Source organism: Onychomys torridus, chromosome 19 (genome assembly GCF_903995425.1).
Source record: "Onychomys torridus chromosome 19, mOncTor1.1, whole genome shotgun sequence".
Taxonomy (NCBI): Eukaryota; Metazoa; Chordata; class Mammalia; order Rodentia; family Cricetidae; genus Onychomys; species Onychomys torridus.
In genome coordinates, this window is record NC_050461.1 from 11,524,926 (window position 1) to 11,813,283 (window position 288,358).

General features: G+C 45.8%; 1 protein-coding gene and 1 pseudogene across 4 annotated transcripts; one reads left to right on the top strand and one right to left on the bottom strand.

The window, feature by feature from the left end:
- Positions 1-22,686: 22,686 nt before the first annotated feature.
- Positions 22,687-218,250, bottom strand: Fyn (FYN proto-oncogene, Src family tyrosine kinase). 4 transcript variants are annotated; one of them, XM_036168603.1, is made up of 14 exons: positions 217,816-218,249; positions 191,172-191,211; positions 131,461-131,527; positions 74,149-74,406; positions 70,302-70,398; positions 63,309-63,407; positions 60,631-60,734; positions 59,565-59,714; positions 56,330-56,485; positions 53,797-53,976; positions 52,058-52,134; positions 51,807-51,960; positions 34,870-35,001; positions 22,687-24,271 (listed from the first exon to the last, which is right to left on the bottom strand). In XM_036168603.1, the coding sequence occupies exons 4-14, from the start codon at positions 74,393-74,395 to the stop codon at positions 24,063-24,065; spliced, it is 1,605 nt and encodes a 534-aa protein (XP_036024496.1). In that variant the 5' UTR covers positions 74,396-74,406; positions 131,461-131,527; positions 191,172-191,211; positions 217,816-218,249; the 3' UTR covers positions 22,687-24,062. The 4 variants fall into 4 exon arrangements, with proteins under 4 accessions (XP_036024496.1, XP_036024494.1, XP_036024497.1 ...); XM_036168601.1 differs by lacking the exon at positions 56,330-56,485 and adding an exon at positions 56,851-57,015 and having other exon boundaries at positions 217,816-218,247; XM_036168604.1 differs by lacking the exon at positions 131,461-131,527 and having other exon boundaries at positions 217,816-218,250.
- Positions 74,767-163,373, top strand: LOC118570668 (annotated as a pseudogene).
- Positions 218,251-288,358: the final 70,108 nt, after the last annotated feature.

Sequence of the window (288,358 nt, forward strand, 5' to 3'; positions counted from 1 at the left end):
GGACTCCAGAGGAGCATTAGGGGGTGGTGGCTTTGCATGTGGGAAGCCTGAGTCATAACCCACAGTAGAGACACTCAGAAGAGCTGCTCATCCCATACTCCACATGGCTAAATCGTGGCTAAGGAGTAAGACCTCAAGAAAGCTGGGATTTTCGTGGCCGAAGCTAATGTTCTACTAGGAAAATGAAGAACTTGAGGATAATTTCATTCTCAAACTTAACAGAGAAATTGGGTCCATAATTTCCATCACTTGAAGAAGCTGAGTCATACAGTCTCATTTGTTGTATGTCTCATAGTGGGATTTCACGGGGCATGGCCCCTTGGCCACTTTACTGTAATATTTGGATGTTAAGTGTTCCTCTATAGGTTGATGCTAAAGACCTGGTCCCCTGTGGGTGATGCTATGGAGAGGCAATATGGTCATGAGATGCTGGCTAATCTCATTGGAGGATTAAGCTAACTCCGAGTCTATAGCTGAATGAGCTGTTGGGAGGAGGAGCCTATTTGGGAAGTGAGTCACTGAGAGACGGTTTTGAAGCATGTGCCTTGGCCCTGGACCTTCTTCTCTTGCTTCCTGGCCACTGTGAGGTGAGTCCTGCCTCACCACAGTCCACCCAGAAACAATGGAGCCAGCTGACCACAGACTCAACTTGAAGCCACAGTCACAGCATTCCTCTGTGGAGTTGTTTTTAGTGGGTATTTTATATTTTATTTATTTGTCATTATTATCTGTTGTGGGTGGAGAGGCACATGGGTGCCATGGTGTATATGTGGTAGGGCAGTCAGGGAACAGCTTCGTGGAATTGGCTCCCGCCTTCCACCTTTACGTGGGTTCCCAGGATGACTCAGGCCTTTGCAGCAGGCTCCTTTCTCACTGTATTAGTTACAGTAACTAGTGCTGTGATGAAACATTGGGACCAAAATCAACTTGGGGAGTGTGGTGGTTTGAATAGGAATGGCCCCATAAACTCATGTATTTGAATGCTTTGTCTATAGCGAGTGGCACTATTAGGAGGTGTGGCCTTGTTGGAGGAAGTGTGTGCTGTGGAAGCCAGCTCTGAAGTCTCATATATGCTCAAGCCACGCCCAGTGGGACAGTTCACTTCCTGATGCTCGTGGGTTAAGATGGAGAACTCTTAGCTCCTTCTCCAGCACCACGTCTGCCTGCATGCTACCATGAAGATAAGGAACTAAACCTCTGAAACTGTAAACTAGCCCCAATTAAATGTTTTCCTTTATAAGAGTTGCCATGGTCATGGTGTCTCTTCACAGCAATAGAAACCCTGGCTAAGACAGGGAGGAAAGGGTTGATTTGGCTTATATATCCTGAATCACGGTCACTGAGGAAAGTCAAACCCAAGTCTGAAGGCTGATGCAGAAGCCATGGAGGAATGCTGCATGGCTTGCTCAGCCTGCTTTCTTATAGAACCCAGGACCACCAGACCAAGCTCTCCCCACCCAAAATGTGCTGAGCCCTCCCACCTCAACCACTAATTAAGAAAATGCCCTACAGACTTGCCTGCAGCCTGATTGCATGGAGGCATTTTGTCAACTGAGGCTCCTCTCAGATGATTCTAGCTCATGTCAAGTTGACATAAAACTACCCAGCACATCCACTGAATCGTCTTGATGGCCTTATCAGGTATTTTTAATACAGTACAAAAATCTAACTCATACATCCATGGAACAAATTCTCCATGAGGCTTGACATCAGGGTGTCTTGTCTTTTTCCTCCTTTCTGGGAGTTGGTCCTCATCACAGATAGGCTGGAAGTGGGGACACACAACTGGCTAACGTAAGCCTGAGCAGGTTCAGCTGCCCTGTGGAGAAGAGCCTCAGAGTCTGTCGGCTCTCTTCCCATCTCGTTCTCTCCTTATTCCTGGTTGTTTCCTTTTCCAAGTGTTTAGGAAACTGTATTTCCTCCATTTTTAAAATGCATACATCTACATTAAATATGCATCGAATACATCTACACATTTCCCTTCAGACAAACCTCCCACTATGGGCTCTTTTTGGATATGGATGGATGGAAAAGGAAATGCATTAGCATGTGGACTTCCTTCCAATCTGTAAAATCTAGCAAGGTACCCTTCCTAGTCCTCGGATTTCAGATTTTTATGGCCACCAGGCTTTGTACAGGAGACCAGGAAATCTCTCTAATAAGACCTCAGCTTGGGAGCCTATGGGCCCCCCCAACCTTTGTGAGGTGATGCTTTTGGAGAGGTCCTCAGACTGTGTGACACAGTGGCGTCAGCAGAGATCTCCTAAGCTCTGCACCCTGTTAGCCAACACCCTACAAGTAAATCACGTTTAGCAGCGGCACAGCACAGCATAAAGTTTATGGGGGATGCACATAAATTTGGGTCTGGAAAGAGCAGAGTTTCCTGTGATGACAGGCAGCTAGGCTGGCGTGCTTTTACACCCTGCACCCCAGTTATGGGGCTGGGAATGACATTGGCTGGAGGCCTCAGTAGCAGGGAGCAGAGTGAGTGTCTGCAGGGAGAGAGGGCACACTGGCACCTGGCACCTGAATCCAAATTCCCAAGCTGCTTTTTATGTTGTGGAGTTCACTTGATACACTGGAGGCAGCTCCCTCTAAACCCAGGTGGAGTTTTCTTTCTGGAGGTTTTGGTGAACTCCAGAGAAGGGGAGGGGGAAGAGAAAGGAAGAGAACATACTTTTATTCTCTTGCCTTCTATAGAGTTCGGCTTTAAGATTTTTGTTTGGGACCAAGGGCCTCTAAAAGAATGCACTCAATCTGGACATGTTTGGGGGTTTAATACTGACACTAATATGGCCCTGTCCCTTGCCTCATGATCTGGGTTTTCAGTTTGTCACTGTGACATTTGTGAATGCAAGGAACCATGGAGTCGACAGGGCTGAGGGCTTCTCATAAGGGCCCAACCCTAGGCTTGCTGGTGGCACCTGCGAGTCCCTCCAAAGTGTTGTAAAGCATTACTCCCCAGGAAAGCGGAGGCTGGACTTGGAAGCGTGAAGGCGAGGCTGGGGTGTTGGACTGGAGGCTGGAATGTCATACCAAAGAGAGAGAAAATGATCCATCCAGAGCCAGTGCTGCTCCCACCCCACCCCCCGCCCCGGAAGTCAGTAAAAAAGAGGCAGACCGAGGGTCTGGAACCAGAGGCACACAGAAAGCGAACTGTGATCTGCAACCCAAGGTGGCTGTTTGGACTCCTCAGTCTGAAGAGAGCAGAGGTGGCAGGGTGCGTCCAGGAGTGACTGATGACCCAGAAAGGTTTGCACAAAAGCTGAGCCTTCTGAGAGGAGACGACGTAGGTGGAAGGGACCGTGGCGGGGCGCTATTGGTCCTTGTGGGGCGCTGTTGGTCCGTGTGGGGCGCTATTGGTCCGTGTGGGGCTTCTGGCCTCCCACCTTCTGAGCTGTGTAATCTGAGCAAGTTTTCTGAGCTGTGATGTGCGGGTGACAGGTGCCACTGTTTGGAACAGGACCTGGATGAAAAAGTGACTTGGTAGGACATCTCTTTCCTGCCCCACACTGTTTCTTGGACCCAGAGTCTACAGGCAGACACAGATGGCCTGGCATGGGAAAAATATCTACAGGCTCCATATCTCCCTGGGTCCCGCTCCATCACCCAGACAGTGTGGTCTGGTGGGAAGACCGATGAGCAGAGAGTCAGCAGACCCAGCTTTTCACCTCAACTCTGTTGCAGGGATACGGGGCACACCCAATCTTCCTGGCTCTCGATTTTAAGACTGACAGACACGACACTCTCATTTCCTATGTCATACATGTTCTGTACTCAGTGAGTCGGCTCAGAAGTACCTTCTGATAGGGGATATGTTCATATCCATTTTATAGGTGGGGAAATTGAGGAAGAGATGTTCCACACAATTTTATAGGCATTTCCTCATGATCAAATGAACACTCCCAAGAGAAGTATACTCTACAAAGAAAGTTGAGAATAAAATAAAGCTTATTTTAACACTGCACTTTTTTGTTTTATTTTGAGACAGGGTCCCTCTATACATCGCCCAGGCTGTCTCAGAACTCACTATATAGACCAAGCTGGCTTTGAATGCACAGAGATTCATCTGCTTCTACCTCCTTACCACTGGGATTAAAGGCGTTCACAATGACAAATAGCTTTGACACTGTACATTTAGGCCTCTGTAAAGTCTCTTAAATGAGTACTCTCTCTCTCTCTCTCAATTACTTTTTTTAAAATTGAGGACAGCTTACTGAATGCTGAATTGTATTCCATTCTTAAACATAGATAAATGGGCTTTTAAATATGTGTGTGTACATAAATGCACATGCACTATGTATATTTGAGGGACTGAGATGGTCAAAAGAGGGTGTTGACCCCACAGAGCTCCAGTTACAGGAATTATGAGCCACTCAGCATGGGTACTAGGAACTAAACTCAGCATTTCTGGAAGAGCAGCAAGTACCCTTAACTGCTGAACTGTCTCTCCAGGGCAGGCCTATGTTTTCTAATTGTTGATGATTTATCAGCTCTTGATTATTTGGTTTGAATAGCAATAACCTGAGTAACACTTTAATTACTTTCGAATGGTTAAGTGTGGCTACCATATGATCCAGTATTTCTATTCCCCACACGAAGAGAATTAAAAATCTACACCTACACAAATACTCGGAACAGACTATTCATCACAATAGTGCTAAAGAAAACAACCCAAATGTCCACCAGCTGATGAATGAATAAATAAAAAATGGAGTGTCTTAGTTAGGGTTTCTATTGCTGTGAAGAGATACCATGACTACAGCAACTCTTACAAAGGAAAACATTTAATTGGGGCAGGCTTATAGTTTCAGAGGTTTAGTCCATTTCAATTCCCAGCACCCACATGGTGGCTCACAACCATCTGTAATGAGACCTGGCACCCCTCTTCTGTGAACATAATAAATAAATAAATAAATAAATAAATAAATAAATATTTAAAAAAATAAAGTTGCCTTGGGGTCAGAGCAAGCCATAGCAGAAGCTGGGCAGTGGTGGTGCACACCTTTAATCCCAGCACTTGGGAGGCAGAGCTAGGCAGGATCTCTGTGTGTTCAAGGATACAGCCAGTATGGTGACACACGCCTTTAATCTCAATACCAACCATAGAAAACCTGGAGGTCTGTACAGACAGGAAGTGATGAGGAGGTCATGTGGTTGGGTTTACAACCCATAAGAAGACAGAACAGAAAGTCTATAAAAAGGAGAAAAACAAAGGAAGTAGCTCTCTTGCAGAGAGGAAAGACAGAGCAGCAGTGAAGGGTAAGGTTTTCAACTCTCAGCTATTGCTCAGACCTCTTGGCTTTTAACTCTGCAATTGGCTCTGTGTTTCTTATTTAACAAGACGGTTACATCTACACTTCAGTATTGTCAACAATTCACCACATAAAAATTTCTTTGGCTGAATTTCCTGCAGTAAATAATTATGCTGGAAACCTTGATCCTATTCAACTAAAAATGTTCCTACCTGTATTCATGCTTTGGAGTTCAATGTAAAGTTCAAAAATGGAAATAGGTAAATGTATTGGAAAATGCTACAAATCTATTTAGGATTGTACTCTTTAAAAATGGAAACTTTTAGGGTTGGGGATTTAGCTCAGTGGTTTGGTCCTCAGCTCCACAATAAATAAATAAATAAATAAATAAATAAATAAATAAATAAATAAATTTAAAATAAATAAATAAAAATGGAAACTTTTAAAGAATTACAGTAATTAACTTCATTTTCTAGCTTTGGGGGGAAAAAGACTTGGGAAGTAAATAAAGCTCAACCACAATAAACAGGGAAAGGTGGGACCCACAGCTGAAAAGAGCCTCACGGGACAGCGGCTTGATTCTGTGTGTGTTTCACGGGGAAATGGGAGCTGGTTCAGATTTGCCGTTAGTAAGTTCTTGTCAGAGCAGACTCTGGCTCTTGGCTCTAGTCTCTTCTAAGCTACGGTGGCTCATCGTCACTGTCCACTTGACTGGGTTGAGAATCACCATGGAAACGCCTATCTGAGTATGTCTATGAGTATGTCTTTCCAGAGAGGGTTAGCTGGGGAGGGAAGATCCACTCTGAATAATGGGAAGCACTCTGTGTGGGCTGGAGTGCCGGGCTAGAGAAAAAGGAGAAAGCCAGCTGAGCACTGCCAATTGTGGCTTTCTGCTTCCCCACTGCAGACGACCAGCTAGCTGTTCTTGATTGTGCTCCAAGGCTTCTCCCCGATGATGGGCACATCCCTCCTCAAAATGTGAGACAGATAAACTCTTTCTCCATTAAGTTGCTTTTGGCCCAGTATCTTGTCAGAACAATTAGAAGACATAAGTCAGATGCTAAAAATGAATAAAACCACTTTGGTGACATTCAAATCAATGTGACAATGGGGAGTCAGAAAATTTCCCCAGTGTCACTTAAGGAATGCATCAAACCCAACTGCTTCTGGGTCCAAAGCCTGATCTGTAACTGTGGCCGTAGATGGTATCGAAAGACTTGGTCTTCCTTCTATGCCCCTTTGTCATAACTTTGTAGAGCCCACACTCCAGGAGTGGGTGTACTTGTGACCCCACTGATATGTACTTGGCCACGTGACTTGTGACTTGTACTTTCTTATTGGGACCCACCAGCCTGCAAATAGTGACATACAGACTTTATTGTGAAAGCTTGGCCTCTAGCTTAGATGTTTTCCCAACTAGTTGTTATAACTGAATTAACCTGCTTTTATTAATCTATGTTTTGCCACGTGGCTTGGTTTCCTCTCCTCTGTACCGTATGTTGGACTTGCTCAGTTGTCATCTCCCTCCTGCCTGGCCCTGCAGTCCCGCAGCCACCTTTAAAATAATCGCTCAGAGGTTTAATTAATTACGAACTGTATGATCTATGGCAGGCTTCTTGCTAGCTAGCTCCTTTATCTTAAATTAACTCATTTTTATTAATCTATGTATCACCATGTGTTCTGTGGCTTTACCTGAGTCCCTTTACATGTTGTTCCTTGGACAGTGGTTTGGTGTCTCTCCACACTCTCTTTTCTCCTTTCACTTTCTCTCTTGGATTGGATTCCCGCCCAGCTCCATCCTGCCCTGCCATAGGCCAATGCAGCCTTATTTATTAGCCAATGGGAGTAACACATATTCACAGGATACAGAAAGACATCCCACAGCACTTCCCCTTTTCTGTCTAATCAAAAGGGAAGGCTTTAACTTTAACATAGTAAAATCACACATAATAAAACAGTTATCAAGGAAGAATTACAGTTCTAATATCTAGTCTATTTATATTCGGCAAAATTAGAAAATATTCTACCATCTATCCTATTTTTGTGAGTCTAAAGTTTTATATCTAATTTATCTTTTATCATGACTAAAGAAAGCTATAATTATAACTATCTATTCTTTAACTCCATCAAAGACCCCAGAAGGATATAATATTACCTGAGTAAACAGGAAGTACATTGCAAGCAACTTCGATAATTCTAGAAATGACAGAGACAGCTGGCTGCCTGGACAGTCATCCAAAGTTCCTCTGCAATGTTGGGGCATCCATCTTTAGCCTATAGAACTAGAGTCTCTCAGTTGCTTCTCTCTGTGTCCTGTAGAATGTCTGGCAGTCTCCTCTGCAAAGCAGGAACCTGAAGGACCATTTTACCTTGTTTGGGCAAAATTCAGTGGTCATTTTCCTATGGTTCCTGTATGTCTAGTTTATATAATATATTATCAATCAGCCCAGGCAAGAGCAGTTTCTTGCCCAAATGGCTATTTTTGTCATCAAGAAAGCAAACTCCATAAGGATTTCCTTTGATGCCTATCATCCTCTTTGAAGTAATCGGTGCTATAAGGAGCAGACGTGTTTCATTGTCCAGAAAAGTCTAAGTTCTTAAAACATTTTAAATACCATAGTCTGTAGATCTTTGAAGTGTTTGAAGACTACCTACCTAATTGAAATGTATCTATGTATACCTAGAAAACTTAACTAACATGACCATAAATTAGATTATCATAGATGACTAATTATTAATCTGTATTTCTTAATTATACATTAAAATTTTAAATGAGTTGCATAAACATAATCCCTTAAACAAGAGTAAACATATATACAGTATAACAAAATTAACTTTAAATCTGTATCAATAAACTAAAATCCATAGCAATGTAAAACATTTCAAATAAGTTGTTACTCTTTAAAAGTAGATTCAATAATCTACTTCAAGGTCATAGCTAGAACAGCTACCCACTGCACATCTTCACAGTGTACATAAAGATTACCCTACAATAGTCAATGGTAGGGATGCAATTAGATCTGGAAATCCTGGAAAAGTATGAGAGGCTTGGCTTGATAGAGGCCCTTTGGTGATATCTTTACATGTATGAATTCCTTTACATGTATGAAGCCTCTGCCCTCTTCCTGGGCTCCAGGACAAGGGGATGCAGTCATATCTGGGTTTGACCTGAAGCTTGTAGCCAAGACCTAGGAAGGCAAACTGGAACTCTGAGCATGCAAAGCAGTCCAGTTGATGGTTCAGCTGCAGCCCCATGATGGAAAAGGACATACCTACAATTTGAAGCCATTGAGGTTTGGAATCTTTCCTGTAAGCATAATGTTACTGTGGCAACAACTAATTAATGCAACTGCTGTTCTATACTCTCAAAGTATAGTCCCTGGACATTTGCATCCGAATCATCTAGATGCTCATTAAAAATTAAGGAGAAGGAGGAGAAGGAGAAAGAGGAGAAGGAGGAGGAGGAGGAGGAGGAGGAGGAGGAGGAGGAGGAGGAGGCGGTGGCAGCCGCGGCTCAGTGAGTAACAGTGTTTGCTGCACAAACATGATGACCTGTGTTTGATCCCTAGCACCCATGTTACAGAAAGGTCAGGGGTGGTAGTGAGTGCCTGTAACCTCAGCACTGGGGACACGGTGGAGGCTCCTGAGGGCTCCCGGCCTGCCAGTCTAGCTGAGTCAGTGAGCTCCAGGTTCAGTGGTAAACTCTTTGTCAAACATCAAGAGCAGAGAATTGAGGGAGCCCACCAGCATTGATCTCTGGCCTCTACACAGTCACACACGTATGTGCGCCCACAAACACACATCCACACAAAATGAAGACTCCAGGAAGAGGCTTACAAGCACTGACCAAGCAGTTTGGTTAGACAACTCTGCATGAAACATGACATTTAAGAATGCGCTGAAGTAGAACAGTGTGGTGGCATCTGCCACCCCAGCACCGAGGAGGCCGAGACAAGGAGAGTGGAAATTCGAGCCCACGTGGGCTGTATAGCAAGACCTTCTCTCAAAAACCATGTCTGCTGAATTGCCACAGAAGCAATTCTAGCTGCAGATCTTTCGAAATCTTGTTGCTCTTCATTAAAACACACGAAGATATAAATTGGCTCTAACACGGAAAATATGGAAATCCAACTATAAACAGAAGCCTGGTTAAATGAGGGGTGAAGTCTCTGCTCCACGGGATTCTGAGTCGTTCAGTTATGAAGGTGCAAACAGGCAGACGGGCAAGTTCTCCGGGAAGCGTTGTTTGCTAAAGAGTTGCGCTGATATTGGAAGCAGCCCTATCTGCAAATTCACAAGGGTCACAGAGACACCAACACAATGGATTGGTGTCTTCAGGCGAGACAGTGCTGGGAGAGGAGGTGTTACCTTATCTGTAGTGTTTACTGTTTCCATGCCACAAATTTGGGGTGCAAAGAAACATTTTGAGTCTTTAAAAATGTAGAATTTTTTGCGGGGGTGGGGCGGGGGAGTAGAGGGGCTTACCCCTTGAATCAGAAGAGCCCATGAATCTACATCTAACTAAAGGCTGCCCTGATTGATGATAACCTGCGTGTGTCAGGTTAGATGGCATGATGGGCTTACCCCTGTGAACAGGGACAGAGGACCTCTCTGCCCGGGGTTGTTTGTCTTAGGGTTGCTATTGCTGTGATAAGCACTTGGGCAAAGAAAGGATTTCTTTGGCTTACATATCCTGAATCATTGCCCATTGCGGGAAGCCAAGGCAGGAACTCAAACTGGGCTGGAACCTGGAGGGAGGAGCTGATGCAGAGGCCACAGAGGAGCAATGTTTACTAACTTGCTCCTCAAGGCTTGCTCAGCCTGCTTTCTTATACAACCCAAGCACCGCCAGCTTGGGGTGTCCCCATCCACAGTTGCTTCCCCAGATCAAAGCTACGGGCAGAAGCCTTACAGGCTCGGCCAATGAGGCCAGGCAGGTAGGACCTAGACCACAAGTGTGTGTCATGGAATCTCCTGCTGCCACAAGTTTTCAGTAGGAGGGAGGTGAGCGGGCAAAGGTAAGCACACTGCTACAGACTTAGGTTTGTGCTCCTGGGTCCATATGCTGAGCTCTTAACTTCCAGGATGACAGCATTAGAAGGTGTGGGTGTTGGGAGATGATTGTTAGGGTTTGTGCAGTGGGCTGATGTGATCTCCCTTCTCTCAGCCATGTGAGAACATAGCAAGAGGATGACCTTAGGGCTGGAGAGACAGCTCAGCAGTCAAGGGCACTGGCTTCTCTCCCAGGTTTAATTCCTAGCACCCACATGGCAGTTTGTGTCTGTGACTCCAGTCCCAGGGAATCCAATGGCCTCTTTTTGTCTCCACAGAAACGAGGTACATAGGTAGTGCACAGACATGCAGGCAAAATGCCCTTCATAGCCTTGCTCATTGGAATGCTTGGTCCTCAGTGGGTACCCCTGTCTGGGGAAGCTGAGGAGATGTGGCGGTGTTGGAGGAGATGTTTCACTGGGGGAGGGCTTTGAGGTTTAAAACACAGCATGATTCCCAGTTTGCTCTCTCTGTTTCCTGCTTGCTGTTGGGGATCTGCGTCTCAGTTGTTCCTGCCACCATGTTTGCCATCTGCTGCCATGCTTCTCTGCCTCGATGGACCCTCCTCCCTCCAGAGCCATGAGCCCAAACCAATTCTTCACTCTGTGAGTTGCCTTGGTCATGGTGCCTTATCACAGCAATAGAGAAGTGCTGATATGACCACAAACATGAAATAAAAAATGGAAAATGGAAGATGGCTGTCTACAGACCATCTTGGTGGCAGGGACCCACAGACATCAAATCTGTTGATGCCTGGATCTTGGGTTTCCCAGCGTGTGGAACTGTGAGAAACAACCATTCTGCTGTTTATAAGCCACTCCGCCTATGGTATTTCTGTTGTAGCAGCCAGAACAGACTAAGACATGTGTTCAGAGATAAGCTTCTGGCCTCCTGTCCAAAGAGGCCTGACTGAGTAGGTCTAGGGAAGGCCCAGGCCAGTCTTCATAAGGACTTACTTAGGTCGTGCCAAGGCAGGCCTAGATCTGTAGTTGGAGGTTGGCTTGCTTGCTCTCTCTTCAGAAAACTTGGGATGGGAACAGGGATCAGTGCAAGAAAGTATAATTAATTTCAGCCATGGGGAGTCTCTCCCTCTTTGAGAGGGCTTGGAACAAGTTCTTGATGTATCGATGACCTATGACCCCAAGCACAGAGCGCAGAGGAAAGGGGAGGTATGAGAGCAAGGTGGGGGATGTGGGTGGGGACTGGACACTGGGACATTTGGGCATTGAGTAGTTACTAAGCTGAGGGTATCTGGGGTTGGGTGAACCCCAGGCCCGAGGCCCCAGACCAATTGCCAGGCCCACATCTGTAGTCAAGATTGCCATGGGAAACTGTTACACGCTGGCACATGCAGCTAACATTTCAGCGCTGTCTGCCTGAGGAAGCTGCCAGCTGTTCTTGACCCGGAGCCATAGAATCTTGCATTTGAGTGACCATGTATCTGAATAACACACACACACACACACACACACACACACACACACACACACACACACACCACACTCTCCTGATAAGTCTGAAGCCAGGGTACCTCTTGGTTCAGCTAAGGGTGGAGCTACAGGCTCCCCATCAACGTGTAAGTCTCTTGCATGGGATGCTCCAGCTGTCCTTGTCCAGTTTAGTGCTTTAGTTGGAGACCACAGCAATCCTAACACAGTCAAGGGGTGATAGCGTTTATACCCGGTGAAAAGTTCCAGAAAGTCTAACATTAAGCACCAAATCCAATGTTGTGGTTCCAATCAATTCAGGAAACAAAATATAATAAAAAAAAAATCTTCAATTTATTTGCATCTCTCAGACTCAGAACTTCTAGCCAAGAATGTGCCCCTTTGATTTTTCATTCCTTTAATGTGAAGCATTCCCTAAATGCATTTCCATTTTAGAAAAAAAAAAAAAGCCTTATGCTGGCATCATACTTTGTATTGAAGGAACTCAGATGGCAATTGAGGATTCCGGTCCTTGGACTGAGTTCAGTGTAGTATCTGAGGGTCTGAAGTGTGCCAAGTCCCTACTCTCAGTGAACTTGAGGCCAGAAGGAAAACTCTAGGACATGGACTGATACCCACAGCAGGTGGTGCAGTGCTGCATGCCACCGGATGACCAGCAGCCAGGCACAAGATGCTGTTAGAAGGCAGCCACTGCTTGATGCTAGGGTCCTGAGGATTCAAGAAGAGGGCAGAGCAGAGCATGTCTGGAGGTGTGGGTCATTTTATGAAGCCAGAAGACAGGGTAGGATGATGGGACAGAGAGAGTGGGGCCAGCTGTTGTGAGTGGACTCCCTTGAATTAGCCACATGAGATGATTCAGAGAATCCCAGGTAAAGAGTGTTCAAGGTGTCGGGCGGTGGTGGTGCACACCTTTAATATCAGCACTAGGGAGGCAGAGCCAGGCGGATCTCTGTGAGTGTGAGGCCAGCCTGGGCTACTAAGTGAGTTCCAGGAAAAGTGCAAAGCTACACAGAGAAACCCTGGCTGACTCCCACTGAGACTGTAGGCACACTGCGAGAGTCCCAGGACTACTCTCTGGTGGATCTCTCCAGCCACTGTTTCTTTCTCCAGATTGTGTACTTGGCTTCTTCGGTGGGGCCATCTCTGTCCCCAACTCCATTGCCAAGTGTCCACCCAGTCTCTTAGTTTTGGTTCCAGCTTAAGGGAGCGGCTACAATGGCCAATAGCTAAAGGCTGGCTTCCCTGTGGATGGATTCCACCCCACCCATCAACTCTTGTATAGGGCTGAGTGTCACATGGTAAAACATGACTGGGCATACCCTGCTGCCGGGTGGGGGTGGGGCAGGCACAGGGGTCCTTCCGGTCAGAGGGAACGATGAGATGAAAGCTGTAATTTTAGAAGATTATTCTCTTGGACGAAAGGTGAGGTTGGAAACGCAGGACAAGCTGCCAACGTGTGTGAAACTTCTGTCCGGTGCCGAGTACTTGTCTGGGCGCCGTTTGCAGATCCTTTTTATTTAACCTTTTAAACTAAATGTGTCTCGCTGTACCTTGCTCTTGTTCACTCCCCTCTATTTAACTTTCTCACTCCTCTTCCTCTTCCTGATCCCCCCCCCCCACAACACACAAACTATCCTGTCTCTGCCCTTAAGTCCGACACTACGACGTCTTCGTTTCCTCAGAAGCCCATTTTACCATACGAGGTCCCATAGCTTGCCCAGAGCCACACAGCTAGTTGGTGACAGCTGTGCTTTGCATCCCACATCTGTACTGATCTGAAGCCCTCACTTTCCATGTAGCAAGACGTGAGAGGATCCAGCTCCCTGTGTGGGTCTGCAGGCACCTCACTAGTCAGCCATCCGTCCGTGAGTCCGTCCTTCCGGTCCTCCTTTGGGGCTTCTCTCCCTGTTAACAGCACTGCCGTCTGCTCAGTCACGTGAACCCCAATCTCTCTCAATCTGTCTCCTTGTCAGGACATCAGGGGTCATAATAACAATGACTCATAAAGGAGGCAGAGACAGGCAGGTCCGCGTTTGGGGTTTACAGATTGAACTGCAGGGGCCGCACAGAAAAACGCTGTCTTGACGAATAGAATCAAACCAAACCACAACAAAAGACTAATGATGATGATGATGATGATGATGATGATGGCGGTATGTCCCCAAGATGGTGAGAATGAGCCCAGAGGATGCTCATGAAATGCTTAGCCCTGAACTCGGCATTTGACCCACTCGCTGCTTTACAGAATCTGCACGGAGAACAATTCCCGCAGATGGGAGCCACAGGAGTGACTGGGAACTTGCTTAAAGATGGAGCGGGCAAACGCTATCTAAAGTATTTTCAGAGTTTTGGGTTAATCAGTGCTCAACATTGCCAGTGCTGGGGGAAGCCAGCTTTGGACAGAACAGAACCTAATGGGTGTGGCTGTGTCTAGAAACTTTACACACCAAAGAAAGCAAGCCAACAGGCCCCCGAGGGTGTGTTTGCTGGTTCCTGCTCTGTGTCCCCCGTGAGGGCAGGTGCACATCTGTTTTCTCTTGGGTTTTTCTCAGCCTTGAGAAACCTTGGTTGGCACATGTGTAGACACTCTCTACATACTGCAAGAAGGGCTACAGCTGAGGGTGTTTGTCTAGTGTGTGGGGGCCCTAGGTTCACTCCCCATCACAGGAAGGAAACAAAAATAAAGAATGACCCCAGCGAGAGAAAGCCAGCAAGAAAAGACAGACAGAAAGGGGACACAATTGTGGGGCTCACTTGGGGATGCTGATAGGGGTCAGCACAGGAGGCACGTTTTTAAGTGAAGAGAGATGTCATGTAACAACTTACAGACTTGTTGGAAGGGCTGGAAGAGGGCACCAAGCGAACCACTCTGCTAGCGGACCTGTGGCCTCTTGCACAAACCAGGAAGATGAGACACAAAAAGTGATTTGAGCTTGTTGGAGCTGTAGCTACAGACCTGTGACTGCAAAACAAGGCCAGAGCGTAGCCAGGAAGCCAGGAATGGCAGGGGCTACCACCACCACCTTTGAGTGCCTGTTGGACCGTGGAGTCTAGCCAATGGCACCTCACCAACTGAATCGTGACACCCATGAAGCTGGAGATGAGACATCACTGGCTGCATGACCTTGCTTCCTAGGACATAAGTACAGGCTGCAGGGACCTGGCATATACCTCCCTTAAGCCTTCCAAACCTTCACAAGTACAACTGATTGTTACAATCTAATTCCCCGTTGTGGTCCAAATGGTAAGGAAGTCTGGGAGATGCGGTTTTTCGTTTTCCTAGACACAGCATTGCGGGTGGGAGGGTGGGTTTCTGAGAGAGCTGTGACAGCCTCCATGATCTGGTGATGGGCTACTAAAAACAGCTCCAAATCTCATGACTAGAATCCTCAGCCATCTCTTTTTGTTTAGAAACTTTGAAGCTAGGCCTTGGTGGGAGCAGCTTGTGTCTGCTTTGCCATGAGTCAGCTGGGATGTCTGAACACGGGCTCCGCTGTGTGAGCCAGCCCACGGGCCACCTGGGAGCCCAAGGCCTCACCCACAGTCCCAGCTGGGTTCTTGATCAGCAGCTAGTGACAGCAGCTAGTGAGCTATTGTTAAGAGATCCCCAGCTGCTGCTCTGGGGAGCAGAGGCCAGTGGTCCCCATGAGCCTCTCTAACTGCAGATCTCTGAGCAAAATACACAACTTGCTTCTATTTCTGCCATGAAGTTTTGGGGGGCAATTTGTTATGTAGCCAAAGATTACCAGAAAGTGGGGGCTATGCTGAATGGGAAGTGGATGGGACGATCAGTGAGAAGCAGCAGAGACAGAGGGGGGGGATGGTGACTCTGGGTGAGCACTGTCCCTGCCCTGGGGCCCTCATGGTCAGGCTTGCCAGCTCCCAGACTTGGATGGCTTTGTCTGCTCAACACTGGAGTCTAAGCTCTGGCTAAGTCCTGGAAGTCTGTCCTTGTGACGGCCACTGCTACCTGTCTCTTGCAGAAACTGTCTCTCCACCCTTTCTGATCGTGGCTGGAAGGCTTCCATGTTAAAGTTCCAAACAGGCAAGGTTCACCTACAGAGGCTATGATTTCTGGGCAGGGTCTCAGGACAGCTCTGGTGATCTCACACTGCAGGGCTGCCACACTGAGTTGTGCGGGTTTGTACCACACAATTTGAGGGGGTGGCATTCACATCTGAGTCATTATCCTTTTGCATATTTATTGTAGCAATTTCCTGGCAGATGGCAGCAAAGCATGCTGAGGTAGGGTCGGCTTTTCTATTTGCATAAAGCTGATTGATAGCGAGTGGCAGGGGATGCAGGTAGAAAGCTAGCGTCTGATAAATCATAGGCCGGTGGCAGGGCTGGGGGCTGGGGGAAAGATGGGGAGACCTGGAGTCACGGAGTACAGAGAAGACAAGGCAAATCTCACACAGGACACCTCCTTGGGACAGTCCAGCAGCCACAGGTTTGCCTTAAAGGGTAGAGACCTAAGGGTCTAGCTAGGCACGGTAGCACCGGCACCAAATGCTAGCAGTTGGAAGGCTGAGGCAGGAAGACCTTGAGGTCAGCCTGGGATGCATAGTGAGAATCTTTCTTTAAAAAGAAAAAAAAAATCTGCCTTTAATAAATTAATAGGGACCCTATGAAGGGAGATGCGACCAGGCAAACAAAGGATGAGGTGAAAATGGTGTGATTCTAATGGGAAGCAGCGGAAGGGTGTGGGGGATGGGAAGAGGAGGCAAGGCGTCAATGGAAGCTGACTGGCATGGCTGTGTTCTGCTGAAGGGCAGGCAGGGTATGTATGCTACAGCCACCAATGCTACACTGCTTTGGAAAAATCTGTATTAGTCGTAAGCAAATATCATAATTCAGAGCAACAGTGTGGCTTCCGACTGTCGAAGTGGATTACAGGACCCTTTTTTTTTTTTTTAAATTTCAAATGAATGGTAGACGGAGAAACCTTTATGGTTGGAACAACGCTCTCCATTTTGCATTTGCTTTCGAACACAGAATCTCAGCCAAGCATGGCGTTTTGTTTCATCTACGTATCTTCCAAGGTCCCCCTTGGCTGCAGGCATGCTGCTTTTGTTCTTGGCTTGCCGTTTTAAGTACAGCTCTGCTCCATTTCCATCCTCCCCCTGCTATTCAAAACACAGGGACTGTTTGAATCAGAGCAGACCAAACGGATAGAAGGAAGCATTGCTTTCCTGCCCTCCAACACGGGGAGGTCACGGTTTAGCGGGAGCAAAGACTATGATTAATGTCTTGCATTTTCGCTTAGAGACCTCCAGAAATGGACAAACAAATATTTTCTGATACTCGCAGGTAAGAGGGAGAGGTGAAGTGGCTCAGGAAGGTTTTTGCTGATTGCACTGTTTCCTCCTCCACTTCCTAATTGTCTCAGAGCGGTGCTTTGCCCAGCGCCCCTGGAGCTGGCTGCCCATGTTTTAAAATGAAGTAGTCTATCAAAGTAGGGAAATCAGTGGATACTATGTAAAGGATGCTCGCCAATTACCATTCAGTTCACCAGTCCTCTCTCGATCATTCTGTTGTGCACACTGTAATACGGCTAATTTACCAGAAAGCATTGTTATTCATTCCCTAACTCTCTAGGCAACTGCTGTCACGTGCTGACCATTTCCTCACTCACTCTCTGGAAATTGACAGACCCTCGGTTCCATTTAGGGTGGCTGGGGTTCCAGTGCCCCGTCTCCAGGGGCTTGGCTCCCTTCTGACATCCTCCAGTGCTCAACCCTCGGGGGGTGTCTGAAAAAAAAGAAACGAAAAGGATTCACATGCTTGCATTTAGTTTGGGACAGGCTTGTGTGAATCCGTTTGTAAACACATGCAAAAAAAAAAAGAAAAAAAAAAAAAAGAAAGAAATCTCTTGTGCTGTCCCCACAGCACTGCATGTGTGCTTTTCATTAAAAGTACTATCCGAATAGCACCCATTTCATTCTTTCCTGCTTCCAATTAGCTACCCACTGATTATCACATAGTAAGCACCAGATAATTAACTAAAAGAAAAATACCCAGAACAAAACGACCACAACACCTTGTGATCTCGAGGGGTACCTTTCATGAGTTTTCACACTGTGTTACGATGCAGCAAGTGAACCGGCGTGGCTAGCCAGGAAAGAATAACAGACACACAGACAGGAGAGCTCTCGCCGTTAGTTCAAGCTCTTTGCTAACAATTCTTGGATTCTTGTACTCTCTATTCCCAGCCGCCCACACTCCAGCAGGAACTCTGGAATCAACATCCTGTCCGGAACCTTATTCTTGGAGCTGGAGAGATGGATCAGTGGGTAAAGTGCTTGATATGCATTCATGAGGAATTTGAATTTGGATCTCTGGAACCCGTGTAAATGGGAGGCAGAAGCACACATGGGTAACTAAATTCTTAGGACAAGGTGGGAAGCAGACAGGTGACTGGAACTCTCAGGCCAGCTGGCTCAGCGTCCATAGTTGTGAACAAGAGATCCCATCTCAAACAAGATGGCCGGTAAAAAGGACTAACGCCCAAGGTTGTCCTCTGACCTCCACATGCATGCTGTGGCACGCAGTTGCACACACTAAACACACACACACACACACACACACACACACACATCACCAACCAACCAATGAATCTACCAAAAAACAGATGCCCAAAGCGCCTTACCCTCTGTCCTTGAATGGTGTCACTTACCACCCTTCTGTCTAGAAAGTCGGGGGGCTGGGGGGCGGGGAGAGGAGAGAGGAGAGAGAGAGAGAGAGAGAGAGAGAGAGAGAGAGAGAGAGAGAGAGAGAGAGAGTTTTTGTATTTTCTTTGGACTCATTTACCAAGCAGCTTCTGTGTTCAAAGCATGGGAGTCAGGTGTCCCTTGAAAGGCAGGAAGTGTCCCTGCACTGCAATACCTAAGCTACCTCTGCCTAGCGCGTTGGCAGTTCCTCCTGCAGACCACCAGCAGAGCTGACACTTCTTTTCCACTAAGTCCTGGGCTTCCCACCTACAGATTGGCTGCAGCTAGTCCTTTGGGCCTCCGCCTCCACTGGGCTGTGAAGGTTCATTGTGTGTCTTTGAGTTTTGGAGTACACACCGTCAAGCTCATAATGAGCACACACCGCACGTTGAAGCGAGGCGTGATAACCAGTCCTCATGTGCACTCACCATCATCTTCGCCTCCATCACCTTTCTCCAAAGAGCCATGACCCAGCTTAGGCCTCTTCTCCATCCCTCCTGTTCCTACCCCCAGCATCCTGGCCAAGGAGGCCTATCTGATCTCTACATCCAGGAGGCTCTGGGTGGCCTTGCCTTTCCATCATTAGACTCTCTCTTGCCTTTTCTCCCATTCAGTCAGGAGGCTGCTCTTGGCTGAGTGAGAAGGGAGTCAGAAAAGCCTCACGGGGTGGGGTTGGGGGTAGGGGGGTGAGGAATGGTACCTTTCCCAGCTTCAGTCTCCACACAAAAGTAAGGCACCACTGCGAACAGTGTTTCTCACCTAGGCCAGAAGCAGCTTGGTATTGAGAGCTGCAATAGTGATACTGCAAGTCACTGGGGACACCGAACACCTGGATGGTTTGGAGAAACACCCATGTGAGAACAAAGATGGTTATCTTAGGAAATGGAATATCAAGTTTTCATAAAAGTATCAAATTCAAATAGGACCTCCTTTGAGCACACTGTAGACTCCACCTTGCTTGGTGACTTTTTACGCTCAGCTAGTATGCTTTAAGAAATCTGAGTTTCTACCCATGAGTGTTGGGGCAAGACCTTGGGGGAAGGTGTGGGATCACTGGTTGTGTTTGGTTTAGGCTGCGGGTGGAGCCTTCCCAGTTATCCTGAAGACCGATGACCGCACGTTGTACTGGGCAGGGCTGGTGCTGAGGCGGCATGCTGCAGCTCCCTCGTCCTCAGCAGGCTCTCAGATAAGAATGGCAAAACATCAGCCCACTGACTGGTGGCTGCTGTGCACCTAACCATCCACCTGTGCATCAGCTCCACATCTGCCAGAAGCCCATCATTGTTCAAGATGAAGAAGAGTGAAATCAAAATACCGCACAGTTTCCGGTCTTGACGAGTGTTCAGCCTGCCCTGGAAAGGGCAATGGAAGAAGAACGTGCTACCACGCACACTGGCGGTATGAAGCACAAGATGACATGCATTCTGAGTGCTTCAGAGAGGAGCACGTTGTTCTGGCTGTGGGAGAGCAGTCATTTGTCCAGCATTGCATTCTCACAGGGCCGTTCCTACAAAATCACAAACCACTTCTTTATATTTCAACCTCTAGATGTGTGTGTGTGTGTGTGTGTGTGTGTGTGTGTGTGTGTGTGTGTGTGTGTGCGGTGTTAGAAAATGAACTCAGGGCCTCAGGCTTGCAAGGCAAATGATCTACCACTTATATGCTCCCGCTTTTAATTTAAAATAAGGGTATATTGGTCCCTGTGTCATCCCCATGGGATCCTGGGTATTTTGCATTATTGGGTAAAGATGAGGAATGGATTGGGTGGTTGTTATGAAACTTCTCTGAATATTGACACACACACAAATTATGAAGGTTCATTTGATATTTAAAAGATACCACAGTCATTATCTTTCATTGTGTTTTATGGAGTTAGAATCGACATTTGAGAATTTAACAACAACAACAAAATAGAGATACTGATGCTGCTTGAGCTGTGTCCCCTCCCCTCTCCCAGTCCAGGATCAAAGCCGATCTCCTTCCTCCCTCTTGTCTTCCCTCTAGAAAAGAGATTTTTTTGACATTAGCCTAACTGAATCTCAGTGTAACATACAGTGGAAAGCAAGCCAGCAAAAGCCTATTAAAATATCTTTCAGAACAAATTGACCAAACACCACTGTACTCAAATATAGCCTGTTAGGAAATGCCTGCCCTGTGCGCTGTCTTGCTGTCATGGCCAACGATAGAGACCTTGTCTCTACTGCAGGAAGCTATGGTACCATCCTCCTTGGCACGCTGCAGAAAACCTTACCTTCCCGTCAAAGAACCATTCTGATTAATATGGCAGGCACTGTTACACCCCCCTGGGAAATTGCAGATAACAATAGTGTGGCTCTGGTGCTATTAGAAAAACCCTTCACCCCTGAGATGTAGCCACAGAAGGATTCCTATCTGTTTCCCGGTGAGTAAATACCCCACAGCCGCCTGGAAGTCTTGAGTTATGTGGAGGTTTTAAGGATTCGTGGTTACCCTTGCCTTTTCCCATGGAAACACCTGTTCCCACCATGTCAGGGCCTTGAAAGTCCATGGATGCTCTGACTTGTGGGACCCGGCATCTCCCAGGGTCCTGTCGGGTACCTCAACTCTGCAGTCTGAGTTTGTGGTGCAGAGTCAATGGCGTGAGGAGGAACCCTTTGATCAACATTTACTCCTGAGCTATGAAAATGGACTTGTATTTGATATTTTGGAAGTGAAAATTATTTACTGGGAAAGCATCCTATGGAGATGAGCAATCCCAGTTGGTGGCTCTCCTAGAGAGCAAGTACTTACATCCTTATTCTGGGTTACTAAAAAAAAAAAACAAAAAAACCAAAACCAAAACCAAAACCAAAACAAACAAAAAAACAATAAAAAATTCCCCAAACCCCCCAATTTTTTTCACCTCCTTCACAGAAAAGTGATATTTTTCTTTTGTAATAAGAGAACTTTCTGGTGGGCACCTGACCCCAACTTCTATCACTTGTGACTCCCTAGAGGTGACCTTGGGACAATCAATTCAGGACTCCCTAGAGGTGACCTTGGGACAATCAATTCAGGACTCCCTAGAGGTGACCTTGGGACAATCAGGACTCCCTAGAGGGCTAGCTCTCAAAAGCACATCGGACACTTGGGGAAACCTGGACCCTTTTCTGATTTCTTCCTGATTGCATTTCTTCTACTCTTCAAGGCTACATACACATTCTGGAATGCCCCAGGTTTCTGCTCTCCTAAGTGTGTCCTTGAGTTGACCTATGTCCTTAATTTTCCTTTATATCCAAGAATCCACAGTGAACTCACTTGATGAAATAAAAAGCAAATATGTCTTTTCCTCAAAAAACAATTTCTGTTTAAAATGGTTTCTTTTTTGGATTTTTCAATAAGTCAAAACAAAAATCCTCCAGAGAATATTTGCAAATTACCTAACATGAAGAAAGGATTGAAAATAGTTATCTTAAAAAAAAAAATCTAGAACCTGTTAATGAGTAGTCCAATGTGATAAAAACTGTACCTAGTAAGTCTTTGAAATCCTGTCAAGGGTATTCATATCCAAAATAATAAAGTTTTGATTTTAAAATATTTTACATTTTCCCGAAAATGCTAAGAAGCCTTTTTTAAAGGTTAAGTGGTATTTCAGTAACAATAAAACCCCTTTCTTTCCTTTATGTGGCTCCATTTGACACCAGTGACCTTGGTGTCTTAAGAAGTTAAGGCTGCAAGGAGCTACAGGGTATCTGTGCCTCCTCTCCAGAGGGGCCTGTAGGTGAGGCAGCGGTTGCTCAAGGTTCTGCAGGGAAAGATGGTAGATCCAGGCCTGGATGGTTACCAGCCCACCCACCACCCTTTCCACACACCGCCTTGTTTCCCGATTGGCAACTTCATTATAAAAGTAGAGGGATCCTACTTGAGACATGAAATGTATTTATGTCTCAAGGTCAAGAAACACTATTGTATCCTCTCCTCTACAAATGAGACACAGTAAATTCCTTTTAGAGATGGTCAGAAAAACTTCAGCGCTCAGGTATGCTCCATTTTTGCTATAACAATCCTCTGAATTAGCCAGACATTTGCTTTGCCTTTTGGTGGGGAGGATCTCCAGATGTTCTGAGTGTTTCTGTCATTTGGAAATCACTGCACAATGGCCAAATTCACCAGGTGATTCTTCACCATCTGGTGAGGGACAGACGTGTCACAGAACGCCTAGGGCACCTCCTGTGATACACAAATGAAGCAATTTTTTTTTTGTTTCAAATGTAAAATGCTCTCTTTTTAATTACTAAATTAAGAAAGTTAAACAATTTAAAAATGTAAACTCACAAATAAATCATTAACAAAAAAGGAATTAAGACTTCAGAGTTGCTATTCAGTATTAAAAAACTCAATAGAAATAGGAATTGATTTGTTGTTGTTAAACATATGTAATTCAAGGTTGGTACAAACAGCAACTAAAACTGTAATACTTTTTGTGCACCCCCATGAAATGCAAAGTAGTGCATAGTTATTTACTGGAGTACTCTTGACATGGAGAGTCATCTTTAGCAGTACAGGACATTAAACACTTATTTTACAATGGGACATGTGCAACCCCCCCCACCCTGCCTTCCCCATAATTTTAGTTGCATGAGAAAGTTTAGTAGGTTGCCGTGACTACAATGCTATATGGGTTTTAGACCATTTAAATGTGGTTACAAGATTTATTAAATAAAAGAACATTTGAAACACTTCAGCATTCGTATTTATACAGGAAGTCTGTGTGGTCTCCGTCCGTCTTCCAGCTCTCAGGGTAGGACTGGCTGGCTGCTTAAAGGCGCTCGCCGCCGCTCCCTTGCTGGAGCAAAGACTGCTACTAAAATGTGGGAACTCAGCTGGGGCCTGAAAAGCTACAAGAACAACAGTCTAAGGTAGGATTAGGAACCAAAAAAGTGCAATCCAAACGAAGGGGGGAAAGTCATGCTTTGTAGAAGTCAAAAATGAGGCCACCAGCTTTCAGCATGATACCAGTGCTTAGATGCAGGTCTCTGCAGTAATCCTCACTCTGGGTCCTGTAACTATGTGGCCTTCTAGGGCCACAGTCTCCATGGTAGCACCCACATGGTGTATGTACAGGAACATATGTTTATATATGTATTCATATGTATAAAAAAGAAAAAAAACAAACATCTGTCCTGATCGTTTTTTTGTTAAAACATGAAAAAAAATTTTATTGTTTTAGACAAAGAGGCCACTTTTGGAAAATAATACTTTTTTTAGTTGAATCAGGTGAAGACAGAGTTAAAATCACATAGGATTTGCATTTTTCTTTTTTAAAAAAGGAAAGCACTGGGAGTGTTGGCACGGGAGCGACTATTTACACTGAACAGAGGTCGGCCTTGACATCACATCGACACAATGCATTTCCAAAGTCTGAGAAATAACACGCTTCTGTCTTGGATGCTTCACAGAGGAGGTTCGGATTGGGGGACAAGTGTCATTAATGAGGGCCATGGAAGTTCGTCAGCTTCAGAGTCACATGCAATCTGATCCTGGACGGTTCTCGCTGCTCAGGGGCAGCTGGCTACGGAACTGGAAGCTAATGGGGAGGGTGGGAGGCCTCTGGGAGGAGGTCTCTGAAGAGCAGGCTCTCACAGGTTTTCACCGGGCTGGTACTGGGGCTCTGTGGCCGTAAAGTAATCCTCCAGGAAGCCCTGCAAGTACTCGAAAGTGGGGCGCTCTTCCGGATCCTTCTTCCAGCAGTGGATCATGAGCTCGTGCAGGGAGATGGGGCAGTCCTGTGGGCAGGGCATCCTGTAACCTCTCTCCACCTGCTCCAGCACCTCTCGGTTGTTCATGCCTACGAAGACAAGGACAGTGAGAGTGGGCACACCTGGGCTCCAGGCCCCGACCACCACGTGTAAGGATGCCCTCAGCCCTCTCTGAGGGGAACTACGCCTTTAATCGGCTCTCATGTGGTGCAGAAAGAAGGGAACAAAGGAATGAAGAACTAACTCACAGACGCAAAAACCCAGACAGTGAATCTCAAAGCGCTGCAAGTGAAGGAAGCCAGACACCAAAGGCAACACTCGAGATGGCTTCATTTACAGAAGACCCTAGAAAGGCAAGCCTGCCTGACAGAAAGCAGATCAGAGTTGCTGGGGGGCAGGAGGCTCCGGTGAAAGGTCAGGGGGAGCTGAGTGAGAGAAGTGGTGTGTCAAATGCCCAGGCTTTTCCTGTAAGGGCAACAGCAAATATTTCCGTCTGGGTGGACTAACGCAAGCTTTGTTTCCCTCATGCCACTGAAAGGGTAAAATAAAACCAGGCTGGGCGCTGGGCTTGGCCCATGCGCTGCAGCCTGTGACCCCAGTGCAGCAGGCAGATACTGATGTGGAAGTCAAAACTCATGGAAGTATATTTTTAAATTAAAATTTGTTAGGTGTAAATTATAGCTCAGTTGAACAGATAAAAATATAGGAGTGGTGGAAATGACTCCGTAGTTCAGAGGGTGCCCAGCTCTTGCAGAGAACCCGAGCTCAGTGCCCAGCATGCACACTGGGCAGCGCACAGTTGCCTGGAATTGCAGCTCCTGAGGGTCTGACACCCACGGCCCCTGCAGATACCTGCACTTCCATGCATGTATCCCCACACAGACAATTCAAAAGAAACCCCTACATGAATAAACGCACACACAAATACCCCATGGTATTTATATGAGTAAGCAGTCTTTTATTTGCGGGACATACAAGATCCATTTGTGACCTTTCTAGTTCTCACCATGCCTGAGCACGGTGTCTGAGCCTGGCCCTCATACCAGCAGGGCTGGGCACCATCTGATCTGGCCTGCTGACCCCCACAGGACTGAGGCTTGGGAACTTTTGACAGGGAGGCAGGGTGTCTCCTGGGCCTTTGTTTATGGATGACCTCAGACAGGCCATCTATCATCAGAGACCTTCCTGGCCCTCCACAGGAGCTGCCTTAGACTGAATTAGATGCTCAGATTGAATATCGTGGGAGGCTGAGCAGAGCCTGCCATGTGCCGGCCTTCTCGACAGCACAGGAAATACACACAGTGTGACCCCGCCCCCCCCCATATCATGTTCTCCTCTCTCTGTGCCAGGACCCGTGAGCCTGTCATCTGGAATCTTCCCTCACTTCTAACTGTTACTTTACAGTAATAACAATCTGCTGTCATCTACAGCATGAAACTCAGGGCTGTCACTAGCAGGGAAGCCACACATATGCAATGCAGCCCTCTTTAATTCTGGGGACAGAGGTGAGCACCTGGTCAGAACCCGTTGCTTGGCCAGAGGTACTGGGTGCTGTTCCCCTCAGTGGGGACCCCTCACTTTTGGGTTCGTAGGTGATTCTTAGCTGTACTCTTGGGAAGCTGGGCCTAGCCAAGTCTCCTTGCTGACACCTACTTCAAGTCACTTGTTTGTTCAAAGCCCTGTAGGATGCTTATTCTTTGACTTAGAATTTCCAGAGGTGATAACGTCTGTACACTCTTCTGGCTGGGTTGAAGCAGACCTTCAATGTCACCAACAACCTCACTCAGGTCAGGCCACTCCTTGCCTTGGAGAGGTCAGAGCCCAGTGTGGGACTGCCTTTTTTCTACTGGGTGTTGCCTGCAGCTAATGAGCTCAACTCCTCCCACTGCTGAAGAGCTGGGACTTAGGGTGGGGAGCTGGAGGCAAGGGAGGCGCACCCTTTCCCGAGGTGCTCCAGACTGACAGGGTAAGGGGCAGAGGCCAGTATCTCTTCAGTCACAGCTCCAAACTCCAATAAGCTCAAGAAATCAGAAAGCTATTGAAAGTCACTTGGTGGCATCACAAATGGGAACTGGGCCCAAAGTCTCTCTGAGGGGACGAGGTCAGGTCCTTGCTTCTGCCTGTGCTCGACCCGAGTCCCCTCCCATGTTACGTAACACACTTCTATGCTGCACTGACTTAAAAATGTTTGATGCAAGTGTGATGCAGGGGTTTGGCTAAGAAGCTTGGGCCCAAGTGACAGCCACCTCAGGAAGAGAGGGTGCCTCACACAGGGACTGGCATTCTCTGGAGCTATTCTTCACTGTACAATTCAGTAGCCAAAACTCTTAGTTAGTTTCAGTGTTTCTGGAACCACACAGCCTGAGTCTGCAGGAGTCTCCCTTGTTCTGACTCCGGCCAAGAGCCCCTAGGAACTGGAGGAAAGATCTCAAGAGGCCTGCAGCTCAGAGGTGTGACAGGCTTCTATGGAGAAGCTCCCACGTCCTAAATACATCTCAAGGCTTTAACCTGATACCAAGTGCCCAGAACAGCACCACAGATTTCAATTAACCACTTCCCCATGACTGTGGATCTTACGTCAGTAATGTTTTATTTCATTAAAAACCAAACTCCTCAACTGGAAATATTTCCTTTCTTTAAACTTTTAATTCAGTCTCTGCCAATGGAAAGTTTAACTGGCAATTTGGTCAATCCTATTTTTCCAGTGCTCTGCCCAAGACTTGGACACAACAGATGTGACAACCTGAATTGGCATGCCACATTTGCTGGGGTGGCTTCCTTCCTGGGTAGCTGTAGCCACGGGACAGAGCCATACTTCAGTCTATGTAGGAGGATGACGGGGCCAGACCTGAAGGCCGCACTGTCAGCTTTGACGCACATTCTTAGCTTATTACCTCCCTTTCCTGCAGTGCCCTGCCCCTGCTGTCATCCCATCCCCCCTCTTCTCCCTCTTCATGTGTTCTCTCTCCAGACCTCTCAGAATACGGGGAGTATATGAACAGTTCTATGCACTGAGGGAAACAGAAACATGCCATCGACAGCTTTGCTGGAAAAGTTGGCTATTAGACACTGCAATTAGCTGAGAGCGACAAGGGGCCAGGGCTGGGGCTGGCTCCTGTCCCATCAGCCAGAGGCCAGGACACACGTGGGCTGTCCTGCAGCCCTGGTACTTCCTCAACAAACCTTCCACACAGTCAGGATGTTCCCACCCAGCAAGGGTTCAGCTGGTTTTCATTTCATAAACAGTACCTCAATTAAATGCATCATGGTAATATTTTAAAAACTACCCACTACCCAGTGTGGTCTCAACTCTTTCTGTGCTCCCAAAGCTCAGGAGAACAGCATGCCTCCGCTCTTTCGCTGGAGAGAGGCCACTCACAGGTGACCTTGAGTCACAGGTCTCCACAACCTGCCGGTCCAAGGTCTCCCTTCCAATCTTTGATTTTCAAACATGGTCCTGGCTATAGAACCTCGAGTCCTGCCCCAACACTGTCTCTGGGACCCTCTGGCTGCATGGACTCTTTCCCTTCCTGGCATTATGACTGCATTATTCTCTGAGTCATTTTGCTGGCTTCCTTCTCAAATATAAGAGGTCAGGTTTCCCGCTCTTCCTTTCAAATTCTGACTGTGCAGTTGCCAACATGGATTCTCGTCCGCACATACATTGTCCTATGCCTGATCCTTCTGGCCCTTGCTCTCCTTTTCTTGTAAGCATCAGTGTTCTTTGAGTGGCACATGAACTCAGGAGACCCTCCCCACTTTTCTTTTCGGTTCTGGAGGGAGGGAATAAAAACGGCTTTCATTGGCAGAGCACTGAACTTGATGTCATTTCTTGACTTTCTACATCCCTTGGCAGGGGACCTGATTTCAGCCTCAGTGTCTCCTTTTGTCAATCAAACACCTTAACCATTACCTTGCTGTCAGCTGCTTGGTACAAAGTCTTATAAAAGAAGTATTAATGTTTTACTGCTTCCCATTTGTGCGGCTTCCCAAGGGACCTCCGAGGGACCATATCTGTAGTCAGTGGGTTTGTTTTCTATTCACACTGACACATGGACTTCACCATGGCTGTGCGAATCTGGATTTTTGCGCTGTGTAAATAAATGTTATAACAATGGAAATGGTACTCAGGTTACCTGATAGGTTTCTTTTGCAAACTGAGCTTTTGTGTGTGAATGAGGCCTTCTGTCGAGGTCCTCTGCTTCTCTGCATAAGCTCTAAAAACCCCAGCTGCCTGCTCACTGTTGAGAGCGGTCACAAGGTGCTGAGGGAAGGGCATCAGAGTTAACGGCGCCTGCTCAGCACGAGCGTGCACTGCGCCATCCCATGCACTTGTGATGTCAGATTATCAAGTGTTTTCTCATCTTTCAGGAACAACCAGGAGGCTCTGAGACAGGCGCTGTGGGTCAGAGTCCAAATCTGGGGCAGAGGGATGCTGACAAAGATTAGAGGTGGAAATAAAGGACTGACTTGGAAGAGACTCGACAACCACTGGTTTGTTTACTGGGGTCCATCTTGCCCATCACCTGGGGCAGCTGTTCTTCCTAAACCCACTGTCTTAGTAACACTGGAAATGATGGCTGGGGTGCTACAACATGCAAAGGTTATTTGAAGTTGATGATGCAGTATTATGCTTTGGGGGCTTTTCTTTTTCTTTTTGGAGACAAGGTCTTGCTATGTGGCCCAGGCTGACTTCAAACTAACAGTAATCCTCCTGCCCAGTCTCCGAAGTGCTGGAATTACAAGGCCTCAGCCACCACACCTGGCTTTTGATAACACAGTGTTATAGCTAACTTGTCTGTCCTCTGAAGAGGGAAGTTTAAAGGAGGTGAAGGTGCCTCAAGGGAAGGCAGAACCTGTGCAGCTAAGACTGCATGGCAGCAAGGCGCTGGGCTCGACACGCGCTGGGCTCGACACGCACTGAGCAGAACGGCCCTTCCGGGGTCCCCTGGCTTCACAGACATCCTCTTATCCTCCCTCTTCCCCTTATCAGCCACACTGGCCAAGAGAAACCTTGCAGGGGAGGGGGCAGCATTCTAGGTGGGTCTCCCTCTCTGAACTGGAGGGCTTTGGCCCTGGGGAGCACAGGCAGGTGGCCCTGGGCCCACAGGCAGGCAGAGGACCTGGCACGTTCGGCTACAGCTTGGCCTTTGTTTCTCATCCCCCTTCTACCTGGAAAATTCAAACTTTCCTAGTTCACAGAGAATCTGCCTCTTTCGGCAGCTTGAACATGAGACTCCGTCTGTGCAGTGAGGGTCATGGGTGCGGGGCAGGGGGCTTTGTCCTTTCCAGAAGGCGCTAGCGGTTATATGGCCGGCCAGCCTCCCTTAGCTCTCCCAGTCATTATCAAGCGACTAGATACGCTCAAGAAAGCCAAGCAGCTGGCACCTGCTGGATGATCTGAGGCGCTTCAAACACGTGGGCAAACGATTTGCTTCAGAGAACATTCTTGCTCTGCCAGGTCCTGCCAGCTCACAGGCAGGTGTTCAGTTAAGGGCCATGGCAGGGCACAGCCATGACATTCTGCCTATCAGGTTGCTAGAATATGGTATTTGAACACAGGGTCAACTTCCCAGAACTCTGGGGACAGATGCTACCTTGTAGCTAGGAAAATTCCCATCGTGTCAGCAGCCACGTGTGAAGACAACCAAACAGGGTTAAAAAGGCTTTGCGGGCTGTGGACCAACTTCAAAGGTGTCTGAAAAACCCGTAAGTTCTTCTTCTTAATTCTCCCTTGCCATATTCATCCATTCCTTACATGGAGTCTACTGTGGGCAGACACTGCAGGGAACTGTAGACAGTGATGTCCCATTCCCCTCAAGGAAGGCAGAGCTACTGGGAACTGCAGATAGATGGGCTTCAAAAGAAACATTCCGGACATGTTGATGCACACCTTTAATCCCAACACTGGGGGTTGGGAGTGGGCAGCGGCAGGCAGGGAGGCCTCTGTGAGTCTGAGGTCAGCTTAGTCTACATCGCTAGTTCTAGCCACCACAGTGAGACCCTGTCACACACCAAGATTTCTTGTGTGTCCAGGCGAGAATGTGAAGGGAGGGCCAGCCAGGGATCCTGCCACCCTTCCCCTCAATACCACTCACTTCACATGAATTAACAGGAGCAGCTTACGCCTACAAAACACCCGACACCCCAGGCTCAGGGGACACTGTGGAAGAGGGGGTGGGAAGAGAGTTAAGAGCCAGGGCTCAAGGAGTTCTGTGAGACTGTCTCCTAGTGACAGACACCAGAAGCTATACCCGTCAAGTCTCACCAACATGACTGCCCAGACATGAACTGAACAAGGAGAACACCAACGGACACGTAAGCTACAGGGGAAACGCACACAGGGCCTCAACCCCACACAAAGAACTACGGGCAACTGAAGAAAGCTGGGAACGAGAGAGATGCCCTCCCCGGGGAAGAGCACACTGACTGGTGGTCTAGTACAGAATGGTCAGTTCTGAAAACAATACAAATAATACCGTATGGACTCAACAGGTTACCTTTAGGAATATATATGTATATACAAATACATATGTGCAAGCAAAGACAACTGGTTAAAAAAAAAAGAAGAAGAAGAAGCAGCCGCCATAGCTTTGAAGGAGTGGGGAGGGTAAGTGAGGGTTTGGAGGGCGGAAACCCAAAGGAGAATTGCTGGTGACTATTTTACGTTCTCAAAATTAAACAACAGCAACAAAAAGAGAAAAAGCGTGCTTGCTTACAACCCTGCAAGGCCCTATCTGTCATCACGCAACACCTCCTGCTCCCTGGCCCCCCTGCACGGGTGCACAGTCCCCCAGACACCACCTGGCCCAGGTTCGGCTCCCATCAGTTGTACTCAGAGGGCATCTCCCAGTGACTCTTGTACTTCTGCTATTCCCTAGCTCTGCTCCTTTTCTTCCCACTCAATACTACCAGCCAAGTATGAATGTATTTCCTTAGTCTTTATTGTCTATCTTCTTCAAGAAAAATGTTCCTGGGGAAAGGAGTTTTCCCATTGTTTCACTGCTATAATCTTGGGTCTGGAACACATACCAGGCCTTCAATAATTATCTGTGGACCGAATGAAGGCAAGGCTGATAAGGCACTGTGCAAGAGGCAGCCTTCCGGAGTTATCTGGAGGGCAAGGGGAAACGGGGCATCTTTACCCAGGAGCAGAGTGAGATAACACATCTGTTTTCAGGGATAACATTTCTGCTGGGGACAAGGACGGAACGGTGGTGGTGAGGGAGGAAGGGAGGACCAAGGGCAGGAGGTTCTATTAGGAGCTCACTGCCCAGTGGCAGTGAAGGCAGAGGGGGAGGAATTTGAGAAGGGTTCTGGAGGTGGATGCCGGCTGAAATGCAAAGCCATGATTTTACGCATCAAGCCCAGGAGGCAGCTTTGGCGTCAGCCTTACCATTTCTCACGTCCAACAACCCGCCAGCATAGAGGCGGCTCTAAGCTGGAAGCAAAGAAAGGCTTAAACCCTGCACGCAGAAAGCAAGCTGGGTAATGAGGGTGCAACTGCTCGGCCGCAGCAGCGATGCAGCAAACAGAGCCATGCTGTGTGACAGTGTCCCTGGTTGTTCTGCGTCTTGGAAGCAGCCCTCCTTACCTGACCACCTCCCTCCAGTCTCAAGACATTTCAACATTCCTCTCCCGGTTTCAAGGCCCTTGCTCAGTACCTGTCTTCCCTTCCTTTGTCTCCCGTCAGCTCAGTGAATGCTACCTTACCTGCTCACTGAGCCCACACTCACTGCTAATCTGCCCTCCATTTGGTCACGCCTCTCACGTTCTCCGAGGCTTGCTCTCGACTGACTTCCATGCTGGGCAGAAATATCTGAGCAGCTTTTGCAAAACCCATTTATAAATCATTCCCTCGCTCACTTGGCTGTCACTTACAAGCCAGAGCACCTTTCCTATGTGACATGGTGACAAAGGACCATTCTCAGGTATGAAAGAACTCAGCAAAGTTTACCACCACCTACCTTTCTTGAGAAGAGAATTATTTGAAATTACGTTCTAGGCAACTGAGAAATCACCGTGTCAAAGTGCAGAATGGAAGTGTCTGACAAGCAGGGACTGGGACTCTGCCCTGGGCTCCTCTCGGCAGGAGAGTTGAATCGAGGTGACCCCCTCAGTACGTACGTAGGCGCTGACTGGCTGGGACACACCAACAACAGGGTGACATCTGCACAATGCTTAATGAGACTGTCTGTGCCCTGAAACTCTCCCCTTTGTTAGGATAATAATCCCGTAATTGCAATCCCTCTGCAGAACTTGCCCCTCCAGAAGAGTTTCTGTCACATTCAGAAGTCCAATTAAATGCGATTATAGCTGAGTTAAAACAATAAAATCAAGCAGTGTCTGTGGCGACCAGAGCAGGGCTGGGGGGGGGGGGCCTGTGGTGGAGGCAGCTCATGTCACCCCTCCCCGGCCCATCAAGTCAACCTGCCGGGCTCACCGTCTCCCCACGGCAGGCTCCGCCCCTTCCCAGGAGCGTCACTTCACCTCCCACAAGTTCTTCTCAGACCCTCCCTCCAGCTCCTCAAACTTGGCCAGTCTTCGCTGCTTTCCCAGATGCCAGGCAGCACTCAGCTTCCTCCCCGTGAGCAAGCCCCTTCCTCCCTCCCCTGGCTTACTTGCCTTCTCCTCCCCCGAGGCCCCCGCAGACAGGAAGCCTTCGGCAGACCATCATCTGCTGACAGGCATGAATCCACAGTTCTCACTTCAAACTCCTTTGCCCTTTTCACATCCCTCTCAATGAAGGGACTGTTTCTGTCCCTGCTTCGGCCACACAATGAGGACGAAGGTCGGGGACACGCACAGCAGGTATACTTAAGTACTCTACCCTCCATAGATACGCACAAATGAGGCTGACGGGTTCCTGATCTGAAGTCCACTCTCCCTGACCAAAGGCTCCATGCGGGGTGGGGTGGGGTGGGGGGGGACTCCATTTGTCTGTGGCTCACTGCTCCTCTCCCTCCAGTGTGAGCAGTACGGCTCTGGGACAGGAGCCGGTCAGCGCCACCTAAGAGCTGAACGGCTTGTTCTGTCCCATTTCCCCAGGGAGCAGACACCAGCACAGGTCACACTGAATGATGCCCAGTGAACGAATCTAATCTAACTTGAATTTTCTTTGTGCTAAAGCCCGACCTGACAAAAACCTGCCTCCAAAGACACCTGCCTTCCTCTTCTGAGGCCCCCACCTCCACCTCTTTGTCTTGGCTTTGGTGTGTGACCCAGGAAACAAAAAGCAGCTTTGTATTCTGGGAAGGAAAGGCTTCACAGAAATGCAAAACAACATTAACCTTTTCCCGTGATTGCTTTTAACACACCGGGTGTCTATAAACCTGGGGAGATCAGGAAGAAATTCGTTCAAAATGTAGACAATAATAAATTTTTTAAAAAAGTGCCTTCTCATCTTTAAAATCTGGCGATGGCATATTTTCCTCCTTGAGAAGCAATTCAAAAGCACCCATGCTGGGCCCCGCCCCCTCCTGGGCAGCCCTTTCTTCTCTGCTGGTTGGCTATTCCCAGAGTGTCTGCCCACTTGTGCATGCTGGTGGCAGCAGCCGAAGCAGCAGCATCAATAAAACAGACTTACACTCACACCTACAAACGCTGGTGCTGGGACTTCAGAGGCCGGGACTTGGTTAATGCCAGCCTTGCTCTCTTAGAGGTCTTGAGGCCGCACTAGCCTAGACAGGGAGGCTCTTTATAAACACTGCTCTGTTCTCTGACGATGACCAGAAACAATCAGACAAAATGAACAAAGGGATTACAAATTAATCGGCTCTCGCTGGCTCCTCTGACTGCAGAGATATGATTACAAGCCCAGGATTTGCAAGAGACCTACATTCCTCATTAATCTCTACTCTCTTTCCACCACTGTGGGCTTTTTCCTTCCCTTTTTTATTTTTTTTTAGCTCCCTTTATAAGGCAGGGAACGACGAGAGTGAGGCAGCCAGCTATGCTCTTCCTTTGCTCAGCAGTAACGAAAAAATATGTCCTTAACATTTCAAAAAGCAGATCGCCCCTGTACTGTACCCAGTAAAGCGTAGAGGTGAAATGGCACCAATGTCCTCTCTGTCTCCATCTGGCTAAGTTAATGAATTTAAGCATGGATAACCTTAGCCCACGGCTTCTTCAGAGAGGAAGCATATGATAACCCAGAACAAATGCAGGCTCCACGAGACTCCAGTGCCTTGATAATACACTCCCTTTTGGGTAATGTATTTGGCCATTCAGCAACAGGCAGAGACTGTCTAAATGGCATTGTGCGAGCCTCTGCCCTGGGGCCATCTGGAGTTGGAGCCTCAGAAAGAACAGGTTCTGGCACCTTCCAGCCAGGCTTGCTCTCCAGTGTGATCAAAAAGCAGCAGGAACTTTTCTCCTCCTCTTTCCAGACATACCTACAAACTCCATTTGGGCACAGGCTCAGCCAGTGACATTTCTGCTCCAGGAGGTGACACCTACTGAGACAGGACAAATTCCATGACCTGTGGGACCTGGGCCATTTATACCTCCGCTTAGCACATGAAGTGTGGTGTGCAAGTCATGGCAATTCTTGATTCTGTATTCTTCTGGCTAAACACCTTGGTAGAAGGTTGAGCACAGGGCTTAGAAAGGCAACCAGACAGGATTTCTATAAAATGAAGTCGAGGGGAACCCATCAGATACCCATTTGCCAGGTCTGTGCTCTTACCTGGGTATGGCACTCTTCCTTTGGTGACCAGCTCTGTGAGTAAGATTCCAAAAGACCAGACGTCAGACTTGATTGTGAACCTTCCATAAAGAGCCGCTTCAGGGGCTGTCCACTTAATGGGGAACTTGGCACCTGCAGAATGAGCACCTGGTTATTTATGAGGTGGAGAGCCTGCGCTGGGGTGGGATGAGGAAGCACTGGAGTCATCTTCATCATCTTCAGGGGACAGGGTGAGAGAGGAGGACAGGAAGGTGGTGGGAAAGGAATTCCCGGGGCTGAGATGATGTATGCTCTAGGCCTGGCTTCTGTGACTTTAAGCAAATCATGTTCATTCTCCCTTCAAAGGGTTAGACTTCAAAACCCTTAATATCCCAGTAAAGAGGGGAGCTGGCTTCTTGAGATGGATCCATGATTGTAATGAATGATAAGGGATTGGTCTGGCATATGGTTCTTGACTTGTGATTTAGGAAACTGGTGTGTGTGTGTGTGTGTGTGTGTGTGTGTGTGTGTGTGTGTGATTAAATAAGAACGGCCCCCATAGGCTCATATATTGAATGTTTAGTCATCATGGAGGGGCACTACTTAGAAGGATATTTGGAGGTGTGGCCTTATTGACAGAAGTGTGTTACTGGGGAATTAGCTGAGGTTTCAGAAGCACAAGCCTGTGGCTCTCTTCCTGCTGCCTGTGGGTCTGAATATAGAGCTCTCAGCTCCTTCTCCAGCACCATGTCTACCTGCACGCCACCATGGTCCTTGCCATGACAATGGACTAACCTCTGAAATCATAAACCAGCCCCAATTAAATACTTTCCTTTATAAGCGATGCCATGGTCAAGGTGTCTCTCACAGCAACAGAACACTAACTGTATGTATGTCCTTGAATAATGCTATATTTTAATAAAACTTACAGGATTACATCATCATGCTTTTTTCCTGTGTCCTCTGGTATCTAAAATCACAGATTGGCTTTATGAGGTGCCACAAAACTAGGAAAGTCCCAGTTTCTCCTGGGGCCGAGGAGAAAGGATGTAGCCTGCACGTTTCACTGAAATGGACCATGTTTCCTAAGTTCCCAATACCCTCCGTAGAGAAACGATCCTGTCTGTGGCTGATCCCTCTCCTCCCTCTCCTCCTTCTCTCCACAGCAGCCATCTTCATCCCTGCACAGTTCTTTAATCCATACTATGATCACCCTCCTTCCTTCCTTCCTTTCTCCTGCCAGCCAGAGAGGGTTGAACCGAAATGGTTGTGATGACAACTTATGAACCTGACTTCTCAGGACCAAGGGGCAAACATGCCAAAGGCAGCAGATTACGTCTTTGAGATGTCTCTGAGCAGAGGAGAATGCCCTGTTCTCCACATCTAAAGGGAAGGTGAGGCCACCCTGCTCATCATGTTGCTAGGAGTATGTGGACAGGTTAAGATGGGGCCAGCAGCCTATGTTTTTATGTTAGGATCAGTAACTATAAAGCAGTCCTGGACATTTAACAGACGAAAGGAAAAATACAAAGATTTTATATTAGTTATACAAACAATGATATGCTTAAGGTATACTAATTATGCTTAGGAGCTCCTAGAAAGCATACAAACGCTGATTAGAATCAGAATTTTTCACAGTATCATCTATGGAAAGTCACTGTGCAAAAGTGGCAAATGATTAAAATCTTTAAATTATGGAGGTTTTTTATAGATAGACATGATAAATTACAGCAATTACACTTTTGTTTTAAATACAGTCCATGATTACAACTTTAGCAAATACACCCTGGCATTTCCAACAGTGTACGTAGTTTTCTTCTCCATCCCCTTTATGCCAGTGTGAAATCAAATGAAGAAAATCCTACGCTTTCCCTCTGTGGCATCTCACATTAACAGTGGAGCAGGTAAGCAATTCTAGTTCTGTCTGCTCTTGCACACTATGCTTAAAGTCTATTTGTTTCTATCTTCTCTTAAGAGCTGGCAATTGCCTGCATGATCTGGGATTCTCTGAGCAGTCATTTTGTTTTCAAGTTTCTGTCCCAGCTTCCCTCAAACAGCTTTGTCTTTGGGCATTCTGTCCATGCAGCTTGGACTCCAAGCCACTGGGATTAGTGTGACAGGCTTTCCTCAGTGACAAGAGCAGACTACCCTGGACCAAACATCAGCTGGAGTTCTCTTATTTCAAAGAAAATAAATAAAGGCATATTAAATTCATCCTTATTCAGACCATCTCCAAAGCCAATCGGCTTTGAAACCTGACCCTGTCTAAAGTATGACAGAACCATTTTTCTTTGGTGTACAGGAAACTCCTGCACCATAAATGACAGGAAATGAGTCCTGAGTCTCCCTTGGACTCATGTGACACTGGTCTGTGTGCAGGGTCCTGGGAGCACACCATGCACCATTTGGGTAGAGTCCTTTTGGTCTGCCTTCCTTGAGACAGTCTTGTGTAGCTGGGAATGCCGTGACCTTCTACTCCTGGTCCTCCTTGCCTCTACTGCCCAAGTGCTGGGATTAGAGATGTTTGCCAACACATGTGGCTTTCATTTGGATTTTCTGAGAGGAGATTTTTATGATTTCAGGCTTTAAAAAGTAAATCTATCACTGAGCTGCACTAGTCTGTTTTATTATTTTCTCGTTTTATAGGAAAAGTAAAGATACTAATATGTAAACTTTACATAAAAGAACAAAGCCTATATAATCTAATGGGTCTTTGACAGGAGGTCATCTGTAGGCATGTACTTTGATGGATTAGCAGGGGCTTAAATACATTTATTTTGCATTATTTCTCTGTACGACATGCAATATTTTCCACACCAAGCAACAGGTATTTAGATTGGTAAAAAAAAATAAAGAATGGTTTTGTCCAAATTCTTAGCAGCTACCTTCAACAGAAACTTAAAAAGATTTATTTTATTTGTGTGCATCTGTACTGCCTATGTGCCGGTGCCCTCTGTGGCCAGAGAAGAGCATGGTCTCACTGGGAGCTTGAGTTACAGGAAGCTGTAAAGCAACCCGACATGGATGCTGGAACTGAACTCAGGTTGAACCATCTCTCCAGCCCCAACAGAAATTTCGTTTGTTTTTTTTGTTTTTTCAGACAGGGTTTCTTTGTGTAGCCCTGGCTCTCCTGGAAGTCACAATGTAGTTCAGGTTAGTCCTGAACTCAAGAGATCTTCCTGCCTCTGCCTCCATGTGGTGGGATTAAAGGCATGCGCCACCATACCTGTTTTGTTCTCTCCCCCAGAAATTTCTTTAAAGAGAATATTTTCTTTTCCAAGGAAGACGAAGGTTAGACTCTCCAGCACTGACAAGCTAGTACTGAAGAGAACTATTCAGAGCTCACTTTCCTACTCCTTCATTACTTCCAGGTCCCCCTGTCTGGGCTTCCTGCCTCCGAGGGTGCAAAGCACTGAAGTGTGGTTTTGAAAGAGGAGTGTCAGGCGGTTGTTTTTGCCTGGTGTCTTTGCACATGGCTGTGCAGGACGCTTGGTGTAAAACCCAAGTCTCAGACAGGTCTGCCCGAGGTCATCGGGTACCACCACCTACACAATCCCTCTGGGTGCAGTAAATGCTTAACTAGGGTCAAGTCAGAGAGCTTAAGAGACTTGAAAGGAGGCAACTCCCAGATAGAGTCCACTGCCACCCTGTGGTGGCTGAGCCCTGCCTCTCTGCTCTTGCCCACAGAGGCTCCACCTCATCAGTAACCCTTGGACAGGTTCGCAGCCCCATGCTGCCACAGCAACCTGGTTTTGGAGTTGTCATGGCTTGAATTGTGATGAATATATGGGCTGTCACACGTGTCACCTCTTGATAGAGTGCTGCCCCTGAGGGTTGGACATGTTGTCTGGATGACTACCTCCAGCTCAGAGCCTGGGATGTCTGGTACACAGGAGAGTCTTGAGAGAACCAACTGGATGACAGAGAAGCTGGTCGGTAGATTAGGCTTTCAGAGCTCCCCTTCATGCTGACTGGCCACGGTTTCTTATGGGCAACTGATCTGGTCTCGTCCCTCTGGGGCATCTCCCTCTGTTCTCGGTGACAGCACCAGGGTTCTGTTTGTCATCATCTGGATAGCTGCTTAAAGGGCTAACAACTGCTAACTACAACAGAAAAGTCAATGTCACAACCAACAAAACTTACAAGTGCTTACAACATCTGTCTTTTAATCCCAAAGACAGAGCACTCAGAGACCCTGTGTAGAGGGAGCCCCAGCTCTGCTTTGATAGGAACATGGAGTCAGTTCATGGGGCTGTGACAGGCAGTGGTTTTATTAGCAGAAGACCTGGGAGCAAGAGGACTTGGAGTAGTCACAACAAGGCAATGTGGGCAGCAGTCATTTCCAGTGCCAGGAGCTCTGGTCCTTTTCACCTGAAGCAGGGTTAATAATCACCTATGCTTCAAGAGAAAGGAAAGTGTGGGCTCTATTCAGTTCTCCAAGTTGTCCATAAGAACAACAACCACCCCACCTCATCACTGCACTATTTTACGACATGTGGGATTGTAAGAAACTCCTGAAGTAGGCAGAAAATGTCACCAAATGACTGAGTTATAAGCTAATTCTCAATTCTTACTTTTCAGTTCTAAGATACAAACAGAACCCCCTTGGTTTGGTTTTGCTTGTTTTTACTATCCACTTTCTGGGGGTTGGTCTCTATGTTGCCAGGCTTCAGGGCAGAAAACTTACAGATTAGCTGGGACTTTTCCCGTCTTGGTAGTTCTGATCTAATCCATCAACTTGCTTTTGAGCCTAGCATCCTGCTTTGCTCTTTGACATGTCTCTCAAAATCACCCTTTCCTGCTTAAGCCAGAGCCAGACTCCAGTCATGTCCTCTGCTAAGCCCTCCTGCCCTGGTCCCTAGCCTCAGCTGGGTGCCCTTCCAATTAATCCTTTAAAACTACAGCTTCCTGTCTGGCCTTCTTCGACCACATAGGAGGGTCCCTCCTGAATTAAATCAAAACCTGCCATCTGGTTTCCAGGGATCCACATATCCATTCAACGCTGGTTCTTCCCATTGCAAACACAGTTAATCTAGTTCAGTTTGCTTTTCCTTCTTGTAACAGGTACCCCACACCTGGCACAATTATATTCCCTTCTGTTGTATTAGCTTGTTTGAAATGCCATCTTTCCTTCCACTTGCCCAGCGACAACATTCTCTCTCTCCCCTCCCTGAAGTCTTCTGGGATGAGCCTGATCAGAAGCAATAATTTAATGTTGGGCAATATGAGCCCCTTGAATTACTGAACGGATAATGGGTATTGCTAAGGGTGTCACATGTCTAACACATGAGTTACATGTGTAAACAACATTTCCACTCTTCAGTGTGCTGAGAGAACAACAAGTTGAGCTGAAGAACAAGTGTAAGGGATGGAAATGAGATCTGGATGAAAGGAGACTGGTTCCAGAATCTGAGCACTTAGACACTGTGTAGCACTCTGTCCGGGGTGTGTGTGTGTGTGTGTGTGTGTGTAGCTCAGAATCTGGGCACTTAGACACTGTGAGGCCCTCTGTCAGGTGTGTATGGCTCTTAGCACAACACAGGCCCTCCAACGTTGGGGTACTCTACACTTACACTGTTCCACAGTACTGTCACCAAATCTGTTAAAACCACAGCTGCTCAAAGATGCGGTAACAGAAAAAAGGTCAACCTGAGCAGTGATTCATCCGACACCCAATGGCCAAAGACGTTATCTTCTTTGATAGACTTTTCACGACTAAACACGGAGAAAATACTGACACTGTAACTACAGCTTTGCTCTGTTGATTCATGTTGGGAATGAACTCATTCTCACAATACTCTTAGCATACCTGATTCTGTGCACCCAGTTTTAAGAGAAAGCCAGATAACTGGCCAGACAGACATCAGGATGGCCCATCCCAACTCCAGGTCACAGTCTGGTTCAAGGAATCGCTACGTGCCTGGTGGCCGGCCAGGAAGCCTGCCTTCCACTCTGCCTCAGACAGAAGTGGTTCTTGACTTGGTGGCTTCGTGTACATCAGGGTGGTGACAGTGGCGTTTCAAATGCTCACACAAACACTGCAGATACCTTTTGTCCTGAATCTGCCTTCTATAGGAAGTGGAAGGAAGGAAGAGCCAGGAAACCAAGAATGCTCTGCAGTGATGGTCGATGGGGGGTGGTGGTGGTGGAGCTGGACTGAGTACGAGATGGTCCCCCAGAAATAAGCTTCAATAGATATGAACGAAACTGTTAAAGATTCAATTTAATGGAGGAAGAAAAAAAAAAAAAAGCAGTTCCAGAGTCCGGCAGATCTGGGCTCTCAGGCTTTAGAGTCCAAGTCAGTTTCTTGTCCATAACTTGGGATGGCAGCATGTATGTATAAAGCAGAGTGTCTGGAGCCTGGTGACATTAAGAGTCAAGAGAACACTACTCCTGTGTCTGCATGGATGTGCAAGGCACTGAGGTGCACTAACAAAGGCCCCCAGCACCATCGACCCTCAAACGTCAAACGAGGGGAGAAGATGAAGAGAATCCGCCGACTCATTCATCAACCACGGAGAATTTCCTGAGTGTCCACTAGCCGCAGCACAGTGTGAGGCACTCTGAGCTCGTCGGGAGTGGGGTACCTCCTGCAGGAGTTTTCTAGGCTGCTGAAGGCATAGAGGGATAAAATGTGGTATTGGCTTGAAGAAGAAGACCAGGAGATGTAGGAAATGAAGAAATGAATTGGGAATGAGAATGGCAGGGAGAGGAGGCGACAGAGAAGGATGCAGTGCGACCTGAGACTTTCGCTGAGAGAGAAAGGACCGTGGCAGAGGCCAACGCAAGCCTGAGGGGGCCACCACACTTCACTAGCTCTTAGTGGCTCACTGGCTGTTTCTGGTGCCAATTCCACTGCACTCTCTCAGAAAGAGTATCTCCTCCAGCTAAAGAACTGGGCCAGCAGAGGAATTCAGCCAGTGCAGAGCAAAGGATGCCAGATCGACCCCACAGAACATGGTCTGCGCCCTAACAGGGCTTCCAAGAGGGAGGAGCGTCGGCTTCATTGACAGATCCTGCTTTTCTAAACCAGGGAGCCACTCAAAGCCTCTCCAATGATGGAGCCTCAAACTCTGCAAATAATTATACACAACATTAAGTGACATGTAGTACTCTGACTGTAAAGTCACTCTGGGGAACAAAAGAAATCACAAAGCATGCCAGTCACAGGAAGCTGACTACTCAGCGGAGGGCAGGGAGAGGAGGCCAGGACAGCCAGCCCGTGTGAGGACCTCAAGCAAAGCTGACCCTACCTGGAACTCTGTGGTGAGTCAAACGCAGCAGTCATTTCAAACCTGGGGAAGTTTGGCAGAGGAAAACTTGTAATTCTCATACCAGGCCAAACAATGACGTTCAAATTTCCCAAATGCCTCTGAAGTAATAAACAGAGTGTTTCCAGTTACCCTGGTAACATATTCTGCTAAGATGTCCACTTTAAGTTTATAAGCGTTTAGCACCATGTTTTTAGGATAAATAGAAATGAAAATCCAGAGCACCATGGACTGGGATATTATTATAATATTATTCCCTTTGAAATTTCAGCATGCCAGTGGGTAGGGAATCTGACAAGGTGACAGGATTAAGGAAGAGTATTTTATCACCAGGGATGTTGGTAGAGGAGGGAGGAGAGAAACCAGGAGAGCCAGGGGCCGGAGTGGCCTGAACATACTGCAAAGCTATGGGCTGATCAACTAGGCACAGATCCAAGGGCTGGTTGGGCTAAATCCACAGAAGAAATGTTTAGGCTGAAAGGGTGAGCAAGCTCCCTGGGGAGCTGAACAGGGAGCATGGGTGGAGAGGGGTCTTGGCAGGCCCATCACTGGGTTTAGAATGTAGCAGAACATAGATCAGATCTAACCACCCTCAGAGGGGCCTGGGCCACACCAGGCCACACTGGGCTAGACAGTGTGAGCAGCACTAGTTTGGAGATGCAGCCTGGGACAGGCTCAGAATGCTGGGGCTCAGTTGTGAGTCTAGAAAGAAGCCCAGGAAGAGGAGATATACAGAAGACGAGCCCAACTTCAGGCTGCTTTTTAAACTGCCCCCTGCTTGACGTCTGGCAGTGTCTATGCCATTGGGACCCAAGGGAGACCAGCTTGTTGGGCCTGGCACCCTCCTTCAGTTAGGAGAAAAGGGCTTGTAGCTGCAGGCAGTTCGAATGTGCCCTGCCTGTCCCTGGTTATCCAGATGATACAAATAAGGTTCCTTCTGCCAGCAGAGCACAACAAGGAAGCCAAAAGACATTTCTGATGTTTGATGGCAGTCTGCAGTTCCTATGTACACACTTTAAAATCACAGAGGGTGACCATCTGCTTTCTTACTGATGATTACCAAGAAACGTGGGCTGTGCAGACTGGCTCCTGACCACTCATCAACAACTGCCAGGCAGTTCGGCCCACACAGCACGAGGGCGAGGGAGATGCCCTTGTGAGCACAAAGCAGGACTACCTGTGGGCTGGGCAGAGAGAGAGATGTGCCCAGAGAGCCGGCACTGGTGATCTGTGCTGGCAACAGGCCCATCTGCATCCTCTGTGCCAACTCAGAGAGCTGTCCAAGGATGTAAGTGGCAGAAATCAGTTCTCCCCCATGCTGCAAGCCTGTTGAATCTTAAAAGGGACTGGGGAGGAAAGGAGGATTCAAAGTCCCCTGCCTTTCGTTTCATCTGCCTTTCAACACAGCCTTGCTAAGAGGGACCGAGGCTCCCAACAGTTCGGCTCCATTTCCCAGCATCTGACCTGCTCCCCTGACTACTAATCTGGGTTGAAGCTTCAGCAGATAAACAAAGCAGACCCTCCCAGGAAGAGCAGTACAGGAAGCCTGGAGACTCAGGAGGCAGAATACCAATGAAGGCAGCCTGGGCCTGCTGACAGGGGTGCACCCAGCTCAGGCTGGGAAAGCTTCATGGAGGCAGCTTGGCTCAGTTCTGCTCCTCAGGATCAGCACATGGCCTCTGGCAGCTCTGGGGATGATAAACTGCCCACGCAGGCCTGGGGGTGGTGTGGTCTGGTCATTTCACTGCATCTTTTCAGGGCTCTGCTGGAGGCCAAGCGAGTTTACTGCCTAGTATTGAAACAATGGCTTGCACGGGGAAGAGGTTTGCTTTTTAAGAGATGGTCCACTTCTCTAGCAAGGAAAGAATTAGATTAAATTCAACAATTACCAGGGCTCCATCCCTCCCACCCTCTTTCTCTGCTGATATTTGCTGTTCAGGTCACAGCACACAGTGTGGGAATGGGGATGCTGCTGTTGACAGACAACAAGGAACTCATCCGCTGAAGGAATGGAGCACAGGGAGGACATCTCATGGTGAGATCTGCCTTGATCTGCCACTGGATTACAGGGGTCTCTCAAGCAGCTGATTAATAATTCTGCAGGAGCCCTTGAGCTGGAAAGCGGGAGCGCTGGGTCTAATAATCCCCAGTCACTGTAACAAAGGAAGGACAGGAACTGAATTCACAGTTCTGCATTGTGAAACTGGAAATGGAAAAGAAACAGGGACCCAGTCCTTCCTGGCTGTGTTTGTCAACCCCGCTGCCTGCTTGTTTGTGCTAAATGGCTACTGTGCTTTTTGAATCCAAAATCTGATTATATTTAATTAGCACAGGCATCTGGGATTTCTAATACACAAAGAGTTATTAAAGTAACAAATCTTTCTAAAATATGTTCTCCAAGAAAGAATGTGTTAATTTATGCAGAAACAATTCTTAACGTGAAATAAGGAACATGAAAACTGTAACAATTATGAATTCTTTGTAGTCTAATTTATATGTGAATTTTACTCCAGACAATAATCTATTCAATTTAAATTCTCAATACTGGGAGTATTTGAACAGACACATTTTTCTTCTCCTACTTAATTCACAAACCAATAGTCTTACCCAAAGTTCTAAACGGCCCTGTTTTGTTCATATAGTCCACAGACTCAAAGATTACACTGTCTTGACATCTGCTTCCTAGGTGATCCTCTGGTTACTGTTTTAGGACAAATTAATGAACTAACCACACCCACGGAGAAATCCCATGTTCCTGTTCTCCACCATAATTCCAATGTGGGAGGAGCCCTGGCAGGAGGCAGTATGGGTTGTGTGTGCCACCCGTGAGTGGATGTGTGGTTGTGCTGAGTGTGGCCATTCGCATCTACAGGGCCAACTGTGTTACCACTGTCGCTAATGCACACTAATGCAACAGGTCCTTCGTGGTGAGGGCTTCACGTCCATTTCCAGACAGGGCTGACAACTCTACCTGTTTCCAGAAGAGGATGGGCTTAAGGTAACTCGAGCCGATCGGCAGTGATGCAATGCCAGCATTCACACTACCATAGTGCGACTTCACAGGTCATGCTCTTAGCCTTCTTTTGGAGCACAGCAGGGAATATAAAGAAAGAAGGAAAGGTCTGGGGAAAGAGAAGCGCTACAGGGAAGGAGAAGTAGGATACCAGACAGCTCTGGCTTTCCACAGCCACCGGAGGGGACTCACAGGAGGCAGGGCCTCAGAGAGCCTAAGATCTGGACGAAGGTAGAGTTAGCATCTGAGCACAGGCCCATCCAGCTCGGCAGCTCCCGGGAGTCCCCCAAGACAAGCTCACAGTGTGCAGCCAACACTGCCAGAACAAACAACCCTTTCTGGGGTTCTTGCAGCAATTACAGTACTTGATTTCCTGGAAGACCTGTGCGCACCACTTAGAAGGCAGACAAGTATGTCTAACGTGGGGGAGGAGAGGGGCAGACCACAGCTATTTCCACGGCTACACACGAACATTGACACTTAATATGTGCTCTGTGCTCATGGGGGCTATACTCCTGTTTTCAGGCCAGTGTCCCCATAGAGGAGCAGCAAGATCTGTTTTAGTGGTGTCCAGAAGAACTGCTAGCCAGGGTCCATGAATGTAAGCAGCCATGTGCACATGTGCTGATGTGTAAAGCTGCTGAGCACGTCCACCTGATGTCAGTGGCACGTTTTTGTAATAAAATAAAAATAAAAAACACACATGCCTGCAGCTTGGGGCCATGCATGGTTCATTTCCCTCCCTCTCTCCCTCCTTCCCTCCTTTTCTTTCTTGGAGACAGTCTCTCTACATAGCCCTGGCTGTCCTGGAATTCACTATGTAGACCAGCCTGGCCTCAAACTCAAGAGTTCTGCCTGCCTCTATTTTCCTAGTGCTGGAATTAAAGGTATGCACCACCACAACCAACCATGGATAATTCCTAACAGGAGCAAAGAATAAAGGTCTATACAAGACATTGGAATGGCAGAGGCTAGCTGACTTGCAGGTGAGTTCAGGACAGAGGGTCCTATGGGACACGTGGATAGAACCAGAATGTTGGTTGTCCAGATAAAATAGACTGGCCTAGGCTAAAAATGATGACACACACACACACACACACACACACACTCTCTCTCTCTCTCTCTCTCTCTCTCTCTCTCTCTCTCTCTCTCTCTCCAATCTATCCATCTATCCATCCATCCATCCATCCATCTATCCATCCATCCATCCATCTATCTATCTGTCTCTCTTCCATCTCTCCCTCCCTCCTCCCCCCCCCTCTCTCCTCTGTGTTTGTGTGTGTGTAAAACATGTCTTAAAAAGTTAAGGTCATAAAAATAATTCTTTGTATTTTACCACCCTCAAAGCATTGTTATATACTGCTACTTAATTCTCATACTACTCCTGTGAGGTAGTTACTATTATTATCTACTTTACAGAGGATAAAAAGGAGGCTCAAAAGGTAGCTGGTTTGCTTGAGGGTACCCTGTGGTTGATATTTTGTGCACCCCAATAAACTTATCTGGGTGTCAGAGAACAGAATAGCCACTATATTAAACATAGAAGTTAGACAGTGGTAGCATATGCCTTTAATCCTAGCATTCCAGAGGCAGAGATCCATCTGGATCTCTGTGAGTTCAAGGCCACACTGGGAACTGAGCCATGCATGGTGGCACAAGTCTTTCATTCCAGGACTTGAGATCTCATGTCTTTGCTTGAGAAAGACACATGCCTTTAATCCTAGGAAGTGATGGCAGGAAGCAGAAAGGTATATAAGGCATGAAGATCAGGAACTAGGGGCTTTTAGGCTTTTTAAGCTTTTAGGTTTTTGGGCAGCAGTTTAGCTGAGATCCATTAGGGCGAGGACTCAAGAGGCTTTCAGTCTGAGGAAACAAGATCAGCTGAGGAACTGGCGAGGAGAGGTTGGCTGTGGCTTGTTCTGTTTCTCTGATCTTTCAGTGTTCACCCCAGTATCTGGTTCCGTGTTTTTTATTTAATAAGACCAATTAGAAATTCGTGTTATGGTTCCCTGCTTATCAGTGACAGAGGTGGTTTAATCCTTGGGGTCCTGGCTTCTAACCCAGGTAAGTGACATGACTGCATCTGGCTTTTAAGTCTGTGTTACCACTCCATGAGGCCATTGCCAATCTAGGCCTGCCCATGACCAGCCCTTCCAACAGTGCAGGAGATAGGGGTGTGTTTTCCACCCAGAAGCCTCATCTGTAATGGTCCCAGGTGGAGTTAGCCGCACTGTTCCTCAGCACGGTGATGGTCAGCTGTGGTGTGTGTGCTCAGTGGAGTATCGGTCTGCTGTGAGAAGCTAAGAACTGTCACAGGAAGCAAGAGTGTCATGGCAGAATGATGGGACAGGAGGCAGACCCACCAGTGTGCCATGGCAGATGATACTATTCCTAGAAGTGGTAGGTTACTGAAGAAAGGAATCTGGGGTCACACTCATGGACTTCCCTTACGGGCAGAATGAATTTGTAGCGGTAGTTAGAGAAAACAGCCCTCTCTGGGGAGGGGGGAATGAAACAGTCTTCACAGGTCTGTCTTCCTCTGTGACGTGGTTTCAGGACTACCTACACATAGAAAAATATTCTCAGCTACATACCAGATTCGTCCATTTTACTGGATGAATGTAAATTGTAAAAAAAAAAGAAAATGTGTTGGACAGACCTGACTGTGCTGGGTTCAAGTCGACATTGGCCAGTCCTCGGCCACTTGGGAGCTCAGGAAGAAAGACAGAGTCTGTGGAGAATTCTACCCGTTCTCATTTTCTGTGAGAAAATGATGGCCCGGGGACTGGGACAGGGGAGACAGAGGTGTCTCACTGCCCTGGGCCCAGGAGGGGGCTGTGGTAACTTCTGGAAGGATCAAGGGAACAGGAATAGGGAGGTGCCTGTCAGCAGAGCCCAGGGGAAGGTGGAGGTGACGGGGGAGGATGAGAGCTGGAGCATGCGGCTGTGGCTCAGGTGAGGCGTCCCGGCTGGTCTCTCTGGGTTTAGATGCACCAGCATGGATACTTCACATGCAGCCAACCCAACTCAGGCTCATCCTCCCTCTCAGAAGTTAAGAGCTAGACACTCTCTCATTGCCGCTACTGCCAGCTCCACCCTCACCATTGCCCACACCGCCTCTGGGAACGGTCTTGGTGGCTCTCCCTTTCTCCTGCACAGTGACTGGTCTTTCCAGGGCTGCCCTACCCATCTGCTTGTTCTCCAGCATTCTCGTCCAGTGTCAGGCGACACAAGAACGGCGGTGACCGCGGCCAGTTCCCACAAGCTGGGGCTGCGTTAAACAATGTGAGAGCACACTGAGCAGGAAGATGCATCTTCATTTGAAGATAAGCAAGCGCCCATGGAAGAAGAAGACAGCTCGCCTGGGGCCCCAGGTCAGTGGGTGGTACTGCTGGGCTTCACTGCCTGACTCTGATGTTCCCGTGGTCCTCCTCACGTTAGCCCTTATGAGCCCTGAGGCTTCCTCCATCTTTCCCCTCTCCTTCCTTTCTTGCTCTTTTGCGCAGGCCAGTCTCAAATCCTGGGCTGAAGAGACCTTCCCTTCTCAGCCCCAGGGGCAGCTGAGGCTACACAGGTACAGGCCTTGGCTTTGGCCTGGGTGTCTTCATAACAACTTTCAGCCAAGTCCCTTTTATAAACAAGGCATTCAGATACCTGCCATGGATTCTTTAAGAAAATCCAGATGGACAGAATTTAGTGCTGAGCTTATGACTAAACAGGAACTGGATCTAATTGTGAGATGTCCAGGTAATTACGAGGAATCCCAAATGTTTCTAGTTGCTTCTAGAATGCTGTCAGTTGAGGATTACCTTCCTAGGCGCTGGTCTTGAACCTCCCTTTGCCAGCAGGTTTCTGCTCCCAAGCCAGGGTAGGGAGGGTGAGTGTGGGGCTTCCAGGAGGCAACAGCACAGGAGAGCCCTGTAACAGAGCTCCACACTGCAGTGACGCCTGTGCCCTGCGCTGTCCCACCTTGTTGCCTGGTGTGTCTGTGTGTAGTGACAGACATTTCAGAGCACCCTGAGACGGGGAACTCACAACTGTTTTGCAAACAATCATTCCCGGTCCTAAAATAGCTACATTTGGCACATGTTTCAGAACACTGCCTCCCACAATCAAGATGCGGCACGGCTGTGGCCTGCGGGTGACATAAAACCCGACTTGCAAATATTATCAGGCACATGGACCAGCTGTCTAGAGGAGCTGATTAATCCCCGGCAGGAACGTCGGCATGCAGCACACATGCCATCTGCAGAATACATTGGCAAATACACGCCGGACCTTTCTATCTAGTGGAGAGGCCAGGGCGGGGCCGACCCAGTGGAGGAATTGTAGGAACAGCTGGGCTATCCAAGGCTGGAAAATGAAACTCTCTCTAGTCCCCTGACACGTGTGAGTTTAAGAGGTTGCCCCTGCAGGCTTTTTCCATAAAATCAAGGGGAAATAGGACTTATGACTAATTCTCTCCATTTTTACACTCTGTCTCTGATTCACTGTCTCAATGAGAGACACGGGCACAGCTCAAGAGCATGCCTGTACTGTTTTGAAATCCTGGTCTTTCACTGGCGAGCTTCGGGGACTTCGTACAAAGGACTGCTAACTTTCTGAGTCTACTTCCTGCCTCTTGAAAGTCAGGCAGTTCCGGCTCCACAAATGCCCTGGCCTCTCCTTGTTCTCTGCTTCAAGACGGTGTCTCCTTCCACAGTCCAGTTCATCTAATTCTTACTTATCCCATCCCAGAGTTTGGTTTGGTAAAGGAGAGAAAGAAACAATGTTCTAAGAGGGAAGGATTGGGGAATAAAGTCAAGGAAATGTTGAACAAAGGATTAAGGCTGGTCCCTGGAAAGGAGCTCAGACGGTGACCGGGATGTGACGGGAGATGCAGGGCCGAAAGGCAGTCCCGAGAGGGATGTAGGAAGGAAGGTGGCATGGCCAGTCTGAGGGTCCTGGACAGGTTCCAGAGCAGAAGCTCACATGAGAGGTGCCAGTCACTTAAGGCCACTGTTTTAGGTACCCTAATGAATGATAGCCAGGCCCTTCCAACAGTACCTCTGTTAGCATCTGCTGGCTCCCTGCCTTGCCACCTTCTCATTTATGGATGGATCAAGGGTGTTAACTACAGACTCTGCAGAGTCCAAAGTCTGGTTAAAAGTGAGAAAACAGTCTTGTAGTGCCCCCTCTGCCACCGAGATTTTCTCTCACACAGAATGAAGTTCCTGGGTTCTACTGGGACCATCTGCTAAGTCAAATATTCAGATTATCAACCTTGACCTGCTCTTCCTTAGGGCCAGGGCTCTGCTCACATTCCCTCAGACCCTCTTGGCATACTGTGTCACCAAAGTCATGTCTGCATTGTGTTCCCCAGCTCTGGGTGTGTGTATGTGTCCATGCCCCTCCCCACATGATCCCTAGGGAGGCTTGCTGTGTGGGCATAGGCTCCAGGACAAGCAATGCCACTCGTTGGAGAAATTCAAGTAGCTGAGCTGCTTGCCCAACATGAAATGGAGCATTTGGACAGTATCTGTAAGCAGGCAGGAGCTGGTTTGACATTTTCCCTTATCACTCATCATACTTCCGTTCTGAGTCAAATGAAAGAAGGAAAGAACTGGCATTAAAAACAAAAAGGAGAGAGAACTAGGAAAAGAAGCTTCTAGAAATGAGTGAAATGGCTATTATTCATTCCGAAATTGTAGAAAGCACCATCCTGCAATATATTCCAGTTACTGCTCAGCCTGGCTCAGGTGACCAGGCTTTGGTTAATATCACCAATGAAACCTACCCTCTGCTGAGTTTGCAGCATTAAAAGGCAGAAAGCCCTCTACAGTTGTTAGTTCCTCACTCTGTTCCACACCCGGACATGTGAACAACCAGGAAGGCAGAAAACACCCTCGGGAATTCCTTCCTGACATCTGGAGTGCTACTAACTCACATACAGTCACCCCAGTGGGCTGGCTTCTGGTTTGGTATGTGCTTTACATAAAGACTGTCTAGGAAGTTTTGCAAGGATTGGGTAGAGGCAAAGAAAGAAAGAAGGGCTTTCCAAGGAACTGCCACCATCCAGTTCCTCCAGACCACCTCTTTTCCCTTCACTGCTTTGCTCTCAACTCGAGGCTTTGTCAAGGCTTCGGTCTGAGGCTGGCCTGGTCGGGGGCCCTGGAAGGCAGCTGCAGAGAGAGGTCAGGATCAGCCTCCTTGTGCCTCTGTGGGCCCTCTACTAGAAGGCACCTTCACTCTGGTGCTACCCACTCCTGTTACCTTCCAAACCTTGGCTGTCCTGATATTAGCTCTGAGGCACTGTACTGTGCTCAGTGTTCTGAGTCCCTGCTTGTTCCTTTGTAAAAGACTGTTATTAAAGTCTTTCCTTAAGAGTGTCACCTGCTTTCTGCTGGGCCATGACTGATTGGGAACGAGCTATAACTTGGTTTCCCAGAGCATTCTTTTTCCAAAAGCAGAGCACTGTGGACCTTGATACTTCCAGAAAGGCAAGTGGACCATGGGGGTAGACACCCGCTCACCAAACCAGTCCTGCACCCGTTTACTGGGCTCCCTACCCCCACCAGAGAACTGTCATACTCTTGCCAGCTCAGAGGAAAAAAAGGGGCAGCTGGAAGAAATCGAGTAAGGAGGAAGGCTGTGCAAAGCAAGGATGCAGTCAGGAGCCTGTCAGGGGATCCCACCTTGTCTCGCTGTGTACTCATTGTCTTCAATCAACCGTGCCAACCCGAAGTCAGCAATCTTGCAAATTAGTCCATTCCCCACTAGAATGTTTGCTGATCGCAGATCTCTGTGGATATAATTCATCCGCTCAATGTAAGCCATTCCTGCAGCAACCTGTGGGAACCGAGGGGAGGGCACAGCCGTTACACCACAACCCCTCATGTGCCCATGTCAATACAGCCATACCTGATCAAGGTACCCCATGGCTTACCTGGGCTGCCATGTCGACAAGATTTGGCAATTTCAGAGCTCTCCCTTCACCATCTTTTAAGAAATCAAGCAAACTTCCTATGAATGAAGCATAAAACAGTATTAGTTTACTCGGAAAGGCCAAAATTCCTTGTGGGCTGTATTTGATTTCCTTACTGTCAGTAAAGGGTAGTTGAATGGGACAGTACCATTGAAAGAAAAAGAAAGGTTTGTATAAAAAGCAGAGAAACAATTCCAGGTTTTAAGAAGCAAGTTTTAGCGTCTGGAAATAAATAGCAATTATTCTGTTTCTCAGGACAAAGAGTTTGGTAAAACTAGAAGAAATGAACTTCATCTCCTTTTCTGTCACGAGGAGGAAAGGGTATGTCAGGAACCGAACCATGGTCTCACACACACACACACACACACACACACACACACACACATACCCCGTCACCCCTGCAGAGGGGAGTGAGCACTGAGGACATGGTACTGCCGGAAGTGCACATCCTCAGGCTCCAGCCCAGGCTCCGTCGACTGCATCAGAGACTCTGGAGTCAGACCCAGACACCCCTGTTTCCAGAGGTCCTCAAGGTGACTCTAGTACTGGAGAGTTTTAGAATCACTGACTTATTTTCAGGTTTGAAGCTGTGAATGCAGCGTCTGAAGAATGTGGGGCAGAGAGCTTCTTAATTAGATCCCAACAGCCAAGCCTCTGCCTCAGACATCTGAGACAAACAGGCAGAGCCACGCTTGGAAGCTACATGAGGAGGCCCAGAACTGACACCAAGGCGGAGATAATCAGTTGCAGGAGCTGGGGGCACATGATGGCCGTCAGTGGGTTTGTTTTTTTTAAATGCTTTAATCACAAAGCTATTTACAAAATAACCCTGGATCCAAAGGGCAAACAATCTGCCAGGAAAAAATTCCAATTATATTTTAAAAGAGAGTACAGAGAAAAGAAAAATTACACTAGTGTCTTCTAAAGTACAATGCACGGCCTTTTAAGGCTGCTTCTTGTTTGCCTCATTTATTTTTCCAAAACAAAGTGCTCTCTGGCTTCATCCCCAACAATGCTGGTTTGATTATAATGATGTACACATGCACACGTGTGCGCCAATCCATGAATGTTCAGGGAGGGGAGGGAGGGAATAACTGCATGTTGTTTCTTCACCTGACATTTGAAAAGAAAACTGGGGAGAAAGATGTTGATCTGAAGCCCGAATTAACCCACCAATTGTTTGCCATTGATTATTTAGCCCTAAAAAGGGAAATGTAACAGAAGCCACTGATTGAAAATGGCAGCAGGTTTTATAGCCCTCTACATTAGCTCTGATATAAAATGGGTGGGTTTTTTGTTTTTTTTTTTTTTTCAAGACAGGGTTTCTCCGTGTAGTTTTGGTGCCTGTCTTGGATCTCAATCTATAGACCAGGCTGGCCTCGAACTCACAGAGATCCACCTGGCTCTGCTTCCCGAGTGCTAGGATTAAAGGCGTGTACCACCACAGCCCAGCTTAAAATGGATGTTTTAATTATGCAAGGAACACTCCTGATGTGCAACAGGCAAAACTACTTCTCAAGAATCTGGGGGGCAAACTCAATGTCCCTCCTTTTCTAAGTGTTATCCTGAGTGAGCACAGCTGGCATTTCCTGATGGGAATCCCTGACCCATGTAGAAACTGGGGGCTAAATAACAGTCCCTGCAACCTGCAGCCAGCATGAGGAAGAGGAGGAGGAGGAGGAAGGAGAACACTGTCCAACCTTTGTTCATGTACTCCGTGACGATGTAAATGGGTTCCTCAGATACAACGGCGTAGAGCTGCACCAGTTTATCATGCTTCAGCTTCTTCATGATCTGTGCCTCCTCCAGGAAGGACTCCGGAGACATTGTGCCTGGCTTAAGAGTCTTTATGGCTACTTTTGTGTTTCCATTCCAGGTACCTACAAACATCCCACAAGACTAAGTCAACCCAAAGATACTCTTTTCATGAGAAAAATAATTTTGACTAGCAACTATGTACACAAAATCAGACTTTAAGTTTTAAAAAATCTTAAATGGTTCTTATGAGCAAAGACAATTAATTGCAAAGGACTCAGTCATGTATTTCAACAGGAAAAATGAGTTTACTCATAGTTGTTTAATAATTCACTAATTATTGAATCAATTTCTCTTTGCTATACATCAGTTTTTATTATGGCTCATCCATTTAACTGTGAATTTACACCAAAAAGCTCTGGGCTCTTGAAGTGATGAGAGTCTAGGATTTAAGAATTGGCCTGGGTATCCAATAGCTATCCCCTCAGATAACAGGAAAAGCCTGGAAGAAATTAGATGAAGTTCCATCTTAGAGGGTGTGCCCTCATAAAAATATGGCCACACACCGAGGATGCTTGGAAATGGGTTCTAGGCTTTCAACCATCTGCATGGGATGAGTTACCTGACTGAGTCCTTCAGCAGCCATGCTAAATGTGCCCAGAAGCACAGGCGAGGAGCACACCGTCTCCTTGCCCACACTTCCCCAAGCAAGGTAAATTCCTCAGGCTTCTGGAGAGTCAGCCACAAGAACAATGGCTTCTAGCAGGTGGACTGCCAAACCAAAGACCAGCAAGGAAAGAAGGGAAGTATTTAAATGCTGTGTTTAAATACTTCTTTAAAAATTTAGCTGACCCAAAGGTGAGGCCGGTCTAGTTATCAGTTAGTTCATCTGTAAAATACAGAAATGGCCTAGCTTTTCATTCTCTTTTGGTTCTCAAATAAAAAGACAAAATTCTGGCTTATTCCATTTTTAACTGATGACTTTGAAGGACAATTTTATAAAGGGAAAATAAAAATCTGCTAAGTTCGGACTATATTGCTTACAACTTGAAAGAGAATACAGGTTCAAACCAAGATTGACTCACGTGTAACCTGATTTCAGATCTAAGGAGCCTGTATATTGAAGCATTTATTATTCTGTTAAACATACAATCACAACACGTATCCTATGGGGGGGAAAAACCTATGAAACAACTAGTGGCTTAACAAGTTTTATTATCTCAGAAAATATCTGCCACTCAGTGTAAATGGGAACTCTGTCAACTTTTAAGAGGCCTCCGTGATTTAACTGTTAACATTTTCCAATTTAAGCCCAGTGCGCTCTTCCTCTCTTAGTTCAGGTAACTGTCTAGGCTTCTATCCCAACTCTTCCATTCTATGGGAGACAACACTTTAGTGCTCTGTAATGGTGGTTTAAAGTTGATAGTTCCAAAAGTTGGAAGATAAAATTTCTTATAGCGTCTGTCCAATTCTTCCTGATTGTGTGATCTGATGAAATTCCTTAGGACTTACAACTTCAATTATAGGTTGGATAGATGATGAAGAACAAGTTATATAAGCAGATTTTATAATACTTGAGATAACGTCAGACAGGGATGGGCACATTAATGTGGATTCACTATTATAACATGCATAGTAGCTGACATACATACATGCATGTCTGTGTACTTCTATTGTCCATTTGGGCATCTGTTTATGTGTCTGCATGGTATCTGCTCTGTGTGTCTGCATGGTACCTGCTCTGCTTCAAACACTTTGATTACGTTAACTCTTACTGTGGATTATACCTGGAGACCACACATACCTGTTTATAATATCCTTTTAGACTCTAAGGAAGGGAGGCCCCAATACTTTGTTATTATTTTATGGACAGATGTTTTTGGGAGGGATCTAAGTTTGTGGTCTGTAAGCAAAGTTGCATCTCACCCAGAAGATTATAAATGCCATCTCAAGGGTCCAGTGCAGTCGGCATTACTGACAAGCACAAGAAGAACGGTGTGCATGGATCTAAGATCTACAAGGAAGTTTAAACATGTCTGATATAATCCTCAAAATAGTCCAGTGCAGCAGCTATGACTCTGGTTTAACAGATGAGGTACTGAGGCTCGGAGGTGTTAAACAGGCTCATATTTATACTTAATCATCTAGCAAGGGTTTAGACCCAGGCTTGGCATGCAAAAGGCCCATGACCTTTCTCTAGCTGCCCACACACAGCATCTTACCGTCCCATTCCACAGGAAGAGAAAGCACCACATTCACAGTGTGGCTTCCTATCTGCAGGTGTTTAACGAACCACATGAAATAGGACAGATGAACACAGCAAGGTGCCACCACATTCTGCAAACCCGGGCGTGACGCCCATCTAGTTACACAGGTTAAGGGTCTTTGTCCCAATGGTCACATATGCATTTCTGTTCAATACTGTCCTTTTCATTGGCTTTGAGATGCAGCCAAAACAGAATGTGCCCTCTGCCTTACCAAGCCACACTTCAGCGAAACACCCCTGCCCCAGCTTCTTCTCCAGAAACAAGGAATGACGTGCAACTTCCCAAGCATCTTTAGCCAATCCAGAAGTTTGTGGGGTACAACTCGATGAAATCACAGTTAAGTTAAAACACAAACCATCAGCTTTCTCTACAGGAAAGGGAATTAATAAAGAAAACAGTCCTTATAATCCAGAATCATGCATGCACTAGGAAAGATGGAAGGTGACGCCCTGAGGGCAGCATTCAGCCAGTATCTGCAGCTGGCAATGCAGGGTAAGACACTGCAGGTTGGAATGTTCCTTCCACCAGCTACAGTGCAACCTGAGCCATCGGCCACTCTCGCTCTTTTCGATCTTTTTGAGAGATTCCAATTTTTTAAAAATAAAAATTGAGTAATTCAAACAGTCTGTCTTCCCGATCATAAAAACTATCTTTATTTTCACCTTCCATCTTTGATGTTTGGGATTTCCCAAACGAGGAAGCTAATAAAAGAGTAATTGAGTCTCAGCATACCCATCCATACTTCCCCAAACTGCCCATTTCCCAGTCTCTTGATCAACTGCAGGGATTCTCGAGGGATTTCCCAGACATCTTTGGTTTTGACAGACAGATCGGTAAGCCTTGGCATCCCTTTGTGACAGGGAACTACGAGGCGGCAGCAGAGACCTGCGGCTCTCTCTGAAGGAGCAGGGCAGCGGTGAGGGAGAGAAGAGCAGAACATGTAACAACAGTAGCACAGGCCACAGGAGATTTGACAAACACAAGCAAACATATTCGCTGGAGGCGGATGAGGGCATTTCAGACGTGGGTTTTGCAGTTCCCCTGGCGTGCTCCGTATACACAGGTGCAGATTGCTTTGGCTCCTGTGCACATTAGTCTAATGGACCAGCACACATATGCTGGAATTCTGAAAATAACCTTGCTAATTTCAAAAAGTGCATACATAAAAATAAAACATGTGACTGTCCTTTTCCCGTCTGATATCTAGATGGCCTAGGGGTTGAATCTCCCTGGTACAAATGTGTTTAAAATGTGACTTTGGCCTAGGAGCCTTCCACAGAACTCTGGTCTGCTGGGCTTCAGGAGCACACCGGGCAGCAGGCAAAGCATGTCACACGTTCTTCAGGGACTGCTTTGTCCTTCTGGTTCTGGTCTACCGGCCTGTGTACCTGCACTGCTTTTATGGGCAATTTTCCACTCAAAACAAATAAACATGAAAACACAACCTTTAAACAGCTTCCTGCGGATAATTAGGAGTCTGGATTCAAATGCAGAGTGGAAATTAACATTCACAGAAACTTAAGGACATGAAGGACAGGGAAATGGGGCTACTGCTCCGGTTACCAGGAGGTCAGGTTTTCCTCCTCCCTTTTAGAAAAGAATATACTCTGAGAATCTAGCACAGGTAAGGGGAGGTGGACTAAATGTCAACAGAGGACAAGCCCCAGGGACAGAGGCAAGCCACACAGAGCCTGGGCTGTCGGGCGGGCAGAGCCCTCCATGTCCCTGGAAGCGCCTCAGATGCACAGCACAAGCTTGGGCTGCCTCTTTTCTGGGGACCCCTAGCTTCTTAGTCACTTTTCGTTTTGATGGGATCTAGTTCTGAGATGTTCAGGCAGCAAATTATTTATGTGTCAGTGTTTCAAAGGCATTCTACGTGCAAGAGAGAAAGAGGAAAGAGGAAAAGCCAATCTAAAAACAAATCTAGCTCAAGATAGACTTTTTTCCCTGAGATTAAAAAACGTCTATTGTTCTTCATATCCGCTCTCTCCTTCCAGCTTTATGATGTTATTAAGGTGCCCTTTCCAGTACACTATTTTCAAATGATCCAAACCCTGGGGAACCTGCTGATGTTTGCCTGTAATGAAATATATTGCAGCATTTGAAAGATCCTTATAACACGCAGGCGTTTTGTGTATATCTCTGAAGCTCAGGGAGATTTTCTGCTCCATTTCTCTCAATATTTCATTAGAATCCATGTAGAGTCAGAGAGCTAATGCCTGAATCATTGGCTACTCAGGTACTGTTAATTTTTTCAATTGCTCATTAATGGCCAGGATCAATATAGCACAAATATTTTTCAATGTGGGGTAAAAAAGCTGGGTGTGGCTCCTGTCTGTAATCCCAGAATTCAGGAGGCTGACCCAGGAGGACTGCTGTAACTCCAAAAGGTCACCTTGGGCCACACAATGAGCACTGGGATACCTAGGGCTACAAGTGAGACCTTATCTCAAAGGAAAACAGCGAGGGGTGGGGTTGATGTGCACACGCACTGTACAGTGGGACACACCTGTTAACCAAGGAAAGCAAGCAGAGCACATTAAACAACTGCACATGAAGCTACATACTTAGATAAAATGCACACACATATACATATATCCAATAATTAAATTGCCAAGAACAAAAGAATGCTATCAGTTGGTGTGATGACAGCCTAATCTTCGTTTAATGTCATCACAACAACTGGGTGTGGTGGCACACACCATTAATCTCAGCAGTCAGGAGACAGAGGCAGGTGGATCTCTGAGTTTGAGGCCACCAGGCCTATATAGTGAGACCCTGCCTCACAGAAGAAAACAGAAGGTCACAATAGCGGTAATAGAACTGTGGCCATATACATAAGCCTGGGTAGGAAGCATCCTGTGGAAGAGTGAACACAGATTTACTTCTGCTGACAAATGGTCATGAAATGCAGGGATGTGTGTGCACGCCCACTTCAGGGCGAGCGTCAAGGGATGTTTCATGTGAGCCTGCCCAGGGACAATCCTTTCTCCCTTTCCTTTGACATTTCGGTATCACAGGAGGGCAAAAGGAAAAGAACTTGCAAGGATTTTTATTATGAAAATAAAAACAGGGGCTGGGGATGTAGCTCAGTGGTAGTGTGCTTGCCTAGCAAGCGCAAGGCCCTGGGTTCGGTCCTCAGCTCTGGCAAAAAAAAAAAAAAAAAAAAAAAAGGCAAAATAAAAAACAACAACAACTTTTAAGCTTTAAACTACCGCTTTCTACTTGGGGGAACTTGTGAAAAACCCACGAGGAGAGAAATGTTATCTGTGGCAGAACAGCAACAGAGCCACTAGTTCAGGTGTGATGTCAGGGCGCGCACAGGAAACAGCTCCACTTAGGGACTCCAGGGCCATCTGAAATCTCCTCCCCTTCCCTCCCGGCTCTGGGCCCGCCCACTCCTTCCATTTCCCAGCCAGCACTGAGGTGGTTAGAATTAAGGTTACCTGAGTAATGCCGTACAAGCTGCTGAAGCGTCTCAAACTGGGCCCGTGTCGTGATGTAGTACCCGCCACTGTCAAGTTTGCGGATTTTATAGTGTTTGACATGGTCTCCTTTCATATCGTCCCAATCACGGATGGAAAGTGAGTAGGCACCTGGTGACAGGCAAAGCATTAGCGGCGTCAATCACCCGGGATCGCCAGTCCGTCTCGTGGGCCTCATTTACTTGACCATTCTAGTAATTATCAAAAGGACACACATACATGCATGCACACACATGCTTACACACATACATACGTGCACACGCACACATATGAGAGAGAGGGGGGGAGGGGGTGTACAGACACACACACCATCTCTATTCAGTCACAGGACAAAGACAACCCTCCTGGCTGTCCTGCCAATGTCAGAAGATGTCAGCAACAAAATGACTCTACTCCTGGAACTAAAACTTCCCAGCCATCTTTCTAGTTTCCTTTCAGTTTCTTGTGTTGTCTAACACAGCCCAGACCAAATCACACTGGGCGAGGGGAAGAGCAGTATGGGGACTCGCCGTGAACTTGTCTCCTGTCTCACTTCCCATGGGGTAGGTACCTGAGAGGCGGGGATGGTTGGGGGGTGGGAGGCAGAGAGGGTGAGGACAGGGATGACAGAGAAACAGAAGGAAATGAAGCGCTGCCCCTCTGAAAGGAAGCTCCAGAACTCTGCTGGCCGACACTTCACAGGGACAGGTTACAGTGTATGGTACATGGAGCCAGAGGCCACCATTCCCTGCCCCATTGACCGACCTCCTCCTGTGGGCTCTGATGAGTTATTAACAGAGGGAAGAGGGGAAGGAAAACCACCTCCCTGCAGAGACACTGGCACTCTAGCAAGACCCGAATCTGAGGCAGGGATGCTGTGTGCCAGCCAGGCTCCAGGGTCACTTCTGGAGCCGTCTGCAGTTCCGGGGAACTTCAGCAGGAGGGGCTGTGCCAGCTAAGACCCCTGTGCACTACAGCGAAGCCCTCCGGCCTCAAGACTAATCCGTAGACTTACTGACAAGGCAGCTGCGTCGTCTGGGGATCTTACCTTTGGTGGTTTCGCTCTCGCGGATAAGAAAGGTACCTCTTGGGTTTCCAAAGGACAGGAGCTGCCGCTCAGCATCTTTCCGGCCAAGTTTTCCAAAGTACCACCTGTGAGGGAGATGGAGGAAAGGAAATAAGGCCACCTGTCACTGAGCAAAGCAGCTTTTCCTCCACTAACTCCTTCTCCCCTAATGTTGTCCCCACAGCCCCCAACTCTTTTTCCAGCTTCCTTCAGTGCTTTTTCAGTCTATCCCTGATCCCAGCCTCTCTCCATCTCTTTCATTCTTAAAACAACCAAACACCCGATTTGAACCGTGGGTTGTTTTCCTTCCCTCTGGGACGACAGGAATGCACACGTGTGAAAAGTGCCACCTGCATGCACAGAAAGAGAACCTGCCACCTTGTTTGAAATGCCACCTGCAGGAGATGCTTCCGCAGCTCAGCTATGAGACCCTTGATTTCTGAGCGTAATTACAACTCCTGGGAAATACCAAGACGCAGCCCTGCTAGAGAGACAGCTCATTCATCAAGCATTATTTTTTAAAAAGCAGCTCACTCAGGATGGAGAAAGAAGAAAGGTGGGTAACATTCCCATTCAAGCTCTACTTATGAGGATTCTCAAGAAAGGCAGGCAGTTCTAGCCCTGATCTGAGACGCCCATTGTCCTTGAAAGGCGGGCTTGGTTGTCTCCTCCTGCCCGCGGGTGTGAGGGCTCAGATTCTCAACAAGCATTTACCCAGCACCTGGCCTGCGAGCTGCAGCCCGGCCTCTCTTCTACACAGCTGTAGGAACAGCTTACTGCACAATTGAGATCTGTGCACAGCCAATGAGCATGTCCGGAAAAATGAGTCGGTGGGGTAGACATTTTACCATTCCCTTGAAACAAACTGATGGCTCTTTTGTGCTGTGGTAGGAAGCCTCAAGTCACCTCAGGATCTATCTTTATGTGTCTTTTGTCTCCTCACCTGTACTGCCGAGCCCTAACCAGAGGCGGGCAATTGGTTCACATTTCACTACTGTGTTAGAGATGAGTAGTTAAGTGTACCAAGGGCCCAGGGAAGAGTTTGGGAGCATTCCACTAGCATCTGTGTATAGGAACAAATTTTAGGATGTTTAACTATGAAAGCATGTAGCTTTAAAAATGAAGTTTCAGTCCATCACACCTGAATGTAGCTAATAAGTTCACCATTGGCCCTCCTGTGAGGGAAAGAATTTAACTGAAGAAAATCCCACCATTCCAGCTGTCTGGTGACTTGAGAGGTGCCAACATTTTCCACAATCCCGGTCTAGCCATAGTTGGTGTGAAGGACTTGACATCCATTATCTGTGAGAAATGTCTTTCTCGATTATGTACCGATAACTCAATTAAGATGCTCTGTAAAATAGTGGCGAAGGGGGCTTGGAGAACACGGAGGATACCTAACTAAGCGGTGCTTTAACATAATGCTAATAATTGCATACATAAAAACTATAGGCTTTATTAGAAAAAGCTACCCTAATTTAAAAAACCTAAATATCAAAAACCCTTATCATTATAAATATGACTTAAATACGTAGCCAATGGGTTTCCAGTTAAATCAAAGTAATATTATTCCATAATGAGTTTTAAATTCTGAAAAGACATTGGAGATATTTACAAATCTGTCCTAAAATAAAAATTCAGTATAAATACGTGTATTTACTGATAATGAAACATAATAAGGAGGGGAGGGGAGAAGAAACAGCTCAAAACCACTGGGTGCTGGAGAAGCGGAAACCGATCTCCTTAGTACGTCAATACAAAGGAATTGGAGGAGACACTGATGGGACCGGGGATTGGCTGGGCTGACCAGTCTAATCCTCCTCCTGGGCCTCAACAAATCCACAGCAGAATTAAACATGAGAGCTGCAGGTTGGGCACACCTGACTTTCTCTCCCTTTCTGGTGGGCCAGGTCCCAGGGCTGGGGTCAAGTTCCTGAGTTTGGGACATCACTGCCCTCTCCTCTTGCTGGCATCCTACAAATGTCTCTGGGAGGAGAAGGAACAGCGATCAGTCACCGATCCTTTGAGAAGCCTGGAGTCTCAGCACTTTTCCTAAACTGCCTCCAGTGGGAGAGTGGGCCGAGTTACTGCTGATCAGTGTCCGTCAGCCCTGAGAACCACTGAGACCTCAAAGGAAAAACATCAGCTGAAACCCACAGCTGCAATATTTTCCAAGCTGTGGGACTTGCTGTATGTGAAATACTTTTACCCGGGGCCAAGAGGTATGTCTTGTCAGGACTCTCAATATTTCTGATTACCGGGGAGAAGGCTCCTAGTGTAATCTTTAGTGATTATTTGCCTCCTCAGTGCCCAGGGAGCAGACTGCAGGTGCACCGGGGGCTCTCAATAACACAAGCTGCGGTTGGCATCTCACCACGTTAGTTTTTAATCTAGAGCAAGTTATTGGTTTTTCATTTAGGGTACTCATATAAGTTTCTAAATAAGAAAATGGACAGGCTTAAAGGAAAAGATGAGGCTAACACAGTGTATTCCAGAGACCTGACAGAAATCAGAGGAACACAGCAGCATTATATTCTCTCAACCCTTAATCACTGGTAAATTTCTTCTCTCTCCTGTGCCATGTCACTGGCACTTTATTGTGACAATTAGCTTTTCAAAGCAGGTAGTTAGAGACAACAACAACAACAACAGCAACATACTCTTCTGCCTGGATAGAGTCTACTGGAGCCACATAATTGCTCGGAATGTAACCAGTTTCCCCCGTTGTCAAGGAGCGGGCTTCCCACCAGTCTCCTTCCCTGCAAAGGAAGAAGAGGAGAGACGTGACTGCATCATCCATCGGTCGGCACTCTGCAGTCAGACTCACGCAGCAATCCACCCTTCCGTTGTACAGTTCTGCAGTCTTGCTCCCCTTCTGCAAACTAACAGAGGCCAGAAGAAGGCCAAATGGCTTACAACCCAGACCACCCTGAACTGAAGCCAGGGCTGCCTCTTGCCTTCTGGAGAAATTATGCAGCTGAACCGGTAATGCTCTCTAGTGTCATGAGGCTCCAGGTTCAAACCGAGCAGACGGCAGAAGCAAGACTAGAAGTTCAAGGTCATCCTCGAGGTCAGAGATCCTAAGATAAACACTTCCTCATGTAGGGCTCCAGGGAGCATGCACTTGCAAGAAAAGTGATTTTCCGGGTAGGAGGTGAACTTGGATGAGGTGTGTGTGGGAGTACACACAGCAGCCTCCGCTTACTTTGGGAAATGTGCAGACTATTTGGGGGAGGGAAGCCTGTTTGGAGGTGCAGTGAGTGATGCTTAGTGTACCCATCTTGCTTGCTCTTTGGAAAGTGGGAAGACATGCTTTCTGCAGGTAGAATGATCAAGGACATCGCGAGACAGGCTTTCCTCGGACACTTCAACTGGGGTTATTCTATCAACACTCCTAACTTTAGCCTGCCTGAATCTGCTGAAGGTGGGCCAGTGCACAGCTGGACGGCAGGAGCAGGAAAACTCTGAGGCAGGGCAGCCAAGTGCTCAGAGAGTGTGAGGTGGGGTTGCGTGGGGTGAGGGTGAGTGGGGGAGCATGGGTGGGAGGCACTTTCAACACTCAGTTTAAAGTCACTGTACATAAAACAGGCGTTTACATGCTTGGGTTCATGCAGGGTTTTGTGCAATGAAGAGCAAGGATGGAGTGTGAGCTTCCTCCCATTAACAACGGGTGGGCGGAAGGTGAGATGTGTGGACTGTGACTCTCCACCAAAGAGGTCAGGAGTGGGTGGGAGGGCAGGGTTGCCCTCCTGCACATCAGGCCTTTCAGTCTGCGACGATTACAGATGCATCACCTCCTTGCCTTCCTTTAGTCCTTGGAAATAACAAGAGAAACCACAGGTCTTTAGTTTAAAAAAAAAAAAATCACCCTTTGGCTGGGCTCTGAGGATGCTCTCAGCCAAGGAAGAAATCCAGCGTAGGGCTAGGGGAGCATTCTCTCCAACCTGCCTCCTATTCAGCTGGAGTCTTTTCAGGTTCCCTACGATGACACTTCTGCGCAGGGGTCCCAAGGAGCAGTGAGTCAGGCGGGGTTTTGGACAGTCACAGGAAAAAATGGTGACTGGTCCAAGTGGGTGTGGCTATGGGATGACAGACTTGTGCGCAAGAGACCAAAGTACTAGTAAGGTGTGTTCTTCAAAGATTTGCCTTTTTACTATTATGTGCAGGCACGAGTGTGTCGGTACGCAGCTCTAAGTGTATGTGAGTGGAGTGCCCTTGGAGGCCAGAGGTCTCTGACTCCTGGAGCTACCGATGGTTGTGAGCTGATGTGGGTGCTGGATACCAAAACTGGGTTTTCTGGAAGAACAGCACGTGCTCTTGAACGCCTGAGCCATTTTCTAGTTCTAAAGGTTTAAAAACACTTGTTCCTTGGCTGGGCGGGGTGGAGCACACATTCAGTCCCAGCACCTGGAAAGCGGAGGCAGGCGGAAGGCGGATCTCAGTGAGTTCCAGGCCAGCCATGCTACGGAGTGAGAGCCTGTCTTGAACACATGTATTCTTCAGTGTCTTAGTGTTTCCTTTTAATCCTATTAAACAAACAGATCAACCACAAGAGGGATATTGTAATTCTACCCAGAAAGCCCTTTAATTACAGCTCGATCGTGCCCACATTCTTTGACATATTTATACAGATCAAAGATTTTACATAGATAAAAATACCCGAAGAATGTAAGAGCTATGCCATTTTCCAAGCACATGGAAGTCTATGCCAGCTACAATCTGTACTCATGTCCCTCTGTCTTGTAGGTCAACTCACGACTTGGTACCAGGGGTGCTCTGTGGCAGACTGCTTGCCAAGTTTGTCCTGGTTCAGAACCCCAGCACCACAGGAGGGAAAAAAAAGTAACAATTTTTTTCAAGACAGGGTTTCTCTGTAGCTTTGGAGCCTGTCCTGGACTAGCTCTGTAGCCCAGGCTGGCCTCGAACTCACAGAGATCCACCTGCCTCTGCCTCCCGAGTGCTGGGATTAAAGGTGTGCACCCGGCAAAAAGGTAACATTTTAAGTTGGCCTTGCTCCCATTTCTAGCCCCACGGGAGTATACATAGTTGTAAGTCTAGCATCTAAAGGTATATGTGGAAGTTATGCTAACCATTCATTATGTGTGTTTAAGAGAAAGGCTTTGGAAACACTACCTCCATTTTAATAGTGATGATCGTTACTGCTCTGAACCTCCACTAGATGGAGACATTTCATCATTAAAAAAATCACCCACTGGCTCCTTACTGCAACCCCAACCTGGGAAATGCTCCAAAATGGCGAGGAAAAATCAAGTGCTTGGAACACAGCTTACTTTCTAACGCACAAAACCCGTTATCAACTTAGTTATAATTGAGTTAAGTTAAGGGAAAGAAAGGCTAGCATCAATTTTAGGTGATGTCAGCATCAATGGGGTCAGAAAGCCAATACATCTTGCTGCAAATTGGGACAAGCCCAGTTTTATTCGGTGATTCGGCATTAATGAAGCAAGTTCCAATTTAAGTTAGCATTACTTGCTGTTTGGTGTAGGCACCTAAATAGTTTATCACACATTAGAATCCAACAGTCAGCCATTAATACCACAGAGTTTGTACTTATTCACAAGAAAGATACCGTCCCCTGGACTTCTGTTTTTGGGCCAGCCAGGGTCATTTTTCCCTTCTCTATCCTCCGAGCAACACACAGGGACAAAGACTCAACGCATTATGAGGTAAATGTCACATCTTTAGACAGTTCCCTCACACTTCACTCTCACTGGGGCTTGAGGAGGAGAAAGACTCAAAACATCTACCAGAGGTTACTAGGCAAACAAATAAATCTGTTTCATAGACTGTAGCACCAGTTCACCGACAAATACCTTCTGCACATGGTGCTGATCTGGAGTGGGATCTCTAATATGCCCCTTCCACTCTTGACTTGATCTGCTGTAGTTAATCATTATTAGTAAATCTGCACCCAAGAGCGTGGTGTGTGTGTGTGTGCGCGTGTGTGTGTGCGCGTGTGTAATGCATGCATGTTCACATACACATGCCAGTGTGTGTGTGCGTGTCTACAGAGGCCTGAGGTTGATGCTGGTGTCTTCCTCAATTGCTCTCCGCCTCTCACTGACTCTGAAGCTGGCTGATTCAGCTGGACACTGGCCAGTGATCCTCCTGCCTGTCTGCATCCCCAGCATTCAGCTTTCTGTGTGGGCACTAGCAGCTGGACTAGGTTCCGGGCCTCACCTGCTGGGCCATCTTCCCAGCCTATAAAGCTGTACTTCTCTAAACTGTTCTTACAGCAGCTTTTGTATTAGTTCACACTTGGTGAGATACTGTCTTACTGTTTTGAATCAAACTCACAATTTAACCCCTGACACTGGTTGAGAATGACTTCCAAGTTTTTATTTTTTATTTTTTATACAATAGCCTCTGTTTCTCCATTCCTGTCTCTAGTCCTTAAAGTCCCTCACAGGACTGTGGCTCTAGGTGCTGGGATCCAGATATCTTGGATCCCAGATGGAGGCAGGAAGTGGCTTTGCCAAGAGCAGCCAGCCACGGAGTGCTAGATTCTCCCTGTGTTTAGCCAACTGTCCTTCTCACTTGGAGAGAGCCTCTCTGTAACAACTCTGATCACATCTGAATAATCAAAAAAAAAAATTTTTTTTTCCTGATTGTGACAGAAAAGAACTTTCAGTGGGTTCTGGGCAATGATTTCATCTGTGTAAAATAATGATTGCATTTTAAGGACTTGCTGTTTCGAGATGTTAAATCACTAGTTACAAAGTGTGAAAACGGAATTAAACAGGTGAACTTAAATACAGTGAGGAGGAGCTCAGGCCTGTGAAGCCCTGAGACAGAACTCTGAGAACTACCCTGCAACCTGCGGCACTGGGCATGGCCTTCGAGCACTGCCCTCCCTGTACACGCTACGGTGGGTGAGGGCCTCTATGGGGCGGGTCAGCAGGACAGACAAGAGGGGCGGCGGCAGCTGCTCCCAGGAGAACAGAGCCCCACCCTCTCCTGTCAGTGTGCAGAGCCAGGGCTGGGCGGCGGGGGAGGGAGGGCCCCTGTGCCATCTGCTCTCGGTGGTGTTTTGTTTTTCCTCTCTGGTTTCCCTTCCCTGTTATTACCCCTGACTCCAGATACCATTGTGTGGTACAAACCTTACTTTTCTTTTCCATAGCCATGAAAAGGGGCACTTAAATGGCATGGAGCATGAGGAATTCCACTCTTAAAGGGAAAGCCCCTTTGCAATGTTCTCTTCTGTGAGAACAGGGTCAGAGGGCTACAGGACTCTGTAAACATTGAAATAAAAATACGGAGTGGGATAGACTGTATCCTCCCCTTAACCATTTCTCTAAAATTCACTTTGTTGACACTGTAGGTCCGTTCTGTAACAGAGGAAGATGCCCATGCCCTGCAACCCGAATAGAGACGCCGTCACCAGGCGTGTGCTCAGGGGGCCACAGCCGCACATGCCTCTCTCTACCTCTTCTACTTCTTACTCCCGAGGCCTACAGAGTCTCAAATTGCTAGTCCATCTTTGCCATCTGAAGAATATTGTACAACTGGGGAGGTCGATACAAACCCAGTCAACAGACTCTGACAAGAAGCATTCATCTGGGAATCAAACTAACAATAAGCGATCACTAACGGGAAGAGATCAAAGCCGAATTCCCTCTCCGGCTCTCCAGCCAACGTGCTAACTCTTTTCCTGGCAGATACTTCAGCTATGGTGGACGGCAGCAGCCGGGCTTTTCCGAGGTCCCATCAGACACTGCACTCGGAATTCTGAACCTTCCAATTCACCCTGGCTTTGCCACCTGCCAGGACTGTGCCCTGGGCTCCCTAACCTGTGCCCTCCTGCTCTCAGATGTCACCTAATGGCTGCAACACATCCTCCAACAGCTGCTGTGAAGAATCAATGACAGCAATTGTACCAGCACATGGTCAGCACCCAGGAGCTTTCAATAACCGGCAGCTGTTTACTATGACATTCCTGTGTCTGCAGGAGGCAGATGTGGGGAAGGCAATGCTCTCCACTTGGGGGCTGGTTGCACAGCCACGCTTAGTTTATGAGAATACAGTAAACTTGATGTTTGTGAAAAACTGTGGTAAGATACATATAGCATAAATGTATCAATTTTTATACTTTTCCGTGTGAGTTTGCAAGGTAGTAAGTTAGCAATTACACCGTTATACAAGCATCACCAGGCCTGATTCTATGCACATTTCTGCATGTATTTCAGTAAATTAAAAAAACAGCACACACAGGTACACTTCTGTTGGTGATGACAGTGCTCCTAATTTTAAATGTCCCCGGTGTTATGTAGACAGTGTCTCTGGAGGTATTAGGGTTTACTGGTAAAAGTTGGTATGTTCTCAGTGTGCAGGGCTGAGAGCCAGGGGTGCCCCCAGGAAGGAGACAGTCCGCAGGTTAGAGGGAGTCCTCTGTTGCCACACCCCTCCTCTTTCCTGGGGTGTTACCTCTTACCTCCCTCCCTATGCTCATCTTTTTAGAGGAAGCTGCAGAGTCAAGTTCCAAATCCTTCAACTACCACGAAATCCAGCCAGAGGAGAGGCAGTCAGACTTGGTAGCATGAGCAAGCTCCCTGATGTGCCAGGTCCCAGTGGCCATCTCTTCCAATGACTGGGGAGCACCTATCAAGACCCTTGAGGGGCTGAGGCCTGGCACTGCCATTTTCTTGGGAGTCTGGATTTCCCTGTAGTTCCCCCATCCATACGCACTGCCTAGATCTAAGAGAGGGAGTGTTTTAGAACCTAAAGTTGATCGACAGCTGCTTGTCCTCTGCAGGTAATAAGGTGGGGCGCAAAAAGGAGGTCACCTTTACCCCAAGTTTGCCTGCTCTCTGTTGACAGCTCTTCCTCGTGGTCACATTTGTAACACTCACTTTGTAGCCACTGTCATGTGGATGAAATGCTTCTGCTTTCTCCTTACAGTGCACGGACACTCAGGGAACCTTCTCCACAGGCTTCACGGTTGGGAAAAGGAGAGGACCCTGTTGCTAGCCCGACGTGTGAGGCCTCTGCCCATGCTCACAGCTGAAATGTGGAGATCATCTCATGGTAGAGAGCATGTGATCTGGGCAGCCAAGGGGTGGTGGTGTGTGTGTGTGTGTGTGTGTGTGTGTGTGTGTGTGTGTGTGTGTGTAGGGGGTTGGCTGGCTCTTTTAAGGTTTTTTCCTAAAATGCAAAAACAGGACCCTGGGGCTGGAGAGATGCTTGGTGGCTAGGAGTGCATGTATCCCATCATCCCTGTCACAAGCTCATGACCTAGTGCTGTGGGGGTGGCTAGAGACTAGAGGATTGCTGGGCCTTGCTGGCTGCTAGCCACGCTGAAGACCAGGAGATTCAGGTTCAAGGACAGACCTGCCTCAAAGTTCCTCTGACCTTGATGCACACACTTGCACACCCCCCTCACACAACAGCACACACACACACACACACACACAATTAGGAGATTCTAAAACAGACTATGTATGTTCTCTGCTGTAAAAAGTCCTTGAGCACAGTACCACGGAATACTTCCCTTTTTTTTCTTTCCAACCAATTCACTCAGGCTGTATCGCTAAACGTTCTTTCCTTATCTTCAGATAGGAAATGTGTTCGCCACAAGAACCTCTTCCCAAACCAAAAGGCAGTGTGCTCCTCCACCTCCCCGACCCCAGACTTACGAGCTGTTCAATATCTGGAACTTTTCTCCTTTGTGAAAGCTGAGGTCGTCTTCTGTCCGCGCTTCATAGTCGTAAAGAGCCACGAACAGGGTCACTCCTGCCAAGATGAGGAAGGACGTCGTCACTCATAACGCCAACAACCGCATCTTTGCTACAGTCTCATCCCTAGAAATCTACCGCTGATGAACACGAGGTATTGTATTTAATATGGGACACCATGGCTAGTTATACCAGGGTCTTTGTAGAGGGACATCATGACAAAAACCTGGAACGGAGGAAGCCTCACTGTGCAACTCTGGGTGAGCACTGGGGAAGAGGTAGGGTTTGACTGACACGGGTCTGCAGCACATACTGCCACCCATGGTCCGCCACCCATGGTCCCTGGAAGCATGTGTTAAGGCCTGGGTATTTTATCATTCAACTCCAGTACACAAACCAGTGAGTGGAACAGGAAACTTCCTCTGTGGCCTGGGGAGACTTAGAGACACCTCTGTAATGTCACCCCAAGCGGAAGGTGCACTGCCCTTGGTGTCTGCAGCTGTGGCAATGGTTGTCAGCTTTGAGGTCCCACTGCCAACGCTTTCTCCTGCCTTGAGTTCACCTGTCCTCACGGTCTCCTCACTCCTCCTCAGATCCATCCCAGTGCTCTCACCTGCTGACCCCCAGGAAAGGAACCTTGCCCTCATTCCAGAAGTTCACCACCAGAGTCTGTGGGTTTAGCTCAGTGGTAGAGCGCTTGCCTAGCAAGTGCGCAGGGCCCTGGGTTTGATCCTCAGCTCAAAACAAACAGAAGTTCACCACCAAGAGTGAAACACACCAGACAAACGCACGCCCAGTGTCCCACTAGGTCCGGGGGCTTGCTCCATCTGGCAGGCAGAATCTAGGACAGTGCTCCTGACCCCTGCCTTGGTTCTCACACCTGTGTGCAACCTCCCTGTCTTATGAACACAATGACTTGATTCAAATTAATACAGGATATGACAGTGACAGGCTATCCCTAGTGTGACACACCTTTCAGAAGACAGACTACCTTGCAGACTCTGATTAAGAAGGGCGCCATGCTGGCAAGGCACTCGTGACGACAAACTGGCTGGATCCTGCCCAGAGCACATGAGCCAGGAGCAGTTCATTTTCAGTTACACTGTGTAGTCTACACACCCGGACTACAGACTGTGTATGCTGAGGTGGTGGACCAGGCTGTCACTCCCAGATGCAGACCCACAGAAACACGGTCGATAAACATGAGCTCATAAATGCATCATGTTCGGGCTGCGAGGTTCAGTGGCAGTCACACAGGAGGTGATAGCTGAGGGAAGTGTTTAATTTCTCTGTAATCAGGCTTCTCAGTTTGGTTTGCACACACCTCAAAGCGTCCGCCATGACGGTTTCAGAGTGCCCCACTGCTGAGGAGAAGCCATCTTTTCACCTGTCTTGGGGCATGTCCTGACCACGGAGCAGGGCTCACTTGGCACTGTCTTCCTTTGCAAGGTTTCTTTGACAGGGTGGGGGGTCTGGCAGGTGTCTCAATGGTCATGCCTACTCTTACTTCCTATTTCAGGGACAGATGCCTCTCCTTCTATAGTGTAAAAAGAGAACCAAGCCAGCTCTGTGTGGAAGGCAGCCACACCAAGCCAGACCTTCCAACCCTCTTACTCGATCACTGAGGCGGAGGGGGAAGAAAGGATGCTGCAGAGATGTGGACGCTGCTCGTGGCCTCTGGGGACTGAAGATGATCTGCCAGAAAGTGGGACGCACAACACGACCAAACCACTCAGAAAGCACATCTGCCAACATCCTAGGGTTTTGCTTTTTTAAATTTATTGTTATATGTATACACTTTTGCCTGTGTATACACACGCATGTGCACCATATGTGTGTCAGAGGCTGTGGGGCCGGAAGAGAACCTGGATCCCTTTGAACTGGAGTTATAAGTGGCTGATTGATGGAGGTGCTGGAACAGAACCTGGGCCTTCTATAAGAGCAGGAAGGGTTCTTAACCCCTCAGCCACCTCGCCAGCTCCAGGGTACTGCATTTGAAACTTCAAATTTTATAAGGAGTCAGATGACCTCTTCCACTAAGATTATCCTGACTGCGGTATAAACCCACAGGTTTGACAAGGAGCCCATGCTGGTGACCTTAGTGAATGAGACATGCATAGACTTCAGAATGAACAGGGATGATGATTCTGTTTGCTGAATTAAGAGTTAGGGCTTCAAAACACTCAATACTCTCACAGCAGAACTGTGTGTGTGTGTGTGTGTGTGTGTGTGTGTGTGTGTGTGTGTCTGTATGTGTGCACAGTATACTTTCAGATTTCCCTTTTCTTCTGTATCTTCTAAGGACAAAGGGCCTGTATGCTTCCTTCTCAGGCCCCTGGAGGACAGGAGGGTTGGCGAGGGTCTCATATTCAGCTGGATCTAAGGGTAAGATAGTGTCAGGGATGAGCACAGGTGTTTGCTCTGTGGGGCAGAGACTGGCACAGCACTTTGGGAAGAGACTGTGCCCTCTCCCAAGTCCCCTGCCATGTGTTGCACACAGAGAGAGAGCCTAACAGTGTCAGGAGCATCAGCTCTCCAGGTAAAAAAACAGTCACCATGACGTGTCATAGATGACGAGAGGCATCTGTCCCCAGAAGAGCTGGGAGAGCCTTCATTCTTTTAAACTTCTGTAATGAACAGTTTTGGAACAAATAATGGCAAATATCTGGTTACCATGGTTCACGCAATGGGAGAGGATTTGGAAGACAAAAGATGCATGAGACAATTTACAAGAAGTGAAGAAAACATGTGAGAATGTATGCCAGATATGCTATAAAGCTACATCAGCAAACAGACCCGGCAGTGAAACCTAGCCTTGGGGCATAAAGCAAAGGGAAAGTGGGGGAGGAAGGGGGAAAGAGAGAGAGAGACTATGAAAATGGTCTTGGCATACAAAACTCAACTTTAAAACACATAGCTGGGTGCGACATTTCATGGCTGTAATCCCAACACTCACCAAGACAGGGAGGTTGTGAATAGTTTGAGGACAGCCTGAGCTACAAAGTGGTAGCTTGTCTCCGAAATCACACACAAAACAACACAACATACACACACCGAATATGACAGAGGAAAATAGATGTATGGAAAACTGAGGGTTTATCAGGTTGAACTACTGAGAACTTGACGTAACTGGCGAAAACACGCTGCCAATAACCACACTGGCTAAAGAGTAGAAAGCAGAGGGAGAGAAGGTACCCTGGAAATGAGGGAGGGGTGCCTCAACCTGGAGATGGAGGTCACCCAGAGCCAGGCCTGAGGCCTGAGGTGCAGAAGACCCAGGGTAGGACTCGGGTCGCCATGCTTTAAAGGGGCCATGGTAGGGACTCAGGGTGGCCATGGGTGGTGGGGGGACGCTTGGCTTCCAGGGCCCAGGAGGACACTGCAGTGCACTAACCCGTGCAGAATTCTCAGAGCAGAAACAAGAGGCCTCTTGTGCCCCAAAGCCAGGCATGCTGATCTTGAGTATTCAACTCGGGCCTTCTGTTTTGAATGGAAGGTGATGGATACAGTGGACAGAGACTTCTCTGTTAGAGCTTGAGTCAAAGTGTGCCATATGGAGCACAGGTAGGGAGCAGAGCCAAGGGGCCGGCCAGGTGGCTCACTGGGTAAAGGAATTTGCTGCCGGAGCCCTACAATCCAAGTGTGATTCCTAGAACCCGTGGTGAGAGGAGAGAACCAACTCCTCCGACGGCCACACACGTGTGTTGTGGAACACCTCTGCAGCAGCTAAAAAGGAGCTCGGCCGCCGTCCCCTGGGCGGCTGTGCCCTCGTCCCCTCAGCTCTCCCGACTGACTGGCAGCAGCTTACCTGTCCCTCCTCTCGTACGGAGGGTCCCCGAGTGAGAGGAGGAGTTCACACCCCCGAAGACGGTGAGTCCCTGGCCCCCAGCCGCGTGGAAGTTGTTGTAGTTGGGGATGGAGGTCACGCCGAAGCTGGGATAGTGCTGCGGGGTGGGGTCTGTGCCATAGCGGTACCCGGAGCTCTGGTTCAGGCTGCCGTCCCTCTCCTCCGTCAGTTTCGCTGCTTCTTTATCCTTGCATTGCACACAGCCCATTATCCAGATTCCTGACGGGAGAGAAGGGAGGCGCGTGAAGGCGCGTGCTTCCTGGCTGCTTGACCGGCGAGAGGGGGAATTTACCAGGCTAACAGGCAGTGGCAAGGGGCTAGTGTTGGGAGGCACCTCAGTTCTCCGAACCTGGCACACTGTTCCTCGTGTGCTCTGGATGACGGCATGATCACAGAGACCAATGCTCACCAGGTGCAGTTCCCCTCAGACGAGGCCTGTGCCCTGTGAACTCCACGTCACCACATGCCTGCCTACAGGCAGCCCACCAGCTCCTCATGCTGCTCTATAGTCACCTCAAAAATAACGTGTGGGCAACAAAGTGTGTTTCCCAACCCTAGAGCAAGACCTTTCAATCCAGCATGGGCAATCGATCAGAGGAGGATGCCAGGTGAGCTGGAAAAGGCCAGACACAGCCTATTCACCAGATGGGACCTACTCTTCAGTCACCAGTGACGGTCAGTACTAAAACTAAGAAGTAGTTACCAGTGAAGAGGAAACGGGGCAGAGCTAAAGGGGCTGCCACGATGGCCTCCGGAAACAAGCATCCAGGAAGTGCTTGGCATTTCAAATCCTTAAGAAGAGCACTGCTGTATCCCACAGGTAGTGGTGGATGAAGAGGTGAGCGGCTGCCCTCCTCCCTCCACCCTCCTCACCTCGGCCTCCCAGGGCTCCTCAGCTGGGTAAACCTCCAAAGACCCAGGTGCTCCTATGGGACCCCGAGAGGCACCCTCATGGCTCCTCCACTTTACCTCAGTCTTCCTGCTTCAGCTCTTACCGTCCTGCTTGGGATGTGGCCTTGACCACACCTGCACCTTCTCCTGGACCTGTCCAGGTGAGTCAGCCCTTCTCAGACCCCCCTTTCCACAAGCCGCAGAACCTTTCTTAAGGGTCCACTGGATTCTACGCTGTCCCTCTGCTTGGGACCCATTGTGACACATTAGAAGATGGCCTGCCTGCTTGTCCCACTGCCCTGTGGACTGAAGCCCGTTTTCTCACAGATACATTGCCAACGCCCAGAACATAGTAGTTGCCTGCATAAGTAACAAGTGCCTGCGTGAAAACCCTGTACCTTGTGTTCTCTCGGTACTAAACCAACCTTCTCTCAGTGACTTTTTTCAGCAGTAGGTCCTGTGTTTTCTTTCCTTCCTTCCTTTTGTTTTTTCTTTCTTGAGGCAGGGTCTCACTACACAGCTCTGGCTGTCTTGGAACTCACTGCGTACACCAGGCTGGCCTTGAACTCACAGAGATCTGCCTGCGTCTGCCTCCTGAGTGCTGGTCTTAAAGGCGTGCGCCACCACCACCACCACCACACACCCACCCCTGTCTGAATTTTCTAACGTCCTAACATGTATGTGAGAAGTGAGGATAACTCAGAAATACAAGGGAATGTAGCAGATGTCACCACTTTGGACTGTAAGTGGACAGGAGGCAGGCAGAACTTGCAGCGGGTGTCCCTGCCAGAACTCGGAAAAGTAGCTTTGGGGACTAGAGTCAAATAAGAAACACGTGACATCATGTCTAATAACACATACTCACTGGGGAGGGCAGGAAGAAATCTGAGACCATGAAGGACAATTCATACCAATGTGGGAGCTGTCATGGGGTGAGGAGATACCCAGTGGCAGTTCATTCCCATGCACCGAAATCTCCTAGAGCAGAGCACGGAAGTGCATTAGACATTCCAAAGCTCTCCCATTCTACACTTCAGCAAATGCTTCGTGAGTTGACTAGAGTTCTTGAGAATAGGAATGTTTATCAGGCAGCCGCCTACTACTTGAGTTGAGATCACCAAATCTGGAGCCCATTTCCTCATAAATCATTCAAGTTAATTTATAGCATACTGTGTCCAAGAGGCTCTCTAACTTACGGTCAATGAGTGATTTTAACAAGTTTCCAACAGGAAATGTGAACTATCTCCAAGGCATTACTGAGGGCATTTCATCACTGCTGATGTTGCTCCATCTGACTGATAAATATTTCGCTCACTTTATATTAACTCTTCCGTGGTAGGAAGTTGCTCTGAGAGTCAGCAAGGGCCAGACAGAAAATACTTCTCCAAGTGCTGTTTTTCTTCGGGGTTCCACTGACTTGCTTAAGCAGAGGTCGTGAGCCTAGACTCCCAGGGTCACATTCACATCTACCACCCCTGTCCACCAAGAGACACACAGGCAATGTCTGGAGATGCCTTCAGTCACTGACACTCAGGGAAAGGGCGCTTGTGCATCTGGTGGGGTTTATGCCAGGGTTGCTGCCAAATATCCTATGATGCACAGAATAGCCTCCTGCAACAAGCAATTCCCTGGCTCCAATGTTACTGGCATTATCCTGGAGAAAACCTAAAATCAACAAGAGTTTTCATTCCAAACCATCTTTCTAAAGCAAAAAAGCAACCCCCATTAGAGTCCTTGCAAAAAACAGGACATCACATCCCACCAAAGAAAAGATAACCTCTAAGGCCCCTAAAATGAGTCCTGCAGTGTAATACAGGACCAATTTCATTAGTTTTATTTAACAGTAGAGGGAAAGGCATAACTCCTTGAACCCCTTGAAATCAGGGATTGGTTGCTAGTCCTCTGCTTCAAAGGTGTGTGTGTCTCAAGTGCATGGAACAGAACTGAGCACATGGCAGCAAGCTACAGATGTCATGTGAATAAATTAAAACCATCATGATTATTTCAGAGAAAACAGTCTTTTATGGAACGAGTATACTGAGTGATCTGACATTCGGAGTTCACTAATGCTTCTGCACAGATCTTGCTTGCTCTTTTCTCTTACTGACGGACAGATAGGAAGAATCAGAAGTAAAGACATAAATAGCGTCACGAACAAACAGAAATGATGCAGGCTCTAGACACTAAGAGTCACTCCTAGTGAAAGTACGTGTGAGAGAGCCTGTGGTCTTCTTGCCCCAGTTGGGTCCAGCAGTCTAAGTGTTTGATGAAGAGTTGGAAGACACTATATGGACTGCACTCTGTGTTTCAGGCTCCCTGCCAGGAGGCAACCTTCCAGGCAACTGGGCTCACAGAAGAGTCTCCCTCTTCGGTTTTGTGCTGTGGTTTTTATGTCCACCAACATGGTCTGTACTTACCATCCCACTTGCTTTTGATTTGTGTGTCACTGCAAAACATTGTTAAGACCACTCAGAGAACACTGGGGTCCTGGAGTTCTGATTAGTAAGATGCCACGTCATGTACCACCATGGCTCTAGTCCACGTTTTGTGTCTAAGAAGAGCTGGCAGAGGAGCATTTTGACCCAATCCTGTGTGAATGGTCAGATGTCCAGATTCTAGCCACGAAGACCCTGCTTTTCAGTTGGTTTGAAAGCAGAAAGGTCCTATTTCTAGTATGCATATAGCAGAAAGACCCAGTTTACTAAAATGTATGTGTATTTTTGCACCTCTTTTCAAATGTGTCAGCAGCATTACACAACTCAGGAGGAGCTGCCAGAAACACTGAAGTGTGGCCACACCCATGAGCACAGCACATATGACCACTTTATACTGTTATGTCATGGTGGGGCCTCAAATCCTTCACACAATTCTGTGATTGAAAGTGACCTACAGTATTGGGGTCTCAATTACCATAGGTGGAATGTATCTGCCCAAGGTGGGCATGGGTGAGTACACATTCTCTCCTACGGATTCCAGTCTGTGGACACATAAACACACACAATGTTTCTATTGCCTCAGCTGTCAACCTAAGAGCAATATCCACGATCATATTTCAGGCTCTACTTTAAGAAGACTTCAGGTTCATGCTGAGCTGGGTAACAAAGACAGGCAATGCTGGCGCTGTCTCTGTGACATAGGGACAGCCAGTGAGTAGCTGTCATTCCTGGGGAGTAGGCTGTTACCTTGGAGCCAGCTCAGGTGGGTGTGGGGAAGTAATAGCCCAAGCTTAGCTCCCCATCCTATCCCTCATCCCCTCCCATCCCCGACCCCACCGGGAGAGCTTGGAGGGCAGCCCAGGCCTTGGGGAAAAGTACTCTGACGTGACTTGCTTCCTGGTTCAGTCTTGAGATATCCCTTCAACTCTGGTATCCTCCTTTCCTGGGCAAATCCCGTGATGGAGGATAAGACCAGGATGGGAACTGGGCCAACTGCACACAAGCAACGAGAGTTTGGAGCAGAGATGCAGGTCAACTGTAGCTTCACACACTTGGCCATGGGCAAAGGCAGAAGCAGACAGCTTCCTGAGCAAACCCCTCTTAATGGCCAGCAAGAGACGGAGAACAGCAAACATGTGGTGACCTAAGGGTAGGAGGCTCATGGCAGATGGCTTTTGATGCTTGTAAAATCACAAACACCCACAGGTTTGACCTAAGGTAGTTTATTACATTCTCAACCCCTTGAGAAGTCCGGCCAGCTGATTTTGAGTATTCCCTGATTGAGATTCACTGAACAGCATGCTGGGAGCAGTGGGTGTTGGGTTACAGAAACTGCCATCCCAGTTTCCTGGTTCAGGAGCACCTTTCAACTCTGTGCAATGGGGCATTCCTCCTTTGAAGGACACATGGCCAGATGACCCTGACAGCATATGGGTGAGAGCAGGGAAGTTCTGTCTTTTGGGTACAGCCAGAAGGCTCCTAGGAATTGGGAGGCTGGAGAAAAAGCAGGACCATCTTGGTGGCTCCTGGTTACATAAGCGCTCCTGGAGGTCCCAAGGCAAAAAAAAAAGATCCAGCTGGGTTTGCATTGTGCAATTGTAAGATCTTGGGGGCTGAGCCACATAGGCCTTGGTCCTGGGCCCACTCAGCCTCAGCATAGCAGAGGGCTCTGCCCACTTGGAAAAATCTACTTGCTGCCAGCTGGAGGGAATAAGTGAGAATGTGTGCCTTGCTAAGGTTGTGCTATGGTAGGCAGAATTCTGAGCTACCTCCCAAGATTCCTGCCCCTGAGGAATACTCCCTGTACAACCCCTGGGATGTGTGAATGAGACAGGCACTCCTGTGACAGGCGGTGTGACTTGGCAGAACTGACTTTAAAAAAAGACATTATCCGGATGAGCTGACATCATCCAGTAAGCCCTGGAAGATGATGGCTCTTCCTGGACATGCAAAGCTGAAGTGTGAGAAGCTGAGGATCTTCTCAACTGCAGACCTTTTTTCTTTCTTTCTTTCTTTTTTTAAGATTTATTTATTTATTATGTATACAGTATTCTGTTTGCATATATGCCTGCAGGCCAGAAGAGGGTGCCAGATCTCATTACAGATGGTTGTGAGCCACCTTGTGGGTGCTGGGAATTGAACTCAGGACCCCTGGAAGAACAGTCAGCGTTCTTAACCTCTGAGCCATCTCTCCAGGCCCTCAACTGCAGTTCTTAACACTGGGCCAGACTTGTGGGGACCTCCAGGGCTGAGGAGTGCTCATGAGTGGGAGAAGCAGGGAACTGGGATGCCAGTCCCACAGCCAAGCAACTGAGCTTGATCAAGAGCCTGCTTGAGTCAGGAAATGGACTTCTCCCTAGCAAGGTCTCAGGATGACAGCCCCGCCAACACCTGACTTCAACCTTGCTGAACAGAGACCCCAGTCATGCTGTGTGCCAGCTTATGGCCTACAGAATGGTGAGCCAATAAACAGATGCTGTCTGAAGCTTATAGGAGGTGAATGCATATTTACGGGATTGGGCACTGTAGAGATGAAGGCTCCACATCCTAGCACTCACAGCCTGCAGAAGTTAGTACTCACTGGATGCCAGGCGCTGCACTGCAGTGGAAATTCTCCTAACTCCCCAATCGTGGGCTGCCATTTTCCTGTACTTCACAAGGGAAGAGCAGAGAGGCTAGGGGAGGTGTCCACAGCTGAGTTCGGTGGGGATGAGCAGTGAAAACAGGTAACTCTGTAACAAGGCTGCGTCCTGTACCAGGAGCCCTGGCAAGTCCACACACAGGTGTGGTCGGGGGCATGGAGGAAAAATGTTACAGAGAAGGACTCTCACTGACAGCACCTCCAGGGGCAGAGAGAGCAGAGTCCCTGTTTTAGGCATGGTGCCTCTGTCTCCCATCCACACACCACACTGTGAACAGTCGATTCTATGGAGGTGCTGGGACCACAGTATGTAGAGTGAGTCACCTCTTCCTTGGTATGGTTTGGCATCTTAATAACTGTTTGAGCCAACAACACTAAAGCAGCCCTCAATTTCCCGATCTTCCCTAGTTGTGGCAAGGGTATTTATACATACCACGAGGGAGGCAGCATTGGTTTCCTTGGTACACAAACGATCTCTCCTGTTGCATTTAAGGCATGATTCACTTTACAGGCAAATTAGCTCATAAACTGAAATATCCATATAATCCACCCGCCTCCCAACCAAACACAATAAATATCTACTCATGATAGAATCCTGTGAAGGAGAGCCCCCACCAAACACACATTCCAAAAGACTGCAGTTTCTTTGGTGTGAAGATCATGCAACCGTGGGAATGTGCACAGTGCAGATCCTAGCCACATGTAGTGGCCAGCAAACTGCAGCTACTACATTTCAAATCAAAGCTCTTCTTCACAAACACTAAGAGTCAGGCTATTGGATCATTGATGAGTGCTCAATGCAAATGCTCAGGGGGAGGAGGACAGATCATGTTCCACCCTACACAGCAAGGGGATGAAAGGAATCATTCACAAAACACCGTGGCACCTTAGGAAAGAGCCACACCCCTGGCACCTGGGATCTTCTGTGGCTTCCCATTTCTAATATTGCTTGTTCAGATAAGCCCCAGGCTGAGAAACTACAATGTCTGGACATTGTTCCTCCTGGACACCCTCCCACTTGCGGGGCCTGGAGCTTTGGAAGCACTTAGTGGAATGGGAGTCTGAAGCATGAGCACCTGAGGGTGAGTGAGCATCAACACTGCTGTCACCCAGCCAGACACTGGATAGGGTTCCAAACCTGACCGAATGAAATTTTAACACCCAACCATGGAAGGGCTCCAAAGAGAGGAGAGACACTTCTTGTGCCCAGTTTGCCCTGGATCTCTGAGTTGACAGCACCGTGAAACTGCTGTTACAAACAAGGGTGTTTTAGCTCTGTCTCTATGAAGAACTGAAGTGGGAACAGGCTACCTCAGTTCTTCCAGACCACTGAACAGTTCCTTTGGTTAATACTTTTACATTTTTTTGTGATGTAGTTAAAAAAAAAACAACATAAAATCTACCTCCTTAAAGTATGGCCCAGTGGGCTTGTAAGGGTATTTATGAAGGAACCATCACTGCCATTTAATTTAATTCCAGAACATTTTCTTCATCCCCCAAGAAACCCCTGTGCACTAAAGCAGTCACCTGCCCAACCCTATCTTCCCTGACAACCACTAAGCTACCTGGGGTTTCTATGGATTTGCCTATTTTGGATATTTTGCATGGATTTAATCACACACAATACATGACCTTGATGACTTTCTCTTTTTCATTAGTCATAGTACTTTCAAGATTCATTCATAATGTAATATGTATTAAAGTATCATTCTTTTTTATCACTAAAATATGTCAATGTATGACTATATCACATGGTGCTCAGCTATCCAGCAATTATGGACATCTTAGCTACTTCCTCTTTTGAATAATTCTGTTATGAACATTTATGGACAAGTTTATTTTGTAGATATATATTTTAAAATGGATTTATATAGATAAGACAAACCAATTAGGTGAGAAATGCAGAAAAACCATTGGCAACACATACCCACACCCACAAATACACTCAGCCACCCACATCCACACACCTCTGAAATTTAGGGGAAAATACCACTTTCCACAGTAATCAGAGAAAAAGTTTAGTGAGATATCATCTTTCAAAATTCACAGATTGATAGTGACAGACAGACGGTTCCTTGAAATGAGTGTGCTCTTGCACTGCTGTGGAGACTGGGAATTAATATAGAAAATTTCGATGGACCAAACTGGTGATGTTAACCAGGGGTCTTAAACACAGGCTTGCCTTTTGGCCTGTGAGTTTATGCTAAGAGATATTTTATGAGATGCTGGTTATCATTTGGGAGGTTAGGAAATAGAATTGTTTAACGAGAGGGTGGTGAATATGCGAGATATGTCCATGAGAGAATGCTAAGCAGAGAAGAAAACAGAAGTGATCAGAACTGTAAAGCAGGGCACTGTATCGAAGAGGCCTGTGCCATTCCAGCTATGAAATGGATGTCTGGAAAGCACTTGGGGGGGGGGGGGGGGGACCAGGCTAAAATCACTGCAGGTGGTGCTGTCACGGCAAACTGTGCTTTCTTAGTTTCTGATTTTATTCCTCAGATTGTCTACACTGAGACTGTACTGTGAGACTGCACCATTTTGAAAATAAAACTAAGTTGCCTTTATTCTTCCATAGGAAACAGCCCTTTTGTTTCAGTTCCCAAATGAATTTGTACGTCAGTTGAAATGATCATGTTAATGAAGTATGAAACTGGAGAGGGGAAGGCGCAGCTAACTCACAGCACATTAAGAAGCAACTTCTGGAAGGCACGAGAGCTAACAGTCAAGAAGGTGAATGCGCTCCCTAGCCCTCAGTGGGCAGCGAGGGGCTGCGTAGAGCAGGGGTGAGAACACACACAGCCGCAGAAACCGAACTAAGGCACGGCAAGCAGAACCACTTCAAGTCACACTTGTGGACTGACTCTGTGAGTAACACAGGCAGGCCTGGGCAGACCAAGTCGGAACCAAGAGCTGGGGGACAGGAGCAGTCCTATACCCGTGGAGAATCAACTAGGATTGAGAGTCCTTAAGCAGGCCTTAACTGAGGGCTTTGGATGAGGGGCTGAGCTGTGCTGAGCTGGGCCGTGGCCAGCCCTAGGAAGAGGAGGACCGCCAACCCAACAGGACGCGGGTCTCTGCATGCTGGCTGTTGGTGGAGGCAGAGGACTGGTTCAATTGCTGGTTTTCACCATTTCCTGCTGGCATACTCAGCTTTGACTTTTGAGACATCGTCCTTGAATCCTGGTAGAGTACAGCACAGTGAGTAACCGTGGCTTATGCAACGTGACACTCTTCTCCCTGATGCTCTCCGGCCAAGCGTGTTTCCACCTTCTTTGCCCATGCTCTGTGGAAACAACCACAGGAAAACAAAAACAAAACCATGGGCTTCTATTCACAAACCAGCACAGCCAAACAGGAGAGCCAGTGTCGCATCTGGGCCTCTGGCAAAGCCTGGCTCTCTGGCCTCATCTGTTTTAGGGACTGCTGTAGCGGGGCTGGCCCAGGGCCAGGGGTCACCATGTCACCTGGCCTAGACACAGCAAACACATCAGCACAAAGCGGCTGTCTGAGCAGGCAGCGTCAACATCCTCTCTCTGGGAGGAGACTAAAAGTCCAGGAGGTTCCCTCAGGCAGAACAAAAACCCGCTCAGCAGATCTTTCCAGTCGTCATGGAGGTTCCTCGCCAGAAGATTCTGCATGAGCCTTTGAGAAAACAGTGGATTCCTTTTCTTCTCTTGCATTCAGTAGCTCTAGTCAAGGCCTGATTCTTAAAGAAGCAGGTGGAGGTGGCTGGGACGGCTCAGTGAGTAAAGACAGCTGCTGCGAAGCTCACAGATCTGAGTTTGATTCTCGCTGGAGGTCAGAACTGGCTGCTCCCAAGTTGTCTGACCTCCACATGCATGCCACGGCTTGTGTGGAACCTTTCCCCAGGCACACGCTTATCGGGCAGGGGATGTGATTTCCACGCCGCCCCTTTGCTCTGAGACTTGGTTATGGAAACAGAGCCCCAGCAGAACACACCGGCCTCCCACTTGGAGGTGAACACAGATGCCATCTGCACTGCAAGTCTGGGACTGAGACGGGCATCTCCTTTGAAGTATGACATGGAGCCCCGTGTCTCACAGCCACTGGGACTGCATGTTGGCACTTTCTTCAAGCTGCAAGGAACACAGGAGCACAGCAGTGACAGCCTCTGCAGCCCGGGCGGTGATTTAGAATTTCAAAGCTCTGCGGCAGCTACTTTGGTATGAATGCTGATAAGCCAGGCAGTGGGGAAACACACTCTGCTCAAATTCCGGGCTTCTCTGGAGAACTAAGAGCAAACAGCAGCAACAAAGGAAGCAGAGAGGTGGACTCCAGCCAGCCTCCTCCCACCTCTTCATGGTGCAGTCTGCAAGGGAAGTAGGCTGTTCTCTGCCTTCCTTGACTTTCCTCCCTGCTGGGGAGCCTGAGAGGTCTGCACTGATGGAGTGTCAGGGACCAGAGGGAATTATAGGAGGGGATAAGAACAGGGAGCCACCTGCAGGCAGGGGCAGGTTCCCAGCAGCCCTTAGAAAGCAGCCTCTAATGTGGAGCAAGGGGAACTCTCCTCCACTGCAAGAGGAGAATGCAGTGGGAATGCAAGCTTGTACAGCCACTTTGGAAATCAATATGGCGCTTCCTTAGAAAATTGGGAATCCATCTCCCCCAAGACACAGCTGTAGCACTCTTGGGCATATACCCAAGGAATGCTCAACCATACCACAAGGGCATTTGCTCAGCTATGTTCATATCAGCATTGTTTGTAATAGCCAGAACCTGGAAACAACCTAGATGCCCTTCAACTGAAGAATGGATAAAGAAAATATGGTACATATACACAATGGAGTACTACTCAGCAGAGAAAAACAATGACATCATGAGGTTTGCAGGCAAATGGATGGATCTAGAAAAAAATCATCCTGAGTGAGGTAACCCAGACTCAGAAGGACAAATATGGTATGAACTCACTCATAGGAGGATACTAGATGTAAAACAAAGATGACTAGACTGCTACACAACTCCAGGGAGGCTACCTAGAAAACGGGACCCTAGGAAAGACCCAAGGATCACCCAATGACAGAGAAATGGGTGAGATCTACATGAACAACCTGGATGACCGTGGGAGTAATTAAGGGCAAGATTTGAGGGAAAGAAAGCTTAGGGGAGCAGGAGATCCCAGCTGGATCATGATAAATGAAGACCACATGAGAACAGGAATAGGCAGAGTGCTGGAGAGGTCCCCAGAAATCCACAATGATATATCCTCTGTGGACTGCTGGCAATGGTCGAGAGAAAGCCTGATCTGACCTAGTCTGGTGATCAGATGACTAAACACCCTAACAGTCGTCTTGGAACTCTCATCCAATAACTGATGGAAGTGGATGCAGAGATCCTCAGCCAGGCCCCAGGTGGAGCTCCAGGTGTCTAACTGTCGAGAAAGAGGAGGGACTGCAAGAGCGTGAATTGTTGAATCCAAGATTGCAAAAAGCACAGGGACAAATAGCCAATCAAAAGAAAGCACATGAATTATGAACCAAAGTCTGTGGAGCCCCCAGCTGGATCAGGCCCTCTGGATAAGTGAGACAATTGAATAGCTTGATCTGTTTGGGAGACACCCAGTCTGTGGGACCAGGACCTGTCCTTAGTGCATGAGCTGGCTGTTTGGAACCTAGGGCTTACACAGGGACACTTTGCTCAGCCTGGAAGGAAGGGGCTGGACCTGCCTGTACTGAATCCACCAGGTTTAAACGAATCCCCAGGGGAGTCTTGGCCCTGGAGAAGATGGGAATGGAAGGGAGGGGATGGGGGGAAGGTAAGGGTGGGGGCGGGAGGGGGGAGGACAGGGGAACCCATGGCTGATGTATAAAATTAAAACACATAATAATAATAAAAAAAAAAAAAAAAAAAAAAGAAAACAGCCTCTAGGGTGACAAACTGACCCCTCTGTGAGGAAGGAACTGATGCTACCTCAGCTAACCCACTTGATGACACACTTGAATTCTGACAGAATCCTGTCAGTTAAAATATTTTTTAAATTAATTGATTATAAACACATGGTAAGGTAATCCAACAACGACTTTACTTGACGTGTGAATTATTATTAATATCATCAGTATTGTTTTGCATAATAATTAGGAGCTTGGAGAATTCTGGTATCAGATAGGGTTGTCCAAGACCTGAAAGAATACAATTTTGGGCAAGCATGGTGGTGCACATCTTTAATCCCAGCACTCCAAAGGCAGAGGCAGGTGGACCTCTGGGAATCTGGAGGTCAGTCTGGTCTACAGAGCAAGTTCCAGGACAGCCAGAGCTACATAACAGAGAAACCCTGTCTTAAAAAAACAAAAGACAAAAACATTTTTTTAAAACCCCAGAAAGAATAGTTTTGGCAATCCTGAGGCCCAAATCCATCTCTGGTAATGAGTGAGTCCCAGATGAGGCAGAAAGGTCAATGGCCACACAACTGAGGGCCAAACGTTCAGGTTCCTTCTTCTGGCCAATTCATGTCACTTCATCTGGTGGGCTCCCTGTAAGTGGCTGTGACAAACCCAGGTTCTTTATCTCTAGGTAGGATGTGTTTTCCCTCTCCCTTCCTGCGGCACAGGAGTATGTGGTACTGGGAAATCAGCTTGAACAGACAGAAGACACCAACCTGCTAAGGAATAGCTCACTATCAAGACAGCAAGAACCTTGAATGGCCTTATTCGCTCTAAGTCACTAGCTCTAACCTTCAAGCGAGGGCAGCATGAACATCATGTGTGGGTCCCTGTATTTAAGGGGTGGACAGGGGGTGTGTATGGGATAAGATCTTCCTGTTATAACAGGCAGCCTGTGTTTGGACATAAGGGAACAAGGACGAAGTGAATGTCATACATGGAAATCAACCTGGAACTGTTGGGCACATGGCCCTGTCCCTCTACCACTGGCCACCAAGCTCCTTTGCCTAAGAGAACAACAGTGAGTTATAACAACACCTAACTGAGAGGACAAAGCTTCTTAGCGTTAACATAGTCTCCTTGAGTCCTGGGAGTGACCATGCCCAGGGTGGGTTTCAGGTAAGAAGCACTGGGCTCACAGAACTCAGGCACTTGCCTAGATTACCTAGTGTAAAGCTTGGAGCTGAGTCCACCATTACTGCACCATATCCTCTACGTTCTACCCCGCACTGTCTCGGAACTGCATATGCTGCATTTAGATATTTCCAAGGGACAGGTAGGTTGCTCTCCAAGTGTCTATGACACCTCAGTTCTTAATATCAGGCTCTTGTTTGGCAGAAGGGACGGAAGTAGTGCCATTAGCCAGTATCAAGGATGCTGAGTGACTGTGTGGCCCGGAGTATGTCCTTTTAATACCCTGGAGCCTACTTTCCTCACTGATGAGCAATGGGGCTTCTTCACTAGAAGCTTGCTTGGGTTTGTGCTGATGCTGACATTCCTGAAGAAGCCAGAGCCTCTCTTCACAGATTCCAGCAGAACACAGAGCCAACAGACTTGTATGGTCCACCTATGTCCCTAGGCTGAAACTCTGGCTCCTGAGGACTCATGCAGTGACCTGGTCAAAGGGTCAACTCTGGCTGTAAGTGCTCAGTACCCTGCTGAGCTCACTGTGTCCTGCAGTTTTTTACCTTACCACTGCACTAGGCTTAAGGAGTCCTTTCTAACTGCAGTTTCAAAAGACTTCATGTGCCCTTGTTGACAGTATGAAGAACAGCTTCTGATCGAGCTCAGTGGCTTCAGCACCTACCTCCTCCCTTGCCTTAGGGAGGCTCTGTCCACCGACTCAGGGGGTACAGCTGTTCTGAGCTCAGATGAGGAAGTAAGAAAACAGTAACAAGAATAAAGGAACTTCCTCCGTTGCATCTCTCAAACAAAAGACACCCAGAAATCACCATAGTAACAAATCACCAGTTCTCCAGGGCTTCACTTCTCTTGGCTGTTGTCCTTCTGCCCACAGCCTTGTGTCTGTGTTCATCTCTGCTCTCAGCCTTTGTTCAGTGAACACATTCGGATCCTGCTCTGTGACAGGCACTGTGCTGCAGGTGAGCACAGTCTCCGCCCTCAAGGAGCTTACAAACACCGAAGAGGGAGACAGACAAGCACATGGAAGGCCAGGACAGCCACACCGAAGGCCTCACGTCAGAAAGTGATTTCAAAGGTGACTGGCCACCAGCTCAGAGAGGAAGGGGCGCCGCCGGAAGTGAGGAAAACACACCAGAGTACACAAACAGCACAATCCCCTCCCGGAGCTAGAAGTGGCCCTATGGCTGGGTTTACTGTTCTTATTTATAGCGCGCTCAGACGTGCCAGGCCAGCCTCACTGGGCCTCTGCTCAAGAGAAGTTAAATGGAATTGAAGCAGGCACATTCGAAAGTGGAGATGCAGCAGAGGCAAGATCGTATGTGCTGACTGTACCAAGTGCCTGTAGCTCTGCTCTGAGCAACACGTGAATTACCTCCTTTCATCTATCAACAGCCTTGCGAGCTGAATATCAGTAGCCTCACTACTAGATATCAATGGCACTATTTTACAGATGGGGAAGTCAGTGGAAGGAGGTCAAGTTACCTGTGTCAGGCTTCACAGCTAGTTTGAGCTGGATTTTAACCAAGACTTGGCCAAACCTAAGACCACCTTCTTCACCATGGCTAATAAGCCAGAACATCTGTACATTACCCAGGATTTCGTGGGAGGTAAAGTGGGTCATGACAGACACGTATTGAAACTGAGGAGAGAAGACAGCCCAGAGGAGCCAGTCAAGAGGTCAAGAGTGGGGGGACTGTGTGTAGGCGGTGAATAGAGATTCGGCTAAGTGAGATGTGACTTCCTAAGCTGGACAAATGACTCCATCCATTCTAGCCACCCATCTATGCATAATTCATACCTCATAAATCACACAATGACAGCAAAGCGGTAGCTTCTGTTATATGTGAGAATGAAGATCTGAAACCATGGATGCCTGCAGAGGTGACTTACTACCGGCTAATGTAAGCTCCATTACTGGAGGTCCCCACACGAAAAGAGCCCTGTGATCTTTTGGGGCTGTTAGAAGTGGGAGATGGAAGCTTTCTGTGCAGCTGTGTAGGTGGTAGCTTAAACGTGGTGAGGATGGATTATTGCAGATACACATCTGCAATGCAGGGCACCAGAAAGAGAAACCATCACCCACTACAAATGCATGCACCAGCTGGTATCCAACAGCAGATTGGTATCTGGGGTTAGAAGTCTAGGGTCCACCTCCCTTCTCTATCTGCTGAGACCCTGCTCTGCCGGGTCAAACTTGAACATCATTATCACAGTGCACAGAGGCAGTTACTTGTCTGTTCTGCATGAAACGCGCAGCTCAGTTTCAGCTACAATAGGCGACTGTGCTCACACACAGGGTCGGGGGTCAGAGGATGGGACTCGCTCCCCAACAGCAGGAATCATTACTTGTGGCTCAGGGAAGCAGTGCTGTGTCCCAGCATGAAACAAGTTGGTCTGTTCTTGGGAATACGCCTTCCAAGACTCCAGGTGATGGGGACCAGAGTGTGGCTCTGTGTTCTGCTCCAGTTCTGGCTCAGTACCGCTCAGAGGGATGGCGCCAACAGCGATGGTGTGCACTTGAACAAGTCAGGCAACATTTCTGAAACACTTCTCCCTGACAGACTGCAGACTCTCAGACCAGGTGGGGAACAGTGTCCCACGTACAACAGCCTGGCTCCTGGTATCTCCTATCCCCAGGCTCGTCTTGCACATGGATGCCATTCCCCAGATGCACACCCCTCTAAACGCCTTCCTTCTCTCAAGCTCTGCATTTTCTCCACAGGGTCTACTCCAAAACAACGATGTTGCTAAGAACAGTGGATCTTTATAACTCTTGGGACAGCCGCATCACACCGCACCACGCTTCTTCCTGCTTCTCATTCATTTTTTTCTTAATTGCCAGATATTGCAACTGCTTTTCCATGGCAGGCTTACTGGTTACCTGCCTTCTGTTCTTTGCTATTTCTTTTGTGCTTCAAACATTTAACTCTTCAAGTTAAAACAGCAGCCTCAAATTTCTCCTCTTTGTTTTGACTGGTTCTTCTGGACAAAACAAATACATACAAATTTTATCTTCCTTTTGTGGTACCAGAGGTTTTGGCATTCCTGTCAAAGCCAGGTGACAAAGCTACCACCTGCGTTTCTTTCTTTCTGAATTAAAGCTCCATTATAAAAATAACAGGAAAAAAATCTCACCTGACATTCAACCTAAACAAAACATCTCACTTGATGTTGAACCTAAGCAAAACGCAGCACCTGCCACAAACTCTCATCCTTCACTTCAGTGCTGTAATCTCAACTTAAAGAGGCCATGCTATTGGCAGGTTCAGTCTGCTGGTAAGTGGAAAGTGCTAGAAGATGTGGGGTAAGGAAGTTCATGCACAGCGTTGGCAGCATGTAAACTATCATAGCTCTGGAAAAGTGACTTCACATCTACTGCAGATGAAGTCGGCCTTTTTGACAGCCACTACTCCTAGGAACAGACCTAGGTCAGGAATGTGAGGAGTCGTCCTTTCCCGTGGCCCACAAGTACGGCCCCCAGAAAGCTCACTGAAATAGAGCTAAGGAGCTGGACAGCACTTCCTCCTCAGTGCCTGGCTGCTGGGAAGGCTGAGTTTGGTGTTCTTGTACTCAAGTCCCACCTGCACAGGGGGTGGGGGGGTGGAGGTAGGGGTGGGGAGAGAGGAGGTTAGGGTACAGTGTGGACACATTCTCAAACAGGACTGAAGTGTCCATGAAGGCTGGGTCCCCTTCAGCAGACACTTCCCCATGTCCAGACAAATGACATAATGGTAGCCTGTGCAAGGGTGACGTCCTGCCCCCACTGCTTTGCCTCTTCTTGTTCAGGTTAACTGTGTGACAGTGACTCCTTAGCACCCTTGCCCCCATTCATTTTCCCTGCCAAGAACAGCCTCCATCTCTAAGAGAACAAGTCGAGGAGCCCATGGGTTGGCCAGGCAGCCCCCTTGTTAATGTCCATCCCCAGGCAGCATTCTATTTTAGAACTGAAATATCCTCATTGCAGAGAGTCTACCACCCCAGGGCTATTGTTCTTTTCGGTTTAAATATATCTCCAAGGTGTCAAAAGCTGTACAAGTTCCACTGGGCACTGAAATCCGTCCTGTCACTCAGCACCTGTGACATGCGGGGGGTGGAGACAGTTTGTTCAAACTGTTAAGTGAGGGCAGATTCTGGCAAGACGCCTGTGTGGGGGAGATGCTGGGGCCTGTAAGAGAAACTGAGGTGAGGAGGTGGTGGAAATGTAAATGGGTCCGGGCTGGTTTCAGGGAGGACAGGGTGCATTTCCACAGGCCTGGTCCCTGCCCCACGGTCGGTCCCGCACTCTCCTCCCATGGGGGAGCTGTCTGACTGACTGCCCAGTGTGTAGTTCCAAGAGGCCCCTGTCTGGCACTTCATTATTTGAGGCTGCAGGTAGGAGAGGGATGTGGGTGAAATTTCCATTCCACTCCTTCAGTTTTAAGACAGGATTACCTCCACACTTCCTTTTTAATTCTCCAGGTTTTTGGAGGTTTTAATTCTCCATGACTGAGAGGAAGGTTTCTAGTTCAGGAAGACAGCAAAAGCAACCCTGGTTCTTCACTGTAAGATGGGCATCACACCAACTCCAAGGCTTGCGAGAGGCCACTGGTGCCTGGCTATCTCTGATGTGAAAGGACAGGAGAGGAATGGCTGCACCACGTGGCAGAGCAAGCTTGGACTCCCGGCTACTTGGTAGACTGAGGCAGGAGGAGACCAGTGTACGGTCTGCCTGAGCTGCAGAGACTGAGTTCAAATCCGGCTGGACAACTTGGTGAGATCGTGTTCAAAACCAACCACAAGAAAACCAAAAGGGAAAGGGCTGAAGTCAGCTCACTGGCAGAGCTTGTCCAGCCGTGGCGAGGCCCTCAGTACTGGGCGTGGGTGCAACTTCAGGCAGCTCCAAGTTAACAGCCACTGAGGGCATTGTCTAGTCACACAGAGAGTAGCTGCTTAGTGGAGCCCAGCAGACGTGTGTGTGTGTGTGTGTGTGTGTGTGTGTGTGTGTGTGTGTGTGTAGTCACACTGGAGCCAAGTGTCCTCTTGTTGGCAGAATGAGCCTGTCTGTCTGTCCTGGAGACCAATGAAGCCAGCCTTCCTGGCCACCTGGAGATAGGTAGACATCTACTGCAGACATCCAGCTACCTCCTAAATTGAATGGAATGAACTACTTCAGTTGACAACAGCATGGGTTGTTGTGATAAAAAACTCAAAAAAGAAATTAAGAAGGGGGTTACTGTATTTCTGCCTAACACATTTGATCTCAATTCAGCAAAGAACCTACTCTCTTAGGTATGGAATTACTATCATGGGACTACTGTCCTACAAGGACACCTCCACCCCTTTTAAAACAGCATCTCCCTGTATAGCCCAGGTTGGCCAGGAACCCCTGGCCACTTTGTCTCTGCCTCCTAACCTCTGAGACCACAGACATGAGCCATCACATCTTGCTAAGACTTACTCTGCTGTGTTTCTGAGACAGAGTCTCACTGCGAGGCCTTGAACTTGTGGCAATTTTCTTGCCTCTGCTTCCACCACTGAGCCAGGCTAATCATTTCTGATGTATTACTTGGGAGGTGGCGGTGGAGGACTGATTAACTTTCAGTATAACTCTTGTGTTAAAAAATCTCGTTTGCACCATATCATCAAAGGGTCAGTTTCAAGACTCACCAAAAAGAAAGTATCAAAACACACATAGAATAGCCCATGGTGAACAATGCCTTGGGGAAGTAGAGAGGCCCCAGGAAAAAGGGCAAAGGGCCGTTTACCTCAGGTGCATTTGGTTCCCTGGATTGTTCCTGGATGTGATTTCATGTCTCCTGTGACAAACATTTACATTCAATTTATGAGACATGTTTGTTCTTACTGGATGTCAGATCACAGCTATAGAACCCAATCTGGTCAGTGTGTCCTGAATCTGGATATGGTCTCTGCCTTGTTTTCCTGCTTTCCCAGGTATAATCTATAGTATATGCCAGGCAATGGTGTTTAAATGATCTGTCCTGAGGAAGCTCTGGGAAGCTGCTCTGGGAATAGTTAGTATGTGTTTACTGGCGTTTATTTACATGGTTTTCTGAACTCCAACAACCTTCCTTGGCTCATTGCTTTCTTCATTACATTTGTGTATAAAAGGCCACTGACACTGAAGTCCCCCATTCTCTCTGGTCCTCAGATCCCGGGTCCAGCAGACAAGATCTGCACAGGTCAGCTGAAAAGTCAGCAGAAGGTACTAGGTGAGTGGCATTTCTGCATCAGTGTTCAAGCACAGACTTTCCTTTCTGATGACTGACAGCAGAGAAAGGCAAATGGATGGAAGGATCCCCACTCTTCTTAAAGCCACCAACAGCATTCTGAGAACCCTGGCATGTTGGGCCTGGGGTGATGTTCAGTCAGGAACTCAAGGAGAATTCTTCAGGGATGGCTCTTGTGATCCTTGAAGGGTCCTCAGCCTCTCCTCTCCCCCCAGTGCTGTTCCCAGCAAGGCTGGGCTGTCTGACTCTATCTTGACCTTTCTATCTTTGCTCAATGACCCATAGAGCAGCTGTGCTGCGGAACCCTGTCAGTCCCTTGACGCTGTGGACACACCACTGACTCAGACATCCAAACAAGACCACTTCTTCCATCTTTGCTGAGATGGAGGGACTGTAGGAAGCCAGATTACACTGGACAACCCAGAGGAGAGTGGCTCTGCAACTTTCTGCATTCAGAGTTTGGACTGTGGCTTCTTCTGCAATACAAGTTCTTGCTAACCATCAACCTACTGAAATATGTGCCAAGCACTCGTTCGCTGTAGAGAGGCTCTAGAATTACTGATGGAACGGGAAAGGGACAGAGGAACAACTCCGTTCATTGATAAGTCAGTGGAGAATCTGTAGTGGTGACCCTGGTTGTGTGATATGTTGGGCTGCCCAGCCAGCACCCAGCAAAAGCGTGAGGACCTATGCATTTGAGGTGCCTGTGTTACGATGGTACAAGCTCTGTGCCTGCGAGATATGGCTCCCAAGAAATAGCTCCTGTTTTTCCCTCAACTATGTGCTGAAAAACATCTTGAAGACTGATGGCTTCTAGGTGGAAACCAAGAACTAGATGGGGCTGATTTGGAGAAGGGAACCAAAATTGAGAACTGAAGACCCATTTGGGCACTCGTTTTGAGTATGGCTGATTTCTTTTGTTTGTTAAAATAGCTCCAACTATATATAACTTCCAGTCCTCAAGTTTATCTGAGAACTGAAGAATCTGAATAGTGGCGGGGTGGTGGTGGTGGTCACTGTTGGGGCAAAAGGATTAGGCTAGTGACGTCCTCAAGCTTCACTGTTCAGAGGGGACACATGGATACATGTTCCCTCAGAACAAGGCAGCTAGACCAGGGAAGACACACGGCATGGCCATCATGAGACCAGTGAAGAGGAAGGCATGCAGGACAACAGCCCTAAGACATACATGTTAGTGACAAACATGTATCCTTATTATCTGTGTTTATCTGTGTTCAACACTTACTTGAGAATGAAGAGGATAATGGACATATATGATGATAATATGAAACTAACAACCAAGGTAATGGTACTAGGAATAAGAGAAACAAAATAAACAATTACTTCTTGGATCTCCAGAGAGGGCCTTGCTTGGCTCACTCCGGGCTCAGCCTGGGGAAGTCATCAGCTAAAGGTGTTAAGATATTGGAAAACAGCCAGTAAAACAATTACAGATGAAATGAACAAGAGAGTCAGGAAAAAGTCTCCAAATGTGTGCTATTCTTGGCCCAGGACTCCCCGGTTAGACATTACCTATGAAGAAAAATGTGTATAAAAAGCCAACAACACTCACTTCAGTGCGATCCATGATCATGAAAAATGGGACATGATCTGGGCACTCACCCACAGGAGATTAACAACACGTATCAAACAGATTCCTATGCAGCTATTAAATGACGCTGTGATGGAATGGGGGGATGTTCATGCTATGGGAAAGGGAAATAATACAAACATTACAAAACAGCAGTGTCACTGTGGAGACATTCTCCTCCTCGCCCTCTAACCCATCCTCTACCAATAGTCAGGAGAAGGTTTTAAACTTACTCTCAGCGCTAAAATGTTTCCCTCCTGTATTAGAAACATTGAAAGTGTTCCAGCAATTCTGTTCTGGCTCCCACCTAGGTCTCCCGCCTCCTCCTCTCCAGACACACTGCGTGCCTTTCTGTTCTTTGAACACACACTCCTTGAACTCAGTCTGTCAGTGCAAGCCTGACTGTGTGCCGTCAGCACTCTAAACTATTTCTGGCGTAGAGCACTCAGTGGATGGACGCTGTAATCTCAGTGTGACATCACATGTATGCAGATTAATAAGTGGATATACCTTCACAGAAAAGGGAGAGGAAACCAGGCAAGACATGCATGCCTGTCCTCCCACCCAGCTCCAGGGAAGTGAAGACATAAGACCCCTTGGAGCTTACCGGCCAGACAAAGTAGCTGTATCAGGGGGCTGGAAATACAGCTCAGTGACAGAACACCTGCCGAGCATGTGTGACAGGCCTCAGGTTCAATTCCCAGTAAAACAGATACACACACAGAATGAATGAATGGATGGATGAATGAATGAATGATAGGAACACACACAAATGTGAGTGCATGCCCCTACACACACACACACACACACACACACACACACACACACACACATACACACACACGGGGATGAATGAATGAATGACAGTAACACATACAAAGTGAGTGCATGCCCCTCCACATACACACACAAAGCATGGGTACAGTATTGGAGACACTTAAATTCTGGATATTTCCAAGTTTCTTCTGTTGTTATGCATTCATTTTCTGCAACAATACAAAAGATTTTTTTATGTGTATGTATGTGTGCAGGTGCCCTCAGCGTCCAGGAGAGGGCGTCAGAACCCCTGGAGTGGAAATGATGCATGGTTATAAGCTATCTGATACGGGTGCTGAGAATTCAACTTGGGCCCTCTGCAAGAGGAGCAATGCTCTTAACCACCGAGCCATCAATCCAGCTCCCATTAATGCTTTCTTTTGAGGTAACACAAGTTAAGGTTTTCCTTCATTTACTTTTCAGTGTGCTCATGCTAAGAAAATGTTATCACAGCTGGCTTAAGACTAGACAGAATCAATACAGAAGATCTTAGAAGCTGTTTGGTTTCATGCCCTTCTTCTTTGGGGAGGGGGGTTGAGGTTCAGCACAGGAGAGAGAAAAGGAAAGGAAAGAAAGAGAAGAGAACAAGATAAGATAAGAGAAAAAAGAAAAGAAAAGAAAAGAAAAGAAAAGCCTACTGGCTTCTGTAGCTGAACAAGCAAGAAACTCATCCAGTGGGACTTCCCCTACACTAGCGGTTCTCAAACCTCACGCTAGAGTGCCAATGGCCTGGACGAGCTGTGAGAACACGCTGCCTGGGCCCTGTTCAGACTTCTGACTGTACCAGGCAGAGGAAGAGCCTGAAGGCTGCATTCTGACAAAGGTGCCGAGGATGTGGCTGCTACAGCTGAGGCTGCACTTTGCACCCTCTGGACTGTGTCACACTGCCTCTCCAGGCTGCCTTCAACGTGTCTGGGTAGTGATTTAAACAACAGCTCCAGTCCAGAATCCACAGGAAACCCTCTGTCCTCTCCTAGAAGTCTCTCCTGCAGGAAGGCCGACATTACTCCAGACATTGCATTTGGAGGATCTACATTTTATATCAGTTTAATCCGTTCTACTACAAAACAACAATACAACCAACAGGACAGTTGATACCCCATACCCCGGGGAGATTAGGGAATACAGAGGAGATAACGGGATTAGTTAAAGCCAGAGCTACATGACCCTGAAGTCCATGCTTATTCTCCAACTTTCATATTGAAATCTGTCACTAGTGGCATTCAGAGTGCTGAATCAATGCCCCAATGTAGAAACAAACATTCCCCAAAAATTTTAGTATGATATCTATAGTGGTTTGAATAAAAATGGCCTCCATAGGCTCAAAGGAGGAGCACCATTAGGAGGTGTGGCCTTGTTGAGTAGGTGTGGCTTAGCTGGAGGAGGTGTGTCACTAGGGGAGGGGTCTGATGTCTAAGAAGCTCAAGGCTGGCCAGTGTGCACTGTTCCTTCCTGCTTTCTTTGATCCAGATGTAGAACTCTCAGGTGCCTCTCCAGCACCAGGTCTGCCTGCACGCCACCCTGTTTCCCAACATGGGGACAACGGACTAAACCTCTGAACTGTAATCTAGTCCCGATGAAATGTTTTCCTTTATAAGAGTTGCTGTGGTCATGATGTCTCTTCACAGCAACAGAAACCTCAGGCAGTGGCATACAGGCTGGTGTGTTGGCACAGGCCTGTAAATCTCAGTTGCTGGAGAGGCAGAGGGAAGACCGGGTTATAGGAGTGTGGATGGTGCTTTGGCAATGTGAGAATAAAAAATATTTTCCCCCAATAACTTGCATCCCAGCATGAAGATGATGTGAGGCAATAGCTGGTTTATTACAGCAAGTCTTCTTCTGTGAGGCAAGTGGTGGGAGGCAGACCTTATCAGAGATCTCAGCCTGTGGCACAGAAAGAATTCACACAAAGCCTGTGGGGGAAGAAGATCTCAACAGGCCCTGGCACCGAGCATGACTACCCACACTCTGAGAAAGCTTGGACTGAAAGGCTAAAGCCAAGCACAAAACGAGAATGTAGTGCTGGGGAATGGCTCAGCTGGTAATGGACCTACTGCACTGAGGCCTGAGCTCAGATCCCCAGCACCCACAGAAAAGCCAGCCACGGTGGTGTGCTGCCTGGGAGTCCAGGGCTGAAGAAGCAGAGGAAGGAGAACCCTGAGCCTTACTGAACAGCTGGTCATTCTAGCACTTGGTGAGTTCCACCCATGACTGTCTCCAAAACCAAGGGGGAGCCACAGAGGAAGGACCCGAGTCTACCTCTGGCTACCACATCTGTGTGTACACACATACATCTGTACCTACACACCTGTGCACACAAGCATGAACTCATGCCCATGCATGTGCACATGTACAACACACACACACACACACACACACACACACACACACGCACACGCACGCACACACACGCACACGCAATAGGAATGCATCATTTTCTATCTTAGGCAAAAGTAAACTAGAAACCAGTGACTGCTTTTCCACTCACTAAAGAAATGAAGGAGACAAGAGGTCTAGGTGACAAAGTCTCCATACCTACAAATAACCATATAATCGATGTGTTACAATTTGTCCTCCAACACATGACCCCAAGTCTGACAAAGTCCTGAGATCATAAAGAGCCATGCCGATACTCTCTAGCATTATACTTTTGACTGGAATTCAAAATTGAGACCAGGGTTAAATATTAGCGGGTTATTCGAGGAATAACAAAAATAGTGTCAGTCTCCCTGTATTTCTTTCCTTTGTGATTTGTGTTCTTCTAGATTTCTGAAACAGCTGCATGAACAGGTTTAAAGGTTTTACTGTCTGAGTAGACCATCAGAGGAACAAGGCTTCATACGAGATCACTCACAGCTCACATGCTCAGTTTCCTGTGCCCTCTGCAAAAGGCCTTTGTGTCTCCTTTCCAGGAAGTACATTTTCTAACTGTGACAGTTTGCCCAGAAAGATAGCAGAGGGACCCTAGAAGGAAAGGAGGAATGAGCAGAGTGAGTGGGAAATGGAGAGGACCCTCAGATGGGTCCTGAAAGCTCTGAAGATGAGACTCCAATGGCGCGTTTGCAGACACACAACTGTGAATATGTCTGGGCTTTGACTGCCTGTAGTCTCCTTGGCACACAGCACAGTGAGTCCATGTGGCAAGCAAAATCCAGCCCCTTACTGCTAGGGGTGCTCTCTCCCAGGATGATGTGTATTGTTGTATTTATTATAGAGAACTGGGTGCTCATGAGATGTCAGAAATTAAATGCACCTCTCCAGTCAGCTCTGCACCGCCTGTATAACGTGGACTCCAGGCTGGATTGTTCACCACGGAGCAGGACCAAGTCCTCTGCTCCTGGCCTGGCTCCTGAGGCGCTAGAGAAGAGCCCTCTTGTCCTCCCCAGAGGCACAGTGCTGTTGCAGCTGAAAACACAACTCTGGCAGCCCGGCATCCTACTGTTAATCATTTGCTTTAACATATTCAGCTGAGCCAGCAGAAATATCCATCTTGTCCTACCAGCCTCAACTTTGGGGACAAAGCTCTCATCTGCATTAGTGCCCACACCTGCATCCTTGGGGGAGTTTATGAAAAGACATTCTCTAAGCACTATGTGAACTGACAGTTACTTATTTCCTAAGTTCAAATACATTTCTGCACTGGATGGCCTCTCTGCTGCTTACAGATTCCAGGGCCCTTGGCCTGGGGTCGTTTATGCAGAAAACAAAAGAATAGCTCCTTGGCAGATGACACTCTTCAGGCCTCAGGGAAGGCACTCAGCTGGAAAGATCTGTTTTCCTTGGAGTTCGGAAGTGCTTTTTCAGCAACTATTTGATCTTTCCTGGGAACTCACCCTTTGCATCACTTTCCCAGGCTGGTGGGAACACAGGGGCTCCTGCCTGTCCTGCTAGCCTGATGTGGAAGCTGGAAAAGCACCCTGCTTTTACCTCCCCACAGTCTTCTCATTTTGATAGGGACAAATGACCTAAATTGGCATATGAGAAAGGTGTTGAGAAAATGCCCCCATTTTCAGTGTTAGGGGAATGTTTCTGTCTTCCTCTGAGAACTGGGTAGGAGTTTCCTCACAAGAGGGCAAGGCGGAAAGCACAGGTCAGGGGAGTATCTTCAGGGTGCTGTCACCATCTGGGGAAAGAAAGCAAGGAGAGCAGGACTGGAATCCCATAAAAACTCCCAGAAAGTCATCTCTGCTAGACCAGCCTGGTCCTCGCTGCCTGGAAGGCTACTGCTGCTCCAGCACTGACTGATGAAGTGAATGGATGGATGGGCCCATTCACCCACTGCTCATGAGACAACACTGTGTATCCAAATCCTGTGCAGGGTACAGAGATGTGAAGCCTGTCCCCATTACTGAAGTGGGTTAGTGTAAGAGACAGTGTCCACACAGACAGACAGGAACTTCTCTGCTCATCACCTAGACAGTGGTGTTCAGGGAGCTTAGGTACGCTGAGTCAAGCTCTACAGATTCTGTGTGGCTGAGAATCCTCCCAAGGGTCCACTGCCATTGTAAGTTTGGTATACAGCTTGGTGGTGCTGGAAGGTGGCGGAATCTTTTGGATGTGGGCCTAGTGGGGAATCCTTCTTACTAAAAATGTGCCCTTCAGAGATAATCTACTGGGATTTTGTGTGTGTGTGTGGGGGGGGGCTTTCTCCAGAGAGCTACCGTAAAAGCCAGAGTTGCCTCATCCAGTCCTTTCTGCTCCAGGTTGGAGAAGCAGCCATCACTCTGCTCTCGCACATAGTCAGAGGCTGCTACCTTTCAGGTCTGTGCTCTGCCATTTGAACTGTCAAGTTCGGGCACTGTGAACTAAACAAACCACTTCTCACTTAAGTGGCCCCCTCAGGTATTTCGTTATGAGGATGTAGAGCAGATTAATACAGCAGCCGGGTTGGGCCTGTAGAGAGGACTGGTGAGCGAGTAACATGCTTCCTGGGAACAAATTCAGGGCCGATCCCAGGAACAGTAGGGTTATTTGGTAAAGGGCAGGGCCTAATGTGAAAGAGCGAGCAGGCCATGGAGGTTTCTAGGCAGCAGCCACACAGTGGATCAGTATTTTTAAAAGATTAAAACTGCAGGCAGAGAGCATCTGAGGAGCAGGCAAGGGAGAAAGGTTTAGAATGAAAGGTAATATCTGTATTTCCAAATACTTCCTGGCTTGAGTGTTCTCTTTTGTACTCCAAATGCACACATGTCCCAAGTTTAAGGGACTTGCTGCCATGCCCAGTCACTTCAGTTCCATCCCTGGGACCCAAGTGTTGGAAAGAGAAAACCGACTCCTGCAAGGTATGTCTCGCTCCACCTGACACTGCTGCACACGCACAGAAAATGTGAAAACTATCAATAAACCATTTGGGAAGCGAATATACATTGTCCCTTAACACAGTCCCAGAGAGTTGTTTCCCTCACGGTACTCACGAGGCATCGACTTTTCACACAATTCTCGGAAAGCCTCCTGTCAACAGGAAACACTGCTTCTCACATAGGAGGGACCCTGGGCTGTCTTGAAGTATCTCATAAACGAAGAGAATTTCCACTAATCAGGGGAGGTGAACAGGCGGGTGGATTTCTGGCTTCCTTTCATGAGTTAGTCCCAGCCTCCCCCTCTGCGGTCTGTTACCCCTCCTCCTCCTCAGCTAGCTTCAGTGTTTTCCTCCTTCTCTTCTCCCTTGTCCTCTTCCAAGTTGAGGTACAATTTAGATACAGTGCAACATACAGATGTCGGTTTGCTGTTCAGGTGGCTACAGACACGGACAGAATGTACTATGTAGCAGCCCTCCACCAGGACAGAACACTGTAGCCACTCTAGAAAGATTACTTAGTAGCCAATCCCACTGCACCCCAGATTCGTTTTTCTCTGGTCCAGATTTTCATCTAAATGTAACCACACAGTGTGTATTCTTTGTGTCTATTGACTTTATTCAGCACATTCCTGACATAGTCTGTTATTCCTGAGTACTGGGGTAGTTTCCATCATTGCATAGTATTTATATTCATTATAGTTAACTTGTTGCTGAGGGCTATTCTATAATATGAACCCACCATTGTTTGGCAGGTTTTTAATAGTCTCCCCTACACTCTAAATTAGACTCACAGCAAAGCAAAAGGTAAAAGGTAATATGTACGTGAGTTCCAGAGAAGCCACTGACTGTTTTCTATTCTACACTAAACCTCATCTTCTGAACCCTTTAACGGCCATGGAAGCTAAAACTCAAGCAAATCAGGACAAACAGGATGGACAACTCCCTTTGACTTAGTGCTCTGGGATCACAGGGTCAGATGGAAAATGGTCTTTAAAGAAAGAAGCCGACTTGCTGAGGATGTGGGTACCTGGGATCAGACAAATAATTTAGGTAACTAAAATGCTTTTTAAAGAATTAAAATGTGAGGCTTGGGAAACAGATGGCCCAGTGATTTAGAGCACTTGTTGCTCTTCCAGAAGCGCCAGGTTCAGTTCCAGCACCCACACAGTAGATCATAAACCTCTGTAACTCCAGTTCCAGGGCATCTTATACCCTCTTCTGACCTCCACAGGCACCAGGCCTGCACATGGTGCAGACATACATGCAGGCAGAACACTCATACACATAAAATAAAAATTTCCAACTGGGCCCACAAAGGCTTTCCCAGGGTTTGAGATTCCCTCCATACTGTCAATCTTTCTTATCTAAGTGACAGTGTGGGAAGTAGACTAAGACAGTCCAGCCGAGACAGGAAATGATTAAAAAGTACTAAAGAACATGGAGGTTTCCTGTAAGAGAACCACACTCATGCCATAACCACTTGAAAACTTCATGTGTGTTCAACCAAGAGATGAGTATACATGGCAGTATCAAGAAAGCCAAGGAGCTCTAGCCAAGAAGGGCTCCCGGAAGAGCATGGCCAAGAGGCAACGTCAGAGGGGAGGCAGCAGCTGATAGCGAAGTCTTAATCTAAAGATGCTTTCTTTACTTCGTTTAAAGAATCAGCACATATGATGCCAGAGACACCCCAAAGCTCACTGTCTTTGGCACCACTGCCAGGATTCACCAGGAAAGGTTGATAAGGATGTGTTCTGATGACTCAGAATGTTTTATGTGGGTCAGCTCGACCCTCTGACGGTGCCCACTGCTTGTCCTGTAAAATGAGCAATCACATTAACTCCCACATGCCCACCACCCTCGGGAATGATGGCATTTCACTGTGCCATGCTGAAGACACACACACACACACACACACACACACACACACACACACACACTGCTGAGCTGAGCCCACTTTGATTCCAAGAACCATGTGGATAATGTCCTCGAGGAACACCTGGTAGGTCCTTTCACTTCTCAGACTAGATGCACTGTTAGCTCTCTATTGTTCTCAAGTAATTTAATATTTGTTGAGCATCAATTATGGGCCAGACACTGTGCTCCTAAGTCCCATTCTCATAAGTCTCTGAAGTAGCACTATTATAATCCCAGTTCCAAAGATGAGCAAAATAAACAGGCTGGGCTTCGGTTTTCATTACTCTTCTCCACATTGCCTTCCTCAGCCAGATCAAGGAGGCGGCCAGGAGACGGGAAGACTGCTCGTGAACAAACAGAACGCACAATGACTTCCCTCTTTGATCTTCTTCCTTATACATTTGAACCTGACGTTCTGTAATTAGGTCAAAGTGAGAGATGCCACTGTGGAGAGCTACCGTTAAAGCGGAACAATTATTTCTTAGACGATTGCTAATTAGACTGACTTGGGATACAGTCTCTGGAATGTATAATCATCCTGATGGCGGTCTCAGTGTAAGGAATCTCGTAAATGGAAGCCATCTGAACACTACCCACAGGAAGCAGCTGCAGCTGCCCAGGAAACGTCTGACAGAAAATGCAGAATTTCATGGACTCATATATCAGATAGTAACCCATCTGAGCAAGAACAGGGCTGTGTTTCCAGGTGGCACTCTCATTTTATAGCAGGCACATTTGGCTTTCCTGTCCTAGCTTTCAGGAGACAACTGTGGCATATTAAGAATAAAAATTCAAAGAAGCATGAACTAGTACTTAGAGACATTTATGTTTTAAAGGATAAGGGCCTGTCTGGGTGTTTAGCTTGGGCTTGATCGGCTGCACAGACTCACACTGTCTCATATGGCAAGTGAGCATTAACCACGTCTGGAGGATACAACTTGAGCTGGGATGTGAGTGTGAGGCACATAAGCAGACCCTAAAAGCTTAATATGAAAAAGCAATACAAAATAGTTTTGTTATCAATAAAATTTAAAATGTGGTTATTTACAGAAATGATGCTTTAAATGTGTAGACTTAAGTAAAACCACATCAACATCACTGCCATCTGTTTCTTTCTGCTTTTCTAATATGGCCACTGGGGAATTTAAAACTAGCCCCTTGGTCTGACAAAGGTTAATCTTCACTGTCAGTTTGACTGAATTTACAGTTACACTGAAAACACCTTTCGGTGTGTCAGTGAAGGTGTTTCCAGAAAGGAAAGTTTAAAGGAAGAGGGGAGACCCACCCTGAGTGTGGGTGGGTGTCATCCTCCCCGTGGGCGGGGTCCTTAAGAGAAGAGAACGGAGCAAGTGAGCTGCGCATCTGCATTCTGCAGTCTGTTTGCTAAGTGTAATCTTAACAGCTGCATCACACTCCTGCCACTGTGCCTCCCCCGCCAGGACGGACTGCGCCGGCAAACTGTGAGCCTGAAGAAGCCCTTCCTTCCCTAAGCTGCTTCTTCGGGTATTCTGCCACAGCAATGAGAAAAGCCATGAATCGGGCCATTTGCGTTTGTGCCCTGACCTCGGGACAGCAACTGGTATAGAGACTCCAGGACAGGAGAGGTCAGCCTAAGCTGCAGGTCTGACGCCATTAGCTAGAGAGCGGGGGACACAAGACTGCAGAGTAGGCCAAGCCACCCTCTGCTCTGTCCTGACCTGACCTGCCGGTGGCCTTGGCTAAGCCACTTGCCATTTCCAGTGTTCAACCTTTACAACAGCTGATCCAAATATGGTTGAGAAGTTCTTCGAGAGATGGTATTTTTAGTCTCTGGCAATTCCTAAAAGCTAGTAACTCCGAGGTGAACATGAATTAAACATCCCACACATACGCATCTCCTATTCACTCAGGTTTTGTAGCACCAAATGTTGTCAGCTTCTCTCTCTGGGTGCCTTTGAGGCTTCCTGGAGTAACAGCTACAAATGACAATAATGACCATGTTTCTGGTCCAGACAGGGTAAAGCAAGGGAGATGCTGTTTGCTCTAGGACCAGAGTCTCTGATGGCAATATTACAGGAGCATGGAGAAGTTTAAGAGTTCTTTAGTGACCAGACAGAACACTGCTGAACCATACTACTCTCTGAACGATGCTACTCTCCACAGGAGGGGATAAAGCAGTTGTCTTTAGCCTGGGCTCTTTCCCACTTCTCTTCAACTTAAAAAACATTTCCTATCTGTGGGAAATCATTCCACAGCTTTTGGGTAAACTACATAGATGATGATGATTCTTTTTTTTTTTTTTTTTTAAAAAAAAAAACACGGTACCAGTCTCTTTACCTTTTTTTTTCTGGAAAAGGTTAAAAAAATAAATTTAGATAACTTAAATACTAATTAGGGTAAAGATTCCAGCAGAATACCAGATAAATAGCATCCATGCCCTGTAAGTAGTCTACAAAAACACATATTTGAATCTACTTGTGGAAACAAATGTGGAATTAAGACAATGCCATAATAAATAAGCCACAAGATGGAAAGAAATCTCTAGAAACTCCAAACACTGTCCCATGGAAGAAATCTAATCCGTATCTCCATTTCTGTAGAATCTTCCAGTATACCCAGTGCATTTGACACGGTACCTTCTGACCAGGCAGAAGTGTGCTCACGCTTGCTAAGCCCCTGCATTTCCCTGGTGAGAAAGCCTTCGCCTTATTCCTTGGTCCCCTGCTCTTCCCAATGCTTCCTGCAGCTGGGGCAGCAACTGGACACTGCTCAGCTTGGCCTGTGCTGAAAATAACTAAAGAAATAGCTGCTGAGAAGAGAAATGTGGGGGATGCAGGCTCTTCTGTTTTCTTCTCTTGGGTCTTCGTGTAGTTCACCTATGTATCACGCCAGGGCACCTTATGTTAGTATTAACTGTGAAGTTAATAATTTGGCAATTTTGACTGACCTGCTGAAACAAATAGCAACCCATGTTTTCACCCTTCTGTAACTTCTGGGGAACTTATTTCAGAAAGCAAGAAAGAGGTTCAAGCAGGATAAACCACCACCTTCATTTATTGGGCTCACGGTGACAGACTGCTGGCCAACTCATGACTTACAGGGAGTGTCTGTAGGTTTATTGTGCACGACCATAGTTCTATTTGAAATAGAAAAAACAACCCTACATTTCTTTCTAGCTGCCATTATCTGCGGAACCACATTTGACAAAACACTGAGAGAACAGTTCTGTCTGCTTCCTAAGAGTGCCATGGAGTTTCATTCCTCTACTTTTTCTTCTTCTGCCTCGCTCTCCACTATTTCACCATCTGGGCGGCCCGGGGCCAGGGCACAGGATGTGTGGAAACTATAAGGCTTATTAATCTGCCTGGTTTTCAGGGAATTCTTTCAGCATCTTTGTGTAGCAACAGGAAGGATGCGGCTCCCTTTCAGATTCAAATGAGGCAAGTGGGCCCTAGGGACAGCATCATGCATAAATCATTCTGCAGCCAGAGCCCCAGAACCACTCTCTCAGGTGGGGTGATCATTTCATCCTAGGGCTTAGTCCCTATTTTAAACATCAGATTTCTGGGTCCTATCGGTTTAAAATAACAACCATAAACGAACAAAAATTGTAGGTATGGCCCAACTAGAAGGTATTACTCTTTAAAGAAAATTTTGATTTTTGGTGTTGAAAAGATAAGTATTTCCAACATCAAGAAATGTGTTAAATTATGTGGCACAATCTTTAAGAAATAACAAAGACACTCTTCAAGTTATTTCTGAAATTTGAATAGTGTTAATAGGAAAGCCCACGGTACCTTCTGCCCAAATCTATGTTAATAAGCACACAAAACCAAGGAGCGATACATTTATGTGGTGAACAAGAACAACAAAAATACCTAAATTATCTTTAAAAAAAAAATCTACCAACCACAAAAAAAAAAATCTAAAAACACCAAAGCAAAACCATGGAAGAAACTCAGGAGTGGTGTTAGTCAAATTTTTAAAACAAAATTGAGGACCAATTTTATTATTAATTGTGGCGAGCTCCTCGACCAGCGAGGAAGAACGACCACCATTCGAGGATTCTTCTCAGGTCACACTTTATTGGAGCGCCTCTTCATTGAGGGAGAGCAGGAGGTGAGGGGCCCCAAGACCCAAAAGGCAGCTGCTTATATAGGGAACCAAGTGAACGGGTCAATCTGTGATTGGATCCCACCAGAATGCAAGCACAGGGAGCCACGGGATAGGCTGAGGACATAAGGCCAAATTAGCATATACGCGCATGCGCAAACCTCGAGGCGCGCAGCCCAGCAAGCACAGCCAAATATGGAGTTGTTTACAGCAAAGCTGTCAGGAAGTCGGCGCCATCTTAGAATGGTGGCTCCCCACAATTAATTTGGTTAGTGGAAATTTGTGATATTAGCAAGTTATCTGTCCTGTCTTGGGTCACTCCTGTTTCTCTATCCACTCTCCCATAACTAACATCCTATCTCCTCCGCATCCATCCATGCATCCATCCAATGCAGCCTGTCTACTACTGGTGAGCCAAAAAGATGAATGAACAGTCATCCTGCCCCAGAGCAGCATTTGATAAAAGAAACACACACATAATATACATAAAACACGGTCACTTGGAAGCTGTAAGAGGAGTTTAAAGAAGGAAGAAATATCTCCCAGTGAAGAGGCAAGGTTGCTTCTCGGAGGAACACTTGGTTTACTGCTGAGGAACAAGAATTCTCTATCTAGAAGTAGGCGGGGACACTCCTGGCCACAGGCATCAGGGGACTTGGAAGACAGGAAGAAGTGACGAGTCCACTAGGGGGCGTAGGGTTTGAAGAACAGGCCACTGCTGCTGGATTTGGAGCTCCGCAGACCCCTACAGGATGGGTCAGCATGGACAGCACCGGGACAGGGACACAGCTAGAAAGAAGCTTTGGCAGTTCAAGTCAGTCTTGATTTAGGAAGGGAGGGTGTGAGTATAATAGAAAGACAGACTGGCAGTTGGTGGGATGGACATGGATGGGGGCACTTGGTGGTTTCTAATATTCTAGTTGATACACTCTGATTTTGATAATTTATTAGCAAGGGAAACTCAAAAAGTGTGTTAAAATAATTTCGTGCAAAATTCAGTCCTATTTCTGTACTCTAAATCTCAGTAATAATTGATTTTATAAGGAAAAAAATCTTATGGAAAAAGTCTCAAGGTATGACATACTGGTGAAAAGCTATGTTTGGGAAATCTTGCTTTAATGTCCCTCATGCAGTTTCTGGGTTTTTGTTTTGTTTTGGTTTTGGTTTTTGTTTTGGTCTGTCCATCCCACCCCACCCTACCCCCCACCCCCTGAGCTGAGGACTGAACCCAGGGCCTTGCGCTTGCTAGGCAAGCACTCTACCACTGAGCTAAATCCCCAACCCCAGTTTCTAGGGTTTTTGTTTGTTATTATTGTTGTTTTTTCAAGACAGGGTTTCTCTGTGTAGCTTTGGAGCCTTTCCTGGAACTCACTCTATAGCCCAGGCTGGCCTCGAACTCACAGAGATCCGCCTGGCTCTGCCTCCCAAGTGCTGGGATTAAAGGTGTGCGCCACCACCGCCCAGCCTGACAGGGACCTTAAATATGGATCTTCATAAACTTCAGCGTCAGGAACGGCCTCTCATGTCACACTTGATACATGACAGATGGCCTGGGTGAGGGAAGAAGTGAGTCACCAGACTTAGAAAGCTGAAGGGTCCCTCCACCTACAATGGAGCACTTAGGGCTTGAAATGGGGCCCTCAGCTCTTCAGTAACTTTGTCAATCTCTTAGTTGGAGACATGGAAAACTCGCTTGGGAAAGCATTCAGATGAACAGACTTGGAGAGACGGGATGTCATAAGTGGTGACACTGACAGGCTGGAGTACTGAGTGACAACTGGGTGTAGCGAGAGAAAAGATGAGAGCCTGAACAACAAGACATGACCAAGCATAGGATGGGGACGTGGGGTTGACAGCAGCAAGGGTGAGAACGATGTTGGGGGGATTCGCTGAAAGTAATTTCAGTTTGAGTCAGCTGTGTAACTCAGCTGCGTAAGAGCTGCAGTTAGTGAAATACAGCATCGACTCCAGCTTCACCACATTGGGGTTCCAGAAACAATGAGAAAAGTGGGTGTTTCTGATATGAACAAATTGGGTGATGTTACTTAACGTAGTAGCCACACTTGACCAAACAGAGGTTTGCCGGTCAACACTGTGCCCACCTGTAGCCTCCAGTGAGCTAGTGAGGCTGACAGGATGGACAAGTAGTACCCCGCCAAACTAGAAGCCGCATGTGGCATTCTTAGCAAGTCTGAACTCTTATTCTTTAAAGTGAAATAATGCAATTCTAGGCATCAAGCAAGAGACTGACCTGTCCAGGGAACAGCACAGTCCTTCTGCTCCTGCTCAGATACACTGCCTCGCTATATGAAGACACTGGGTTTGCATTCTTGACAGCTGGAGAAGAGCCTAAGGGTGGAGTAGTGTGACCCTTGACCTTCAGACCACTCAGAAGCCAGCAGAGTCAGTTCCATACAGAGCTGGTCTGTGAAACTCTCTCTTGGTGTGTAAACTGTGGCATTGCTACTTCCAAACATAACACTTACCTCATGTTGGCAAACCAAGGCCAGCATCATCTCTGTCTTCTCTGTGAGGAACACAGAAAGCCAGCCAGCAGGATTTCTAAATGCAGTTCGATTACATTTTAAAGCAGGAAACTTGCTGCTGTGTGCCTTTTTCCTCCCTTGAGCAGGATGTTGTTTCTCTTCGGCGCGGACCCCATGAACCCTGCTGTCCACGCTGAAGAACAGGCAGGAAGCCCGGCTTCCACTCTCACTCGCTTATCCTGAGTTAGAATGTAATCCCCCAAGTCCTGCTACACAGGGGGCTGCCTTCAGCCTCGGAACGAGTGTTTTCCTGAGAGCTTGTCCTAATAATTTACCCAATAAAACATTTCTTACAACATAGAGAAGTATGCACACATATACACACACAACCTGCCTCTAGGTACCCAAGCTCTGACTATATAGAATCCAGAACTTGTTTACAAAGAGCCATCATGCTGAAGAGAGTTGGGGCTGTTGCCCATTGAGTCATCTCTCTAGCCCCAGCAATGCAACTGTTTTTTTATTGTGCTGGACAGCACTCAGGGCTCCACACCTACTCAGAAAGGACTTTATCCTGAGTTACACACAAACAGCTATTTTAACTTTGGAGAACTAATAATAACCACCCCCTGCCATCAGATTAAACGAGAAAACCCTGTGATTTTAATCAGCAGATGCTAAAAAGTATTCCAAAATAATATAGCTCTTTGCAATTTATGAAGATGTGAAAAATCTGAGTAAAGTACAATCAAGGGGAACTTCCTTTTATATATATTTGAGACATTGTCTCACTGTGTAGTCTGGGAATTCGCTATGTAGACCAGGCTAGCTTCCTACTTTCAGGAGCTCTGCCTCTCTCTGCCTCCAGAGTACTGGGATTAAAGGTATGGGCCACCACACTCAGCTTTTATATTTTTAAACTATGTGTATGCGTGTTTTGTCTGTGTGAGGCTATATGCACATGAATGCAGCTGCCCACAAAGGCAGGGGTCAGAAGGGCAGATCCCTCTGGAGCTGGAGTTATACATTGTTATGAGTTGCCCAAAGAGGGTTCTGAGAATTGAACTCAGGTCCTCTTAAATGCTGAGCCATTTCTCCAGCCCCCAAGAGGTCCTTTCTTAACCCAAACAAAGCATCACACTCAAGGCAGGGATGTCAGCAACCCTCCTTCATCATCAGTAGACAACCTGTGCTATCCATGCTTCTTAAAACTGCATTGTATTGACATCCCTGTGGGAGTGCTAAGTGGGGAGAAACAAAAGGCCGAGAAGGAAGAACCGCACTTATTTAGAGACAATGAGACCGGTTACACAGAAAAACTTAAGAGAACACGAGAAACAGTTACTTCAGTGTGAGAAACTGTGAACGGCCCTGGTCAGAGAAGGTCATTGAAAAGGGGAATATTGGCTTCTTTCTCTTGACCTTCATCTCCTACTCTTCACCAAGCACCTCATCCAGGTAAGCACAGGATGACAAAAACAGCTAAGAAAACAGTAATCTAATTACATTGCAAAAATATGAGAGAGGGATCATAATTGCACAGAAGCCTTTCCGGATTCCAGTCTATTTTATGGCTCCCATGCAAAAATCCAAGTTCTACGTATTACCAGAGTCACATGCAGAAATTCCACCTCCCTGCATCTCTACCTCAAATGAAAAGCAAGGCTGGGAGGGCTCAGATGCTAAAGTGCCTGTGGATCCCCAGCATCCACATAAACAATGGGTGTTGTGCCATCCATCTATAACCCCAGAGCTGAGGGGGTGTAGATGACTGGATCCCTGGCCAGACAGTGCAGTGGAGTCAGTCAGCTCCAGGTTCAGAGAGAGACAATGCTTCAAAAGCTAAGATGGAATCCTAGCACCAGGGAGGCAGAGGCAGGCGGATCTCAGTGAGTGTGAAGCCGGTCTAGTGGTCTACATAGCAAGCCCTAGCCAGGGCTACAAAGTTTGAGATCCTATCTCAAACAACAAAACACATACAAACAAGCTACAGTGGAGAGAAGTTACAGAAGGCTCTCGACATTGACCTCTGACCTCTACACATGCATGTACACACACACACACACACACACACACACACACACACACACCACAACACACACACAAAAGAAAGGAAAACAAGGCTGGTACCTTTCTTCTACATGACTTAGAATCAATGTCCGCAGGAACTGAGTCTCCAAAATGGCACCCACATTGGGCAGGAGACAGGTGTCGTAAGGGGAGACACTGGTAAGGAGGTAGGCAGAGAGACGGGGTTAAGAAATAATTTCCTTCAACTTGAAAATATGGGTAAGGGTAACTCTGAAAGAAGCTGTTGAGCCCCTCTAAAGAGAAGCACCATGAGACACCTAATCTGCAGAACTGCTTGACCCATGGCCTGACTCCTCATCCATACTCGGGCGTAATTATCAGTGAGGAAGTGATGCATGCAGGACATGTATGCTTTCTTCCCCGAGGGGTTGGTTCACTGTAATCTTTGATGAAGTGAATATAAACGAGGTACAAAATACAAACAAATACAGATAGTACTGACTTTCTGTATTCATTTGGATCTGAGTCAGCTGTTCATTCGGTGAAAACAAGGTTATTGGAAATACTACATGATGATGTTACTTTGGAAACATGCTAATAGCCTAGTTGACTGGAAACAACCCAAATAAACAAAAGAGACTGACTTCCTATCTGATTGACTGATTACTATTGACTATTGATTGATTAACTGGTACATTCTTATGATGTAATAATACATAGCACAAAATATTGTGAAACAGATTTCCTGACAGAAAAATATTCACAATACATTGTAATTGTAAAGTTTTTAAAAGTAGGATATAAAACACCTGGTATAATTCAAAATCATTAAGAAAAAACCCTAGATTTATAGCAGGAAAGGATAATGGGTAAAATACTAACAACATGTTACTATCTTTGTATGGTAGAAGAACATGTGACTTTTGCTTTTCTGTATTTCTAAGCACTTTATACTGAGCGTGCACTACTCACATGGGTATTATCCCACAATATGAAAATAACTCCATTTAGCAAGGACTTTAGAAATTTCTGATGTAGTGACTAATCCCCTTTCTGATGGATCAAACCAATAAAAACCAAGGGCACTCTCGACAGCTATGCTGGCACAGGTCTACCAATGTCACCAGAGGACACCTAGAAGATGCCCAACCCGAGAGAGTACCCACTGGCCTTGCTTCCTCTCAGCCCTCAGCACTGCCGTCAACAGAGTGGCAGAAGCCAGCCCAGGACGTGAGGCAGCGGGAACTGTGCAGAATGCGGGCCAAACAACTGTGTGCCTGTCCTTGTCACATTGCTTCCTGCTTAACCGCCTTCTCTGACTCAAAGTATGGTTGTACAGCAGCCATGCCAGCCCCCACGTCTCCTCTAGCAATCCTCCACTGCTCCTAACATGCCCTCTCCCCACAGCTGTGCACCATGGGTCCCACCCGAGTCCTGTCCTCCGGAAGTCCTGTCCTCAGCTTCACAGGCCCACAGTGGTCTCCCCACCTCAGTCTCCTGGCCAGTTCCCAGCAGCTGGTCATTTGTGAGCAGGTCTGTAACACAGTTTTCTACAACACATTAGCTTTCAAGTTTAGAAGGTGGATCATCAAGGTGGGGTGATTTTGCCAGGCACCTTTTCATTTTTATGTACTCTCTTTCCCTCCTGGTCTGTCTGTCTCCATCTGCCTCCTTTTTTCTGTTTATCTCACTTTTTGTTCACTTGTTTTTGTTTTCTAAGACAGTGTTTCTCTGGGTAACCCTGGTTGCCCCATAACTAGCCCTATAGACCAGGCTGGCCTCAAACTCACAGAGAACCGTCTGCCTCTGCCTCCTGAGTGCTGCGATTAAAGGCATGCACCACCACTACCTGGCTGTTTATCTTACTTTAAAATCATAAAATATCATTTTTTCTGTTCCCAACCCACTCTCTTCCTGGAAATCTTCAACTCACACATAGCTATGTAAATGGATGGTAAATCCTGAATACAGACATCCCAGGATGGGACCTCATTCCAAGGCCCCAGGATACAGCCTGTGTCCAGTCCTGCCATAGACTATGGAACATTTTGTTGCTCAGGACCATGCTGTTGCTTCTCAGGCCTTTAGCAGGCTGTTATACACTCCTTTATTTGCATGCTTTTTCTCGTCAACACCCAGTTACTTAGTGTCTTCCACATGCCAGGCACTGTTTCCCTAAACCTCATTGTTTTACGGTCCTGTTTCCCCACCTCCATGGGATGCTCCCTAAGGCAAAGGCTGTCTGCCGCAGTTATCTGTCGCCAGAGAATCTAGCAGTATGCTCCAGGTGTATTTGAGAAATACTTCACTGGCTGAAATGAGAAAGAGAGAACAAGGCAGAGGCGGCAGGTTTCTCTCACCATCTCCTGTGTGGTCTGACTAGAGATGGTGGGAAACGTGAGGGTGGGAGGGTGTGATGACTCCGGCTCTCCCATCCTGAGTGGAGCCTTAACTTTTTTTTCTGAGCCTGTGTCCAGACCAAATGAGAGAGTGATGTACGCAAAAATATCCTTTTCTGTTGTAGAACACTTGAAATATAAAGGTTACCATAGTTGCCCAGCCCTCACCATGAAAAGTTCAGTTAAACAGAAAGTAAGCAAATTACTCCTTCTTGCAAGCTCCTGCTACCAGGGGGAAAAAGAAGCTGACAGCCCGACCATACCCAAATGGAAAATACAACTGAGCAAGAGCCACAGACCCAGAGAGAGTGAGCAAACCCTGGTGCCTGGAGGAGCCCTCTAATTGCCTCCACCCTCCTCCAGCTGCTACATTTAAGGAACCCCAACTACTGGGCTCCTGCAGCTGGGTGTAGGAGTCAGGACATGCGTCCCCAGTGCCCGGATGGCAGTGGCGGGCAGGGACAACAAGGACAGAGGAGCCACAAGCAAGGCTTGACTGAAGAGCCAACAATAAGCTTAATGTATGGTATGCAAAACTGAGCCAGCAAGCTCTCGGGCAGAGAGATGACAAGAAACAATAAAATCATTGGGGGGCGAAAGGCTGGGGCTGCCTGTGTGCACAGGAATGCTGCAGCGGCCCACTCATCCCGCAGCCCTGCTGGAGGAGGAGCCCAGGCTGCAATTAACCTTCTAGAGGGGAAGTGACCGGAAACACAGGCACCCACGTTCTTCGCCATTGTGGAACTAAGTAAGCCTTCCTTGGCAAGAATTCCAAGTGCTAAACTCAATGCTTAGAAATGCTAGCCTCTAATTTCAGGCTCACTCTGTTCCTGTCTCCCTATTCTCTGAACAGGAATCTCACCAACCCAGTCAGTCTCCAGTGGCTCCCAGCCCTTTCTGGGTTCCCACCACTTGCACTCAGGTCCTTCTTAGGGGTAACTACGTGGAAGGTATTTTTATAAAGAAAAAACGAGGCCACCACAATCCACCAGGAATCTTGAAGAACAGTCCGTCTTTCACACAGTAAAACTGCAGTGTGAGGAGAGTCGCGTTCACACCACCAGCTGCTGGCAGGGCTGGGACCCAAGGGTAGAGTCCTTCTCCATCAACTACCACAAGTCACACCTCTGTCGGAAAACAGGGCACTTGCCATGAACCAGAGATGAAGCTAGCTGTGTTCACATACTGTCTTTAAGTTCAGAATTTACAATTACTCTATGAGCAAGCCCCAAAGAACCCGGGCTACTTCCTCCAAATCTCAAAGGCATAAGGATGGTGTTGGGACTCGTGGCCCAGACTGACTACAAAACTTGCTCATCGCGCTTCTGAACAAAGCATGAGGGTGCTTCTATTTTAGTGGCGCTCCTGGTGTCATGGAAAGGCAGTCTGACAGTGTGAATACCGCAGAGACTGTTGGAATTGGAAAGGTGAAGCTGGGAGTCGGTGGGAAGGGTGGCTGTTAAAAGCTTCTTGGTTTCCTGGTATGACCATCATTTTGGAATTCATAGGGACCATGAGGGATTCTGATGAGGTGACTTTTGCATCCCTAGGTGGCCCCCTTCTCCTTGGCAGACTGAAGCAGTAGAGCAGAGCCCTTCTTGAGGTAGAATGCACCAGCTTCCAGGACACAAAGAGCTCTCTGCAGGACAACATGAGGGACTCACAGGCTGCCCTTCCCCTTGAGCAGGAAAATTCTGCCATGTTTCCCCTGAACCAATGGTGTACCTCTCCAACCATCACTGCCTATGAAGCCAGTTACATAGCAGTTACTGGATAGGCCAGCTCATTCTCAAAGCAGGACCATCCCACACCAGAGCAGGTGCTGGGGTTGTTCGTTCATTCGACCTTTCTTTCTTTCTTCTTGTGTTGTACAAAAACAAACAAACAAACAAACAAACAAACAGTGGTTCCGCTCCTGCACATGGGAACAGCTTCAACACATGTGTTGTGTGCACACAGTGTTCTTTTGGGCAAACGGTGAAAAGACATCCCCATGCAGTCTTACGTAAGTAGCCTAAACTGGAGAGAAGCATCATCTTCCCTATGTTTGGTTTGGACTTCCCAAGAGCAGCTCAGGGAGGAAGCTTCCTGGGCAGCAGGCCCACAGCTGAGCAGCCTTCTGGGAGATGTTCCACGCCAGCGTCAGCCTTCTCATCCTCCCCTCCCCAGGTCCATCTCCCCCTGTGAGATGTTTACGGTGAAAATCCCGGCAAGTCCCCCATCAGTCTCATAGGGAAGAAGCTCTGGACACAGCTTCTGTTTCCTCCACTGCCTGACAGTTGAGAGAGTCTGCTGATATTCCCTGCCCACATCCACATTCTACTGTGAGACTTCTCCTAAAGTTCCAAGTTTTACTTTGAACATTCATGGGTACCACTTAGCCATTGACATTAATATTATGATGTGTTTGCTTTAGGATTTAGTTGCCCATCTGGTTATACTACAGACCTTTCAATGATGTTTTCAAAAAGGTTTTCACTCTTAGGGGTGTGGAGTCATGCTTAGGCCCTTAGCAGCTGGGAGACCCTGGGCAGGTTTGATCCTTTTTAGAGTTTTGGTTTCTACATATAAAATGTGGGTAGCAAGATCTCTGGGTGCTGCAAAGGGGTCAACAGAGTCTGTGAAATACATGCCCACTCTGACTCAGTGCATGGGAGAGTCACACAGCCAATTTCAGTTCTCAAACTGTTTTCTTTCTTATCTAAAGAACAAAAGTGAATCAGTTAAACAATAACAGCCATCAGTCAGAGATAAGATGAATCAGCACAGCTGGAGCTGGTGAAGTGCATGGAGAGTAAGTTACTGTTTACTGCTGTAAATTTCAACGTTTCTGTGACGAAATGTTCGAAAAATCAAATTGGTCACTGACTTTGTCAAGTAAAAATAAACATTGTGACTATTATCTCTTGTGTCTGAAAGATTTAATAAGAGGCCTGTGAGGAAGTGATAAGTGGCGAGGCTGTGGTTAATTCATGGCTAGGGTGCCCCATCACCTCTCTGGCTGGGTGCTGTAGAGGGAGGGGGTGCAAGCATGGGGTCAGTATTCTGTAAAAGCTCCCCAGGTGATTTGGTTCGTTTCAGGGTGAGAACCTCTACACAGGCAGAAAGTGCAAAAACCACACTTTCCAGCATATTAATTGTGAGAATCAATACTTTGCATAATGCAAAGCTGTTGCCTTCAGCTAATCTGCAGGCCGATGATACAGGGTGAGGGGCCTCTGACTTAGCAGAATAAAACTGTCTTCAAGTGAACAGCCTCCCTCCATTAAGTCAGAGTGGTCTGACTAAGGACCCAGTCCGACTGCATCTCTCACCTCCCATCAACCACTTAAACCAGTAGAGCTAAGGGAGCTATTCAGTGGCTTCCAGACTTAGGGACCCTGGGGATGTGACAGTGTTTCACAGAAGCAAAAGGAAGGCATCATGTTCTTCCCGACACAACTGCCACCCTCTTTTTCTAGTCACCAATTCCTTCCTTCTCTGCTGAGGCTCATTCTGTCCTCTGCCTGCACTGGTAGCTGAAGGAGGCAGAGAGAACTGTGAGGGAGGGTGAGAGCATGTAGGGGAGCCCTCTCCTGGAAGGAGAAGCAGTCTTTGTGGGATGGGATCATGTGGAGGCAGCCTGACTGGGTGGGCTACCACAGGGACCAGAACCATCAGCGAGTCTGTGGATTTCCTGAGTAAGGCATGGGGAGAGAGAAAGTTCTCAGCAGAGAGAAAGTTCTTGACAGAGGAAACTCTGCACATGTGCACACACTCGGCCTGGTAGAGCTTCTCCATCTGTGGATTACACTGAATTATATTCTCTTGGAATTCATGTACTGAAGCCCTATCTCTCAAGGTGACTGTATTTGGAGACAGGGACTTTAAAGGGGGTAATTATGTTAAATAGGGTAACAGGGGTAGGTCCTTCAAAGAGGGGAAGAAAGACAGGAATGTGGCTCAACTGGCAGGGTGCTTACCCATGATGCACAAAGATCTGGTTGGGTTCCCCAACACCACATGAATCCTGATATGTCAGTTCCCATCTGTATCCCAGCACCTGGGAGGTGGGGACAGAAGAGTCAAAAGTCCAAGATCCTCCTGTGCTACACAGGGAGTTGGAGGCTAGCCAGTTTGTGTGTTTGTTTGGGGAAGGCTGTTTATTTCTGTCTGTTTTCTTTTCTTTTGAAATTTTACTTTACTTTCTAAATCAAAACAAAAAACAGAGTAAGTGAAACAGGAGGAAGAATCCTGGTGTAGACATAATACTAAGGCAGGAAGACTGCTGTGAACGCAAGGCTAGCCTGGGCTACACAGTGAAACAAACCAAGAACTTAAGACGTAATATGAACACAAGAAATAACACCCCGTGTACACATATAGAAAGGGCCGTGTGAGACCTGGGGAGGCCGTTGTCATCTACAGGCCAAGGAGATGGGTCTCACAAGAACCTTACGTGTTGGCCGTAGACCTAAGATTTCTAGTATCCAGAAGGTGAGAAGTCAATTTCTGTTGCTTAAACTCCCTTTGCCCCTCAGTCTCAGGCATTTTGTTACAGCTCTCTGAGCTGACTGATACACCAAAGGTCTCTGATGGAAACAAGCATCTGAAAGTGACCTTTATTTGTTTCTCTGGTTTGTGCTAAAGGTTCTAGAAATATATTACACTCATTCCTTTTCTTACTGTTTTCAGCAAGTATAATGAAAAAAAAAATACTGTGGGATACAGAGGTGAATTTTCCAGCTGGAGGGATCATGGAAAAGGTGTCATTTAAAATAAGCCTTGTAGCTCATTAAGGAAGGGAATGGCTCAGCTGCCTTTAGCCTATTGGGTTTATGGGTGGTTTAAGACTTCTGTTGGTCTTTTCTGTGTCGAACACACAGATTGCAAGCCCAGCACCACTTAGAGATCTTTGGCAACAGTTAACTCTGCAGCTCTCACACAATTGAGCCTGTATGATAATGAGTATTCAGAGACGGGTAATGTCTGCGGGGGCACTCACCAACCTAAGACAGAACGCCTGTGTGGCCTGGACAGGTGTCTCCATGAGGGGAAGGTGACCTGTTGATGTCCCACACAACCTAAGTCAGAAGCTCATTTTTTTAGTAAAAGGGGGGGACCTGTAGGGCCCTGACCCCCATTTTGGGTAACTGTTGCTTTGCTTGCTGACCTTGACCATGATATCCTCCCTATACTAATTCCCTGTGAGATTCCACCCTCCTGAATGCTTAAGGGAAGCTCCTTGTCTGTGTATCCAGCATATTGGGCATTAACAGCTTAAATGCAAGATTGTAAAACATCAGGAGCTGGGGTGGGTAGAGCACTTGCCTAGCAAGCACAAGGCCCGGGGTTCGATCCTCAGCTCAAAAAAAAAAAAGAAAAAAAATCAGAAGCGAACTTCTGCCCTCTGGGGTTCTCCCATTGTGCTGTAAGCGTGTATTTAAGACCTCCTCCCTCCTTCAGTAAACGGCATTCGGAGAGGAGGAGAAGAAGGAAGAGGAGGAGGAGGAGGAGGAGGAGGAGGAGGAGAAGAAGAAGAAGGTAAGAGTGGGAGGGAGGTGAGGAGGCGGGAGAAGGGGAGGGAGGGGGAGGGAACTGGGGTTGATACGTAAAATGAAAAAAATTTTAATAAAGAAATATAATTAAATACAAAAAATAAAATAAAATAAAATAAAATAAGCCTTGTATAAAATTGAGTGTAGTGGGTACTGGGAACTAAACCTGGATGTCTACATCTACTGCTGAACCATTTTCCCAGCTCCCCTGAAAGGCTCTTCAGAGGAGGAAGGAAGTTCTTGCACCCTGGTGAGGGCACAGAGTTGGTTTGATTTTGCTGTTGGACTGTGTATGAAGTATAACAGTTGAATGTGGTGGAGAAATTGGTCAGAAATCACAGAAGACCCTGAATGGTGCTTGGGCCTTTCTTAGCCAGGGAGCAGGGCCAAGGCTATCTGAGAAAGGTCTGGAGAAAGAGAATGTTGAGACTGATACAGCTGATGAGGGAAATGTGAAGAGATATGACATGAGTTAACACATTTCTTAATCTTTAATCTGCAAGACACCACCATCTTGGATATGGGAAATCATACAAGGGAAGGTTCATACAAGGGAAGTGTCTTTCCTAAGATTCCACAGATGGTCAGTAACGGAACTCAGCTTCAAACACATGCCCAGAACCAAAGAGATGCCCTGTCCATTGTTCTGCTTAAAGTCCCCAAACCAGGCTAGAGAGATGGCTCAGAGGTTAAGAGCACTGGCTGTTCTCCTGGAGGTCCTGAGTTCAATTCCCAGCAACCACATGGTGGCTTACAACCATCTACAATGGAATCCAATGATCTTCTGACATGCAGATACAGCATACATACAAACAAACAAATAAATCTTTTGCTGGGCAGGGTTGGCATAAGCCTTTTATCCCAGCACTCAGGAGGTAGAGTTTGAGACCAGCCTGGTCTACACAGTGAGTTCCAGGACAGCCAGGGTACACAGACAAACCTTGTTTCAAAAAACTGAAACAGACAAACAAAGCCGGAAGCCAGCTCCTGGTGACCACCCTCCTTTTCATTAGAATGAAGATCTGCAATTCACATTGCTTTCAGAGTGGAGAAAAAGGAACATTAACGACAAAGGCTTCCAGGCCACCCAGGAAGTCAGCCTTTCAAACAAAGCAGTTGTGTTCTTGATGTCCTTTTCTACCTCAGCACGAGAAAGGTCAGGGTGAAAGTTCCCTGTTACACCCTCTAGGATCAAAGGACCAACAAGGGTACCTATAGCAGAGAGCTACAGAATGTGTGAGTGGTGGCCGGGGAGGGGCACCATCCCTCGCAGGCTGCAATTCCAGCGCACCATCAGCTGGCACTCTCAATTCCTCTCAATTCTTGTCTTAGTCCATTTGCTGTGGCAGTAACAGAACACTTGTGACTGGGCCACTTCTAAGGGAAGAGGGGCTGATTTTAGCTCACAGTTCCGCTTGGTGTCTGTGCAGAGCTGGCTGTGGGAGCAAGTTGGTGCCTGTGGAGTGATCACATGTTGAGGGTGGGAGCAAGAGAAAGCTGAGGAGCAGAGCTCAACTACAGAAGCCCTCTCTGAGAATGAACCCATTCCCACAGGAAAAGCACCAACCCATCTAAACAGATCAGCCCTGAAACACCTTGCCTCTCAGCACCATTACACAGGAGACCAAATTTCAACAAATTTTATGAGGAAAACCCTATCTATACCATGAGTATCCAGTATCCATGCATGTACAGTGCCATTTCCTGTGAACGAAAGGTAGAGATAATGATCACTTTATCTTTTTATCTGTTATGCTTCTAAAACCTTAAGATATATTGAAAATAATTAGGTTAGAAATAAGAATCAATGCTTCTAAAATAAAAAGCTGGAATGTTATTCACTTTCTGATATACTCATGTCTTCACAGCCGCGTTTGATAGTTTCTCTGTGAATCCTTCCGAATGCACCCAACCACCTTCTCCCTTCCGGTGAGAGGGATACAAGAGATAGTGTGTACAGGCAGGGGTGTGTGTGTGTGTGTGTGTGTGTGTGTGTGTGTGTGTGTCTGTCTGTCTGTCTGTGTGGTGTGTGTGTGTATGTGGGGGGGGTACACATGTGTATGGGGGTCTCCTGCTCCCACTTTGCTCCATAGGTACATCACATCACAATTTTCACACACGCAGTAATTACAAACTATTATTCTTATCCATTAAATAAATCCCACGGCCCCATCTGACTGCTCCTCTGATTTCCCAGGGCAGTGAGGATTATTCCAACCCTCAATCTACCTGCAGACTCCCAGGGGTTTGAGAATCAAAATATTCTCCATGGTGGTGGGTGTTAGAAGTCTGAACAATGTTGAAGTTATGAATGTACACAGATTTTAGGACAAGTTCATCAAGGTATAGCTCCCTACAGTCTCCCTAAGAGAAAAACTACAACTGAGTCCGAGTAGGAGGAGGTTGTTACACTCTTCCCTGGGCCCTGTTCCCAGGACACCAACTGGGCACATTCTATCTCATCAGGAGATTCTGAGAAAGGCTCCAAGTCAAGGGCCACTTAAGTAAACGCTGTCTGGCTTTGCTATTTTCTTCCCCCTGTTCATCCAGGGACCCCTCTCTCTGCTAACTATCAGTATAACATGCAAAACTAAAACATTTTTTACTTAGGAACGCCTTTGAAAACTAAACCTAGGGAACAAGACCCTGATCCAGGGGCAATGATAATCTCTGGCTTCTTAGAAGTAATACAGCCACTAAAAGACACTGTGAGATGAACACAGGCTATTCGCTCAAGGAAATAAAGACGACTTCAACCCAGGTGTGAGAAGGGAGTGTTGTGTGGTGGGGGTGTGTCTAAGTGAGCACTGCTTCAGGGGTAGCTAAGGAGAAAGACCTTTCACACTGTTCTGATTCCAAATCACTTTATACTGAGGACGACTTAAAGGGCAGGTTCTGGGCAATCTGGGAATATGAGAGCCATACCAAGTCACAACCTTGAGGCACAACACTGAGGGACCAGGGAAACTCATAGTCTCCCAGGAAGGGGCTGGTCTGGGCGCTATCCTCCCTTCAGCTGCCACGTGACCTCAGAAAAGGCACTGCTGGTTTCTCCTGCATGCCACTCAGGGTGGTGGGGGATGTGGGTCTGGGCTCCAGTTAGGAATAAGAGAATCTTTTCCTGATCCAAAGTTCAAGCTTTACGAATCGTTGTCTGTATGCTCCAGGATGGAGCTCCTGGAACGGATGCCAGGCCACTCACACCTCTTTCTTGCCAGCCTCCTCCCCACACTGTGATTTCTGTCTGAGCGTTCGTGAGATGGGGTCAACAGACAAGGACTTGACAGCTGGTAGAAACAGAAGCTGACCTTCTGTAACACTCACGGGCTGATAGGTCGGAGAGATGTTTGACCAGTCCCAACAAGACAGACTGTGGAGATGGCAGAAGGAGAGCACTTGCAGTGCCAGCGTCGCCAGGATCCCCAACAGCCAGATGTGTGTGGTGACGGTGCTGCAGCATGCAGAGTCGTCACTGCGGCTCACGAGCCATCCAGCCTGGCTGCATGGTCAATGAGAGACCCTCTCTCAAAGAGGTGAAAGTACCAGAGTATGACATCCATGTCAACCTGTGGCCTCCACGCTCACTCATGTGAGAGAGTGCACCCCCACATACATATGCAATAAAACAAAATAATATAACACAAGGGAGACATAAAGCTGGACGTGGCAGAGATGTCTATAACCCAAGTTACTCTGAAAGCTGAGGCAAGATTGCAGGTTCAAGGACCACTAAACAAGTTTGAGATTAGCCTGAGCAACTTACTGAGTCCCTGCCCATCTCAACGAGCAGGTAAAAGGACTAGAGATAAAGATCAGTGTTGGAGTGTGCTGTGGGATGGTCTTTCTGTAGGCTGTGAATATGCATTGCTACCATTGGTTAATAAAGAAGCTGCTATGGGCTATGGCAAGGCAGAATGAAGCCAGGTGGGGAATCCAAGCAGAGAGACAAGGAGAAGAAGGCAGAGTCAGAGGAGACACTGAGCGCTGCTGGGGGAGCAAGATGTAATGGAACACAGGTAATGCCACGAAGCCATGTGGCAAAACACAGACTATTAGAAATTGGTTAATTTAAGATGAAAGAGCTAGCTAGCAGGAAGCCTGAGCCATAGACCAAACAGTTCATAATTAATATAAGCCTCTGTGTGTCTACTTGGGACAAGTGGCTGCGGGACACTGGAGAACTTCCACCTACAAGAGTGATTCCATTCCACTTACAAGGCTAGAGATTCAACCCCTAACTCATTCCCTCAAAGGAGGCATCTGTGACATTTAAGAATACAAAATACCTATGCTCTATGATGTCACTGAGAAGCTACTAAATAATATATTTAAAGAATCTGTTAGGAAGAGTCTTTAAGAAGGAATGCATTACAACATCACCTTGGTCCTGAAAAATAAAATGCCACCAAGTTACTTCTAAGAAAAAGAGAAACACGGACATCACCATGGAGAAAGTAGAACTATTCTCTAGCATGCACCAGCATTTCCAGGCAGTGGTCCCCTGGTTGCCAGGGTGGAGGCAAACTGCTGACCTGGCAATCACGGTCACCCTAAGCATCTCCCTATAATTAGAGTACCAGGGGAAAAGGCACAAGGAGGAGAGAACTATGTGGCCTCAAACTCGGGAGGAGGCAAGAGCACTGATCAGGTTTCTCTGGGGGAGATTCAAGAGAAAGAACCAGCTGGTGTGACCTTGGATGGTTACAGTGCCCAGGAATGTAGCTAGGAGTCACAATGAATACCTGAAATTAACATCCTTAAAGTGAGGCTGGCGGTAAGAAACAGGAACGCTGAATTTCAAAGATGCAGTGTAAATGTTACCATGGCAAACGATAACATTTTGGATATATATTGGGTTAAGTACAATAGCTTATAAAAACCAAGTTCACCGGTTTCTTTTTCCTTTTTTTAACCTGGTGTTGAGAAAAAAGATTTACATAGTCTTTGTGCTGGATTTCTATTGGATGGGGCTGGTTCAGCCTGCTGCTTCTTTACCTGTGAGTCAGAGCTAGTGGTAGGAGCCTGGCTGCTGGAAGGCTCGGGTGCTCTGCAGAAACACTGAGCCATGAGATGACCTGTCAAGTAACAGGTTCTCGCTGCTGCTGGCTGGCAGGCAATTCTCACTGTAGGAAGCCTGAGAAGCAAAGCCAAGAGATTCAGGATGACCAAGCCTGATTGGCAGGGTACTGGCCCTCTGTGTCTAGTGAGTGGCTGATCTGTGAAACGGGAGAAGGATGAAGTTCTTGCAGAATGCAGCAACATGAGAGGCTGTGTCTGCACGGCTGCCACCACCACTCCAGACAGAGAACAAACTGGGATGAACTCCACCAGTTCCCTTCCTGGAAGCCGCTTATCTGCTGGGCCTGCTTTAGCCCTTGCATGGGCATGTGCTTATGCTTTTCCTGTGCCGTGTGCGCACCGAGAACGAACACGGAACGAACAGGAAAGCATGGGAGGGTAAAAGCAAGCCTTGGGAAGTCAGAGAAGTCCTCTAGATATTCAGAGCAAAGTGCTATTTAAAGATAACCAAAGAAATACCTAACTCTGCTTTTATTAAAGATAACCAAAGAAATACCTAACTCTGCTTTTAATCTACCAATTCAGAAATCTAAGGCTTTGATTTAAGGAAACTCAATGCCTTAGAGCAGTGGTCATCAACTTTCCTAACGCTGCGACCCTTTAATACGGTTCTCCATGTTGTGGTGACCCCAACTATAAAATTATTTTCATTGCTACTTTGTAACTGTAATTTTGCTACTGTTGTGAACTGTAATGTAAATATCTGTGCTTTCTGACGCTCCTGAGCATCCCCTGTGAAACAGTCATTTGACTCCCAAAGGGGTTGTGACCCAGAGTATTAAATAATCTGGTTAAATAATGCTTTTGTGAAACCCAACTTTCGCTTCTTCGCAAATCTAACAACCTGTAAGTTAAAACAGCATTACAGTTTCACTCCAGTATAAGGGTTCCTTACACAGAGAAGAAAATGTTAAAACAAACATGCAAACAACAGAGAAAAATGTCCACTTGTCACCAGGCCTCAGGCAGCAGCGGTGCTGCCTGTCAACAGGGCTCAGCTCCTCAACTCAAACGAATCAGTGGTCTACAGTGAAGTGGGATCCAGAGTGCCAGCTGTGTCAGGCCTGCTCGCCTCAGCTCTAAGAGCACAGGTTCCTTTCAGAAGTGGGGGCTTGCATCTCTCCAGCAGTTTAGGGCCCTTCCCAGACATGCAGGCTCTGCAGCCTGAGGCAGGAACTGCAGAGTGGGAAGCACAGCCAGAGGGGATCCCTGGCAAGGAGTTGCTGAAAGACTCTGGTTCAGCGTGACAGACAGAGGTGACTGCATGACCTGTACAAGTTACTTCAGCCCTCTGAAGTGTGTGCAAGGAGGAAGCGAAAGAAACTCCATGCAAGGAGGCTGTGAGACATCTAGTTGATGGGAAGTGCTCTACGGAAATTACTCCTTCCTATCCCTAAAGGTAAGAAAACTGTGTGGGACAATCTGTTATTACAACAAAATCTAGCAGACTACACAGAAATCAAACACATGAAGACGGATATTATACAGTGCAGAGAATTCAGGACAAGAAAGAGGCAAAAATATCAGGCAGTCTTTGAGATCCAGGCAAAGACTGTCCAGACACTCACACCTCCAGATGACAGAATGTTAGGACAGGATTCACAAAGTACCCAGGAATCACGGGGGACTCACCAACTCAAAGTGCACCCTCACATGGATAGGTCTGGTTACCACCTTCGCTGACACCAAACAGCACCGAGGATGATAACCAACCTAACATCCCAAACTCAGCATGATGACACCCAAATATCTGCCAGGATGCTTTCGTAAATTTATTTCTTAAATTGTGTGTGTGTGTGTGTGTGCTCATGTATTTATCTATCCATAGAGGCAGGGGCTACAGGTGGCTGTGAGCTGACCAAGATGGGTGTTAATAAGAGAACTTGGAGCCTCAGGAAGAGCAAAGAAACACATGTAACCACTGAGTCATCTTTCCAACCCCATGAGGAAGGTTTCAACCTAGTGAGATTAGGTACAAGTCTGTGGGCAGAGCATCTTAGTAGACTCTCTCTTTCCCCAAAATGGAAGGGTCCCATTCTCCTGTGCTGGCAATGATGGAGGAGGGGTGGGTAAGGGACACTGACTAGCCACACCACAGAGGTGTCAGGGAACACCTGAACAGCATGCTGTGCTGAGCTCTGGTGCACAGAGCAGCAATGTACAACCTGTGGAACAGCCTAGAGTGAGGAGGTTCCCAGTGAAGTGAAGCAGGAGTGATGACCTTGATGCCTTCCACCCAGAGGGCTCGCTGGATCCTGACAGTGAGTGTGCGTCCGGCTTCCCTGTGGGTTCACTGCACATCCCAGACTGTGTATCTCAGCAGGGTGCTATAGAGAGACACCTCTTCCCGGCTCTGCAGGCCAGCTGGCATCCCTGTACCACTCCCTAAAGCACCTCATATCAACAGTGCCTCCAATTCTTCAGAGGGCATCAAACACTCTACACATGACCAATGTCCCCGCCTTAGGCGAATCTAAGAACCTCTGCTTTTACCGGGTAATATTACTAACTAGTCTGGGAGGATCGAAGGCATTGCAGGTCTTTATAAACTTAAAAAAGCTATCTGAATGCCATCAGGATGCACAGCCTCACCAGCAACGCTGGCCCAGGTGGCCCTATGACAGTCTTCTCAATCTAGCCAAACACTAACATATGAGACAGCTTCTGACTCTGAAAATACTTCCCCTGAGTGAGCAATCTGGGCTTCTATGTGTTGCTGTAGATTGAAGTTTTAGAGTAAGGGCAGATGGCAAAGCCATGGGCTACTGTAGATGAGCAGGGCAGCATGCTAGAAGCAGCGTCATGGGATCTGGTCCAGGTTGTTGCCCAAACTATCCTGGAGTGAAAAGGACACCTGTCTTGGTGAGCCAGTGATAAAGGGACTGTGGGTGACTTCAGCGATCAGGGTTACAAAACAATGCAGAAGATGCCACCCTGTCCTCCTACACACAGGTTGGTTTCCAGTAACTACTCTGGGCATCTCTTTAAACTGTGGCACAATGCTCTAGAAAAGGAATCTTAAAGGCTGGGCCAGACTAGAACATACAAAGTCTCTTCAAGTGTCAGTGCTGAGCAAAAGCTGAAATGGGGCAGGAATTTCTGACTTAGTGCTATAAATGGACAGTTTTGTCACAGACACTTACCACAGATAAGTGTTTTTATACTCTGTCACCTGTTTACCTCTGAGACTTCTGCACACCCCTCTAAGTTCCACTCATCTTAAAGACATGGCTCGACAACCCAAAGTCTCTAAATCTCTAGGCCTGGCCATGTGAAGTGAGGCTTTTGGCCTCCTCTTGCCCGTCTTCCCAGAACACATTTCCACGGCATTCATGTGAGAGGAAAGGATACAGGGAAGGGAAACAGAGTACCATAAAGCCAAGAGCATCTTACTAAAGCTCTCAGTAAGCACATATTCACATCCTCAACATATGCCACACCCTTTCTGGGAAGATATTACTGGCCTGGAAGCTGGGTTAGTGTAACTGAAAATACACCACACAAAAAGCACAGTTACCCTCCCAAAATAGGCCCCACAATTAAGTCAAGCATCTCAAGAGAACTGTTCTGTGTCGCAGCTGGACGTATGTTGCTTCCATCTCCCAGCCCCTGTAAATGCAGCCCACATTTAAGCCAGATTGTGGTGTCACTAGCAAATGGGTGCAAATAAACAGCCCTGCTAACCAAACTCTCATCTGTGATGAGACCCCTCTCCTCCCTAGCACATTTCCACCATACCAGAATCACTCACTACCATCGACTCAGAGGAAGGACCACTCAGACTGCAATACCATCTCATCTGCAGACAAACACATCTGAGTAAGCTGGCCTGAGGTCTAAGGCATGAGGCAGACAGCCCCTGCTATAGATGCTGAGAGTATGCCATGAGAAAGTCTCTTTCCTTCTGTGGACCATGGTTCAGTATGACCTTAGATCTGTTTTTGCTTAGAATCGGGAGGAAGCTTGACTCCTAAGTCAGGGAGCTTCTTGAAGGAGGCAGCGTCTCAGCAGCCAGCTCAGGCCTCTGCATTTTGAGCCCTTTTCAGATGGTTATATGCATATAATTAGATGTTAATATAATTGGATATTAAAATATTTTAAAATATAAACCCTTAGAACAGTGGGCGCTTTAGACAACTTAATGACATTTGGGGTTATTTTCTAGGTTCGTGCACACATGCTGCTGTCCTGCGTATTACAGGGCATTTAGCAACATCCCTCACATCACCAAATACCCTTTAAGAAGGCAAGGTGACCCCAGACAAGAACCACTGTTCTCTATGTGCTTATCTCTCACCCTGATAAGGCCCAGAGGTGAGGGAGAATCTTGGCTTTCCAAGATATTCACAAGCTGTAGTTTTAACAATCTTAAACTTCTTGACTCACGATGAAGAGTCAGAATGTGAGGAGGACTTGACCTCAACAGATTCAAACACAGCACTCCTGCTGTCTCAGCTAACAGTACCAGGACACAGAGGATGACGTATCTGCTACTCGGAGCTCTGGACCGCTCTCCTTCCATTAGTTCTGTTATTAGAAGACTACTCAACATAAAGCCCCCACAAAGCGTCACTGGGTGCTCAGTATGAGAGTAATGGATGAGAAGGGAGTTTGGGGCTGGCTATCTACTAACGTCATCTACAGAGGCACGGCATCCATCTGTAAAGCAGGAGCCTCTTCTAAGAGCTTCCCAGGGTGGGGCGGGCCATGGACATAACACTAGAGGAAAGAAGTTGTAAGGAGGGGAGCTGGTCAGTTTAGTCCACAGGAGGACGGGAGGCAGAGGGAGAAGAGCATCTGGACATGGTGGACCGGTGTGTGGGACGGTGAGGGGCGGGGAGATGGATGGACGACGGGACCCGACACAGCGAATACTGAAGTGCTGCTCATCACATCCGTCCAGGGGCCAGGCACTGTGGTGGCAGGAAGGGCTCAGCCTAAGTCCCGTCCCACACACAGCCGATGTAAGGAGCAGGCTGTTCCTCTTTCTTTCCACTCACCCTCATCCCACTCTCTTTTCAGTGAGTTATCTGTCCTCTATCTAAGAGGTCATTCTTTCCATCCTTCATTCACAACAACGAATCCCCTCTCTACTGTACTGTTCTGTGAGCTCTCACAAAAGCCTACAGTTGTATGAACACCACCACAACTAAGACATGGGACAGCAGGATCACTTCTCAAATGGTTTCCTTGTGTCCCCTAATTGTTTATTATTTTATTTTTCGTTAAGACCAAACATCTGGGTTCAGTACAATGATTTAATGCATGTATACAGTGTCTAGTGATCAAATCAGAATGAGTATTCCAGCTCCTCAAAAACAAATACTTCTACATGCTTGGAACGTTTGTGTTCGTTTTCTAATTGTTTTGAAGTATTATCCTATATTGTAATAATCAGTACTTCCCTAGAGGGCTGGAGAGACCAGGCCTACTCCCTGTGTCTCATGCCTCGTGTATCAGCAAGCTGCCTTACCATAAGAAGTTCCTTATCTCTGAGAGGATTTGTACCCCCGGTTAGAAATTTTGTTGAAGAGACTTTTTGGCTCTTTAGAGATTATCATAGAGACCTCCTGAGGTCATGTCCATGTCCGTGATTCATAAAACAAGACCTGTGACCTTACCACCAACACCCCTTTGCAGTGACATGGCTGGTTCTCCCTCAAATATAGGTAAGGACTTCACCCCAAAACCAAATTCTTGGGTCTCTATGAAGCTGCATAACCACGGAGGACAAAATAAAAAAAGTTTGCAAATAAAAGCCTGTAAAAACCAAAAGTATTTCCTCACTGCTGTCCCTTCTTACCGATGTGGATGAAAATAGTATCATACTTTAACCAAAAGCTCCAACAACGTGACCTCACTAGGTTGCAAGGCGGCAGGCAAGGAAGCCAAGTTAGCTGTGCTTGTCTGGGAATGGCTTCCTGGGGTTCCAGATGGAGGCTCAGGTCACCAGGGTCCCCCAACTCATTATGGAGTAACTGATGGAGAAGTGTGGCTGTGCTGCCCTGCTGTGAAATCCCATGTGTGTGATCAACCCATTCCACAAGTCTCCTGCTGAAGACACACCTTTTGAGTGGCTTAGCTTTAATGACAAATGTGGTCCCCAAACAAGGAGGCTCTGTCATGAAACATGGCTGCTGTGGAGCACCCACTATGCCCAGCATTTCTGAGCTCACTTATTCCCACAACAGTTCTGCAGAGTGGAAATACTAAAGGCCTTGGTTTACGGAAGGATCCAAAGGTTATAAAACAACAAATAGGTACAGAGTTCTAACCTGGATCCCCTGACTCCAAGGACTGCCCTCCTTGTCATCACCAGTGAGGTCAGGGAGGCTGTTTCTCTGGGTCTCTCAAGCTACCGCCCCCAGCCTGGCAAGCTCCCAGGAAGCTGTGTGGCTCACTTCCCAGTCCTCGTTTCAACATGCAGGCCATTGCGAACCCTCTGCCTTGGAGACGTTATTCTTCTGGCCTGTGAGTTTATTATTCCTATTACATGGTTGGTTAGAACACAAACTAAATTGCCATGGGTGTCCTTCCTGGGTTGTGCATCTGAGCTTTCCCAAATCTAGACGTACCAGATTTCAGAAAACCCCGTATCACTTAATAACATTAGTTTTAACAAGAAAAATGGCATACTGTCAGAAAATACCAATTCAGTGCCACATTTAATTAAAAATTTTTCATTTGAAGTTCAGTGCAGATTTGAAAGATGCATGGGGCACGGCAGTAGCTTCCCCTCGCTGGCACCATTTTATAACTAAATGTGTTAGAAATAAACGGGACAACACTTACCCAAATTTCCACCAACTATCACAAACTTTATATACACCACATGTCTTCTAAACCACCGGTAGGGACTCTGAAAAACAATGCAGATAAACACCTTATTCACAATCCGCTTTAATTCACCCGGTGCTCACTCTCTGTGCCTCTTCACTGTGGGGGGCACCCATTCACGCAGCAGCCAACTCTTAGCTGCCCCTTTGCGGTGCACAGGAAAATGAAACCAATTTACAAATGATCTTAGCATACACTAATAAGAAAAACAAAGTATCTGTGAACAAGTGAATCAATCTGAAACTGCGCTTACAAAGACAAGAATTTCCGACCCTTTAAAACAACCAAAGGTAAGAGAACAATGGGGAAAAACCTAAGCTTAGACTCGCAACGTTTTCCCCTCCAGCCAATTCCTCTCTTTTTATCAGCACTCTCTTCCTGCTGCCTAGTTCTGGGGGGCCAGGCCACTTTCCGCTCTTCTTTCGTGGGTCTTATGTGAGTATCTGAAAACAGGAATGTGGTAACCAACCTCTCAGTGCCTCTGTTACTGTGAAATCCCATCAACTTAGTCACTTTCAGGACATAGACAGGCTGAAAACAGCAGCAGACCCTAGTAAGTGCTGAGTGAAGGAAGCTTTGCCCAGCATGCTGCCTTAGCCTGAGACCTGGCTTCTCACCTCTGCTGCACACCAGGCCCCAGACCTGCTGCTGAGTCCACATCCAGGCTGGAACACACTTCTCTCCCTTCCTTCCGGACACTATCCAGGCTGCATCATGCCTCACTTTCAGAAATCCATGCCCAGCCTCCAGTCCCTCCCCAGGCCCCCACCCCCACCCCCACAACTCTCTTGACTGCAAAGAATTTCCCCAACACCATTTACACATATTCTTCAGAAAACATGCCTCCCATCCCTTCCTATCACCTGCACATTTATATACGAGATTACATCAGCCTGCACTCATACTTGTCCTAACTTCATTTCTGAATTTTCTCAACCAGGCAGGCAGGAAGCCGCAGCCACCTCACCTGCTGCTGGGCCTACACCAGGCCTATGCCTTGTCTGGTCCCTTCTGTCCCATCCCCACTAGGAAGAGGCCCAGGGAGCCTCTTGGGCAGGAGCACTTCGCCTTTCTGGACTATGTCAGTCTACAGATTTTTTTTTTTCAGAATTCTAAATGGAATTTTTATTGTTGTTGCTTTTTTTTTTTTTTTTTTTAAAGAACAATGTCTTTAAGTACTTGAAATTAACATATGAAATGCAAAGAATTTAAGTCACAAAATGCATCCATATTCAGTCATCAAAATATTTCATAGCCTCATAATGAGACCCTGTCTCAAAAAAAAATTTTTTTAAAACAAAGTTGAGATGGACTTCCTTCAATATTTAAATGATTTTCTGCAAAAACTAAAGTAAATGCCATTTTTAGGTATCCTTAAATGAAAAATCGTATTTCATGATGTCCTTGATTGTAATGTAACATAAAGCATTCACAACTCTATTCTTATTCTATGCTATAGACAGCTAAAATTATTCCATACAAATAACAAGGAGTGGATTTCTTCCCTCTGCGTCCCTGACCCCTTGAATTCCAGCCATGTCCTCATCCAAGAGCGTGAGCTTTAAGCCTCTCCTCTCATTATCTTTCACTGTCTTGATTTTTCCTAATTTGGTATTACATTAAATTTTTGTTTTCTAGTCTTTTAAATTATATTTTGATATAATCCTTTATATTTCAAGTTTTAAACATTTTAACTTTTTATTCCTTTTTAATGACACTCTCCCCTATCACTAGCATGGGAAGGGAGGCATTCATCAGTACTGTGTGAATCAATCAGTGATTATGTACACTGATTGTACAAGCATGGCTAATATTAAAATTATCTCATCTCTCTTTGGCAGTCTAGGAGGTCCTAAATATGTAGATGGATACCTCAGCATTCTATATTTAGATTACAAATGACTGAAGTCAGGCAACAGAATGTTCTCTTCTTTTTAGAGTGGATGCTTCATCTGTCAATTGCTGATTGACAGGTCTCTGGGAACAGACCAGCTGTTCACATACTCACTGACAAGCAATACCATGGATGAGTAAGAGAGAAGTACAATCCCTGCCTTCCTGGGGCATCAAGTCCAGCAGCTACCATCAGCTGGTCCAGAGCAGCTAGAAATCTCTCCACCTCCCAGAGTCTTGCATAGAAAAGAATGGTAAAAACCATGTTGGCAAGGCCAGTTAGCACCACTTGGCATCTCCTGGAAACTGGACCAAGATCTGACTTCCTGCCAACCACACAGAGGTGAAGCTGTGGTCTGGGGTGGGTAGATCAAGCAGATGAAACAATTAAAGCCCACATTCCTTCCCCACTGCCCCAGGAGTGATGTTTTTCTTTGCATATGAGGCCAAAGATGACAACCACTCATGACCACCTCAGGTAGGTCTATTTAACATTTGGCCACATGCTTCATTCCAAGCCTCAAAACATCTGTGCTGAATCAGACTCATGATGGACAAGACTGTCCATATTATCCTTTTTCCTAAGTAGCTTCAGCAAGGGATGACTGTGTATCTTTTGCCAAAAACAAACAAAACCCAGGACTGTTCTCCCTTTTTAAATGAAGAAAGCATAATGATTTTCTCCACTGAAAATCAGTAATCAGGGCACAGTGACCAACGTTTTGGCAGAAATCTACCACTGGCAGAATCTTTCAAACCTAACATCATGTCAAGTGACTCTTAGGATACGTGGGAGTGTGTTCTTCTTCTCCAGTAACTCCCAAGGCTGATGAGCTATCTACTGTAAGAACAAGGGGCAGACTTGGCACATTACACTCTTTATACTTAAGCACATTTATTCCCATTTCATTAGGATTTGGATATATGATATTAGTTACCAGTCAAAGTAACTGAAGAATAACGAAGAGGTGAGTTGACTACTGTTTTTTGAACTGCAATGTGTGTGTAGTTATAAAGGAGTAATACTGTTTCTATGGGTACTCGACACAATAGTGTATAACCCCATGTACTTTCTGCTTCAAAGATATATCACAGGCTGTGTATGACTTCTGAGTTAAAGGCAACATTTTCAATACACACTGTGAACAGGTATTGCCAATATAATTCTTATCAATACAGGGTTATTTTCGCTTTCTTCTTCCTAATGGAGCCCTCATACATCCTTTACCAGCCATGGAGCCTCAGGAGCAGGGGATAACGAGCTCACTGGGGGTGGGTATCTGAATGGTCTGGGGCTCTGCAGGACACCAACCCACTTGGACACTTCTCAAGAGTATCAGCCCTATGGCTTTACTCAAACCAAGCTTTCCCAGGTGATCCGTGTGTGTATTAAGATTGGAGAGAAGCCGGGCGGTGGTGGCACACGCCTTTAATCCCAGCACTCGGGAGGCAGAGGCAGGTGGATCTCCGTGAGTTCAAGGCCAGCCTGGGCTACCAAGTGAGTTCCAGGAAAGGCGCAAAGCTACATAAAGAAACCCTGTCTCGAAAAATCAAAGAAGATTGGAGAGGGTCTGACTCAAGAGACCCCCAGACTCTTGCCAGTGATTGGGTCAAAAATAAACATGGGCCCAATATAGGGCAATGAGACAAGCATGTTTTACTAGGAACATCTCCTTCTCCTGAGAGAATCTCTTTCTTGGCCAGTGTTGTTGTGTATGAGGCTTGGGACTTCCATGGCTCTTTTGCTGTAGCCTAGGGATACAGCTGATAGTGGAGACCCGGAAAACACCGGGAAGCAGAGTGTAGGGCTGGGCACCTCTTAGTTCCCAATGCATTCCTCATTGTTCAGGACTCCCTGAGTGGAGTTGGCAATTGTTTACTCTGGAGTAGGTCCCCAGTTAATGCTATAAAAGGGATAGAATGGCAAGGCGCTGTGCTCCCTCACAATCTGAAGAGACCAGAGCAGCACTTCAGAGGTTCACTTTGTTCAGGGAACTGACCCAGTGGTGTTCTGGTTATGATGACCATGTCTCATTTGTGAGTTTCCAAAAGCTTTCCAAGTCAGCTGGACTCAATCATCCAGAGGAAATGTTGAGCACTTTCCAAATTATCTTAACCAGAGTGGTCAACAGTTGCCTTTCCAAGGAGTCACATGGATATCATTTCCTGCGAAGACAATGGGAGACTAATTACTCAGCCTCCAATGGGGAAGATATGTAATTACTGAAGGGTAAATAAAGGGGAGCTGGGGGCTGAGTCTGCTTCTGGATCTGCTCCAATTACTTGTGGAACTGGGGACAGCTATCTGGTCTGGAAAAGACCTGAGGGGCAGTACCTTATGCAGGCATTTATACCCCTTTACATGTCCCTGGTTCTTAGTGAAGACCTTTTTGAGAAAAGCAAATAGACTGGCCATTACACAGACCCACATGTGACTTTAATATCATTTTGATTCATATGTAAGAGTTATGCATAGTTGTGGAGAATGGCAATGTCTCAACAGACATCTTTGGTGTCCTAGCTTGTTAGCCACTGGGGGAGAGGGGTTCTCTGCTGGGTTTGTCACGGTGGCCTGAGGAGACTGAATTTTCTGTCAGGGTGTGACAGCACACTGACTGTCTCACAGAATGTCTGCCCAGCTTCTGCATCACAAGCTCTTTTTCCCTCAGACCCCTTTGGCTTTCTCTTTCCTGTCCTCCTTCCTCCTTCCTCTTCTTCCTTCCCCAGTTCCCAACAGCATCCCATGCGATGAATTTCAAACTCCACAGCTACCATTCTTGTTCCTGGCTTGTCAGCTGCCTTTAGGCAGAGGGATGGAATCTCGTGGCCACCATTCTGTTCACAGTGCTTGCAAGTACCTGGCCAGGAATTTACAACATCTGCTGAATGAGTAACCAAAAAGCCTCCTCAGATTGAGAATGTCTCACAGGAGCTCATGTTGCTTCCAAGCTCTGGCTTCTCTTTGCTCACCTTGTTGGCATATAGGAATATCCGGGGCACAGGCTGCTTAGGTCCCAACTACAATGTGTCATCTGGGAAGGACATACAGCCTAGACCATGCTTTGCAAGTGAGAAACCACATTCACTGTAGCCAGGAAGCTTGCAAGAAGTATTCAAACTAGAGGACAGGAGAGATGGGAATTTCACCTAGGCTGATGACCAAGTGCTCTGACTACCAGCTCGACACCAGTGCAAACATGTCCAACAATCTCTCAAGGGAACCTAACGTGTAGTAAGCATTCAAAAATATTTGTTGACTGGTGGAATAAATCAATGGGTCTCATGCATATAACAAGGGGTGTCTCTTACAGTGGGGTGCTTTCTCAAAAAAGTTACGGAGTGGATATGACATGGGAAAGCCGTTGTCTCTTCTAGGCTAAAGGGAACAGATGGAAATCAGACTTTGTCTCACAGGGTCACTAAGCCACATCCATCCAGGAGCTGCTGGGCCTGTGGCATTGCTAGAAAAATCTCAAGATAAAACAAAAACAGTAAGTAAAAAACAAAACAAAACAAAAAACCAACCATCTATTATTTACAAGGTTAAACACAAGCTCTACATCTGAAACGGCAAAGAGGAGGGCTGAGAGGGTGCTGAGTTCCTGTCTCTTCCCTTTTGCAGCTCTCCTGTGATGACTGTTGTTATGTGTAGCATGAAGTAAAGGCTGGCAGCTTATGTGCACAATAACAAGAGATTTCAAACTCGGCCCTGACTCCCCCAAGCTACAACAGTCTCTGAAGACCTACAGCTAAATTGTCTGAGAAATCGGAGCTCCAAATGATGGAAAAATACACTGAACAAGCATGAGCACACAGATAAAGCCACAGCCAGGACCAGGATGATTCTCCAGGGAAGCAAAACCGCTCTGACTGACTGGAGGCTTCCCTCCTCCCTTTGGTGGGGGTGGGCGTGATTACCAGGGTGTTTGGGGAAGGGCTCGCTGACCCATTAGCTAACCCTCTGTCAATCCTGGCTTCCCTCCAATAAGCTGTATGGATTCAAGCAAGGCTGTGGGGTTGTTTCGTGATTTTTTTTTTTTTTTTTTTTTTTGAGTAGGAGTAAATAGCAGAGAGAGGAGGAGGAGGAGGAGGAGGAGGAGGAGGAGGAGGAGGAGGAGGAGGAGGAGGAGGAGAGACTAGTGTAAGAGGCACTCCTCCAGCAGGAAGTGCTGACCACAGACTTGGGGATGTGAGGGTCAACCTATAAAAGCTGGCTGCTCTTTTTAATACTAGGACCAGGATAAGACGGCAGACGCACACTGACAGCAGGCATCGCAAAATCAGCCAAGCGCTCATTCTTGGCTTCTGAGAAGCAGAGAGCAGATTCCTGAGATCGTGAAATATTATTATTATTACTAATGTTGAAATCTATATGCCATTCATTTAGGGTTAGAAATAAATGAAGTAAATGTCATGGGAACAATGAGTTAACTGTGCAGTGTGGGGTGGACTTTGAGTCTCTAAGACTCATTAGAATGAAATATATGTGTGCAATAATCCCATCTTTCTTCTGAGTCCTGAAATTACACCAGGCAGCAGGTAGAATGTGAAAATGAAGCAAATACTGTTTCATAGCAAACGTGAATTATTTCTGAGTTGCCCTTCTAGGGCAAACTATTTCTAGGATCTGCAATCTAGTCTGATTAAAAACACTGCATTGCTCTGATGCATGTGTACCTGCTAAGCATGTCCCCCTAAAGAGATGCCCTGGAGTGGCTCCAGGGAAGGCTGAGAAATGCACCTCTTCGTAATTACACATCCAGCTCAGAATGAAGGTGAGCAGTGGATCACGCAGAACCTGAGATGCAGGCGGTGACCACATCAAGCTTGAGAGTAGATGGGATGTTAAAAGTACATCTTATAATTTAAATTTTAGTTTTTAGTACCAGAACCTGGTGTGTCTCTTACATACCCAGTACACACACACACACACACACACACACACACACACACACACACACACACACTCTTTCAAGGTTCATAAAAATTCTCATTACTGCCATGCGGTGGTGGTGCACGCCTCTAATCCCAGCACTCGGGAGGCAGAGCCAGGTGGATCTCTGTGAGTTCGAGGCCAGCCTGGTCTACAGAGTGAGTTCCAGGAAAGGCGCAAAGCTCCATAGAGAAACCCTGACTTGGAAAGCAAGCGGGGGTGGGGGTGGGGGTGGGGGGTGGGGGGTGGGGGGGGGGGGGGTATGGAGATCTCATTACTAAATAGAAGTAGAACAGACCAGCTTTCACTGAGACTCCCAACTGCCCTGAGTCATCTCCAGGTCAAGTTCTCAGGGCACTGGCAATTAGAGATCTAGTTCCCACTTGGTCCAATACCCAAATCTTAGCCCAGCATCTCTTACAGTCCACGTTAAGGTTCTCAGTCAAGCATTGATGACCCAACACTGTGCTAACTTTCTCTTTACCAAGAACTTGTTCGAACCATCCCTCAGGATGCCACATTTTAAATCAACAAACTTCTCAGAAAAACAGAATTTCTGAAGTACTTGTTTTATTTGTCCAGCTATGGTTTGGAGTCCATGAAACTGATTTAAATCTTGGTCCTGTTAAGCTTAGTCAATGTGCAAAAAAAACCTTAATGGTGGGAATATGAAGCAGAAGCTTTCCTTCTCTTCCTTCCTTGCTTTTAACAAATCTCCAGAAAAGACAACTAATTACCAGGAAGGGAGAGATGGCCCAGTGGGGGAGGAGCTTGGGCCCAGTGGGGGAGGAGCTTGGGCCCAGTGGGGGAGGAGCTTGGGCCCAGTGGGGGAGGAGCTTGCTGCACAAGCCTGAGGACTGAAGGATTGCAGCACATGTAAATCTCAGGACTTTTTAGGCATTAATTCTCTCACAAATTGAATCTTTAATTTAATTTTAAATAAAAAGAACAACTGGTACTTTTTTCTGGAATGAATCAAAAATCAAAAATTGTCAGGTAATGCAAAGGATCAAAAGCAAGAAAAATCCTGAAAAAGAAAAGAAGACTTTATCAGATATGGAGATTCACTACAGAATAACAGTGGTCAAGAGCAGTCATTTGTACATGGACACTCAAACAGACCAATAGAACGACACAGTCTAAAGCAAACGGAGATGGTCGGTCAGCCAACGTGAAGACAAAACTGAAGCTCAGTACACCGTACTGGGTTCGCTGGACATATTAAGTTGAATTATTTCTCCCTGAAAGATAAGCTGGAATCCTGACCTCCAAGCACCATACAAGGTGAACTGACTTGGAAACAAGATGGCCACAGATATTGAGATGAGGTTATATAAAATAGTTAGTCCTGGATCCAGTGGGTTGTGGTTTTTTGGGGTTTTTTTTTTTTTTGTTTGTTTGTTTGTTTTTTGTACCTTAAATAAAAGGACACAGACCCAAAGAGACTCCCAGGGAAGAAGGCCATGTACGGAGGGAGACAAAGATCAGAGCACTACAGCAGGAACTGAGGAGTGAGATCAAGGAAGAATGGCGGGTCCCCAGCAGCAGCAAGCAGAGGGCTCTTCCTGCCCAGCTCTGGGAGGCACCACCTGCTCACACCTCAACTCTGAACTTCTGGCCCCTAGACTACATTTCTGAGGAGAAACATTTCTGCTATTTCAAGTCATGGGTTTTGTTATACTTGTTACAGCAAATACACATAATATCAGTATCTTGAAGAAGACTCTGCATGAAAGTGAGTTATAGATGGATGGCAGAATGAAAAAAAAAGGTCAAATAAAAGGATTTTAGAAAACAACCCTTCACATTTTGCAACAGGCCAAGATTTTTAAACCAGAACACAAAAACATACTGACCAAAAAGGAAGAATACCTCAATCTGGAGTATAGTAAAATTAAGATTATCTTCATGAAATACCATCAAAAGAATTAAAAGGCAAGGAGGAGGAGGTGACTGCAGTACATGTCTGACTGATGTGCACGCACACGCGCACGCGCGCGCATGCACATACATACACACACACACACACACACACACACACACACACACACACACAAAATCCACCAGGAAATAGGCAAATAGTTGGGAAGGCAAAACAGGAAATAGCCAACACACACTTAAAATGTTATGGTTTAATTACCAGAGAAAAGCAAACCCACAATGCACTACAGCAGCATGTACTGGTCAGACTGGCTAACCTAACCAAGACAGACACAGGGGAAGGCTGGTGAGGAGATGGAGTGCTCCTGAGGACTTCTCACCCTCTGCGGGCGAGTGTGCTCAAAAAGGGTCTGGGGAACCCGGGGCTAGCCCACAGAATACTGAACAGGCTTGCCCGCTGAGGCCCCGCTGCTAACAGTTTTAAAGTGGCAACAAGTTAAACTTGGCACCTCCTACAGAAGAGCTGCCTGAATTCTGATGCAGCCATATACAACCCAGGCTGTACAGCAGCGTGAGTGAGGGGCATGTTTTATTCATATAAAATTCATAACAGATAAAAACCAGCCTTTGAAGTTTAAAAGCACCCTTACTAACTGCTCTTGGTGAAGTTCCCTGCTAGATACTAGAGGGCCCAGGAGTCGGCACTGTTTGAGTCACCTCCTTTCCCACCTGGCTGCCGATAACAAGGGGAGATCTCCAAAAAAATCATCCCCAATGCACTGAACGCTTTTTCACATTTTAATGCAAGAGCACAAGAACACTTCCATTAAGAAAACCCTAGAACTCTTGGCGTTAACCCAAAGAAATCAGAAACAAAACAGAACTGAAAGCAGAGGAACGCTGCAAATTAATTTAAACAAGATAAGATAATCCAAAGATTTATCGTGCTAAAAGCTTCAAAGTGCCATTTCATTAAATTGTGGGTTTTATTCACTTAAGATGACTATCGTGGTAAAGGCATTTTATATTGTTATGTTAGAACGGCATGAAGCAGACAGTTTTGGTAAGTAACACCCACCATTTTAATTTTATCTTAATTGATTTTTAAGTAAAAATTGGGCTATTCAAGGCCAACTTCATATACATCAAAATATTTTTCTGGAACCTTGGTTTACAGCCTGCAACATCCTAGAAGGGAAAATCTTGAGAAAAGGCATTTTTCACCCTATGGTGCATAGAAGACACTTGAGTTTTCCTTGGAGAACCACTGCATGAGACCAGGCCATTCCTTTCTTCACAGCGGTGCTTGGATAGGTGAATGATCTCCAAGGAGTGGTCTAAATACTGAAAATGACTCCCTGAACTCTGTCCCTTTGAATTTCCAGGCTCTTAAGATGCTCACACTTGCATGTACACATTCAGGGAGCCAGCAATAAGCAGTGTTGACCGACCTCAGAACAGCCAGCTTCATGAGGAGGGAGATGTGGCCCTTTGGTTTTGGGGACACCCTGATGTCAGTCTCCTGGTCAGAGTGAGCCTGTCATCATCATACACCCACACAACGACAGTCCCAGGGACCCTGGTGTGCAGGAGGCCAGTCAGACCGGCCTTGGTGGACAGTTCATTTCTAGGACCCTCTGGAGGAGAGGTTCATTCCTGTCATTAGGTCAGCACCCTGATAATGAAGGCCACCTGCACAGGAAGTGAAACACACACACACAATGGCTCTATCCCACAGCCCACATACTGTGCTTCAAGAGGTGAGTACAGGCTGGAGGGTGTGAGGTTCCTGAGAATGAAATCTCACTCACCCTGAGAGAACGGCCAGGGAGCCTGGTCCCAGAGATGCTCTATTCTCTACACCCACAGTGTAGAAATCTGTGTACCCCCAGTTACTCAATTTCCTTAAATATTAGCTCCCCAGAGAGGAGCACTTCTCACCTCAAGCTCTGTTGCTCTGTTGCTCTTACGCAAGCTTTCTGATGCTAACCCTACCCACAATTCCACTAACTGCCAGAGGATGATACTGTGGGTCCTTCAACCAACCACCCTAGCCCCCAGTCCCTGGCTCGAGTTCTCCTGATAAAAGAATAACGTGTTCTTCAAGCAATTCTTTATCATGAATTCTGAAAATGAAGATAAATGACAGAAATCTAATGTGAAAATCACTTCAGAATTATATGAACAAATCCACCTGGGCCAGTTCCTTTTAGTTGAAAGACTGAATCCTACCACCAATGCAAGCGAGTCACAGCTACAACTGTGGGAAGGTCTGATTGGTTTTGTATGGCCCATGAATTAAGAATGGGGTATGCCATCTTTAAATGGCTAGAAAAGAGAAAAGAATTAAATTTCAGTGTCAATAACTGAAAATGTATTGGCACATTGCCACACCCATTTGCTTGTGTTTTGTCTGGGACTACTTTCAAATGACAATAGCAGAATTGTCTCAAAGGAGTCCGTATGGCCCACAAAGATGAAATATTTATAATCTGGCCTTTATGAAAAATGTGTGCAAGTCCTGAGCTAAAGTAATTGCTGAGTTTGCAGAAAGCTGGCCCACCCATTAGAGCCCCTTGTCTCTGAAACCATCTTGAGACAAGCCCAAAGCCAATCCTAAAGCAGGTGTTGATCCCCCATGCAGGTCAAAGACACAGCCCACTAGAGCTGTCTTTCAACCTATGGGAAGCAGGCTACAAAATTCAACAGTTAGGTCTACCATTTCTTTAATTAAATAAAAGACTAAAATTCAAGGACATTGGTATGGACTGAATTGTGCCCCAACCCTGGATTCGTATGTTTTTGTTTTTTTTTTGTTGTTGTTGTTGTTTTGTTTTGTTTTGTTTTGTTTTTTGTTTTTCCGAGACAGGGTTTCTCTGTGTAGCTTTGTGCCTTTCCTGGATCTCGCTCTGTAGACCAGGCTGGCCTTGAACTCACAGAGATCCGCCTGCCTCTGCCTCCCAAGTGCTGGGATTAAAGGCGTGCGCACCAGCCACCACCGCCCAGCGAATTCGGATGTTTAAGTCCTAATCCCCAGTACAGCTCACTAGACCACACATGTTTGGTGACGGGATCTTTAAAGATGAAATAAAGTGAGATCACCAGAGAGGAAAGGTGAACCAAGCAAAGGTCAGATGTGATGACAGAGGGAAAGGACAGACATCTGCGTCCTAAAGAAGAAACCAATCAGCCCTTCCAGTCCCCAGAGGTGTGAGGAGATCCATTTCTCTCACTGATGCCGAAGTCTGCAGTACTGACGGGCAGCCCTGACAAAGCAATAGAGAAACACCCACAGGATTACTCTGAGGAAATGGTCTCCAGTCACACATGTATACGACAGACACACAGCAGACAATGTATTAGGTTCTGTGTCACCAAAAAAGTCCAAACTGGAGACCACCTTGCTATCAGCAAAGAAGTGCAAGCATACATGCATACATGGTAACAAATTCACCACCAGGGCCATGCTGTCATTGGGCAGCCAGGGGCCATAATGAATAGCTGAGGCACTTTGATACGTGTCCTCACAGCAATCCTGCATGACAAGTCACAGTTCATGGCTTCAGTTGACAACGACACTAAAGTAAGTACAGGCAGAGTAAGCCAGGAGAACCTGCCCCAAAGCTCAGACGACTTCTCACCGTGGATTAATCTCTATGTCCCCGAGACACCGGCCACAGCTCAAATCTCAGAACAGGCAGTTGCTGAGAATGAGTGAGGGGAACAACTACCACTTACTGAATATTTATTTACCATTTGCCAGGCTCTGTGCTGGGCTTCAGTCTCTCCTATCAAATGCTCGGGGTCTAGCACTGGTTTGCAGGTAAATAATGGAATCAGGAAGAAATGAATTCAGCTGCTCAAGATTAGATTACAAAGCTGAGGAGCGTTGCACACCTAGGACTTGATGCCCCCACTGATCAGGTGTCGGAGTTAAGCTCTTGACTACCACAAACTCTCCTTTGAACTGGTGCATGTATTGCCAATGTAAGGAAATAACAGCTTGTCTGGAGTCTATAAAGGGAACAAGAGGGAGGAGGGAAGAGGGAGGAGGGAGGAGGGAGGAGGGTGGAGGGAGGAGGGTAGAGGAGGAGAGAGGATGAAAAGGAAGGAGGAGGGGAGGCAGAAAATATGCTTTTTACTCATACATCCCCTAAGTACTGACTGAGTGGATAAAATGTGTCAGACCCTGACCAGAGAGCCAGAGACACACCAGCAAACCTAAACAGACAGAAACCTTGGCATCATGGCAATCACAAGGGTAAGAAAACCCTTAGAAATAGGATTTGACCATGTAGGTTACAATCACACTATGGGTAAGGCTGGTGACAAGTAAAATTCATGTGTGTTGAGGACACAGGCCAATGAAATTGCAGACATTATATAAAATGGAAGAAGGAAGATAAGAAATTTCTGGTAAATTAACTTTGGTGGCCCTGACAGTTGAACCTAGGGCCTTGCTATGGTAAGCATTCTATCACCAACTACTCCCCCCCACCCATTTTTACTTTATGAAGGATTAAAGTGTTTCTTTTAAATTTTATTTAGAATCTTTTTATGTATCAAGAGTGTATGTTTTTATTCACTCCAGCCTATTCTTGCGTCAAGAAGTAATTAGAGAGGCAAGTTCTTTGGTGCCAGAACCTTTCCAACAACGCTACTTACAATATGAACTATGAGAATATTTAACTGCATAGTAAGTGAATGGTTAGATAATCAGTCTGTTCACAGAATAGGAAACATCATAGTTCTTTAGTCATATTAGAAAAATTATAATAATAAATGGAAGAAGCGAGATCAAAGCATACACACAGGAAATAACTACATCATAACACTGTTATCTCGATATAGGTGTGACTAAGAAATATTCTCATTTCTTTATAGCTCATCAACTTGCCTATACTGAAGACTTTAAAGCCAGAAAAAAATTTAAAATTTGATTATAGAAGTTTACATCAAAGAGAAACTAGGCTTCTACCTTATAACTCTACTTCTACTGTTCAGCTGAGGTTTGCTGAAGAACACAGCCATCAATCAGAGGCCTCGTCAGCACTACCATGGGTGTCAAATACTACTTATGTTATTGAATGTTTTCATTAATTTGCATTTGGATGTGTGGTGTATTATTTTGTGTTTGGTGGTACATGTGTGCCATGGTGTGTTTGTGTGTAGCTCAGAAGACAACTGTGGGGGTCGGTTGTCTCCTTCAACCATGTGGGTTCCAGGGGTCAAGCTCAGGCTGCCAGGATTGGCTGCCAGTGCCTCTGCCTGTGGGCTGTCTCACCAGCCCTAACATGTTTCCAAATTCACTTGCAAAAAGGTTTCAGAATAGATTCAAAAGTGGCCAAAGACATCACCAAGGATGAGACGAATGGTTATAATGAATTCTTCGGCTGTGACAACACATTCATTTAACAAATACACTGAATGTTGGTCATGCTCCAGGCAGCCTGTTAGGTAGGTACCAGAAGGTCAAATTAGGTCTCTGGGAACAAATGAGCCACAGGGCTGACACTGGTCCTCTGCACCCGATCTCAGCAGGATGCAGTTAAAGGCAGGGCTGGGTAGCAATCCTCATGAGGCTCTGACCCAGCCGGGACATGTGGCCCCAGAAAGGCTGCCTTCATTTCTGTTCCAGCTGCCTCATTTGTAAAACAAGGATAACTCTGACCCAGTTTGAAGCACTGTGGTGAAGAAGAACTGCAAAGTATTTCTGGGCTTGTTTTTAACCTTTCTAGTGCTCAGTGGATTCTACTGTAGACAGGCAATGCTGCTCCTTTCCTTGGAAAATCTGCATTTACTCTTTAAGAAATGAGGCTCAGTGACTAAAGGGAAAGTTCACACATTTTTTTCTTCCACATATTCAGATTAGCAGTAATAGAAACACTCATTTTCTTAACTACACAAAAAAGTAAAGAGTTTCAAAGTTGAGGGAGAGCACATCCACATTCTAAGGGCAAAGCTAGGTGGGATGCTGCCAGTTGGGGACCAGGGCAATTGTGACCCGCACTTAAAAATCTCTGCACAGGACTCATAGCTTTCCTCCCACCTTTTAAGGAATGTTTTGTTGTTTTAAGCAACTTTGTTTGTTTTTGTTTTTGTTTTTATTTTTGTTTTTTGTGTTTTTTGTTTGTTTTTTTTTGAGATAAGTTTTCTCTATGTAGCCTTGGTTGGCCTGGAATTCACTATGTAGACCAGGCTGGCCTCCAACTCAAGACATCTACCTGCCTCTCCTCCCAGACAGCTCCTGTTGATCTCCCAAGCTGAGTCATAGTCCAATTAGTGGGAACATTTGTATCAATCACTTCCCTGCTACAGACAAGGTAGAGGGGGACACAGAGACTCGCCCATCAAGTTCTGTGAGGGAGCGGATTCTTCTCACTGACTGTAAATGCACACGTGGGCAAATGCCCAGACCCTGGCAGAAGAGGCCACCTCAACCCCTGGTACTCATATTTTAGGCAGAAGCTAAGGGATTTTTCTAGTTACAAAGTACCCATTTCTACAAGCTCAGACTCTCTGTGGTCCTGCTACAGTAAAGACTAGGAACAGTAAAGTTTAGGTAGTACCACAAGTAATGAGAACCCGAACTTCCTCCTCCTGCCTGTGTTTCAGGGTGCTACATGAGTAACCATCCAGCTAATGATGGCTGTGGATGCTGGGGTGAATGGATAGAGATGGGTATGGAGGTCAGCCTGCTGTCTTCCTCACCCCCTCCGCCCTCCTTTCTCAGCCTCCTGAACTCCAGCTCCCCAGTGCAAATGAGCAGGCACAGCGGCCACAGGCATAATGGACAGAGGTTGCAATTTGTACCTGGGAGGGGTGCACAGCATCCATGGCAACAGTCAAGCCCCATTCTAAAGGACATGATGAGCATGTTGTCATAGATTCAGTAACTGCTCCACTTTTTAAAAGGGAGTTGTAAAAATTATCTTTAAAATGCTTGTTGATGCCCTGTGGGGATGAGTCACTTTGTGAAGCAGGATCAAAATGGATTTCTATTATGGGTTTCTGCCGGCTCTTTGATTCTAAACAACTTTATTAATGTTAATAGGAGTTATGCACACATCAATGAGAGAATAAATTCTTGGGTTTAGGGGAGCTTCAATTAGTGATCTGTATTAAGCAATGTAAAATGCTTTTTAATTTTCTTTCAAGTAATGAGACATCACCCCAGCAGGGCTGAAAATGAGGCAAAGGGCAGGGAAGACAGGGAGGAGACAAGCTCTCCAGCCAGCCGGCTCTGCACCCAGGGCCTCTGCACCCAGGGCCTCGTCAAACCTCGGGGAGTCCAGCAGGGCGCTGGGACACAGAGGGAAACTGCACAGAAACTGAGAGCCTCGGAGGAGCTCACTGTCGTCCTAAACAGGAGTCCACTGTCATCCCAAACAGGAGTTCACTATCGTCCCAAACAGGAGTTCACTGTCATCCCAAACAGGAGTTCACTATCGTCCCAAACAGGAGTTCACTATCGTCCCAAACAGGAGTTCACTGTCATCCCAAACAGGAGTTCACTATCGTCCCAAACAGGAGTTCACTGTCATCCCAAACAGGAGTTCACTATCGTCCCAAACAGGAGTTCACTGTCGTCCCAAACAGCACCGACTGCAACCATGCTTTCCCAATCTGTCGCTACACTGCTCTGGTCTTCCCCAGGACATAAGTTAATATTATTCATCTACTTGCAAAGATATCCAGACAAAAATGGGAACCAAAGTTGAAAGGCTGCTGCGGCAGGGTTCTGAACGAACAGGTTATCTTACAGTGGCACAGAGCATCTGGACCTGGCATTTCTGGCACTCAGCTCCTGACCCTCTCCCACCTAGGTCTAATAGTGTCTCCTCAACTCTTCTCATGGGGAATCCATGGCAGATTACTGTTACCTCGAAGGACAAGGGGTAGGATGCAGCAGAGAGCTGCCCAAGTGTTATCCTCATTTCCATGGTTTAAAGGGAGAACTAACAAGTATTTAATCCAGCAATGCCCTCCATACGGTTTTTATTGCTTTATCCTTCCGTGCATTGTCCTCATGTTTCACAGACAGTAGGAAAAAGACCCCAGCCAACAAACAGTAAAGCCCCAGAATAAAGGACTGGTCACGGCTAGGAGGGCACAGTGAGCCCATAGCCCCCATTACCAGGTGAGGTCTGGAAAGCTGGCCTGCACTAAAGGAGGCCGGGCAGCACTGTAAACCCTCCTAGATGGAGCAAGGGTTTAGCTGGTAGCATTAGGTTGACCTGTGGCTGACTTCCACTAGGCAAAGTATAGAACACTTTACATCTGGGGTGGGCTGCACTTAGGTATCTTTATGCAAGTGGTTCCCACCATAATCAAGGTAGGACTCTATATCTGTGCCTTTTATGTAGGATTAGCTGGCTTTTCAAGGGAGTCCCCTTTTTCCCTATAATATGTGCCTTATCTCCCTGGAGCAGAACAAATGGTAATTCCTATAGAGCATAGTTCAGCTGAATACGTTATTTATAGAAAAAACGTGTTGGCTGAGGAAATGTTTGGGTAATGCTGGAATATAAAGATTCAGCATGGCTTCCACACCGGCCACACAGGTGCCCAGGAACATATCATTCACTCTCAATTATCAGTAAGTCGGGAGTGTCTCCGGTGCTCCAGAATGAATGAGAAAGAAAACGAACCAATTACAAAAACAGTGTCTGAGGTGGCGACAAAGACATAGCCCAGCTTGTGCACTACTTGACAGTGTCAACTTCCTCTCTCATCCGCTGCTGCTGGGACTGTGAGTGTTCTGGAGACAGCCTGCCGGTGAGCAGACATCATCTCCCAGCATGAATCTGTTGGGCCCTAGGGGAAGCTCGGGTTATACATCCTGTGTAGGCGACAACAGAGAGACGAGATAAATATTGAACACGTCTCAAGGTTCGAAATGTTTGCAGCCCACTTGGCAGATAAAACTCTACAGACACCATTAACTAACAAAGGAGGCAATACTGACTGCTGCTTCCCACCATGGACTTGCAGCTGGCTTTGAGTAAAACTTGTAGGTTCCTCAATCATACACGCTTTTCCTAGGTAGGAAATGGCAGTCAGGTACCAAATGACCAGGATCCAGATGAAGTTCTTCTAAGATAAGGTGGAATTATGTACTTCTGCTGCTCATCCAGCTCTCTCCAGCAAAACTATTCCCAGAATCCTCTACCTCCAAACATGAAAATACCTGCTTCCACTAAACTGTTCCCAGAATCCTCTACCTCCAAACATGAAAATACCTGCTTCCACTAAACTGTTCCCAGAATCCTCTACCTCCAAACATGAAAATACCTGCTTCCACTAAACTGTTTGAGCACATGCTACTGCCCCATTTCTTTGAGCAATCTTTTTGGCCAATTCACTTTTTTAGGCTTTTCTAATTCAGGTTATTCTCAGTAGATCATATTATTTGGTACCTATAAAATAATCATTCAATTATCTGTAATATCCAGGCTTCATTGAAAGTATTTGTAATTCTAAGGATTATAAACTACAAAGCCTGTAGGATCCCAGCCAGTTTTCCCCATCATATCCTCAGCTTTTCAGTTTCATAATCTATTTCATCTTTTCCAACTGGGCAAGAGAAGTCACATATTGTTAAGGTCATGGGATAGTGGTTCGTAACCTTCCTAATGCTGCGACCCTTTAATACAGTTCCTCATGCTGGGGAGATCTCCAACCATAAATTTGTTTTTGTTGCTACTTCATACCTGTAATTTTGCTACTGTTATGAAACATAAATATCTGATATGCAGGATAGTGAATATTCAACCTCTGTGGGGGTCATGACCCACAGCTTGAGAGCCACTGTCATGGACAGCAGACACCAGTAACGTTTTGAAACACTGATTCCTAAGAGAGGTGTAGAACAGAGCCCCAGAGATGAAGGCCAATAGGAGAGCCTGAACACTACTGGTGTCTCTGTCTAATGTTAAATAGCATCACTCCTGCAATAATCAATCAACTTGCCAAGGACAATTTAATTTCTGTAGTCACCAGTCTAAATTTAGAATTACCCCAAAGCAGAAACCACAGAAGACACATACACACAGAATTCCATCTTCCCAAAGAGCACTGCGTTGATATTGGATATTTACTTCCCAAGGAAATACCAGAAAATATGTATCAAGTTAGGAGTGGGATAAACCACACACACACACACACACACACACACACACACACACACACAATTTCAGAGAAAAAGAAAAGGCTCATCTTTCCCACGAGTGACCTTCTCCCCTCTGAATAGTTTCCCACGAGCTGAGCTCTTGAACGGATACTGCAGTGTGGATACAGTTACTGGTTTCGCTAGGATCTTCTCATCCTCAAATCTACAGTTTATGTCAGATGCTGCTAAAGTAAGCCAAATAAACTTTAAAGAACATTTCATTCCTGTGACATTAAAAGCCCAAGAAGAGACATCACAGACCTGAGAATACAGAACACCGAGACAGTGAGCTCTTTAGAGCTCAGCCACGTGTGTCAGCACAAAACCTCCAATTCCAGAGGGTAAATCCTTCTAGAAAGACCTACCTGCTTCTGCTCTGCCCCTGAAGGTTTCTTTTTTCCCAGCTGCTCTGTGGGAGCTCCCCAGGACAGCAGACCTGTCCCTTTCTGTCCCACACAGGATTTGAACACTGTGAAGCTGGGAGCTCCCCAGGACAGCAGCCTTGTCCCTTTCTGTCCCACACTGGATCTGAACACTGCACTGGGAAGCCACTGGATGTGCCTGCTGAACCAGAAAGGAGACGGACTCCTAAGTTTCACTCTCCTGTCACTGAGAATCTAGGTTTGGGAAACACACATGAACATGTCCCATGTTACACCCACTGTCATGAGCGACAGCACATCAACTTTCCGGTCCCTTGTTGGGAGATACTTGATGACAAGTAAAGGTGTGTCACCGTCATCAGTTTAATAAAAAGCTAAATGACCAATAGCTAGGCAGGAGGTACTGGCAGGACTTCCGGACAGAGAGAGCTCTGGGAAGAAGGGGAAGCAACCAGCTGGACAGAGGAAGCAGGACATGCAGGAGAGGTAAAAGCCACAAGTCACGTGGCAGCATGCAGATTAATAAAAAAAATGGGTTAACAAGCCTTAGCTGAGGCCAAGCTTTCATCATTAGTAAGAAGTCGTCTCCATGTCATTATTTGGGAGCTGGCTGGTAGGACAGAGAAAGACTCCTTACAGTCCCTAGTCTTTGTTACCTGGCAACGAAGAGCTACCTATGAAGTACTTAACACCACAGGGCTGTGACCACAAAGGAGCTCTCTTCCTGTTATGGACACTTGGGAGGGTCACTAAGAATCCACTGAGTCACCATCACTGAAAGAACTGTGAGGGCTGAAGAAACCCTGACTCTATTTCAGGCTTCATGAGTCCTCTCTCAGTTTCCTGAGAAAACCCAGATGGTGGGTAGGTGACTCTGACATCTCTGTTAAGCCTCTGAGCCTTCGTCCTAACTAGGAGAAACTAGGAGTCTTTGTCAGCTTGCACTCATCTGAGGGGCCTCTGAGGCCCTTTCTGCCAGCGGAGACAAGCAGCAGATCCAAGGCAGCAGCAGTCTGGTCCCACAGTGCATTCTCCACAGAAGGGCAGAGGCCTGGAACATTAACTTTCCTGTCAGCCACACCCCCTTCTAAAGGTCTCACAGAACTGTCCAAATGTCAGGTGCACAGCCAAACAGAAACACCACCAAGTAAAACCAGGACACAAGGCTAAGCTTGAATTCAGACACACAGTTTGGGACAAAAACATTCAAAATGATTCACTATGTATCTCAAATCCAAATGTAACTGGGCATCCTGTCTGCTTCTGCTGACTGGCAATCCCACAGCATGCTGCCATGGTGGTGGGCGGTCTCTTTTCGCCCACCTGTCTCCACCTACAGTCAGACCAGCACTGATCCATCTTCTGGGCCAAGGAACACAGGTCTATGGGTTATGTTTAATCCTTTCTGTGTCCAACTGTCCGTCTTGGTCCTCCTGCTGGCTTCCCATCACTGTACACCCTGCTTACTTCCCCTGCACTAGGGGTACCCAAGGGTCTCTGCCCTGGTGCCAACAGTCAGTTTGATGGAGTCAACTCACAGTGTCACCCATTGCTTAACGAGTCAGCCACTCTCTGGAGCAACTGCCTTGGGTTTTTTTCCCCCTAAATAAAAGGTCATTTTAAACCACAAATTAAAGCGATCAAATTACAAGCCTTCTAAACACTGAAGTGAAACAAAAAGACGTAGGCTGTGCGAAAGAAGTGCTGGGGCAGGGGCGAAAGGCGGGTGGGAGTCTACAGACTCTGCTTTTCTAGCAGCTTCCTTTTCCCCTTCTGAGTTCACATCAGCACCCCACACACGCATGCACGCATGCACGCACACCGGTAGAGAGGATCAGAGGGGCAGGTAGGAAGCTTCGGGTGACTTACAAATCAGTCTCCTCCCAGTAGGCCACAAGTGTGTGTCGACCCTCTAAGACTCCAGTACAACTCCGAGGGACCCTAACACCTACTTCAGACTGCGGACAACTCAAAGCCCTGCTGCTCATTAGCTTAGGCTATGTGGTGTCCACAGACAGAGACCTACTCTGCACCCCACCCTGGTCTCTCTAGGGCCAAGCCTACACAACACTGAAAGTTAACCCACTGGAGGTGCCTCCAGCACTAATGCATGGCCTACTGGGTCACGTGATTTCCTTAAGCCCAGCCCTGGCCCGTGGAAGACTCTGTCTCTACAGTATCCTGGCAAAGATGACCCTTCTCCTTAATATCCACAACCCGGCTGGCTAGTTTTTTGTCAACTTGACATGAACTGAATGTGGGTCATCTGGATGAAGGAGCACAATTGAGAAAAGGCCTACATCAGATTGAGTTATGGGCATTTTCTTGATTAGTGATTGATAGGGGAGGCCCCAGCTCACTGTGGGTGGTACCCTCCCTGGGCTGGTAGCCCTGGGGTGTATAAGAAAGTAGGCTAAGCAAGACATGGTGAGGGGGAACAGTAAGCAGCACTCCTCCATGGCCTCTGGGTCACTTCCTGCCTGGAGCTCTTGCCCCGACTTCCCTCCATGATGTAGAGTTGAAGGTAATATAGACCGTCCTCCCGAGCTGCTTCTGTCATAGTGTTGATCATGGCAATAGAAAGCAAAGTAGAACAGCCACCCACTGCAGAAAGGACTTCACCAAACCCCCAAAGGAAGAGGCTGAAAATGAACGACACGACAAAGCAGAACGATGAGCAGCCCTCCAGCAGCTAGAAAACAGAACTGCCATGTGTCCTGGTCCACTACTGAAGGTGGAGTATGTCGTGACTGAGCTGGAACTGAGACGTTCAGCCTGATAATATTGAAGACCCATTTCTAAGAGCTGGGGCACTTGGGTCTGCCCACGTTGACTCAACAGAACACACCTGCGGATTACCTTTATGTGGTTATTCTGCGATTTGGATGTGAAATATTTAAGACGGCAATATAAGGCTCTGATGGGGGTGAGGAAGGCTCAGGGACAGGGAGTGACACTCTGAGAATGTCATATGCCCCAAGAGTTTTACATCCTCATTTGATCCTCTCAGTATCTGCTGGAGAAATGGACCCAAGCAGGTTGTAAACTCACGTCTTCTGGCTACCAGTGTTCTCTGGCCACCGTATCCATCTGTCCCACGTGGGTCACCGGGTTGCAGCTTCTCTCCCTCGGTTCAGCACAAGGCCACTGCCTTCTCTAGGCATGCACTCAGTAGACACAGACTGGGCATTCCATGGGCTTATAACAAGGGCTCTGTGAAGGGATTCATCTTAACAGAGGGCTTCTTTATATACTTTTTGCAGCAAAGCTGTGTCCATTATGTTGGTAATTACATCCCATATCTTGAGGCATACTTAGGGATTGTTTTACTTAGCAGATGTTGTTTAGTACACCATCACCAATGCTGAGCTTTGCCCCGGATGATAGGAAACAGTCTCAAATTCTTACACAGGGAGTCAGAGGAAGCGGGCCCTTGCTGCTGAGGTATCACGTCACTGCTGTTTGTAGGGAGGTCAAAGGGCAGTCAGTTACTCCTCCATTTCTAATCAAATCCCCCCCCTTCATCTCTCTAGTCTCTGTGGGTCCCCCCACCCATCTCTCTGGTAATTCTAATTTACAACCAGAAGGGACTTCCTTAGTCCAGGCTAGGCTAACACATGTGACAGCTTCCCCCACTTACCCCCAAACAAGGATCCGGTGTCCTTTAAGTTATAATTTGCAATTTGGAAATCCTACTGATAGGGAACACACTACTATTGATGCCAAGGTCAGAGGTCAGTAAAAGAATCAAAGCAGCAATACTGCAGATGCATTCTGTCAGTCAAGGCACCATCAGCTGACAGGCAGCCCCTTCCAGTTACAATCATCTTAGGAGAATTTCACAAATGAGGTATTTAAAAATTGACCAGGGCTCAGGAAAACTGCAAGGCCTACTGTGGCCCAGCAGGAAGCCCGGAGAAGCAGAGTCCATTAGCCCCCAAGGCCTGAGGGAGGCCGAGAGAGCAGATGACACCTGGGTGCGGACAGAACCGTAGGAAGGCTGGTCGGGAGGGCTGCCCAAGGAGAACCGTCCTGCCCTGTCCAGTCACTGCCAGTCAAGAGAGACCCTGGGAGGGGTCTCGCACCTCGCTCCCCCTTCTCTCCCTTCCTTCAGTGTGTGGTTGCTAAACCCAACCACAAAGCAGAAGCAAAAGAACCCACCAAGTGGGTCATCAAGTGAAGTTGCTGGGTCACAGAGGAGACAGAAGGGAGGAACATGTTCAGGGTGTAGAGGAGTGTCGAAGGCTTGCCATTCTAATCACAGTTAACAGTGCCCCACGCCCACTGCTGGGGTGCCTGCTGCTGCTGCTGCTAAGTTCTGGTGACATTTTTGCCAGAATATGGCTTTGTTCATGCAGGCAAAGATTTTAAAAATACATTCACAAATGTATTCACACTTCCCAAAGATCTATGGGCATTCATTCCACGAAAGAAAGAATATTTTACTTTTTACTAAAGTAGTACTCAAGTAGGAAAAATCCCCATGTACTTTATGCTAAGCTCCATTTTTTCTAAAAGAAGTAAAAGCAAAAGCACTCCAGAAAAAGGGACTCGGATCTCTAGAGCAGAAGGCTGATCATCGTGCTTCGTTCAATCTGTGCCCTGAACCTACAGCAGGGTCCCTCCCTTCCCCTCCCTTCTCCCTCTTCCCTACCCCACCCCCTTCTTTTTAGTATGCATGATGTTCCAGTTAGATTCATCTTGCAAACAAATGTGTCTCCAGGTTTAAGGGACAGACTCACCCCATCTTTTTGCTTCAACCCCACTAACCTGAGTTCTGCTGAGCTAAAGCAGTTCTCGAGGCAGTATGCTGGACTAACATCCTCAGGTGCATGGGGGTACACAGTAAGTGCTTTTTAAATCTCCCTGTGTCTGCATCTTCTGGCAAATGGGAAAGAGTAGGGGGCTCCTGAGCTGCCTGAGTGGGCCAGGTACTGCTACGCAGGGGCACAGCGAATGGTATGCGTTCTAGGACAGCAGTTCTCGCCTGGGGGTCATGACCCCTTTGGGCATCCAACAACGCTTTCACAGGGTCACCTAAGACCATCAAAAACCACAGGTGTTTACATTACAATTCATAACAGCAGCAAAATCACAGTTATGAGGTAGCAACAAAATTAATTTTATGGTTGGGGTCAGAACTGTATTAAAGGGTCACAGCATTAGAAGGCTGAGAGCCACTGAGCTAGGGACTCCTTAGATGATTTCAGAGCACAGAGATGATAGACAGGTGGTACTAAATAACCTATGACCACCCAATGAGAAATTCATTCCCTCTCAAGCTCTCAGGCGCTAAAACCTAGGGGGACGCTGCCATACCTGTAATGCCCAGTGACATCCGATGATCCTGCCTTCGCTAGGGACACACAGCCATCTTCTCTGACTTCCACAGCATCTCTTATTTGCAAGGATGGATTTCAATTTAACTTAAATGATGCTGGTTTCCTACTTGAGGTAATGAAACTTCATTTAAAAATTAAAAATAAAAAATTAACTTCTAATAGAAAGGATAAATCTGAGAGCCCACTTGTGTAAATGAAGATGAGGTACCCATATGACTCAAGTTTGGGAAACGCTGATACATACAAGCATAGCCCATGAGTCAGAGACATCCAGGTTTTAGTTCTAATTGCCACCAGGTAGGCAATAATGACTAATTTTATTGCTTATAAAGAAATAATTCTTTCATTGAAGGTAGCAGTTCTTCTGGCCAGAGAGCTGTAACTCAAAGAGAGCAGTAATATTTTAGTAAACTGCTTTGCAACCTGAATCCTGTCTCGTGCATAATATAACATGATTGAACATGAAGGTCCAAAGATTTATATTAATAGTAAGATGGTAATTAGAGAACATAAATATAAAGCAAGAAGAGAGAAGCAAAATGCTGCTCTCCTTGCACAGAATCTAACAAGGAGCCTCTGGCTGTCACTAGAATGTGAAAAGAGGGTAGGGAAAGCCTTCTCTGAGTCACACAGGCCTCTGCTGAGAGCATTCCAAGGCCATCAGGGGAATTAGATTACAAAGGCAATCTGTCATGGTTTGTGATTCCTTTTGATGTCAGGCTGGTAAGGCTACTGTATATTATTTCCATGGCACTCACTGATCAACAGAATCACTTCCAACTGTCGCCTCCTACATGAACTGTAAATCTGACGTTTTGTTCAGCTCTGATCCATCCCAGACACCCCAAACCCTTGAGTCTAACCTCCTGGAATAAGCATTACATTAATACTCATGGCTCCTTCCAAATTGAGAGCTCAGAAAGGAGTAACTCGACCAGTGGATGGTGTCTCTTCCAACAGTGCAAGTCTGCAGAAGCCCAACCCACTTTACACAAGCTTGCACACCCTTCTTGTGCCCTGCTCAAGCCTACCCTGTGGGTGCACCCAGGCAGGAAGTCTGCAAGGTCTACTCCCTACTTCAGGAGAAGACATTTGAATCAAAATATCCTATGCTTCTGACCGCCATTACAGTCCCAGCAGATGTCACTCCAGAGCTGGGATCCTCCCCGTGCACTGTTGTTTACTCGTTTTCAGCATATTTGTACAAAGCAGCCACTGTTCTCCACTCACTGCATCACTGCATGATACACTGACAAGCTACTGCTCCTGCATGAAGAAGAGTGTTTTCCCCAGTGAACAACGGAGTCGATTGGCACTGGGGACAAGTCTTGCCCAGCAGCAACTGCTGCGTGTGGCAAACCCGGCTGCCCATGGCCTCTCTACCCAGTGAGCCTGCAGAAAACAGTCTGCAGTTGCTGCCTCCAGAGGCCCAGCGTCCAACACACAGAACAGAGGGGTGCTTTTGCCCTGTGTGGCCTCACCGGAGAATTTCTTCACTTTTACTAAGTTTCTAGAAGGTCAGGGAATAAACAGACTTTATTTTTATTTAAGTCATCAAGTCTAGATTCAAATGCAAAGGCTTTAAACATAACACAGTATTTAGCAGCTGATTTGGTGGTGGACGTGGTAGTCACACAGCACAGTGTTCAGACCTACAGATGGAAGTGTTGCCAACACCGGACAACCAAGGTCAAATTGCTTCTGTACTTTTTATTCTAATGGTATCCAGTTCCACAAAGAGACTTGTGTGAGAACAAAGACACAATCAAGTTCTGCTCCATGGTTTCTCATACTGTATACACTTTTGGGTGGCTGACCCTATAGAAACCTGTTCTGCTCACAGCACCCTTACTGTATACACTTTTGGGTGACTGACCCTATAGAAACCTGTTCTGCTCACAGTTCAGCAGCAGGCCATGGGACTGTAGCTGTCTAACATCTGACTGGACAGAGATGAATAAATGACCCAGGAAAGAACTATTCATCGGTGGCTAGGAACCTACAAATAGTGTTGCTTGGCTTAAAATGAAACAGTTAAACCAATCAGATTGCTCTACAAGGAATCTGAAGTTACGGCGAATACCGGCTAGCTGCAGTTTGTGAAACCAGTAGATAATGCATACTCGGGTGTCATGGGATCCAGTCGGGGCCAAGGTCAAGCAAGGCTACAGCTTGGCCCAAAGACTGGGGCTTGGAGGAGACAAGTAAGATGATATGGAGAACGTGGGGGCTACAGATGCAGCCATGGAGAGTGGGTTCTGTTCTCACGGCTTTCTAGCCCCGAGAGGCTTCCTCACTGATGTTTTCTGTTCCTAAATTCTGTAAGATCTCTCTATGTAAGAGCAACAAACTCTAATGAGAACTGAAATCAACTTTACAGATCAGTGTAGTCCTTACCACTCCCCAAGGGAACTTCTCTTTGCAACAGAGACGATTATAAAAACCACAACCAATCAAAATACAGAGTTGTGGAGCCCAGTCCCAACGGGTCCCTCCAACCCCTGTTGGCTCTGGAAGTATTGAAGAAAGGGAGCAGAAAGACTAAGAGCCAGGGAACCAAGGGGTTTGCTCTGAGAATGCGCCTCCTAGGAATGCCAGAAGCCACACCCATAAAGTTTCAACAACTCGACTCCCTAAACAGCAGCTGTACAAGGACAACGTTCGTTAGATGTGCTAAAATGGAAGTGATGGAGCCCAACAGGCCTCACGACTATGAAGAAAATACAGGCAACATAATATACCCAAGAGTGGGAGAAATAGTCTTCCCCAGGGAAGAGCACACCAACTGGTTTCCCGATACCAAATGGCCAGCGCTGAAAAAATATATATACAAGTAACATTATACAGACCAATTAGGCTATATTCTGAATATATACATATTTAAAAATAAATCTATCTACCTATATATCTATCATCTATTTATCTATCTACCTACAACAATTAATGAAAAAAGAGGCCATGAATTTGAAAGAGCAAGGAGGGATACATGGGAAGGGGATTTGAAGGGGGAAAATGGAAGGGGGAAATGACGTAATTATATTATAGTCTAAAAATAGAATAAATAAATAAATAAACAAACAAACAAATAAATAAATAAATAAAAGAAATTTTAAAGAGCAATAATCTTTTTACCTGAAGTAACTTGCTGAAGCCTCTGTTCTGGCACCTGAAAACAAGTTCTGACCCAGACAACAACCCACAGGAGCTCTTACAGGCTGACGACCCCCAGCACTCATGACTGGAGAGAGAGCGAATGCAGAGTGACAGGAAATGTGGGAACAGTAGATCAGAGGAGACTGGCAGACCACGGGCGTGGATGGACACTGGTGGAATGAGGAACAGAGCAGAGGCCTCAGCGCCGTGTCTCCAGGGGTAGTAAGGGCCTTAGGGGGAGGGGCCAGGCTCTGGGGAGGGAGGCAGCACAGATGGGTCCTGGGGATCTGAACCCAGGGCCTCATGGTGTGCAGTGAGCATTGAACTGACCGAGTCATCTCTACAGCTGGGGGGGGGGGTGTCTTTTTTTTTTTTTAATTTTAGAGGACAACAGTGAGTAGAAAGGACTGCATTTGGGGCAGGAAATACTTACTATAACTAATTGTTGGCCCCGGAAGAATATTGGAGAAAAGAAGACTATCCACATGACTCCCTTGGTGGGTGGGAAAGGAGGGTGGCATTTGGTGCATCTGATGCACATAGACAGCTGCTGGCTTTCCAGGTAGCCCAGCGGACCAGGCATGCTAGTTTTGAGACCACACACAAAAGCAGAACCCTTTGTTTTAAGGGCCATCTTAGTGTGCGGACAGTGCTCAGATGTATGTACAGGGAACTGCATGGAACTGAACCTGCTCAAGAACTGTTTTCAAGAGCTTCCCGTATCCTCAGATGGATGTCGGACAGGCGAGGAGCCACACCGGTGGAGTGAGGAACAGAGCAGCTGCCACAGCGCCCTGTCTCCGGAGTAGTAAGGGGCGTTAGGGAGAGCAGGTCATGACTGGGCCGGCAGGAGGGGAGGGTGCCAGGCCACTGGGAGGAGGCAGAGCAGATGGCCAGGCTTCAGGGGAGTAGAGCAGAAATGCCCAAGGCAAAAACCTGGGACTCCTGCATCTAAATGACTGTGTTAATGACTCCCGGGGAGCGGGTAGGAGAGGGCTTAGCACATATGCCTTCTCTACTGTACTGGCTGTAAATAACCCATGTGCTCGGCTGTGCCATCTGCTTGGTGAGCATTTTGTGGAATTGTGAAGAGAAAAAGGAGGCACAGGGAGAATGGCTACTAATTCTTAAGTGGAAACTCTGAAGAATCAAATATGCTTACACAGCTAGATTATTACACTTCCTCTAAAGGGGTAATTAAGCCAGAAGTGTTCCTTTTTCCTTTTTTATAGGTGTGGGGGCAAGGCAGCTTCCTACAGGTCAAAGAGCAGGTCACAAAGAGAATGAGGCTAAAAGACAAACCTTCTGTTACTGGGTTTCACACATCTTGGATGAATTACTCATAACCAATCTAGGCTACCCCTTCATCCATTCTCCAGAGCTGTCTGTCACTTGCTGTCCTAAGAGTAATATTTTACAATTATCTCTAAAACACCAGGTTTAGATAAAAGACATTCTGAACACAGCATGTTTTTGTAGAGGGAGTCACACCCTCTATAAAGTGCCTACTGCACGGGACTGAGTATTAATTACCTTCATATACACAGTAAGGCTGCTCATACATGCTTTGGTTCCTCACAATTATACAATGTAAACAATCCATCCACCAAAACAACTACGCAGTGAGCATTTGGTCCACTGCTCACCACTCACTTTAATCAGGAGGGCTTTAAAAATCACAAACTTAGGTGCTACATATAATTTCCAAAGCTGGATTTCTATTTTCAAGCTAAATATTTGGTATTGTTCCTCCTATAAATCTGCAATTACCTATAACTTAGCAATCTGAGAGACTTTATAGATTTGAAAGATTGTATAAAACTCTGTATGAGTCAATGAGTCAAGAAATTTAACCTTGCCAAATTAGTTTCATTTAAGCATCTGTCTCATCTTGATGGGATCCCCAGAAATAACTTACGTTGAGCCCTACCAAATGCAATAGGTCCCCAGGTTGCTCAAACACTTCTGATGGCTTTCAATTTGGGCCCTACCAGAAGGGGCTTGGGAGAAAGGGGGAGTGGGTACAGTGACTAAGAGCTGAAAATGGTCCACTTAGACTCGACACTGTAGATGAGTAATCAGTCTAAAATGAGATTCCTTATCGCTCTAGACCTGAGTTTTATCATCTACAAAACAGAGGTGATCTAACCATCACGTACAGGATTCCCAGGAAGCATCAGTGAATGAGTGAAGGTCTTCACAGGGTAAGCTCACGATGCGTGTCATCTGGACCTTCACTGTGTGTGTACAAGAATGCACATATACTGGGCAGTGGTGGCGCATGCCTTTAATCCCAGCACTTGAGAGGCAGAGCGGATCTCTGAGTTCGAAGCCAGCCTGGTCTACAGAGTGAGTGCCAGTACAGGCTCCAATGATACACAGAGAAACCCTGTGCTAGGAGAAATCCCCAACACACTTCAAACAGCTAGACACAGCGACACAGGCCTTTGATCCTAGCACTCAGGAGGTAGAGGCAGGCATGTCTCTGTGAGTATGAGGCTACCCTAGTCGACGACAGAGTGAGCTCCAGGCTACACTGTCTCAAAAAAGAAAAGAAAGAAAAGAAAAATTAACTATTGGGTAAACTTTAAAAGTGGCTTAGGTTTTATGAATTACATTTTGATCCCAAAGACAAAAAATTGGGGAGGAGAAAGATAAGAGTCAATTGGCAGAGGCCACTTCCACCCATGTGGTCTCAAGTTCTCCACAGCACAAAGGAAACCCCGAAATGAAGAGGTGGAGGTCTGCTTCTTGTTTCCACTGAAAGCTTTAGAATCAGCTAAGAGAAGGGTATAAAATCACTAAAAAGTGAGTTTAATGGTTAAATTTTCATAGTCACTTTCATGGTTAAATTTTCATAGTCACTTTCAATTAAAAACAGAAAATAATTAAGAACCTGAAACAGGAAAAGGTGCACACAAAAAATATTTGCATAATATACAGAAAGACATACAAGTACACATGATGTGGAATCAGACTAAGAGAATCTAAAACTGAACTATGAATGCCACCCAGGGACGACAAATTTTCAAAGGCTCATGCTAAATGAAGTAAGCATTTTAAAATACTCAGTCGGCATGAGCTCTTAAACCGATTCCATCTTGATCTCTGGCAAGAATGGACGCTATCAGCCAAGGTATTTTAGACGAAAATGAACCCATGTGGACATTACGTAGAGAGGGTAGAGGCACCAGTGGAGATCTGACTGTTAAATGCAGAGGAACTGTCAGTCAGGAAGTGTAAGGAAACAGTCCACACCTAAGGCAGTGAACTGGCTGGAGCATCTTGTGCGTGCACTCTCTCCCATACCCTCCCTCCCTCTGTGTGTGCACGTGTGTAAAGTGTGTATGTGAGTGTGTGTGTGTATGAAATTTATCCTTTAAAAAAAACCTAGCATCACTGCATTACTAACTTCAACTCTTAGCTGTCAGGAACAGTAACCAGGACCTGGTGTCTGCTTCTGTCACCCTCACCTTCGAACCCATAGCTACCATGAGCCAGTGCACCTCTATCCACATTGACCAGGCTGGTGTCCAGATCGGCAATGCCTGCTGGGAGTGTGTCTTCCATTACCGCTCCCCCCTAAGATTTGATGGACCCCTGAATGTTGATCTGACAGAATTCCCGACCACCCTGGTTCCCTACCCTCACATCCACTTCCCTCTGGCCACACATGTCCGTCATCTAGCTGAAAATGCCTACCATGAGCAGCTTTCTGTAGCAGAGATCACCCATGCCTGCTTCGAGTCAGCCAACCAATAGTGAAATGAGACCGTCACCATGGTAAATATATGGCTTGCTGCCTATTGTGCCGTGGTGATGTGATTCCCAAAGATGTTATTTCTGCCATTGCCACCATGAAGACCAAGCACAGCATCTAGTTTGTGGACTGGTGTCCCCCTGGCTTCAAGATTGGCATTAATTACCAGCCTCCCACTGTGGTACCTGGTGGAGACCTGGCCAAGGCCCAGAGAGCTGTGTGCATGCTGAGCAACACCACAGCCACTGCTGAGGCCTGGGTTCTCCCAGACCACAAGTTTGATCTGATGCATGCCAAGCATACTTTTGTGCACTGGTATGTGGGTGAGGGCATGGAGGATGGGGCATTCTGAGGTCCGTGAGGACATGGCTGTCCAAGAGAAGTTGGTGTTGATTCTGTTGAAGGAGAGGGTGAGTAAGAAGGAGAGAAATAATGATCCATTCTTTCAGCCGCTGGATCACATCAAACTCCCGGGACTTGGGCTTCAACATTAGCCGACAGACACTGATGCTTCTAATTATGTTCATTTTGTGATCATGTCTATCTTTCCATGTAAGGTTTCTTCCATGATGTCTCAAAGTAAAAGCTTTAAGAAATAGAAAAAAGAAAGAAAAATCTAGAAAGATTCAGAGTGGATGCCTGTCCTAGAAGGCTGCACTCAGACTACAAGACTCTGCATTCTCCTGGGAGCAGTGGTCAGTGGTCATGTGGACTGTCTTCAGTGGCACCCTCCTCCAGCCAATCAACCGTCTGGACACTTGCCAAATAAAAAAGACAATAGTCATATTATTGACCTTGACTGCATAATAAGCAGCAGATTTGAACAATGAGTTAGGAAGAACTAAAACATTCATAATTTTAAATTGTCTTAAAATATTTTCAACAACATTTAATCTTCAGTCTAATAAAACTTGGTACAAATAAATAACACAAACAAACCATGTCCAGAAAGGGAGAGGTTGAGAGAGAGAGAGAGAGAGAGAGAGAGAGAGAGAGAGAGAGAAAGGAGGAAGAGAGGAAGGGAGGGAGGGAGGGAGGGAGGAAGGGAGGGAGGGAGGAAGGAAGGAAGGAAGGAAGGAAAAGAAAAAGAGAGGAGGAGGAATGGCCTGGGAAACCACTTCCTCTCATTGCTGAATAATAAGATATACACATTTGTTCTCATGCAAAATGTGGCATCTGTTTAATACAGTCCCGCTTCTATAAAGTATGTAGTCAGACACAGACACTGGACATTTCTGGATGATGGAATTTCAGTAAAAGAGTTAGTTCTATCCCTTTCAGAGTATTTCTCATCATTGAAATTTCCAACAATATAATAAATTTCCCTGCAAGAGAATAAATATAGTGTTTTATTATCTCAAATGTCATCAAGAGTATGTGACATCTTTGTCTCACAGAAGTGCCTAGCTTCACAAGGTGGGCACCCTATCCCTGTAGCTGTAGAAGCAAGCAATTCACACATGAGGGTGGGACCTGGAACTCAGCTGACTGTCTCATGATGGTTATGCTACTGCTGTACTGCACACGGGGCTGGTGGGGAGAGGAATCCCAATTTTTATAAAAATACACCAACACTACCTAGCCAAGTGGCAAGCTAAATGGAGATAATATACTTGTATGTATCTGTAATATTTATTTTAGCTATCCTCTAATGCCTTTGATTTTGTTATATTTTCAAAACTATGGCATCTATTTGAAAACAAAAAGAAATTAATCAAATTATAGAAATACAATTAAGTTCAAAGGGTAAATCTTACCTAAGGAAGATTCATTACTGGTCTGAAACATAATCATAGTTATCAATGTTAAAACCAACTCCATTTAAGGTAGTAAAAACATTTATAACATCTGGTTTACCTTTCTTTAACTCCAAGATGACCAAGAAGAAGGAAATAACCACAACAAAACAAAAACTCTCTTTAGGAGGAATAAAATGAAAAGAAACCAAAGAAGTGGTACTCCACAGGTCATATGGAGGTCACAATCTCTCAGTAAAAACTTCCGTTCACTGATACAGAAGCTTGCTGCTATGTTGTCAGAGCTCAGCACAGTGCCAATTGCATGGCCAGAAGAAAAAATAAAAATAAGTTTGGTGAATGGACAGCACTATATATAAATTACTAAGATACAATTACACCGCTGAATTTAATTTTTTTTTAAATATGAGGATCTAGATTATTCAGAAACTGTTTTTTTTTTTTTAATGGGGCCAGGTGCTGCAAGAGTAACAGAATTCTGCCATCTGGTGAGGTGTTGTCTGGACTTTTTTACTTTTGTTTTGTAATAGAGTGTGCTGGGCATCTTTGTAATTCTGTTCAAATGAGTGCAGGACCTAGAAAAGCTGTTGCTGCTATCGATGCATAACACAGTGCTGTTATTAGCCTTTTTATATAAATGTCTACATGGATATGTCATTTGAAGATTTGGAAGCATTTAGCTGTGCTGTCAGATTTGGGAAAAATTCCACAGTTTACTGAGTTGAGTTGGCATTGTACATAAATTAACAGCCCTACTGATCTAGAAACATTAACATTAATTTTTTCCATTTTTAAAGGAATGGTGCACTGTACTAAACTTGCCAGGTCTTGTCTACATGAGTTTGATTACAGAAACTTACAAAGTATTCTTTAAATAATGAAAAAACTGTAATGTAAAACTATATTCAACATCCAAGAGTCCACAATGCTTCACTAAGTGTTCAGAATCAATTGTAAACTAACCTACAACTCCCATGTAGGAAATCCTGTCTCCCTAGAAGCAGATTCCTAGGGCAGAGGATGGGATTTTTCACTTTTTTCTCTGCATTTTTCAGTACTGTTTGGATTTACAAACAGACAAATAGTACCCACATGCGCTCTATTAGGTTGGCAGAGGTCCTGTTCTTTAACTGTTTATCCCAACCACTCAAGCTTTGGAAGATGGTAACAGTATCAAGACATAGTTGACAATGAAGACAAACTTCCATAATGTCTTCCTGGTTTCTCAAATATTCTGTATCTGAAGTACTCTCTTTTTGTGAGTTACTCCTATAAACACACCCCAAACAAGCATTTTAGAACAGCTGCACAGATGGGCCACACAGTTACCACACAGATACTTTACCAGTCTTGACACCCTGTACCTAACCGCTCTGAATGTGGCCTTCTTAATTTTCTGGCTGACCAGCACAGCCCAAGGATGATCTCCGGGCTCTGTATTTATCTAAATGTATTCACCATTGATAGTCTCCATCTGTCGTCAGCTCCACACACAAAGACCTCAACTTATTTGACAAAGAAATACTGCTTTTTCTTGAAGGCTGGATAAGTGTGAAAGTAGACAGCCTGTACTAATAACTAATGGTTTCTTATCATTCTTTTCTTCCATTCTAAGAGAAAATGCGAGCATTGCCTGATAAACAAAAGCTAAGTGTCTCTTTTCAGATTCCATCAAGAGCAATGTGTGTCCTTTACTGGGGTGCTAGCCTGGTTCCTACAGTGCTGGGCTGCGGTTCTGGCCAGCCTCGGGCTGGCCCCTGGAACCCCGTATCTATGCACGTGTGCCCTGAAGAATCAGCCAACTGTGAGAAGGGCAGAGAGAACACAGAGGGACTGGTGACTGGCAAGCGTCCTACTCTGGGTGCCATTTATCTGAGTAACTGAAGTGTGATGAGATCTACTCATGCCAGCCTGAAGCACGGGGTTCACTATACTAAGAATAAGCTTTGAGTTTCAATCCTAAGCAGAGACGGCAAGAGGGAGGGTTGAGAGAAACAGAGAACTATGCTGGCCACACACGTTCCTTCTAGCACCCAGGTGTGGTATCAATACAACAGGAATGGGGCATTCTGAACACAGCTACAGCATGTGCCGAACGTGCAAATCATTCTGTATGCCTGAGGCACAAGAGCGGCTGGGTTAATCTGATCCAAATGTCTATGGCCTTAATGAATTGACATAAATACTTTTTCCTCTTCTTTTTGAGATAGGGTCTCACTTTGTAGTCTAGGATCTCTTGAACTAAGCAACACAGGCTGCTCTATTTTTCTTTCTTTTTTAAAGACATGTTGGCATATGATAATAACCCCAAGGTGTGAGTGCTAAGTTACTTTTCCACTGGAAGGACTGATCTTTGCAACTGTGCTCAACTGACACCAGTAACATTCGTTTACAAGAGGCTGGGGGACCTACAACCCACATTGTCCGAGCCCCGCAGATGGCTGACGTGGAGCCCTGGCCGTGGGTTGCCTCAGACACAGGACCTGACCCTGAGCCCTGCTGCTGCGCCACCGCCGACTGGTTTTCTCTGAAGCTGCCGTCATGTGCCTTCTCGACATGAGCTGTCTATATGTGAGCCACAGTTATTTCCTACGGGATGAAACTGCAAATAAACAGCACAGAACATGACCTCCAGCTGTCAGGCTGCTGGTTTTGTTTTGTTTTTACAAACTGTGGCATTTCTGCAGTTCTGATTTACAAGTATCCCTTGAGTCTCACTTTCTTCTTTTCCCATTCCCTTATCTGCCTAACCCAGTCCCTGGGACCGTCATAGTAGCCCACCAAACCTCACCGGGACCATAGCTCTTGGGTTCACCAAACTTCAAAATGTATTCTTACAAAGTTCACCAGCAAACCCTGGTCTTCCCTGCTCCCAGCCTCAGGCCTGGCTTTTTTTTTTTTTTTTTTTCATTTTTCTTTATTAAGAAAATTTCTACTCATTCCACATGCTATCCACAGCTCCCCTCCTCCCTCCTCCCACCCCCAGCCTTCTTTCCCAAGCCACCCAGCATCCCCACATCCCCCAAATCAAGGTCTCCCATGGGGAGTCAGCAGAGCCCAGCACACTGAGGCTAGGCAGGTCCAAGCCCCTTCCCACTGCACCAGGCTGTGCAAGGTGTCACACCACAGGCACCGGAGTCCAAAAGCCTGCCCATAGACCAGATCCCGTTCCCTGTGCCTGGGTGCCCCCAAACAGTTCAAGCTAAACAACCATCTTCCATATCCAGAGGGCTCAGGCCTGACTTTTCAGACTAAATGACTTCCTTCACCAGCCTGACTATGATCCACTCTCACTGAAACCACCTCTCTCTTCCTTGTCATCAGAGGCCCAGGAACCGGGAGCAAGCCAAGCGGTACACCCAGCCTGCCTGCCACCAGCAATTCTGCAGTTAAGTCAGATCAAACTTCCCAGAGGAGCCTGTAAGTTCCAGGGCGCTCTATAAATACAGGGCATTGTATGGACACAGCCACTTCACTTTTTTTTTTAATGCTCATGTCATTTGAACTCTGATTCCAACATGGAATCTGGGCTCAACATCTCCAACCAGACCTCCAACTGTTGTCTGCTAGTGACAGCTCCTGATACTAAAAATTCTTTCCTCTCCACTATCTTAAGCACAGCTCTTGACCCACTTTCTCTAGGACCTTCGCCATAGTAAACAGAGCTTTACCACACTGTAACCCTGAGGCAGACTTCTCACACACACACACACACACACACACACACACACACAGCAGAGGCCTTTGTGGATCCAGTTTCCTGTTTCTTTACTGTCAAATGTATGCTGATTTAGTTTTCAAGTTTGTGCAAGTACGGGATTGCATGATTAATGACTCCAACTTACTCCTGATAACAGTCCAACCTCCCCTACTTTCTTAAATACCCACATGAAATTTTACAATATTCCTACACACTCACCCTTGGTGTCTCCTCCAGACGGCCTGGCGATGAGAGCTTTTGAGACTATTTAAAAGTCTCATTTCAACGCAGGAGTACGAAACTCGTCCACTTCTAACAAAAACAGCTTAAGAATCAGCTACACACCCAAGTTACTTTCTTCAGCCCATAAAGCCAAGCACACCACATAACCATGACACAAGCTTGGAAGGCATCCCACAGCCATCAGATGATAGATGTTTTCTTTGCCTTCTTCTTTAATCAGAGCTCTTAACAGCAGCAGGACACTAAATGAAAATCCTCAGCAATAGACTCACACTGTATCTGACAAGGCTCGCTTCATGAACCTCAGCTATTTCCTAGTGAAGGGACTCTGTTTTACAGAAGCCCTGTTTACACAACCACTGTGCAGTTATACTCCCTTTAAAGACAGATGACACTTTTATGAAAAATGAATTGCATACAAAATACTATCTGCTTTGGTAAGGTGCCAAAACATAAACTTGTTTAAAATATACAAAACCAAACCACCAGACGCTAATACTTCTTACAACCAAAACAGGTGACATGCAGACTTCTCCTCTGAATAGCAGGGTGGTGAAAATCTGCTATTGGCTCATCTTAATGACGACAAAATTAATTCAAAATCATTAGGAAATGACCCGAGAAGCAGATTAACTGTAACTCACAATAAATATACTAATAAATCCTGACTACGGTGCTTAGAATATTTAAATTTAGATTTAAGTTATCATATAAATTTTACATGCAAAGCTAAATTAGAACGCTTTAACCAAAGGGACCAAAGCACCACATTCACTTGCTGACTTAGTGAATATGTACCGACAGGTACTCCAACAGAGGGAGGTAGGCAACGACACTGTTTCAGACAGCTCACAGTTCCAGGGAAGACAGACACACGATCATAAAAGCAGCAACAATCTAAGTACTCACTGTGATTACTGAAATGCCGTGCTGAGAACGGCAACACTCAAGTAACTGATGCGGCATAAAGGACGTGAGGCAGAGACTGATTTGTGCCAGGCAGCGCCATCACTAAGTTAGAAAACAGCACCAAAACACGATGCTGCTTATGTTCAACAACAAATTACGCTATGGGGAAAGGATCAGGAAAAGAAAACACATCCAGGGATTAATCATGGTTAACTCTGAAAAGGTTAAATTTATTTTACGTAAATGAGTATTTTGTCTGTACGTATATCTGTGCACTGTGTTCCTATGGAGGCCAAAAGAGGGTGTTGGGTTCTTTGGAAGTGAGTTACAGGCAGTGTTGAGCTGCCATGTGGGTGCTGTGAACTGAAACCAGGTCCTCTGAAAAGCAAACAGTACTCTTAACACTAGGTCATCTCTTCAGCCACAAAAGTTGGTTTTAAAAAGGACTGTCTTTTTTGTTGTTTTTACCTCATATATATATTGCTATATTATCTGATTTTAAAAGTAATTTTTGGTGTAATACTTGAAAAATTAATATTATCATCATCATCATCATCACTGAAGCAGACAGTGTGGGAGGCAGCAAGGTAAAACACTGCCTCCTTCGTGTCCATTACAAAACTCTAATTATCATGTGTTGTGAATGACAACCAGTACCTGTGGCCAGAGACCACAGCTGGGGGACTGAAAGGACAAGACAGAGCCCAGGAACCACTTGTGGGAGGAGCCAAGAGGCTGGCTCCATGACGGTAATCGCCCTATTTCATAAAAGAGAGACCATAAATATATCTTATTTGTTTATTTTGGGTCTTTCAAGACAGGGTTTCTTTATGTAACAGCTCTGGCTGTCCTGGAACTCACTTTGTAACCCAGGCTGGACTTGAACTCGTGATCCTCCTGCCGCCGCCTCCTCCTCCTCCTCCTCCTCCTCCTCCTCCTCCTCCTCCTCCTCCTCCTCCTCCTCCAGCAAATCCTACTGGTATGTGCTACCATGACCGGCTTATTATTTTTTTAATATGAGATATCTTGATTTTTAAATGATGGCTCAATTTAAAAAACAAAACAAAAACAACCAATCAAGCAAAAAACGACAAGCCAGGCGGTGGCGGCGGTGGTGCACGCCTTTAATCCCAGGACTTGGGAGGCAGAGCCAGGTGAATCTACACAGAAAAACTCTGTCTCAAAAAACAAACAAACAAACAAAAAAAAAAAAAAAAAAAGGAAATAACAAGAAAAGAAAACCAACAACAAAACAAAGCCAAAAGCAAAACAAACAAACAAAAAAAACATAATCACAAAATCAAAACATGTCTGTGTGCTACCTCAGTATTGAGACTTCCTAAAGGCTTGAAGCTGAAAAGAAAATGTCAGGTTAAATTATGTTATTCCTTCTTCTTCCCTCTTTAGGAATGAAAATTTTTCTTTCCACGGTGCTCTTCCATACTTTAATCATCAGCACCATGTGATGAAAAAGCTCCTCCTCCTCCTTTCAGGACTATACCCTCATGCTCTGACCTCTTACATCATGCTAACATTAACAGACAGCTGAGGTCTGTAGTAAGTGTTAAAATATGTGTCTGGGTGGGACTCACAATTAACTGGCAAATTTTTAAAGGGAAGCATAAGGAAGGGCAGAAAAATCCCACACAAAATATCTGAACCTTCGAGCTAACTTTCAGTTTATCAAATTTCCTCAGGAAACAACTTCCCATTTGTATGTGACTAATACTACAACACACCCAACAATTTCATTAGAATGCTATTTTTAATCAGCTCAGTGTATCACTGCGCCTCAGGACCTGAGAGCAGGCACATGAAGTCATTGCAGGTCACTGGGAAGTCACACTGGTCACTGAAAACAGTTTTAACAGGACAGCATCTTTGCAAGAAAATCATCAACAGCTGACAACCCTTGTGCATGTGGTCTTTAAAGTCTTCCCTGCAAACCCTGGAAAATGGCAAGGCATCTATTCTAAGATGCGTGTTTAGTAAAGGCTCCTGGGCTAGCATCCTTGGGTGAGCTGTTACTACAGGTCCTCACTGGTCTTCCTGGTGTATTAGGAGCCAAACTTGGATGATAGTAAATGTGTGCCCTACTTGCAAGTGACCTTCCTGGTGGAGCCACAAACACAATCTCAGGCAAGTGGAAAGGCACTTCTCTGTATACCAGACTGAACAGTCTACTGAAGTCCGTAAGAGAGCCCAGCCGGCATCCTCGAAGAGAACAGAGGCTGCCCTATCTAGTTAGCACTGGGAACATGGTTGCCGCCTGATTCCTACCCTAGCCTGTGCACCATGCATTCCTGTCTCCCCCCTGTCTTCAGTTCGTACTCAGTCCTGCTCTGGCTTATCCCCCTGCCTAAGCCACCTCATCTTACTTGCTTTCATTATTACCCCATCAAGTCCACAAGTTCACACAACAAACCAATGTATTTGTCAGAAACCATCTTTATCCTCCTGTACTTGGGAGGAAGACCTGCCTGTCATGTTCTCTTTGCATTGCAAGTGTGGCCTTAGCTGTCCAGACCCACTACTAGCACAGTGTTGGCGTTAGAGACCGAAGGAGCCCAGAACCTCTGGTATGCTGGAACAGAGCTCCATGGAGTTCCTAGGATCTCTTTAGACTGAGTTTTCAAACAAGACAAAAATTCTACTTCCTAAGGCTTTGCCTGTAGGGTTCTGTTGTAGAAGTTTTCAATTGACCTTCCTCCCAAGATGGATGCTAAAACATATTTAACTGTTTCAATGCTAACAGCACACAGATTTTGATCTGGCAGTTGACAGAATGTGGAGTATCAAACGTTTGTGTTATTTAGAGGTCGCATCATGCAGAAGATGGATGATTTTAGAATTAGAGACCTGGGCTCCAATGCTAGCACTGCTCAGGTACTTCATGTCTGTTAACTGAAGACATCAACAGCTGCCACACAGCGTTTCTATGAAGATTACATTCCATGAGGTGGTACAGAAGAAAGCCTAAGCACACAGCTGTCAGCAGCTGGAAGGAAATGAACAACACACACTCCCATGCTGTCACCTTGCAGCACAGTGTGACCCTGGAGCTTTCCTCTGCTGGCCCTTCGGGAAGATCCTTCCTAATCTTGGCTGTTTTGTGATGTAGAATCAAGAAGAAAGGTGGTAGGAAAGTGAGCCATGGTTAGGAAAGTTTGGGGGACACACATGGAAGAGCTGGAAAGTGTGGGTGAGGCTGGAGGGACAAAGGCAAACTTGGCCTGTTGTAGATTCTGTAGCCTACAATGGCGTTGAGAAATCCTGTAAACAATTTACTGTTTTGAAATTACTGTCACTAGACTATAGAACACTTTACACTAACATTATAAAATGATACAGAAGGGCTGACATGAATAGCCTGTCCATTTTTTTAAACTAATCATATAAACGTGGAGGTGGAAGTGATCCACAGGCAAAGGGGAAGGGTGAAACCCGGCCTGTGGGTCTGGTGAGAGGAACTGGGAGGCACAGGAAGGTGGCCATGGTCAGTCAGAGGCTGGAAGCCAGGCCCAGTTCCCACCCCTGACTCACTGGCTCTGGTGAGTCATTAGCATCTGTGTGTTCCAGTTTCTTCCCTTGTAAAATCACAGGACAGGAGGGCTGCATTACTATGGCATCCCAGTTGGCCTTTAAAAACTGGTTTGGAAAAATGCCAAAAGCTGAGCTCTCTGTGCTTTGGCTTCTACTGAAGCTTAGGCAGTAGTATCATGCATGGATGTGCACAGATTTATACATCTAGATGTGTGGGCACATATGAGAACGAACACACACACACACACACACACACACACACACACACACACACCCCAGAGGTAATCCTGCACAGAGAGTTGATGAGACTGTTTAAACAGAAAGCTTTCTAAGAACCCTATTACTTGACATGATAATACCCATTTATGTCCAAATAACCCTGTATCTAAAATAAATAGATTTCTTTTCCTGAAAACCTCAAAGGAAAGGCTAACAGCCTCCCCACACACCCGCATGCACCACATGCCTGTATGTACCATACACCTGCATGTACCACGTGCCTGCTCACATTCCCCATTTCCCTTACCGGGATACTTGGCTTTCGTGTAAGACAGATGACCTGTATTTACACAACAGCAAAGCCCCCACGGAATAATGACCGTTTGCGTAAGTGGCAGCTTTCGTCTAAAGATCTCAGAACTTATGAGGCCCTCACGCTACAGTGTGAGGTGTCATTATCTGTTCTCAGTCAAGTGGGATAAGAAGCTGGGCACTCCTTGACCTTACCGCAGGCTGATTTGAAGACACTTTGGGGCATGAGTCCTCCTTATAGTTTTCCCCATCCTTATCGACATCAAAGGCAGCTTTCTAAAGCTATTACAGCAACAGCAGTTTGTCCTCTCTTAGGTACCCTACAACTGTTGCAGCCCATGCTAATTTAGGGTGCAGAGAAAGGGCAGACCTCGGCACTTGGGGCTGGGCTATGCCATCTCTCCCTCGATCAACAGAGCCTGGGACTTCTCGAGCTTGTCCTGGAGAAAGAACAACCACAGGCACATTTGAGGTCTGTGACAGACAAAGCACTTGGAGGCTTTGCCTACCCACACAAGTACAGTGCTCCCAACTATTCCTCGGTTATTTAGGACCTACACTGCAGGCCAATTAGAGGAGCTCAGACAGCAAGTCCTTCAGAGGAGTCTGAGACCCGGCCAGACGACATTCCTCCTTCTTCCGCCTAATGGCGGAAACAGTGGGTTAGAGCAGAAAGCTCCTCATCACCAAGCTACTCAAGCCCTGGTCTCACAGGCAGGAGGGCCCGCCCTCTTTCACAACCCTGACCTGTTAACAGGCTAACTGGTGGAGACCAAAGGAAACCAGCACCACAGGGCCCAGCTCTCCCCATGCTGAGCTCACAGCCCTGGTCTCTGTGTCACAGCTGGTGGGGGCATTCTGTGAGCTCCTCTCCTCTACAGTTTCTGAGACTATGTTGCTCACCTTCTACTCAGGCCAGTGACATCATGACCCAACTCCCTAGCCTGACTCCTCAGGCTCTAGCCCCTTGGAACAAGTGGGGATTTTTACTAAGCTCAAGAATCCCCAAAGATTGTTTGAGACACTTTCTATTTCATGTGAAAAATAATTCTGCGACCAAGTGAATTTAAGAGACCTGTTATAAAACACTTGAAACAACTATGGATTCCAAATGTTTAAAAACCGTTACTATAGTGTCACGGTTTGTGAGATGTCTTCCAAAAGGCTCATGTTCTGAGCACCCAGGCCCCAGATGGTGGGGCTATTCTGTGAGGTTCCAGAAATTTTAGGAGGTCAGATCTAGCTGGGGGTAGGCATATCTCTGGCTCTTCCCTTTACTGTCTCTGTCCTGGACATTGTTGCTGTGAGGTGTTTGCAAATACTACACGATCCACTTAAATGAGGTACCCAGAATGAGAATAAACACAGAGAGAAAGCAGAGTGTCTGCCATGGGGGCTGGGGAAGGGGAAGAACAGGAAGCTGCTGTTCTGGGGGAACAGAGCTTCAGCTTTGAGAGGTGAAATGTCACGGCTGCACAGTACCATGACTGCACCTAACGACACTACCACACACTGCCAAGTTTTCTGTCATGTGTATTTCACCTCCAATACATGAGATGGTGATCTTTAAGTACGAACTTTTCAGAGCCCTTAAATGCTATGTGCACTAGGAATCCTTGACACCGGAAATGCATCAGCTCACCCTGCGGTACAATCCATTTTTCCCAGAATGCCTTCTGGGACCGTGTGCTTCAGAACTCACTGTAGGAAGGAGATACTGAAGGAGAAACTGCTAGAAAATATCAACTGCATCACTCACCAGCTGATGGCCTGGAACAAGTACAACTTTTGGCCTTCAGTCCCTTTCCTGATAGGCAAGAACAAGGGCTGTGCGACTTTTTTCATTGGCTAATGGTAGAATCTAGTTTTTTACTAAAAAGAAAAAAAAAGTACACGAAAGAACTTGAAATATACCAAAGGCTCTTCAAGATGAAGCTGTTGGCTGAAGGCACCGGCAAGCCTCTCCCCTCATCGTCTAAGGCGCCAGATACCAATAAGCCCAGCACCAGAAAGGAAAGGCCCGTGGCCTGTGTGTGTGCATTATAGCAAGGGGGGGGGCGGCGCTAGGAGTCAGACAGCTCAGGCTAAGAAGCTGACTTTCTGCTTCTGACCTTGGATGGGCTATTTGGCCACTGACTTAAGGCTTGCTTAGCTGTCAAAATGAAGTAGCTGAGGGAGACAATCTCCAAGGTTGCTCCCAGCTGCACAAGTCTATGATTACTGAGACAAACAAGCTGTGGGAACCTGTCCAACCCCCTCCTCAAGTATTTAGGGGTAGACTCCATGCTTGGCTGGGTGCTAAAGAGAGGAACAAACCAAAGTCTCTGTACTCCCTGGTTAGCCAAGCTGCCACCACCTCCTCATGGCCAGCATCAGAAGAGGATGCTGCCCATGCAGGGCAGCCAAAGGTGTATCTTCTAATTCTCTTGGTATCTCTCCTCTCAAATTTCTAAAAGTGTTCCAAAACTATATTGAGCCACTGACCCAATGGAGCAGCATGGGAGAGCATGGGATAGCTGCTGAGTGGGCAGAGCCACAGGCCTCCACAGGAACAAGGATGCTTGGTTGGGACCATCTCCTGCAAAGCTCAAGGACGATAGATACCCAAGCACTGTTAGAAGGAACCTAGAGAAACTGGATGGTGGGAAGGGGGAAGGTTCTGCATCTGCTGTAGAGAGTGACAGACCCAGCAGAGATGACAAGGAGGTGGGAAGCAAGACACCATACATAGGAAGAACTCAGATGGCAATGTATGACTGAGTGAGGGCTGTGCACAGGAGTTTAGGGATGGAGGTCCAGGTGCCAGGAGACTGGGACAGTTTCAAAGGACAGGAGCTGAAGGCCTGTTGAAGGTAGTGCTGGCAGCATAGGGGATCAAAGTGTCAGTGTTGTCAAAGGAGCACACCACACGAGGCCACAGGGCAGAGGGAGAGGTCTAGGACAGTGTATAATGATTGGGGAAGTAATGGAGTGCACTGGAAACCACGGTAGCGGAGAAGAATCTGTCATATCGAAACTGGAAATGAAGATAATTGGGTAAAAGTGCCTGATGACTATAGGCAAGCAGACTGTAGGCAGGCAGGCTTCTGAAGGAGAGGTGATGGGGTGCTCAGCAAATTTGTACGATTTTCTCTTCTGGAATGGGTTTCTATCTCCTCTCTTGAATAGGCATTTAGAGTATCCAGCTACTTTTTGAAGTGGTATTTGGCATTTGAGCTTGGACGCTTTCTCTCCTACTTGCTTGACAAATCTGCTATGTTAGAATATATTGAGATTAATGTACTATGCTGGTCGTGGTGGCACACGCCTTTAATCCCAGCACTCGGGAGGTGGGGGCAGGCAGATCTCTGAGTTTGAGGCCAGCCTGGTCTACAGAGTGAGTTCCAACCAGGGCTACACAGAGAAACCTTGTCTTGAAAAACCAAAACCAAACAAAAAACTGTACTAAAACTAATTATCACCAAATTTAAGAACCAGAGTTCTATACCTGCTGTCTTATCAAAGTTAAGGTATAAAACCCCAAAACAGTTGACATTGCCAAATACTTCATTCAGAAGGTTTAAAATTGAAATGTTAAAAAGCATACTTTTTGGTTTTGATAGGGTCTTGCTACATTGTCTAAACTGTCCTTACAGTTGAGCTCAGCCTCCACAGTGATGGGATTACAGATGTATATCATCATGCCCCTCTTAAAAGCATATTTAAAACCTTTCAAGTACAGGTTCCTTCTAAAACCTAGGTGGCCTTTCCCCACCTGGATTTGTTAATATTCACAGCTAAATCAAAGACTCTGCCAAGAACAGTCCCTGGCACTACTTTCAACAGTCACAGCTTTTTAGTCCCCCAAAGTGATGTGATCAAGTAGATTGTGCAGTAATGACGATAACTGTGACATGCCCATGTTACTATAAATAAGTATAACATATTCTCCCAAGCCATTTAATTACCTCTCGGGTAAAGCAGTGCAATTAACAAAACTGTCTGAACTCTGAAAACGGGAAAAGCCCTCCTTATCTCTCTCAGGTAGTTTTACAATCCTAACAATAGACTTACGGAACCTTTTAAAAGAAAGACGATTATATTAAAATGACAGAGGCATGTAAAAATTCATCAGAGAGATCCCCCTGTTGTTTAATGGGCTGAATGCTTCATCATACCCTAGAGAGGAGGAAGAAAGGAGAAAGAGAGATCCTAAGTCACCAGGGACTATGCCCCACACCAGAAGGTCAAGAGAGACATGCACAGCCTATGGGACCATGAAAACTGGGCTGTGAGGAACTGTGGCCTTGCATATAAAGGCCATTCCCACCGACCCATCTGTAGAAGACAAGGACCTGACTCAGGGCCTGGAACCTGAAGTGACCAGAACTTTTTGTTGATCTCCTATAACTTTAATTAGTTACACATCTCAAGATGCTGACACTTAAAACACACGATGGAACTACTGAGTCATTTTTGGACTTGGGATCAGAGGGCCCTTAGAGACTATATCTGTCATGTGATTCTGAAACTGTGGCTAAGCATGCCCAGTAACTTGTCCCATGTCAGGCAGAGAAAGAGGAAGAGTCTGCTATTCTGTATGGGACATAAGCTAGAGTCTTGGATGCTACTCTGAAAAAGATCAAGAATGTACCTCTGGCACTTGCTCATTTAAGGCACAAAGTCTGAGGCTCTCAGTTGCTCCAAGTCTGGTCTAAATAGACAGAATAGCAAACTCATGTGAATATGGGTTTTACTGAACACATAGATGCTAAAGGTGTTCCCAAAACCCAGGGCAAAATTACTCAGGGTTTCTAGTCCATCTATAGCTGGCTACTACTGTTCATAAATGGGTTTTACTCTCTGTCCTGAGTAAACTTTCTCTGAAGTACAGGAAACACAGCATCTCAGTGAGCATCTGTGGTCCTGTTACCAGCAGCTTGGTGATCTCAGCAGCACTGTGGTCTTGAAAACTCAGTTTAGCACCTCTGGGCTCACATTCAGCCCTGGGGACCTTAGTCAGCAGTGCCTTCTTTTCAAAGAATTTGACAGCGCCAAGAACACAAGCCTGTTTAGCAAACACACACAATCCCTCCTCACCAAAAAGGCAAGCTAACCTGAATGCCCTTGAATTACTAAGTATATTTTGGTCAAAATACACCTATTTAAACAGTTGAAAATTTTAGTTTTAGGAAGTGCAGGTGTTCAAATTTCCTCTCTTGTCATATGTCTCAGTCACTGTTCAACTACTGTAAAGAGACACGATGACCAAGGCAACTCTTTGTTTGTTTGTTTGTTTGTTTTGGGGGGGTTGTTTTTGTTTTTGTTTTTGTTTTTGTTTTTTTTGAGCTGAGGATCAAACTCAGGGCCTTGTGCTTGCTAGGTAAGCACTCTACCACTGAGCTAAATCCCCAACCCGGCAATACTTATAAAAGAAAACATTTAATTGTGGCTTGCTTACAGTTTCAGAGGCTTAGCCACTTACCATCACTGCGAGGAGCATGGTGGCATGCAGGCACATAGGGCAGTGGAGCAGTAGCTCAGAGCTAAATCCTGAGCCACAGGCAGAGAGGAAGAGAGACTCCAGGTGTGGAATGGGCTTTTGAAACCTCACCGCCTATCCCCAGTGACACACTTCCTCTAACAAGGCCACACCTCCTAATCCTTTTAATCCTTCTCAAATAGTGCCCCTCTCTGATGACCAAGCATTCAAATATATGAGCCTATGGGGCCATTCTTATTCAAGCCACATCATACAAGGCCAAGTATTCATTCTTACTCATCAATCGTTTCTCTAAAATTATCATCAGTTGCCAGTGCTAAAAGTCCCAAGAGGGTATAATCAGAGATGGCCACAACAGGACAGAAGAGAAACCACACAATAAAGGACATCACTCATGGCTTCTGGGTGAGGGCTGGGTGAGGACTGGGTGAGGCTAGTTTCACCAGGGAAGGGGAAACAGGGAAGAATAGAAAGCAGAGTGGAGAGACGGGGAGCTGGCGAGCCAATTGGCAACAGCCTTGTGAGTAGGGTAGATAAAACATCTTTTAGTTCCTGAGGCAGCCAGTGCCAAGCAATGAAACTTGTCCAAGGTCAAACAGTCAGGGAGCAGCAACTGGAATCTAGACTGTCTGCCCTTAAACTCACTCTTTTAATTAATTTTATTATAAAATTACATAACCACATTAGCAAACATAAAGAAGGAAATCCCATAATCTCAGACCCCAAATACAACTATCAGCATTTCAGTGTGATTTCTGTAGGCCTTTCCCTCATAGAAATTTTGTTTTCAAAATTAAGCTCATAGTCCACAAGTGATTTCCTATCCTGCTTCCTCCTTATTTAACATCCTAAACACCTGTCCAGCTTACTTAGTTATTTGGGCAATCAAAATCTTAACTAAGACTTTTTCCTTTACCCCATGGACTTTTACAGTTTACATGATGCAACTTCAATTGTGGGGACATTAGGGGTCCTTCCCATCTTTTTGGCAGTATAAACCTTAGTTACAGAACACCATGGTGCTTCCTCAGATTGGAAATGTCAGCATCTAAAATTTCAAACAGGTGATACTACTAGTCAATACATTATGAACAGTCACGATGTATTTATCTTGAATATCCCAGCATCAGTGATCTCTCTGGCCTGGAATCAAATGCATCTGATGAATGTTATTAATGAAGAGGGTCCAAAAATAACAAGTTAAAAAAAGCCACCCTTCTTGGCCTCTTGAGGCCACGTGTTTTTAATGGTTTAATGCTCCACTTTCCATTTCAGTAATAGCAACAAAAGAAATTACCCGTCCGCAGATCTACATTTGGAAAAAATGGGAATTCATTGAAAAGCAAACATACTCCTCTGGCTTAAAAACCAGGGTGGTCAGAACTTGCAGTCAATTCGATCACTAAGGACTGTGTCAGAGCTCAGAGTAATTCGCTATTCATCATGCAAGAGATTTTTTTAAATTTAATTTTGCTTTTTTTTTTTTCTCATTTGGGTCAGGTGAATGAGCAGTCCCAAGAAGTTCTGACTTTTCATCAGGTGAAGCTAGGAAGCAGAAGAGACAGCAATGTCAAGCCCTGTGTTAGCTTGCTGACCGTGAAGGACGAAAAGCACGCTGGCAAACGGGGCTATGTGACTGGAAGAAGGTAACTGTCAAAATGTTTGCATGCTTCTGTGGCTATCTGTCTTGAAAGCTTCCTTAGACTCCACGTCACTGTTAGTTTGACTTGGAAACACACAAGTCAGCGCCTGACAACATCTGCTCCCCAGCCAGTACCCAAAAGGTGCTGGCCAGGGAGAACCTGGTGAGGAGAGAATTGGGCATGTTGACTCCGAGCAAGACGAAATCTGCTCCTTCAAGGCAATGTGACTCCTGTCCACTGCTTCCCCAAGGATAATTGAAAACCCAAGTCATCCTCTTCATTATCCTATGGTCACTCCAGTTCTCAACAGGAAGTTGTACTTCACCAGACCCCAATGACCTCCCTTTCCTCTCCAATGTTTAGTCAGTACTGCTTTCCACCTTCCCTCTAGATTTCCTCTCCTCTTAAGTTATGGTTTCTTCACAGGCATGTCAAACAGTATAACCACACTGTGGAAACAAATCTGGCATTATCCAGTCAAGTGCAGAGTGCCTGTATACAAGGACTCAGGGATTCTTGAGCATTCTCTCACAGGGAAGCTTCAGCAGCGCACACACTCAAGGATGTTCACAGCAGCACTGCTGATGAACAGGAAAAAAGTAGAAATAACTCAGATACCCACTGACAGGAGAAGGGATTCATACACAGAGGTGCATTCATACAATGGATACCATGTGGGACAGTAGGAAGATAAATGAATGCCATGCATGGTACACGGATGAATCTTGAAAAAGGCAAATGGTACAAGAATGCCACTTAGTTTGGTCCTTAGAGAAACAAAACTTCACAGCAGGTTATTTGTGGAGAGTGACCCAAGGCCTTAGACATGCTAGGAGAGTACTCCAACCACTGAGCAACAACTCCAGTTCCAAATTAAAACTTTCAAAGAAACTATTTTCAGACCAAATGAGAGCTGGTGAGATGGTGGAGCGGGTAAGGGCCCTTGATGCAAACGGACAACCTGAGTTCTACCCCTGGTTCCCACATGATAGAAAGAGAAAGCTGACCTATAACCCCTGCATGTGCATGCGCATGCGCGCACACACAAAAAATAAACAATTTGTAAAGCAAATAAAGTCATCCAATTTTTATTCCTACTTAGCAGCCACATAAATCACACAATAACATACATCATAACTACTAGCTCCAGGTGGTCTGTTACTTCTTCAAAATAGTTCACATCATCTGTATCACAACATGGGAACAGAGTAGCACATCTTCCTTTTCCTCCAGTGAGTTTATTTCCACCAATCACAGAGACCATGCAGACCTGAAGCGTGAACGTGAAAAGGGATCACATTCGAAGTGAGGGAAGGCTGGTGTTGGGTAGAGGGGCTCTGTGGGGCGCATGAAGCGGCAGCTGGAGACAAAGCCAGCTGGGGTAGAGCACAGGGCTAGGCCTGGCAGTCTCCGGGAGGGAATCCTGAACGCCACAGGAAATGGTAGGAGACTGAGTGTAGACTGATGGAGGAGGACTCAGAAGTCACCAGGGACAAAGCTGGGACAGGGAAGGCTGTTGGAGAAAAGCTCCCGAGTGAACTACACTGCCAACCGTGATCGAAGACAGGCTGAACTGAATGAATGGGTGCTCACAGTCTAAACATCAGGGTAAAGGCAGTTGCCTAAAGTTTTACAAAAACAGGTGTAAGGTACTCACTGAATTGGGTTTTACCTTCCAGAGACAAAGAATTTCCAACAGATAACAAATACTTTTTCCTGACAACACATTTTGCTCTGCTGGGTTTGAAATGATCATTTCCGAAGCTTTGCCCGCAAACAGCCTTACTCTGCTACAGTAAGATCTACAAAACAGAGACACCTAATTGTATTTTTTCTTGGTTGCTGTAAAAACAGATTAATGCAAAAGTCACTACATTGACTAGTAGCCAATATTAATTCAATCCAACTAAGAGGAACTACAGCAAATACTGCGGGTTTTTTGTTCTGGCAGTTGATGGGCCCTGACAGTTGGCCCGTGCGGCCTGTTGGACTAATAGCTCGAAACGGGTCACCACCACCACAGCAAGTAACCGGCCATAGCCAGGGCTATTCAAATCTTTTCCCATTATTTGTTTTCCATATTTTTCCACAAGCAACACCCGAATGCACATCCAGCTCTTTCACAGAGGAAAAATGTGCTTCTCCCATCTGATAACAACAGTATGGTCGGCAAAATGGCAGTTAATTAATTTTTCAAATTATTCTTTCTCCAGTCTACAAGGTCTACCTTTTATAATATTCTTCTAAAGGTGAACAAAACCAGCCCCAGACAAAGGTTCTGTTTGCTTGTTTTCAATGAATGTACCACTACATCTTGACAGGCAGCAAGAAAAGAAAAGCAGACAGAAAAGAAGACTTCCTCTGGCCCGTTGTTCAGATCTCCTACCCATCAAAGCTGGAAACTAGCCAACCCGGGGGCAGCTTCTGCCCAATGACAGGGGAAGGGCAATCTGTGGCCCAGCTCCCACCTGGGGCTGGCTTACTTCTGTGTGCTGCAGTTCAAACACTGCCTCAACACGGCATCTGTGATCACCCACCCGACAGCACTACCTAGGGTCGGTGCTGAGGGAGGGCTTATCAAGAACCTAGTTCCACACGTTCTTATACCACCATCTCCTGCATCACACCACCTGAAGTGTGACTCTGAGGCCACCTCACTTGGTTCAACTCTTATTGGAGGAACTATGCAGACGGGCAAACTGTTGGCTCATCCCTGTTAACGACTGTACACACAGAGATTCTCCCTTCTCTCTTTTCACTTTACATTCTAACTATATCCAGAACTGAGTGGCATACTTCATGATATATCTTCCAAGAGGTAACCATATTTACCTGGTATGTGTTCTCTACAGACTACACATACCATAAGGGTGAGTCTTTAGTAGAGGTGAGCCCTTTAAAGAAATACTGGCAGATGGGGGTGATAACTGGTAAAGTGCTGGTCTTGCAATCATAAAGACATTACCTGCGTTTGACCTCCAGAACCCACATAAAAATGCCAGATGTGTTAGTACACACTTGTAATCCCAGCACTGGGGAGGCAGAGATGGCAGAATCCCTGGGCTCCCTGGCCATTCAGTCTGGCCTAAGTGGTAAACTCCGGGCCAATGAGAGACCTTATCTCAAAGGTGGTAGCCAGCATTTCTGAGGACGATGTCTGAAGTCTGGTCGTCCACATGTCTATCTCTCTCCGTGTGTGTGTGTGTGTGTGTGTGTGTGTGTGTGTGTGTGTGTGTGTGTATGTGTGTGTGTGTGTGTCTCCCTTCTCTCTCCCCTCCCTCTCCCTGTCTCTGATTGCCACATCTGAGCACAGAATTCCAGCCCCTCCTTTAAGAAAACAGAACACTCCCCACCTGTGCTGGTGGGTTTATGCCAACTTGAGAGGGGTGAATCTCAACTGAGAAAATGTCTCTACAGATCAGGCTACAGGGAAGCTGGAGGGCATTTTCTTAACTAGTGATTGATGTGGGAGGGCCCAGTTTACTGTGGGTAGTGCCACCTCTGGGTCGGTGGTCCTGGGTTCTCTAAGAAAGCAGGCTGGGCAAGCCACAAGGAACAAGCCAGTGAGCAGCACCCTCCACGGCCTTTGTCTCAGCCCTTGCGTCCAAGTTCCTGCCCTTTCTGAGTTCCTGTCCTGACTTCCTTCATGATAAATAGTGCTGTGAAGGTCTAAGTCAAATAAGCCATTTCCTCCCCAAGTTGCTTAGGTCATGGTGTTTTGTCGCAGTAACAGAAACCCTAATTAAGAAACCACCTACCACTTGACTATGTGACAGGAAACAGGCTCACAATTTAGTACCACAGACCCCGATGAAGGACCTCCCAGCACAGTGGCTAACCAAGAACCCTCCCTCTCCCTCTCCCTTATCACAGACACAGGTCAGGGCACTGTCAAATGACTATTAGGTGCTAGATCATGGGCACAGTACACCTGGATGTCAGCAAAGCAGCGTTCTAACTAAGCATGATGGTAGATCCTGGAAAAGCAATGATTCAGCTTGGTCGGCTGAGGGGAGACTAGACGATTACACCCCAGGGCACCAACACCCCCAGAGAGCAACATTCTTGGGACAGCATTTGCACATTGTTCCTCATCAACATTTTCATCAAGGTGTCCTTATAGAAACCGTGAATAATACACAGCTAAAAAGAAGGGAGGAAAGTTAGACAAAAGAATAGATTTCAAAACATTTCAGCATGTTAAAATAATAGCCAAAGCTGATCCAGAAAACAAACACAAGCACATTTTTTAAAGCACTAAATCTGCTTTTAACTTTAACAAGTCTTTGTGTAGGATGGTGTCATCGCCTGCCTCTCACCCTGCAATCTGCTCAGCTAGACAACTCACCTTGTTTACCAGCTCTGCCAGTGACTCCCTCCCAGGATTTGAGAGGATGAGGATCTGGGCCAAGGACACTCAGAATGACATCAAGTCTGTGGCTGTGACATCAGACTGGGGCTTCCTTTTACTTTTTAGGCTCAAGCTCCTACCTTGTGCCTTTCTTTATTCAGTAGGTACCGAGATGGTCTTTGCATTAGCTTCATGCCTGTAGCCCCATGACTTGCTCAGCCAGAGAATTCTGCTGCCAAACATCTGTCCATCTAGATAACACCTAATGAAGAGTCTCCCTCATGCCAAGCTTTACTACACTATTTAAACTGCCTCCTGTTCACTATGTTCTAGGACCAACCCTATGAGCAGGGCCCAACCCACTGATGTGTTCCTCCTCTGAATCCTAAGCTGATCACATCTGGCCATTGGCAGGGAACCAGATCTTCTAGCAGCAAGAAGAACAGAAATGCTTAAGAAGGATTGTATTCCAACACCAGCTCAGTGCAAACCAGAGGTGCTTCCTAGTGAGTTACCATGGAGCTTGGCCCCACTGGGTACCATTTGTAGAAAGATGCAGGTGATGGGATGACAGAGTACCCAAGAAGAAGGGGACAGAAACAACAGGGACAGGCCACAGCCGAGGGACACCTCAGGCTACCAGAAGATGAAGAAGAGAAGAATGAATTCTCCCCAGATGCTCTGGAGGTAGCCTGAGCCTGCTGACAACCTTAATACTGAACTTCTGGTCTCTAAAACCATGAGGAAATCAGTGTGTCATTTCAAGCCACCAAGTTTGCAGTAATTTGTGACAACATCCACAACAAACAAAAAAGGTTTTCCGCTTAAATAAGAATTGGATGTGGGTTCAAAGTGGACACTAACAACCTTCTTTAAAGCACACTACTAACTGTGTGTGCATTTTATGATTCCTAGCTCTGCTGCTAGGAAGAGTCTGAAGGCAGAGACAAAGGCCTCTCTAAAGCTGCCCCTTGTATGGATCTTGTACGGATTTCATTAATAATCTTTCCTTCACATGCAATTTCTGCAGACAGACAACCAACCATGCCAGCCTCTACCATACAGCCCTGGCTGCAGCAAAACAAATCACACACTAGCTCACAGCTCTTGGGGAAGGTATCCATGTAGAAACAAATGGAACCAAGTAGGCGAGGGCTTGTGATTCTCTGCTGTAAGGAGGGCAGTATTTCCCCCAGAGTCCACATCCCACTCTGGAATGGTGAATGCTACTGAGGTGGAGAACATAATAAAAAGATCCCTCAGCAGCAGGAAGAGGCGAATACCCCACAGGCTTCCCATACCGACTTACTGCCTGAAGCATGCTGTCCCCCCAAATCACTCTCCTGCTGTTCCAGGAGACAACCAAGGAGGACCAGGTCAGGTTTAAAGGGGCAGTTGAGGGATTTCTCATTGTTCCTGATTTAAAAAATACCATTACTATTTTTATTACCATAAATAAGGGGGAAAGTTCCTTTAAATTTAGTAAAGAGGAAATGAAAGATGAGCATAGCCCTGCCCGGTAAATTATGTGGCTATCTGTCTTCTGTGGACGTCAGTGCAGGAGCAGAGTGGAAAGAGAAGAGAGACCCAGTCTGCGGGTGCTTTGGGGTCTGGCCACCTCCTAGTGCCAGCCAGTCCTTGGGCCAATCATTTCTCTTCTGTTGAGCTTCACTTTACTCACAGGCCCAAATGATATAACCAGGTATAACAATACTGACCCGGAACAGAGGCGGACCCACTGCTGTTTGATAATGGTTCCAGAATGAATGGATAAAATGTTCTCTGTCAGGACTAACAGCTCACTGCAAATTGTTCCTCTTTCCTTGAATTATAATGGTGACATTTTATTTGTAGCTCTTCTCTTCCAATTATCATCAATATTTGCCTGGGTTTATAATGTCTAGAAAGAGGGATTGTTTATTCTCTTGGAAAGTTTGTTCTGGCAGAGGGCATGTTTTTTCTTCTTAGACAGTAGCACTTTTACAATCCAGAGATTTATGTAAGAGAATGTTGGTTGGTTATTATGGGTGATGCATAACTACTATTTTTGGCCCAGGACTAAAAAGCACTGCTTTTGAGTCTAAAACAGAGATCTATGCACGCTCCTTCATTCAAAACTTACTGTCTCCTTTCCCCCAACTCAAAGCCATTATCTTTCTCTGACCCCCAGTCAGCAGGAGGGTGGGCTGGGTGGAACTGTGATCTTCAGTGACACACTGAGGTGGGATCTGTCCAAGGCCCTACTGCTAGCAGAATGGGTCAATCCACCTGTGAGGGTGGGGTCAGAGGCAGGGAGGATGTAAGCAATCCTGGCATCCTACAGTCCCCTGGGCTGGGCATCCTTAAACACGTGTGTCAGACGGCTAAAGGTCATGCACACCTGCACACAGAACCTCCCCTCTCCAATCCCCAGCAGTGGGCAAGCAGGACAAGCTCTCCACTCCATCCAGGAAGTGATAGCTTCCTCAGAAGGCTGGGGACTATGCTGGAGCTCCTCTTCTCTCTCTCTCCCACCTCCCCACACCCCGGGGGGTGGGGGTGGGGTGGGGGGAGTGCACTCCAAACCATGCCCACTGGCACTGGAGGCAGACCTGCATGTCACCCCAAAACTAGCATTTTGGAGCAGCTCCTACAATAACTCCACAACTATAATGGCAGGTTTGAAAACACCCATAGCGATCAGCCATGAGCTTGGGTGGGGGTGTCATGGGATAGCTCTTTGGAAAATGGCACTGCTTCCTTACAACGTACTCATAAAATGTTCCAGAAGGTGGCACACAAATACATTGACTTAAATATTATATCCATTCCAAGGTAAAGTGCACTATGGGGAAAAGGTGGTTCTGGATGCAGACAGACCTCACTGAAATTCCTGATAAAATCACAGTACCTGGAACAGCTCATAGTGGGGGCCATGTCCCCATGGTTTGGCACTACTAGGTCAGTATAATATACACAAAGCACACTATTCAATTAGCTAACTGACATCAAGTAATTCAGAACTGATGTGGACTTATTGTGAGCATCAGCATTTAAAATTAAGTTCACTTCTCATACAGAGTTCTGTCTTCACAAAATCCACAACTAGACGAAACCAAAATAGCCATTTTACAGACAAACACTATGATGCCAGTGGCTTTTCTCTGCTCACAGGGTTATCAGGAATCAACTGTTTATAGAATGGAGGAACTCCTGTACCAGACTGACTTGGGCATGCATAAACATCGTCAAAAGGAAGAGCCAGTACACTGAGCTCATCGCCTCCTAACAGTGATTGAGAAAGAGTCTGAATTGAGGTTTTGCAAAAGGTGAACTCTCTTAAGGCATTAAGTGATTTTCAAGTCATTAGGTGCTTGACTGAGGGTACAGGCAGAGCCCTTTAGAGGCATCTAGAATTCACTTTACCATCTAAGAAGTATTTCCTACCTCTCACTCAGCACCCTTTATTCTGTAATCCCTACAATGTGGAGACGCCCGAAGGATAGTCAGTCAGACCTGCTCACCACATGGCCGGACACTTGGGCTGCTGGCCACATACTTGCAGGGGCAGCAAGCAAAGCCTCGCCTTCCAGGAGCCCCTCTCCTTAGAGACCTTACTGAGAATGCTGTAACAGCCCTTTTCCCATTTTACTACAATACCTACATGAAAAATTAAAGACACATATGGTTTGTGTTTCTAAATTCAAAACAAGGATAATTTTACTTAGTTCTGAAAGGGCGTCAGGGAGGAGGAAGGGAACGGCAGGGAGTGGGAGTGGGAGTGGGAGTGGGTGTGTGTGTGTGTGTGTGTGTGTGTGAGAGAGAGAGAGAGAGAGAGAGAGAGAGAGAGAGAGAGAGAGAGGGATTCGCCTGTCTCACCATGGACCATTGTTTGGTCTAGAACTCGGAGATCCACCTGCTTCTGCCTCTGCCTCCTAAGTGCTATGATTAAAGATATAAAACAGGGCTGGAAAGATGGCTAAGAGGTTAAGAGCACCAGTTGCTATCCCAGAGGACCCAGGTTCAATTCCCAGCATCCACATGTCTGTAACTCCATTTCCAGGAGATCTCACACCTTCGCACAGATATACCTGAAGGAAAAACACCAGTGCACATAAAATAAAATAAAATCATTTAAAAAAAATTTAAAAAGATGTAAAACACTATGTTCATCTGGGCCCACTTTAGTGGTGGGGAAAATGAGGTTACAAGAGCAATAACTAGCCTAAGGTCTTACAGAGAGTTAAATACTGAAACAAGGGTTCACTCCTTCACCCTCCCCTTGATCCCACATACCAAGCCCTACTGTCTGCCTGGGATAAGGGTCCTAGAGTAACTTCCCTGTGGTTGCTACAGGGTCAAGTCCTGAGAGATCAGGGAAAGCTCACAGCCTGGATAATACCACACATCTCCTGGGCAAGCCCTGAGGTGTCTTTGGGCACCCAGAGGTCCCGTCTGCTGTGAGCCTGGCCTGACTGATGGAGGTCACAGTGGACTGACCTTCCATAAGGGACAGGCTTTTCAACTCCTGACACCAAGTGCACAGAGATTTCCAAATGGCATCCTCTGTCTTGTCTCAACTAGAGCCTTTCATTTCCCTAAGACCCTCGTATGTAGGAGCTGAAAAGCTCATGAACGAAGTAGATCATAGAAACAAATTCTGTAGCGGCCAGAGGCCTGCATAAGAGAGGGCCAGGATTGCTGTAGATCAATGTTTCAATGACTCTCTACATCGGCTGTTCTCACCCTTCCTAACGCTGCGACCCTTTCAACAGTTCCTCATGCTGTGATGACCCCAACTATAAAATGATTCTGTTGCTACTCTGTAACTGTAACTTTCCCACTGTTGTGAACTGTAATATAAGTACCTGATATGCAACCCAAGGGGGTTGCAATCCACAGGCTGAGAACCACTGCTCTAGATCAGTGTTTCAGATAATGTATTTCCTTAAAAGAAAAACTCTTCACCCAAATTCAAAGGGGCTTTAGGTCAGGGAGGAGAACTTCCCCTGATAATCAAAATGAGCGCTAACTCCAGCTCGCTTCAGATGATGATGGAGGGGCCAAGGTGAGGAATAAACTGAGACCTGATGAAAATTACCATCCGGGCGATGCAGCTGGGCAGAAGTGGACTCCCCAGGAGTAGCCAGTATGACTTACATCTGGTCAGGAGAGAAGAGAATCCAGAACAGATGCAGCCACACTTGTAGGAAGATTGAAGAGTGGCTGCTCACACAGCCCACTGGATAGCTCGCCCTTTCTAGACTTCCAGAGCTGCCCCAGTGCAGCACCATCACAGGGTAATGTAAGGACCTATGCAGGTCTTGTCACAACTGAGTGCAGTAGCTAACACCCAGCGTGGACGTGTGTGTGTGTGTGTGTGTGTGTGTGTGTGTGTGTGTGTGTGTGTGCACGCACACACACGCTAAACAAATAAAAGAATGACCTATTACACAGTGGCCATAATTCAAAGTTACAACTGGGGCATAGGAAGCATTAGTCATTTGCATGTAGAAGTGACAGGGAATGGGCTAACAGGGAGGCCCCTAACTGGTCTAAAGACAGAGCACTGTCCATCCTGGAAAGTCTGGACACACAGCTGGACCACAGCTGTCCCATTTTACTTAGAGAGAGGAGACATAACTTGGAGATAAAACATCTGTTTTGATCACTGTCCAGACTGAAGTGAACTAGGGTTTTCTTCATATTCTGTATGCCAATTTTTATCTACAAGTCAACTTCTATCTTAAAAACCTATGGAGCTTAGTGGGGGATGCCTGTAATCCTAGCACTTGGAGGTAAAGGTGGGAGAGTTATGAGTTCAAGGTCACCCTCAGGTACACCCTCAGGAGTTGGAGGCCTCCATGGGCTACCTGAGACCATGTCTCACAATAAATAAATACACAGGAAATAAAACCATCCCTACCATCCAATTGCAATTACAGGGTTCCACCAAGAAATGCTTTCTAATTCACGAGGCACCTGCCTTCAGCACAGAACTTGTCAACTTACTTTTTCCACGTCTAGATCAGCATCCTGTTCTTTCCAAACACTGCAGAAGAAAAAGAAAGACGGACATTAGAAAGAAGAACATTAAAACAGAACCAAATGCGTTCTATAGACAAACCACCACAAGACACCACCAGACAGTTCCCATCTGTTGAAGACAAACTGTCCACAAAGTGTCTTCATTCACATAATGGCCAGTTACCGCAGACACCTGCCCGTAACTGCAAAGTCTGCCACCAAAGGAAAGCAACATCACATCTTAGTTTCTAGGGACAGGAAGGGTAAAGGAGAGAAACCATGAATGTACAACCATACGCTCGTGCACACACACATCCCTCCTCAGGGTCTCGACACGTCATCTCGGGACACATGGGGCTCAGTGAGATGGCGCACACCCGCCATCGAAGCACTCAGGAGGCTGAACCAGCGATCAGCCCGGGTCAAGGAAAAGTCTGGCTATAGAATGAGACCCTAATTCAAAGGAAAAGAAAAACCAAAACAAATCTCTCTCCAGGCCTCAGCCCAAATTTCCTCAATTCTCCTGCTCTGTTGAACCAGGGTGTCTTTTCCGTCTGGAGACAAAGTCTCACTCTGATGTGTAAGGTGGCACTGAACTCAAGATCCTCCTGCTCGGTCCACCACTCACTGAGACTGCGGGTATGGCCACAAAACCTGTTCTTTGCCATGGCCTGTTTCCCGAAAGCCGCAGCTCCCTTCTGCAGGTCCACTAACTCAGCCTCTACCAACCGGTCTACGGCATACTAGCCCCAAGATGCCCTTAGGACATGGTGCCACCACCCCTGACAAGCCTGGTGCTGATTCTGATGATGCCGGTGCCCCTTTACATTCCCCTTTGCAGTCTAATAGGTGAAACAGGAGCCCTCCAGCTGTGTGTAGTTGCCTACAACCTGTCAGTATTATGGTGCATGGCTTGTTCCTTGCCTACAACCTGTCAGTATTATGGTGCATGGCTTGTTCCTTGCCTACAAGATGCACGGCTTGTTACCTGCATACAACCTGTCAGTATTATGGTGCATGGCTTGTTACCTGCCTACAACCTGTCAGTATTAAGGTGCATGGCTTGTTACCTGCCTACAACCTGTCAGTATTAAGGTGCATGGCTTGTTACCTGCCTACAACCTGTCAGTATTATGGTGCATGGCTTGTTACCTGCCTACAACCTGTCAGTATTATGGTGCATGGCTTGTTACCTGCCTACAACCTGTCAGTATTAAGGTGCATGGGCTTGTTTACCTGCCTACAACCTGTCAGTATTAAGGTGGCATGGCTTGTTACCTTGCGCTACAACCTGTCAGTATTCATGGGTGCATGGCTTGTTACCTGCCTACAACCAGATAAGTGCAGGCTGTACTGCCACACTGTCGATTAGGTGCATGGCTTGTTACCTGCCTACAACCTGTCAGTATTAAGGTGCATGGCTTGTTACCTGCCTACACCTAGATTCAAGTGCAGGCTGTACTCCTACAACTTCATATATGGTGCATGGCTTGTTACCTGCCTACAACCTGTCAGTATTAGTGTGTTACTGCTACACTGCAATTGGTCATGTGTTACCTGCCTACAACCTGTAGTATTAGTGCATGGATGTACTGCCTCGTGCATGGCTTGTTCCTTGCCTTTAGCTGTCTGAATAAAAGTCCTGTTTAGTAAAATATCTTAAAAGAACAAGAAAAATGGTTGAAGGATTTATGCAGAATGTGTGAAGTCTGAGTTGAGGTATCAGAGCAGAAAAGAACAAAAGCACTTTTTTTCTATCTTAGCTGTGGCGCTCACGCTTTTGCAGTACGGTTTTTACCATCCTTCTTCCTGGTTCATGGTTTAAAACACCCTCATAGTGAATTACTGTTCCCATCAAAAGCATCCCCTCCCACATGTACACAACAGAAAGAACTTCTGTACCATCTGAAAAGGTGCATAATTAACAGGAGCATCACTGTTTCATTCATCAAAGATGACTCTGACCACGGGGAAAAGAATTAGAAACTCATATACTGTCCTCTGCAGTGGGCACTGAAATCATGAACACACAGCAGACAAGCAGGAGGCCCATCTCCATGGCTCCTGAGCCATGCTGTCCTGCCCAAACCATGAAGGAGCCAGTCTATGGCCTCTCTGGTGGTTAGCCCACTGGAGGTTGACAGCGCTGAGCTGTGGCACTGTGATTCTCTCTACCCAGGAACTTTAACTTATCTCCTGATAAGCAGAGAAGGGTAATTCAGCACCACTAGGACGTCTGACTAAAGGCAACATTTATATGAAACGCTGGCTTCCTCTGAACACTTCCAGAGGCTAGGCGAGTTGGTCTGACTGAAAGGTCACAACTGAAAGTCTTCTGTTTTCAAGGGAATGGTTCCTTCCACTGATATAGAGCACTTCAAGAGTCCTCACCCTTTTCGAGCACAGGAGGAGAATTTAATACTCCCCCTCACGCGTGCACATACTGCAAAACTGCGCAACCCCGGATGCCCAATCCATACAGACTGTGAAATAATTCTCTTCCCTGCACAACACTCCAGCAACTGGTACCAACAGGAAAGCTGAAAGCCCATTTGGAGCTGGAGCTGCTGGCTCACTACTGCAGTCTTCTCCATCCATACATATATACATACAGCATCATCCAATTTCTCTTCCAGGCTTATTAAACAGATGGTTAACTAACAAAGACTCTATGAATCTACAGCCATAAACCCAAAGGGGGATGCCACAGTTTTGACTTCAAAGCCTCCCAAGCAAGACAGCTTGGCATAGTGTTAGGCTTCATCAGCTACCTTGTATCAAAGAGAATACAGTTGGATAAAACAAATGTGGAAGACAAATTTACATGGCAACCCCATCTAGAATGAAGAGTGAGTGGCCTTTGCCTCTAAAACCACATACTGTTTTTCTTCAAAGCTATTATTTTTGAAAGTTAGAATATAGAAAGTAGCTATAATGTTTAAGTAAAATGGAAACATTTTACCTGCTTTTCTAAGATCATTAAAAAACTAGCCAACTCTTCTGATTTAACCATATTCAAGTCTGACTGTAGGAAATCCAAGTTTTAGGTTTCCAGGTTTAAGACAACTCCCTGTGTGTGCATGTAGATAGAGATGCATATGTAGACAGAGATGTGCAGTGACGGAGTAACTGATGAAATTGTACTTGTTCACCCATGATAAATAGTTGCTGTGTATTCAGTTGTGGGCTTTGGGAGAGTGGGATACTCTCCACGTTTACATTCTTTGCTCTGGTAGTCCTGATGTTTCAGACCACAGACCTAACTAAAGTGATCCTGACATGCTGTAGATATCGCTCTGTGTAAATAAAGTTCTGATTGGCCAGTGGCCAGGCAGGAAATATAGGCGGGACAAGAGAGTAGATAATTCTGGGAAGTAGAAGGCTGGAGAGAGACACCGCCTACCGCCGCCATGAAAAGCAACATGTAAAGACACTGGTAAGCCACAAGCCATGTGGCAAAGTATAGACTAACAGAAATGGGTTAATTTAAGATAGAAAAGGTAGATAACAAGCAGCCTGCCATGGCCATACAGTTTGTAAACAATGTAAGTTTCTGTGTGCTTTCTTGGTTGGGTCTGAGCGACTATGGGACTGGCGGGTAAGAGAGATTTGTCCTGACTGGGCCAGGCAGGAAAACTCTAACTACACTGACATGCTCATGGAAAAGGTGATCATAATACCCAAACATGTGCTCTATTGCAGGACTGGAGACCAAAGGTCAAACCTACCATAGCGGCTGTACAGACAACCGCTTAGATCATAGAACCCTCTAACCTTGGGGGTTATCCATAACTATAACAATGAAACCAAGATCTGATGTGGTGGTACAAGGGTATAGCTCCAGCACTGAGGGGAGGTGGGGGAACCCGGAGTTTAAGCTCACCTTTGGCTTCCTGGTGAATTGGAGGCCAGCATGGGCTACATGAGTCCCCATGTTTAAAAACATAAATAAAGAGCAACAAAATGAATACCAAAAGTTACCAACTTCGAAGTCTCTCAACATAGCCATCTTCCAGCTTCTGCTGACCCAGAGCTTCCCAATGCCCATGGCTATCACACCAGAACCTTGCAACAGGTATTCACAGAATTAGCAGGGCTCAGTGGAAGGAACACAGTATTGGCAACGGCTTGGGAGTTCGCCAGAGTAGAGAGACTGACTGACAACAGGGTGGAGGATGGAAGGTGGGAAACTGAGGGACAGACCAGGCTGTGAGAGAAGGTATAGGCCAGGCTGAGAAGTCTAGAGGTAGGAGCATGTTCTGCTCCATAGTGTTGTGTTCTCCCCTGTCCCAGGACGTGGCACAGAAAGAGATGCAGCCCAAAGGCTTCACTAGCGCTGGGTGAGCACCGTCACTCCCATCTCACCCAGCTTGCAGGGTGAGTATAATCTTCTACTAATCAGTTTGCAATCATCTTTGAGTTTTCCTTTGCCCACACTTCTGTGTAGAACCAACTTTCCCCTCTGCTGAGCTCTTACTACACTTTATCATGTTTTCCTGCTAGGCTGGCAGCTCAGGGAAGTACTGAGCCCTGTGCCTGAAGCACACAGGTGCTGGTGTGTGGTGAGATGGACGAGAGCAGCGGTGAATGGGGCAGGGACCGAGTGCCTAATGACCTGACCGCACTCCTTCCTGTACAAAGAGCTGTGTGTGTGTGTGTGTGTGTGTGTGTTGGATGGGGGGAGCAAAGTGAATAGAGAACATACTTCCCTGCAAACTCAACCAACAATTAACCAGAAGACCATTTACCTCTTTAAATTTAGTCCTGAGGGCTTATTTTTAAAATAAATGGCACACATACTATTGAGAAATTTTGCTTCTTCATGAATCACTTTTTGGTGATTCTTTCCATTTTTAAAAAAGGTAAATAAACTCAACACTATGCTCTAAAATATATGAGTAATAAAGAAAAGAAGAGAAGAGAAGAGAAGAGAAGAGAAGAGAAAAATAATTAAGAGGTGATGAAGGAGGCTAAAGAGATGGTCCAGTAGATAAGGATACCATGTGAAGCAGAAAGGCCTGTATTCAAATCCCAGGCACCCACATGGAGGCCAGGCAGGGCCAGCTGCCTGTAATCCCAGCACGGAAGGGAGGAGAAAGGGTGCTCCCAGGGTAACAGAAACACTTAAGTGAGAGATTCTGCCCCCACCCAAAAACTGCAAAGTGCTAGGGCAAGACACCCAGCATCCTCCTCTGGCCTTTCACGCTCATGCATGGGTGTGCGTGCACACACGTGCACACACACAATGACTGAGTCACTGCAATTCTCTCAACTACTGCCATAATCATATCTTCTAAGTGATGAAGGAGATTTAAGGGCCGTGAGAAATTAAGAAACTAAGGCATTAGACTGGGGGATAAAGGAGGTGAGCTTTTCCCCCATCATGGTATCTTCTTCTCTCCACTTTCTGCCCTTCTCACTACCTGCAAAAGGTTTAAAACATTCATTGACCTGTCAAAACCATCTACACAGTACTGGACACACAGTCATATCTGAATGGCTCCTTTCTGCTCCAGTGATCACAGCTCTATTCAGTCACAACTAAAGTGGGGCCTCAGAGCTGTACGTGCTGTGATGTCACTGGCAACAGAGGATAAAATAGCCATTTGATAGCAACTTGGATATCAAGCCTGTCAACAGGGACAAGTGTTCCTTCGGCTATTCTTAACTCAGAATCCAAAGCACAAAACAAGACCAGGCAGGGCCAGACTCCGCTGTAGTCCCACAGAAAGCTCAGGGACAGACAGAACACACACACAAGCTCCTCAATGCTCTTCAGTGCAGGGTGGCCCTGGCTCCCTGCCGGGGGACCAGGAACAGGCCCACTTTGACAGTGGGATCCCCAAGGCCTGTGCAGCTGCGGACAGACACACAGTGTCTGGAACCATCCACGTTCGTGGCCTTGATTGCCTGTGTGCCCAACAGCTGGATCAGGCCCCAGAGACAAGTCTCAGCTCAGACAAGGCCCCTTATTGCAAGGTTTCCCTCAGCACCCCACTTCCCTAAGAAAAATGACTTTCCTCCAACCATTCATTCTAGCTCCAACCTAGCTCCTTCTCCTAGGCTGTGCTAGATACACAGAAGGTTGAGCCTGATGCCAACTACTGCCTCTTCACCCGACGTGCCCACTCCAGTCCAGGCACAGTGACTAAGCGTATGTCTAAATGGTGACTCAGGCAGTGACAAAGTTGGAGCATAACGATATGGCACACTGGCATCAGGGGAAGAGCCTAGTCTGTCACGGAGGCAAAGGTGGTGGGGATGCCTCGAGTCTCTCCTGTGTAGAGTAAGACAGAGGGTTCAGCCAATGCAGTGTGTGCTCACATAATCTTTGCTTACATAAGTAGTATTCACTATGCCTCCTTAAAAAGGTAACAGACACACTGAAAATTTTGTGAAATACAGAAATCGGGGGCTGGCAGATGGCTTAGTTGGTGGAGTACTCCCCTTATGAACACAAAGACCTGAGTTTAACCCCCAGACCCCACACTAAACGAACAGCTGGGTATGGTGGCCATGCTTGCACTCCCACAGCTGGCTAGGGAGGGAAAGCTAACATGTGGGGCTCGCTGTCCAGGCAACCTGGTCTCTTTTGGGAGTACTAAGCTAATGCAAAGGGGGTGGTCAGCACTTCTGTGATGACAGTTGAGGCTACCATGTTATACTGGAGGTTTTTCTTTCCAGACAGTTCTCCTGGGCATATGCAAACATAACATTTATTGCTAACATCTTCGTCCCGCACACCACAATGGAGAGCACACGTTTTCCAATCAAGGGAACCAGTACAAGAAGTATACCAAATAAGAACAATGTGCTCAAATACCATCAACGGCGGGGTGAATTTCCATTAGGAAGAAGCAAAATGTAGTCTATACTACCTAATGATGCCTCTCACCTCTGGCCTATCAAGTGCACTCTAAAATAGAAATGTCTGGTCCATAGCCAGGGAGAAAGCCGCTGCCTGGGAAACAAAGTTCTAGCCCCAGCCTTGCTATTTATGTGCTCTGTGATTGGGCATGTGGGTGCAGCAAGGGTCACATGCAAAAACCCACAGGGCCAGGCAGGATAAATATGCAAGACAGGTGAGATGAAGCTGGTCAGTCGTACACTGCCCTGCCCGGAGACACTGCTAGATAGTTTTTAAAATCTCAGTTATTATGTAAAAATGCTGTTTATGATTCTATGTGTTAAAAATGTACGTCTACATCACAAGGACTGTGCCTCAGTTTCTCTTTCTGTTGGACGGAATTTGAATGATACCTGCTTATCCGTGGAGACTTATTAAGAACATATAAGATGCTTGTACAGTCATATACCAGAATAGCCCAAACACACTCAATGAGCATGGAGCAGAGAGACACAATCCCTCATCTCCGCTTACAATCCAGGCTCAACATACACAGGACCGAATGTTTACTAGAAATGTTTTACAGTAGAAATGGGCGCACTGGCTTCCAAATTTAAAATCCTCAGAGGATGACTGTGGCCAACCGGTGATTTGGGAGCAGTGTGGAGAGACAAGCCTGTCTGGAAGGCTCTGCTAACATGCACATTAAATGGTGGCCACTTTAAAGCAAGCACACACAAAAACCCAAGTACTGATCGAAGGAATGGTGTCAGCGAAATACCAGATTGTGTTGGGTGCAGCACAAACTGTTAGTATATTAATAAGTCAAGAGCTAATCACAGGTTTTCCTGAACAGGTCAGGAAAAACACACACACACACACACACACACACACACACACACACACACACACACACAGATCTTTACTACAACACACACTGCCCTACATTTTACACTGTGCCAGTTCTGTTTCTGTCCCTTTTAGCCTACTTCTATCACAGTCTCTTTGCTAAAATACATTAGTTACTATGGAAACGATGTCATAGTGTGTAAAGCCATTTACTGTCCTTGGAAAGGCATTCATGATAAAACTGAACAGTGGCGTGCTTAGAAAAGAGAAGCAACAGAAAACAGTTGTTCAAAAGCAGTCTCAAAACTGTAGCTTCAAAGTACCCTTTACCCCAGTGTCCTATGTCCCCAGCAGCTTTACATGCCACACCCCCATCACCCAGGTGAGCACCCTGTCAAGTTATATAGGCCACATGTGCCTAAAACAAAGTCTCTCATCTACTGCTGCTGCAAACAATCAGCTCCCTTTAGTTCACACTTCCTTCCAAGAGGTGGAGAAGGGCTAGAAGATGTCAGGAGCAGAGGGAGGCATCGCCTTGGGATGGTCCAGATACACCCTGCTCTCTTACCTGTCTTTGGAGACAGAAATAACACTAGAAACTTGGAGATGGGACCTGAAATTCCTTACCACCACACGTATGAAATAAGGAAAGTGCCTTCAATTTTCCCTTCTAATATCAAGTCAAGCTTACCACATTAAAACAATGTACAGGAACAAGTGTGCATGGTGGCGCGCACTTGTAACCCCACATTTCGGGAGCCGAGACAGGAGGATCTTCAGTTCTGGGCCAACCTGGGATACATAGTGAGACCCAGACACACAAATTTTTTTTCCATTTTTCAGTTTAGTTTTGTTATATTTTCTGTGTTTTCTCCCCAAGAGAAGCTAGAAATCTCAGATTTTGTGTATAATTGCTCTATTTAAAAGCATGAGTCTATATTTTTTAAATGTGCTGTGAACATTATAAGTTCTATGCCTCTAGATATGTATAAACATATATATGTGAACACATGCACAAACTTAGCAAGACTCGAATGTGAGTTACACAAAGAAAGCCACAGGTATGTGTCAGAGGGGGCGCAGAGAGCCAGTCTACATTTTATCATGGAAGAGATACTGAGGGGAAAGACATGGCCACGACAGATTTAAAAGCTCGCTCTGCCCTTGCAGAAGTTAGACTGAATGGCAGAGTAGAAAAAGGCAGAACATGGCTGTGGGAATACCACACAGTCAGTGACAGAGGAAGGTGGGAAGCAGGGGGGGGGGGACGGACGGACGGGGACCACGGCATCTGACTAGGGTGACTGTCCCCTGGGGCAACCATCTACCCACACTGTGACAGTGAGTGTCACTGGAGCCCCCGGACCTGGGCTTTGTAACACTTTGTTACACTCATGCTTTTCTGATACAGAAGTGCCCACCTGTGAGACAAACAGTACAGTGAAGGGAATTTTACCTCAACACTGACAATCCATCTTGTTCCTGTCCTTTCCAATCATGACACAAGGAATACCTTCCTTTCAATGACAGCGTGAGGGCTGTTCACCATGGGCTCACAAAAGTGCCTTGGACAGAGAAACTCGGTCAGCTAACTCCATCCAGTCTTGACTAGCAGTGACACAAACTTTCACACCCCTGCTCCTGTCAGACAGAGATGTCCCTGAGCCACACCATGCTAGGATGGAGATGCACAGAACCCCAGCTAGGAGAGTTGGAGCAAACGCAAACCATAACCAGGTGGACACTAAGTATCTGCAGGAAACAGACCAGCTAGGAGAGTTGGAGCAAACGCAAACCATAACCAGGTGGACACTAAGTATCTGCAGGAAACAGACCAGCTAGGAGAGTTGGAGCAAACGCAAACCATAACCAGGTGGACACTAAGTGTCTGCAGGAAACAGACCAGCTAGGAGAGTTGGAGCAAACGCAAACCATAACCAGGTGGACACTAAGTGTCTGCAGGAAACAGACCAGCTAGGAGAGTTGGAGCAAACGCAAACCATAACCAGGTGGACACTAAGTGTCTGCAGGAAACAGACCAGCTAGGAGAGTTGGAGCAAACGCAAACCATAACCAGGTGGACACTAAGTGTCTGCAGGAAACAGACCAGCTAGGAGAGTTGGAGCAAACGCAAACCATAACCAGGTGGACACTAAGTGTCTGCAGGAAACAGACCAGCTAGGAGAGTTGGAGCAAACACAAACCATAACCAGGTGGACACTAAGTGTCTGCAGGAAACAGACCTACTATGGAGCTTTTAGTAACCAGCCTCTCTCATTACAGCACTTGTTCCATTTACTGAATGAGTGTGCTTTTTAGACTCTTTCAGTATCTTCTCTGGCCACAGTGAGGCAAGAGGAAAAGAAAACCTAAGTTTAACTTTTAAAATTAAGAACTAGAAAAAAAAAAAAAAAGGCCAGGCAGTGGTAGCGCACTCAGGAGGCAGAGGCAGGTGGATCTCTGTGAGTTCGAGGCCAGCCTGGTCTACAGAGTGAGACCCAGGACAGGCTCCAAAGCTACACAGAGAAACCCTGTCTCAAAAAACCAATAAATAAATAAACAAACAAATGAATGAATGAATGAATGAATTACTAAACAAACAAATGAATGAAATTAAGCACTGCATCTCTGATTTTCTTTTTCATGCTAATCAACTCTATTAATGAGCCACACACCCATTCCCAAATCTTGTTTTTCACAACGTTGAAAACAAATGTGAATGAGCACAAAACGCGTGGAAATTTACTGTCCACCGCGGGAGACACAGGGTAGCATGCCGACTGAGGTCGCACATCACAAACGCGCTACAGAAGCATCACACACCACTTCAGATGCCCACAGCCACTGTATGAAGACTGCTGGTGGCAACACTCCACTCGTGTGCCCGCAGGAGACCCACGACCGTCACACTGAGGGGAACACGGTTCTCCTAAAGCAAATGTCTGTTCTAAATTGGTTCTGCTCATTTCAAGGCTAGGTTTTGATGTGTGCGCATGTGTGTGATGTGCAGTGAAAGCTTTCTAATGTATTTATTACCTTCATTGGAAGAAGCGCCTTCATCAACAGTTGAGGGATTCCAGGTTTACGCAAGTATTATCATGCATTTTAAAGAAGTCAATGTGAAGAAGGAGAGTTCCCATCTATTTCATGGGATCAAAAGAAACCTTCTGGAAGTTTCATCTGTCACAGGTGAACTGCCTGTGGTGGTGAATGCTGCTGTGGCAGTAGCAAGTTCTACATAGGAGATGAGATGACTTTTTGCCGCAATGACCAAAGTGTAAAGTCTGTGATGTTGAAAACCATGGTCTTGCTTTTCAGATCATTATGGATCAGAAAGTTACTTAAATTTTGGTTATGGCATATCTATTTCATAACTGCATTCAAGAAAGTGGCTAAATCCTACTAAATACAAGAGGAAATGAGGGTGTAGAAATTGACAGGTCACATCACATACTCCCATTTAGAAAAGTTGATTGACAAATTTTTTTGCTGAATGCCAAAAGCACTTCCCAGGAGCACACTCTTCCTTTTTGCTGCCTATCAGCTGCATGGCACATATATGACAAACCTGATGCGCCGCACACTGTGACTGACAAGTCCTCTCAAGCTGAGGTGTATTCTGTTCCAGACCAGTTGGAAATCTCTGAAGAAGGCAGTGAACGGAGCATCCAATGGCGTCGGCTCTCAAGGCTGAGAGCCGACTGTAGCACTAACAAGAATAAGGCAAATGAGCAGCTGATGCTGATGCTTATCCCAGCGAGAGCATGGAGGAAACTGAGCACATGAGCCGAGGCGAACTTGAAGAGCCTCCAAGATTCAATTCTGGGACTGGATTTGATATCTGGGACTAGCTTTCCATGTGACAAGCTTTTGATGGAGCTCCTGGTTTTAACTGGATATAGTTTATGTTCTGCACTAGGAGCAGAAAAGACTGATCCTCTATCATCAGAGACAAAGCACTCAGAAGGGCTACAGAATAACCTAGTCCACAAAATTGTGAACTGTAGATATCTGTTGGAGGTAGCGACTCTAAAATAAGGAGGAAGGACCTGTGAAACTATGAGGCAAAAACGTTTACACTTTTGTTATGGGAGGGTGGGGAATGTCTGGGAAGAGCCTCCAGTTAGTAGAATTTGCTCTGAGCAGTCACGGAACCCACATCTGCAGAAAGAGCCATTTCTCAAGTAGGAATACCATGATGCATACATAAGTGTTACCCACAGGTATCCATTTCAAGTAGGAATACCATGATGCATACATAAGTGTTACTCACAAGTATCCATTTCAAGTGCAGCTAAACATAATTCTCAAGGGATTGTAATAACTTTATGAGAAAACTGAAAACAACTCATTCTTCATTAAAAAAAAAAAAATACCAGTGACATGAGTACTAAAAACTGACTTAAGTTAGTAGAAGAAAATCCCAGTCTACATTCCTAATGCACACATACTCTCAGGGTAAGAGACTGTTTCTCTAATGTGTATATACATATAAGTTTTAGAAATGTTATTTTATTTAGTCTTTAAATAGAACTATTTCACAAATCCAATTTTTTAACTTGCCAACTAACACAGATATATATTTCACTTCTAGAATTATACTTACTGACTCTTTTCAATTAAATCACAGTAGCCCACCTCTAGCTCTCCTGGCTCTCACTGACAGACAAGGGAAAACATGGGATGTATTTATGGCTTGAAATTAGCACAGAATGTTATAGCGATTTTCTGGCAGAAAAAATCCATAAGCATTGTCCCATCAGGTAGCTTCCACCACAACTCCAACCAGCACGTGCTTTTAAAACAGGCCTAGAGATTTCCTTTCAAAAATTACTAGGTATTTCAGGACACACAGGTTTTCAAACACATCTTCCTAAACGCAGCATCATCCTTGTATGAATGTCAGTCAGAAGTGAAACGTAATTAAAGAGTTTCTCCCTCTCATCTGAATGTTCTGGAATGTACTTATGAATTATACTTGGAAATGAATTCCTGCATCCGGATGCTTTATTTAGTACATGGGGACTGAATAAAAATGAAAGGTACCTCCCCTTGTGTTTGGGGACATCATTTGTAGCATTTCCCCCATTTCTTTCAAAATAGTGAACAAGAGGAACATATAGTAAAACTTCTCCTCTAGTGTCCAACATCAGGCAAGTCTGAGAGAGGCTTGAACTTCGAATTACGTTTCCCTGACCTGAGGTCCCTATTTCCACAGCACTGGCAAGGACTCTGAGCAGCTAAGCCTGGAGAGCCAAACCTCTCACTACACTCTGCGGTTCCAAATAGACAGTTCTAGCCTTAAGGGTGGAAGGTCTCACTTCTCACTCAAAGGAAGCCTGACACAGGTATCCTGAGCCATGACTTCTTCAGGAGTATTCTTTAAGAGAGAATTCCCTGCCCTACCTCAAAGTAAAAGTATAGCCTGCCTGCTCCGGCGTGAGGTGCACACTCAACCATGTATTTTAAAATATGCTACTTTATTTCTCGATGGTTGGATTCAACTTAATTGTTAACATTATATTTCTGCTTATGACAGGAAAATACACTCTTGCTCCAGTCTCTTCTTAGGGGTCAAGACTTTGGTTGCTTCCGACAATTAGTCAGTTAAACTCACTTTACAGGCCTCCCAAAGCCACTCCTTCCCTCCTGCCTCCAGGGAAGATGACAGACCAGGGCCGTGACAGGAGAGGCCTGGTCCAAGCGCTGGTGGCCTCTCAGAGCAGTTCCTCCTCTCTCTGTCGGTGTGGCCTTAGGTCTGCTGGCGCACTGGCCAACTCCTCACTACAGTTTGGCAGTATCTGCAGTACGATCTCAGCCAGCCTCCAGGGGTGCGACAGGAAAACCTCGTTCTCTCAACCCTCCACTCAGACCCCAGAATACTCAGCAACTCTACACCCACTCAGGGAATAAGCAGGGCTGACTCTCAGGGTTCCTCCCTATGTCATGTGGAAGCTTTGGGGAACCCAGAGGGAACACTCTCCGGGCCTGGCTCTGCCTAAATGTGCCCACGGCATTCTCAAAGTTCCACACAGGTAAGAGGGCACACATGTCCTCTGCCTGCCGGGGTTGTTCCACTAATCTGAAGCTACAAACATCTGAATGGCCCCTAAAGGAATCTGAGGAAGGGGCATGGGTCTCAGTGACCATCCACCCCTTAAGTTAATTTCTCCCTGTCTCTGGATCCTCTCACTAACCCAGGGGAGGATATCTCCTTCCCATTCGGAGGGGAACTGCCCTGCAGCCTTCCCCATGAACCTCATAGACACGCCTGGCCTTCTGAGGTGTGGGTCCTTGGGACCCGCAATTATTTTCCTCCTAACAAAGCCTGCCTCTTAAATGAAGGCTTGGGCTAACTCTGGTCTCTGGAACATGCTGGAAAGGCCTGCTTGGACACCAACAGCTAAGCAAAGTACCCTTGTCCTTGGCTCTGTTCTGGCCTCCCCTTAAAGTAAAAGGATCCTTAGCCTCCAATGGGGGAGAGTCCCAGGGCAGCAGGAATTGGGAGAAATAAAAAGAAAACTGAGCATCAGTTTAAAAATATGATTCCCGTTAAACCAATTGCTCATAATGCACCGTCTCCAGGGCCCAGAACACTCATTAAGGATAAAAGCAACACATGCATACATCCTTTTTTCAAAATATTTATAAGTGTTTGAACCAAGAGCAATAGGGGCCAATGGTTCCCCATTCTCAAATTCTTTACATCTAGTGTTCCTACTCTCCACAGGTTTTCTACTGCTGAGCTTTCATTTAACAAAGATCCACCCTTGCATCAGCATCTAGCTGGAACCTTCCACCTCCCTGAGTCTCCTTACTGGAGACTCTTTCACCTTTGCCTCTCTTCAACATACCCACTGGGTTATCTCCTCGGCGATCAGGCCCTTATCATTCCCACTTCAAGCCTACAACCCATTCCTGAGCTCTCTTTCGGTTGATTCAACTGATGTTTTCTTTAATTTCTTAGAACACCCTGCCCACTTAACTAAATCAACTCGATACTTAACTCTCGGTCACCATAAGGCCTGCTTTCCCATTCCAAAGTCAAAAGCACTACCAATCAAAGTCACAAAACTGCCCTGAGAGAAGCCATTAAAAACTTCAAAATTCGCTGGGTGGTATTGGCGCACTCCTTTAATCCCAGCACTGGGGAGGCAGAACCAGGCAGATCTCTGTGAGTTCAAGGCCAGCCTGGTGTAGGCACCGAAACTACACAGAAACCCTGTCTTGAAAAACAAACAAACAAACAAACAAAACAAAAAAAAAACCCCTCCAGGTCCCAATGGGGTGCCAATCCAGACATTTATTATGATCCATCTAGTCATAAGCTATCCTGCAGCTGAGTGCTCTCTGAACCTTTTCTAGACTTTCCACGTCCTCTTCTGTCCATTACTGCACCTCTTGCTGCCTCGCCAACATCCCCTCATTAGTAAAGAAGACGGCAATGAGAGCCCAGACGGGTGCCTTGGAAGAACAGTCTTCCTTCTCAGGTCTAAGGAAGAACTGTTGGTGGGGCTAGGAGCTTCATCCAATGAAGAGGGAGAGCTTGTCAGAGTGGGAGAGATGATGAACAGGGAAGGCAGACAGGCTTGCTGTAGATACAGCAGGCTCAATCACTTCTGTATGCTGGACTTTTCCCCCATGGTGGAGTCTGAGTGGGAGCACAGTCAGGTAATGAGGAGGACTCGGTGGAGTCTGAGTGGGAGCACAGTCGGGTAATGAGGAGGACTACAATCTTACAAGCATCAAGTCTCTCTGGGTCATACTTCGAAGAAATGGGATGTAATCTATCCACTTCCAGGAGAGATCGGAATAGGTGGATTAATAGATAGATTAGAATGGATACATTAATATGCTACCAGCACATTACAAAGCACCTGGCTGTGTTCCTTCTACCACATTCTTAGATTCTCCCAGGCACCCCTCACTGGCTTCCACAGAATAACTCAGCCTCTAAGGGAACTATCTCCAACTCCGGCCACTGGAAAACAAGAGTATGTTCCATCACAACAAGCAAGTGAGAATTTCTCAGTCTACTGTACTTACAAAGAAAAGGGCCCATTCTCTACGCCTCTAGCCCTATTTGAAGGCAGGGTAAGAAAAGGATCATAGAATTTTCACCCAAGAAGATGGAACACAGAATCCAAATTATTACCTGGAAAGAGAATGTGGATTCTAAACTGACTCTGAGGATCCAGGAACAAAAGGGTTATCTGAGGCACTGCTCACATAAGGAAAGTTGTCTTGAGATACATCTCCATCCAGAAGTATTACTAAAAACATGCAAGAACACCGTAACCAGCAAGCACATACGTGCACATAAAGTTTTATTCCCTCTTCTAGACTACTGCTACTAAAATAGTATTGACGACGGCATGCCACCAAAGCAGCTGGGCATGAACAAACTGCGCACCTGAGTCAAGTGGTGCCATTAGATGCCAACAGAGGGCAGCCAAATGTCCATACTGTCAGAGCAGTGTGTGATCTCCTACACTTAAGGCAGGAGACAGGGAAATTTTAAATCCTGGACTGTGCTTGGTTTAAAGACCACAACAGCCTTGCCAACAACAGTGTACACCAGGCACACTTTGAGTCTGCAGCTGCCCTACATCCACGGAAAATGTTCTTTCCACCATCACCACCACCCCCACGCACATGAAACCCAGCATTCAGGTGAGGCTAGGCAGGGGAAGCCATTAATGAGGAACCCCGGGCAGCTCACAGGTGGTTCAGAAGACACTTAATGAATGCCTGACAAACACCGCCCATTGTGCTGTTGTGTCTTTTGTTACAAAAATGACTAGACCGGTCCCTCCTGTCACCACGGAAAACATTTTATAAAAAGCTCATTTCCTACCATCCCTTTAAAAGACAAAAAAGAAAAGAAGGCTGAAGCTGAGCTGCAGTGTCAAATCCTTACTTGATAGGACCTTAAATCTGGTTAAAAAAAAAAAAAAAAACCCTCCCCTGATAAAGGGATTCTTCAGATGATGCCATGTGGAGAAGGCACTCCCACAGACAGAGCTGCCTTCGGTATAGCTGAGGGAACTCATTCCAATGTGAAGTCCAGAGATGGGCCGGCACACGATGGGTGAGGCCCTGCTCCCTCTGCCTCAGAGGCTGTAGGGCACAGCACTCGTACCCCAGGCAGCCCCTTCTCCTTCACCATTCACTAGGACATGCTTCCAGGCTCCTCCAGCTGCGGAACCATTCTGCATGTTCTCCCTGGTCTCACACGTCACTCTGCAATGTGGTAACCTCCCCTCGTGTCTTACCCCCCTCTCCCTTTGAAAACTGTTGATGAAAAGCCTTGCTCCAGGCCCATCTTGACCTTCTAGGTGTGGGTTGTACTACTGTAAGCTCTCAGTGGACAGACAGAAAGATGGAACAGCAAGTAATATGCTGGTACAAAAAGGACGTCGATTTCTTGAGAAGACAGAACTGCCACATAAGGACTTCAGGAAACTGGAGAGCTGGTCTTAGCTAGATTAGCAGCTGGAGAATTAACTTGGGCAAGTCATGAAACTACTTCAACTTGGGATTTCTCAGATCAGGTTCTAACTAATACAAGGTATTATGTATTAGGAAGCTACTGAGAGATATAAACACTTAATGTAAGAAAATGAAGAGACTGGGACTCTAGCTGGGCCTTGACAAACGGTTGGAATTCTAAGGGAAAGGGGAGATTGGGGGTCTAGGAGAGGGGAATGAAGGCAAGAACAGATGATCCATGCTGAAGATATATGGGTGAGGACAGACATCTTGGCGAAGCAGTGAGGTGAGCCAGGTTTAACTGAGGAATAACACAGAGCCGGTGGAGGCTTTGAAGGCCTCAGAATCTCAGGAATCTGGTCTTTGGCCTCCTACTCAGTGGGTTGTTAGCACGCAGGAGGAACCAGCATCAACACCAGCTAGCTCTTGCTGACAAGGAACAGTGCCTCCCCACCAAGCCAGAGGCAGGGGAGTGAAGCAAATGGGTTTTGCGAGCCAGAGTCAGAAGGAGGTGTATTCTGAGAATGAGGACCAGACCACGGCGTACATGAACTGGCACAGAGGGACCCTGTCCAGGAGGACACCACGATAAACAGTAAGAATGACAAAATGTTAAGGTTTGCTGATAAGCCAGGCTGGGAGCCCGTGTCCAAAAACAATAAGATGCTGTGTTTCCATTTCTGGGTTAGGAAAGAAACGAGACCAAAGTGGTACTCTCCAAACCGAGAGGATAACAGAGAAACTGTGAACCCTTTCTAAGACATCCTTATGTGACTCACGTGCTGAAATTAAAAGAAAATTGAGACAAAAATCAAATTTCACCAGTGTCAATATTTGAAAATGTTATGACTTTTAACAGGTGTGGAGATGATACGACTTCCTGGCGCTCTTTCGCCTGCCAGTGGAGTTTAAACCGGACAGGCTGTCTCAGACATACAGCCCCAATCACCTTTTCTGGGATTAAAAGAAGGATTAGGGAAAGTTCCCTGGGCTTTGTTGTGGGAACGGGAAACTGGCTCATTTCAAATTTTCCGTTAAAGCCCTACTTTTCCATATAAAGCAGATGGACTCCTTACACAACTTCTAAAAAGCCTGCTATTTTGGGGTGCCTCAAAGATGGGAGCTCTGAGCAAAATAGAGTCTGAATTCACCAGATAAAATCCCACTAGCACGTTCAAAGGGAGCAGACTTAGAAACCTTTAAAATGCCAAGAGAAGAGGTCTTCTTGTGACAGAGGCCAAGGCTCCCCCAGGGGATCATTTCTAACAATTCCTACCTGCTCCCGCCATCAGAGCTGGGACTCCTTACTCACTGCACTCCCTGCCTTCTAGAAGCTCCTCGCCTCCTTCCCATAGCTCCTCCCAGCTACCAAGATTTCAACATGATCCATGCTGGTTATCCTATTGTCATCAGAAAGTGGCCTGGGAACATGCATTCCAGCAGGGGCCCCGTACTCCGCAATACCGGTACTGACACAGTGTTCTTTTCTTATGAAGGAAAACTTGGTTTTATTACCTGTTTGCTGTTCTGCAAGGGTGGGTGGAAGGAAAAAAGGGCCTGATGCTCTCAATACACTAGCTGTGTGGTGCTGGCATGGGAGCTGCTGGGTACAGACTCTCCCTCCCTCATGGATCACAATCTCTTTTGAGAGACAGAACAAAAGGAAAGAACACAGACACTGGAGCCAGACCACCTGGGTTCAGGTCCCCAGCTCTGCCACTTATTGGCCTTGACAAAAATCACATAACTTCTAAGCTTCAGTTTTCTTGTTAAGTGGGGCTAATAATGTCAGGGGAGAGTGCTGTATGCTACCCTGGCTAACCACCGCCATATACCCCTGATCTGCCAAGGGCTTCCATGTCAAAGTCCAGTACTCCTTGTCCCCCACCCAGCTGCCTCCCTCTGTGGCATGTTCAGACTGTGATGAAGGTGACAGGAGATGGTAAGTAAACAAGTGCTGTAGGAGCTCTGAGGGAAGGTAAAGGGGGCTTCTCAGGAGGTGAGTCCTCACCGGCCACATCAGGAGTGACGTTCTCACAGTGGGGTAAAGGTGCCTGTCTGTCCCCTAGCACACGACATAGTAACTGCAGAGCAAAGGCAAAAAGACAGGGAACGAGGTATAAACAGCCTTCAGAAGCAGGAAGCGCCCAGGCCCAGCCTCACAAGCTATTAGCTGCGTGACATGTACAAGTCACTTCACAGGTTTGAGCCTCGGTCTCCCCATGTGACTAATGGGGATAATAATATTGTCCCTGACACAAGGAGTTGTTGTGATTTAAAAAAAAAATTACTCTGTGTAGAATGGCAAACACAGGCCTCCAGGGTTCAATAAAAGGCTGGTGTTATCTGTCCAGCATATTCAGACGCGAGCAAGTAGCTGTGGTAAGGTGTGTACATTTTTTATTACCAACAGAAACGGTGAGGGGACCACAGGACTGAAACATGTAATTCTCAGGAAAAGGTTTTGGAATAGGAATGAGTGATAACCCAAGCCTTTCTGACACTGTATTTTTTCCTCACAAAAGTTTACAGGAAATAGATACTCAATATCTACTTTCCCAAGACAGCATGGTGCTGCTTGAGATTGTGGGAAAACTAATGCAGAATGGGATCTGCACTTCCTAAATGCACCCAAGGAGACCAAGGTGGCCTCCCATCCCACAGGAGGTGCAGGGCAGGCCCTGTGGAACCAGGTGGAGACCAACAGAAGCATTCTCATCTGAATGTCACAACTCCGAGTCTAACAAACACTGTTCAAGTTCCATGAGTCAGTGAGCATTATCTTTTCTTCCCACGTTTTTATTAGGCCGTAAATCCAGTTCAATTTATATCCTTCTAGGATTACTGCGTCCTAATCAAGTTCAAGTGTCACTTACCCATAAGCTGTCTATACTGCATGTCACCCAAGCCCATCTAGATAATGTTGTTGAGGCTACTTAGACTGTTTTAAGAGCTAAAAATTAGATTTGCTCAACTACAAACTCTGGAAGATGATCATATTTCTCTTTAGCCCAACTCTTTTTTTTTTTCTTTTCAGAAACCAATGCATGGTTTTTCCTACTTTGTAGCTTCTTTTTCCTTTGCAAAATCAGGATACATTCTAAAGTCCAACTCAAGAGACTGAAGTGTAAATAGGTTACAGTTCTGGTTGTCTGATGGAAACAAAGAAACCCTTCACAGGGCTGACTCTGGAATGCCTTTATGTTTCTGTTCTCAGGGATAAAGAAGACTCTGCACGCCTTAAAAAAGACCCACTAAAAATGCTGTTTCAACCACACCATATAAGCAAATTTCCTATCTTTCCTAACATATCTTGATCTGCAACTGACAGTCTTACATTAAATCTCTTTCTAAACACTCAAACTTTCCTAATATACAAACAATATGTTTTTCAATAAACACAGGCATATACAAACACAGTGTCACCCAAGATCATGGGCATATACAATATGATCACTGCTTTCTAAATGCTTGTGTGTGCATGCGCGTGTGCACACATTATACATTAAGAACAGCAAACACGTGGTTTACTGATATGTGGGGTGTAACTTTAAGTGCTTTACATTTGTCAATTCTCTCAGACTCCACTTCAAATGGAGTGGTTGTCAATCTGTGGGTAGTGAGCCATGGTGGGGGGAGTCAAGGGACCCTTTCACAGGGGTCACCTAAGATCACTGGAAATGTCGCTGGGTGGTGGTGGTGGCACACACCTTTGATCACAGCACTCAGGAGGCAGAAGCAGGAGGATCTCTGTGAGTCTGAGGCCAGCCTGGTCTACAGAGTGAGTTCCAGGACAGCTAGGGCTACACAGAGAAACCCTGTCTCAAAAAAACAAAAACAAACAACCCCTCCCCCACACAAAGACCATCAGAAAACATATATTTTTACCACAATTCTTAACAGTAGCAAAATTACAGTTATGAAGTAGCAATGAAAATGTATGGTTGGGGACAGCACAACTTGAGTAACTGTATTAAAAGGTTGCAGCATTAGGAAGGGTGAGAACCAGTAATTCAGAAGTGGGAGCAGAGAGAAGGCTCAGTGGTTAAGAATGTATAATGCGGCCCGGCAGTGATGGCTCACGACTTTAATCCCAGTACTCGGGAGGCAGATACAGGCAGATCTTGGTGAGTTCCAGGCCAGCCTGGGCTACAGAGTGAGTTCCAGGAAAGGTGCAAAGCTACACAGAGAAACCCTGTCTCAAAAAAAAAAAAAAAAAAAAAAAAGAATATATAACCCTAGTTCAGCCCCCAGAACCCACATAAGGCAGCTCACAACTGTTTTTATCTCTGGCTCCAGGGGATCTGATACCTCTGACCTCCTCAGACCTGTACTCACAAGCATTTACCACCCCCATCTCACACATTAAACAAATAATAATAATAAAGAAATAAGTAAAGAAAGATTATGTCACACATCTGGGACGATCAAACCCAGACCCTACCTCAGCTCCATGCTCTAAACCTCACCCCTCATCTTAACTTTTGAAAGGCTCAAAATCTGGGAACTTTGGCCCTTTGAATAGGTTACCAATTCTCTCTGGATTTCATTTTGCCTCAAGTGAAATTAGCGTGATGAACTACACGATCCTTAAGATTCTAGGTTCCATGACCTGCGACCTTGAAAAACTCTGTAAGTGGATTCCTTGTGACATGCCCAACTGCTGCACTTGTCTGTGCTGAGCCAGGTGCCAAGACTACTACCTCTCTGGTTTCTGGATGGTCCTCTGGTCAGGTTCCCAAACTTCCCATGCTAAATCCAACGGCACTTTTTCATCCTGTATCTGGTCAACTCTCTGGCCCCTACTCAAACCCCTGGCTTGTCCCATACCTGAGATCTCCTCCACTGAGGGCCTCCACCCTATTTCTGTTACAGAGCTCACCTTGGCCATATCTATTCTTTCTATTGGCATATTCTCTCCAAGGGATGTATTTTCATGATTTCAAGTATTTTGCAATTTGCTACTAGCAAATTTATATTTGAATCTTAGTCCTCTTCCCTAGTTCCAGACCCACCCATCCAGTCACCTGCATAAAAGTCCAAAGTGACCACCATGAAGCTACCTGTCTGCTGTCTTATGGGTTGGCACAACTCTCCACCTCATTCAGTGACTTCTCTGCTCTGTCTCCAGCTTTCTCACTCTCTCCCTGCTACATCATTCCCATTCAGACCTTCATTGTGGTCCGCAGATTCTGCAAACAATTCTTCTGGAACAGCTCTTGTCTACATCAGGCCATGCCCCACACTCTGACCAAGTTATGTTCATAAAATACTACATCTCTACTTGTAACTCCTCTATGGCACTCAGGATGAGCACTTGAAAAAAACGTTCTCATCTACTCCTTCAGCTCTCTCTTACCCCTCTGTCCATCTCTCCACTGGCCCCCATCTAGTCTTGAACTAGTTGTAGCATCCCAGTTTGTAAAGTTACTTTTGGGCATATTTTTTTTTTCTGATTCAGTGGACTTCCAACAAAACTCAGCTAACCAATCCTCATTCCCGTACCTCTCCTCCTTCACCTAGTGGCACAGGGCAAGGATCCTGTAGCCACACTAATCAAGCCTGATCCTGACTCTTCCCTTAGAATTATGGTTTTAGATTAGTTACTCAAGAACTATTGAAACTTGTAATTTTCTTTCTATAAAATGGTGATTATCAGACACACTGGCTCATATCATTATTGCTCAGATTAGAGCTTAAGTGGAACACGCCACACCAAGAATGTTCAATAAATGTTAACTAACTACTGTTTATTATTGTCATCTCCTCTAGTAGACCGTGGCCTTCTGAGGAGCAAGAACTCCACAAGTATTCTTGGCCACATCTCATCTCCTTGCTATCTTGCACAAAACAACAGTGAGCCAATGTCTGTAGAAAAGATAAATATAAGAAAAGGGTCATTGCAAAAATAAAGCATATACATTATCAACTGTGATAACTGAGATGGACAGACCTCCCACACCAACGTCAACGCCTGTGGAGACTGGGAACCATTGGGAATGCTAGCAGCCCCCTACTCCAGGTCCAAAAGCACAGTTAGCTTCCATGCAATGTGCTGGACACAAAGACACAGCCAGGGCAGCTGGTGATAGAGTCTCAACCTGTCCTACATGCTGAAGGAGAGGAAAAGTCCAGTTCCCAGCTAAAAGAGTAATCATCATAAAAGAAAGCTGTATCAGTGAATAAATAGGAATGTGAGTTCAGTCTCTAGTAACCTAAACAAATAGCTAGCTATACGACCCTTGACCCTTGCTCCCTCACCCACGCTGCCCAGTCCCCATGAAACCCTTACCATGTGTCAATTTCTTACTTTTCTTAATTTCTTAAGGAAACTAAGTAAAATGGAACAGGGGTTTGTAAGGATCCTCCCTAGCCTCTGTGGAGTCTACCCAACTGCCAGATAAAAACTAGGCCAAGATAGGTTATTCTGAGGTAAAAGACCACATCAAAGTCCACAGAGCGGCATCAAATAATGGCATGGTAAGGGATTGCCCAATGGTAAGTGGTGGCCCCTGGAAATGACAAAAAGCCAGGTTTTGAACATGCTAAAGATGAGAATAACTGAACTTACAAAAAAAACACAAATGGGTGTTGGCTTTCATTTACTACTTAATTCCCATCCTGGCTTAAGCTTTTTAAGGAGAGTGACCGGAAGTGCATGGTTAAGTGTTAACAACACTGTTTCATAGACACTTCTTATTCTTTTCTCTAGGCAAAGGCCTAACCTAGACTTCTCAGATTCCCCCAAAGCTAAGCCTAGGAACATAGTCAGCTCTCTCCCAGAGACTGAGCAGAAGTGACATGTGTCACCTCCGGACCAAAGCATGCTAAAGGGAGATGCACCCTCCCCAACTCTGTTCATCCCACCAATCGGGCAGCTAAAACAGATTATCATGGAAAGCTACGGCACGGTGGTAGAGTGGGACCCAGAGTCACTCTCTGCACAGAGGAAAGCCACGGCCGAACACACACACCTCCCGAGGACTATCACGTGAGCGAGAATAAGTATCTTTTGTTTTTGTACCATTCTATATTTTCAGGCCTATTACAGTTGCTAACATGAGTCTACTTCAAACAGATGTTAGGTACGTATCATTGACCTAATTCACATTTGTTGCTTACTAAATAAAACCGCCAAGTAATACCAACTAAAGTAAAACTTGATAGGAAATGGCACAAGCCAGATTAGGTTCTCTTCTCAAGGTGCTGACCAATTAATTAATGGTCCAAACAGAAAGAAGGCAAAACAGTATCTGATGATGATGTTGGTAGACAAATTTAGAGGTCTGGTGGTTTGGAGCACAGGAGCTGGAGAAGCCTTCGGAAAATTGATGACATTTGTGCTGGGCATGGAGGCTAAAGACTTCAGGCAAATCTGATGGGGTTGGAGACTCCAGACCCCCGGGAAGTAGAGAGCATTCGCTCATGTCCACCTTCACCACTAATAAGTTCCTCTAACTTGGGCAGCACAGTGTATGTTTACTGTCTGCTGACGATCCTTTCTGGATCTGGTATCCCAACAAACCAGCCTTTGTTTTCAGAGAACATTTAGTATTAACCCTTCTGCCTATTTTTTTTTTTTTTTATGTAAAAAGTTCCACAGGGAATGTCAGAGTTTAAAACATCACAATTCTTTTCAGCTAAAACGGCTAAAGAATAAACTTGGGACAGTTTTGTTACTTTCAACAGGCAAAGAAACCCAACCCAGGAGTCAGCAGATCCAACCTAAGTCTTGACATATCAAGACTGAGATTTACATTAATGTTTTCACTTTAAGAGGAACATCATAGGTTCTGAATTCAGACACCTACATCCCGTTTATAGTTAACTACCCCCGAAGCTTGTAAGTTGAAACCACTTCCTCCAAAATCTGAGGGTTTTCTTTGGTCGGAAGAATGCTTGGTCCTCATGGGGCAGAGACAGGGACACCGAGCACAAAGGATGGAAAGTATTGTAGTTGCTTTGGTGGTGAGAGGAAGGATGTGGGCATTCAAAGGCAACCTTGAAGCCAACAAGTGCTATCTCTGGTGGTCTTCCAAATGCCAGCCCCACACTGTCATATCCACAGCCACAGTTACTTAAATAAAAGGGCACAGCAACATTGCTGGGCAGACCAAAGCACATTTCACCAAAGCGGCCTTGGACTTCAAGGGCTGCTTCTTAAACAGTTTGATTCTGACTCAGAAACATTTTTTTTTCCTGACCCTCCATCAATTTATCCTGTCTCAGGTATCAGTACCTATCCTCAAAGAGAAAGAAGGGGAAATGGGGAAGGAGAGAAGGTTTCCTTGAAAGTACAGCAACTCCTAAGACAGCTGAAATAATCTCCCACCCCCTTAAATAGAAGAAACTGCAGTTGTCACTCAATGTTAACACTCTGTGAATACAGCAGAATGCCTGCACCTGCTGCCCGGGATCTGGGAGCTTTCATTTTTTGGTAAATGTGGCAGAAAGGACTAAGAGACCCAACAGTTTCATCAGAAAGAAAGGGAAGCCCCCGTATGAGAAACAAGAAGCATGGTGCCCTGGGTACTTTATGTCTCTTCTCTATGAACTGAAAGGGCTCTTTGTGTGTGACACACACACACACACACACACACACACACACACACACACACTGGGCAAGTCTGATTTATTGGAGGAAGGAGGGGCAAAATGGGTGATTTTATTATCCCTCCTCCTAGTGAGTCCCAGCAAACGCCTCCTGGGCCCAAGCTTGGTGGCCTCTTTCTAGCCCAGTCCCTTCTGCCTGGGGCCTCAGAGATAAGAGAGCCTGGAAGAGACCAAACAAAACCATCCACCGACCTAGGGAAGTAGGGAGGAAATCCAGCGAGTGGAGAGGGGAGCTTGACAGAGCAGAAGGGGTGGGGGGGGGGGGACAGAGGAAGAGGAGGCCAGGCCAGGCACAGGGGAAAGGGGAAGGGTGGGTGGGTGGTGTCACAGGAAGGGTGAAGGGGAGGGTGGGGGAAGTGCAAGGGAGGTTCCAGAAATAGGCAGGAGGATGCGCTGGGGAAAGGCGAGGGCCGCCGAGGGAGGAGGCCGAGAGGTGGAGGAGTGGGGCAGGGGTTGGGTGGGGAGGAAAGCAACACGGGGCATCAATTATTAAGTGATTACATCATCCCTGACATTAAAACAACACACACAGCCCGGGTCCCCGCGGGGGGCCGCGAAAGGAGGGCGGGGGCGGAGCTGGGCCAACCTCGCCCCCAAGCCAATTCCTATTTTTCACCCGGCGCCCGCCGGCGGCCGAGGAAATGTACCCCCGTGCCCGCGCCGCCTCGGGGCGGCACCCCGCATCAGTGCCCTGCGTCGCGGGGAGCCCCGGGGCTCGGCGCCCCGAAGGCGGCGCGGCGGGACCGCAGCGGGGGCAGCCCGTGCGGGGGCGCTGGGCCCGGCGTCTCCGCAGCATCCCGCGGCTCCGCGCATCCCCCGGCCGCTTACCTGCGTGGCGTGGCGCTCGGCTCCGGAGCACATTCACATGGTCCTCTCCCCGCCCTCCTCCGGCGCGGCCCAGGCGGCTCCGGCGGCTCCGCGGCGGGGCCCGGGAGCTCGTGGGCCTCGCGAAGCGCCGAGGGGGCGGCGCCGGTGTCCCCGGCCCGGCAGCCCGGTCCCTCCCTGGCGCGGGCGGCGGCTTTGTGTGCGCCCGGGGAGTCCTCGGAGCGCTCCGGCTCGAGGCGGCCTCGCTGCGCTCCTCCTGGCCGGCGGGCGGGTCTCGGAGGCCCGGCGCACGGCGACCCCTCCTCCTTCTCCGCGGAGCCCCCTCCCCGCCGGCTGCGCTCCTGACAGATGGCGCAACTGCACCGACGCGCCGCCGCCGCCGCGGCTTCTCGCAGCTACTCTCGCTGATGCTCGGGTTGCTCCGGATCCCGAGGGGTGGGAGAGGGGGGCGGGACCCGCGCGGAGACTGTCAGGTGGCTCTGCCCTATCCAAGGGCCCGCTGGGAGCCGAGGGCCGCAGCCATTGGTGCGCGCGTGGGAGGCGGGACGGCCCTGGGTGGGACCGCCGAGTGGGTTGAGCGTCACTGTGGTGGCGGGCATCCTGGCATGCGGGCCGTGCAGGGTGTGCGAGGGGATGTGAGGTTGGAGGAGGAGGTGTGTGTCTGAGGGTCCTGTGGAGTCGGGAGTTGATGGGGTGGACAGGAGAGAGCGGAGGCTATGATCTGCTTTCTACTTTGATAGTAGAGACTGGCACCTGCCACTGCAGCCTAACAGGCATGGGAACCTATTTCTCCAGAGAAATAGCCTCGCCTTTGAGAGTGGGAGGATGAAACGGAAAGGTGTTAAGAATGGCGTTGGCAAATCAGAGAAGTGAGGGAGCAAAGTAGAGAAGTACCATTGCAGAAGCTTGGAAAGCTAGACGACCCCGCAAACACACAACGAATAACAAAAAAAAAAAAAAAAAAAAAAAAAAAAAAATTATAAGTCTTATAAGTCTCAATTTCTTGGGCACCCATATATCTTTCTTTTACAGAAAAAAAAAAAATAGTCAGGAGTAAGTATTGCTGAAATGCAAGGGTCCTGCAACAAAGAAACCCGAAACCACACACCAAAGGTTGTTTGTAGCCTTTCTCCAGATGTTTAGCAGTAGCCCTTGCTGGTCTGGCTTCTTGGGGCATTCAAACCTCAGTTGGTTTTCTTATTTTCACTTGCTGAGCTGGGCTTTTGGCTCAGATTCTCCTTGGTGAAATAATGGCCGGGTTGGTGTGCAGTTGGGAAAGCATCGGTCTTTATTTCCGACCCAGCTTTTCTATGGCAGGATGTAACTTCATAAAAAGAAACACTTCGCCTTCCTGATTTTCTTTATAGGTAATTCCTGTTTACCGAAAGCTCCGTTTTAAGACATGTTCAGAATCATTTTTCCTTCATGATTTTGGCAAGGCACTCCCTGTTCCCCCCTCAGCAAATCTAACCTTCTAAGATACCAGTTTAATCGAAGCACCCTTGGCTTCGGAGCTCAAGGTCTTGTTATCTTTTCTGACCACCACTTTTTCCCGCGAAGTTTAAAAATACCAGTCACTCTTGCCGACTTTTCTCTCTTTTCTGATGTGTTTTTTTTTTTTTTTTTAAGAAAGTTGCTACTGTTTAGTAAATGATCCTCACGTGATGGATGAAGAAACTGAGGACAAGAGGACACCCTGGAATTCCATTTCCAATCTCTTCCCCCAAATCTGGAGCAGATGGATGAAGTCACCTCATTGTTTATATTTCTTTGAGAGGAGTCACCTTTTTTTTTGGCATCTGCAGCATAATAGCTTCTCCGTGTAATTAGTGGACCAATGAAGGCCAAAATAGTTAGATGACAAATTAACCAACTCCCAGCAAGATTCCAGTCTGTATTTTTGGTTTTTTACTTACCTTGCTTAAACAAACAAACAAACAAAAATCTCTTCATAAGAATAGCTTTAGAGGGATTGATTGGGTCTCCAAAGGAGGATTTGCTGGTGTTGTGAACAAGTGAATAAGCCCTGCTGTCGGTGCTATTTCCTGTTTTGATCTGCTCTCAAAGGTCTTCACAGTGAACTTGACTTAAAGATCCACAATGCTGTCCCTAGCCTGCCCAAGGCAAAGCATACTTCCCTCTAAAACGTGCTGTTTTATGTGGATTTAGGTGGTGGTGGTGGTGGTGGTGATGGTGGTTTTTTTTTCTTTTTGTTTCTTTGTTTGGTTGGTTAGTTTTTCAAGACAGGGTTTCTCTGTGTAGCTTTGCTCCTTTCCTGGATCTCACTTTGTATACCAGGCTGGCCTCGAACTCACAGAGATCTGCCTGCCTCTGCCTCCTGAGTGCTGGGATTAAAGGCTTGGCCACCACCGCCGCATCAGTTTTATTTTCTTATTTTCTTACAGGTGGTATCTATTACGCAAACTAGAATGGAGACATCGTTCTAGAATTCTCTAAGATTTTCTTGTTACTTGGTTGGTGTTTATTTGTTCTATTTCTTTCGCCTTAAAGTTCCCTGTTTCTATTCTGGTGTTCTTTTTTGTTTTGTCTAATCTGTTTTTCCTGTTTTGCTTCCAATGTATATTTAGTGTTCTTCGCTAAACTGTGTCTCATCTTATTAGATTTTAGTTTTCTTACCAATCAACAAAAAATAAAAATGATTACTCCAACTAAAAAACTACATGCAGCGAAGGGCTGGGGAAATGGTTCAGTGGATAAAGGGGTTGCTGCTGCAAGCTGGAGAACCCGAGTTTGTTTTTTCCATAAACATACTTTGTAAAAGCTGGGACCATGGCGAGTGTCTGCAGTTCCCGGTTCAGTGAGAGACCCTGTCTAAAAATATAAGTTTGAGAAACAATTTAGATAGCCTGGCATTGATCTCTGTACTGCACATGTGTGCAAGTGTACCCACAAGCTCATATGAATACCTATCAGCATATGTACACACCTACCCCACACAGAGACATATGCACATGTTCAAGGGACATAGGTGCATTCCAAAGTGACCACAATGAGGGGTTGGGGATTTAGCTCAGTGGTAGAGCACTTGCCTAGCAAGCACAAGGTCCTGGGTTCAATCCCCAGCTACACACACACATACACACACACACACACACACACACACATACACACACCAAAAAAAAAGCATGAGCCACCAAAGTGACCACAATGCAGCATGTGCACAAGGACTGGACACCTTACCACACAACCTACTTGCTCCACTGTGTCCATTGCCATTCTGTTCATAATCTCTAGGAAATGTAACAGCTAAAATGTTCTCTAGCTGAAGAATGGATAATGAAAATGTGGGACATGGACTCAATGGAATAGTCAACTGAAAAGAAAAATGAAATCATGAACCCTTCGGGTAAATGGATGGAACTAGAAAGGATCGTATTGGGTCATGGAACTCAGACCCGGAAAGACGAACATAACAATATTCTTTCTCATCTGTGGCTCTTAGTCCCAAATCCTTGGATGAGAGTGCATAATCCGGAGTAACTGCAGAAATCAGGAAAGTGAAGGAGGATGTGGCAGGAGTGGGGAGCAATATAGAAGGGAACAGTAGGGTACCGGCGATTTGAAGAGGGAAATGGGAAAAACTGAGGCAGTAGTTAGAGAGAAGGGAAAGATAAATACAGGAGAAAGAGGTAGGCAAGTAAAGTAAGAATAGGGATGTCCAAAAACTCACAGTCATATTATTATCTGTCTACATAAAATTCAATACAAGACATGTCTGTGTATACCTACACATTTAGTCTAGTTTAAATGAAATCTCCACATAGGGATGACAGCTGACATGGTCGCCCCTCCTCCCCGAAAGCCATGGACCATCTTACAAAATTCCCAACACCAGGTATGAGAAGTCCTATTTTGAGTTGTCAGTCAAGGTTGTCCAAGAGATTCCCAAAACATTTTAGGATATTGCTGTCAGCCTTGGTCGCCTCCAAAAGTTGGAAGGGAAATCCCTATTTCTGAAGATATTATGCACTTCAGACATAGGAACGAAAGGACCTGTGCTGGGCCTGATCTGAGAGCCTTCTCTGTGATGAGTAGTTCTCATGGTACCAGAAAGTGCCATGCAAACTTCCAAGGGAGAAAGCAATCCTATCCCGCCATGACACCTAGGAACCACAACAATGAGTAGCATACCATGATAACCCTCGGGGCAATAATGGCACACAGATGTTGGTCGTAACCAATAGCTCTCTAATTGGACTTAAGGCCTATTCAACAAGAGGGAAACCATGCCTGGTAGTGTAAACCTAGTTTAGCTACCTGGGGCTAATGAAGTCATGGGTCTTAGATGAGAACCTACAACCACTTTATTAAGCCAGCATAATTCCTAACAACATTCTAAATATTTATCCCACAGATAAGTGTTCTTCTTGTCCCCTGATCAAAGAAACTTCTCTTTGCAACAGATGGAGACCATTACAGAAAACCACAACCAATAAAAATGCAGAGAAAGAGAGGCCATGTAGTGCCCAGTCCCAACTGATACACCTACAGCACAGTTCCTACACCTAAGGCTCAGGGATCATTGCAGAAGAGGAGATAGAAAGATTAGAAGAGCCAGAGGCTCAGGGAGTTTGCCGTGAGATTGTGTTTCCCAGAACCGTCAGAGAGGGAACACTCGTGAAGTCCCATCAACACGGCTGCCGGAACAAGACCTGAACAATGACACTGATGGACATGTTAACATGGAGGGGGCCTCAATGCTAGACAAAGAACTATGAATGGCTGAGGAAGGCTGAATTTGAGAGATGGGGGGGGGGGGGTGGGGGGGTGATACATGGGAGGGGTTGGAGCAAGGAAAGGCAAGGAGAGAAATGATGTAATAAGAACTTCAAAAACTAAAAAAAAATTATCATAAAAATTATAATTCCTCATAGATAAAACATGCAAGAGTATATATACAAAATTTAGCTGTGACTCCAAGTTAAGAGATGAATAAGTCAACTTCCTACTCCCAGGAAGATACTCCAGAGTGACACTGTATGACCAGCGTGACACTGAATGTATTAGTCAGGAGACGTCAGGTGCTGTGACACCTCTTCACCTGACAGAGGCATTAGAATGTGCCCACCATGGTTCAGACCCTTTTAGGGCACAGATTTCTGTAGTACTATTTTTTTTTAAAAGATCACACCTCAGCTTTACCTAATGCAGCAATCACATCTGTATAAGGTATAGATCTTATAATGTATATGGTTAACTATTTTCAAGAATTCAAATAGTCTCTCACCAGTCTGTCAATGGAAAGATGAGGAAAAGGACAAGAAAATCACTGTGTCCACCAAGGTTCCCCCTTGCAAACGTTAAAAACTTCCTACGTCTAATGTAACAAGAAAGGGACTTTACTAGGAGATTGGTTCATGGAATCAATGGGTAGATGTGAGAACTAGGCTCAGGGGAAAACAAACACCAAGACACACTTATTGGTTGTAGTATTAAGGCAACTCCATGTAGTTAAAAGGGAGGTTTATTTTGTGGGGTAACTTACAAGTAAAGGGATAGGTTACAGGGTCCTGGAAAGGTATAGTGCAATCCAGCAGTGTTCTCTGGAAAACTCTGCTTGCTCTACCTCCAGCACCAGGATCCAGGAACCAAGAGAGCTGGCACATCCGGATCTCAGGTCTTAAGGGCTCCTGTCTTGCCCCCGCCTTGTACCTCAGTGGGGCTAGTACTTCTAAGTCAAAGCTGGAACAGCTACCTACTACAGACACTGGTCAGGATATTTCTGAGAGGACCCCATACTGCCAGACTTCAACCACTAGAGTAGAGCAGAGCCCAGGTGTATATATCCTAAGCTGTCTCCTCACCCTTATCTCTTGCTGGAGATTCCAGTCTTTAGGTAGCACTACCCAAGAGGCTGATGGGACACTAGTGGTAGCTTGGGCAGGCAGGAACTGAATGTTCTGTTCCTTCAGCTTATATGAAACATGAAGAGGCCTGTCTCCAGCCCAACTCAGATAACAGGACTCTCTCAAAAAGAGAGTGGAGATGTTAAGCCAGAGTTTTTAAACTGGCAGTACGATTGTTCACCTAACCCTGTGTTCTAGGGCTATTGTTACTTATTAAACAGGAGCTTCTTCCTTTCCACTCCTGATTTGTCCTCAGCAGAAAGATCACAGGCTAGAGTCCATCTTAGCTCCCTCAAACGAGCTTTCTGCTTTTTATTTCAACTGCATTTCCCCAGGGAGGGTTAATTGTCTCTGAGAGTTAATTATCTAGGATTTACAGCTGGTCTTTTGTCGTGAGGGCTCCTGAGAAATGGGAAGATTGATGGGACACTGCCTTTTCTCCTATTTGAGAGTCAGCTTAGAGGCCCAGGCAGTCTTAGCCCCGTTCTTCATGTAGGAGACTCTCCTGTGGTGGTTCCTGCATCTAGGCAAGATACTTGCCAAAGCCATTTCCTCTTCTGCCTGGGAACCCACTGTACTACATTTCTGGCTCATGTGTACTACATTACAGTCACATGACCAACAGACAATGAGCAGAAATGGTCTGGAACCACTCCCCTTCTCTGGGAGTAGCTTCCAGTGTCCCAGAGTGGGCTCTAGGTGGCCATGTCTATATGGAGTGACCTTCTGTATCAACCCAGCCTAACTGTAGCCAAATGATCAGGATTAGACACTGGTCCCAGAATGAGCCAAGTATTATTTACTGAAAAATCAAACATTAGACTAGAGTTATACAGATGTGAATATATTAGTCATGAAATGCCAGTTGCTATAACAAATAGTCCTCATATCTCCTTGAGCTTAAAAAACAGAAATTCGCTACCTCTCTCGGGTCACAGGGAAGCTGTTCACAATGTGGTTCAGAATTTAAACCTGGATTTCCCTCAAGTCATTCTGTTCAAACTACTGGGAAATAAGGGGAAGAAGAAAATTGCATGGCAGATTTTTAGAGTCAGTCCTAAAAGTGACACGCACCATTTCTGCTCATTGTCTGTTAGTCATGTGACTGTAATGTAGTACACATGAGCTGGAAATGTAGTACAGTAGGTTTCCAGGCAGAAGAGGAAATGGCTTTGGCTTGCCTATATGCAGCATTATGAGCTGGTGTAAGTAAGCAGTGCTTAGGCGGAGACTAGGTAGATATATATACTTTCCATCAATACCAGAATACATTTTACATTTCACATAGATATATAATATAAATTCATAATCTCAGATAGTTCTAAACATTAGAAGGATGACCAGCAACAACTCTCCAAATTTCATTTTGAATATTGCTTTACTTAACTGGCCAGCTTTTGTTTTGTTTATTGTATAATCCAGCCGTCCTTATCAAGCAAGATACTAAGAGGCAAGGGATATTTTTGCCAAGGTACGAGTCAGATGGCATCAATCTTGAGCTTGTAACCATCTGTTGATGGAGTGTGGAGGGCAGAGCTTATTCCTTGATGTGTTTGTTACTTTTTCTGTTTCTGTGAGAAAATATCCCAATAAAAGCATTTAAGGGAAAGAGGGCTTATTTTGTCTCTCAGTTTGAGATCACAGACCATCATGGTGAGACAGGAGCTAGAGGAGGCAGCCGATCACATTGCATCTGCAGTCAAGAAGCAGAAAATGATAGATGCATGTGCTCAGCTGGATTTTTCCGTTTTTATGTAGGACCCCAGCTCAGGGGATGATGCCACCCACTTTTAGGGTAAATCATCCTACTTTACTTAATCTAGTCAAGATCATCTCTCATAGGCATGGCCAGGAGCTTGTCTCCCAGATGACTCTAAATCCCATCACATTGACAATAAACATGAACTGTCACACTTGAAAAGTGCTCTGTGTAATTTTTATCCTTCAGAAATGTTTTGTTCCTCATGAATATACTTGAAAATTCTTTGAGTGTTTCTTACTCCAAACTATATATACTCAGCTATATTTAACAAGAGATGATGCAGAAATGAACATTTCCACAAAGTCCAAGAGGAACACAATCCATTTTAAGATTCCTAATTCACTCAACTAATATCTGTTAGTCAACATGTAAATCACCCACAGACTTTGTGCTTATAAAAATGCCTAAATCATCTTTTTATACATGATTTTACATTTTTATTGCATTTATTTATTCATTTTGTGTGTATGTGCGTGCACGTGTGTGTGTGTGTGTGTGTGTGTGTGTGTGTGTGTGTGTGTGTATACAGGATGACTTGTGTGAGGCAGTTCTTTCTGTCTACCATTTGGGGCCCAGTGAATGAGCTCAGGGTGTCAGGCTTGGCAGCAAGCATCTTGATTCCCTGAGCCATCTCACTGGCCCTCATGCACGATGCACAAATCTGTCTGGCCACTGTGAGTATAGGATGAGTGTGGGGTAGATACTGAGGTATCTTAGTGAGCCCAAGATGACTTTACACAGTCAGATCTTATGAAGTTTATCTATGTGAAAATATACACCCAAGTGTGTGTGCTTCTGTATAGCTATGTGTGATTGTCAGAACCAGGAATAAGAGCAGAAATGCTTGCTTGGAATGTGTGAGTTTGGCCAGTGTGAGTCTGGAATGGTCCATCTTACATGTTACAGGTTTAATCAGGCTCAACTGCCCTCAGATCTTGAAGGCCCAGACTCATTGAAGGAAGCAGTGCTCTTTTATATGAGCCACAGAAGCAGAAGGCAGTGGAAATAAAGCAGTTGGAGAGGACATCAAACAGACTGATCTATTCAGGAACCTTGGCAATTGAACTCATTTTAAAACAAGAGAATCAACTCTACCGAGATTAATTTTTTAAGAACATCTTTCAATGTAAGTAAAAGTAAAGTTTATTCCATCTTGCATTTTTTCTCAAGACAGAGTTTCTCTGTGTAGCCCAGACTGTCCTGAAACTTGCTCTGTAGATCAGGCTGGCCTTGAACTCAAAGATCTGCCTACTTCTGCCTCCAGAGTGCTGCTGGGATCAAAGGCGTATGCCGCCATGCCTGACTCAGCCATCTTGCATTTAAGAAATTCTTTTTTTGTTTGAGATAAGCTCTATGTGCTCCCTTAAACTAACCACCCCCATAGAAAGAAAAGCAGAAGCATTCGATTTATACTCAAATCTGAAGTTAGACAATGATATTTCTTTCACCACTAATGCTTAACATTGTTCTGAAAATTGTAGTAAATACAATAAGAAGGAGCCATATGTATGAAAAAATGAGGAGACAAAATTCCGATTATTTCCTGTTAATGTAATTGTCTACCTGGAAAGACCAAAAGAATCAATTGTAATATTATTAGAAGCAGTGAGTGAATTCAGTACGGGAGCTGGTTTCTAAAGATACTGAAGTGAGGTTCTAAAACTATGAGAAGAATGAAGATTGTATGAAGCCAGAATATCTGTGAGAATTATCTTTTTACTTTTTATTTTAGATCTGTGAGTGTTTTGCCTGCATATGTGTCTATGTGCATGTCAAGTGCCTGCCTAGGTCAGAAGAGGGTGTCAGATCTCCTAGTACTAGATTTCCAGGTAGCTGTGAGCTGTCATGTGGGTGCCAGGAATTGAACCTCAGCCCTCTGCAGAAACAACAATACTCTCAGCTGCTAAGCTATCTCTCCAGCCCACTTAATTTTTAAACAATACATATATTTTATTAAATGGTTGCGGGTCATGGCCTGGGCCAAGTGGTGGCTATCTAGGACCTCACAGCAAGCTCAGTATAACTTCCAAGCCTCTCTTTCTGACTCCAACAGCTGGAGCCCAGCACCTTCTCACACTGGGCCTCTCATGTTATGGATGATGGAGTGCCTGATCGTCTATAAATTCTGTGAGCACCTGCGTCCACTGTTCCTTTGAACTGGTCCTGCCCAGCATTCTCGTTTCCCTGGCAGCTTGATGGGCTTGCACATGACTCACGCCCGTGGTGGTGGTGGTGGTGGTGGTGGTGGTGGTGGTGGTGGTGATCTGGGAGGAGCACCTTGAAAATTATGAACGTTGTCTTGAAGTAGAGTATACATGTATAAGGGGTGTTCACAGATCTAGATGCTGTATCTATATTTGTGTGTATGCATACACATATGTATAGATGGTAGCCTGTAGCCCCTAAGAGCATATATGTAAGAAAGTTTCAGAATCATAATGATTGCATGCCAAAAACTTGTGTCTGAATATGTTCTTATATGGGCATATGCAGTGGAATATTATTTTAAGATGTGTTATTTTGTTTATGTTGCATTTGTTTAACTCTATGAAGCTGTGTTACTGTGTCCGTCTATAAAACACCTGATGGTCTAATAAAGAACTGGCCAATAGCAAAGGAGGAAAAAGGGTAGGCAGGGGTGGTAGGCAGAAAGAATAAATAGAAGGAGAAATCTAGAAGGAAAAAAAAGGAGAGAGGAGCAACCAAAGGAGGAGGAGGACTCCAGGGGCCAGCCACCCAGCCATACAGCAAGCCAAGGAATAAGAGTAAGATTCACAGAAGTAAGAGAATGGGAAAACCCCAAAGGCAAAAGGTAGGTGGGATAATTTAAAGTTAAGAAAAGCTGGCTAGAAGCTAAGCCAAGCTAAGGCCAGGCATTCATAATTAAGAATAAGCCTTCGTATGTGATTTATTTGGAGGCTGGGTGGTGGGCCCCACCCAAAAAGAGCAAAAACAAACAATAGACATACATCATCCTATAGTTTAAAAAAAGCAATAGAGCCAGGAGGTGGTGGCGCACACCTTTAATCCCAGCATTCAGGGAGGCAGAGCCAGGCAGATCTCTGTGAGTTTGAGGCCAGCCTGGGCTACCAAGTGAGTTCCAGGAAAGGTGCAAAGCTACACAGAGAAACCCTGTCTCAAAAATCAAAAAAAAAAAAAAAAAAAAAAGCAATAGATTTCTTATTATCTAGTTAGAAACTATAGTATTTATAATATCCACTAAACACAAGGAGTCGTGTCTTGGTTTAGGTTTCCTCAGAAGTTGACCCTGAGACAAAGATAGGTGTTAGGGGTGTTTATTAAGAGTGGTTCTAGGTACCCCAGTCTAAGAGTGAGGATGGGAAATTCGGATGGGAAGGGAGTCGGCAGAGGCTGCATTGGGCTGTCTTCCTAGGGTTAAATACAGCACCACCCTACTGGGAACCTTACGAGTAGGTATCAGATTCATTCTGACAAAAGGGGGTTGAAGCCAAATGCTACACACTCTTTTAGCCAGGGTTCTCAATGGGACCAGACCAGAAAGCTGGTGCTGTCCTGAGGACTGAGGATGTGAGTCCCAGGAAAGAGCTGAGCGACTGATGACCCAGCAAATGCAGTCAAGAAGAAGGGTGAACATCTCTTTTCCCTCTTTGTTCTGTTCAGGGACCCAGATGAGTGGCTGGTGCCCACCCACATGAGGACAGAAAGATTTTTTATTCTTTCCACTGAATTCAGGTGATGGTCTCACCACTGCCCTTGAGGATATCACTCCAGATTCCCAGCTTGTCCTGCCAGCAAGTTGGGTGTGTTCCTGTGGTTAGATACAACCCATCACCATGGAGTCTACACATGAACACATAACACACTGCCCCTAGCCAGCAGGAGTGAATGCCAAAGCTCTCGGTGACTCAGTTGTCTCCTGTGCTCACCTGCAAGGAAATGTATTTATAAAAACCACACATTTTTTTACTGAGAATCATAAATTTAAGAAGAATTAAATGGAAAGATAGACCATGTTCCTGGGAGAGAAGACTTAATAATGTTAAGGTTTCAATTTCCCCCAAATTAAACTATATAAATCAAATGCAATTTCAATTTAAAATCTGCTGGGGCCCTTTTTTTCTTTTAAGTGTATCTAGAAGGAAAAGAACCATGAATGGGAAGAGGGAAGACTGAAACCATCTTATACAGTGGATATCCACTTTATCAGATGATGAAATGGAATGGCACTAATTCAAGAATAAACAGACCCCTAACGGTAACATTCTTCCAAATACTTGCAAACATGTCATAAGTTTAACATGGTATTTCAAATAAGCCATCGATGAAAAGAGTATTAAATAAGAATTATCAGGATAAAGTAAGTCTTAACACAGGTTCAACATGAATTTAAGGTTGAAATGTGAATAAATGAAATATTAAAGTACAAGATAGAAGAAAGTGCATATGAATGTATATGACCTCATTGGGTAAGTTCAGCATAAGTTTGGCATCTCAGTTTACTTTAAAAGGAGAGACTTGAAAATATAAACGTGAACATATCTGTGGGCCAAGAGCATCACAAAGAAAGCCGAGCGAAAGACAAAGCACTAATATACTTAACATTTAAAATGCAGTACATGCATGCACTGGTTTAAAATCAAGAAAAACTTAAAATGCAGGAAAAGCCAAACAGGGAAGTTATGTATCTATTATTCAACAAACATTCCTTCCTAGCCTGTCAGATGGAAAGCACTGTGCTAGGTACTGTGGATGAGCTACTGAATAAAAGGGCACTCTCTACTCTCCCACCTCTTTGGGTATAACAGTATGGGTATAATGGGTAAGAAAGAGATATGCGTGTAGCTACAAATGACTGTAAGCACTATGAAAAGAACAGTTAAGTTACGGTGACGAAATGTGAAGGAGAGGCCAGAAAGCCTCTTTAAAGGAGCTTGCTAACCTAAGGAAGTAGGAGGAAGTGGGTAGAACCTTCCAAGAGGAAACAGCATGAACAAAGGCCCTGGAGTAGTGAGACAAAGTGATTCAAAAGAAGAGAAGAGCCAGGCGGTGGTGGCGCACACCTTTAATCCCAGCACTCAGGAGGCAGAGCCAGGCGGATCTCTGTGAGTGCGAGGCCAGCCTGGGCTACAGAGTGAGATCCAGGAAAGGCGCAAAGCTACACAGAGAAACTCTGTCTCGAAAAAACAAAAAAGGAAAAAAAAAGAAGAAGAGAAGAAGAAGAAGAGGAGGAGGAGGAGAAGAAGAAGAGAGAAGAGAAGAGGAGAGGAGGAGGAGGAGGAGGAGGAGAAGGAGAAGAAGAAGAAGAAGAAGAAGAAGAAGAAGAAGAAGAAGAAGAAGAAGAAGAAGAAGAAGAAGAAGAAGAAGAAGAAGAAGAAGAAGAAGAGAAGAGAGGCCTCCGTGAAGGGAGAGGGCAGATGCGTGAGGTTGAAGAGGATTGGAGTGAGAACATACAAAGCCATCTTGATCACCAACGCTAGCTTTGAGTTCAGTTTATTTGTTTGTTTGTTTTTGAGACAGTGTTTCTTTGTGTTGTTTTGGTGCTTATCCTGGAACTCGCTTTGGAGACCAGGCTGTCCTCGAACTCACAGAGATCCACCTGGCTCTGCCTCCCGAGTGCGGGGATTAAAGGCGTGCGCCACCACCGCCGGGCGTTGGAGTGCAGTTTATACACTATGAGAAAACAATGGAGAGTTCAGACAGGTGAATACCATCATCGAATTTTACATTAGAAAGTCTAAGATCTGGAGAGATCGCTCAGTCAACAAAGTTCTCAGTCATCCTGTGCAAGTGTGAGGACTTCCATTCAGATCCCCAGCACCCATGCAAAGACCCAGGTATGGTCTTATGCCTGTAATCCTAGTGTTGGAGATTCAGATGTAGGTAGATCCCTGATATAGGCAGATATAGGTAGATCACTGGCCTGTCAGTCTAACCAAGTGGATGAGCTCAAGGATAGGTAAGAGACTCTCTCTCAAAAAGTGAGGGGAAAAAAAAAAAACCTGGAAAAAAAGCCAGGCGGTGGTGCTGCACGCCTTTAATCCCAGCAGTTGGGAGACAGAGCCAGGTGAATCTTTGTGAGTTCGAGGCCAGCCTGGTCTACAGAGTGAAATCCAGGAAAGGTGCAAAGCTACACAGAGAAACCCTGTCTCAAAAAACCAAAAAAAAAAAAAAAAGAAGAAAAGAAAAAAAAAGTGAGGGCAAGAGTAAACTGAAGAAGATGGCCAATATTAACCTCTGGCCTACACACAGGTGCAAATGCACCTGCACACATATGTGTACACACATGAACACATACACATACAACACACACACACACACACACACACACACACACACACACACACACACACAAGTCTGCTGTGTAGACCAAAGATCAAAGTGGTACAAGGATATAAACAGGATGAGCTAGAACGTTGCTGTGGTTGGTGGACTAGGTTGAGCTAGATGACATTGACTTGGGCCGAAGTTTGCAGAGAAGTAGACGAGTCAAGATGTATGTTGGAAATATAAACAATATGATTTGATTATGAGCAGGAAGGCAAGGTAAGAAAGAAACCCATTGATCTTCAGGTTTCTAACTTAAGAGGCTTTGAAAATAGTGGTTACATTTTCTAACAAAGCTGAGGGAAAAGCAAGAAGGATCAATGCCCATTTTAGTCCCTGTTACATAGGAGATTCCTAAGATAATCCAGGAAAAGATGTTACTGTCATTGAATGCCTGTGTTTCAAGCCCAGGGATTTGGAGGTGTAGATATGGTGTCTATCTGGTGATTGAGTCGTGGGTGGGTCAATGAGATCACCAAAGGAGAGGCCCCTGCTCTGGGACACAAGATCGGGAAGATGGGGAGTCTAAGAAGGAACAGGTAGATAGTCAAAAAGGAAAGGAGGAGACACCATCAAGGAAGGCAAGAATGTTTTAAGAGGAAGTGACACGGGCTTACAAGATTTCCATGAGGAGTCCCAGTGAGACCCAGCACTGGTAGTGTGGTAGAAACCAGAGGCCTCAAACCAGACCAACAACTCTTTGCAATGAACATTTGCACATAAAGATATATGGATAAAGGGTTTGCTGTGTGACTCATGGGGCCACACTACAGCTTCCATGGTGAGGTGAGGTGCAGAGTGAGATTTTTCCTTTTTTTTCTCTAAAATTTTATTTTATTGGGTGAGTTATTGCAAGGGCAGTGAGCAGATACAAAGGGACAGAAAATGAATGGGATTGAGATGCATGATGTGAAAGACACAAAGAATAAATAAAAATAAAGTTAAAAAAAAAAAGGAGCTTTGGTCCTGAAGAAGGGTTGGCATAGGCCTGTCTCAAAATGAAAACACAAATAAATATTCATGAACAAATAAAAAGCATTTCATCTCAGCAGTAACATGAGCATCAAATTAAAATATGAAAGACAAATATTTTTAAATTTATCAAATTAGCCAAACACCAGCTATGCTCGGTGTGAGTGTGTGTGTGTGTGTGTGTGTGTGTGTGTGTGCACTCTTTCACAGACTGCTATAGAGAGATTATAAAGTTGTATCCCATTTCAGCCTCATATTAACCAGTTTGACTCAGCAACTGTCCTGCAAACACACCCCAGGATGCAATCATGAATGCATACAAAATGGGGCTGAGTTTTTATCCCCTTGACAAGCAAAAGAATGGATGTTGGAAACAAAATGCCCAAACAATAAGCAACTCGTTGTGTTATGGACTGAATGGGATGCATTGCTCTTTTTAAAGAAGAAGTCTAGGCAGAGGCCGGTGCTGGCATTCATTCATCTTAGTGGGACCCTCAAGACAGGGTTCTCTTTTCACCCCCCCTTCAGAACTCCTCCCTCATGGCTGCAGTATGGCTGCCACAGCCGAGAGCACACATTCACATGCACAGGTGGTGATGGTGGTTGACCTAGGGATGTCCAAACGAAAAGAGACCTTTCCTCTCCATGTCTCCGGTGGTGTCCTAGTCTTTCCCCAAGACCAAACGCCTCCTGACTAGAAAGACCCCCCTCCCTCTCCTCCTTCTCTCATCTTTCCCTTCTCCCCGTCCTCCTCCCTCCCTCCCCTTCTCCTCCCTCCCTCCTCCTCTCCCTGGCTCCACTTTGCGTCCCACCTCCACAGCAACTTTCTTGCTATTAAAGTTTCTTGCTAGATACCGGAACAGAACTGGGGCGGAGGATGCTGGGGATGCCCTAGCCCCTGATTCCAGGGCAGCCTCCTCCTGACCTCCAGCTCCTCTCCTCTCCCGTGATTCACTGTCTCTTCCGGGGTTCTGTTTATTCTGCTATTCTGCCAACTTTCTCATAACTTCTGACAGGAGCCCCCCAGGAATGATGGCCTAGTCTCCATCCCGAACATATTTATTCCCTGAGTAAGTTCAAGGGAAAAAATAATAATGAAACAAGTAGAAAACAACAACAACAAAAAAACCCTTATATCTGCTTATTTCCTCCCAGAGTTTAAAAAAAGAGAGACCAGTAAAGCTGAATGGTGAACGGATGTTTGGCACTTGCAGCCAAGCTGCCCACATTTCAGTACATTAACGTTCATTAAAATTTATATATTAATTACATGCATCAGAAATATGAAAGGCCCCAGCACGACACTATTGTAGAAATGATGATACACACGACCTCAGCAAGCATGAGGCCATATTTGCTCCAACCAGCAAAGTTAAAAGGGCAACTCCCGAGATCCTGGGTAGCTCTTGTTAGCATGAAGCCATCATACATGTACCCAATTATTGGTCCAGGTTGAATATGCCTCTTCCTGTCCGCGGTGCCCAGGGTTTTCATTCTTCCCAGCATCATTGTCTTGGAATTCTGCCGACGTTTCTGGTAAATCTTTTAAGAGTCAGGATCGCTCCCAGTTTCTGTTCTTTTGAAATCTATTAAGAAGGCTTCCTCTCTGCTCACCCGTGGTGTGTGCTCTTTCATTCTTTGTGTTCCCAGAGCTATTTCTACTGTGTCTTTCAAGTCACACAATGCAGCGACGAGGAGAGGGGAAACCGGCTGTGAATTTTGAAGATTGGAAAATTGGGTCTGTGCCAGAAGGTATGAGCCTGTTTCCCCCCTTTGCTCATCTGTGTGCTCCGATCCCTGGAGGACCGGAAAGACGGGGCTGGAAAACAAAACAAAACCAAGAGAGGAATCTTGTGGGCAGAAGAAGCAGAGGAACACGCCCACTTTTGGAGTATGAGATGGGAACTCTCTCAGACAGCAGATGCCTGAACATCTATGTAAGTGGGGAGCAACAATGTATGGCGAGCATTTTTTTTTTTTAAAAAAAGAAATGTTCTTATTATTTTACCTGCAAACCTGATTCATTCTCGTTTTCTTAGCCCATGTTATTGTCCTCCTTAGATCTAGCCTGGCTCCTCTTCAGACGGGAGCCTGGTGGGTACCTATTTAGCAGGATACTCATTGGAACAGGGCAGCCCCAGGATGCCTCTCTATCTGAGGAACAAGGTCTCCTACCGGAAGAAAACAAACTTCTAAAGAAGACCCTAGGGAGATAGGGAGACCTCCATAAGGACTTGGGTTTTCAAAGCTACTCTTCCCTTTTGAAGCAGAGGGAGAGGAGGATCGGAGGGCACTTCTAAACCGGCTTAGGACTTCATCCCTGCTGAAGCAAGACTGCATATACAGTTAGCGGACTGTTTTGGTTCATTCAATGGGGCAGGCTAATCATCTAAGATTCAAACACAAAACTGTGACTTGTGTAGCAGAGAAGACAGCTGATCCTACCCACACTGTTCTGAGGAAGTAATGGGACTTTTACTCACACTTGCCTGGCAGAAACCCAGTTAAATGCCTCTGGGGTCGATCTTTAGACAGTGATGACTTGGAGGGAGCTTGTCTTTTGCTCTTTCTCCCACCCCCAGCCCCAAGCATCTGGTCTCCAGGCTGCATTTTTGTCCCCACTCTCCAGGGCTTCTTGTCCTTGCTGAGACAGGTCCTGCTTGGGATGATTTCCTCTCCAGATCTGTGACTTTATTCTCCCCACTTCCCTTATCTGTGTCTTCCTCAGCTTCAAACACTGGCCTGTCCCTGGTTTGACTTCAGTCTTTCCAGCCCCTGTACAATTTCATCAATCCATTCTAGCCTCTCTTGAGCAGAGCCCCTGTTTGCTGAGCTTACAACTCAGAGTTGACTGCTTTTACGTATGTGCTAATGACAACTGAAATAAAATCCAGCCCAGATTTTTTTTTTAACCTATTGGGCATTCCATCTCCGACCAACATATTGAAAACTGGACTGCTCCTTTCTCCTTTGAAGCTGGTGGCTCCATTTTCTTAGTCACCCAGGTCAGCAGCTTGGGAGCATTTCAAGTCTCCTGTTAGCGTATGCATGTAACTTGTCACCCAGATTAGTTGTCTCTTCTCAACAGGACTCAGATCTGCTCAATGTTCACATCCCTAATGTGTCCACCTGAATTTAGACCCATATAATTTCCTGCCTAGTGATCTTCCTGACTTCCTAGCCACTCCCTTACTTTCTCTCATTTTCTACAATACCATCATGATTATGCCATTTGTTCATCCAGAAACCTCTGTTCCATGCTGGAGATAGGGCTCAGATGTTATGAGGACATAACCTCTTGGAGAGGCCACAAGTTCTGTTCCTAGCACCCATATTGAGTACCCCAACTCCAGGGGCACCTCCACAGGCACCAATATTCACACACACACACACACACACACACACACACACACACACAATTAAAAAATAATCATAAATCTTAAAACAAACACCTGCTGTCTGGGGTTTTTTGTTTGCTCATTTGTTTGCTTGTGGGCATCCCAACTCCTTAGCATGACCTATAAAGAAAATTTTATGTTATGAAATGTCCCCTACAGGTTCATATATTTGGTCTCTAACTATTTGGAAGGTTGTAGTTTTGGAGGTGACTTGCAAGAAGGCAGGCTTTGAGGGTTATAGCGTGGCCCAGTTCCTTGGCTTTTTGATTCACTCAGATGCTACACACAGTCAGTCATCTTATGTTCCCAATGCCACAGACCTGTGATGTCATACCTTCCCCACAATGATGTTCTGCATCCCCTTCAATCTGCAAGCTAAAACCAACTATTAGTTACATGTTTGTTTGTTGTGATAAAATAATAGATAGACAAAAAATAAATAAATAAACTTAGAGGAGGACAGATTAGTTTTGAGTCAGTCCCAGGGCATCATAGTGGAGTCAGGGCAGTGGTGCCTAAAGCGGCTGGCCACATTGTATCAGCAGCCAGAAAACAGAGACTGAAGTCAAGTAACCAGATTACTTGCTCCTTTCCATTAGCCCAGGATCCTAGTCCATAGGTTGGTGCTCCCCACATGGGATCTTCCCACCTCAATATACCTAACCGAGATAACCCTCCACATCATACCCAGAGACTAACTGAATGTAGATAATCTTTTGTAGGCTTGTGTCCTAGACAACCTATTGACAATCGGTACAACCATCACACCTCTCTTCCCTAAGTTACTTCTCCCAGGTAGATGAGAAAAGTGACTGATATAGAAAAACACTAGACACATGTAACAAATTGTATTCTGTCCCAGCAGGTGTATGGTCTATTCTGAACCTTTATAGATAAGTGAGTCCCTTGAGCAAGCTGACTGTTGTGTCTTTGCATAAATCCTTCCCTCTTCCCAAAGCCCTCTCACTTCTCAGCTGTCTAGTCCTCACTTTTCTCTAAAATAACTCACCAGGACGCCTTGGTACCCCACTGTGGATGTGACACCCTGAGAGCTCTCCCCTCACTGCCTTTTTAAGGTCTTCTTGTACTAGGGACTCTCAATGAGTGAACTGACTAATAAATGGTGAATGAAACCTCCCAGTTAATTTTAGAATCATAAAGCGGTAATTCTAAAAGGAACCTTTTTTTTCCTTTCCAAGGCAGATTTAGAGTTTATTAAAAGAGATTTAATACAGATTTTAAGGCACAAAGGTTGAAAGAAAGAGGCGCCCTTAGAGAAAATAAGATATCCCCAAGATCATGGGGGTGAAGGTGATTTTATTGACTATCGAATTTACAGACGAAGAAGTCAAAATTAGTAAGTAGATCTCCGTAGCTCTGCGTCTTCTCTTTTTCACACTTTCTGAAATGTGTATTTCTATATTTCCTATTTTGTGAAACTGAAGTGTGTTCATTCATTAGGAAGGTTAAACTGTGAAGTGATGAAATCTTTAAGTGTACTAACCCAGCAGCTGTCACAGGAGATGCGTTCTTGGGGCTCCCCTGGGCACAGTTCACAGGAATTCATCTACAGATGCACAGCCTGCCCCCCACCTCCCCCAACATTCAACATCCTGCCTTTATTTGATACAGTTGCCATGTGAACGCTCCTTAAAGGACAGGTGACAAGCATCTCAGGTAAATTTTGGTTGTCTTTCCCCTTGTCTTATGATGCTAATCATCAGCATCCACAGGGTAGATGTATCCGTCTTGTTCAATAAGAAACACAGAGCCAATTGCAGAGTTAAAAGCCAAGAGCAATAGCTGAGAGCTGAAAACCTTACCCTTCACTGCTGCTGCTGTCTTGCCTCTCCGCAAGAGGCCTACTTCCTGTGTCCTGTCTTTTTTATAGACTTTCTGTTCTGCCTTCTCATTGGTTGTAAACCCAACCACATGACCTCCTCGTCACTGCCTGTCTGTACAGACCTCCAGGTCTTCTATGGTTGGTATTGAGATTAAAAGCATGTGTCGCCATGCTGGCTGTGTCCTTGAACACACAGAGATCCTGCCTAGCTCTGCCTCCCAAGTGCTGGGATTAAAGGCGTGCACCACCACCGCCCAGCTTCTGCTATAGCTTGCTCTGACTACAAGGCAACTTTATTAACATACAAATAAAATCACATTTCAGTACAAATAAAATATCACCATATTTCCCCTTTCCTGTTTTAATAAAAAGAAAAAAAGGAAAGAAGTTATAACTAATATAAGAAAAACTATATACAAAAGTACAATAACTATATACCATATATACAAGCAATAAATACCTAAAAAAATGTCTCGTCCATTCATATTTGACAAGCTCAGAGGAAATAATTCCATTATCTATCCTGTTTTGGTAAGTCCAAAATGTACCTGATTCACTTTCTATCCTAACTTATATTACTAACAGAACTGTCTTATAATGTCTTTCAAATTTATACACTTACACCTCTTAGTGAGTTTCTTTTCTGAAATTCTTAAGGAGGAAAATTATAACTATAACTAACTGATCTTCAACTCCCTCAGAGACCCAAGAAGGAAATAATACTACCTAATAAAAAATAAAAACAGGAAGTGCATGCAAGCAACTTCCAAAAAAAAAAAAATGTGAGTTGACAGAAACAGCCTGGACAGTCACCCGAGGTTTCTCCGCAGTGTTGGGGCATCATCTTCAGCCTATAGGCTTAGTATCTCTGACAGACTCATTTGTGAACTAGAATGTACACAAGGTCAACAGTTTGACCTCACATTTGGTGAGAGCAGTCCATGTACCAGAAACACCTGAATTCCACTAGAGTCATGTCATGATTCAGGGTTTTAAATTCTGGAAATTGTTGATATTTTTTTAATTCAACTGTCCATTCTTCTTGGCTGTGTATAAGTGGAGTTTGTAGACACATGGGCGACCAGCCAAAAACTACAATATAGGTTACAGGGCATATATGTAAGAAGAAACAAAAATAAATGGTGCACACAGCTTGAACAATGTCAGGAAAGCAAGGATGTGGTGATTTCTCAGTAATTAAGAGATACTAAAAAAGGGGGGGGGCGTTTTTGGTTTTGACCATATTGTATATGTACAAAGAAAGTAAAACAAGGAAAAGGTGACATAGGAAAAAATACAAAATACCAACACGGTGTTGGTAAGTCAGCTCATCAAGAAAAGTAAGAGATTAAGTTGCTACAACGATTGAATGCAGGGGGTCGGGCATGATTTTAAGTGTTACATGTATGATTAGCTTAAGAACTCTCATAGTCACCCATCAAGGAAGATGCGACGCCTCTCTCTGAGTGTAAGTGGACATCCCCGAAAGAGACAGGCCAGAGCCTCTTTTGGCTAAAACTGTTCTTACAAAGATGTGCATTTTGGTGAGCTTCCTGGAGATTCAATTCACATGCTAGATTATTTTCTCATGTAAAGACTATACTTTAGTGATTTATAGTATATTCAGAATTGCATAGTTGTCACCAAGGTATAATTTTGGGAACATTTTGGTCAATTCCCACTTCCCTCCCTTCCTCCCCCGAAAGAAAACCCACCCCCATTAGCTGTCACTGCCTGCCATTTCTCCCCCTTGTCCTAGCAAGCACTAACTTACTTCCCATGTCCATGAGTGGGTCCACTCTGCCATGCCATATAAACGGCCACATATTGTGTTGTGTTCCTTTCCATTTGGCATGTTTTCAGTATTGTTGTATTAGAACTTAGTTCCTTTTTAAAGCAGAGTACTACTCCATGTATGCTTATACCAGATTTTATGTATTTATTCATTGTACGATGGCCATTTGTATTGTTTCTATTTTTGAACATTAATGTGTCAGGTGCAAAATTCACGTGCAAGTTTGTGTATGAAAGACACACATTTTTTTTTTAAATAGTCATTTTCAGAAATGTCCTGATGCCTGCTCCTGGAGAGGACTGGCCCATGAAGTAAGTTCTCAGTGAAATAATGTTGCATTCTATGGTTCAATACACTTGGTTGCCCCTACGCTTCCATGCCCTGTTAAGAGTCACATTGCCCAACAGAGACACATAGAAACCTTGTTCCAAGGAAACCTGTTTAACTTTCCTGTCCAGTATTCCTCCAACTTCTGCAAGGCTGGAGCCTCCTTCCACAGAGCAGTGTTAACATTCTGAGGGACAGGTTTGCTGTGAAACACATTTTGAGAAATGCTACCTCAAATATTGAGCAAGAGAGCCTTTCAGGAGAGAGGCAGAATGGAATCATTCCAAATGCTTCCTTCCCTTAATCCGATCCAGCATCTTTGCATATGAAATGCACATTATAATAATAGCACTAACATTATGGCCCCGTTTCTATTTTGGGCTGGGGAAAATAGGTTAAAATTTTCCCTTTAAATATGCCTCTTTTTTGGTTAAAAAAAAAAAAAAAAGTAACCACTAGGTTTCTCTGGCAATATTTTCATTTGTCACAGAACACATCTGTCAGCCACTGGTGAGGGCCGGAATGACATTTCCTTCAGGGTGTGGTTCACCCTGTCCTCATCTCTGTCATCTCTGTGACTTTCCTAGAACCTAGCTGAGGGTTTGGCACACAGTTAGGCACCCAAACTGCTGATGAAAAAATGGGTGTGGATCATAGATTTGGGACTGTATAATTTGGCACAAATAATATTGCTGACCCCTCCCACATATTTGTAGGAAAAAAAAAGACTCATGAACCCGGAAGCGCTAAGTGACCTGCTTAAGGTCGCATTGTGGCAACCCAGCCAGGCTCAACTTGTGCTCCTCTGCTTTACGACATTGTGTTCTGACATGTTCAGCTTAAGGTTGGAAACGCATTTCTTTTCATCTAAATTTCAAATGAAAATTTTAAAATTAAGCCTTTTTTTTTCTTTCCCAAGAGAACTGGGCTTGAGTTGTGCTAAAGGGAATTAATGCCAAGAAAGCAAGGGCTGGGGTTCTTTCCTTGGAATGTTCGAAGCTGGGAAAGAAAGTGAGCTCTGGGCCCAGGCTTTGGGGTGCGGAAGTGGCAGGGTCTCTGCAGAGAACAGCTAAGAGAAAGACGGGGCCAAGCGCTGAAAGCTCAGGGGCAAACATCGTGTGGCGCCGTGCCCTGCCGCCGCCACTGTGCATCTCATTTTCAGCCCTCCTTATTTGCACACCCAGTTTCTGGAGTGACAAAACTGTCACAGAAAAGGGGAGGGGATATAATAGCAGCCGGTGACAGAGAGCTTGAGGAGATGGGCATATTGCTTTCTCCTTTGTGAGTGGACCGGGTGGGTCCCTGTACTGGAGCACTCAATGAGATTGTACAGCTGCAGCGAGGAGATGGGGGTGTGGGTGGGGGAGGTGGGGGGGGGGGGGGGGGGGGGGAATATATGCTATCTGTGTAGTATGGATGTCTGTGTTCAAAATGAACTAGACACTCCTAAGGAATGAAAAGTCCACATAAATGATTCACTGGTCATAAGATTACGCTTTAAAAAAAAAAAAAAAGACTTGGTTTCAAATTTGTATAGAAAGATGTTGTCCTATTTGAAATTAAGTGTGACCTCAGAGCTAAAGATGCAGTTGAGTGGTAGAGCCTATTGTGGAAGAGGCCCTGGTCCCATCGCCAGCGCTGCACGGAAAAGCATAAGGAAATGAAGTATACACCCAGAAATCGCTGTTTACCTCTTCATCTCTTGGCCACTTTATGTATAATCTTGGCGTTCTTACAGATGGCAAATTCCAAATCAGCACATTTTGCACATCAGTTATGAAGGCACCGAACAGGTCGTCTGGGTCCTTTCTTGCGTCTCCCCACACCAGCGCCTTAGTCCTCTTTTCCTGAATTAGAATGTGCATCAATGCCCAGCCTTTCACCTTCACTGCCCTGCCAATCCAGGGTTCTTCCCCCGGTGCTGAATTTGATAGTGGCACATGGTACTGTCTTAATACCCCATTTGGATAATAATAATAGCACTTCTCGCTACCACTACCATGGTGCTGACCTCAGTGTCCAATATAAATTCTTTCTGAATAGAACGGAACACCTAAAATAGAAGTCCCTTCTCTGGGATTGGGATCAAGTGTGAAAAGTGATTTTTTTTTTTCTACCATTTGTTTGCAGAAACCTGACAGGAAGGGGCCTGTGGAATGTAAGGCAGGGACCACGCTACCGGTCTGGGGAGGAATGCTCTCCTTTCTAGCACCTTCCCCCATTGATCTAGGCCCATCTGGGAGGGGAAAGGGAATTTGGTCCCTGGTGTACAATTTGCAGGTTGGCCTAGAAACTGGGCCACTTAACCCCTTGCATCTGGCCTGCTTTACCACTTCTGCACATTTGCTCAGTGGAGGAGCCAACTCTTATCTGATTTGGCTTCCCCTTGCAAGATAATCCTCTTTTTTGTTTCATTCCCCGCCCCCCAGGACTGATATATTGGTAGAACAAGCTTTGACACATGATCCAGCCACTCAATAGAGATAATAGGTTTCCTGCTTCAGGCTTGTAACTATGTGGAGGACCACTGGGTTTGGACTTTGGCAATTTGCTTTTGGGCAGCTTGCTCATCAGCTGTTTGCCTTCTCCAAGTCAGTCACCTTCCAGGGACTTATGTGTTTCTATAAGGGATTTCCAAGTTTGGTAAACACTACCCACAACAAATCAGCTCACTGAATTGTTAGGAGAAATGATAATAAAAAAGCAACACACTTAAAGCATTTTACAAATATTCCAAAGAGGCACACAGTGCCACAGACACTGACTGGGTTTGTTGCCCAAATCTTTTGACTATAGTCCTACACTTTTTGTTTGTTTGTTTGTTTTTTTAAGACAGGGTTTCTCTGTGTAGCTTTGCGCCGTTCCTGGAACTCCCTCTGTAGTCCAGGCTGGCCTTGAACTCACAGAGATCCGCCTGGCTCTGCCTCCCGAGTGCTGGGATTACAGGCGTGCACCACCACTGCCCGGCTAGTCCTACACTTTTTAACGAGGAGATCTGTGGTATCTTAGTGTGCTTTCAAGTAATAAGATTAAACACTATGACCAAAACCAACTTGGGGAGGAAAGGATTGAGTTCATCTTACAGCTTATAGTTCATCATGAAGGAAAGTAGAGGCAGGAACTCAAAGCAGGAACTTGGAGGCAGGACAACTACAGAGGGACACTACTTACTCGCTTGCTCCCCAGGGCTTGCTCAGCCTGCTTTCTTATAGAACCCAGGACCACCAGCCTAGGGATGGCACCACCCACGGTGGGCTGGGCCCTCCTCCATCATCATTAATCAAGAAAATGTCCCACAGATTTGCCTATAGACCAACCAGATGGGAGCTGTTTGTTTCAGTTGCTATTCCCTCTTCCCAAATGACCCAAGCTTGTGTCCAGTTGACAGAAAACTAACTAGCGTATGTAACAAGAGCATAGGTAGCAAGTAACAATTTTCCTGGTGGATGAAACAGACTCTAGGAGGCACGACTCACCCACTGACTGTTAAGGCAGTAAGGTAAGAGCTGGAGGCTGGAGAAAGTGATGCCTGCTCCTCATCACTCTGGGTTGGGGCCAAAGAAAAACTAAGGAAAGCATGAGCGGGCTTGGCTGGGGTTTCTGAGAGCCCTTAGACTCTGGAAATTTATATGGAGCTGTCATCTTTCAGAATTGGTCTTTAATCCTAAATTCGTCCCTTTCCTTTTGAGTAGACTATTACAAGTCAACACTTTTAAACAAAATGCTGGCTTTGCATGCGGGAACCCTTATTGCCTGTTTTCTAGATGAGGAAGGACAGTCTTGGATCTCACTGAGATTGTAATACAGGGTGCCCATCTAAATTGGTTTCCACTTTACCAGCGAGATAAATTTTGCACTGCAGATTCTTGTCGGAGATCCCATGATGAGTAGACTCTTCTAACACATACTATGGCTGAACTCAATTAGATTAACATTTGAAGGCGAAACCTGCAAGACCATAGTCACTCTAAATTCTAGTCAATTTTGGTTCTATCTGTTCTTTCTAATTTAATCAGAAGTGCATGAGTCCACGTGCCAGAGCTGAAATGAAAATGTATGTGTTCCATCCTGTCTTTTTATGGATGGGAACATCTAAGTGAGCTGCTGGTACAGAGCCCAGGCCTCTGACTTCCAGTGCTGAGTTTTAGACCTGCTGAGGCTAAGTACCTGGGCTGTTTTCTCTCCAGAAACTTGTTATACAAGAAAGGATGGATGCAGGCAGTAAAACCTCTCCAAGATGTGTTTCATGGAAAACAAAAACCCTGGTCTTTCCTAGAAAAGAGCATGCTTGGTTTTTCTCTTTTCAATCTAAAAACCAAACAATCTGCAGTGTACTTGGAGAACTCAGAGCCTACAGCTCAGGCCAGTTATACAGAACCATTTCTTCCAGGCCCTTTGGTGGTCTCTAGTCTGATGTCCTTATCACTTGCTTTAGCTTGATCTGATAAGCCATCTCGGATCCTTTGGAAAGTAAACAGGTTGTAAATCCTAAACAAATAAGACTACTGGGGCCTCTGTGTGCCTGACTTTGGACTCCTGTCAGGATAGTGATCTGTAGCCCTCTCTCTCAACTTCCTGCTAAGGACTGCAGCCAGTGACTCCCAGAGGACTCCTGAAGCTCTGGCTTACTTCTCCTTGACAGCCATGGATCACCAGACAAGAAGTGTTCCAATTTGCCTTTCTCTAACAGTGAAATGGGTGCAGACAGATATTGAGCTCATTAGAATATATTTTGTCATTAATTTGGTCAGGCATCCAACCTTCTGTCCTGCTTGAAGTTGTGAGAATTAGCCCCCAAATATTGTAAGACTGAAAAAATCCCCCCACCTAACCACTCTTTGTCAATCCAGTTCCCCTGTGGAGCATCAAAGGACTAAATAATACTTCAATTTCTACTGGCCAGTGTTTCCAAATCTGTTACACAGTAGAACAAACTGGGAGGCTTTTAAAACAGGATGCTTGGGCCTCCCCTCCAGATATTGTGATCAGTGGCCTGGGCATGGGGTCCAAGGTAGTTAAAGTGAAGCCAGCATTGAGAACCATTTTTCTAACTGTGGCTTTAATAAGTCCTAGCTTTTCTACAGCATGTTGCCATTGTGTGGGTCTCTGGCATCATTGACTCTCTCGTGGAACATGGAGATAGCTTCCTAACTGACTTCCCTGACCCCTGTCCCTTCCGACCTCTTTGTCTGGTACAGTTTCTCTATTTATAACACAAGTTTGGCTTCTTAATTTTTTTGGCCTCATGTGCCAAAGTGTCCCTCTCTGCCTTATGCAAATCCTCTCCATTTGCATAATGGCAATCACCGGATTGATTAAGGAGCTGCTGCGTGTCAAGCATTGCAGCAGACATAAATACAGTATTTCATTTGATCCTCACAGCCACTGAAGAGGTAGGTGGTAGCATTATCCCCAAGTCACGGGGAGGAGATTGAGATTTCCAGAAGTGAAGTCAATTGCCCTGTCTTAGAGACAGTGTGTGCCGGAGGCCGAATGGAAATGCAGGTCTATCTGTGTGCTCTTTCGAGGGTCCAGCATTTTGCCACTTGTCCAAGTCAAAGACAGAAGATGCACGCTTAGGTTTGTAGCCTCTCCTTTCAGAGGCCTTACTAAAATATCTGGAAAGATAAAAAGAAGCTTCTACTTGCAAGTACAAAGAGGGTAGGTGAGGGGACACCAGTTGAAATACTTCCAAAGACAGAAAATGGATGGAGAGGTGTCTTGCATAACCATCCAGAGTGCCTGCATGCCTTAAAGGACAAGTGGAACAGAAGGGGAGAGAGGGAGTTAGCCCTGGAGAATCCTGGAGAAGCTCACCAACAAGGTGAGCTAGTGCCCCTGAGAGCGTGGGAAGCTGAGTCCATGAGGAGCAGTGGATCCACCTTGCTTGGAACCAGGGCATAGAATATGGGCAGAAACATGATTACCCCTAGGGCAGCAGGCAGATGTGTTATTTTGAGAAATGGTTGAGAAAAGGGCAGGATTTGGAGACCAATGCACCACTGCATCATGGGAGTTAGGAAGGAGGTATGGGGGGGGTGAGAGAAGGGCAGGGTGGGAGGGGATTATATTGAGATGTAGCTCAGCTGCTAGCAAGCTTGTCCAGCATGCACTGGCCCCTGTGTTCAAGCCACAGAACTCCATAAAACCGGTATGGTGACACATGCTTGTAATCCTAGCATTCTGGAGTCAGAAGCAAGAGACTCGGCATTTAAGGGCATTCTCTGCTATGTTGTGAGTTCAAGGCCACCCAGGGATATGTGAGACTCTGACTGGGGGGGAGGGGAGAAGAAGAAAAGAGAATGAATGGTTAAATTGACCTGTGGGTGCTTCTCACTCCACACTCCGAGGATGAGTGAGACGTTCAGAGAGAACAGAGGATCTACTGGAGAAGCCAGAGTCTTCCTGGAAGAGAGCACTGAGTTACTGTCGCTTAACAAAACTTTTCCCTGGGATACACTACACAATGTCTACTCATCCCAGATAGAGAGCCCTATGACAGATCCAAAGTATGTCCAACTTAGTCAACTGATGAATTTTATTGGGTGTGGTTTACAGGAATGTAGGTGAGGGGTTATTGGTAGGAGCAAGAATGACTCAAAGACAGCTGCATTACCAAAGCCCACCCCAGCACAAGTGACAGTTCACAAAAACTGGGAACCTGGAGCACACTAAATAGACTGCAGGCAGCTCAACAGGTTGGAGAGTGTCCTTTCCAAGTGACTCAGTTCTAAACTTCTTCCAGGCAGCTCAGCTGGTTTCTGCTTCTTCCAGGTAGCTGGTCTAGTCTCAGAGTCTTCTTTGCAACTTGGCTTTGCTATTCTGAGAGGGACATTCAGCTTGTATGGCTTACTTTGTCAGGGAGAGACCTGGTGAATCTGATCCACTTCAGGAACTTCCTGAGGCCATTTTAAGTTGTACCTTTTTGCTCAAGGAGCTTCCTGGCCAACGGAATGTTTCAATCTTAGTGTTTCAATTTCAGGGAAACAATTACACAAAAGCTACACTTTTTAGAGTTCTCTGAAAGATGGTTTCTTTGCCAGTCACCCTATGCATGGTGTGGGCTGAGGGAGCACAGGTCTCTGTTTGTTTCCTCTTGCTGCTGAGGAAAGTTACCACAAACAGAGAGGCCGCACACAGCACAAATGAGATGCTTGTTAGTTCTTGGACCAGCAGGCTGACAGATCTACTGGGCTAGCTTCCAAGTCTTAACAGGACCATGGTCTTTTCTAGAGACTTCAGGGGAACTCACGCCTATGCCTTTCTCCAGATTCCTTGGCTGCATTCCCTGGCTGAAGGTCTCCTCCCTTAATTCCCAAGCCAGCAATAGCTGTTAAGTCTTCACACAGCCTTCCCTCTGCTTCTCTTCTGTCTTCTTCATCCCTTGGAAGAACCCTCGTGGTCATAACGAGACCTCGGATGACCCAGTCACTCTCCATCATAAAGACAACTGATTTATAGCCTGGTTCCTCCTGGCATCTTACCCTTTGATATATTCATAGGTTCTGGACATGAAGGTGTGGACGTCTTTGAGATGGATTGTTATTCTGTCTTTCACACTTTCCTAGTATGAAAGAGTAAGAACACAAACAAGGGAAGCCCTGAGAAATTGCAATAGCTTAAGAGAGGTTTCAGGAGACACAGTGACAGAATTTACTGTGGAGTCCCACAACAGACAAAAGGCAGCAAGCAAAACCCTGGAAAGCTTGGCAAAATAAGGGTTGGAGAGAGGATATATCCATATACATTCATTAATTATGACAAGGTACAATATTGGTAAAATGTTAGTACCATTCATTTACTTTATTAGTAACTAACAGGTAGACAGGATGTGTCATGTAAAGAAACCTCATTACTACCTTAAACATTTTCTAGAAACCTAAAACTATTCTAAAATAAAGGAGTTATTCTTCATAACAGGAAAAGAAAGCTTGTCCCTGGGGTTAGAGCAGAAATGACTGTGTAAGAGAGGTTTCTCATCATCTTCTTGGATATTAGATGATTTAAAAACATATGCATGTATTATTCTATTAAAATATCTAAAAAGAAAAGAATATGAGTGTAGGGAACCTCAGAGTTGGCTCAAGACACCTCAAAACCAAATTCTCTGAAAAAAGTAGATTTATTTGTCCCAGGGAGACAGAGGATGCGGGAGAAGGGGAAGGAAACAAGGGAGAGGATGAAGGGATATTTGTCTGGGAGGGACAAAGAGCTGCCTCTGGATAGAGAGGAGACAGATGTGGCCCACAGGAAAATGACAGCTTATGAAGGTACAAGGGCAAACCCCTTGTTAGGATGAGGTGTTTAATTTTCATTGGGCATTTTGATTAGTTGAGCTAAAGGGGGATTTTGATTGCTGGACTTCAATACTTTGGTAGCTGGACCTTGGTTGTCAGCCTAGGAAGAGGAAGAGACCAAATGCGGGAATAGGCCTTTGGTTAGCTTCACGAATGTAATCTAACAGTTCTTAGCAAGGCAGAGGAAATGGGGGAGAGGGACTGGCCAGAGCTGAGCTGGCCAGAGTCCTTCCAGTGGGTAGGTAGTTTCTCTTCTTTACTTGTTCTGTGTGGGTTTTTTGGGTTTTTTTTTTTTGTTTGTTTTTGTTTTTGTTTGTTTGTTTGTTTTTTGAGACAGGGTTTCTCTGTGTAGCTTTGCCTCTTTCCTGGATCTCACTCTGTAGCCCAGGCTAGTCTCACACTCACAGAGATCCACCTGGCTCTGCCTCCTGAGTGCTGGGATTAAAGGCGTGCACCACCACCCCCTGGCCCTGTTCTGTGTTCTTGTAAAGTGACTTCTCATTTCCATCAGCAATTTTTTTCTCAAATCTTTAAGACCTAGACTCTAGCTGAGCTTGGTGATAAACTCATAATCCTAACACTGAAGCAAGAACATCCTGAGTTTGAGGGCACCTGGGCTATACATTGAGACAGTGTGTGTGTGTGTATGTGTGTGTGTGTGTGTGTGTAGATCAAAAGCAAGAAGGCCTTGTGGGGTCTGTGCCAACTCTTCCAAACAAATTTAGTGACCTGCCCCAACGTTAGGGATCCTTCCATCTGCTGTTATCATTAGCAATATGTCACATGGCATCATTATTGGTTGTTCAGTGTCTGCCTCCTGGAGCAGAATGTGATGAACTCTGTGAAGGCAGACACTGTCTGATTCATCTTTATGTCCCCAAAGATGATGCAGGACCTGCCTCGTAACAGATTACTAACAAGTTATGCTGGGAAGATGATTGAAGAAATGAGTTGGTAGATGAATAAATGAATTAATTCATGAGGGATACAACCCAGTGGAGAACTGAGGGTTCATTCAGCATTCTTTACCACCACAGGCTTAGCAAAGGTGGTTGCACTGTTCTTGGTAACTGCAAATGTTATGAACACGAGATCAGAACAAGATCTGTTTTTGCACACGTAGAGAGGAGATAAGCTGGTGCCTACATACTGGACTTGTCTGCAAAAGAAATCTATGAATTTAATATGCCCTAAATATAAATTAGTCTCGAGATATCTGTGAGTAAACAGGCAGAACCAGGAGTATAGCTCAGTGCCTGTCTAGTATGTGCAAGGCCGGGACTCAAACCCCAGGTGCACAAAACCTCAAAAACAGAAACAAAACCCCACAGTAGCTGCAACTAACAACATTGCTACTGGAAATATGTTACTTTATCTACTGAGAGGGTAGGACAAGTAATTGTGGGAAATAGATTGATTGGTATCAAATATATATTTAAGACAAGGACGCAATTAAATGTGATGATTCAGTCTAGTGTAGTACACAGATGATCCAAACAAGAAGTAGTTCTGGATAGCAGAGTGTTATTTATTTATTTATTGGTTTGTTTTTGTTTGTTTGTTTGAGACAGGGTCTCACTGTGTAGCTCTAGCTGACCTGGAACTCTCTATATAAACCAGGCTGGCCTCGAACTCACAGAGATCTGCCTGCTTCTTCCTGTGAGGTACTGAGATTAAAGGCGTGTGCCACCATCTCCTGCTAAGCAGTGTTAAAAACCCCACTCTACCCAATCATAGTTCTATAGTGTCTGGTGTTTCTTGGAGAATGAAATTCGAAGTCTTCACCATGCTCTTCGAAAGCATCTACAATGGGCTCACCTTCTTCCTATCATCAGGTTTCTTGAAGGCTGCTCTTCCTTTTTTGGCCGAGGAAGCCTGAAGTTTTCTCCTTCTTCCTAGCCTGCTCTTCCCTGATCTTTGTCTCAGCTCAAATGTCTCACCTCAGGGAGATGCCCCCAAGCCATCTTCCCTAAACTAACACCACCTTCAAGTTACTGCTTCTTACATCACCCTTGTCCTTTATGGCCTGGTCACTGTTGGCAATTATTATGGTTATTTGCTTGTTTTTCAGATCTTAACTTTTATTTGTTTGTTTGTTTTCCTGCTCTGCTAAGAGAGAACTTCCACCTCTGCCCCCAGACAACTAGTATGTCCTAGCCTCCAAGTTTAAAGACTGAACTAGTCAGGACCCTCTGCTGGGCCCTTGTAAACAGAACAGAAAACGGGTGATGGAGCAGCTCAGATCAAAATCCTAATCAAAATCCTAAAGGCAATGGCTAAGGAACAGGTATGTAGGGCTTTATCTTTTTTATTTATTTTTTCCTCTTTGGGCAGGAGCCAACCTCCCAGCAAAGCCATAATTTGCGTCCTCATATGTGATTTTCAGACATTCATGTTTGAATGCCTTCCCAGGGATGCTTTGATGCAAAACCAGCCCACCTGTGTGGTCTGTAAGATGTTGGCCTGGAGACAGGAACAGGGCCCATAGATGGTTTCTTGCCCTGAAACAGCACCTTGCTTTCTCTCCTTGTCTTTTGTCTTTGGGTCTACTTTGGCCGATGCACATTCTAAGTTGTGTTACTTCTGTGGGCAGTAGAGAGAATTTCTGCCCCTGCTTCTCCTCATAGGAGACATGCTGTCAGGTGGGTCCCAGCCAACAGGTACTCCCAGCTGAGCAGAAGGATAGGCATTTTTATTTTCAGCCCTTTCAATGTCAATTTTGTTGTGAGGTATCCTCCAGACAAGACTACTCAGACATGGCTCAAGCCAATAGGAAGTCTTCATCAGCCCTGGTGGTGACTACACTGGTGTTTGGGACCCCAGTGCAGTCCCGAGCCTTGCCCAGGATGAGCTGCTAAGCACAAAGTCCACATCCTGGGTTGACACACCTCAGTTAGCAAGAACCACAGCCAGAAGCAGAACTACAGAAGCTGAAAGGCGAGATTAGTACATTTCGGGACTTTCCCAGAGCCGTGGACTTGGATGGATTGGGTCTTTGTTCGCCTTTTGGCAGACGTTGCTGCCTACCTGCTGGGTTCCAAGGCCTGAATGGTACTTTGGTTATGGCGTCAGTTGTGCTAAGGTCTGGGGTTCTGTTATACTTGGCCTGCCTCTGGAAAAAGAGAAGGGGGGAAAAAAGGAACAGGAAGGAAATAATTCATAGTTTAAATGATGTTACACATTTGGGGTTCAGGAATTGATAGGAACTACTAAAAACCCACAAGGCAGTTTTTAATTTGTAATAAGATTGCAAAAATATGAGCCAATATCAGACTCAGAGGGATTTAAAGGACAGAGTAAATTAATATTGGTAATGACCAGCTTATACAAATAAAGATATTCAGAGTCAAGTTGTTTTTTTAATACCATCATATTTCTAGTCAACCAGAAGCCAGTGTGTTAGAAACGTAGATTTGACAGAGCTAATGTCAAAACAATTTTATAGAGTAATGTAAGTGTTCTGAATATTAGAGAACTTTCTGGAAAGAATGTAGCTCACATCTGAGTCATCAAATTGACCGCCTTCCTGATCCTAATAAACCCTTGATTAAAATTTTCCAAGGAACTGTTTGTAGGAAATGTTTCTTCGCACCAAGGTGTTTTGTAGCTAGTCTGTATGTTTGAAAACTGCACCAAACACCAAAGGGCCTGGAAACATCCTATCATTGGTAACATGGGCATAATTGCTAGGTTGATTAAATATTTCAGCACTAAAATGGCAGGAAAGGGGGTGAAATGGACATGTAAGGAAGTATATTTTAAGTAACATGAAAATATACAACATAGCACTACCTAGCATCCCCAATGCTGTCTGTCCCTGTATTGTGTGTCTTACGTGTGCATCCATCTTCCTGTAGGTAAGCACATGGAAGCTAGGTGGAGAGTTAGTGTTAGTTGTCTTTCTTTATCCCTCCCTCTCCACCTTATTTTTGAGGCAGTGTCTCTCATTGAACACAGGCCTCTATTATTTGGTTAGACTCGATGACCAGTAAACCCCCAAATCCTCCTGTCTCCACTTCCCCAGTGCTGGCTCTAGGGATGTGCACTGTCCTTTGTATGTGGGCCCTGGAGAGTCAAACTCAGGTCCTCATGTTTGCAGGGCAGCGCTTTACTAACTGAACCTTCTCCCCAGGTCCCAGTGCTGACATCTTAAAAACATAATCTTGTAAAACTTGAGTTATCAGCAGCAACTCTTATGGAAACGCGAGTGCCTTAGATTTAAATATATATAATTGTCTTGTTATTTGCTTATCTTTTATGGTGATGTTGATCAAATATATTTTAATGGAAAATTCCAGCAAACAGAATTTAAAAATAAACTCTATCTCCAGCACTATAATTTCCCCTCTGCATGATGAGAATGAGTAAGCATCCTGGTGGACTTCTCCCTTCAGGAAAGTGCTTGCTCGGTCTCCTAACAACGTTATGGGGAGAAGCCCTGGCAGAGGGGAAAGCTGCCATCTGCGATACTGTCATGGTCTTGTACCTTAGTAACTGACTCTCAGTGTTTAGCAGTAAAGACGGTGTTTTTGGAGCTTCCTCTGCATGTTTGCGCATTATGTGGCAGCATTCGGGTTAAAAGCAGGCAAGCAGACAGGCTATGGGTGGGGTTTCTCCTCCATTTGTTTCATCTGCCTAGAAAGCAGACATCATGGCTGGATCTCCAACAGTTCTGTTGAATCACGAGGTAATACCCGGTGCTGAGGGTAGAAGGTAACATGGTAACCTGTTCCCTGGTACCTTGCAAACAATTTGAACCTGAGCTGTAGAACTGCAGGGATTTTCCTAAGTGAATAAACTCTTGTCTGTTCAAACTACTGCTATTATTAGTTCTTGCACTCCTAGAGAAAGTGTGTCTTAAACAATATAGAGGCCTTTGCAGTTTACTTGATAGTCCGTAGCCTTCTGAATTTGAAAAGAGCAAGTTAGAAGAGATTGTGTCTGAAATTTTTCACTGCCTTGACACTTCTTAAACTCTAAAATGGACGCCTCCTATTGTACAATAATGAATCACCATTCCTCAAGGTGTTTCTGGAGATCTTGTGCATACACACACACACACACACACACACACACACACACACACACACACATGCAAGCACGCACACATGCACACAAGAATACTTTATAATTATTTCCCTTTGTGCTCACTATTAATGGTTTAGTGTACAAGGCCAGCCTTTGTCATATGTATGTATATTACTTGTACTTTTTTGTAACCTCTGTTTTCATTCATTATATTTTGCATAAAATTCTGGGGCATTTAAATGTCTTTTAAATACCATTTTTTGTTTGTTTGTTTCTTTGGCTTTTTTTTTTTTTTTTTTTTTTTTTTGACAGGGTTTCTTTGTGTAATAGCCCTGACTGTCCTAGAACTTGCTTTGCAGACCAGGCTGACCTTGAATTCACAGAGATCCTCCTGCCTCTGCTTCCTGAGTGCTGGGATTAAAGATGTAAATACCATATTTAATGAATTCACTCAATTCTGTTTCATAGATGATATATCTTACTGAAGCACACCAATCCCACATTTGGACATTAAAGACATTCCATCTTCTTGTTATTGCAAATAGCCTTTTTCTTCTTCTTCTTTTTTTGTTTTTGTTTTTGTTTTGTTTATTTGTTTTTGTTTTTTGAGACAGGGTTTCTCTGTGTAGCTTTGCGCTTTTCCTGGGACTCACTCTGTAGCCCAGGCTGGCCTCGAACTCATGGAGATCCGCTTGGCTCTGCCTCCCGAGTGCTGGGATTACAGGCATGCGCCACCACCGCCCAGCTGTAAATAGCCTCCTTATGTATTCCTTTTCAACCCAATCTTTGTGTATTGTAGTGACCTATTAGCTCAGTTAAAACAGAGACAAAAATGTATTGTTCTCCTGAGTTCCAGACCTTTGCTGATTTATTTTGCTTCCATCTCTCTGTCACCAATGTAAAATAGTATTATATCCTCTGCAAGTTTGCTAACACTGCATGTGAATATCTGTTTATTCAAATCTTTGTCTATGTCTCATAACTGTCTTATTGTGCAGCTAAAGATCTATGCAACAATATGTATAATTTAAACTACTTCCAGGTGTGAAATTCAGGGGTATAGTTACCTTCACATTGCTCGACATTCAAAAGCATTATTTATCTCCCAAACTTTTCACTGTCTGCACCTATTAAACAATAGTTATCCTATCTCACTCCCCGTAGTCTGTGACAGCACTGTCTGTCTCCATTCATTTGCCTGCTTTGGGTATTTCATGGGTGAAGTAAAAACAGTGTCTTCTGCAAGCATTTTGTGACTGGTATATTTGGCTCAGCAGTGTTTTCCAGCATTAACCATGTTGTAGCCAATGGCTGAACGTAGTATCTATGTGTGTTTAAGTATGGGAGTATAGCTACAGGTATCACAATTTTACCCATTCATCCATTATTGCTGGCTGCTTGGATTATGAGCATGTGTTGGCTGTTGTGAGTAATGTGTTGTGAACATGGGTGTGTAAACATGTTTGTTTGTGTCACTGCTTTGCTGAGTCATAAAGTAAATTCATGTTTAGTTTTTAAGGACCTGACACACTGATTCCTATCACCTCTGCCTCATTTCACACTCTCATCCACACTGGTTCAAGTCGCTCTACATCCTGGTCATCATTTACTTCCCATGCTTTTAAACGGTCGGTAGCCATTCTGTTGGGTGTGACTGTGATTTTAATTTGCATTTAAAATGGTTAGAGATATGGTTCTCAACCTGTGGGTAGTGATCCCTTGGGAGTCACATATGAGATATTTATGGTATGGTTCATACAGCAGCCAAACTACAGTTCTAAAGTAGCAACAAAATAATTTTGTGGTTGGGGGGTCACCACCATATGAGGAGCTGTATTAAAAGGTCGCAGCATTAGGAAGGTTGAAAAGCTCTGGGACAGAGCATCTTTCCACACGCTAATGGCCATTTGTAGTATGCCTTCATGGAGAAATGTCTAATCAAGTAACTTAGCCATTTTTTAAATTGAATTATGTATTTGTTGTTGGTGAGTTATAGTATGTGTTTGCATGTTAGAAATGCAAATTCTTGGGCCCTACTCCAGACCTACTGAGCCAGAATGTCCATGATAAGATATGTTGGTAAGTTCTATGTAGCTAAAGCTTTGGGAGTTAGTTCTACTTTAGAACTCAGCAAAATAATGATTCTTCCTCTTTTCTTTAAACCTTCCCTCCACTTTTCAGGTAATTGAAATCTCTAACTACAAGACACTAGAAAAAATCATTCAAAAATAGCAATAAATAGATTTTGAAGTCACAGGATGCTAAGGGAGAAATCAAGTTTAGGAAGCAGCTAGTTCAGAATGTCCAAAATGTAACTTTTTGTAGCAGCTTCCTTAAATCTGAATATGGTAGAGTATTTCCTATAAAATTATTTTCCTAGTAACTTTCTTTACATGGAGTTGCTTTTTTTAAAAATATGGCAAATGAAAGTCTATATCACTTCTACAATCAAACCTGTATTACTCTCTGAAAGTAAACCTAAAATAATTAAAAAGCATAATAATGGAAAATAAAATAAAAAATAATAAAAATAATAATAGTGATTCTAAAATAAAGTCAATAAAAACTAAGGAATGTTAAGACATAAAAATTATCAATGAGTTACAAATAATAGTGAACTTATTTATGAAAAAATAAGTGCTTATGACTGACTGGAAACGTAATGGCAACAAATTTCAGAGTAAGGTAAGGTTCTATATCAGTGGAAACATTTTGAGACGTTACTTAAAGGTTCAAGGGCTTACTGTGTACCAGGCATATGTCTAAGAGCTTTGATTCTCTCCAAGGCCTCATGAGGTTTCAGTAACATTGCCTGCATCCTGCAGATGAGGACACTGGGGTATCCAGATGTTAGACAACTTGAGAGCAGCCACAGAGCTTTGCATCCAGGCACACCCAGACTGTACATTGTTACACTGACAAAGACTTCCCGGCACCAAGAAATCCAAATCCAAGCATTTGCTTCTTTGGACAGACTATGGTCTACCTTTTCTATTTACATTTACGGTCAGTATCACTTAGTGGTAGTTTGAGTAGACTGACCCCACAGGCTCATATATTTGAATGCTTAGTATCCAGGGAAGTGGAACTCTTTGATAGGATTAGAAGAAGGATTAGGAGGTGTGGCCTTGTTGGAGGAGGTGTGTCACTAGGGGTGGACTCTGAGGTTTCAAAAGCCCATGCCAGGGGCGCTCTCTGTCTCTCTTTCTCTGATCAGGACATAGACTTCTCAGCTACTTCTCCAGAACATGCTTGGCATGTTCTCTGCTGTGATGATAACAGACTAAACCTCTGAACTGCAAGCCAGCCCCAATTAAAAGCTTTTCCTTATAAGAGTTGCCTTGGTCATGATGCCTCTTCATAGCAATAGAACAGTCACTAGGACACTTATGACAGGAGTTTTTACCCTAACTGAATGTCAACTTTTTTAAAACATTTACTCAGTGAGGGTGGGAGCACATGTCAAGCACATGTGAGGAAGTCAGAAGACAACTGTGGGGGCTAGTTCTCATCTCCCACCTGTGAATTCTGGGAATTGAACTCAAGACATCTGGTGTGGTGGCAAGTGCCCTTACCAGCTGACCTTGAATGTCAGCTCTTGAAAGGAATACCTTGTCATATTGTAAATAGAATATAATAATGCAGCTAGGAATTCTGGGAAGAAGGATCTAAGTCACAGATGGATGGCTCCCTCCTTAGCCATAGTTATGGCTGACAACCAGATTCCTCGATTCCAAGTCCCTTTCTGTGTAATTTAGTAATTGAAGTGCTTTCTTAAGAAAAAAAAGTTTATTTATGTAAATGAGTTTTGTAAATGTATTTGAGCAGGTAAATATGGGTGCCTACTGCTCTTGGAGGCCAGAAGAAAGCATCAGATCCCCTGGGGCTGGAGGTACAGATAATAGTGAGCTGTCATGTGGGTACTGGGAAATTAAATCTGGGTCCTCTGCAAGAGCAGCAAGTGCTTTTAACCACTGCAATCCTCCAGGCCCTTGAAGTGCCTTCTTGATTTGTATTATCAATGCCTGATGATGCCCTTCCTCTCAATAAAATATGAGAAGTCACAGGTTTCCTGTGATAGTTTGCATTTCCTAATCTCTATTAAAATATGGCTGAAATAAAATATTGGTCTTTATGTTCCCTAAAATGTATGCCTTTGGTTTTGTTTTTGTTATTGTTGTTTTGGTTTTCTTGTTTGTATATGTGTGAGTGCACTCAAATGTGCTTGTTTTTAGAACCCATGTGCGTGCTTGCATTTTGAACACAGGGCAGGGCACACACTGTACCACTGATTCACTCCCAGCATCATATCCTTTCTTCCTGTATGTAAAAGACTAGAAAGCTTCTTATGGCTGTAGAGGAGTCACCGGACTGGGACATTAGTCTCTGCTTCTACATCACGGGCCACTCTTCAAATTCAGTAATAAATTCTTGTGTCTTTTAAAACTAACATGGCAGAGGCAGGCTGAGATCATGGAAATTAAGAGCTTGGAGCAAGGACGCCTTTAATCCCAGCACTCGGGAAAGGAGCCGTCTCTGTGGGACAAGACCAGAATAGACGGACCATTCTGCCTGAGGCCCACCTGGGGCCCAGCTGCCAATCCTGCAAAACCCAACAACTTGGAGGTGTTGGTGAGACTGCCCTACTGAACAACCTGCTCAGCTGTGATCTATTCAGGAGAGGTTTCAGAATCCTACAGTCTGCAGTCTGAGGAAACAAGATCAGCTAAGGAGTTGACAAATGAGCAAAACGCGTCCTGAGAACACAAAAGAAGGCGCCGCCCAACCACCAAACCAGATCACCAGAATCATAAGCCCACCCTACACTGACTGGGGACAGGTAAGCCCCCATCTCCAGACTGTAGACCAGGTCTCTAGCCCCTAGGCCCTAGCCATTGGAATCCCAGGGACCAGACAGCTACCTTTCCCTGCTCCCCCACCAAAAAGAAAAAAAAAAAAACCCTACAAATCCAACAACCACTGGAGCCATAAGCACATCCTGCACCAACTGGGACAGAACCACTAACACTGATTGGACTAAGCTGCTCCCAAAGAAACAGAGCCCAACAGCACCAATTCGACCAAGAACTCCTAGTGCACCAAGACTAACAATTAGAACAAGAGAGGCACCTTCAGACACAGACACTGCCTGCACTGAGCAGAGGAAGAGATGAGTAGATACCATTGCAAAACTACAGGCAACGATATGAAGACCTATATGACACCATCAGAACCTAGTGATTCTACACCTGCAAGACCTGAACATACCAAGGCGGAAGAAGCAAAAGAAATCAATCACAAAAATGACTTTAAGAAGATGATAGAGGCCCTTAAAGAAGAAATGAAAAACTCCCTTAAAGAGGAAATAAAAAATTCATTTAAAGAAATGGAAGAAAAAACAAACAAAAAATTGGAAGAAATCAAAGAAAGCCAAGAAAAAGTAATCAAACAGATGAAGGAAACAATCAAGATTTGAAAATTGAAATTGCAACAATAAAGAAAACACAAACTGAGGGAATGCTGGAAATAGAAATTCTGACTAAACAAACAGGAACTACAGAAGCAAGCATAACCAACCAAATGCAAGAGATGGAACAGAGAATCTTGGACACTGAAGACACAATAGAGAAAATAGATTCGTCAGTCAAAGAAAACATTAAAGCCAAAAAAAAAAAAAAAAAAAAGTCGTAAAACTAATATGGCTTGTTAGTGTAAGCATTGCAGCTCAGATGGAAAGGGAACCTGGCAGTCAGAAGCCAGAGTACCATAAAGTCACCATAAGCATAGCAGCTTACAACCATGCTCCAGGGAAAGGTTTCCCCAATGTAACAACTCTGCTCTGGCAGGGGAGAGTTTCCCAGCGACATTGTTACAGTTCTGCTCAGGTCCCCCAAACTTAACCGCCAGGGGAAGGTTTCCCAGCAAAAGTGTTACAGTTCTGCTCTGCTCCAGAACCCAAGAAAAGTGGTTACTTTTCTACTCTGCTGCATTCCGGCAAAAGGAGGTCTCACACGCAAACCCCATTCAAGAGACGAACTGGGAGAGAAGAATCTAGGAGGCAGCTGCCTTTGCCAAGTTGGGGAAAGGCAGCAGCAAACTGGATACGCACTGGTCTTACATAGGGCTTCTTAGGGGCAGAGTTTTCTAGGGTAGAGATTTTCAGGGTGGAAATTGGTTGGATTTCAATCCCTGAGCTTGGACAAGTTTAGAGATTGCCTGGATTTGGTGCCCAGGGATTGGTTGGGTTTTGTACTGAGCTGTTGTTTGGGGGCAGAGTGTGTTTCTTTGGCTCGGGTTTCAGGGCCAAAGTGTGTTTCTTTCACTGACCCTGGTGCAGGGCCAGGGTGTGTTTCTTTGGCGAGCTGTTTAACCCTACAGTTAGTCTTCATAGTTAATCACATTGTGATTTATTGGTGAAGATGTTGGTATTTTTGATGTAGGTAATTCATATGATGGAGCTGCATTGTAGCCCTCAGACTGGTGTTCAAAATGTAGAATTCCTTTAATCAACTTAAATTCCCCATGTGATTTGCATGCCACCAGCCAGGTGGGAAATCTATCTGCAGTCATATCTAGCATGCATCTCTCTCCAGCTCCAGCTGCAGGAGTCCTTTGGCCCCAAGGATGAATGTCCCTCTCTACCACAGTCTGCAAGCTCCTGCTTTTTCCGGTGTTGTAATTCTCTCAAGCCATAAAACAGCCATGGGGAAAGGGACTCCTGGTGTTGTGGTCTGAATCCCCCGAAATACCTGTTCTGAGACTTAGTCCCCATTGTGGTGATATCAAGAGGTAGGTAGGGCTTTGGGGGAAGTAGCTAAGGTATGAGGTCTCTTCCGTTACGAATGGATCGTTGCCTTGTAAAAGGGCTGCAGGCCACTTTGCTCATTTTTGCTCTTCCGCTGGGTTACAGGTCGTCCTAAAATGAATGACACAGAGAGAATCTTCTCCACAAGAACTCATGTAAAAGGGACAGAAGAATGGTGGTCTGGAATATGTGAAGCCTATGGAGTCATGCGGAGGCCATAGGTGTACCCAGGGAGGCAAAGGGAGGCAAGGCATTGAAAAGGTAAAGTGAAGAAAGTTAAATTGTTTGGGGAATGATTTTCCTTGGCCACAGACACAACAAGCCTCAGGCCGAAGCTGAGTAGATAGTTGTTAGGTAGACATCTCCATAGGGAGACCCAAGATACTTTGTGCAAGATTGGGGTCTTGGGTGGGAGGAGGAAAGAGAGGGGGATCTATGGTTGGTATGTAAAATGAATAAAAAATTTCTTAATAAAAATAAATAAATGATTGGATGAATAAATAAATAAATAAATAGAAAAAGAAAAAAGAAGATTGGTGTCTTGGCAATCTGTTGAGATGGTTCTTGTTACTAGGGAGCTGTGCCTAAGCGTCTTCACGTTACGGCTTCCTGGCTCTGCTGTGCCTGGGTATGGCAGCAGAGAGTAGCCCTTGTCAAACATTAAGCCTGCTGGTGTCTTGAACTAAGGTTTCCAGGCCTCCTGAAGGTGTGAAAATACACTCCTGTTCTTCATAGGCTACCCATCCCAAGGTATTTCAGTATCACAGCACACACACACACACACACACACACGCACACACACACGCACACGCACACACACACACACGCACGCACACGCACACGCACACACACACACACACACACACACACACACACACACACGACCAAGTCTGCTACTCCTCCTTGCATATACAAAATCATTTCACTGTAGCCACAAAGTACATCATAATTCAAAGCTAACCTCTGCGGAGCTGGCCTTCAGTGGTGCGTGATAACTGACCTTGGAATGGCTGAGGATGCAGCTCTTTGGTAAAGTCTTGCCTAGCACTCCAGGGTCCTGATCTTCAGAAAGGCAAAAGGAAAAAAAAAAGAGGAGGAGAAGGAGGTGGTAGAGGTGGGAGGAGGGGGAGGGGGAACAGTTTATCAGGAGTGATTGTGAGCACATCCTATTAGCAATTTTCACCTGAGAGGAGCCTGCTTCTGACACACCCCCACCCCCCCCCCCACCCCCCGCTTCCTGTAAACCCAGTCACACAACCATTGGTGGAAAAGCATGTGTTTAAGAAGTAAATTCTTCCGGTGCTACACCTGTGTTTTATTCATAGAACTTGATTGGCCATGACTGAAACCACTATGGCCTTTAACTCGGGTGACTCTGCCTTTGAGCCAAGTTTAAGGTTAGTGTGGAGTCTATACTAATGCTTCAACCCTTTAATACAGTTCAGGTTGTGGTGACCCCCTCCACCCAACCATAAAGTTATTTTTATTGCTACTTCATAACTGCAATTCTGATACTGTAAATATCTGTGTTTTCCTAAGGTCTTAGGTGACCCCTATGAAAGAGTCCTTTGATCCCTCTGAGAGGTCACCACCCACAGGTTGAGAACCACCGGTGTAGACCCTGACTCCCATGTGCTTCACCTCATAGGCCTCTGAGGGTCATCGAGGGCTGATGGATGTCCTTCCAAGGCAGGGACCTTTGCCAATAATGACTGGGGTGAATGATGGCCGACTTGCCAGAAACTGGACCAGCCCCATGGCAACTGTGGGCCAGGAGGGTTGAGTCCAGGGCCCTGCATGGTGTCTGTGCCAAGCAGGAGGTGACCTTCAACATGGAGGAGGCTGTACCCTTGAGTCCAGGTCTCAAGTCATTGTCTCTTCTCCTCCCGTGTCCTAGGCCACCCTGCTGTCCTGTCTTCACCCTGAGCCACCGGCCACTCACTCAGAACACTGATTTCAGAGTAAAGTGACCCTCAGTCATTCCTGGAATCCATGGGGCCCTCAGAAAGGAAGCAATGTTTAATAAGTCCAAGTAGGTTTTCTGGTACTTTTCTTCCTGGAAAAGTTAGAAACCCACACAATTAAAGTTCTGTGGACAACCTATTTGTGTGTGGTGTGGGTGTGCATGTGCGTGTGCGTTTGAGCGCATGTGTGTGTGTGTGTGTGTGTGTGTGTGTGTGTGTGTGTTTTAAATAAACTGCCAACCATAAAAATAAATGAAAAGACCAATGTTGGTGCCCAGGGCTACGTACGAATCATGATGTAGAGAAGGCCTGGACCCAGGATCGAGAGAGCTGGGTTCCTACCAGCCTGGCTGCCTGCCTGTTGCCTGCTGGCTGTGTCCCAGCCCCGATCTTTCTCATCTGCTGAGTGGCATGGGGGTGGATTAGGGCTGCAGGTGGAGAATGGATTATACCCCTCCCAGTTTGGTTGGTAGGATTAAGCGAAATTAGGGAACCACCGGCTTCCTTTGTGAACAGTCTAGCTCTCTCCAGGTGTAAAGTATTCTGCTTCTTGTGTCTTCCTACCTTAGGATCTGCAACACTGTAGAAAACACTAAATTCCTAGTTATAAAAAGTAAGTTAACCTTGGGGTCAGCAAGATGGTCCACAAGCATTTGCCGCATGGCCTGATGACCTGAGCATATTTCTGGAATCCATGTATTAAGGAATAGTAGAAACAGAGAACCAACTCCAAAACTTGTCCTCTGGCCTGCCCCCACCCCTGCCTTGTTCACACGTACAATAATTAATTAATAAAATAAGTTAACCAAACATCAGCACTGGTGTACTTTTGACAGCATAACGTAGGCTGGAAACTTAGCCTGTGTCATGGAGGGAAGGGAGGGGCTGGCACCGGGGAAGAACTGGAAACTGTCCAAAGCGGGTATTTCTCAAGTTCAGTGTGCTGTAACTGTGAACCTGCCTGGAGGCTCTCCGATGGCAGAAATGCCTGTCCTGCCTCCTCCCATGAGACACCTGTCCTTTGTCTACTCACACTTGTCACCAGACTCCATCCGGTTGTCTCCTGGGTGACCTGGGCATGTCAGATGCCAGAAAGAGGTAAAAGACCACTGAGGATTTCTAAAGGGACAGAAACCCCCAGTGATGGCTCCTTGTCACCCAGAGGATTAATTTTATAATTCTTCTTCCCTTAGCTTTTATGTCAAAACCAACGGCCTGATGTAGGTGAGAAGTGGAGGGGTGGGGTCAATCCAGAGGCTGAGTGGATAGTAGCAGCCTGTGATACTTGGGAGAGGAGCTCCTGGCCAGGCAGTGTGGAATCTGAGGATCATTTTCTGTAATGATCGCCCATTTAAAGGGTCGCTTTAAAAGTATAGTCATTAAGGTAAAACGTGCAAATTAGTTCGTGAAGGTATGCTACCAATCAAATAGCAAGCTTCCTAAAATCCTTTCCCTCTTTCTTCTAAGATGAATGTTATCTTGCCTAGAGCTGGTCATTCATTCACTCACTCACTCATTCATCTCACTCATTCTATGTGTCTCCCTGTACCAGGGCCCCATCTGAAACCACGCCTTTGGCTTAGCTCCTAAGTATCTGTGAGTCTGGGCAAATGTTGGTCCCCTTATGGCTGGCTGCTGGTTACCCGGCTTATTTCCCTTTCCCTGCTCTAAGATAATTTCCCACCTATCAGCTGACGAATACCAGAACCTGCTTCCCTTTGGGCTGATAGGCAGCAGAGCCTGGCGGCATCTGTGTTGTTGTACAAGCGCTTTAATTTTGCATTTAAATTCCAAAAAATCCCTTAGACGCTATCATTTGCAAGCTGACTCGAGAAATACCAAATCATAAGGAAATTACAGCACAATAAGTATTTTAATCACTTTTTATTGCTTGCAATCAACTTGACAAATAAAAAAAAATTACTCAAGTATTATTTCTTAAAACATCCGGTAATTAGGTCTCTTGTTTCGCATCTTCCTGGAACCCAGTGAGCTTTGCCATGTGTGCTGCTGAATTCTAAAGCAACAGGACTAAGACCCGTCTCTTAGCTGAAAAACTTGCATTTCTTTACTTAAAAAATTCCCCAGAGACTAGAGACATGGCTCAGAGGTAAAGAGCAGGTATAGCTCTTACAGAAGACCAGAGTTCGATTCCAGCACCCACACAGGGCAGTTTGCAACCACCTGTAACACCTCTGACCTCCCTGGACTCCTGCACTCATGTGTGCATACTCTCACACAGACACACATGCCTATGCAGAAATAAAAATAATAAAAACAAATTAAAAAAACAAACAAACTTCTTACTGTGTGTGGTGGCACTTGCCTGGAATCCCAGCCCTCAGGAAGATTATTAGGGAACTAGCCTGGGCTATATAAAGAAATCTTATCTATAAACAAAAACAAATAACAAACAGACAAAAACAAACAAACAACAAAAAAAAAACAGCCATAGGGGTTGAGGATTTAGCTCAGTGGTAGAACGCTTGCCTAGCAAGCACAAGGCCTTGGGTTTGATCCTCAGTTAAAACAACAACAACAAAAACAAAAAACAAAAAACAAAAACCAGCCGTAGGCCAGCAAATGACTCAGTCTGTAAAAATATTTGTCATGCAGACCTGATGATGAGTTTGTGCAGAATCCATGGTGGAAGGGGAGACGTGACTCAGAAGTTATCTTCTAACCTCGACATTAGAGCCATGGCACCTGTGCATCTACACACACACACACACACACACACACACACACACACACACCCTGAAGCCAAACAAACATTTAAAGAGAAACAAAACAAAATCCCTCCAGGAGCTGGGTGTGGTGGCTACGCCTTTCATCCATCCCAGCACTTCAGAGGCGAAGACTGGCGGAACTCTGAGTTCAAGGCCAGCCTGGTTTACAAAGTGAGTTCCTGGACAGCCAGGGCTGCTGCACAGAGAAACTCTGACTTGAAAGAAACAAAACAAAACAGAAAACAAACCAACAAAACAAAAACAAAAACAACCCTCCCAAAACAAAAACAGCAACAACAAAACCAATCACCTGATCACATTTCTAACTTCTTAAACTTTCAGTGGTGTTCCTTGGGGAAGCTTACTTTTCAAATTATAACCTTTCTGCAACCCCAGCACTCTGGAGGCAGAGGCAGGAGGACTGCCACAAATTCAAAGTCAGCCTGGTCTTTACAGCAAGTTCCAGGCCAGCCAGGGCATCTTAATGAGACTCTATCTCAAATAAGATAAGATAATATAAAATAAAATCGTAATGTAATTGCAGGCCCCTGAAAAGTGCATCTCCATAGCAACCTCCTGCCCACTTCTGATTGTCCCAAGAAATCCAGCCAGACAGTGGGTAGTCACTTCTCTCCAGACCTGTACCCCAAACTTCCCTCTGTTTCCTATTATGCCTCATTCTTTCATTTTATTTTCTTTATATCTTAAAAAGACAGATTTAGATATTCAAAAAAAATGATGAAAGTCTGGGAAGACATCTTCTCATCATAATTTCCAAGCCAGGATAAAAACATTTTATTTTTAGTTTCTTAGGCAAACATTCCTAATAGAACAGTGAAATTATGGGTCATCAGTGACATCAGACTTTTGGGAGGTCTGTGGTCACAGAGTAATTTGAAAGCTGCAGTTGGAATCTGATGAAATCACAGTGGGTATTGCAAGAGACACCCTTGTAGAAATCTGAAAATGATTTGGAAGCTGCTTAGTTAGTTAAATGTATATTTCTGTGTCCTTCTTGCAAGTTGTAATTAGCATGCATGTTCTGTCACACCACAGGCATTGTCAGTGACTTTTATAAATATGCATTTGCTTCCTAATTACTCCATGCAACTGAATGCCAGCCACGTATATGTTCACCTTTAATCACTGAACAGCTCTGCCAAAGACTTAATTACAAAGGAAAAGATGGGATCCTTTCCATCCGCTTTGCGCTCTTTCATCAGGCGCGATGCATTGTGGGATATCCAGGACTTCAATCTGTTTATCTCAATACCAACAGTACTTGATCATGTACAATGTATTCACTTATTCTTTCTATCTTTAGTGAGTGGTGTCTGTATACCAGGTACTGTTCTGGTTCTGAGGAAAGGCAGAAGTATCAGAAGGCAGTTCACCCAGTGTTTCCAGTCCAGATCTAATTAACTACCACCCTTGAGCTGGAGCAGTCATGACGAGCCTTGAAGAATGAGAGGAGCTGGCCAGCAATTTTGTGAACAAATTTGTTGCTATAAAACTTCTTCGTAACACTGTCAGCAACTTCATGCAATGTGAGTAGTAAGTACCAGAAACGTATTAAGAAGGAAAGATACCTTGACTCATTCCTCTTAGGATAAAGTAACTGCTATGCTTGGATGGTGTGATAGTTTGAATGTAATTGGCTCCCATAAGCTCATAGGGAGTGGCACTTTTAGGAGGTGCGGCTTTGTTGGAGTAAGTTTGGCCTTATTGGAGGAAGTATGTCACTATGGTGCAGGCTTTGATGTTTCCTATGCTTGGAATACTACCCAGTGAGTCAGTTGACTTCCTGTTGCCTGCAAGATGTAGGACTCTCAGCTCCCTCTCCAGCACCATGTCTGCCTGCACGCGACCATGCTCCCCACCATATTAATAATGGATTAAACCTCTGAAACTGTAAGTGAGCCACCTCAAAGAAATGTTTTCATTTACAAGAGTTGCCGTGGTCATGGTGTTTCTTGACAGCAATGAAAACCCTGACTATGACAGGTGTGTTGCCAAAAGGCTGTGTGTTAAAAGCTTGATTCACAACTTGTGGTACTACTGGGGATGTAGGTCCTTTATAGAGACGTAGCTCACTGGAAGGGTAGTTGTGTCACTTAGAGAATGACCCTAACCTCTTCTTTCTCCTTCAGTCCCAGGCTACCAAGCAAAGAGCAGCCACCTCCACCAGACACTTTGACATGAGACTCTGCCTCCTCACATTTCCCCAGAGCAAGGAACCCTTTGGATCATGAGTCAAAAACTCTCCTTCCTCCATTCGGTGATTTGTCTCATGACCAGCAGTGAGATGCTCTGGTTTTTACCTCTTCTTCTGACTCGAGAGATTTAATGTTTTGTAGAAATCAGTGCAGGAGTTGTGATTGTGGATGGACACATGGATGAAAGTGGTGCTGTGCAAACTGTGTGTGACTGTGGTAAGGCCCAGCCTCTCCCCGCCTTTCCTCCTGGACAATTTTGATCTTCACCCTATATTTTCCTCAGAGAAACTCTTCAAAGGACGGCTCCAGTTACTTACCTCAAACCATCACAGTAAAACTGACATTGCAATTCTATAGTATTTGGTTTCAGTAAGACAAAAATAAACACAAATTACATCCATTTAGCTTTTATTTTAAATCATCTGCTGGGATTCTGGTCTTCTTCTAGAAACATAATTGTGTATCAGTTAACAATCCAACATAGGAAGATTATAGGTGTAATTTAGGGTAGAAAATGACTAGGGAACATTTTCTAAAATTGTAAATTGAAATGAACTCTGTAGAAACAGCTAAATGACTTGGCAATGCTAAATCCTTGCCGAACCAACAGAAGATGATTGGGGAGACAGCTAGCCACCCAGGTTGGTGTTTGCCACATACCAGGCTCTGATGACTGTCCAATCAGGTTTCAGTCACCTTTGACTTCCCCTAGCTTGTCTGGCTGCCTTCCTCTGTGGTCTTACATATTGTTGACATGTGTCTGTTTGTTAGGATGTAGATCTGGCTGCAGTGGACAGAGATGCACTGCATAGTAGGGGCTAAAATACTGGTAAGAGTTTGGTTTCTTCCAAATTCAGCCCAAGATGGCTCAAGGAATCTACTTCACTGAGTCATTACGGTGCTTGGCTTCCTGCCTTTTCAATTCCACAGCATGGAAGAGCCTGCCCTACCTCTTCAAGGCCATAACTTGAAGGTGGTACATATTGAGACTGTTTATATCCATCCTGTCAATGGTAATGGTCACATGTCACACCCAGCTGGAAGGAAGCTAAAAATTTTTGTTTCTCTTTTGGTTGGCTGTGTGCTCAGCTAAATAATTATTATTGTAGAAAAAGAGGCAGATGGCTTTTAAGGAGCAAACAGTTGCTTAGGGATAAATGTCATATTAAATACTCACCCTCAGGATCAAAGCTCTATATTGATTGTTCTCAGAGTGTGATGTCTTCCAGAAGCATCAGCATCACATGGACACTTGCTAACAACTCAAATGCTTCCACCATCCACCTGGCAGTTCCTCAGTTAGAATCTAGTGAGTGTCGGTGAGCCTTCTGAGTGATTCTAGTGCCTGCTAAGGTTTGAGAACCACTGGTCTGGGGTTCACTTTTCCAAAATAGCTAAGCTGGAGGCTGCATGGTAAGGGAGAGGGTGAGTCAGGAGGATGCAGAAGTGATCAGCTTGTGGTCGTTGACTGTGAAGTCACTCTTTCTGAATCTCTCCCGGGGATGGCTTATTGACTCAGCATCCAGAACTTCCTCTGCTGCCCCTGGCAAGCTTGCTCACCACTGGCCCTTTGCTTGCCAGCGTGGAATGACAGATCTGGTGAGGAGGGCATGTGAGTCTCCACTCACCATCACCCCTTCTCTTCCCTCCTTCTGGGACTCACCAGCCTCCGTCTCTCCCTCTCCATTCTGGAGTGATTTTTAGAGGATCTCTGCAGAGCAGATGTCCCTGAGTGGGCATCCAGCTTTTCATACTGTATTGCCTTTTACCCAAACAGCTCATTATGCTGCTGACGTCCCTCCACTCCAGAGATGGGGAAAGGGAACAATGACTCAGTGATGAGTGGATAGGATGGAGAATTCTACCTCTCAGACAGCACACCCCTTACCCCCTGTGCTCTCCTGACTGTCAACACTGGTGTCTGTCAGCTGGTGGCCAGACATCTGAGCAGACTTTGCCAATTAGAGAAGTCACACTCTTGCTTGGCAGGCACATGCTATTGTGCCTGAGACCAAGGCAGAGAGCCATATGGCTTTCACAAAAAAGATTTGCCAAGGGAGACACAGGGGGTGCCCCTGAGGGCAACCTGTGTCACATGGGAGGCCCTTTCTGATGAAGTTCACAGGTAAAGCTGGAGGGTGGGCTGTTACTTGTGGCTATAACTCAGAGCTGTTGTGACGCCTCTTCAAATCATCATTTCCTTCAGGGGACGCTTGCATAGAATTTGTCTTGGCAGCCCCAAGCCCCTTCTGTTCTTTTGTTCTTTGGTATTTCCCCAGGTCTCCGATGGTGAGTTTTGCTTCGCTGTGTAGGGAAAACAGAACAGGGAAATAACAGTTGCCGCCCCTCACAGTTGTAAAGGCTGCTGCAAATCCCGCTCACAAGGTTCATCCCATCCCAAGGCAATTTGGAATGACAGCAAAAGCAGAACTGATGCTTGATTTTCTACGTGGGGAAGGAAAAAAGGAAAATGGGGCTGACAGTTCGGATTTGAATCCTGGTCCTCCACAGGTGGGCGGTGAGTGGATCACTCAGCTGCCACATTGGCATCAGTTTCTCAATGAATGAAGGGACTCTAAGGCTGTGCAGGACTCCAGCATCTTTATATCCAAGACCCCCGTTAAAGCAGAATGTGGACATGATCTACCACAGAAATTATCCATATGTGAGCTATCTTTCCTCTTAAATTTTATGTGAAAATTTCCAACATTCACAAAAATATATATATATAAAGATCCCATATACTAAAAACCAATTTCAACACTATCTTGTTTTCTCTGGCAACAAAAAACAAAACACAAAACACAAAACAAAACAAACCCCACAATACATTTTTAATCTTTATTGTGTGTGTTTGTGTGTGTGTTCCTTGTGTGTGTGTATGTGTGTTCTTATGTGTGTTTTATTTCTGTTTATATATGTGTGTCTGTGTATGTGTATATGTGTATTTATATCTGTGTGTATATTCTTATGTATGTATGTATATTTGTATATATATGTGTATGTGTGTGTTCTTGTGTGTGTGTGTGCTCCGTGTGTGTGTGTGTGTGTGTGTGTGTGTGTGTGTGTGTGTGTTCCTTCTGTTTATATGTGTGTTTGTTTGTGTGTGCATTAGCCTCTGGCATTATTCCTCAAGAGCTAGCCACCTTGTTTTTTGAGAGGGGTTTCTCACTGGTGGGCTGGCCATTGAGACTTAGGAATCCTCCTGTCTCTGTCTCCCCAATTTTGGTTTATAAGCACCACCATACCTGGCTTTTTCACACAGCATAATGGGAACTCCATTCCAGTCTCTATGCTTGTACAACAAACACCTGGCCCACTGGATCCCCTATGTGTTTAATTTTTTTTGTGGTAAATAAAATTCTATGTATTTTTGTATATACATTTTATTTATTTTGTATATATATTTTATTTATATATATATATATCCACTAAGGAATGGTTAATTCAGGGTAAAGAACATATACTTCTCTCACATAGGTATTATTTTTTGTGGTGAGAGTACCTTAAATCCACTCTCAGCAAGATTAATGTGGTTAATGTTGTAGGAATGGGATAGTATGATGGTAGTACCTGTGGGCAGATGGTCTTCAGTTGTAGAAAACAGAATAAGCCATGGAAAGCAAGCCAGTAAGCAGTATCCATGGTTTTGCTTCAGCTCCTGTCCTCATGTTCCTGCCTTGAGTGTCTTCTCTGATTTCTCCCACTGATGAACTGTAATTCCTAAGCAGTGTCTTCATGTTGTTGTTTTTTTCAGTGTCTATTATGTGCGTTTTGGAGAAACATGGAAGACTTTGGATCTTTGGATTAGAGAAGCAATTGCATGCTGTAAGCAGAGCAAAAAGACCATTCTATTTCTTTTCTTTTCTTTTTCTTTCTTTTTTCTTTCCTTTTTTTTCCAAGACAAGGTTTTTCAGTATTGTTTTGGTGTCTATCCTGGATCTTGTGCTGTAGACCAGGCTGGCCTCAAACTCACAGAGATCCGCCTGGCTCTGCCTCCCAAGTGTTGGGATTAAAGGTGTGTGCCACGACTGCCCGGCTAAAAGACTATTCTAGTAGAAGCCTGGGAGACAATAGTGCTAAGAATAATGCAAGATGGCAGATGGCCAGCTCAAGAAATTTTAGAGGAGATCAGAAACTGAGCCAAAGGTCATCACGATGCTATTTCAGCAAAGAATCTATCTGCTTTCTGCCTATGCCCTGAGAACTTGCCTGTGGCTAATTTCAAGACTATATAATGTTGAGTCTATGGTCTTGTTATTATTGATAATGTTTGTGCAGGTTTTCAATGAAAAAGAGCAAATGTGACAGAAAGAAATACAAGCTGTACAGTCTGAAGAAAATCATGTGCTGGAAAGCAGAATGTTACAGACAATGTATGTACTAGAAGAGAGGCTGCCGTTGTTATGGAGGCTAGCACCATTAATGAAAGGGTTGCTCTGCACTAGGGAAAATGGAAGGATGCCCTTAGAGCAGGACCCCATCCAGCTAAGCTTTCAACTTGTGAAAGGGAACCCAAAACACTGGATTTACACCAAGCATGGAGCTCCAGGATTTGGAGTTTGTCCTGCTGGATTCCAGTCTTGCTTTGGTCCAGTATTTCCTTACTATACCCGTCTCCTCACTGTGGAATGGAAATGAATAGTGTATGCCGTTTATATGTTAGGGATACACAATTGGGTTTTTATAAGTGGAATCCCAAATGTTCATCTCTATTTCATACTTAAGAGATATAGAAAATATAACTATCCTGCCATTGTCTCATCTAGCAGAACTGAAGACTGTCCTCCATAGAATCTTTCAATAGTATCTAATATTCAGATAATCAAAATTTCTTATTGTCCAAGGATGTCTTTTTTCATTAAAAAAAATTTTTTTTTTTCAGGACAGGATCCCACTATGTATCTCTGGCTGGGCTAGAACTTGGTAAGTAGACCAAACGGGCCTCATCTCAGAGACACATCTGCATTTGCCTCCCAAATGCTGGGTGTTTAAAGGTATGAACTACTGCACCCAGCTGGAAGGCCTGTTCTTACCCTGTAGTCCAGGTTGGCCATATAGCCCAAGCTAACCTAGAACTCAAGGCACTTCTCCTGCCTCTGCTCTCTAAATGCTGATGTAAGTTACCACACTCCACTCCAAAGATGTCTTCTTTGTTCCTTTGAGATGGGATAGAGACAAAGTCCTCACACCTACTTGGTTCTTGTGTTCTTGCTTATCATTTTTCTTCGCTATTGATCTGTGAGATAAAAGAGGTCGTTTGACCAGAAACATCCTATGTTCTTGGTTTAGCAATTTGCTGCCTGTGTTCTTGTTATCTGTTCTCTATGTTTTCTTTAAATAGGTACAGAGATTCATCTAGATCAGGTCTGAGTTCAGTTTTTCAACTCCAGGCAGAATTGAGTGTATAAAGTCTTGTTGGCTGTCTTTTTTCCTTTTTGTGCTTTTCACGTGTATATAATGGGTGTGTATATGCATTTGTGTGTTTACATGTGTAAGGGTACACTGGTGTTTGTGGGTACATGGGGGATTGTGACTGTACAGCCTTCAACATGATGTCAGTTATTCTCTTGATGACTCTTCCACCTTGTTCTTTAAAACAGGCTCAGCCAGTTGAGCCCAGAGCTCATTGATGAGGCTAATCTCTCTAGCCAGCTTCCTCTGGGGATTCCTGTCTCTGCCTTCTAAGGCTGGAATTACAGGTAGGCCACCACACCCTCCCAACATTTATGTGGGTTCTGGGGATCTGAAGTCCAGCCCTCTTTCATGTGCTAAGCATATGCTGAGCTACCTCCCTAGCCCCTTGTTGGACATTTTAATAATTCTGAGGCTGAGACTGGGCTCAGGTACTATCAAGAGTATCCCTGTATCATAAGTGAACTCGTTTTTATTTGCATTTTTGGTTAGTCTGTTCGCTAACAGATCTGTCAAATAGTTTTAAATGTAAATCTTTTCGTCCTATTCTCTTTAATCTTTTCAGCCTTTTCCTGTTTCCTAAGGCAAATATTCATCTCCTCCCTCTCAGTGTTGAAGACAACAAGAAGCTATACACTGTACAGAAACCTTTCACGTGCAGACAGGACATTTGAGTGGATGTCAGGACAGGGTGCCGCTCACAACAGCAAGTAATACAAATGAACTTTGCCGGATATTTTGTGAGCCGCTTGGTTGAAATTCCTAAAAGTCATTGAGAATTTGTGCATGAGTACATTATATAAATGAAGGGCCTCTGAGAAAATGATAAATACCATTCTCAAGAAAGCAGCTAAGAATTGTTGTTGTAGTTGTTAATGACTTTGAAGAATCATTTTATTCAAAAGGCATACTTGTGCTGTTTTTGCTCCTGCATACCCAGACAGGAACACTCTCAGGGACAGCAGGCTGCAGCCAGGCAGGGCTGGCTGGGCAGAAGCCCATGCAGTTGGAGAGCATTGCTGATTCACTTGCAGTGAAGGGCATGCTGTGGAGTTGTGTCCACCACACTTGCCTTGGCTTTATTGTGACTTAGACCAGGATACTCGACAAGTACCACACACTGTAGAGAAGGCAAAGAGAACCTGCCAGAATTCTTTCTAGCCCTCTGTGGTTATAGTGGGGTCTTACACAAATCTGTAGGCATCCATCCCCTATGGAATCTGGCACTGACAGCTCCCCCTCTTACAGGTGATGTGTGACCTTGTATGAGGTGCTAATGCTCTCCAGCCTCACTTGCCTGCCACTCAAGCTCACTTGGGGCTCACAAGAGCTTGCTTGGGTTTAAGGCTAAACCAAGGAGCCACAGCACTTGGAGACTAGGGAGCACTACCCATATGAAAGATGTTATAGAGCTGGAGAGATAGCTCAGAGGTTAAGAGCACTGGCTGCTCTTCTAGAGGTCCTGAGTTCAATTCTCAGCACCCTCATGGTGGCTCACAACCATCTGTAATGAGATCCGGTGCCCTTTTCTAGCCTGTAGGCATACATGCAGACAGAACACTGTATATATAATAAGTAAATAAATCTTTTTTAAAAATGTTGCTTTTGTCCCTGATTCTACCAAATTTTGGAGTTTAAGAGGCTCTGGATTGCCCACCCTGTGCCTGTGATAGTGGGCAGACTCTGTAGGACTTCTGCAGTGTACAGGATCCAGTCTTGCTGCCTTCTCTAGACCTTTTTTTAGTCTTCCCTAGATTCATTCCATACCTGGGCCTGCTTTATCATCTCCTTATCTTTGCACATGTTCTTTTCCTGGTTTAGACCAGTGTCCCTCACCTCCTCCTCTTTGCAAGCACAGCCTCAACCATCCTGTCAAATACTGCCTCGTCAGGAGAGCTTTTTCTAATCTCAAACCACAGGGAACTGCCAGGGTGCTTCTCTCGTGTTGTTCTTCTGTCTCTCTATCTGGCTTACATTAAACTTGGATCATTTGAAAGCAGGACTTGTGTCCTTATAGCTCAAATTCCTCTTAAAATACAGCACAGTTGGTATTCAGTTCATTTGGTGCAAAGATAAATAAGACACCAAGCACCTTACTTTATTTTTAGCAACTGATGTCTTCTTTCTCTAGTTTATCCCTCTCTTCCCCTCCCCTTGTTCCCTCCCCTCTCCTTTTCCTCCCCTCTCCCACCCCTTCCCTTCCCCTCTCCTGTCCCCTTTGCAAGTTTTATTGTGTGGTACTAAGGATCAAACCCAAGGTCTTGAAGATGCTGCGTACCTGCTCTGCCATTGAGCATTGCATCCCCAGCGCTCTGCAGCTCTTTTCACACCTTAGAATTACCATGTCACCTCATATCCTGAAGTGCACAGTTTAGTGCTTTCTCACATGCTCTCTAATTCATGGATTCTGTTCCACTGTTAGGAGACCAGGAACCCAGTCTCTATGGCATTAGCCATCTATTGCTGTGTAATGAATTATTCCAAAATTTAGCAACTTAAAAGGACGACAAATTCCGTCTTGCAGTTTTCATGGGTCAGAAATTTAGGCACCATATAGCTGGTGGTTCTGCCTTGATGTCGTTAAGGGTGCTGTAGTCAAGTGACAGGTTAGGACTGTAGTCGTCTGAAAGCTCCGTGAGACTGGAAAGTGATTCAGCAGGCGTGGGTGTTGGCTGGAGACCCCAGTTCTCTACCATGTAGACTCTCCTATAGCTTCTCAAATATCTGCAAGACATGGACTAGGGATGGGGCAAGGTAGAGAGGATGTAGAGGGACAGGGAAGGGAGAGAGGGGAAGTGAAAGGCTGAGAGGAGAAAGAGAGGATGGGAGGGGCATGGGGGGAATCACCTTATCTCTCATCATCTGTAGCTTGTTTTCTCTTCTTGCTCTAAGTGCTGACTCACTGCTCTGCTTGTGTTATCTCATTTGGTCTTCTAAGACGTGAGGAGTTGTTTCATGTCTGGCATCAGATGGTGAAAGACACCTCAAAGCTAGATCTGACTAGGATCTCCTTTGAAAAGGCCTAGATGCAAAACCTAATGTGTTTGTGTCCATTAATGTCTGTTACTGTGACGAAATACTTGAGGCAATTAGTTTATAACAGAAAAATGTTTATCCCGACTCGTGGTTCTAGAGGTTCCAGCCCAACAGAGCAGCGAAAGTAAGACAGAAATAGGAAGAGCCTGAGGTCTTCCCACCCCTTTAAGGGCACACCCTCAGTCACCTGGCTGTCCCCCACAGGGCCCCAGCCCCTATCCACTCCTCAGATTAGCACTATCGTGAACACCAAGCCTTTAGCATGTGGACTCTTTGAGGACATTCTTCAGAGCCAAAGTAGTGACTTTGGATTCAGTACCTTTTCATTGTAAGTGAATGACACACAGACAGAAATTTATACCCTGGGAGATTCCGAGTCCATATGTATGTGTCTATTTATATGCACATGAATATACATGTGTGGCTGCTGTAATAAAAAAAATAACAGGCCAAATACTGTTCAACAGCTGTAAAAATACAGGGAAAAGAAGCGAAACTCAATAATTTTTTTGAGCATGAATTTAATTAACTGGGTGTTCGTTCAACCTAGTAGAAATTACTTTCCTCTTTTCCACTTTATTTAAAGAACTGCGCCATTTGCCTAGAGTTTATGTTTGAGGGTCTTCTCCCATAGGCACAATTGTTTGGGGAAGCTTATTGTACTTCTTTTTTGTTTGTTTGTTTTTGGAGCTGAGGATCGAACCCAGGGCCTTGGGCTTGCTAGGCAAGCACTCTACCACTGAGCTAAATCCCCAGCCCTGCTTATTGTACTTCTGTATGTTAAGTACTATTCTACCTTTCTTGATTTAATTAGTCCTTGAATAAATGTTCTGGACATATTAGAATCATGGAAGACGGCACCTGGCCTGGTTTTATTGGTGAAGAACTAAGTTACAGAAGAGTTACAGAACTTGTCAAGGTCATCTGACCCATGAGCGACAGCCAGGGTTTGGCCCTTAGCAGCTACCTCCTGTGCCTAGTGTCTGAGTTCTTCATCAGGCCACCTGTTGTTACGACTTAGATTTCAAATGTCGCGGGGCAGTGGTGGTGCACGCCTTTAATCCCAGCACTCGGGAGGCAGAGCCAGGTGAATCTTTGTGAGTTCGAGTCCAGCCTGGTCTACAAAGTGAGTTCCAGGACAGGCTTCAAAGCTACACAGAGAAACCCTGTCTCGAAAAAACAAACAACAACAACAACAAAAAGATTTCAAATGTCCACAAAGGAACGTACATTGAAGGCCTGAGCAACTGTGGCACTATTGGGAGGTAATGGAGCCTTTAGGGCATTAGGCCTCGTGGGAGGAAGTTAGGTCTGCAGGGTCTGCCCTGGAGAAAGACAGTGGGACTTTCTTTCACTCTCCTTCTTGGTCACCAAGAGGTGAGCAGCTGCACACTTCCATGTGTTCCCACTATAGGATTCACACTCTCCACAGACCCCCAAACAACAGAGACAACCGACAATAGCCTGAAGCCACCATCCCCAAACTTGTTGTAGTGTGCTTTCTGTTGCCGTGATAAAAATCCACAACCAAAACCACCTGGGGGTAGGGGAGTGGGGAGCTTCATTTCATCTAACACTTCCAGGCCACAGTCTATCACTGAGGGAAGGCAGGGCCTGAAGCAAGAACCATGGTACAGTACTGCTTACTTGGGTGTTTCCAGGTTCACATTCAGTTACTTTTCTCATACAACCCAGGACTGTCTGCCCAGAGGTTCTGCCTTCCACAGTTAGCTAGTTCCTCCTCCGTAGTTTAAAATACAATCAAGAAAATGCCCCACAGACATGCCATGGGCCCATCTGTTAGAGAGAATGCTTCAGTTGGGTTCTAACTTTCCAGTGTCTCTAGGTTGTGTCAAGGTGACAAAAAGTAGCCAGCACACTACCTCCTGACACTCCCCCCGCGCCGTACCCCCGCTTGCTCAGGTAAGAGGACAAGGCTGAAACTCTGCAGGGATGATGCAGTCATGGATAAAATGGGCAGCGACACACTATTGATTTTTATTGAATAAGAAAACACCTCTTTTCTCTTTTTGTACGGGGAAATTCTCATCCTCTCCAATTGGTGTTTATGTTCTTCTCAGGCACATTCAGCACTGCTGAGTGAGGGATACATTGCCCTGGACGGTTGAGTTGCTGGGATTCACACAAGGCAGGCTTCCTGATTAAAACACTAATCCCATTCTCAGTCCACTGACAATTGGCATCCTTGAAGCAGCTGGAGGAAGTCACCTTCCCCTTCCATCTCCTTGCTCCTCTGTCGTTGACAATAAAAGGAGCATTTCCGTCTAAGGGAAGATACTGTAATCATCTGTGCTTGTCTCTGATGATTGGCTGCTGCAGCAGGGGGGTCCTGTGAGGTGCACACCAAGAGTAATAGTCTCAGAGCGTTAGTTCATGGGCATTTCTGTCTTTCAAGTTTGCTCTTCCACTCACCAGGTTGCCTGGATTCCTGTCAGACAGGTTTAACACCAAGCATACTGCAGAAGGTGGGGGAAAAGTACCTCAGGGGAGAGAGAGAAGGAAACCTCCCCCGATTCTTAACAGGAGCACACATAGACCACAACAGTGATTGTTTTCCTTACTATGACATTGAAGCTGGGAGATCTCGAGTGGTGTCTGGAAGGAGGCTGCATGTCAAGGAAAAAGAAATTACTTCAAAGAGGTGGAAGGATCTTGTCACAGACGTGAGTGAGTGACATGACTGGCAGTTCTGGCTCTTGCGATGGCTAATTCTCCATTATCAACTTGACCGCATCTGGAATTAGCTAAAATCAAAAACTGGTGAGCATACCTGTGAGAGATTTGTGCTTACTTCTAATCCCGATTTTTGAGGTAGGAGGACGCGCCTTTAATCTAGATCTTTTTAGCTGGGAAAAGACATGCCTTTAATCCAGTCTTGATGTAGGAAGACACCTTTAACCTGGGCCACACCTCCTTCTGGAAGCCTGTGTAAGGATATGGAAGAAGAAGGCTTCTGCTCTTTGCCTTGCTAGTGAGTCCATTCCTTCACTGGTGTTAGAGCCTACTGCTTCAGGATTTCAGCATTTGTTGAAGACATCTAAGAAACTTCTGGATTCTTGAACTTTCCAATCATGGCCAGCCATTGTTGGATTAACTGGACCACAGCCTGTAAGTGTGTGTGTGTGTGTGTGTGTGTGTGTGTGTGTGTGTGTGTGTGAGAGAGAGAGAGAGAGAGAGAGAGAGAGAGAAAGAGACAGAGACAGAGACAGAGAGACAGAGAGACACAGAGAGACACAGAGAGAGAGGAGATTCATTGTCTAAGTTCTGTTTCTCTTAAGAACCCAGACTAATACACCTCTGTCCACCCCCATTCTTGTATATTATTAAAGGACCAGCCTTAACAATATACTTCCCAAGGGCTCAGAAGAGAAACTATGAATGGCGAGAACTATTTTCAGGAAATGAATCTAAGTACACTGAGCTCTTTGTCTGTCTACTTTATTCCTCTGGGATAAAATCCTGTCTACACAGCTACAGTTCTGTACTCAAGTCTAGCTCCTTTCTTGCCTGATTTCTCTCTACCTTTCTCTGCTGTCCCCTCTAAGTTCTGTCTTAATTCTCTCATCTTAGTTCTGCCTCATCTAGGTCCTTCTCATCTTGTTCTTACCCATCTGGCTCTTCCTCATCTTCCATCCTGACCTCCAGTTCTCTAGTCAAAAATCCTCTCCAGGCCAAATCCTCAATATCCTCTCTTTGTTCTCCTTATACCTAAGTTCCCCTCAGTCTCTCAGGTATTCAGTTATAAACCCAAGCCATAGGATCCTCTGGCAGAGCAAGGTCACCAGGCTTGAATTCTTATGGGGTCATAAAGGCAGATATGAATTTTCCTCAGGCAGTGACCACCAGACTTTCTTTTACAACCAAAATGAGTGCTAATGATTGGTTAGTCAAGAAAGGAATTTATGGGCTCAGTCTACATTCCTAGAAGTGGTTAGAAAAGAAATTAGGAGTCTATTAGTAAAGCTGTAAGGAAGGAGGGTCTCACCCTAAATTGCACAAGAAGTCAAGCTATCCTCCTGACCTAGGAGACAGGTGTTGTTTTGTTTGGCCTTGGATGCTTGATAGCTTGGATGCTTAGATAAATACACTGTTAGGAGTTCTTGGAAGCAAGCAAAGCATTACAAGAAAATCACTGTAGGAACCAGCTAATATATGTACAAAAGCTAAAACATCACCAAGTCTTCTTAAGCCATGGCGCAGTCCTTGACTTTTCCAAGTAGTAGCTTTTGTGATAGTAGCTGAATTCCATAAGGTTTTCCTGCGGCTTGCAGCAACTCAGTCACTGCTGCCCTCCTCACCTGCCTGATTGGAAGCCCAGGAGGCTGACCCAGCACCTGCACCAAAGAGCACCCTCAGTTCCTGGTCAGTGGGAAATGTGGCAAGCGGTCAACCGGAGGCAGGCTAGTCTCGGTTTTTCTCTCCTGGTCTCTCTCCCTGCAAGACCGTCTCTAGTCGACTGTCAATGGCACAGTCCCTGTGAAGGTGGCAGTCTGGATAGGACTAACCTGGGCTGTCAGCTACTGCTCTGCCACAGTGACTTTTCTTGTTGCTGTGACCGCATACCTGACAAGAAGCAATGTAAGAGAGGGAATGCTTTCTTCAGGTTATGGTCTACCACGGAGGGGAGAGCATGGCAGCAGAGCACTCCATGGCCGCAGGGAAGTGTTGCTGGGGTTCCTCACCTCAGTCTTGGTAGAACAGGAAGCAGACAGAAGACAGGAAGTGGAGCCAGACGGTGGAAGCTCAAGGCCTGCCCTCAATGAGTCACTTCCTTCAGCAAGAGTTACATCCTGAATGTTCCACAACCTTCCAAAACAGCATCAGGAGCCAGGGACCAAGTGTTCAAACACATTTGCCTGTGGGGGACACTCCAACTTCAGACTGTGACCTGTTCCTTCCCCTCAGCCCTCAGGCCCAAGGCTGGTGACTCCTTCATAATTCCTTACCCTGGGCTATTGTCTTGTACCTCGTGACTTCCCTGACTTGAGGAAGATATAATTTGTCATCCAACAAGAAGTACTCTTTAACATTAAAATTTTTAATTGACATATGATAATTATACATTAATTAATAGTATCCACTTTGCTCTCAAGAGTAAAGAGAATGCTCTTAATTTCCACACAGGGAAAACAGGTTGAGACTACTGTGTCTTGGGGCAAGCTGAGACCTATGGTTGCCCTGCCGGTACCCATGTTTATAAATAAGCTTTCCTTGAATTACTGGAACTAGAGTGTGCCACCAGTTTCCTATTAGAAGACAATGAATACCCAGCTCTCACCATTCAGAAACCCATTCTCTTTGCAGTGTTTGACTAAGGAATGAAATAATTATCAGTGTAAAAAAAAGAAATACCATGAAGTGGTTTCTAAAGCAAGGAAGGAGATGGACCTTCAGGTTATGTGCTGGTCAACATCCATAAGTTACTTATTAGTGTATGTTAAGAAAAACACAGTCTACACAAGGATCATGATTTCATATGGATGCTTGCTTAGAAAGAAGGAAATTAGAAATGAATTTTAAAAGTAATTTGTTTTGAAGAAAAGTATCGAGTCACCAGTAGCATGGGCTGGTCTTAGATGCTGGCGGTACTGCAGGGCTAGAAGCACCTGTGAGGGTGGGGTGGCTCTTGGTACCACAGTGAGAGCTCACAGTGGGTTTGATTTCTATTTCAGTAACACCATATTTGTGATCACACTCTTTGGCCTTTTGAAATAACATTTTTATTACAGTGAAGTGCACATAATACAAAACTCACCATTTTTTTTTGTTTGTCTGGCAGTGGTGCTCCACACCTTTATCCCAGCACTTGGGAGGCAAAGGCAAGCAGCTCTCTGTGAGTTTGAGGCCAACCTGGTCTACAAAATTAGTTCCAAGATAGCCAGGGCTGTTACACAGAGAAATCCTGTCTCTAATAAAACCCAAAAACAAACGAACAAACAAAAAAACAAATGAACATAAAAGCCCTTTAATTTTAACCATTTTAAAGTCTCAACTAACAAACAAAAAAAAACAAACAAACATAAAAGCCCTTTAATTTTAACCATTTTAAAGTCTCAACTTCAGTGACATGTTGTTTTATGTTGGTAAAGTTTAATCATCAGTGTTATCCATCACATCCTGAACTGAAATTCTGTATCCACTAAACAGTCACTGCCCTTCAGTTCCCATCTCAAGCCCATTGGCAATCACTACTTTACTTCTATAAATCTGACAACTTCATATATACTTCATACTGTATCTCATAGATGTGGAATCGCATATTGTTTGTCCTTCTGTGAGCGATTTATTTTGCTTAGTGGCTTAGTGTGATGTGTAGCTAGAGTTTTCCTGCCTGGCCCACAGTCAGGACAAATCTCTCACTTGCTACTCACCAGTCCCACAGCCGCTCAGACCCAACTGAGTAAACACACAGAGACTTATATTACTTACAAACTGTATGGCCGTGGCAGGCTTCTTGTTCTCTATTTTTTCTATCTTAAATTAACCCATTTCTGTTAGTCTATAAGTTGCCACATGGCTCATGGCTTACCTTTTATCTCACTTGTCATGGACGCAGCTGGCAGTAACTCTCTCCTCTGCCTTCCACTTCCCCGAATTCTCTTCTCTGCTTGTCCCGCCTATACTTCCTGCCTGGCTACTGGCCAATCAGTGTTTTATTTATTAACCAATCAGAGCAACACATTTAACATACAGAACATCCCACAGCAGTCATGTCTCCAAGGGTCATCTCTCTCCTAACATGTGACAGTGTAATGGGGAGCCCATCAAAGATAACCACTCAGACATGGTTTATAGACAATTGAAAGTCTTTATTCCAGCCAGCTGGGACTACACTAGAGTATTCAGATCCTAAGTATAGCCCTGGGTGTTCAGAGCATAGGGTTTTTGAAGGCAAAAGCCATGTCCTGGCATCTCACTTGGCAGATGCATGGGGTTGAGGTAGGCGGGCGATTCACAGAAGCGGGCAGTTTAACAGGAACTAAAACAAGCAGTTAGCTGGAGAGGATTCTGCACAAGCAGGCAGTTTAACAAAATGAAAGATAAACTAACTAAGGCATCTTGACCTCAGGTCCTTAGGATAGAGTTGGATAACTTTCTGTGAGGTTCTTCATCATGTAGATCAAAATCTAGTTAAACCTGAAATGGCCTCAGCAAGAACACAAGATGGAGGAAGCTGCACTGTCTTGCCCTGTCAATCAGGATTTCACCCCTTTTTAAGGTTGAGTAATATTCTATTGTATACCCATCTACTACCTTTTGTTTACTCATGTATCAATGGACATGGCTATTTCCATCTTTTGACAATTGAGAATGATGCTGATATGGACATGGGTATACAAATATCTGTTTGAGTCCCAGCCTTCAATGTTTTTGGTGTATTTCCAGATTTAGTTTGCTGTATCATCTAGCAACTCTATGTTTAGGTTTTTTTGTTTTGTTTTGTTTTCTTTTCTTTTAAGAACCCACACATCAGTTTCTGTAGCAGCTACATTACCTTTACTCATTGTCTGTCTTAAGAGGAGAGTGGTTACACAGAATCTGGAGAGGGTGATGCAGAACTGTTACTGTGGAGAGACCATCTAAAATGTGTCCTCCGACAGCAGACCATAGTGTCCTCAATTACGAAAAGGATATTGCATTACAGATCAAAAATGATATTAACCATGCTGTGGTGTGGATGTGGGATGCCCCCGCAGGCCCTTGTGTGGACACTGGGTCTCCAGCTGTTTGGCAGTGTTTGGGGAAGATGTAGACTGTGGCCTGGCCAGCAGAAATGAGTAGCTGGGGGCTGGCCTTGAAGGTGCAACCCACTTCCGGTTACAGTCTGAGCTCCGTGCTTCCCTATGCACCAAATACAATGGAGGTTCCCACCACAGACAGCTCAGTCTGGGAGGTGCGCACTCTGCCAGGATGGAAACGTAATCCAAATTTAAACCTTCCTTCCACTCGTGTTTGTCAGCTAGTTCGTCACAGTGATAAGAAAAATGACTAAATATACGCACGGGCACGCTTTTGTGTGTGAGAATTATTTTTAATTTTATAGATGCTTAGGCAATGTTATTTGGCTGTTCTGTCAACTTTCGGGTTTTTAAAATGACATTTTTTATAGAGTAAAATGCCCATGAAATAAAGCTTTCCATTTTAATGATTTTTAAGTTTCAACTTCAGTGATATGAAGTTGAGCATCCTCAATCTAAATGCTGAGAATCTGATTTTTTTTTTTTTTAGCAGTGATATGCTCCGCAAGGGGAATAGTCCACAGCTGATTTCATGCGACAGGTGGCAATCAAAATGCAGACGCAGTAAGAATATGGGATAAAATTCCCTCAGGCTTTGTGTGAAAGGTGTAGACAACACAAAGGAATTCTGTCTTATGCCCTAAATATCTCATCAGGTATAAAAACACTTTACCAAATCTGGAATCCTAAAGTGGTAGTTTCAAGCATCGGATAAGAAGTGGGTTTTTCCCCCAAGTTTGTCCAGAGTATTCTTGTCTAGTGTATTTTGTCTTATTTCGGTATTTTCGTGTCCACTACAATTTCTCAAACATAGTTTCATCCCTACATATTAAGCTCCATGTCTTCTCTGTGTTTATCCATGAACTACGACCACACCCCCGCCGTGGCCCTCAGGGCCCCTGCATGATGAGGACGGGGCTAGGTCTCAGCACAGCCTGTGTGCACTGGCAGGGCAGGACCACGCACTATGCTAGGTAAGCGGCTGGCTCTCAGTTAGCAAATGGGAGGTGACAAAAGAGAGTTGTGTGGTTTTGAACAAACCGCACCTCTGCGGCTTCCTAGGGTCTAAGGAAAAAGTAATGTCCCATCTAAGGATGCAGAGAGAAGACTTAATATAGAATGTTTGGGAAGAGAAGGGACTTGCTTTTCAGAGAAGAGGTAACCCAGTACTAGTGCTATGTTGGATAAGGGAAATGCAGCTGGAGTCACACATTTCACACTGAAGTCACAGGAAGGAAGCAGAGTGCTTAGCCAGTCTGGCACAGGGTGAGCTTTTAGCAAGTGCTTGCAATAACTGTCACGGATTATGGTGCAAAATCCACTCTATTATTTCCTATGAGTCTGGGAATCTGCCTGTCACAGTTAGAAAGTCCAGTGCTGTGCACTTATTTGGGGCCTTCTGTCTTCATTATTTTTGTTGTGTTCATGGATGCCCCCATTAAAATAGCTCAGATAGACAAGTGGACATGTGAGTGGAACACCGGGTCCGAGGATGAGGTTTGCTGTAGAAGGTCCTGCCAAGGGTATATAAAAACAAAAGCAAAATCAAGCTGCGAAGCAACCCATCTAGGATACTCAGTTTGCATTTGAGGTTTCTGAACTTACAAGAAAATTTTATTATAAAAGCGACATCAGTCCATTTCAACACAGTTAAAGATACAGACGAATAAAGGAAATAAGGCTACTACTGTCCCGAAAATCCGTTACTGCGAACACCTATTGATTTTGTCTTTCCTAACTTCTTTCTTGGGTCAGTGCAGCTCTTTTGCTGCATGTAGCTTTGCTGAAGCTGTCAATCACAGTGACCTAGTCTGGCCAAAGTAGATTATTTCCTGGAGATCTGGATTTGAGTGTGCCTGAAGCAGTACACACAGAGACTGATGGACACACAAACTGAGCTGGCATTAATCAGACATAGCTTGAGACAGTTTGCTCTTGTTTCTGGATACCCCACCCACTTGGTTTCTCTCTTTCCAAAGCCTGATTGTTTAGGTTTCCTTCTTTTCTCTGAGTTATTTGAACTCCTTCCAGAAAATTCTTCCTCACCCTCCAAGTTCGTCAGAATTGGTTTTTATTGAAACCTAGCTGTTAGCAGCCTTGGCTTAAATACTTCCACTCTTGGGTCCTATGGATCAGAACACAGTCTCAGCAAATGATGTTCACATATGCAACACTAAATCTCATGTCAGGAAATAGAATTTTGAATGTGTATCACTAGTTTCAGAGTGTCCCATCATATGGGCTGAGTTATCATTTAATTTTCTAATGAGACACAGAGTCCTTCTAAACTTTTCAGCATTAAAAATAGTTTAAACTTTGTGCACATTCAAGATTCATTTCTTCAAGATAAATTTTTAGACACGTGATTGCAGCATGACTATATTGGAGATTTAGATAAAAATGGTCAAACTCAATCTTTCTACAGGTCCAGTTCCTATCAAGTTATTCTCAGGTGACTCTATTACTATGAAGGCAATGCTGGTGCCTGCTTTATTAGTAGTAGTAATTAAATGTATTCATTTATTTTACATGGAATAAAGGGAGTGAGGACCTCAGGATAAAATCTCACCCAGCTAAGTTTCCAACTTGTGGGGGAAAAAAAACCTAAAGAAAAGCTTAGAGCCCATTGTAGGGATGCACCGTGAACCAAACAAGACCAGTCTCTAGGCCACATTCTAACATTCTCCTCTGAAACCTCCTGCTCCAGGCACCCACAGTTCAAATCACTGTCGTCCATGCTCCTACTAGTAAGCCCATTAAGCAGCACTTAAACTATTCGACTGCTTTTCAAATTTGCAGTCCCCAGGTCCATATTACTCTAAACAAAAACATGATCTGGCCTATCACAGCAATACCCCAGTGCCTGGTACCAACTTAGAGACAAGTCATATGATATTTTGGTGAAGAATATGGCTGCTTTTTGCCTTATCTGAAGAGTCTGCATAAGGCTAAAGTGAAGAGTCTGGAATTAATTCCATTGGCAGAGGAAATCTCAAAACAGCCTGGTACTGACTCTGTTGTGGGGTTACTAGTATTCACTCTAATGAAGACATATAATAAAAAGGAGCAAGCTGAGCAAGGAAAATATATGTGAGGAGAAAAGGAGCCCCAGGAAGTGGAATGGAGCTAAGGAGATACACAGATTAAGAAATGGAATAAGGGGAGTAGTGACCTAAGGGTAAGATCCCACCCAGCTGTTTCCAACATGTGAAAAGAAACTAAAGCAAAGCTTAGAGCTGGGTGTGGAGATGCATACCTTTAATCCCAGTACTGTAGATGTAACCGTCTTGTTAAATAAGAAACACAGAACCCATTGCAGAGTTAAAAACCATGAGGTCAGAGCAAGAGCGGAAAACCTTACCCTTCACTGCTTCTGCTGTTCTTCCTCTCCGAAAGAAAGCTACCTCTCTGTGTCCTATCTTTTTTATAGAGTTTATGTTCTGTTTTCTCATTGGTTGTAAACCCAGCCACATGACCTCCTCGTCACTGCCTGTTTGTACAGACCTCCAGGTCTTCTATGGTTGGTATTGAGATTAAAGGCGTGTGTCTGCCATGCTGGCTGTGTCCTTGAACACACAGAGATCCGTCTAGCTCTGCCTCCCAAGTGCTGGGATTAAAGGCGTGCACCACTACTGCCCAGCTGCTGCTCTGGCTTGCTCTGACCTCAAGGCAACTTTATTAACATACAAATAAAATCACATTTCAATACAAATAAAATATCACTATACAGTACTCTGAAGGCATAGAGATAGAGATGGATAGATATATATGCAGAATGAATAGAAAAGTATAGTATGTACATGCTTTCTCAGTGTCTATGGGGTAAATGGCAAATTGGATCATATAATGGAGCATGAAGTTCAAGGTATAGCACTAAATGTAAGTTACCCAGGCTGCTGCCTGACCACCAAGCAATATGAATATGAATTGGGAATATGAGGTGATTTTTTTTTTGTCTCTCAAATTAGTTAAGCAATATACTTACCTGGTATTAGCAAGGCATTTTCCATACTCCTCTGGCCATCTCACAGTATGGGGCAAGAGAGAGTGGAGCTGTTCTGTCTCTGTCTAACCAAGGGGAAGATGGCACATGTGTTTTAATACCTAGGGAGCTGAGAGTAATGAGGAATAGCTATCTCTGTTGGAGGTCTCTGTGTAGAGCCAGTTTCAGGTTGCAGTCATCTGGAAGGAGGAAGCTGTGGTTGGTAGTCTTTTGCATACACTGGTTTTAGACAAAGGTCAATCATTCTTAACATCTGTACTTGGACTAGAAGAAGGCTTTCCCATTCCTCTTAGCCTGTCTCAGGAGGGCCTCACTATTCCCATGGGTCGGAGGCACTGGGGTCCTTGACATGGCTCATTTCAGCAACACAACCATAGATCCCTACAACCAAGTGTTTAACATGAGCCTGTCAGATCTCTGTGAGTTTGAGGCCAGCCTGGTCACCTACAGAGTGAGTTCCAGGACAGCCAGGGCTACACAGGGAACCCCTGACTCAAAAAACAAACATACAAACAAACAAACCAAAAAAACAAACCAAAAAAAAACCCAAATGATAATAATAATAGCCTGTGGCAGACATTTCAGATTCAAGCCATAAAAGGCAGCAAGTGAAAACCTGGGGCAACGGGAGTGTATTTTAAAAAGAGGACTTCTCCAGCCCTGCCGTCTTGCTCCCCTCCTGCCCAGCCTGCTGACTTCAAGCATCTCCCAGTGATGCCCCCTCTTCTTGCATAAGCTAGTCGATCTGTTCTCTGTTGGCTATGACCCACAGAGCATTCATGGAAGACCATGCTGACTTGCTACAACATGAACTTCTGTATAGTGCTGGTATCTGGGAGAATGGCACCATGAAGAAAGACTTAAAATCTTAGGCAATTTGGAGACTATCGGGGAAAAAATGTCCACAATTTTTGTTGACTGTTTAAAATTGTGTTCACACCACATTTAGAAGCGGTGACAATTTCAACTTTGGCTCACAGATGTGCCTGTCAGTTATCTCCAGTCTACTTTGTTCTCAAATAA

What these genes read in the sequence shown, in the direction of transcription:
- Fyn (XM_036168601.1), bottom strand. Translation starts at nt 74,395, where the DNA reads ATGGGCTGTGTGCAATGCAAGGATAAAGAAGCAGCGAAACTGACGGAG. An exon ending in GACTCTATCCAGGCAGAAGA is followed by an intron (nt 60,735 to 63,308) that starts GTATGTTGCTGT and finishes TCTCCCTCACAG; the next exon opens with GTGGTACTTTGGAAAACTTG. An exon ending in CACGGAGTACATGAACAAAG is followed by an intron (nt 52,135 to 53,796) that starts GTTGGACAGTGT and finishes CTTCATTCATAG; the next exon opens with GAAGTTTGCTTGATTTCTTA.